The following is a 288358-nucleotide window of genomic DNA, read 5'->3' on the forward strand; positions in this document are numbered from 1 at the left end:
AAAGGGCCGGCTGGCTTGACCGTTAAAGGGTGCTGTAACCCCCAAAGTGCACTCCAAACAAAATAAAAAAATATTTTCTGTGTTTGTGAATTGTGTGCACTGTGGATGCACGTGCATCAACAAAGGAGCAGCGCCAAGCGTGCGCCTGTGTCCCATAAGTAAAGGGCCGGCTGGCTCATTTATGAAAGGGTGGTGTAACCCACAAAGTGCACTAGTGTCCAACAAAAATAAAAAAATATTTTCTGTGTTTGTGTGCGCCTTAGCTGCACATATATATCAATATAACATAAATGGAGGACCAAACTTTCTCCGATAAAAATAAAATAGGGAAAGATCAAGAACCACTTGCTCCTAGTGCTGTTGCTGCTGCTGGGAGTTGCTCATCATCCCAGAGAGGAAGTAGGAACACCAATACTTTTACTAAACAATTGCAACAGTCCCTAGCGAGGAGGATGAAGTACGACAGCAGTCATCCTGAAGCAAAACGTATAACTGAGGCCTTGACTGCTATGTTGGTGTTAGACGTGCATCCGGTATCCACCATTAGTGCAGTGGGATTTAGACAATTGATTTAGGTAGAGTGTCCCCGGTTCCAAATCCCATCTAGATTCCACCTGCATCCTCAAAGCAGCAGCGACAAGCATGCGTCTGTCTGTTAAAGGGTGGTGTAACCCTCAAAGTGCGCTCCACAAACAATAAAAAAATTATTCTTTTTTTTTCTGTCTTTGTGAATTGTGCCGCACCTGCATCCTCAAAGCAGCAGCGACAAGCGTGCATCTGTCTGTTAAAGGGTGGTGTAACCCTCAAAGTGTGCTCCACAAACAATAAAAAAATTATTCTTTTTTTTTCTGTCTTTGTGAATTGTGCCGCACCTGCATCCTCAAAGCAGCAGTGACAAGCGTGCATCTGTCTGTTAAAGGGTGATGTAACCCTCAAAGTGCGCTCCACAAACAATAAAAAAATTAATATTTTTTTTCTGTCTTTGTGAATTGTGTGAGATGTAGCCGCACCTGCATCCTCAAAGCAGCAGCGACAAGCGTGCGTCTGTCTGTTAAAGGGTGGTGTAATCCTCAAAGTGTGCTCCACAAACAATAAAAAAATTATTCTTTTTTTTTCTGTCTTTGTGAATTGTGCCGCACCTGCATCCTCAAAGCAGCAGCGACAAGCGTGCGTCTGTCTGTTAAAGGGTGGTGTAATCCTCAAAGTGTGCTCCACAAACAATAAAAAAATTATTCTTTTTTTTTCTGTCTTTGTGAATTGTGTGGGCTGTAGCCGCACCTGCATCCTCAAAGCAGCAGCGACAAGCGTGCGCCTGTCTGTTAAAGGGTGGTGTAACCCTCAAAGTGCTCCAAAAAATATATATTTTTTTTTATGTGTCTGTGAATTGTGTGCGATGTAGCCGCACGTGCATCAACACAGTAGCAGCGCCTAGCGTGTGACTCTGTCATAAGTCAAGGGCCGGTTTGGACATCTGGTCCGGACTGAAGGACGTGCTAACAATTTCTGACAAGTCTACTGTCACTGCATATGATACTGTCCTCAAAGCAGCAGCGACAAGCGTGCGTTTGTCTGTTAAAGGCTGGTGTTGCCCCCAAAGTGCGCTCCAACAAAATAAAATAATCTTCTTTTTTTCTGTGTTTGTGTGTGAAATGTATAGAGAATTGAGTAACAGCGCTATCCCTTTTGAACTCTTATATACTGCTGGGTTCAGGCCAAATGCCTAACTCACATGACTAGATGCTACAATCGGTGATACAAAGTGGAAAGGACAATGTGGCATAATCAAAATAGATCTAATTATTTAATTGTTAAAATAACATGTGAATAATACATATACAATCACAATGGTCTGCAATGGAAAGAAACTGCTAAGTGGTTGAATTGTAAATAATGATTGGTTATGATAGAGTGCACTGTCTGTGAACTCTTGGTGGGAAATATGGGGGATGATCCAGTCCTTGGGGTGGATGTGTATAGGGCTAGCGGCGTCCCGCTGTGTCACCCCTGAAAGTCCAGATGCAGTTGTCCAAATAATGTGTTTCAATAGATGGTGGCCCGGGCTTTCTTCTTGACAGAAGAGAGGAGAACCACCTGGGTGGCAGCGCAGGATCTCCGGACCTGGGTTATGCAGGGTACAGTGAAGTGAGTGATACATCTAATTAAAGACTGTATCCTGCACTTCAACTTGGTACCTGTCACTCCCCTGTCTAGGCAGGGGAATCGTCGGACGTGATCACTCCTGACCTGATCCGGCTTACCCCTCCTTTTGTCAGAGACAGAGATGATTGTGGCAGCCAGCGTAATGGAGGGGTGTGCAAAGGGCAGCTGCTGGCCATTAAAAAGAATAAAAGAGACCGGCCCAGCATCCCAATCCGCCCCTGGTCGCCACTAATACTTTTATAAAGATATTTTTTATGGGGACTCGGCAGCGCCCTCTAGGGAGCGGCACTCTGGGCGACGGCCCTCTTAGCCCGCCCCTAGAACCGTCCCTGAGTATATTTACTAAAGTGCGGGTTTTTAGAAGTGGAGATGTTGCCCATAGCAACCAATCAGGTTCTACTTAACATTTATCTACAGTAAAAACTTCTAGAATATAATAGGTAGCAGTGTCGGACTGTGGCATGAAGGACCCACCAGGGAATACAGTGGTAGGGGTCCAAGCTAAAGTGGTGTGGCCAGCCACCAGAGAGGGATTTGGCCAAAGAAAGAGAAAGGGATGTGCCAGGACCACCCAGTTTGATTGGAAGTAGGCCAAATTTTGATGTAGTTTCCATAAAAACCAAGCATCCATGATCCATTATTGACACTTAGAGAATGGGGCCCCCAGGCAGTGAGGCCCACCGGGGATTTCCCCTGTACACCAGTGGACCAGTCCAACCCTGATAGGTAGAATCTGATTGGTTGCTATGTGTAACATCTCCACTTCTAAAAACCTGCATTTTAGTAAATAAATATACCCCTTAGGCCAGGGTCTATTTGTCAATTAATATTAGCAGGATAATATTTGCACAAATATTACGTTTCCCCAAAATATATGCATGGGGGACCACAGCAGATATCGGAGATGGCGCGAACCATTGTAGCCTATAGGCTACACTCAGCAGTATTTATAGGGAGAGGGATTTGTAGGATCCCATCCCAGCAATGACTGCCTGCGCATGCTTTTTTAGTAGATCGTGCAAGCACAGTAGCGATCACTTCCCTTCTTACACAGCGCAGGGAAGGCTATGTATGTAGCACCTGTCCCTGCAGATGATCATTATAAATTTGGGTGAACAGTAATTTCATATTGCTGCAATTTTTTAAAATAGAGGACCATGAGGTCTATGTAAGCCTTTGGAGAGAGATATAGCGGATGGAGATAAGTACCAACCAATCAGCTCCTATCGGTTTACAGGTTATATTTGAAAAATGAAATTTAGGAGCTGATTGGTTGGTACTTTATCTCCATCCACTTTATTCAGCTGTCTCCAAAGCTTAGTACATAGACACCCTAGTATCTTAGGTAACACATGAAAATACCTCATTGCATTGCAAAACAGTTTGTGGCCAGTAAGTCAAGAAAACTATGAAATGTAAACAACTGGCATTGAGTCTAATAATTTTCACACCTCTGTAGCTACATCACAAGCATGAGGGGCAATGTAGCATAATGTGAACTGGGGTTTCTGTGTGTCATTAAGTGAACTGGGGGCACTATAGTGTGTTCAACACATTTGTGGTGCTGGCAGTATTTACATTACATACTTTTTAATAACCTCGCCAGGATTTCATATTGACAGTTTTATTGCTAGAGATGCCCACAACTTAGTTGCCCTGGGGACCCCCACAAACCTGAATCCAGCCCTGAAGGCATATCACCAAAATATCTGGTTAGGTTGTAAAGAGGGAAATTTGGATGCAAATACAGATCAGTATTACCATTAGTAAAGTAAAGGTAATTCACGTCATTGCATAGATTGGGGCTAATAAGCATTCGGGCTGCACAGGTTCTGTTATTATATAACCATGGAATGTTGTTGTTTTTTTATTTTTTCAAAGACATAGGGGTCAATTCTATTAGCCGTGATGATCTTGCGGGTGCGAGTCATCGCGGCAGTGGCCACACTTTACGGCAGCCTGGATTCTCTGAAAATTGCTCGCAGCCCCATAGGACTCAGAGCAAAATTCAGCGAATTCAAGCTTGGAGCGGGCCGCAAAGGGAGCGAGGTGCCGGTCCGTTGCCGGTGTTTTAACGCCATTGCAACAGCAACTGGCACCCTTCGCTTGTAATAAGATTGACTCCAAAGAATGTCCCTGTAAATGGCACAAGTCTGCCACTGGTCACCTCTGATCACAGCTATCACAAAACCCAGAAATGGAAAGCAAAGAAAGAGAAAGTTACCAACTAAGAAATAAGTGATGAACTTTCCATCCAACAATATACGTCAGCTAAAGGGTTAAACATCAGAAGTAGTTTGGAAGAGTGTGAAAAGGTTATGTATGTCTATTGTTTGTTATCATGATTCAACTGTTGTCCTAAAGCTACAGACTGTATATTAATAAAAGTGACATTGATGCTGATCCCCTAGATGCTTCGGCAGGAAGCCAAGAGATTTCCGTGCAGAAGCAGGACCTTCAAAGAGACACAGCACCATGTACAGAAACGACAAAAATGTGAACAAATGACATATTATAGACATGGATGCTTGGAAGAGAATGAGGGAGTGGCTGACTGACAGGAGGGGGTGAGAGACAGCTTGGCATGCACTACTAAAATAATATCATTTCTGCTACCCACGCACTAAGCTTATTTTTATTCCTGCACATTTTACATTTTCTTTCAGTAATAAGGTCGATAAACATTCCGTACATTTCTAAACAAATGTTCCCACAGCGATAAATGCTAAATTCATGTATAGCATATTTCATCTTAATTACTGTACAATAAATGATGAATTGTTCTTGCAAATTGCTCTTAAATTACAATCAAAACTGACATTGTTTTTGCTTTTTCAAGATTTTTTAAAAATGGGGGAAAAATTAAAACATTTATATCAATTTACTTAATGGGAAATTGTTCCACTATTTGCAGCTATTATGGTTTGTATGCACCATGGCATTGAGTCTATTAATGTCTGGCAGTTGTGCAAGAAGGATCTTTCTCTTTTCTTCCACTCAGCGGTCTATTTACTAAGCAGTGTTAGGACACAGAGTGAAAAGTGATAAGAAAGTGATAAGGTGCCAGCCAATCAGCTCCCAACTGTTATCTCACAGGCTGTGTTTGAAAAATGACAGTTGGGAGCTGATTAGCTGGCACCTTATCACTTTCTTATCACTTTTCACTCTGTCTCCTAACACTGCTTAGTAAATAGACCCCTGAGTCTTGGTTGATGGTGGTGAAAAATTGCATTATTCCAAAATATCCCAATCAACTGGGCTCATATCTGGTGACAGAGGTCATGGCATACGGATAACCCTAATGTCCAGTGGCGGATCCAGAGGTGGGACTGCAGCACAGTCCAAAATTCAAATAGGGGAACAACTCCAACTGCCAAAAAAACCCTTGTTTATTAAATTTGAATCACCTTTGCTATAGATGTTTCTTCAGTTTTTTATCTGACCGCTTATTATCTGCCGACAAACAGAGCTCTGTTTGACCTCCTGCTCCTACTGCTGCCGCTGCACATACGGGCTCCTGGAACAGCGTGAGCCGCAGCACCAATCGATCTCCAGCACAGAGAAACAGCTTGGCTGACACCAGCCCTCTGTTGGCTGTGCAATAGCATTCAGCCAGCCACTACATACACGGATCCGCGGCATAGCACTACAGCCAGCCACTACATACACGGATCCCAGCTTGGGTGACACCAGCCCTCTGTTGGCCGTGCCATAGCATTCAGCCAGCCACTACATACACGGATCCCCGGCATAGCACTACAGTCAGCCACTACATACACGGATCCCCGGCATAACACTACAGCCAGCCGCTACATGTACGGACTCATTGTCCAGCAGCATAGCCGAAATTGAACACCGGCTGCTCATCCAGTAAAGTCCCAAAGATGGACCTGAAATACGGAGGTTCTGCAGTGCCGTGATAAATTACTATAAACCAGGGATGGGGAACCTCAGGCCCTGGGGCCATATAAGGCCCCCGGAATAATTTGTTCTGGCCCTCTGAGCTTTTTTCTGCTGAGCTTTTTTCTGCTAGCCTCATCTGGCTAGCAGGGTGCCTAGAATGGTACCCTGCAGCCAGAATCTATTCAGCAGTGCCACCTGGGTGTCCTTAGGATGCTTCAGACAGTCATACCGCTGCCCATTTATCACCAGCGATTTAGGCCCCACCCCTATGTGACATCACATGGAGTGGGCATGGCCTGCATCCGGCCCGCAAATAAAGTTATATAGATCAAATTGGCCCTCGGTAGAAAAAAGGTTCCCCACCCCTGCATTAAACAGACACTACAAGCAAGGAAGTCATTTTACTATTTCTACAATTGTACCTGCACAAAGTGACTGCACTTGCACAAAGAGATCACTATTCTTTCAAGCTACAGTATACTATAAATGGTGCAACAATTTTTAAGCTACATGGGGTCGCTTGGTGCAGCGGGTCTCTGCAAAATTGATGGTCAGATATATATTTTATGTGTTTTCATTAAGATTGAGAGATATATGGGCCTGATTCAGACCCACTCGCGAGCGGTTGTCCGCTCGCAAGTGGGTCGATGGTGTACACTGCGCATGCGCACAACGGAGGGAGCTCCGTCGTGCGCATGCGCGAGACGCGACGAGCGAAGGACTTTCCTTCGCTTGTTGTGTCTGATCAAAGGGGGCGTGCTGTCGATGTTGATTGACAGCACGCCCCCTTTGGTGGGCGTGCCGGGGGCGTGCCTCCCAGACGGGGGCGTTCCCAAGGGAACGCCTACCGTCAGAAGCCGGCCCCACTGACATCACTAGTGATGTCAGTGGGAGTGATTTTGGCTCTGATAGAGCCAAATCACTCCGGGCCTTGCAGTTGAGAAACTCAACTGCAGGCTTCGGCTCGCAGTGGCGATGGTCGCGATGGTCAAGACCATCGCGACCATCAACCTGCACGCTCATATAGGCTGTGGGTGGTGACCCACAGCTATACGAGCATCCAGGAGGACGCTCCATAATTATGGAGGTGGGCCCTGATTCAGAGCGAGCGCTCTGGTCAGAGCGTCTGGCTCTGAATCGGGGCCTATATCCTCTAATGACTCTATAGAAGAGGCACTTTGGACATAATAATTGTTTTTTAACAGCCAGACGCAGCTGTTTTCTTTGACATAAAAAGAAAAAACAAAAAGGTTTGGCCTTATAAGAGCACACAGCTAAAGAATCCTCAGAATTCAGCTTTAACTGTTATTATCTTTTGAATTGCAACATAATAAGAGAAATGTTGTTTCAATATTGATGTATTGGTTTGATACATATGTTTTCAGTCGTGTTCTTTCATAAATGGTAATACATTTTTATTAAAATATATATATTTTTATACTTTATTGTACTTTGAATATTTTTTATATACATTTTTTATCTGGCATATACTGTTCAATATCTTTATATTTACACTTGATATTTCTTAGCGGTTAAAAATCTCTTTTTTGTTTAGATATTTTTCATGGACCTATCCTGAGGAAATTTTTCAGGTTTTATACTTATCGCTGGAAATACACTTTTCACATTTGAATTCACTCTGATACATTCGAATGAAAAGTTCTTTATTATCACCATGATGGTGTAAGTTCCTGCAGCCCACTATATACCGATACAGCTACACACAGGGCTGCCAACAGCCGCGCCGGGCCCAGGTGACAGGGGGCATGACCTAATCACATGAGGTGTGGCCACGCTCCCTTTAAAAAAAAATAAGAAAAAAATTTCATTTTTGCAGCACCATGTGCTGGGGAGGGGGGCGCTGTGTGTCCCTCAGCCCGGTGCTCAGTCAATGGGAGGTACGATCAGCATGATTGCTCCCCCCATAGGCATAGGAGACTGCTCTGGCATGAGCAGTCTCCCAGTGCAGCCCAGCAAACAGCAGGATGTGCTGGGCTGCTGTGACGTAAGAGAGAGGGGTAGCGGTGCCGGACCCCTCCAGCAAGCCCGGGTAATTTGTACCCGCTCCCCCTCTCTCTGCGCCCCTGGCTACACAGCCCATACATACCAACAAACAACTCATTATAACACCTCAGCCCCCTATATACCAACACACAGCTTTATTAAACACCAAAACCCCCTATATAACCTCAGAACCCTCTATAACCAAAACACAGCTGTATATAACACCACAGACCCCTATATAATCTCACAAGCCTCTATTCACCGAAACACACCTGTATATAACACCACGGCCCCCTATATAACACAACCCCTATACCGGCATGCAGCCCCTTTATAAGCACCTATATAATAGTAGTGACAGTCATCTGCTGGACTCACTGAACAGTTCACCACTAGCCACAGTAATGATGCTCTCAGGCTGCAAACATTGAAAATTCCGCTCTGTGAATTCCTGGGTCCAGCTACTGCCAGGACTTGCCCCTTTCTGTCACACACACCGCCATGCACAGCCCAAATGGGATGCGGTCATAATCCCAACCGCTGGGATTTTGGCGCTCAGAATGCCGATGCTGGAGACACAACACCTGTCAGAATCCCGGCACCGGCATCTCGACCGCCAGAATCCCAAGATAAGTAGCAGGGTTAGTGGGAAGGTTAGAGGTTAGGATTAGGTACTATGGGGAGGGTTATGTTTAGACACTAAGGGAGGAGGATTAGGTTTAGGGTGTGGGGAGGGGAATGTTAGGTTTAGGCACTAGAAGGAGATTAGTTTTAGGGATTGTGGAGGGAGGACTAGGGGTAGGGAAAGGGGGAGGGGGAGGATACTGACCAACAGGAGTCAAACGCCACTCTCATTGCATGGTGGGGTGGTGTCTATGGCAGGTCAGTGGCATCACTATGGGAGGGGGTGACACCAAAATGCCACTCCTCATCTCCTCAGTGATGACAAGAGCCGGGTGCTGCAGTGTGACATTCTCCTGCAGCACTCGCCACCTGTCACAGTGGAGGAGCTGACAGTGCAGGCACTAGTCTTTGGGGGCAGCCCAGCATCTCCGGGGATGCTGGGCATGCCCACATGCCTACAGAGTGATGCGATTAGGATTTTCTGTGAGGCCACGCCCCTTTATGGTAGGCCACACCCCCTTTATGTTAGACCAAACACCCTATCAGGGTGCACGTGGCTCTGCCATGCAAGGGGAATATGGAGTGTGCACCAGGTGTCACCAGACCCGGTGACACCTCTGTGGCAGGGGACAAGGCTTCAAATCTTGAATCATGAGAGAGGGGAGTTCAAAGCAGCCCCTGTAAGCTGTGCAGAGATGTAGCTTATCATGGTGCTGCCAGCGAAGCCAGTGTTAGACATCGAGCCTGCGCTTGCTTTCATACAGCCTGGCCCCAGGACATTGAGATAGTGGGTGGCCCTGGGGACCCCCCATCCTACACTGAGAGAGGGAGGGCAGGACACATCTGAGGAGGCCCAGAGGGAACTTTCCTGAGTTCCCAGTGGCTCAATACCTTCCTGTGAGTGGCCATCGGACATCTGAGTAACGCTCACATTACTCAAAATGTCCGGTGTAATCATGCTGCAGAGGCTAGGAAATCTGTATGGGAAGATGCAGACCCTGCCCTCGACACACCTTGAAAATCGAGGCCGACCCCCAAATGGAGCCACCCCAAAACTGTTGCAGCATGTGACATGCTGGGGCTTAGGGGGCCATGCGACCTTCGTCGCAGATAGCAATCTGCACATGCACAGTATAGATTCTGTGCATTCTCAGATTGCAAAATGTCAGAGTTGTACGTAAACCATTGGGTTTGCATACAACTCTGAATGAGGCCCAATGTGCGCTCTTCCTCTCCGTCTGCATTAAAATAAATGGCTTGGGGCTGTTAGAAGGTTTTATGGCTGTGTGATACATTCCTATAACTAGTGGAGACAGTTACAGCCTAAGGAGATGTCTCTCCTGCCTCTGGCTTCACCCGACACTTGCTTGTATTACCTTCATCTGTTGCATGACATACACATCTAAAAAGCTTGTTGAACGTGCTCTCAGAGTGAATTCATTATGTAACAGGATAACATGGATTTGAATGTATTATCAAAATCAAAAAGGATCGAAAGTGGAAAAATAAATTCTAAAATGAAAACGAGATGAAAATTTTTTGCATGACTATTAAAAACAACTGTGAATGTCCAATGGGAAATGATTGATTATGATTCCAGGAGCTTAGCGTGTGTTATTGACAACGGTCACGTTTTATAATCATAACAATGTAAATGCTGAAAGGGGTTTACATTCAAGTTACTGGAATAAATTACCCAGAAACCTAATTTGGTTGTAAGTCTTAAATCATGTATTGATGAGTGAATATATTTAGCAATTAGCTTTAATTTTGCCTCCCTCGGGTGAAGCGAGTAGTCCTGTATTAGTATTTGGAAGAGAAGTCAAAAATACAAGATTGACTAATTGTTTATTTATAATTCACTGAAGGACTCTCATTTATTTAAAATTCTAGTTTCAAATGCCTTGTTACACAAATTAGCAGTAAATATGGTTTTGCTGCTTAATGAGTAGTTTGGGGATTTCAAACTGATATTTGCTTATGAATATTTTAAATAAATGATGTGAGAATAAAAACTGATATGAATTAAACAGAATGATGTCATTTCTGGTGCTGCATTCAATCCCTCAATTAAGAAAAGGGAATAAACAGTGTTAGCAACTAATTAAGTTTTTTTTACTTGTTATGTTCTGAACGCATTTAAAATAATTGTGTACAGCTGAGGTTTTGTCAACAGTTGTGGTGATACATTTATGTTGATCGTCATAATGGCGACATGAGTGTGTCGACATGGTCAAAATGTCCAGTTGAACATGTCGACATTTATCCTCCCTCTAGTACCTAACCGTAACTCCTCCTCCCGCAGTCTGACCATAACCTCCCCCCACAGTCTAACCCTAACTCCCCCCAGATACCTAACCAAAACCTCCCCCGCAGCTTAATACTAATCCGCCTGCCCACAGCCTAACCATCATGCCGACCTTCTGACACTGTTGACATTTCTAATGTCGACTATAGATGTGCACCAACCCCCATGTTTTGGTTTTGGATTAGGATTCATCTTCGTGTTGTAGTTTTGGTCTAACAAAATCACCCTGACGTGTTTTAGTTTTGGAAAAAAAAAAACCAGCTAAGATTATGTCATTTTGACCTGTTAGCATGCAATCCAAAACCCGAGATCAGATTTTAAATCCGAGTTCAGAACCGCAGGAAGATCCGAATCGGGACTATGTTTATCTCAGTACCCCAAAGTGATTCTCACCTTGGATTCAGTTTGAATCGGAGCCCTTAAATTCAGTTGTTGTCGGTTCTTTATACAGAGCTCATTGCGATTTAATTGCATTTGCAGTGTATGTGACTTGTGCTAGCTGCTGTTTGATATTGCCTTTTATTTCTGACTATCAGTTATAACTATTACTGTTTTTCTCCTCATCCCTCTGTACAGGGGGTGTGGGGTTTTCTGTGTACTTCACAAATACTGGTACTTGTGAAGGCTGTCACATTGCATTGCATTTATACCTTGTACCTTATACCTTTTATACTGTACATTGATATGTCAAAGGCTAAGGATAATCAGGAGGTTGAAGCTCCTGTGCTGGTGTCATGTAAATCCTGTTAAGCAAGCCTGTTTGTTCAGGATTTCATACAGGGTGTTTTGTGTGCTCCCTGTTATAGGAGACAGCTACCTCATCAATCCAGTGCACCAGCTCCTGTACAAGAGTCATCCTGGGCATCCTCTTCGTCTCAGGTTATGTCGCATTTAGTGGACCATGCAGCAGCTCCAGTACTGTCTCACACTATGAGGTTCCTACAGCAGTTATATCCTGCTATGTATATGCCCCCCATGCATCCTTTCTGGATGTATGCCTATGCTCACTCAAATCAGATTATGGTTCAACCATCTACCGCTGCTCAGCAAGTGGTGCAAATGAATAGACCAGTTACTGTTAAGCATAGGCATAAAAGAGTATCCCATCAAGCGCAGCCTGGAGATTCTAACACATCATTAGATGATGATACACATGGCTCTCGGCTGGGGAAGACCACCAATCCTCTGTGGATGTCCCCTCTCTGGTGAGAGTGGTAAGATCCAGCCTTAGTATAGAGGAAGAGGAGGTTCTAAGACTCCGGTCTTTAGGCGTCAGAAAGTGGTAAAGGATTACTTTCCTGAATCTGAGCATCTTACGGGCCTCATGGCTGAAGCATTGAGCACTCCTGATAGACATTTTCATGCTACAAGAAAGTTAACATCTCTGTACCTGTTTTCACCTGGTGAATGTACTGAGTGGGAAGTCCCTCCGGCTTTAGATGCTCATGTGGCACAATTGATCAGGAGCTCTACATTACCTATTTCATCTGCATCCTCACTCAAGGATGTGACATATAGGAAACTTGAAACATGTTTGAAATCAGTTTTCTCATTGTCTGGAGCTATTACCCGGCCAGCTATTGCCGTAGCCTGGGTAGCCAAGACGATGGAGGAATGGGCAAAAGCTCTGGAAGACAGTATGCCACAGGCTACCAGAGAACAACTGTCCTATCTCTCCCAAATGCAAGAAGCGGCTGCTTATGTGGGAGATGTGGTTATTGATGCAGGTACTTCTGGCTTCTATAGTATCGGCAACTTTGGTTGTGGCTCGCAGAACCCTTTGGTTAAGGTCCTGGAAGGCAGACATGGGATCTAAGAGAGCCCTTTAATCTCTGCCTTTTTCTGGAAAAATGTTGTTTGGTCCAGAACACGATAACATCGTGGCTACAGTACCTTGGCAGCATCAAAATCTCCTGGATTGCCAACTGTGACTACCTTTAAATATATGCAGTCTTCATTTAGGAACCTTTCGCCTGCAAGGAAGGGCAAAGGGCCAGTCTTTTTCCAAACAAGATAATTCCCGTGGGAAGGCCAGACTGCAGACCAAGAAATCATGGTCGGCCAGATGTCCTGCTTCCGAGCCAGATGATAAGCCATCTGCCTGATAGGGCGGGCCTTTCCCTGGGGTCTCTCCGGGGCGAGTCCGACTTCTCCAGTTTTCCTACACTTTTCATCAGACAACAACGGATGCTTGGGTTCGAGAAGTGGTCACCCAAGGCTATGCCCTCACGTTTCAGAGGCATCCACCTAACAAGTTTTTTTTGTACAATTCATCCATTTGACCCGGTCAAGGCCCTGGCCCTTCAAGAAGCTATTTGTGCCCTGCTGGTTTCAGGGGTAATAATCCCCATTGCTCTGGCCCGACAGGGAAGGGGTTATTATTCATATTTATTTTTGATTCAGAAGTCAAATGGGTCTCATCACCCTATTCTGAATCTGAAATCTCTCAACAGGTTTATCCATGTGCCCAAGTTCCGTATGGAAACCCTAGGGTCAATTATGCTGGCAATGGAGCCTGGTGATTTCATGGTTTTCCTGGACATACAGGATGCGTATCTGCATATGTTCATAATGTTCATCAGCAACATTACTAGTTTTAGGCTCTGCCCTTTGGTCTGTCCACAGCCCCTCGGGTATTTACCAAGATAATGGCAGTCATGATGGCTCATTTCAGATGACAAGGAGTCAGGATACTGCCATACTTGAACGAACTCTGAAATTGGCGGTCTCTGGAGATGTTACAATGTCATCTCCAGCTGACCATTGCCTGTCTACAAGACCACGGCTGGATAGTCAATTGGAAAAAGTCTTCTCTTTCTCCAACTCAACAGATGGTACATCTGGGGGTGCTACTGGGTTCTCTGGCACAAAGGGTCTTTCTACCAGGAGACAAGATTTCTGCTCTACAGTTGCAGGTGCGCATACTGCTCCGCAATCTAAGAGTATCAATTCACTAAGAAATGCAGGTACTTAGGGTCCATGGTATCCACCTTCGACATAGTGGCATATGCCCAGTTTCATTCCAGGCCCCTGCAGTGATGTATTCTGTCTCGATGGGATCATCAGTATCTTCTAATAATGTATAAAATGATTCTTATCTCACCAGAGGTTCAGCTCTCCCTCTCATGGTGGCTACAGATAGCCCATCTAAACAGGGGTTGCTCATTATGGATCCCAAATTGAGTTCTCCTCACCATGGACACAAGTCTTTGAGGATGGGGTTGCAGTGACAGGTCATTACACCTTTCAGGGCATATGGACAGCTCAGGAAGGTCGCCTGTCCATAGACATTTAGGAGCTTTGTGCAGTGAACAAGGTACACATTCTGGCACAGGATCACCTTCACCGTGGCCTACATCAACCATCAGAGAGGCACACATTCTCGTTTGGGCAGAATGCCATCTTCCATCAATCTCGGCAATATTCATCCAAGGAGTCCTCAACTAGGAAGCGAATTTCCTAAGTCATCAGGACATACAGAATGGGCTCTCCACCTAGACAAATTTCAGCTCCTGGTGAACAAGTGAGGACTACCTCATGGCATCACATCACAACCACAAGGTCCCCAGGTCCATACCAAGGACAAGAGACACCTCAGCCGCCTTCGTGGATCTCCCTCCTACCAAGGGTCCTCAGAAAAATTGAAGCAAAAAGGTGACAGGGTGATACTAATAGCCCCAGCATGGCCCAGGCAACATTGGCTCACCGATCTGAAATGTCTATCCATAGACAATCCACTTCCACTTCCTCTATAGCCAGTTTTGTTGGGGCAGGCTCCCTGCCTACATCTGGACCTACTTCGTCTGGCTTTGAGGGCGTGGCTCTTGAGTCTTCTGTCTTAAAATCAAAGGGTTTTTCTACTGTGATTCAGATGATGCTTAGGGCAAGAAACCCTTCCTCTGCCCGCATCTATTACAGGATTTGGCATTCCTTTTTTTGCAATGGTGTTCCCACGGAAAGTATGACCCTGAGGTTTTCATGGTCTCCTGAGTTCTTGCTTTTCACAAGGCTGGACTAGACTTAGATCTTCACCTGGCTACCTTGAGAGTTCAGGTTTCTGCATTGTCCGTTTGGTTCCAGCGCAGAATTGCTCCGCTGCCACATGTTAAAACATTTTTTCAGGGTGTTCTCCACATTCAACCTCTGTTTGTCCTTTTGGTGGCACCGTTGGATTTATCCTTGGTTCTCAGGGCGCTGCAGGCTCCTCCCTTTGAGCCCTTGGGCACAGTGGACCTCAAATGCTTGACAGCGAAGACACTTTTTCTCCTCACTATCTCCTCAGCTCGTAGAGTTTCTGATTTGGCAGTGCTTTCATGTCACTCCCCATATTTGATATTTCACAAGAATAGAGCTGTCCTCCGTACACGGGTGGGTTACCTTCCAAAGGTGGTATCACATTTTCATATGAATGAAGAAATTGTAGTCCCGGCCTTTCAGTCTTCAGACCTTTCTATAGGTGAAGCTTCCCTGGATGTGGTTCGAGCCCTTCGTATCTACGTGGATCACACCATCTCCATCAGGAAATCAGATGCGCTGTTTGTGTTATATGATTTTCACAAGTGAGGCTGGGCAGCTAACAAGCAGACTCTTGCTCGTTGGCTGCGTTTGACTATTTCTTAGGTTTATACACAGGCTTATCTCCCTGTCCCTAACAAGGTGACAGCACATTCGACTCGGTCTGTTGGACCATCCTGGGTATTTAGACATGGCGCCTCTGCAGAACAGTTGTGCAGGGCGGCCACCTGGTCTTCTGTCCACACTTTCATAAAATTTTATGCATTTTATACTTTTGCCTCCCAGGATGCTTCCTTTGGGCGGCGGATTCTCTTCCCTTAAGGAAGCTGCTTTAGGACATCCCCAAGGTAGCCCCTGTGGACCCTATGGACCTTGAAGAAGAAAATAAAGAGTAATGATAGACTTACCTTTGTTAACTCTTTTTCTTTGAGGTCCACAGGGTGCCCCCCCTGATGCACCTGGCCTCAGGGGGATCTGTTCTTTAGCCTTTTTGTATCACAGATCCCTCTTCGCATGTTGAATGTTCTTGTGTACATTGCAGTTCCTTCTCCACTCTCCGTCTCTTGCCGTTAGGCTTGGTTACAAACTGAATGCCTGTGGCTGAGGGCGGGGTATATAGGGAGGAGGACCAGGGTATGCTGGGAGCCCCAAAGCTTTCCTGTTTGGTGCAGTGGATCGCTCCAACTATACACCAGATGGTAATTCCTGTGGACCCTATTGACCTCGAAGAAAAAGAGTTAACTAAGGTATGTTATACCATAACTCATATTTTTTCCCACCATGCACGCAACGTTTGAACAACCATACTGTGTATTCCAATAAAGGTGTGATACTTCATTATTAGTTTTTTACAGATTTTGGCACTCTGTGACAAGACTACAGTATACTGTAGGTTCTCAAACTCGGTGCTAAGGACCCTAAACAGTGCAGGTTTTCCAGGTTTCCTCACAGATTCACAAGTGAAATACTGTAACTACAGTAGCTTAACCTGTGGATCTTTTAAAATGTACTAATGAATACACCTGTGCTCCTGCTACAGTATGGTAGATGACCTGGAAAACATGAACTGTTTGGGGTCCTAAGGACTGAGGGCCTGATTCAGAGGCACTCACAAAAAGCGAGCGCTTGCTCTGAATCAGGGCGGACGCTTTTTTTTATTACCCGGCCTCCTGGCCGCTCGCTAAGCTGTGTGTGACAACCCACAGCTTTTGCGAGCAGCCAGGTGATGGTCGCGACCATTGTGACAATCGGGCTTGCGACGAGACCCTTGTGGTAGGGTCTTGTTCCCGTAAGCCCCAATGAGCTTCCTGCTCTAATAGAGCAGGAAGCTCACTACTGACATCACGAGTGATATCAGTAGGGCCGCCCACAAGTGGCAGGCGTTCTTTCAGGAACGCCTCCGTTTGGTCAGCCATCCCCCTCCCCACCTACAAAACAGGGCGAGCTGTCGATCAACATCGACAGCCGCCCCGTTTTGTTGCGGAGCCCCGTAGCGAGTTATTTCTCGCTCGCTGCGGGGCTCGCGCACGCACAGTGCGCATGCCACTCGTGCGCACTGCCTGGCCATCGACCCACTTGTGAGCGATATGCACTTGTGAGCGGGTCTGAATCAGGCCCTGAGTTTGATAACCACTGCTGTACAGTAGGTGGTTATAATGTAAATGCTGTATAAAAGTAACTTATTTTTGTTTCACTGCATGGTAATGTCATAGTCAAATACTGTACACTTACAGCTAAATAAAGCCTTACTGAAAAAACTACAATACTGTACATAAAGATATATATAAAAGTAATACTACATGTAATTTTGCTGTATGTTGTCTAACCTACAGTAATCATTTTTGTTTTATTTTTCCGGTCGCCATCAAGAGTTCCTGAACTTTCTTCAGTCAACATTGCAAAAGGTAGAGTATTATACTGTGGTGGATATTATAATTTGTTTACTGTGTAAACTTTAATATTTTACTACAGTATAACTGTCACAGATTTAATAAAATGTGAACAATACTGTACTGTACCAATGTGTTTCTCAAAATCAACAATTACACTAGTGTAATGTTTTCATTATTGTTATTCAATCTGTAACCTCTGTCATCAATTATTGTGTTCATTACTCTTATTCAATATGTAACACTTCCTGTACAATACAAGTCAGCATTTCATTTTAACACTTTCTCTGTACAGTAGATCAGTCTTTTATACAGCACTACTGCAGCTGATATACCCGATTTCACCATGTAGACCTTAGATACAGTGGAGTTGGGCACTGCTGTTCCCTGCCATATACTGTACAGTACTCCCCAAATTCATGTTTCTAGGTCCAGGGGTTTGACATAGGCATTAGTCAGTGAGGAGACTTGTATCACAGTACAGTATATACTGTACTGTATATACAAGACTGTAGGTTCTCCCCTCAGAACCCCTAACAATTAATTTCATGTCAGCTACAGTAGCCAGAATCAGTTATGTACTGTATTCCCAGCGGATGGGATGCCAGCGGTCTAAAGACTGACAGCGGCACCACGATGTTCCAAATACCAACAGGGTCCAGTAAGTTATGTAACCCTACCCTTGACCCCCCCCAAACCTCCCCTGGTGGTGCCTGGGTGTAGACTGAAATATCTACAGTATCGTAAAAAGGTAGACAATGTGTTGATACTGTAGATACCAGATGTTAGACAGCCAATAGGCTGAAAGGGACCAAAGGTCCACACAAAGATCGTAAACACAATTATGGTTGAATTTTTTTTTGTCTAACCCTAATCTTCACCCTAACCTTCCCCTTGGCGTCTGACCCTAAAACTCCCTCCTGGTACCTGACCCTAACCATCCCTTATAGTGCCTAACCCTAACCCTCTGGTAAGTGCCTAACACCTAACCCAACCCCAGGAAGTCCTTAAACCTATACCCCCCATCCCGAACCTAACAACTTAACTAACCTGTATACTTGCTTTTGGGGTGCCGACATCTGTATCTTGATCTGTTCGAGATATCAGCACCGGCATCCAGTAGCTGCATTGAAGAACTTAAGTTTGTGATACAGTACTGTTTGGCACTCTGTAACAACACTCTGTACTGTAGGTGGTTCTATTGTAACTACTGTATACTGTAAATGTTAATTATTTACAGTTTCAATGCATGCTAATGTCATAGTGTAATACAGTTGTTGAGTAAAGACTTACTGAAAAAAAACTGCAGTAATGTATATACTGTAGTAGATGCAGACTGTATACTGTAAAACAATAACAGTGAATGTCTTTTTAATTTACTGTACACTACTGTATGTATAGCCTACAGTACTTACAATAATCATTTATGTTTACTTTTTCTAGTTGGCTAATGCAGTGACCATTGGCAAATCCTGTATCCTGGTCTGCATACAGTACAGTATGGCACTCTGGACCATAGCGCTTCTCACCAAATAGAGTGCACATTTTGTATCCTTCAGCTGTGTTGTACTGTAGCTATTTCTAATGTTTCCATATTTTTCAGTTTGTAAAAAACATTTTACTGTACAATAATGTTTTTGTGCTACGGTGTTTGCAGAAGACCCTAAGCCCAGAGAGCAATAAGTCCTTCCCTTTCTTTCTGATGCAGCAGCCATTTTGTTTTCATATCTTATCTGAAAGCATGTATTAAAAAGGTGTGATTAACTGCATACAGTATATTTTGTTGTACCTTACTAAGTAAAGGTATTGTCATTCATTTTTAAAATTGGTGTTTGTGTGTAATTATTTCAGTCTTTAAGTGCCTCTGAGATCCACCACGTGCATCTGTCATTGCAAGGTACAGTACTGTACAGTAGGGGCTGTTGTGAATAATGTAGTGAGTTCGACACAGTACCCCAACAATAGTGAACAGGAATCAGGGGCGGATTGGGATGGAAAACCAGCCTGGGAAATTTCTGCAGCAGCCCTAAATGGGAGGAGGTGGAGTCTGTGAAGGGGGCAGGATCTGATGACATATCTAAATGGATCGGATGGTATATAGGGGGCAAGTGGAGGAGAGACAGCAAGAAATCTCAGAGAGAGATTGGGGAAGGGAGAGGAACAAACGAGAAAGATAGAGAGACGAAAGCTGTTTTTTTCTTCAGCATTTATCAATGTACAATCCCATCTCCTCTATATAATAATAATAATAATAATAATAATAATAATAATAATAATAATAATAATAATAATGCCACATATCAGTGTATGCTGGGGGCTGTTTTATTCCCCCTCACATCACTGTATAGTGCCTTTACCTCAATATAATATTAATACCACATATCAGTGTGTGCTGGTGGCTATGTTATTCCCCCTCATATATCACTGTACAGTCCCCTCTCCATATATAATAATACCACATATCAGTGTGTGCTGGGGGCTGTATTATTCCCCCTTTTATGTCACTGTACTGTTACCTCTCCTCTATATAATAGCAATGTCACATATCAGTGTGTGTGTGTGTGTGTGTGTGTGCTGGCAGCTGTGTTCAGTCCTCCCAGAGGGTCACACCTTACCAGTCTTCATCCAATCCTGGTCTCACTGCTCCACCAGCCCTGTTCAGATCGAAGAGCAGTTCAGCCAGTGATGATGCGCAAGCTGTGCTGTCTAATGAGGAGGCCACACTGGAGTGAGACACCTGGTGGTGGGGAGAGGTAACTGCAAGGCAGTGTTACTGGCAGCCCTGAGAGACCATGCTGTCAGCACGGCCCAGCCGCCTGACATCTTCGCCTTCTCCACCGCTGCCACTTCTAACATGCACGACAGAGATGTCCGGCCCAGAGGGAAGTACCCCAGTTTCCCGGCGGCCCAATCCGCCCCTGACAGGAATTCATCTTACTGTACTATGACATACAGTACAGTAAGATCAATCGTGCACGATCTAACGATTTTGATATTATTAGATTGTGCGCAATAGCAGAAGATGCTTGCAGCATGGATCAGGGAGATCCATGCTCCAAGTATCAGTGAAAAAAACAAAGGGCCTGATTCAGACCCGTTCGCTGGATGCATGCACTCGCAAGCGGCCCGATGTTCTGCCTAAGCGCATGCTTCATTCTGCACGTGCGTGAACTACTCACTGCGATTGCATACTGCTCGCTCACCCTGCAAAGACAGCCCAGTGTAATGAGTGACAGGAGAGGCCATTTGTGGGTGGTAACAGGGGCAGGCCAGTAAAAACGGGGGGCTGGCGATGCGAACGCAGGCATGCCTGAGTGTTTCAACGCCGTTTCAGAGGCATGCATAATTAACAGGCAGCGTCATAGTACACATCACTTCCTGGAGATGACGTGTGCCAGTGGGCGTCTCTACATACGCTAAGAGGTGTCTGCATACGCATCCCATGACGTCAATTTGGAAAATATGCATTCACTCAGTGCGAGCGTACGGATCTAGCGACCGGATTTGAATCAGGCCCAAAGACTGATCAGTGATATCTGTCCGTGCATCTGTGATTACATTTTTTTTTATAATATACAAGTGTAAGTATAAACAAAATATATGCATGCCCTTTAACCCCACCCCCCCTTCGTTAAAGCACAACCAGCCCCAGGCTTTTCAGAGCTGGTCATGGTTTTGGATATACAGGGGACAAAAAGTGTAGGTGTCCCCTAATTTAGCCATACCCAGCACCAAGCCCATTCTAGAAGGGGGAGTAATGCCAAAACCAGGGCAACCCTTTCACTGGGTCCACTGGCCAAAGCATTGTGGAGCTACTTTACAGTTCAGTACAGTATGTCCAGTAGTGCCCTATACTGTAGTATATATATATATATATATATATATATATACATACATACCTGAATGTATTTGTATAAATGACAGAACTCACACATCACCAAGTGATTTCTGTTGTGAAGATTTAAATGCTTGCAATGTACTCACCCAAACCTCTAGCCCACACGCCAGCCATGTTGAAAACCGCACCTGTTGTGTATAGCACACAGTGCATCAGCCTAGTGCTGTTGCACTGTCACTCCCAACCAGCTCCACTGGGCATGCGCAGTACTATGAGACTCCATACACCATAGCGCGACTAGCAAGGCACTATGTGGGTACTGTATGGAGCAACATAAAACACTTTCTTGAGTACAAAGTGTATCAGCAGTACAGTGGCATAAAGTAGCATAGAAATGCCAGGTGGTATGAAGTTGTGGACAATGTATTAAGCAGAAGCGAATGATGGTTGGGGAGCATTAGTGAATATTTATCCCGCCTCATTAAAAGCTGTGTGTGCGTGTGAAATATTTTTATTAAAAATTACAGGACTCACACACTTAATGTAATGATTTTAAACTTTATTAGACATTCTTCTACAGCCTTGATTCCATGAGGAAAACGCTGTACTATAGTGTAACGAATCACAGCTTCTGTCAGTCAATCATTGGGTGGTGATACAGAAAATGCATTGGAAATCTGATGCATGCTCTGTGTGGTTTAGGAAAAGTGACACCTGGAGGATAAAAAGTTGTGTTTACATGTTATGACTTTTTTCTAGTGCTACGCTATATTCACTTACGAAACATTCTGTGTGGAGCGACTCAAGGTGTACTAGGTGGCGCAAGATGCATGGCGCGCTACATGGCATATGGAGCAACAAACTAGCTGGGCCCATCTGTAGCAGTGTAGGGTGCTGGAAGAGCAGTAATACTGAGTAGTATCTCAGGTCTCTGATGGAGCTAAAGCTGGCCATACACTAGACCAACATTCTTCCAGCCATCTGAGCATCCAAGTGGCTGCAAGTTGAAGAACTCTGCAATATCAACACCTGCACAAACATTTTTTCCAACAATAATCTGTATTCCTTCACAGTTATTGACATTGTGGAGTCTTTTGAGTTGCATAAAACTCTCTGGTATATATAAGGAGTATTTAGTGCTGGCCCGCCAGCTGATTACAGCTGGCACACTAGCTTGCAGTCATGGAGATACAGCACTGCCAGTCACAAGGCAATCAGAGCTCATGGACCGGCAGCCAATTAGCAGTGATGGCTCCTAATTGGCTGTCGGTCCACGAGGTCCGATTGGCTCACGATCGGTGCTAGATTCAAATTGCACCAGTGCTGTCTGTCCATGTCTGCCGCTGCCTGCCGGTGCGCAATGGAGCAACAACACAACACTAAGTTCTGCTTCAAATTGGGTAAATCTGCGACGGAGACGCACAAAATGTTGGTGAAAGTGTACAGGCAGGATGCTGTGAGTAGAAAATGTTTGTACGATTGGTTTGCATGCTTTGGCAGTGGCAAGGAATCGGTGGAAGACAAGCTCCATTGCTATTCGACGCACACTGCTCGGGACACACTGCTGAAATGAATGCAATGGCAGTGCGGTGGCGGCCTCGGGCAAACCCCGACTGGGGGCAGGACGAGGCATGTTCTTGCATGTCAGCGCATAAGCGACCTTGTTGCAAGCGTTGCATACAGATATATCAGACCATTCACCTATCTTTTTAGAAAGACCTCGTAATTAAACCTTTGCAACTTTAAGCATTTGTGGACTTCCAATGTATTCATCCTGACCCCCCCTGCCCCACCCTTGCCTCTCACTGTAATCCTTTGTTGGCTTTGAGATTCACCCAACATAGCAACTGCTTTTATTAATGGGAGAGAGAATCCAGGGAGATGTTCACTGCAGCTCAGTGATGTGTGCGTTAAATTTACAGGGTAGGGTCATAGAAAGCTAAAACTTTTATTGCTAAATTCTCCTAAAGAGGTTCCATTGTAAGATGAAATAATATTAAATAGTAATGCCTGTCAACATAACATGAGGAAACATCGAGGTGGCACTACTGAGGAATAAAAGACACTGCTGTTGAGGAGTGTGTCAATCTCCTACCATAAAGCATAAAGCGAGCAAATAAAGATAGGAAATAAGAAACAGCACTAATATTAGTATATATATATAATAAAGTAGTATCTTCTACAACTTCATCAGAGGTATATGAACATAATGTATTTGCATTTAAAGGTATACCTCCCAGAATGCGTGAGAGACTCATGAGATCCGGAAGAGTAAATATTCCTACAGTATCCTGCTCCCGTATGCATGGAATGGGAGGGGCAGGACCACAATAATACAATTTACACTACAGTGAATCATTGTGCCCTGCTTCCCTCTGCAAAATGGCGCAAATTACTATGTCCCCCTGCTGTTGCCCCTAGGACCTTCCCCACCATCACCATTTTCAGCTAATTTGCCCTTGTTTGAAGGGGAATCAGTATGACTGACTGCCGGACGTTAGCCCGGCGGTTCAAATCCCGACGCCGGCAGCCCGATGGGTGAAAATCCTGACAGCGCAGGTAAGTATACTATCCCTACCCATCTCCCGCCCTAACCCTAACCCTCCCTTAGGGGTGCCTAACCCTGACCTCCCCCTAGTGCCTAACCCTAACTTCCACCCATTAGTGCCTAAGCCTAACCCCCCCTCCCCACACCCTAAACCTAACCCTTCCGGGGAGGTGCCTAACCCTAACCTCCCCCCCTAGTGCCTAAACCTAACCCCCCTTCACCTAGCATAACCCTAACCTTCCCGGGAGGGTGCCTAACCCTAATCTCCCCGGGTATCCCAAAACCTAACCACCCATCCCCGGCTAAGTGTATACTCACCCCGGCAGAGGACAATCGGTCTAGCGTCCTCTCAGTGTTTCGGCGTTGGGTTTAACATGGGCATCGCTATTTCGACGCCTATGTTAAATCCCTTGCCGGGATTACAGTGTCGGGATGGCCGCCGGTCTCATAACTACATCACGTTTGAAAGTTGCTGAAAACATGCATCCTCTAGTGGGAGCTCTCAGAAGCCGCAATCTCTATTCTCTGTCTCACGTCTGCTTCTCTTTGTTATCCTTTCTCTGTTATTAAAATCTATTATGGAGCTGCAGTTTTGTGGTGCATTAAAATTAAATGAATACACTAATATTTCTTTATTAAATTATGTCCACAAATGCCTTAGTTTGCTACTATAACTACTTGATGACTGTACAATTTCAATATTTATTATTATTATTAATATTATTATTATTATAAAATTTTATTTATATGGCGCCTCAAGTGGTCTGCAGCATCATACATACAGCAACAGTAGGACAGTACAGGGTGCCCAGAACATAATATTACATTACATTACAGTAACCAAAACTTAATCAGAGCACAAGTAACAATTAGTACCACAATTCTCAGTACACAATACAGCAGGGACGCTAGGTGAGTGAGGGAATAATCGGTGGAACCTGTCTCCAAAAGTGACAGTACGACTGGCAGGAGTAAAGCCGCTGGAAGAGACATGCGGCTATGAGTGAGAGGAATCTAGGCTAAATAGCCACTGAGTAGGTAAAGGTTGTCATTGAAGTGCTAGAGAAGAGGGCTGTGAGAACAGGAGGGAGGAGGACCCTGCTCATAGGAGCTTACAATATATATATGTATCTACATCGCTAGGGCTAGCCTCTTGTGCTGACTGCCAGTAACCTATGCTTCCCCTATTATATAACTGCATACTTACTTCATTGACATCCCCAGGTATTCTGCAATTATTACCTGCAACCACTGGGAAAGCATCGCTATTTAAAGGTGCATACTCAATAAACCAGAAATATTTTCAACTATTCCTATACAGAACTGAGAAGTTGACGCCGCGGCAGAGGACGAGGAGACCCGCTTGCCGAAGCAAGATAAGTATACTTTGGGTGCTGGTTTGGTGGTGCGGGGCCCCCCTGGATCCAGAGGCCGATGTGCACTGTGCACCCTGCACCCATTATAAATACTCTTATGTCCCCATATGACCTCCTGTCTCTTCCTTGCCGTTGGTTTGGGCATCGGAATCATTGACTGCAGTGGTGCTTAAATAAGGAAAATAATATTGTGAGACAGTACTAGAGTGTCCCAAGTGATTATCTAACGTATACAAGTGGCATTTTTCAACTGTTCCTTTAAAGGGCTCCCCTCCTCCATTATTGGCATCAAGTAGTTGAGCCCAATATTTATGGTATTGGCTAGCTGCATGGAGAAAAGAGAAGCTGCTGGAGCATTGAGCTGTCTGTTTCGTGGTGCTGAGATTCCACACAGTTCTAGAAATACTAGCCAACTTGGACTTGCTCAATACTTTCCAGCCATCCTCCATGCAATAGAGTGCCGGCCTCAACGTGATAGAGTTACTGTAGATTTCTACCCAGCAAAAGGGGGATGCTCTCCCCATATTTCGAAAACAGAAGACAGTTGTTTAGGTCAAACTAATGAGCTTATGAATTGCCTAATTCCATGCAAACTGACTGAAATCCCCAAAATCACAATCTATTTGCATATGTTTATCCAACACACACATGCCCAATGGAAATTAAAATAATTATTCACCAGCATTGGGATAAAATAATGGTAAGTACTGCATTTTAACTTGGCTCTGTCTCAGTGCTGTTGGACAGCTATCACCTACAGTACTGTATCTGAAAACTCCATTGTTTTTTGTTGTTGTTTTTTTTAATAATGTTACATCTACTGGTAATGTGAAAACATTTTCATGGACAAATGGAGACTGTGACTTGTCTAAGGTCATAATGATTTAACTTCAAAAGTGAAACTAGCCAGTCCCTCCTTGAGCGTATTATTTGCAACCGCCCTACCACCTTTCTTTCCTCCCACTCCCTCCTTGATTCACTTCAATGTGGCTTCCGCTCTCCACTACACTGAGATTGCCCTCATGAAAGTATCCAATGACCTCCTTGCTGCCAAATCCAAGGGCTACTACTCTCTACTCATTCTCCTTGACCTCTCTGCTGCATTTGAAACTGTAGACCAGTCTCTCCTCCTGCAACTCCTTCACTCTCTTGGTCTATGTGGCACTGCCCTCTCCTGGCTGTCCTCCTACCTCTCTGATTGTTCCTTTTCTGTCTCCTCTCATGGCTCCTCTTCTCCCCCACTTCCACTAACAGTAGGAGTTCCCCAAGGTTCTGTTCTTGGACCCTTCCTATTCTCCCTATATACGTTCTCTTTAGGTGAACTCAACAACTCTTTTGACCTCCAATATCATCTCTATGCTGATGATATCCAAATCTACCTTTCCTCCCCTGACCTCTCCCCATCTCTCATCACCTGTATCTCCAACTGTCTCTCTGCTATCTCTTCCTGGATATCCCAGCACTTTCTTAAACTTAACATGTCTAAGACTGAGCTGATCATCTTCCCACCATCTTCCATTACCTCACTTCCCACAATTTCATTATCTATTGATGGCACAACTATCTCCTCTAGCCTCAAATTGTGCTGTCTTGGAGCTAACCTGCCATTTCCATCTCAAAAATATTTCCAGGATTAGATCCTCATAAGCCTGGATGCTACTAAAACCCTCATTCACTCTCTGGTCATCTCCAGATTGGACTACTGTAGCCTTCTCCTAGATGGCCTCCCAGTCTCTCACCTCTCTCCACTACAATTGATCGTCAATGCTGCTGCTTGGCTCATCTTCCTCTCCAAATGTTCCACATCTGCTTCCCCTCTCCTTCAAGCACTACAATGGCGCCCCTTTCCTTCAGATGCCAATTCAAGGTTCTTACACTTGCCTACAAAGCCCTCACCCATTCCTCTCCCACTTACATCTCTGACCTCATCTCCCTTCACACTCCTGCCCGTCCACTTCGCTCAATAAATGCATGCCATCTCTCGCCAACTGATTACTTCATCCCAATCCCACCTCCAAGATTTTGCCCATGCTGCTCCCTACCTTTGGAACTCTCTCTTCCTATCATACTCTCCACCTCTCTACAATTCTTCAAATGGGCTCTCAAGACCGACTACTTCATCAAGGCCTTCTAGCTCTCATCCTAACCCACTTCATGCTCCTTCCTCCCTATGTACCCTTTCTGTGTCACGCCTGTCTGTCTGCCCCTCCCCTTTAGAATGTAAGCTCTCACGAGCAGGGACCTTTTCCCTCATGTGCTTCTAATTACACTTTCTACTACTCCTTACTCCACACAAGGGCACCTAACACTTGACTGCTAACTCTCTGCTGCTTATTGTGAGTGTTTTAATCGCTATTGCAGCAATGTATATAAACCATGTCCTTGTCCTACATTGTATTGTACTGTAAGTTACTCGTTTCTTGTTCACTTATTAGTTTATGTACTCTGTAAGGCACTGCGGAACACTTGTGGTGCCATATAAATAAAGGATAATTTTATAATAATAATAATATTAACAATAATAATAATATTGGTTTGCTTAGTGAGAACAATCAATTGGTAAGGTAACCAAGCCTCTTCTTCAGGACTTTGTTTAGACATGACTTTAGTAACCAAACATTTCATTGAATGTAATGACATTACTCAGCCAACATATGACTTCATATATTATATGCTTATGATAGGTAGAGGAGACACAGAAACAGGTTTCATTATCAAATGTCAGCGCATGCTGATCCTCAGCAGAATTTTCAAGAGGTGTCAAATTGCAAAAATTACCGTTCACTCTTGGCTGACTCTAGCTAGCTTTTGGGCAGGATTTTCTACACAGACAATGGCTCCAATGTTATTGTGGCTCTGAATTTGAGCAGTGTGACCTTTTCTTGGTTTACAGGTCTCTCTTAAATCACTTTCCTGGACTCCAGAGCTTAAGCAAAGTCATATCACTCTAAAAGAGAGGTAGGCTATCTGTGGCTCTCCAGTCGTTAATTATAAGTCCCAGAATGGACTGCTGTGTTTAGTATTAAAAGCAAGGAATTAGCTTTTTTTGCATGAGCAGCTGAATTACTTATACTACGGTCAGTGCAAAGGGACCCAGGAGCCAAATCCCATTTGTACAGATCCTCTTGCATGTTTGCCGCGTACGCGGAAAATCGCGACATGCATGGCGCGAGGCACGCACCCGCGAGTAGATACCCGCACTGCGTTCGCTCCCGCAACTCCATAGGATTGCAGAGTGCAATCACAGTGCGCGCCATAGCGTACCGTAGCATACGCTGCTGCGGGAATCGTATGGCGCAATGCGTGTGCATGTTTGTAGCGCGATCAGCAAGGATGTAAGAGGACACATCTGTATATTGCTTAAATTTTTATTTTCTATATATTGACTATCTATTATATATTCAGAAGGTAATTTACTAACTGCACTAAAGAAATAATAAATAAGCAATTATCTGTCAAGGGATTGATCAGTTTTAGCAAATAATCTTAAGAGTCTTAAAGTAACCCTGTCATTAACCCCAACAATACATTAAACTGATTTCTTAACAGACAACATATTTAAACATATGTTACACTTACTGTGTATGTTAAAGCCCCAAAAAATTATTCTAAAATCACTTTTTTCTGCAATTGTAATAAGGCAGCCAACAAGCCGGGATGCGGTCAGAATGCAGAACGCTGGAATCCTGACACTTTTCAGAATACCGGCGCTGGCATCCTGACCTCCAGAATTCCCAAGGTAAGTGCTGGGGTTGGGGGGATGGTTAGGGTAAATGATTAGGCACTAGAGCAGGCCTGGCCAACCTGTGGCTGTTGTGAAACTACAAGTCCCAGCATGCCCTGCCACAGTTTTGTTATTCGGGAATGCTAAAACTGTGGCAGGGCATACTGGGATGTGTAGTTTGACAAAAGCTGGAGAGCCACAGGTTGGCCAGGCCTGCACTAGAGGGAGGATTAGGGTTAGGCTTCGGGGGAGGAAGGATAGGGTTAGGGACTAGGGAGGAGGTTAGGTTTAGACATCGGGCAGAGAGGGTTAGGGGTAGGTTTAGGGATTAGGATCAGGGGTGGGATCAGGTCTGGTGTAAGGATGGCCGGCGCCCTAGGCAGAACTTCAGCCTATTGCTCCCCCCCCGAAGTGGGTTTTGAGTGTCAGTAAGTGTAATGGTTCTGTATATATTATATACTGTCTACATCACCATTACAATTTCTGACACAACATACCATAGGCATTTTAAATATGGGTGCAAGCTGTACAGTGCCACACCGCACACCCTGCACCCATAGTTAATAATATACTTACCTCTCCACAGACTCCGATGTGCTGCCCCGCAGGGCCGGACTGGCGCTGCAGGGCAGCAAAAACTCACTGGGAAAATGGCGGCTGCTGAGGGTGCAGATAGGGAGTAGTAGGACAGGGCTGTGTGTGCAGGGAGGAGGGGGGTATTAGGACAGGGCTGTGTGTGCAGGGAGGAGGGGGGTATTAGGACAGGGCTGTGTGTGCAGGGAGGAGGGGGGTATTAGGACAGGGCTGTGTGTGCAGGGAGGAGGGGGGTATTAGGACAGGGCTCTGTGCAGAGAGGGGGTGCTAGGACTGGGCTGTGAGTGCAGGGAGGGGGTACTAGGACAGGGCTGTGTGTGCAGGGAGGAGGGGGGTATTAGGACAGGGCTGTGTGTGCAGGGAGGAGGGGGGTATTAGGACAGGGCTGTGTGTGCAGGGAGGAGGGGGGTATTAGGACAGGGCTGTGTGTGCAGGGAGGAGGGGGGTATTAGGACAGGGCTCTGTGCAGAGAGGGGGTGCTAGGACTGGGCTGTGAGTGCAGGGAGGGGGTGCTAGGACAGGGCTGTGTGTGCAGGGAGGAGGGGGGTATTAGGACAGGGCTGTGTGTGCAGGGAGGAGGGGGGTATTAGGACAGGGCTCTGTGCAGAGAGGGGGTGCTAGGACTGCGCTGTGAGTGCAGGGAGGGGGTGCTAGGACTGGGCTGTGAGTGCAGGGAGGTGGGGGGTATTAAGACAGAGCTGTGAGTGCAGAGAGAGGGTATTACTGGGTTGTGAGTACAGACAGGAGGGGGTATTAGGACAGGGCTGTGAGGGGAGAGTGAGGTATTAGGACAGGACCCTATTGCTGTTGTCTCACACCCAAAACTGGCAGACAGAAAATTGCAAATAGATATATTACTTGCGCTCTGCTACAAGATTACTAGAAGGGTTTGCTGTGGAGGATGTTCACCAGTGTGCTTCTATTCACTGGGTATTTATGACAATATGGACTAACAACAATGTACTGTATCATTCACATAAAATTTTACTGATAATATAAAATTGTGTGAACACACAGAGGCTATGTAATATATCCAGGGCTTTCTTAACAGTAGTATGGGCCCCTACCCGCCCATTCATCGGAAAAAAATTACTGTGTCTGGGTAATTGATAGGCTACAGCTACCCAAAATGACATATATATGACAGCTGGAGTGCTGGTGGTTGCTCCTGGTAACCAGAGGAGTGGAGTTGCAGTCAAATCATGTGATGTACATGCAATTTTTTTTATATATACACACATATATATATATTTATATATATATATAGATATATATATATATACGCACACACACATATATATATATACACATATATATATATATATATATATATATATATACATAAATGATGACAGCTCCCCCATTCCCTACCAGTCACTGGGAGGCTTGCTCGTCTGCTCTTCTGCTGTCTGCTTGGGCCATCTAGTGAAGCCACTCAGCCACTCCTCTCACTCTCTATCAGTGTCACCAGCTGTAGTAGAGAGCTGGCCGAGCCAAGGGGGCATGGCCTAATTGCAGCCGGGCTGCAGAGGTAACCATCTTGTGGCTGTGTGGTACGAGGGGGTTGCGATCGGAATGCAGTACTTTTAGAAATAGCTGTGGCTGCAGGGCCCGGGTTGGTGGGCCCCTTCAAGCTTTGGGCCCTTGGGCAACTGCCCAACAAGCCCAATGGAAGAGACAGCCCTGAATATATCTATTTGTGAACATATCAGCAGCACAACTTTACCTTGCCCTAAACTCCACCTTGTGACTCCAAGCCGCCGCCCGCTGTGCTGCCTGGCTCGGTGTCTCTCTGCTGTCCTGCGACTCAGTCTCACTCCGTTAAAGCAGTGAGTGTACTGCTTGTTAATGCTGGAAAGGATCGTGTCAGACCCGTTCCAGCCTAGAAGACGTGGCCAGTGTGAGGGGTTGGGGGAGGGAGCTTAGGGAACAACCTGATGCTGCGGCTGAGGGGCGGCTGGAGAGTGAGGAGAAGACAGTGTGCACTGATGCCGCAGTCACACTGTCTCCCTTACATAGCGTTGTGGTGGCGGGGCGGCTGTACAAGTGCCGCGGCAGCTGCTCGGAGGTTACACAGGGGCCTGTCATACTCTGCTGGTCTGTGTCACTAAGATAACAGGGCAGTGAGCAGCGCCCTTTAGTGGCCAGCGCCCCTAGGCAGCTGCCTAAAGCTGACTGATGGTGGCGCCAGCCCTGAGTGGAATTTTAGCATCAGGATTCTAACCGCCGAGATCCCGAGCGCCGGCATCCCGTACCCAACCCAACTAATCATCTAGACACCTTTTAGACATGTATGAAATATTCATGAGTATCAATTTGAATGAGGATGCCATACTGTATATTGTAGGAGAATATAATAAACCTACAACTCAGGTTCTTATTATTTGGGTAATTAAATGAGACTGGTGTAAGAAGAACTTTAGTCCATGCAGCAGCCCATTACAACATTAAATTAGCATTTTAGCTGAAGTAAAACATTACAGTGTAGAGGCTTTCATTTTCATATTATTAAAATAATTTTCAGATGAATGATATACTGTATGTGCTAGGCTATTATTTAAGATCAGTGTCACTGAGACTTCTGATGGGACAGGGTGCTGGGGGGGGAGTGGCCACAGGAGGGGAACGCTGTGAAGAGGCGAAATACATAAGCGGAGTCATTGAAGCATAACAGGGGCTTGGCTACGCCTCCATTGTAATCCATACCCGCTCCCCATCCTCTTGGCACTCCTGTTTAAGATGTAGTGTTAACGTAAGAATGTTTTACATTTCATGACAGGTCCACCTTGTTTACTATGTTGTCTATGTACTAAGGCAAATATAAAGGAAAATGCAGAAATATCTTTCCCCCATAACAGGCTTGTACCAAAGTTTGACAGGGGAGTGCATGGAAGAGGATTCAGTAAGGGCTATGGTATCTGTTCTGCAGGGGCAGAGCATAAAGAGCTCCTGCTCGGGCAGAGGGTACCGACTGCGGTGATATAAATTTTTTAATCTCCAAAGTATTAAAGAAAGTGCTGGTACCACCCACAGGCAGAACAAATGACATAAAAAATAATTGGGACACTGGGCCTGATTCAGACCCGCTCGCAAGCGCTATGCGCTCGCAAGCGGGTCGATGGCCGGGCAGTGCACACGCGAGCCCCGGAGCGAGTGAGAAATCACTTGCTCCGGGGATCGCAACAAAACAGGACGGCTGTCGATGTTGATCGACAGCTCGCCCCATTTTGTAGGCGGGGAGGGAGGATGGCTGGCCAAACTGAGGCGTTCCCGAAGGAACGCCTGCCATTTGAGGGCGGCCCTACTGACATCACTTGTGATGTCAGTAGTTGAGCTTCCTGCTCTATTAGAGCAGGAAGCTCACTGGGGCTTGCGGGAACGAGACCCTACCACAAGGGTTCATTGTGTGTTCACCCACAGCTTAGCGAGCGGCCAGGAGGCCAGCTCCAAAAAAAACCCCTGATTCAGAGCGAGCGCTCTAAAAGAGCGTCCGGCTCTGAATCAGGGCCACTGTCAGTATCACCCCCACTCTCCAGTTACCAAAGGGGGCACAGCTTTTATAGTACACATGCTGCACCCTTTGACCTGTTCTCAGACTCCTCTTCCTCATCCACTGGCCTGGAAGTTGAGCTGGTGTCTCCATCTCCTCCTGCTGCACTCATTCATGTGCTGACTGCAATGTCTTCTGTGGTCTCTCCATATTCCTCTTTTTGTCTCTTTCTATTCTTTCTATTTATCTTCCTCTGTCTCCTCTTGCTTTCCACTCTGTTGTACTGAACTGTATTTGGTCCAGACTTGCTTCCCCCTTTCATTACTACCCTAACACTGCTTCCCCCTCCCAACACTGCCTCAATACTACTCCATCTTCAAAAACTGCCCTGATACCCCCCGGGAGCTTCTCTGGTATTGCTCATCCTTCAAAAAACTGCCCTTACACTGTGATAGGTAGGTAGGGGTCAGTGAGAGAGCTATGGAGGTGGCAATTAGAGAACAGAGAGTCTGGCACTAGCAGAGTTGCACGGGCCCTGGCGCATCAAGAGGGGCTGTTTGGTGCGACTGCAGTAAGAATGAATGAGGACACATCTGTATGCATATAAAGCTGTGCTGTACCGAAAATAATTATTAATTAATTTCAGTCAGGGCTACAGTGGAGTTAATATTATAACCTGATTTCTCTACCAGTTACCCAACTACAGTATACCTGTGGTCTCTGGCAGGAAACTTGCAAGAACTTGCTTCAAAACAGGTAGAAATCTGATCAGATGTCAGCACAATGCCCCAGTGCTATCAGTCACTATGCAACTGTACCATACATGCTATCTCTCTCTGAAAGGGATCATTAATGGGCAGAACGGATGGTGTATGGTTAGCATTACTGCTTCACAGAGCTGAGGACGTGGGTTCGATTCCCACTATGGCCCTAACTGTGTGGCATTTGTATAGTCTCCCTGTGCTTGCGTGTTTACTTGTAGGTTAATTGGCACCCAACACAGGGGCGGAACTAGCGGCGGTGCAGCCGGTGCATCGCACCGGGGCCCGCTGTGGTGCAGGGGCCCATAGTCACTCCTGCTCCGCTGCTGGTCCCCCGGGCCCCAAAAGTGTAGGGCAGACCACAGTGAGAGCAATCTGCCCTACACAGTTTACAAACACACAGCTGCCAGCGGCGGCTGTGTGTTTGTAATAGCAGCCGACAGGGCCGGATTATAGGGGGGGCGACAGGGGCGGTCGTCCCTGGGCCCCCACACATAGAGGGCCCCCACACAGTGATCCCAAAGAGAACATTACTGGAGGGCAGAACAGCATTTCACTGCCTGCGCTCCAGTTCACCTCCGTGGCTCAGTAGTTTGGTGCGCTGGTCCTCAGCTGCAGCGGCCAGTGAACATATCGGCAGAGAGGCCACAGCAGCACACACTCCTTCAGAGACTCTGCGCTTAGGGATAGCCGCAGCTCTTGCCGCTCGGGGCTGATGACAGAAGTGCCCGTAGACTCTGAAGTGCTTTCCCCACTGCTGCCGCTCTACTTCAGTAGTCAAGTGCCGGGCCCGGCGGCGGAAACGGATTCGCCGAACTGATGAAAAAGAGGAGATGGAGATCCTCTGCAGTGCTCCGCCTCCACCCACTAACCAGTAAGTATACAGTACTGACATGTCGGGCAGTGCCTGCCGCAGCTCTCCTGAGTCCTGCACACAGACCCTCAGCCAGACTCACCACACTGGGGGCCCCCACAAGTTTGTTGTTGCCTTGGGCCCCCACAAACCATAATCCGGCCCTGGTAGCCGATGAGAGTCAGACAGACTCTCATTGGCTGCTGCATCATCCATGGAGGGAGCCGGCTGGAGCTCACTCATGAGCTCCATCTTCCGGCTCCCTCTGCAGCAGGTGATGGGAGAGACGTCACGTCATGACGTCTCTCTCATCCCATGGTGCAGAGCGAGAGCGGGTCGGGAGGAGCGTCTGAACAGCGCGGTCATCGGCAGGAGTGGGGATCATGTAAGTTGTGTGTTTTTTTTGTTTGTTTGTGTAAGGGGGCACTTGCACAGCATAAGGGGAGGGGGTGCTACTATGGGGGCATTGGCACAGCTTATGAGCTACTGGGGGCACTTTATAGGGTGGGGGGCCGCTACTATGGCACTAAATAGGGGGGCCGCTACTGGGGGCATTTTATGGGGGGGATGGCCACTACTGGGGTCACTGTATAGGGGGGGCTACTACTGGGGGCACCGCATAGGGTGGATTACAACTGGGGGAACTGCATAGGGGGGCTACTACTGGGGGCACTGCATAGAGGGGCTTCTACTGGGGGCACTGCATAAGGGGGCTGCTACTGGGGGAACTGCATAGGGGGATTACTACTGGGGGCACTGCATAGGGGGGGTTACTACTGGGGGAACTGCATAGGAGGGACCACTACTGGGGACAATGCATAGGGGGGCCACTACTGGGGGCAATGCATAGGATGGACTACTACTGGGGGCACTGCATAAGGGGGACCACTTCTGGGGGCACTGCATGGGGGCCACTACTGGGGGCACTGCATAGGGAGCCCAAAGCATATTCTTGCACCTGGGCCCACCACTCTCTAGGTCCGCCACTGACCCAACAAATAAAAAAATGAACCCTAGTGTGTGTAAGTATGGTAGGGAACATAGATTGTAAGCTCCACTGGGGCAGGGACTGGTGTGAATGGTTAAATATTCTCTGCTGGTAATAAACTGATAATAAATAAATAATAATAATATTTAAATAGTGTCATTTCCCTGCATTGGTTATAAGGCACAATAAATAAGAGCACTTTCACATGGCCCCTTAATCTGGCCACATACCAAACCAACTTTCCTCCAACCATCTATTAGTTGATTGAAATGAAAATCCAGTAAATCATGGGAGCAAATGACAATCAGCAATTTGCTTCCACGGACAAAAGCTGTTGTTCAGACTAGTGTTTTTTCAATCAAACTGATTTAACTAACTTGACTGAATGACCTTTTTCCTGTTTTCTAGTGTTTAGAAGCAATTTGCTGATTGTCATTTGCTCCCAGATTTTCATTCCAACCAACCAATAGTTGGATGGTTGGCGGAAAGTTGGTCAGGTGTGTGGCCAGCATTACTGTATATGGAACCACTTCTGAGTAACACACAATACATGAACAATCCCTGAAAGTGGAAAGCATCAGTGTGTTTTCATCAGATCTTACTGAGCAACAACTGCAAGATGCCTAGAAGATGCCTCTTAGGTGGAGCAGAACACGTCCACTTTAATGCCTCGCTCATAGGCTTTGCTTTCACAATCTCCCTGCATTGTTCTTCAAAAGTAGGCAATTATGCACTGTACCAACCCTTGCTTTGTCATTTAGAAACTAGGTTACTATTGCCATTTAATTTTAGCTTTTGTGGTAAAATAATCTATAAGAAAGAAAAGACATTTCAGTGGGTCAAATGCGCAGGAAGTTGAATAACATGACAAATGCCATCGGTAAGTATATTGCACAAGAGACATAAATACCTATGTGCTATAATAAGCTAAATATAGTATGCTGACCACTAGTGTACCACGGAATTTCCCTGATACACTTTCCTCCTGCCCACAATAAAGAAAATGCTGTAACCACAGAGCGCCTGAGCTGTAGAACACATTTACACACAATGCATAAATATTTGCTTTAAGATCAATATGAGAATACAGCTCATCATTCAGTGTCATAGACTCTTCTACCCAGTTCTATATCTGAGTTGGGACTTTCTCTACTCCCATGTACTCCCTGAGGTTGTACTATATTGATATAACCTTTTGAGTGGGACCTGAGTGGTCACAATGGGATGTCAGTGGCAAACGCAGGATTTTTAGAAAGGGGTTTCCAAATGCTCGATTTTAGAGTGTGGCCAGTTCATAAAGAGGGCATAATTAGCACTTATCCAGCTTTAATATACATTATACAAAGTGTATACTGTGTCATAATTCCAGCATTTGCAGGACCGGCAATCACAGTAAGCCATTAGATGTGGCAGTAGGGCCATCCTGCCTGAGCTGAGTGTTTTTATGTCACATATTGGAACCATTCCAGAGCATGGGAGCAAGTTCGAGAGTCTGGGGGAGCAGCAGAAGAACAGCCCTGGATACAGTATATATGTATATATTGGTCTCCTTATGCACTGGATAAGAGTATTAATAATTAAACCTCTAGATGGTCTATAGCAGTGCAACCCTAAAAGGGCATGTTTTCCAGATCTCCTAGTTGGTGCATTCATTACTGGGTGGCACATGTTTTTAAAGATCCACAGGTGGTGCTAATTATTTAATTTGTGATACTGAAGAAAATATTCAGCAGTAGTAAAATTGTATTTTATTACTATTTCTAATCTGTTCATGGACAGGGAAGGGGGGGTTTCCCTGCAACTGGAACCCCCCTGCGTTTGCCTATGGATGTAATTGGCATCCTGACAATTGGGATGCCGTCGCTCAGAAAGCTGACACAGGAATCCCGACAGGAGTCAGAATCCTGGCACCGGCATCCTGACCGCTGACATCCCGACGGTAAGTGTTAGGATTAGGGGTGGGTTAGGGTTATGGTTAGGCACTAGGGAGCGGTTTAGGGCTAGGTTACGGGGGATTAGGGTTAAGCTGCGGGGGGGAAGGTTAGTGTTAGACTGCAGAGGGGAGGGTTAGGCTGTAAGAGAGCAGGGTTAGGGAAAGGGATAGACAACTTACCTCCAGGTGTCGGTATTGCAAACCAGTCAGGATTCTGGCATCAGCATTCTGAGCGACGGTCATGCGTGCGCCAGCATTCTGTACCCAACCTATCACAATAGGTATCAATAGGAATGTGGAAGTGGATGTTAGGCCACACAGATGTCTCTAAGCAGGTTTGCAAGTTTATTGGTAACAGCAGTATACAGTGCTGATTCATAAGTTAACAGTTCTAACAGCGGTAACACACTGACGTCTGGTGGTAGCGTTAATACTCAAGCTGGCCATCCACTATACAATTATCTGTCAGATATCTGTCCAATTTGGCTGGTTGGAATGAAAACCTGGTAATGTATGGGAGAAAATGACAGTCGATCATATAGTTTTAAAAACTGAGAAAAAGACAAAAACATTTTTACAATTTGTTTGTTTTAAACAATTTGTCAGAATGACCATTTTTGGCTATTTTACATTTGGCTTTGAGCAAATGGCCGATTGTCTTGTTAAAGCTCTATTAGCGAAATGCTCGTCGGCGGGGAAGCCCGCTATGTTTGTTTAATCCTGTGCCACATGTAATCTTAAACCCAAATGTGTTATAATTTGACTGTATAGTCGTATGATACCAATGGTGCAGGGGCCTCTATTGTTGAAGGGAGATTCAGTACGCTACGGAGCTATAGGACATGACAATGTGGTCCGTATAAAAGGTCCAGAGTTTCACAGTCATAAAATGTAATAAGACTCATGTGTTGACAACTGACTGCTTCACTATATAACATATGTCTGATGATTTAGCCACATGATAACATTTTGTAGGGACCTGTACTGTCAAAGCGATATTCAGCGTGTCATGGAGTTATAGCATATGTTAATGCGCTCCATGTATAAGGTTCAGAGCTTGACGATATTAAACCTAACAAACCTGATATATTAACAATGAACTATCTTACTACAAAATATATTGATGGTCAACATAGGATAGTCTGCTAATAAATAAGACTGTCGGAATACTGAACCCAGTAACCGTTTTTTTGCAGACTTGGCAGCTAGGTACGAACATTAATATAAAGATCATTATTAAGATCACAACTTTTTACATAAAATTGCAGTACCTTATCTGTGATATTTTGACCAACAACATATTGCTGGCTAATATAAGATTATCAGTAAGACCGTTGAAACATTGAATCCAGTAAAAGCGATTTGCAAACATGGTAGATGTGAATGGATACTACTGTAATTAATTATAAGGGTTACAATTCTCCATGTTAAATTGCAACACTGTATCCACGAATTGTGAGAGCTGCTGGTACATGCATACTGTTTACATAATGACTAGACACAATGATGAGTGTTGAATCAATTTATTAAAATAACACTCCCACTGAATTGAGTAGTAATTACTGAATATATAACTAAGACAACACACAATTTACTATTTCTTAATGTTGTTATAATACATGATGTGGGCTAACTGACTCCAGAACAGGAGCTAAAACCTAGCGTGATCTTCTGTTTTTTATACACTTATTTTCAGTTTCTGCACTCTATTACTAATTTTATATTTCGCTATTTCTGACTAAAGTATGTTTTAATATCAATTAATAAAAGTTACATTTTAGTTTATTAGTGCGCCAATTATAGGTTTCTTTTCTTTTTTTGGTCCAACTTTAACTCTTGACCTATGGCAGCACCCCCTACCAGATGAAGATGAATAAATAAATATATGATAATACTTCAATACTCAGGGGTATCTTTCTAAAAATATTAACCCATTGTTTCTGTGCGATAGAATTCTTCTCTTACTTACACTTCACTAGGAAGAATGCAGGAGAAGTGCCTACCCTTCTGGGGGTGCTGAGGGTTACCCGAAAAATTAAGAGCCTCCTGCGAAAACCGGGAGGGTAGGTATGTATGCTCTGCCCTCATGTGCTTCTCCTTCCCTTACTCATACTATAATGTTATCCTAAATCCCCACAAGGGCACCTAACACTTGGCTGCTTACACCCTGCTGCTTGTTGAGTGTTATGATTGCTAAAACAGCAATGTTTATAAACCATGTCATTGTCCTGCATTGTTTCATACTGTAAGTCGCTGTTTTCTTGGTTGCTCACTTGTTCATGTACGTCGTTATTGTTAGGTGCTGCAGAACCCTTGTGGGGCCATATAAATAAAGAATATACTCGGCTGATCACTGGTGTTTATCGATTGGGAGTGGGCAAAGATGTGAATGATGGGTGCTCAGTGACAAGACATTTCCACAATTCAAACCTCAGTTATATAACTAGCAAAATGTACATTTGGTTTTGTAATATAATTTGCTTTGTCAACATTAACTTCCTCCTTAAAGATGATGTGGCGTTGTCAAATGGGAAACATCCTTATTCGATATCTTAAGCACATTGATGGTTTTCGGTGAGAATGACAGATCCACTTTAAAATGACCATTATGTGTATTTGTTTCTTTTATTCTTGGATTAACCTAGCTTGAAACAAGCTCTGTGTAGAATACTTAAGATATACAATATTTGTGTAACTCTAGAAATCATGGAGAAACATGCTTTTAAACCTTCATCAGAAGATAAGAAACTGGATATTGTGCTAGTGGAAGAAAATCACAGAGGTGATAATGACTGGTGATGTAATATGTATGAGAGATAAGCCAGATGTGGGGTGGAATGTCCCCATGAAATCAGCCAGGAACAGTGACTTAATGGATTCTTTGTAGGGGCAGCACTCAAACAATTAGCACAGGAGCCAGCTATCGAGGCAGAAATTTATATGAAATATTTGCAGTCGGAGCATATAGTATGTCATATGGCTGTGATTTTGCTGATTAAATGTGAGTGAGCTGTCTCTGTGGAATCTGGGATAGAAGCACATTTTATATTGTAAAGGAAAAGTATTAAGCAACAACAAATTGAAAATAAAGTTTGTTCCAAATACCAAAGAGTAATGTGACTTGTTATCCTTGTCTCGGTTTTGCACTGGTGAGTCTTCACGTTTCAGACAACACTCTTTAAGATCCAAGCCTACAGTACTCTCTGCTCTTTGGAAATGCATCCTACAACTAGAAGTGTGCCTAGGTGTGCATAAAGATGGACAAGTCTCAAGAATAGCAGTATGCAAATGTACCAATGTGCCATCAAAGCTTAACTTACTACCAATTCAGCACCACCCTTTGCAATAAAATTATATTTTATATTTTCCGCCTAACATTCTGCTAGTTATAGACTAATTTTTGTCTCAAATCATGGGAGAAGACATCATGACTTTCTTTAATACTTATTGCAACTTGACCCAAAATAGAGCACACCTTTATGCCTACTCTATACTTTACTAGAAAATCCACAGCTCTACTAAATCTCCCCTCTTGCTTGTCTTGCTCTATACAATAATACCTTCATAACATTTTTATGGGTGTTCTGATGTCACATGATGACGTACATCACAAGTGTTAAGAGTGGCCACTGTTATTCCGGTGGTGGCTATTTCCTGTCTGCCCTTGTTGGCAAGCAGCAGGAGTTCTTCCTGTTATTGGGTGGTCACATGACTGCAACTCAGGGAGGGTAGACAGGAGGTGTGCTGCATAGAGAATGCTGGCTCCATGTCCTCTTTTCATGACTGAACTAGAACTTTGATGGTGTACTAGACTCTGCTTTTGGTCTGAATTCTGACAGTGAACCTTTATCGTGTCTTTCTCTGGGTGAGTCTCTTGTATCACTGTGGTGCTGTGTCTACCAATTCTCCATCTGGAATTCTACAGTAACTGGTTTTTATGGACACCCATCTGATGAAATCAAGACACACATGATGAAACGCATCAAGTTAGTTGCAACTGAATAGTTGTAATACCATTGCACTGCTAGCTCTGTACCTTCTATTGTTCCTTCTGCTCTGAACCCAATCTGTTAAGCAATACATCTGCTTTAATTCTCACTCATTTGGACCCAGTGTTGCAAACTATACAATGGAGATTTGTTTCCTATTAACCGTTCATTATTATGGAACTATCTGTCTGTTTGTGCTCCAATTATTATATTGGAGGACACTCTTAATGTGGATATTGAGCCCTGAGAACCACACATCACCATCTAAGGTAACAACACAAGCTGTAATTTAGATTAGCATAATTTATTTCCTAATGGTACAAAGGAAGATTCTGCAGCTAGTCTGCTAGTAGTTTTATTGAACTCGCCTTTGTGTACAATGATGTATTGATTTGTTTGTGTTTAATTGCAGATATGAAACAATTTAGTTTGCATGCATACATAGTTGTTTTATACTTGAATGTTATACATGTACAGTATGTGCACTTTGTGCTGGGTATAATTGTTAATCTTATCAATGTTATATCTTTATATGGGATAAAGGCCCTCATTCAGAGCCGTACGCTCTGAGCAGAGCGCACGCTCTGAATGAGGGCTGGCCTCCATGAAAATGGAGCGTCCTTCTGGACGCTCGTATAGCTGTGGGTCACCACCCACAGGCTATATGAGCGTGCATTTTGATGGCCGCGATGGTCGAGACCATCGCGACCATCGAAATTGCGAGCCGGAGCCTGCGGTTGAGGTTTTCAACCGCAAGCTCCGGAGTGATTTTGGCTCTATCAGAGCCAAAATCACTCCCACTGACATCACTAGTGATGTCAGTGGGCCGGCTTCTGACGGGAGGCGTTCCCGTGGGAACGCCCCCGTCAGGGAAGCACGCCCCCGGCACGCCTACCAAAGGGGGCGTGCTGTCTATCAACATCGACAGCACGCCCCCTTTGATCAGACACAATGAGCGAAGGACTTTCCTTCGCTCGTCGCGTCTGGCGCATGCGCACGACGGAGCTCCCTCCGTCGTGCGCATGCTCAGTCCATAACATCGACCCACTTGCGAGTGGACAGCCGCTCGCGAGTGGGTCTGAATCAGGCCCAAAATGCTTAAATAGTTAGGTCCATGTGATTCCAGATTATTTTTTTTGCTTTTCGATATTCATTTATTTTAATGCTGCCCCTCGATTTTTGTTGACTGGTTGTGTATACATTACACCGAGATTTACTTCAGGTTAGGATAATCTTTTTTTCATATTTGTATTATTATTATTATTATTATTATTTAGTATTATTGTTATTGATTACAGAGCCATTGGGTTAATTTTTTTTCTTCTCTTTATTATTAATGGATATTCCTGACTTGATTATCCAGATTTAGTCAGTGATGATTTGAGGAGATATGTTTCTTCTCACCACAGTGACAGGAAGGCTCACATACATGCTCTGGAACATGCAGAGACTTAAGATTGTTTTTCGGAAGCAGCGTCTGCATTCTGGGCGCGATGTAGATAAGTGATGCGGTATTGGGGATATAAATTGGGGCTAGTTGGATGAATAGCCTTTGTCGCAGGCAAAATGTGTGTAGCTGCTTGAGAAGAGGGGGCTGGGACATGACCCAGACCATACAGGGTTAAAGTGACTCATAAGAGAGGGGAGGTCCAGTCTGGGAGGAGGAGAAGTGGGAGGAATCAGGATCAACAAAAGGCAATGCAGAGGAAGTTGCTTCCTCTTTCTAAGGAAGAGGGGAATGTCGTTCTGTGCTGCCTTCCATTTCTGAAATGCTAGGTATGCTCTGAGAGAATATTACAGCACATGCCCCTAAAGCCTTGTGGCCATGACCTAATATTCAGACTTTAAGAGGCTAATATTGAGAGGTATTATAATGATTGAATGAGTTGTGTCCTTTCAAACTGGATAAACCTCACTTAGGGGGAGATTGATCAAATAATAGAGATATATTGTGAAGTTGCTCATAGCAACCATTCAACTTACAACTGTCATTTTTCTCGCACAACCTGTAAAATGACAGTTAGAAGCTGATTGGTTAGCATGGGTAATGTCTTTACTTTACCTCTTTCTATGATTTGATAAATTTCCCCCTTATTTTCAAAATTGATGCACAGTGACCTGGAGAATAGATCGAGCAGTGAAGGGGAATATTCATCCATTTTTTGCCCAAATGTATCTTATTAGGTTTTTGAAAAAACAACAACAGGCAGAAAGAGCTAGTCTGTCAGAACAAAAAAGTTACTTAACAGATCAAACAGGCAGTACACACAGCCTTCTAACCGTATTCAACTGAATACGGTTAGAAGGCTGTGTGTACTGCCTGTTTACTTTATATGTTTTTCTTGTGCAATAATTTTATAATGATATTTTTAGTGCTTATGCCTCCAATCACTGCTCATGTGTTGTGATATTTTTTATATTCATTATGGACATTTTGCTGTGAACTACTGTCTTCTACTGCCTTTAATTCAATGTCTTATAACTATAAGACATTGAATTAAAGGCAGTAGAAGACAGTAGTTCACAGCAAAATGTCCATAATGAATATAAAAAATATCACAACACATGAGCAGTGATTGGAGGCATAAGCACTAAAAATATCATTATAAAATTATTGCACAAGAAAAACATATAAAGTAAAAATATAATTAAAAAAGGGGGTAATACACATTTTCCACATGGTTCAGTCAGGAATAGAACAATTTACCATAATTAATTTATTATAAAGTAGAAAATAAAATGAAAAGGGGGGGTTGTGGGAAGAGGGAAGTACACAGTAAAAGCAGGAGGTGTTCCTAGCACTCGAGGAGGTCAGGGATACTGTGAAATTGTATCACTCTTTTTTGCTAATTTTATGTGAACATCTTCAATTGCAAATTTACAACTGACTGAGTAACTTTTGCTAATATCTTATATTGTGCAAGCTATGGCCAATCCTGCATATCTTGAATATATTATTATTATTATTATTATTATTATTATTATTATATTCTGAAATATTTTAATTATATTCTACTTTAAATCTCTTAGTAAAGTACATGCCAGGTATTAATGACAGATTTCTATTTTGTCTGAGAAGTGAGAAGTAAACATGGATTAATGTCACCTCAATCTACAAGAGTCCACCGTGTGTCTAGACCACTAAAACATTACTGGAATACTGGTGGATATAAAGAATGTGTTTTAAATCTATTGGATAAATTGACCTGGGCATTAGCATATAAAAATAAAGGCCCAAAGCCCTTACTTATCAGGGGCATCTGTCTTATGTTTGATGTGCACGTCTCAGAAATATCCTAATACCTAGTGCAGCTATATATAAGTAACCTTGCAGCTCTACTGCTGATCACATGTCAGAAGTTTTACAGTGTTGATGTTGTTGCTAAGCCCTTGCTGTGACTGAGTACTAGTTTCAAGTTTACTAAGGTTAAACCATGTTTCTCATGCAATGCCTGGTGTAAAGTTCCTGCAGCGCCAGTATCACATGGGAACTTTTGCACATTGCACAAAAGTAAAGAGTAATGGATAAAAATCATAAAATGAAAATATAGCAAAAATTATATTTTTTTGTTATTTCTAAAATAAAAATACATTAATATGTACAGTACTGTGCAAAAGTTTTACACAGGTGTGGAAAAATGCTGCAAAGTAAGAATGCTTTAAAAAATAGACATGTTAATAATTTATTTTTTATCAATGAACAAACTGCAAAGTGAATGAACAGAAGAGAAATCTAAATCAAATAAATATTTGGGTGTGACCACCCTTTGCCTTCAAAACAGCATCAATTCTTCTAGGTACACTTGCACAAAGTCAGGGATTTTGTAGGATTAACCAATCATACCAAACAATGATCATCATTTTCAAATGTAAGTTGACACACGGTAATTAACTGAAACAGAAACAGCTGTGTAAGTGACTTAAAACTGGGTGAGGAATAGCCAAACTCTGCTACAAAGGTGAGATTGTGGAAGACAAGTTCATGTCACAGGTCATACATCATGGCAAGACTGAGCACAGCAACAAGACACATGGTAGTTATACTGCATCAGAAAGGTCTCTCCTAGGCAAAGATTTCAAAGTAGACTGGGGTTTCAAGATGTGCTGTTCAAGATCTTTTGAAGAAGCACAAAGAATCGTGCAACGATGCGGACTGTAGATGCAGTGGTTGGCCAAGGAAACTTAGTGCATCAGATGAAAGACACATCATGCTTACTTCCCTTTAAAATTGGAAGATGTCTAGCAGTGCCATCAGCTCAGAACTAGCAGAAACCAGTGCGACCCAGGTACACCCATCTACTATTCTGAGAAGTCTTGTCAGAAGTTGTCATCATGGAGGAAATGTGGCCAAAAAGCCATACCTTTGTCGTGAAAACATAAGAACGAGGTGCAGAAAAATGGCTGCAGGTGCTCTGGACTGATGAGTCAATATTTGAAATATTTGGCTGTAACAGAAGACAGTTTGTTCACCGAAGGGCTGGAGAGCAGTACAATAATGAGTGTCTAAAAGGAAAAGTGAAGCATGGTGGAGGTTCCTTGCAAGTTTGGGGCTGCATTTCAGCAAATGGAGTTGGGGATTTGGTCAGGATTAATGGTGTCCTCAATGCTGAGAAATACAGGCAGGTAATTATCCATCATGCAATACCATCAGTGAGGCATTTGATTGGCTCCAAATTTATTTTGCAGCAGAATAATGACCCCAAACATACAGCCAATGTCACTGATAACTATCTTCACCGTAAAGAAGAACAATGAGTCCTGGAAGTGATGATATGACCCCCACAGAGCCCTGGTCTCAACATTGTCAAGTCTGTCTGGGATTACATGAAGAGACAGAAGGATTTGAGCAAGCCTACATCCACAGAAGATCTGTGGTTAGTTCTCCAAGATGTTTGGAACAACCTCCCTGCGGAGTTCCTTCAAAAACTGTGTGCAAGTGCACCTAAAAGAATTGATGCTGTTTTGAAGGCAATCACCAAATATTGATTGATTTAGATTTCTAAATAAACTATAATAAATTATTAACACTTACATTTTTGATAGCATTCTTATTTTGCAGCATTTTTCCACACGTGCCTGAAACATTTGCACAGTTCTGTATATATAAATAACTTAATAATAGACACTAATGCATTTTTTGTGTCATGTTAATTCTAGAGATGGCCATAGACTCCTGTGTTTTGGTTTTGGTAAAAACCACCCGCAAATGTTTTAGTTTTGGCAAAACCACAAGTTTTTTGTTTCAGTTTTGGATTTCTTTAAAAATTTATAAAAACAACTAAAATCATTTACTGTACTTGGACCTGTTTTTGTTCCTATAGCATTATTAACATCAATACCATTCATTTTGTGCAGTTCAGTTCCCCAGAAATCCGAATCCATCTGAATTTTGTGATTCCGGACAGATTCAAATCGCAGTTTTTATCTCCTGAGTAGATCCGGACAGATCCGAGTTGCGGTTCTGATCTTCCTGTGGTTCGCAATTCAGATTTTACATCCAAATTTCGGGTTTTGGATTGCAAAAATTACATGATTTTAGCTGTTTTTAAAAACTTTTTATCAATTTTTATTTTTTTTAAACCAGATCTAAAACCAAAACCAAAACACTTGAGGGTGGTTTTGCAAGACCAAAACCAAAACACGAAGATATATCCATATCCAAAACCAAATCTAAATTTCCAGTCAAACTTGTACACCTCACAGTACCTGAAATCACAATGGAGGGACTTAAATGCAATCCAAAATACGGGAGATCCAGTTTTTAGATCTGAATTCTGAACTTGCCAGAAGACCAGAATCGGGACTCGGTTCTACTCAGATCCCCAAAGTGATCCTAGCCGGGGCACAGTTCAACTCGGAAACCCAAAGGTTGGGTGTTTTCATCTCTAGTTATTTCTAACATATTTTCCAATGTGGCTTGCTAATAATATTACATATATCGAGTAGCTTAGACCATTCATTTGAAAGGAAGTCTTTTAACAACAAATACTAAACAAATGAGTCAAAAAACAATAAACATTTTGGCTGAATTAAAATTTCATTTAGAGATGTAATTGACGGTAGTCTTCTCATGTCGCTGTGATAAGAGCCTCATATCACGCTTCTGTGCTTTGGAGGTACCTTGTCGCCTCTGCAATAATAAGCTGACTCTGAGATGGGAGCAAAGTAAAAGAGGGAGGAGTGCTACTTAGTTGTATACTTCATTTCAGTGTAAAAATAAAGCTGTCAGAAATTTGTGTGCTACATGCAAAAACATCCAGTATTTACTAGAGATGAGCGGGTCCAGTTCTCAGAGAACCGGACCCACCCGAACTTGCAGATCCGGGCAAGAACCAAGTCCAACTCGGGTTTTTTTCTGCCTGACTCGGATCTCAAAATGAGGCAAAACGTCATCCTCCAGCTGCCGGATTCTCGCAGGTTTTGGATTATATAAAAGTCCCCACGATCTGCACCACTTTCACTCCGGCTGTGGAGAGTGTAGTGAATGGATGTGCTGTGTCCATCCAAGAGCTGCTGTATCTGTCCAGGGCAGGGGCTGCTGTGTCCATCCAGGGGTGGGGTTGCTGTGTCCATCCAGAGTCAGTGGCTGCTGTGTCCATCCAGGGTCTGCTGTGTCCATCCAGGGGTTGCGATGTCCATCCAGGGGCAGTGGCTGCTGTGTCCATCCAGGGGCTGCTGTGTCCATCCAGGGGTTGTTGTGTCCATCTAGGGCAGGGGCTGCTGTATCCATCCAGGGTCTGCTGTGTCCATTCAGGGCAGGGGCTGCTGTGTCCATCCATGGGTTTCTGTGTCCATCCAGGAGCAGGGCCTGCTGTGTCTAACCAGGGGCTGCTGTGTCCATCCAGGGTTTGTTGTGTCCATCTAGGGCAGGGGCTGTTGTGTCCATCCAGGGGCTGCTGTGTCCATCCAGGGACTGCTGTGCCCATCCAGGGGTTTTTGTCCATCCAGGGGCAGGGACTGCTGTGTCCAACTAGGGGTGCTCTGTCCATCCAAGGGTTCCCAGTGTATAAAAAAATAAGAGCTAATAATAATATAATTGATAAAATAATATATATTTTTTGTGCTGTACCCCAGTGTTATATATTATAACTTTTTTTTACTGTGATGCTGCCTGTCAGTTCACAGTGTAATATTCATACACATATTGTTTGTGACACTGTAAGTGGTAGCGCAGTGTATAATAATATTGTGATACTGTAAGTGGAAAACGCAGTGTATTCGTAAATAATATTGTTACACTGTAAGTGGAAAACACAGTGGAGTTGTAAAAAATATTTACACTGTTAGTGGAAATGCAGTGTATTCATAAACAATATTGTCACACTGTAAGTGGAAAACGCAGTGTATTCATAAAAAATATTGACGCTGTTATGGGAAATGCAGTGTATTCATAAAAAAATATTGTGACACTGTAAGTGGAAAACGCATTGTATTCATAAAAATATTGTGACACTGTAAGTGGAAAATGCAGTGTATTTGTAAAAAATATTGACACAGTTAGTGGAAACACAGTGTAGTCGTAAAAAATATTGTGACACTGTAAGTGGAAAACGCAGTGTATTTGTAAAAATTATTGTGATACTGTAAGTGGAAAACACAGTGTATTCATAAAAAATATTGACACTGTTAGTGGAAATGCAGTGTAATAATCAACACATATTAAATTAATTTGTGACACTGTAAGTGGAAACTTCACAATTTTACAATTTAATAACACAATGTTAGCAATAAAAAAATGCAACTTTTCACTTCTTTCCTCAATTATGAAAAAATTATTAGTCTACACGTCGACTATAAGACCACAACAAAGTGCTAAATAACGTGCATAATATATTAAACAAAATTAAATTACAAACGCCCCAGCTGAGATTCACATAAACATATTTTCAAAAGGTGAAAAATGGAATAAAGCAGCTAAAACTGTGTTCTCTGATATAGTGTCCCTACTCCCTACCCATGGCCCCTCTGCCTGAATTTCAGCGAGTCAGAGGGGCAACTCCATGCAACCGTATTTCCAGAGTGCAGCTGCTCTTCCTGTAGCCCAGGGCAGAAGATGTGTAGGGGGTGTGGTGATATGGACTAAAATGGAGCTCACATCTACTAAGGTGGACAATGAATCCCCAATCTAACATGGAGCGCAGCTGTAATTTATACACAACACAGGATGGGATGACAATATAGGCTTGGGTGCTGGAATAATCTGGGGTGATGGTATAGGCTGGGGTAATGATATAAACTGGGGCTATAGGCTGGGGTGATGCCTGGACATAAGACCAAATAAGCCACATCTTGGGTGTGGAATTATTTTAACCCAAATCCTGACAACATTTGTGAAGGCATCTGTACCATTTGTAAAGCCCAAATTAGTAGAGATAGGGACCTTAACCATCTAGGAACCTCCACCCTGTTACATCATCTGATGTGAATCCATCAAAAATGATTTTGCAAAATTCAGAAACCTTGGCTAAAACAGTAACAACAAGCAGTCCAGCATCAGCTAGCTCCCTCCTCTCTGCTAGATCCAAGCACCTGTCATCTTCACCACCAACACCTTCATCAACAGTATCCTCCATCATAAAGTGATTGGTTTGTTTGGGCCCCCACAAAACAAGCTACCAATTGGCAGCTGACATTGCTGGCAATGATCTCTATGTGCACAAACTGGCTTTACAGAGGCAAGATATTGTCACAATCTTCATCATCCAATTCCTCACCCTCATCAGTGTATACATCATCTTCACACAATATTAATTTATCCCCGCTGGAATCCACCATTACAGGTACCTCAGTAATTTTTGCACATAATTAACTGTAAAGGTAATTCTCGTAGAATTTGTAGTTCATTTTGATGGACATCATCTTTTCCAGATTTTGGGGAAGTAGCCTCATAGGCCGATCACTGACAAAGTCCCTGACTGTGCTGAAAACTCTTTCTGAGTACACACTGGAGGGTGGGCAGCTCAAGTAAAGCAAAGCCAGTTCGTGCAAGGGCCTCCAAATTACCTTTTTTTTCTGCCGGTAGTCAAATGGACTGTCTGACATGCCTATTTGTATGCTATCATTAAAACTTTTTAAATAATCCTCAACCATTTTTTGAATGGTGACTGTATCAGATGGAGTCACGGTAGAGGTGTCATTAATTGTAGGCAATTCTGACCTGACCAGATGTCAAAAGTTAAAACTTGGTTGTGTTGACTTATCTGCATCACCATTGGGTGTTTTGAAAGTTTTGTTTTTTCTCGGCAGATGCACTTGCTGGAGAAACTGAAGGAGAAGCCATCGCTGCATCACATGCCACTTGAGCTGACAATTTGCTTACCAACAGCTCTTTACATCTCTTCAGATCTGTGTCCATTGGGAAGAAAGACACAATGTCTTCATCCCTTCATGGATGAACATTCACTCCCAGCAGCAGGCATGGCCCTCAAGGATTCTCAAAGAAAGACACAACGTAAGATGTAAACCTTATATCTTAAATCTTGCATTTGCTCTGTTCGACCTGTCCAAATATCTGTGGTTAAGTGGAAAGTGGGTACAATGGCAGTTTGGAGGCCACTATGTTTTTCTAATGTCCCTCTACAGGTTGGGAAATGCTTTTCAAATGGAATCTTTGCAAAGAATATTTAACAGTCAATTGTTCTGGAAACCACTACTAGTAGTCTTCCTGGTCCCCTTCTGGGATGAAAAATCACTCCTAGCATCAGCAGCAGAAGCAGGCATGGTGCTCAAGAATTCTCAAGAAAGACACAATGTAAGACTTAAACCTTAAATCTTGCATTTGCTCTGTTCGGCTTGTCCACATATCTGTGGTTAAGTGGACAACAGCATTTTGGAGGCCACTAATTATGTTTTTTTTAATGTCCCTGTACAGTTTGGAAAATGCTTTTCAAGTGGAATCTTTGCAAAGGATTATTTAACAGTCAATTGTTTTGGAAAGCACTACTAGTAGTCTTCCTGGTTCCCTTCTGGGATGAAAATCCAGTCCCAGCAGCAGGCATGGTGCTCAAGGATTCTTCTGGGGCAAGGACTGATGTGAATGAGTAAAATATTTGTTGTAAATGCCTCCCCTCCTCCCCTCCCCTTCTCCCTCATAAATTTATGGAATCAAAAATTAAATTATATTTACTACTAATCAACCCTTCCAGTCCCTGCCTTTAACTACATACATACTCCAACTCCCTCAGGCCTCTTAAATAATAAAAACATTTGTTTCCTGATGTGCCATGTTGGAAGTTGAACTGCCATGTGTTTGTGTTGCCCACTGCTGCCGCTTAGGTTAGTCAGCCAGCTAGCTTGGTGCAAATTTTGGGCCTAAACTGAATGAAATCAATATTGTGAGCTATAAGGTGGTCAAAATTGACTGGAAACAAGTGGAAATTTATGTTATTGAGGTTAATAATACTGTAGGAACAAATAAAAAACTAATTTTGTGATTTTAGCAGAATTTATCAATATTTGAAAAAAAATACAGATCCAAAACCAAAACACGCAAGGGGCAGTTCCTAAACACAAGGAGATATACATCCAAAACCAAAACATGGGGATTGGTGCACATCTCTAGTATTTACCCTAAATTCCCTCCACCCAAAAAAAGAGTTTGCACCTCTTGCATTCCAACATGGTTTGTCCGACATAAAAAAATAAGTAAAAAAAATAAAATAAAAATGAATTCTTTGCTGCCTGCAGAAATGTCCAGCCCTAACGAGGTCCCTACTTTGCCTCACTAAAGCTGGGTACACACTAGATGATATGTCGACTGATCCCTCAGATTGGAGCAACATATCGGATACATCATTTAGTGTATACCCATGGTATGCGCAATCCCGCTGGTCATTAATGACATCGCCAGTTGGCCCTACGGCAGGGCCAACAGGGGATGTCGCTAACGATGTCATGCTGCAGAATGCAGCATGACATGTCCCTCCCCCCATCAGACCCGGCATATCGGTCCCGTCATATGGGTACACATCGGCTAATGTGTGCCCAGCTTAACTGGATAATGTTCTATTACCACCAATTTCAAAATGTGGAACATACGGACTTGCAGTATTTGAAGAGTCATAAGACAAGGGTGGTCTGACCTTAGTCAAACACATTCCACATGTTTAATAATAACTGAACATATGACATTCTCAACAGTGTCTTCTTTTATGTTCAAAAATACTTTTCTGTTCAAGCCACAAATAAAAAATCTAGGATACATTCATCAAACAAGTAAAATTTTGTGTACAGTATCACAGATAATTGTGCCCATGAACAACACAGAAATTAGTTTATCACCATTTGAAAGCAGGAAATGGAGATTTTGCCATTTGAGCTTATTATTTTATTTTCAGCTACAGGAAACACGTGGTCAACAGTATGTGTCCACAAGTCAGAAACCGAAACTTGCTGGTGTACAGTATTCTCTATGTGTGTTTGTCTATTTTATTTTTCCTAGCTGTAATGTATATTGTATGTAATATATTGTGTGTATGTGTGTTTTGTGTTCCAGCCCCTGCTTCCCCTGCCCTATAAATACTGTACTCTTTGTCATTCAGAGGGATAATGGTTTAGAAGATTATTAACATTCCTCAGATTCCTTCTGGTGATTTAGAACATAGAATGATGTGTTTGGTGCACAGATGTCTGTGAATGGCCATTTATAAATGTACCTAAAAAATAGTGCCACAATATTGTGGTTATCTTCAAAGGGAACAGACATTTCACTTTCAATATTTTATGTCTTTGTTCATGCAATATTTATAAAATGGTAAACATAATAATATCTGGAACAAGAATAAGGGAAGCAGTTTTTATATTGCCCTTTCCCTTTAGAATGTAAGCTCTTATGAGCAGGGCCCTCTACCCTATTGTGCTTCTCCTTACTTTACTTTCATCTATTTACTCCCCACTAGGGCACCTAACACTTGGTTGCTTAAGCTCTGCTGCTTATGTGGGTGTTATGGTCGCTAACGTAGCAATATATATAATCCATGACCTTGTCCTGCATTCTGTTTTATTGTACTGTAAGTCTTTTGTCACGTAAATGTTTATATATTTTGTAAGGTGCTGCGAAACACTTGTGGCGCCATATAAATAAATGATAATAATAATAATGGTCAACATTGCCACTTTACACCAATGGGGCTGTGGGTTCAATTCCAAAGCTGTTTCAATCTGTGGATTGTTTTTTTTCTCCATGGGTTTTCTCTGGGGGCTTCAGTTTCTTCCCACACTCCAAACATTTACTGTTATGTTAATTGGCTGATGACTAAAATGGACCCACGTTTGTGTGTGTGCAGTAACGAGTTTAGACTGAAAGCTCCAGTGGGCCAGGGTCTGACATGAATGATTGATATTCGTTGTGCAGTACTGCACTATATAAATATATAATGTATGCTTCATTCTACAATATATTCACAGCTTTCATTTTCTTTCCTCTTAGTATTATCTCAGTTTCAGAAAACAGTTTCCGCAACGGTTGTCCATCATTCCTGACACTTCTCCCCAATGACAGGAGAGCAGAAAGTGCGAGGCGGAGTACAGAATACCCAGACCCAGGCTTATGTAGGTCCCAGGAGTGCAAGGGAAGCATCACAATCCCCCATAAATGCTGCGACCAAGACCCATGAGGGGATTTAGCCATGCCCCTTCAGTGCCTCTAGCCATACCCAGTACCAGGGCCCTCCCCAAAGTCTCTATAGCCTGCTGATGATACTCCTTGGCTCTTTTTAAATAAAATTAATGTGTATGTCACTGTAGAACCAACTATAATCTCTTTGTTGGACTATAATGTCTTTATAGGAATTTTAATCCATGTACAGTATGTTGTATTTGGGTAAAAAATATATGATTTGACACCTAATTGTTATGCCTATCCTACCAGATGCCTCTTAACTTGACCCAGATGTATTTTCATTTATCCTCTCTATGTACATCTGCCCATACTATTGTACTACTGCATCTACTGTCTGTATATAAATGTTTTGTTATGTGGCACTTGATTTAATGCAGGTCTACCATGTATTTGAGCTTGTGCAATGGTGTTCTCATAAAGAATTTGAGTGATTTATTTATTGATTGATTGATAGATATTGTGATATGGTTGTGGTATAATTGGGCAAGATTGGATTACTGAAGAAAGATAATGAAAAACCCACGCTTTGTTGAGTATGCCCTTTTATTTGTTACTAGCTAAGATACCCGGCATTGCCCGGGTTGAAGAATGAGCCTTCTTTTTCTACACTGCAGACCAACATTGGAGACCATGACATATGAAAATTAGAGATGAGCAGTTAGGTTTTACTCGGATATGTTCGGATCTCAAAAATGGCATCATATTGGCTATCTGGCTGTCACGTGTTTTGGATAGCCAATAAGAGAAATCCGAACTAATCTGAACTTGTGATAATTTTGCAATAAGAACTGAATAAAACCGAACCCGCACATCTCTAATGAAAATGTCCTTGGAGGAAATGAGTAGCTGTCAGTGCAGGTGCAGAGTGACAGTTGATCCTCCGACTCACTGCTCTACAGTTGGAGCTCTGCCTGCCCCCCACTGTTACATATTAGCATGTGCCTTCAGATCAGTGCAGTTTTAGGCTATAGAAGACATCCTGATCGATCTTGCTAATACCACCATTTCTAATCAGATACTTCACAACCTATTTGGTGGGCACCATGTAGATATCCATGGCCCTGATGAACTTCAAACATAGCCAAAAACCAAATCCTGGTCAAACTACACCACCATGCCAAATTAGGTGGTGCTAGGTACAAACCTCTGGCCATGAATAAAGGACAGAAAGACAAACACACAAACAGTTTCTCACTTATTATATAGACTTTGTGGGTACATAAGACTGCATAGTGCCACCTCTCTTATTCTGTAAAATGGGATATGTGACAGCACTACTGTATATTCTTAATCACTGTTTACAGTATACATAATTATAATAAAAAAATGATTAAATACTACATGTTCATTCATAATCTTTCAAGTGCTACCCTCAATAAAGCCACACTCACTATTTAGCATAGGCCCGCTTTCACTGATTTGTTTGACTGCTCGCACTGTTCTACTGCAATATTATTTGCACACTTTGATACACTTGCCATAATAACTGGAATATAGCAATTGTTTTTCATGATTATACCACCAGACATGGGCCTTGTAATTATAATTTGGTGACAAAGACCAGAGCCATATAACAATTAGCTGGTGAACCTGGCATTGCTTCTCCATAACATTTTACAGAGACACAGAGGCACACCGGTTCTTCACCTCTGATCCTGACCAGGGCAGTCTCTTTGTGGATATTGAGTATTTCCCCCATATTTGTGTAGGTTCGTCTGGGTCCTCTTGAGTCCCCCCACTATTCAAAGACATGCTAGTATATTCTTTGGCTTCCGACTACAGTCCCCATTTTTTTCTCCCAAAATCTTTCAATCCCTCTTCAGTAGCTGCGGTTATCTTGGGAGTGAAGTCTTTCAGGTGATCTTTATATCTATTATCTTGCGATTATGATTTTTATATATCAAATTATCAACAAATCTATGTGTTTAAGTTAAAGAAGTTGCTTAAAAATGTAATGTAATGCATGTCATAACCCATGATATGGTTCTGAAGCTTCACTTCCTTATCGCCCTTTCCAGTAGAGGACTTTTCATGTAAATCTCCATATTTTGTCAGAATTAAAAACATTTCAACAATTCATGTCAGGGCAGTGAATCGATGGGACTTCAGGCACTGATGCACAATTTGATTCTGTGCCTCCTGGTTATGAGGAAGTGTTGCCATGATTGGTTTAATTGGAGTCTTTCTAGCTCTGAACTGTAACTGGTTTGGGATACTATGATGCCATCAAATAATTCTCCTGATTTCATATACCTGGTAAACAAGCTACTGTATGCTGGTGTTTACGCAATGTCAAAAACAGGAAGACCCAAGTAGACCCAAGCAAATGAAGCATACTGGGCTAACAATGAGGTCCCCAGATTCCGTGAAGCCTGGTATTGTTGCTACCGCTGCTACCTATATAGATACATCAATGCATCTTGGTATCATTTTTTTTTTTTTAATACCTTACCTGGTTGTGATGCTTTAGCTATTTTTACATTGTCACATGTATAAAGTATGCATTGTCACATTATGGCCCCCTAATTCAGTATAAAGTATGCATAGTCACATTATGGCCCCCTAATTCAGTATAAAGTATGTATTGTCACATTATGGCCCCTAATTCAATATAAAGTACATTGTCACATTATGGGCAGCACAGACGGCGTAATAGTTAGCATTACTGCCTCACAGCACTGACGTCGTGAGTTCGATTCCCACCCCAGCCCTAACTGTGCAGAATTTGTATATTCTCCCTGTGCTTGCGTGGGTTTCCTCCGGGTACTCCGGTTTCCTCCCACACTCCAAAAACATACTGGTAGGTTAATTGGGCCCCAACAAAAAAATACATAAACCCTAGTGTTTATGTGTGTATGCATGTGATAGGGAACATAGATTGTAAGCTCTACTGGGGCAGGGACTGATGTGAATGGCCAACTATTCTCTATAAAGCGCTGCAGAATATGTGTGCGCTATATAAATAACTGGTAATAAATAAATAATAAATAAATTATGACCCCCTAATTCAGTATAAAGTATGCATTGTCACATTATGGCCCCAGAATTCAGTATAAAGTATGCATTGTAAATTAAATAAAAGTAGCTCCTTTTCCAGTTAGTAGGAGGCTATTTGCCATCTTAATATTCTGTGACCAATGAGCAATCCGAAAGAGCTATGGTCATTGGGCAAGGTTACAATGATGGCAAGCAAATGACTCTCCAAAATGGTCAATTTGGAAGTCAGTTTTTTTTTAGGTGGTGGAGGTTTGTGGTGTGGGGGGTGAGGGTATTTTTCTAGTGGTCACTCAATTGCAAGACTAGTAGGTCTTATTTTTGTCTTCTTTTGATTGTTGCTAAGCCTCCAATGTATCTACAAAGGCATGCCCTCCCCAAATCAATATATGCAATAAAAACTCTTAAAACACAACTCTCAATAATAGATTGCTCTTCCTTCAAAGAAACAACAGTTCATTGGTTAGGCTGGATAACATGGACTATCAATACTCTCCCCGACACAGCCTAAATAAACTTTTGAAATGCACAATATAGCCAAATCAATCTTCACTTTAATGAATTGCTAGCATTTTATGATTTTCTCCAAAGAATCTATTAGCAAGGATGAATGCTTCCCACCAAGCACTGAAGCAAATGAATAAATGCTGGAGCTAACACCTCAATCTTCTGTGTTCCATCTAAAAAAAAAAGTTATTCTTTGTGACATTTGTATTGTGAATTGCCAGATTCATCAACGTCTCCATGGTTATTGAGCAGATCACAAGAAGACTGATTAAAATCTGATTAGTATTCAAGCTAGGAGCTATCTGCTAGTCTTTGCTAGTGGCAACTTCTTTCTGTGCCAGGGAAGCTATTATTAAAGGAAACAATCTGAAATAAAGTGAAATGTCTTATATCTGTTTTCCTTGAATTGACTACCCCATTAGTACACGTTTCAATGGCACAAAACTACGTACGCATTTCACGAGCTTTCCCCTGTACTTGACATTTTATTTTTGAAAGGTAGGATGACCCAGGGCTAATTTTTATAAAAGATTTGAGATAACTATTTTCCATCAACAATAACATTAAGACAGATTCAATTGTCAGCTCCTTAGTCTGTAATGTTTAATAAACAGAAAAAAATTTATTTGCCGTCAGATAGTAAAACAACGCAGGCAGGTGTGCTAATAGGACACGACAAATCGCATTCAAGAACCATTGATGTTGTTCTAATTAGTGACTGAGCCAAAACTGATTTATAGCCTTTTTCCCTCTATTGCCAATTAGCACTTTAATTAAATGCCAAACTTCAGATTTTTTTTTTTCTAAATCTTCTTTTTCTAACTTCAAATGCTTGCTTATCATTCATCGGCAGCTGCAGTAATACACAAAGCTGCCAGCAGATCCCAATCTGCACACTTTGCATGGTTATAAAATATATTGCAGTAACTTAAAGCAGACTTTTACATATATCAGATAAAGCGCATCGCTATAGACAACAACTATTTAATTGCTGCTGATTTGCTTTGCCAAATTCGTAATTTAATTAGTTGACCATTGTGAGAGTGTGTAGGTTCAAAATGATCCATTTGGGTAATGGGTTGAACTTTCACTATCTGTGCCCTAAATGCCAAACAAGGACCCCTGTTAAAAATCATATTACTTTTTTTATGGATTTAGAACTTTAATTTATACGATTGTTTTTGTTTTTATAGTCATACTCATCGCTTCTCTTTTTCTCATTTTCTTATATAGGGGTCTATTCATGTAAAAGCCGAAAGCTGAGTTTTCTGTTCTATTATGAATTGCACTCACCATAATAAAGTATGGTGATGCTATTCAGCCTCGGAGCGGGGGTGCCATTGGAGAAGTAATGAACTTCTCCACTGTAACCTACTATGAGAATAGCACTAAGCAAAGAAAATCCTTATTTACTGCAAAACAAGGTTATTTTCTTCTCTATGAATATAGCCCATAATTTTATAAACCTTGAAATATAAGTAGCTTTATTTTTTAATACCTACAATAAAAATCCTTTATAGCAAGCTGTATTATAAGATGACCACATGGGGGCAGATCTGTTCTTTTGGTCCAATCAATCAATTATCTCAACTGTGTCCAACTTGGATACACACAGTTTAATGGGTGGAATTAATGGAAGATAGCACCATGTTGTCCAATAACCACATGCACACATACAGAACATCAGCCAAATGTGTTTATGTGCAGGACGGCAAACAAACCAATCAATCTATAATAACTCCAATAGTAATAATGGCTTTGGGAGGGACAGAGCTAAAATCATACTAACTCTACCTCTGACAATTGGAAGAGGGCAAAGCACCCATTGCATAACGTAGACATCAGCTGCAACTAGATAACAATTACAGTTAGATACATCATTCTTAGTGTAGAATCATTCTTACATTATTCCATTCATTGATATTAAACATTCCATAATGTGAACCTACTCTTTATTAATTGAGTCTCAGCTCAGCAATCATAGTTGGGTACTTTGAGTTTCAGACTACTCAGGGGAAGATTGTGCTTAGATTGTTAGTGAGCCGCAACACAAGAGAGGATGAGCTGCATTTATAAGACGTCAAGGGAGAATCATAATATCATTATTGTGTAGGCAATTGAAAAGATTTTCTTACAGAGTGGTTCCTAAGGAGGGTCTTTGAAAAGACCATTGTGAGAGGCTGCAAGACATTAAGAGATAGCAAACAACATGGCTACTGTACATTTGTGGAATAAAAAGTTTTAGAATTAAATGGCTTTTAAAAACCAAAGAGTTGAAAGCAACAGAGATCTGGGAAAGGGGCCCATCAGATCAGGGAACTCAGAGAAATAAACATGTTAGATATATGAACTCTTTTCCCATAGGGGTGTGTTTGACACCACAATCTATCCACAACAATTTAACAAGAGTCTGACAGACCTCACTGTTCTTCTGGGAGACCCTGCTCCTTCTACTACCTTATGCTGTCACTTTCATTCCCTCTTTCACATCATTAATCTGTCTTGCCACAGGCTCTGTTGAAAGCAAAGGACAGCTCCCCTTATTTCTGTAGTACTCTTGGTCCAGCAACAGGGGTTAATTAAACTTGCTTCATTAAGCCTGATGGCAATTAGAAAATGCAGATACCCACAATAATGGTGAATCAGTCATCTACTGTACAGAGAGTGTCATATACTTCCTGATATGTTCCATGAAAGATAGCTTTCTGTCCTCACTAACATACTGCAGTGATACAAGTAGACAATCCATACGGGCTCCAACAAACTTCATTAGATGAAGATTGATGTCAAATCGGTTCTCAGATCACAGTGCAACATGAGCAGATAAAGGTATGACTTTCAGAGGAAATAAGAATCATAATATAAGGCAAGAGTGGACATGGTTATCCAATAGTGGCGCAACAGCAGCACCTTTTATGATCACTGAAAAGGACTGAACCAAACCTTATGCAATTGAACAGTTTACCCTAACAATATATATTTTGGGGCTGATTCCAGGTCGTACACAGGCTCCAATGCGGCCTAATTAAAAATGTTGATGAATTGGAAAAACAATGCTACTGTAGTGCAAGTTTCTGTCACATGGATCTCTGAGACTGCACAACCACCACTTTTTCCATCTGCTAGCGCAGCCATCGTCATTAGTATTGCCACTTACACCTACTGAGTGCAAGAGACTCTACTGAATTAGGAATACCCTCGCCAAACACACGATTCAGAATATGGCATAACCCATGACATTGCCACGAGACTACGCATACACCCAGTTGTCGTCGGAGTTGACACACAGAAATGCCCATTTCACACGATGGAGAGAAACGGTCAAGATCAACCTGACTTGGAGATACGCGGAGATGCATATATTCGCTACAGCGCATGTGCAGTTTGATGTAAGTGATTATATACGGCCACAGATAGACCTATGTGCAATACAGGCCCTTTTTTCTTAGTCATTTTGTTTTGCTTGCACGCATGAGAGATAGAGAATTAGATTTTTGATGGCATCACTTATTATTCCATATTTACAGTTTAAAAGTTGTTGCTATTATTAATATTATTTAAGCATGGTAATGAAGCAATATATTCTTTTTTCAAACTGAAAGTTGCAGGTATTACAAACGTAAATAGAGTAGAGAAAACACGCCCCCTTTTCAAAATACCTCTTCTTTAATAATCCTAACGGGAGCACATAAAGCAGTTTTTTTTTTTTTAAAGACCGACTTCTGGAAAATGAGTTACATAAAAGAAAGGGATCAGTCAATTATTCTGTTTTCTGTGAAGTTACTTTCTGGTGCATCACAGGAATTGCATTCATTTCACATAAATGGGATTAAAATCACCTCCAGCTCATCAAGCAGTTAACAGGGAAGTGAATATGGGGCTTAATTCCCTTAAATAGGATTTGCTTTTCCCCCCCGTGTATTTCATACATAGGCTCTGCTACTAGACTACGTTAGCTTTGTGCCTATTGGACGGACAACATGTGAGAGTTTGTGCCCATGGGAAAAAGCTGTACATCCAATCTACACTGCAGTCATAAGCACTTGGCAAAAATGTGTCAACATTTAGCAATTAGCTTTTATCTGTTTAGTGTAAGTTAGATATTTTTGGCCTGATTCTGAGTCACGCTTAATGCAAACTTAACTCCGGATGGCCACTGCAAACGGAATGTGAATGCAGGAGGATGTCTTGAGAGGTGGTTGTGGGTTGGCAGTTGGCCTCCCATCTAGGCCTATGTGGAGTTGGTGCAGATGGTGATCTTGCTTATTGGGGACGTTCTTTCTTCGCCACCATACTTTATCTATCCTTTTCTCCCTCTTGTCAAATTATTTAGCTAGTTAATTATTTAATTAAGAAAATAAAGCTGAACATTCTTTTTACCCATATATATGCCTCTGAGTCATTATTTTATTATAGATAATGTTTAAGTTGTTTAACTTGCACTGGTAGGTGGCGGTCGCATATCAGATGATAGGGTGTTTATTATTACTATTATAAAAACTTTCTTTTGGTAATAATCTGACCATATTAACATGCCCCAGTGTAGCCAGTTATGCAACCACTTGAATTGTTGAAGGCCAATGTACGGGACAATTTGAACCTTGACCCTGTAACTCGGACTTAGGTCAAGGGGCAAGATCGGCCAGAGAGTGGCTTCTGGCTTTAAAAATTATTGCTCAAGTTTAAATAAAGGCCTAAGGTGAGCTTAGTGATGGTAGGCATCACCCCCAGTCTTCTTGGACTCAAATATGATGCTCTCTCAATTATTGGTGCAATTATTGGCTTGTATAAGTTCCAATGTCACTAACACAGTGTGCTATTGAGGATGGTTGCATCAAACATACCTAGTACATAACAATATATCTATAGATTGCAAGCTTGCGAGCAGGGCCTTCCTACCTATATATCTGTATGTTATTACTCAGTTTTGTTCTATTAATGCTTACAATTGTAAAGCGCAACGGAATATGCTGCGCTATATAAGAAACTGTTAATAAATAAATAAATAAATAAACATATCCCAGTGACCCACTGAGGTTGGGTTCCTCAATAAAAACAGTACAGTACATAAAGACACCATGGAGATATATGAAAGCTTGGAGAGAGATAAAGTGGAGAGAGTTAAAGTACTAACCAATCACTTCTGTCTGTCATATTACAGGATGTATTAGAAAGAGTTTGGTTGGTACTTTATATCTCTCCACTTTATCTATCTCCAAACAAAATATCCCCCATAGATTGCATGTTGACTACAATCAGTGGTTTAAAAGATGTATGTCAATCAGGATGACGTCACACTATCTTGAAACTTACTCAGGGTTTAAGAAAAATGAGTTAAAGGAAAGATGAAGTGTAAAAAGGTGTAGGATAGATAAGAGCATCTGCTGCTGTCTGCACTAAATAGAATTTATATATATATATATATATATATATATATACACCTTTTTACACTTCACCTTTCCTTATTGGAATGATGCCCTGGGGTGGCTCAGCTGGGCTGGTTTGGGGGTGTCCTGCACTCTGGATTTCAACCCCAGTATGTTAGGGACCTCCCTCAGAGGTTACCTGGGTGCGGTGGGTAGGCCCATAACCATGGCCATGACTATGCCAAAACCTCTTTTATTATTTGCAATTATATATATTTTCAGGGTGTGCAGTCTAGAGCCCCTTTCCATATATTCTATTGAGTGTGCTCCTGTGCACACCTATGGTATGAGACGCCTTCAATCTAGGCTAGCACCCCTTCCCAAATGTCCCTTATTGGTTTTAAGCAGGGATCTGGCATTTTGACTGCACTTTAATAAGAGGCACAATCTAGGTAAGTCCTACAAATGTATATATTGTGCAGCAGCTATGGGTTGATTTTTGGGGCGTGGGTCCCCTGGTTTGTTTTGGTTGGGCTGCTTCAGGGCATCGCATTATATGCACATTTTTCCTTTCTTGCACTTTTTAGCACTTCCATTGTTTGTTTAATTATGTGTATTATTTTCACATCTTTATTTTTCACCTCCCTACATGCAGCAGCAGCTGCTCTTATCTATCTTACACCTTTTTACACTTCACCTTTCCTTATTGGAGTGATGCCCTGGGGTGGCTCAGCTGGGCTGGTTTGGGGGTGTCCTGCGCTCTGGATTTCAACCCCAGTATGTTAGGGACCTACCCTCAGAGGTTACCTGGGTGTGGTGGGTAGGCCCATAACCATGGCCATGATTATGCCAAAACCTCTTTTATTATGTGCAAAATTCTATTGCAAAATGTATTATATATAATGAGTAATGTTGGAGTTGTGCATCTGTAATTCTTTTTTGTATGTTTGCATCCCAGTAGAGCTCTCAGACCATGCTGCTCATTACAGTCTGGGAGGATGCGGTCAATATCTCAGAATGCCGGCGCCGGAATCCCGACACTTGTCAGAATCCCGGCGCCAGAATCCCGACCACCGGAATCCCGAAGGTAATTAGAGGGGTTGGGGTGAGGGTTAGCATTAGGGCTAGGGTTTAGGCACTAGGGAGAGGGTTAGGGTTAGACACTAAGGGGGGAGGGTTATGGTTAGGCACTAAAGGGGTAGAGGGAGGTTAGGTTTAGGCACTAGGGGGGGAGATTAGGGTCAAGCACCTGGGAGGGAGGGTTAGGGTAGGGAGAGGGGGAGGGTTAGAATATTGAACGACAAGTGCCGGTATTCTAACTCGGACCGGATGCCGGGGGCAGGATTCTGACAACCGGGATCCCGGGCACCGACATTCAGTACCCATCCCGGACTGTAGCATTTATGAGATCTTTAAGCCCAGCACAACTGCAGGTAATACTGTTGGTGGTGATGATGATTTCACCACAAATATTATCATGTATGTAAAGAGATTCTTGGTTTTACAGGATCCAAAATAGAAATCCTGTAGTGTCCCTAAAATTAGAGCATGTGACATCTAAGACTATTTTATAGCTTGCTAATACATGTAACGAAAACAAAATGAAAAAAAAAATTCCCATGAGGGATAAAAAAAATTAAACATGAAAAAAATAAATGATTAAACACACATAGAAAAATACTTCCTTTATTAAAATCCACACATGTAGATCCAACCACGAATAAATTACACATATTTTGTAACTCTATAATCATTGCAAGTTGCAACATAGCATTTGAAGTATATTTTGTGAGTTGTAGTAATTGTGTAAAAGCTCAGGGAGGAATTATAAAAAAGCGTATTTCTTTATTTAACCTAATGTATAAGCCTTTAACCCCCTTTGACATTTCACAGTCTTACATCATTGAATCCAAATGGATTTGTTCGGGAATTCTTATCTCTGGTCAAAACAAGATGCTCTAATTTTATTAGATTTTTTAAAGAAAAACAATAAATTCATGTCACAATTTTATAATTGATTATAAATAAAAACAGACAATAATTAATTATGTAATTTACATGTGATCAATTATTGTCTGTTTTTATTTAGAATTAATTATAAAAGCTTTACAGCAGTTTATTTTATTAATATACACCTAAATAAACTATGGTGCAATCAGTTGTCTTCAGAGGTTACATAAATAATTGTTAGGAGCACATCTGTGTACAATTATAGTGTATCATAAATACATCTGAATGTGAGAGGTCCCACATTTTTTTGGTGCATTTCCAAACAGAAGGCCTGATTCAAGCAGGTCGATGGTGGCCCAGTGCGCATGCGCACGACGGAGCCGGCTCCATTGTGTGAATGCGCGAGACCCGGATAGCGACGGGCAATCCGTCGTTCCAGGTCTCGTACCAAAGGGGGCGTGCTGTCGATGTTGAGTGACAACACGCCCCCTTTGGTGGGCGGGCCGGGGGCGTGGCTGCCCAGCCTAGAGTGCTTTCGGCTGTTAGAGCCGAAAGCACTCTAGGGCCTGCGGCAACGAGACCCTACCACAAGGGTCTCGTTGCAGCCCGATGGTCGCGATGGTCTTGACTATCGCGACCATCTTCCTGACCACTCGCTATAGCTGTGGGCGGTCACCCACAGCTATGCGAGCGGCCAGGAGGCCGCTCTAAAAAAACAGAAGGCCTGCCCTGATTCAGAGCGAGCGCTCTGTCAGAGCGTCCGGCTCTGAATCAGGCCCAGAGCTTCATCATGAAGATCAAAGCACTATACCCCCTGTGCCTATTAATACTGTGCTTCATTTTACACTAAATTTTGATTTAACATCTTGGAAAATTATTCATTTATGGAAGTTCTTAGTGACTATTAAAACCTTTACGATGAGATACATTTTGCTTTATATTACTCCTATGGTTACTTAGAACATGTGCATACTAAACAGGGTGCAATGCTACTATTGTAAGCTATAATGAATTGACTACTCAAGACAGCACTTACACTGTGATATTAATAAGTGGAGGCAGAGATGGTCCCGGACACGTCAGATAATTCCATAAATTACTACATATCCTTATAATGAAGCAGGTTTACATTTGAAATAAAGCACGGTGCTAGCAAGGGGTGTCATTCAGACTTTTAGGATTAAAATCCAATTTGAAGGTGCTATTTTGAACTTTGATCAAATGAGGTTGTCCTATTGGGGAGGGAATTTCAAATATGCTGAGAGATGTAGATTTGGGAGAGGGGCTGACACGCCATTGCTCAACTCTAAATCGTAGGGTTAACAATAAAGCTGCCAAATACTTGTTTACTAGATGAAAGAGCAGACAGTATTTTCCCTGCATGCAAAACATTTGCACTCCCCGCACTGTGATATTCGCAGGTCACCCAGATACTGTACAACTTTTATGGTTACCTTTTATTTGTTAGGCACTACAAGGTGTACGCAGCACAAGGTGTCCCTGGATTAGCTCCTAACTGTATTAAGACAATAATGTGCTCTTTATATACAGGTCAGGCACTACAAGGTGTACACAGCACAAGGTATCCCTGGATTAGCTCCTAACTGTATTAAGACCATAATGTGCTCTTTATATGCAGGTCAGGCACTACAAGGTGTACGTAGCACACGGTGTCCCTGGATTAGCTCCTAATTGTATTAAGCCAATAATGTGCTTTTTATATACAGGTCAGGCACTACAAGGTGTACGCAGCACACGGTGTCCCTGGTTAAGCTCCTAACTGTATTAAGCCAATAATGTGCTTTTTATATACAGGTCAGACACTACAAGGTGTATGCAGCACAAGGTGTCCCTGGATTAGCTCCTAACTGTATTAAGACAATAACGTGCTCTTTATATGCAGGTCAGGCACTACCAGGTGAACAGAGCACACGGTGTCCCTGGATTAGCTCCTAATAGTATTAAGACAATAATGTGCTCTTTATATGCAGGTCAGGCACTACAAGGTGTACGCAGCACAAGGTGTCCCTTGATTAGCTCCTAACTGTAATAAGACAATAACGTGTTCTTTATATACAGGTCAGGCACTACAAGGTGTACGCAGCACAAGGTGTCCCTGGATTAGCTCCTAACTGTATTAGGACAATAATGTGCTCTTTATATGCAGGTCAGGCACTACAAGGTGTACGCAGGACACGGTGTCCCTGGATTAGCTCCTAACTGTATTAAGACAATAATGTGCTCTTTATATGCAGGTCAGGCACTACAAGGTGTACGCAGCACACGGTGTCCCTGGATTAGCTCCTAACTGTATTAAGACCATAATGTGCTCTTAATATACAGGTCAGGCACTACAAGGTGTACGCAGCAAAGGTGTGCCTGGATTAGCTCCTAACTGTATTAAGACCATAATGTGCTCTTAATATAGAGGTCAGGCACTACAAGGTGTACGCAGCAAAGGTGTCCCTGGATTAGCTCCTAACTGTATTAAGCCCATAATGTGCTCTTAATATACAGGTCAGGCACTACAAGGTGTACGCAGCACAAGGTGTCCCTGGATTAGCTCTTAACTGTATTAAGACCATAATGTGCTCTTAATATACAGGTCAGGCACTACAAGGTGTACGCAGCACAAGGTATCCCTGGATTAGCTCCTAACTGTATTACGACCATAATGTGCTCTTTATATGCAGGTCAGGCACTACAAGGTGTACGCAGCACAAGGTGTCCCTGGATTAGCTCCGAACTGTATTAAGACAATAATGTGCTCTTAATATACAGGTCAGACACTACAAGGTGTATGCAGCACAAGGTGTCCCTGGATTAGCTCCTAACTGTATTAAGACAATAACGTGCTCATTATATACAGGTCAGGCACTACAAAGTGTACGCAGCACAAGGTGTCCCTGGATTAGCTCCTAACTGTATTAAGCCAATAGTGTGCTCTTTATATGCAGGTCAGGCACTACAAGGTGTACGCAGCACATGGTGTCCCTGGATTAGCTCCTAACTTTATTAAGACCATAATGTGCTCTTAATATACAGGTCAGGCACTACAAGGTGTACGCAGCAAAGGTGTCCCTGGATTAGCTCCTAACTGTATTAAGACCATAATGTGCTCTTAATATACAGGTCAGGCACTACAAGGTGTACGCAGCACAAGGTGTCCCTGGATTAGCTCTTAACTGTATTAAGACCATAATGTGCTCTTAACATACAGGTCAGGCACTACAAGGTGTATGCAGCACAAGGTATCCCTGGTTTAGCTCCTAACTGTATTAAGACAATTGTGTGCTCTTTATATGCAGGTCAGGCACTACAAGGTGTATGCAGCACACGGTGTCCCTGGATTAGCTCCTAACTTTATTAAGACAATAATGTGCTCTTTATATGCAGGTCAGGCACTACAAGGTGTACACAGAACACAATGTCCCTAGATTAGCTCCTAACTGTATTAAGATAAAAATGTGCTCTTTATATACAGGTCCGGCACTACAAGGTGTACGCAGCACAAGGTGTCCCTGGATTAGCTCCTAACTGTATTAAGACAATAATGTGCTCTTTATATGCAGGTCAGGCACTGCAAGGTGTACGCAGCACACGGCGTCCCTGGATTAGCTCCTAACTGTATTAAGACAATAATGTGCTTATTATATACAGGTCAGACACTACAAGGTGTACGCAGCACAAGGTGTCCCTGGTTAAGCTCCAAACTGTATTAAGCCAATAATGTGCTCTTAATATACAGGTCAGACACTACAAGGTGTATGCAGCACAAGGTGTCCCTGGATTATCTCCTAATTGTATTAAGACAATAACGTGCTCTTTATATGCAGGTCAGGCACTACAAGGTGTACGTAGCACACAGAGTCCCTGGATTAGCTCCTAACTGTATTAAGACAATAATGTGCTCTTTATATGCAGGTCAGGCACTACAAGGTGTATGCAGCACAAGGTGTCCCTTGATTAGCTCCTAACTGTAATAAGACAATAACGTGCTCTTTATATACAGGTCAGGCACTACAAGGTGTACGTAGCAAAGGTGTCCCTGGATTAGCTCCTAACTGTATTAAGACCATAATGTGCTCTTTATATGCAGGTCAGGCACTACAAGGTGTTCGCAGCACAAGGTGTCCCTGGATTAGCTCCTAACTGTATTAAGCCAATAATGTGCTCTTAATATACAGGTCAGACACTACAAGGTGTATGCAGCACAAGGTGTCCCTGGATTAGCTCCTAACTGTATTAAGACAATAACGTTCTCTTTATATACAGGTCAGGCACTACAAAGTGTACGCAGCACAAGGTGTCCCTGGATTAGCTCCTAACTGTATTAAGACAATTGTGTGCTCTTTATATGCATTTCAGGCACTACAAGGTGTACACAGCACACGATGTCCCTGGATTAGCTCCTAACTGTATTAAGACAATAATGTGCTCTTCATATACAGGTCAGGCACTACAAGGTGTTCGCAGCACAAGGTGTCCCTGGATTAGCTCCTAACTGTATTAAGATAATAACGTGCTCTTTATATGCAGGTCAGGCACTACAAGGTGTACGCAGCACACGGTGTCCCTGGATTAGCTCCTAACTGTATTAAGCCAATAGTGTGCTCTTTATATGCAGGTCAGGCACTACAAGGTGTACGCAGTACATGGTGTCCCTGGATTAGCTCCTAACTGTATTAAGACAATAACGTGCTGTTTTATACAGGTCAGGCACTACAAGGTGTATGCAGCACACGGTGTCCCTGGATTAGCTCCTAACTGTATTAAGGGGTCATTCAGACCCGCTCGCGAGTGCAGGACGCTCACAAGTGGGTCGATGTTCCCCCACTGCGCATGCGCACAACGGAGGGAGCTCCGTCATGCGCATGCGCGAGACCCGGCGAGCGACGGGCTTTCCATTGCTCCGGGTCTCGCACCAAAGGGGGTGTGCTGTCGATGTTGATTGACAGCATGCCCTCTTTGGTGGGCATGCCGGGGGCGTGCCTGCCAGATGGAGGCGTTCCCATGGGAATGCCTACCGTCTGAAGCCGGCCCCACTGACATCAGTAGTGATGTCAGTGGGAGTGATTTTGGCTCTGATAGAGCCAAAATCACTCCAGGGCTTGCGGCAGCGAGACCCTACCGCAGGGTCTCTGTTGCAAGCCCGATGGTCGCGATGGTCAAGCTGGCCCCGGCTCCTTCTCTTCCCTTCCCCCGGCGCCAGCGGCAGCCGGAGCTCACTTCTGCAATGCACTATGGGAGTGACGTCATGACGTCACTCCCATAGTTCCGAGGAGTGGGCGCCGGGGACGGATGGCAGCAGCACTGGAGCGGGGTTCAATGTAAGTGTTGTTGTTTTTTTTGTGTGTGTGCGTGGGGGGTGCTCACTACAGGGGGCATTACTGGGGCTTGCTACAGAGGGCATTACTGTGGGCACTACTGGGGCTTACTACAGGGGGCACTACAGGGGCTTACTGCAGGGGGAATTACTGGGAGCACTACTGGGGCTTACTACAGGGGGCACTACTGGGGCTTACTACAGGGGGCACTACTGGGGCTCACTAAGGGGGCACTACTGGGGATTACTACAGAGGGCATTACTGGGGGCACTACTGGGGCTTACTACAGGGGGCATTACTGGGGGCATTACTGGCACTACAGGGGGCATTACTGGCATTACTACAGTGGGCACTACTGGGGCTTACTACAGGGGGCATTACTGTGGGCACTACTGGGGCTTACTACTGGGGTCACTACAGGGGCTCACTACTTGGGGCACTACAGGGAACTTACTACTGGGGGCATTACAGGGGGCTTACTACTGGGGGCACTACAGGGGTTTACTACTGGGGGCACTATTAGGAGCACTACAACTGGGGGCACTACAGGGGCCCTTACTACTGGGGGAACTTCAAGGGGCATTACTACTGGGGCACTGCAAGGAGCTTTACTACTGGGGGCACTACAAGGGCATTACAACTGGGGGCACTACAGGGGCCCTTACTACCAGGGGCACTACTTAGGGGCACAACTACTGGAGGTACTGCATAGGGGGACCATTACTGGGGGGTACTACATAGGTGGGCACTGCATAGGGGGACCTTTACAGAGTGCACTGCACAGGGGGACCACTGCTTGGGGAACTGCATAGGGGGACGACGGCAGCAGGGCTGGCATAGGTGCTGGGGGGATGGTTAATTTTTAATTATTTTTGGGGGGGGGCACCAAGGGGGAGGGGCACCAACATTTATCTTGCCTTCGGGCACCTGGGATGAAGTTACGCCACTGACTATAAGGTGTACGCAGCACAAGGTGTCCCTGGATTAGCTCCTAACAGTATTAAGCCAAGAATGTGCTCTTTATATGCAGGTCTGTTTTGTTGTCATTGACAGTTATGCATTTACCATATACAGAGTAAAGTTATATTTTAATGGTGTCATTATTACTGTCCACATGTAACTACAGGCATCACTACTTCCCCCCCAAAAAATATATATATTACAGTGTATTGTATATATACTTAAGTCTCTTGTGTATTATATTGTAACCTCCTCCTACTGTGCTGCTCTCCACCTATCCACCAAACCCTCAAAGAGTTAATGCACCACTTTCTGTGAGCTAGCCACTGGGCCTGGATAGAGCTTTTCATATACTGCAGCGCTATCACAGTACTCTCTCGTGGCTCTGGCATATGTGAGATGGTCTGCTGGGGTCAATTGTCAGCTCACAGAAACAACAGTGCTCTGCGCGTCAGCTTACATTTCTGAAGGCCCTTTGGCCAGGTAAGAGTCTCCCTGGTCTAATATAATTTGAGTAATGTGTTCTTTGGAGTTTCACGCAATCTTTGTAATAAAGCACCTTCGAGTTTTTTATGTAATCAAGTGCATTAGATATCATTTTTTTTATTTGTTTTGATGTATTGGAGATTGCGCTGTCTACTTGTTGTTTTAGTTGATATTTATATTATTTATAAACTTCACAGAGTTTATATACAGTAGACAGTTGCAGACACCAATATATTTCAGTGCCTGGAGGTTAATAAAAAAATAAGGGATCTATTTACTAAGGGGAGAAAAGGGGGAAAAACACTAAAGGTAGAGAAAATCCCTGTACATGCTGCTTCTCAGTATGTACTAACGGGATTTTCTCTGCCAGCGCAAAGTGCAGGCTACAACATCGCACTGCACCTGGGGCACTTAGCGCTGCCATAAACACCTATGGCAGCGCTAAGTGTCCCAGGTATTACTAAGGGGAGATGTCACTTACCGTCTGCTGACTTCTCCAGCGCTGATATCGCCTCCAGTAGCTGCCGGTAGAGATGGCTAGTGAGTGAGTGTCTCAACACACTGACTCGAATCATTCAGATGAGTGAATGATTCGAGTCACTCAGTGTTTGGTGAGTCGAGACACCCACCTCCCCTAGCCTCTCTGCCAGTGGGAGCTAGAGTGAGTGACAGCTCCGCCCCCTACACTGCTGATCCGGCCTGATTATACTTCTGCACTGAGGGCCTGATTCAGAGCCGCTCGTAAGCGGCCGCTCGTTCGCTCCAAGCGATGTTTGCCCAACTGCACATGCGTACGGATCGTTATACGCATGCGCGAACCATTCAGTGCGGCCGAAATTCATGTGCTCGCAAAATAGCGAATGCCTGATAATTTGAGTGACAGAAAGAGGCGTATGTTGGTGGTAACAGGGGAAGGTGCTTGAACACGGGGAGTGGATATCCGATCGCAGGCGTGCTTAAAGGTCAAAACGGGCATTTTATGGGTGTGCATAATTAAAACAGCAGCGTCATTGTGCACGTCACTGGGTTATTTTATAGCCAGAACTGCTCGCAAAATTGTGGTAGCAAAAACCAACCACAAGAATAGCGAGCAGCTCATACCCTGGTCAATGTACTCGATTAATCTAATAAATATCGGACATGACGTAGGATGCGAGCGGCCAGGGGGCGTAGTTTCCCAAAAAACGACCGCAAGTTTTGTTCGCTCGTTCAGACCTAGAGGCGTGAACAGACCGCAAAGAGCGAACGGTTCATTTGAATAGCCACCCCTTTTTTTTGAACGAACGACCGCAAATAGTGACCGGCTCTGAATCAGGCCCTGAGTCAGATCAGCTGTGTAGGGGGCGGAGCTGTCAGTGACTGACTCTGAGTCACGCAGCTACTGCCAGGGCTCGGGGAGTTCACTGACTCAGGAGAGTCAGTGAGAACCCTGAGCTGTAGTGCTGGGCTGCAGGGGGGAGGAGTTGTCAGCGACTCACTGAGTCGCTGGCTCCCCTGCTGGCTACAGCACTGCACTACCTAAAGATTTGTCTCTCGAGACACTGACTCGAGACACTTCACTGAGTTGAGCCATGTGGCTCAACTCAGTGTAGTGAATCGTTCTGCCCATCTCTAGCTGCCGGTATCTGCTTCTCCTCACTGGAGAAGCGGGAGTTGAGCTGTGTCAGGTTGGCCGTTTTTAAATAAAGTTTGTTGAAAAAAAAAAAAGTCACTGCTGCTGCTGCTGCCGGACGAAGCTCGGAGATGGTGAGTAACACAGGGCTGTCAGGGGAAGGGAGTGTTAGCTGTTACCGCCGAGGGGGTGACTTAACGTTCTCTAGTTAAGACTGGCTGGTTTAGTTTTAGTAACTGCTCGTTAGCCAGTGGTAGCAGGCGAAGCAGGAGTGGCATTAACGCAGCGTCTTAGTAAATAGACCCCTTAGTTTTTAAAGTAGATGAAATGAAGGAGTCAGGTGATGCAGGTTCCATACATAAGTGTTAAAAATATACCTGGAAAACAAACAATGTTGTGCGTACAGAGTGGCAGTACAGATTGGGCCAGTAGCAGAAATGTGAGGGGTGAGCCTGGACAGTGAGGTAACAGGGGGGGGGTAAAAAGACAAACGGTGATGTTGCATCCAATGGGAGTATAGAAGAGGTGTCGTGGGTGTGTCATGGAAAGCGGCTGCATACAAGGAAGTGAACCACTCACATACGAGGCCATACTAAGATAGAGATTCTGCGCCTGCAATAGGACTTATGCAAGTTCCGATGGTGCATTAGACAGTGCCTGAAGATGCACCAAGCGGTATTTCTGCGTGTACAGATGCTGACACTGGGCGTCTCATTCCTTGCACATTCGGACGTATGGCTGTACACCTGGGGGTAAATTAACTAAGGATCGTCAGTTCCATTCTATTTTTTTGAGGTGATTTGGTGGTGATTTTGACTAAAGGCAAACCCAACTCAAAATCCCCAGAAATTTGACTTCACACACAAATAGAACTTCAAATAGACCATCGGTACTTCCCTATAGCCATCAGTAGAAAAAGCTCATTTACTAACAGTAGATTTGAAAATAGACTCAAAATCGACAATCTCAATAGAACCATCATAAATAGTTCTATTTGAATTTACATCATGTCTGAAAACCCAATATGAAGGTAAAAAAAAAATGCATGTGGGGCACTGTGACTGTATAAATCAGGCACTAAAGGCATAGCAATTGTTTAAAATAATCGTGGATATGCAGATTAGCACTGGAGGGATGGGTCTGCCAGGGAAAGAGCTGGGTGCACCACTAGTAACAACAGCACGCTCCAACCCAAGGGCATCCTGCGCTCTGTGTAGCGGCATGGCCGCACCACCCTAGTTACGCCCCTGGGCATGGCCTCACAGCATAGAGCTGCTCAGCCAGGCCTTTAGGCGGCCGGGCCGGTCCATCATTCCATCAGTCCTTCTGGCAGGTGCCAGAATTGCCAGAATGGTCTTGTCACGGTCCTTCCATTTCTGCAAAAGCAGTATCCATTTTATTACGGCTGCTAAACTAATAGATTTACCTAGCTCTGGAATGTGAAGCCACGCATGCTTAGTGTGCTCGCCAGGCCCAAACCCAGAAGCAAAGTGATAGCAGTTGCTGTCACTTTGCCTTGAGCCCTTTGCTAGGACAGAACTTTTTTTGCAAGCTCTGTCCCAGTGTCCCGGGATTTATATTAGAGCATTTTGAATTGGGTTGTAAATATCACCTCAGAGCCACATTATAAATGAGGTTGGTGATAAATATACCCCTATATTTTTCCGATATTTTCACGCAGAGTTCCAATGGCCTGTAAAAGGCCAGTGAGATATTATTCTTATAATTTACAGTAGTAGTTATCCTATTTATAATTTACAATTTTCCATCAATAATGTGCAATAAATGAGCACAGCAATAACATTAGTCACTGATTATTTTTGGACATTTTTTTTTATTTTTATTTTTACTTTGGCAGTTTTATAATTTTGCAAACCATCACATGCAGAATTAATGCTAACTGGGGAAGATAAGAAAGTATCATTTATATGAAAGTATGTGTAGTGTATGTTTGTAAAGAAAAGAGGATATGAAAGTCTACGTTTCTTTGTGGTCCGTAGAAAAAGACTTTCAATGTATCCAGCAGCGTTTTCACAGCACTTGTGTTCCACTTAAGCCAGATAGTTTTCCCCTTATTTTTCTTTAACTAAGCAAAGGAAAAAAAAAACTATTCAGCTGAAATATAAATTAAAAATAAGCATGTGTATAAACCCATTCTTCCCCAATTGTTCTTCTTAATGTTTTCCAGACCTGCATTTCGGACAGCTGAATGGGGGCTGGGAGACTGTTTACAATATTTTCACATGATCATTGTGGCAGGGATGTTTTGCGTTGTGTGAAAGGCCTTCTGTTTTCCGATGGCATTGAAAGTTTACCGTCTCCCCAGACAAAGAGAGGAGAGCTTCTTGCCAGCGGATGAGTAATGGGCATGGATGATGCACAATAAGTTTAGTCCACCCCTAAATCTACTTGGTGTTCCAAGGCTTCCTTCTCTCTGTAAAGCAACCATTGTCTCCCTCTCCGCTCCAAGAGTGCATCAGACAAGTGGGGAGAATGCCAAGTAGGAAGAACTCGGTAACAACAGTTGCTCAGAGCTTACAACCCAGTTTTTGCCATCTTACTTCTACAATAATAGTTGGAAAGCCATCAATAATTGGTTATGCCTTACTCAGATTTACTGCAGACCATCTGTACAGTGTTTAGTTCCAGAAGAATCTAGCATCTTGCTAAGTTTTAATACATCCCCCTGCATTCAATTAGCTTGATGAGTTGTACTATATGAGTAATTGATGGAAATCAAGATACTGTTTATTGTTGCAAGTTGTATTTATCTCGCCACACACAGAAAGCTGGGACTTTCTTTAAAGTTTGGATCAACGATTCCTTTTTCAAAGAAAAAAAAACAAAACAAACCATCTGCATCTATTTTATTACTGTAAGGCGGATTTTAATGCACAATCCCCCCCCCAAAAAAAAAGTCTTTGTTGCTTACAAAAAAAAAAAAAAGTTTCTTAAAATAGTGGCCACTGTTTTAGCTGGCTCCTATTAGAGAACCTTTTTACGAAAAAAAATATATATTTTCTTCTTACAAGTTTATTTTGCCATTAGTCAATACATTATTTTTATGAATATAAATTAGCTTTCAGTTTAACATAATTGGTGACCAGAGAATATAGGATTTGTTCTCTTTTCGTGCTTGCCCTAATTGACAGTAATTAGCTAATAATAGTTTCTTTGCATTAACAAACAGCCAATAGCTGCTACTGACAAGCGTTTAAAACTTCCAGGCTAAAGAATATCATCACAAGAGACTATAAAGCGCCTAGTATGCAGCATTTCTGCTTGTGTAATAAAAATGCTGAAAACATAGCAAAAAGAGCAGGAAATATATAAACAGGAAATACAAGATAAAATAAAGTAATAGAAGTAAATTGTGTCACTTGCACCTCATAAAGGTTCCTAAGAACCAGGGCTGTAACTAGGGGTGTGCAACTGGACACACCAGTGTCAGACTGGGACATGAATGGTCTACAGAAATGCAATGGTATGGGCCCACTGAAGGGTTGTGACGCAAAGCCAAAGGGGTGTGGCCAGCCACTTGAGGGGGTGTGACTAACCAAAGGGGTAGAAGCAAAGAATAATATCTACAGGGGTCCAGAGCTGGATTAAAACCTCATTAGACTACAGGAAATATACTATTAAAGTTTAAAACAAAAAGTTTATTATGGTTTGGGGTGGATAAGGCAAAAAAAATCGGAACATCTTAAACTTTGATGGTTTTCGAATGGGTAGGAAGAGCAGATGGTTCTGTGACTGTTAATATTAGAAAAAAGTTTGATGCGATCTATAACTTAGATAAGTAGCGATTCATGTTTCCTCACCTGTGATGTTATATATGCCGGAGGTGCAGACTAGTCTTTTCTTTGTTTTCATTGTGTTTTATTTTTTTCTCTTCCTGTTTCTGTTCTGCCCATGCACTGTTATGAAATTCTATCTGTGCATGCGCCTGGTGGCTCGTCTGGGTCTTTGAAGATCCCACGGCAGCTCGGTAGCTCTTGGAAAAAAGGGTCAGAGCCACAACGTAGGGTAGGATCCGACACAATGACATGCAAGTTCCCTGTTCTTTTCATACACGAACACCAGACATCGCCATCCTGAGATGGCAAATGCGATGCAGTCAAAGGAATGGAAAGTGGAGCTTTCTGTTCTTTCCTGAATCGCACTCACCATACTATAGTACGGTGATGCGATTTGGGTTTGGAGCATGTGCATCGCTGGAACAGAAACAAGCTTCTCTCAGCTCCACGAATAGACAGGATGTCAGAGAGGTCAGTGCCATATTATGCCTTGAGATTGCGACTAGAGTCTGGACACACTGTGGTCAAGATTTATCAATGAGTGATATATTTGTTATACTGCTGTTACATGTACCTGCCTTGCCAGACCAGCCTCCATCATGCAGAGAAGCTGGTGCAGTGAAAATAGAGTCGGCAATCTCTGCATTGTATGTGACTGAATGAATGAATGGAGTGAATGAGTCTGGCCTCATAGCATCAACTGACCTGCCTGGTAAACCCAAGCGCCACCTCCTCCTATCCAACCCCTCCATCCTGTACATTGACCTGTTGACGTTTATGTGCAGTACTACACAGTACACACATGCTGTACTTCTCAGTTGGCTCCTCTCCACATTGCTACTGCTGTAGTGCAAACAATGCAGACCCAGCCGCCAGTAGCTAGAAGCTGGCAGCTGCCTGAGGGCACCGGACACCTCTCCAGGTTCTCATTGGGTTATGGACATGTACATTTGGGTTTGCAGCAGCTGTGCTCCCTTTTTACTTCTCTTTTTGTGCTGTGCAGGGTTGTGCAGGTCTTCTAAAAGAAATGCCGCGGCTGAGCTCAGTGAGCTGTCATTCGGGAAGTACCATCTTTAGAGGGTGGTACATATGTCTGTAGCTCAGGACTTTGCATTTTTTTGTTTTAAGAAGACGTGGATGCCTACAGTACATGGAGAAGAGGACGTGTCCATGGATTGTAGGTGAGTATGTGTGAGTGTGAATAGGAATGTAATAATGTTCTATTTACCCGGTGTGTGTCTTTTGTTTATTTTAATATTACTTTTGCAGGTGAACGAGAGGTACCAGCAGGCCCTTAATGCCCTGCATGCTGGTACTTGTGGTTCTTGGACTACTAGTTCTCTAGCAAAAGACAATATTATTACATCTATATTTTACACTACACTTTAACACAATCAATCCGGCACCCACCAAAGAGGGGGAACTGCTTTATTGGGGGGTCCCCACCTCCCTTGCTTGGACTGACTAGCGGTCAGTTATAATGCTTTGGCCAGGGGACCTGGTGAAAGGGTACCCCAGCTATGGCATTACACCCTCACTAGAAAGAGTCCGGTGCTGGTTTTTGAAAATACGGGGAACTCCTACATCTTTTGTCCCCCGTATTTCCAAAACCAGGCCCGCCTCGCTGAGCCCAGTGCTGGTTGTGCAAAATATGGGAGACCCCTAGGTCTTTTGTCCCCCATATTTTTGCAACCAGGACCAGGTCAGAAAAGCCTGGTGCTGGTTGTGCTTTTACTGGGGGATCCCACATAATTTTTTTTTTTTAATTAAACACTTTACACACATTTTACACACAGAAGCATGCACAGATCTGTGCATGCATCTGTGTCATTCATACCTGCTCCATTTGGGGATTTGAAGTTTGATTTGGTGTTCCTTTACAAATCGAATATTACTAAATGTGGGATTTGTATGTTGGTCTATGTACTAGTATCAATGTTTTGCCGATGTTCGATTCTTGAGTGGGATTTGGTTTTATGTTCGATTTGACATTCTGTTTTGCCTTTTATAAATCTCCAAAGGCAAAATGAATGCAAATCGAATGTTAGATCACTCAAAAAACAAATTTGAACATTAGTAAATATACCCCTATATCTCTACACCAGGGGCCTGATTCAGCAGCGATTGCAGCTGCAATTATGCAGGCAATAGGCCGATTGTTGCGTTCTGCGCATGCATATACATCGCAGTGCGGGTGCGCGAAGACCCCACAGACTACACAGACCCCTTCACAGAGTGATTGACAGGAAGTACCATTTGGGGGAGGTGACGGGGGGGGAAGGTGGTCTACGAAACACAGGTGTGCCAGTGCATTTGAATGCCGTTTCAGGGGCGTGCATAAATTAGCTATTGCGATGCCATACACAGCTTGGGCTTTTACTGCGTGCAATGAGGTTAGCAAGTCCTGAGTAAGGTCAGGCCTCGTGCAAATGTGCAATGTTACCGATGTTTTTGCAGATTTGCTAAATATTCCATATGTGTGTAAGGTTATATGGCCGTCCTTATGTTGTGCTGCGCTGGCATGGCAATCGCAGACATTAGCATATCTTCGCAGTGAGACTGCATGCTTAATCGCTATTGCGATCACAATTGCGATCCATACTGAATCAGGCCCCAGGTGAATAGGAAAAACATATTTTCAATAAATTGTTTTACTTGTTACTTACCTAGTAGGTTAATTGGTTTATGACAAAAGAAAGTAACTTTAGTGTGTATGTGTGAGCATGTTATAGGGAATATAGGGGCCAATTTATCAACGAGGTTTAAAACTTGTTGCATATGATAATGGTGCTCCAGCCAATCTGCTCCCAACTGTCATCTGTTTGAAAAATGATAGTTGGGATCTGATTGGCTGGAGCACCATTTTAAAACTCGTTGCGTTCGATAAAACTTGTTGATAAATGGGCCCCGTAGACTATAAGCTGCACTGGGGCAGGGACTGATGACAGTAACTGAAGTATTCTCTGTAAAGCACGCGTAATATTTTTGCGCTATATAAATAACTGGTAATAAATAAGTGGAAGCAATGGATACTCTTTAAGGTTGAATAGGAAAATAGTTTAGGGAAAAAGAGTAATATTCCAATATTATTATTATCATTACTAGTAAAGACGCTGTGGAACACTGTGGCGCCATATAAAAATAAGGATAATAATAATAAAGAGACATTTGCCTTCTGTCCCCGCTCCCTGTCTTTCAATCTCCCCCGCTCCATTGTCCCTCCCCCCTGGGATCCATCCCACCTACATACTTACCGTGTTTCCAGTGGCCCGTTTCTCCTCCTCTCCTGCTAGGCTAGGGCCTGTCCCGTCTCCCTAGCAGTGGGAGCTTTTGGGATGTGCGCATGATGGAGACAGGAGAGATATTACCAAATTATTATATGGATTCTTCTTCTTAATAATAATAAAAAAAACTTTATTTATACATCGTCAACATTTTATGCAACGCTATTACAGAGAAGTTGTACTTCCATACTTTCCAGAACCAAATAAATATATGGAAACATCCCTGTGTTTTAGTCCCAATGTACCTTATCAATTCCATTGATTTCTATCTTAGCCCACAGGAAACGGTATACACCAAAGAAGCAACATGCATGGTAAAGTACAAATTATATATTAAAAAAGCTCATCCATTATAGTGTGTGTGTGTAGGGGGGGATGGGGGGGTGGGAAGGTGGATTATTTATCATTATATTTATGCAGTGTTGTCACTGGAATGTACAGTACACCAGCAACCATTTACATCAACTGAGTAGAATAATTTAGGACTACATGGTTGGTACAGTATCTTTACTCATGTTATTTTCAATTAAAGCCTGTTTGTGGTTCCCTAAGGAAACATATGGCATTGGCAGATATGCCTTTGGAGTTTCAACCTGTTAAGCCCTTTTCAGCCTCTCTGGGAATAGAATCAGATTTCACAGTGTCAAGCAATGCATTATACTTCAGCAACACTGGCAAACAGGCTGCCTAGAACCACTTACTGGGGCAGTTTCTATCAGCGCTGGCATTGAGATATTTGCACACATATAAATTTATCGCTTTATCATGTATTTAATTTTGGGATTTATTTAAATTATTTTCATAATGAAAGCTTAGAAAATCCAGATTTCTGTTTACATGATATAGGATTTATAAAGACATAATTACGGTATACAAAGAATGCTTTCTTTATGTTCCTCTGCTCAGTGCAAGAATAGATGCCCTTGGGGTGAAAAAGTATCATTTACATTTAAATACACCTATTGGAAAGATGTCAACACCTGCATAAAACAAAAGCCATCCATCACTGAGTAAATTTTTAATCTGGATTTACCTATTTGTAGTTGTAGTTGAAGGAAACCATGTGATTGGGTTTTACAAACTATACATTAGCATATCATGTTTGTACTAGGGGTGTGCACCGGCCACTTTTCGTGTTTTGTGTTTTGGTTTTGGATCTGGATCTTTCTTCGTGTTTTGGATCTGGATTGGTTTTGCCAAAACCACCCTTCCGTGTTTTGGGTTCTGGGTTTTGTGTTTTGGATCTGTATTTTTTTTTTAAAAAGCATAAAAACAGCTAAAATCACAGAATTTGTTGGTTTCTCTGCTCCTATGCTATTATTAACCTCAATAACCTTAATTTCCACTCATTTCCAGTCTATTCTGAACACCTCACACCTCACAATAGTGTTTTCATGTCCAAAAGGTTGCACCGAGGTAGCTGGATGACTATGCTAAGCGACACGAGTGGGCGGCACAAACACGTGACCCATCTAGGAGTGACACTGCAGTGGCAGACAGGATGGCAGTTAGAAAAACTAGGCCCCAAACTGTACATAATGCAAAGAAAAAAAAGAAGTGCAAGATGGAATTGTCCTTGGGCCCTCCCACCCACCCTTATGTTGTATAAACAGGACATGCACACTTTAACAAATCAATAATTTCAGCGCCAGGGTCTGCCACACAACTGTGGCTGAAATGATTGGTTCGTTTGGGCCCCCACAAAACAAGCTGGCAATTAATGTGTCCCTGCACAAACTGGCTCTACGGAGGCAAGATGTCATCCTCATCCTCCTCATCCACCGATTCCTCACCCTCTTCAGTGTGTACATCCTCATCCTCACAAAGTATTAACTCGTCCCCACTTGAATCCACCACCACAGGTCCCTCTGTACCTTCTGGAGGCTGGTCTCCCTGGAAGAGCTGATAATTCATTTTGATGAACATCATCTTCTCCACATTCTGTGGAAGCAACCTCCTACGCCTTTCGCTGACAAGGTTCCCGGCTGCACTAAACACTCTTTCGGAGTACACACTGGAGGGGGGGCAACTCAGGTAAAATAGAGCCAGCTTGTACAGGGGCCTCCAAATTGCCTCTTTTTCCTGCCAGTACAGGTATGGACTGTCTGACATGCCTACTTGGATGCTGTCACCGATGTAATCCTCCACCATTCTGTCAATGGTGACAGTATCATATGCAGTGACAGTAGACATGTCAGAAATTGTTGCCAGGTCCTTCAGTCCGGACCAGATGTCCAAACTTGGTCCTGCCTGCCCTGCATCACCGCCAGCGGGTTGCTTAGGATACCTAAGTTTTTTCCTGGCAGCCCCAGTTGCGGGAGAAAATGAAGAAGGAGCCGTTGACGTGTCACGTTCCGCTTCAGCTGACAGTGTGTTCACCAGCAGGTCTTTGCACCTCTGCAGGCTTGTGTCGGCCGGAAAGAGAGACACCACATAGGCTTTAAACCTAGGATCAAGCACGGTGGCCAAAATGTAGTGGTCTGATTTCAACAGATTGACCACCCTGGAATCCTGGCAAAGCGAATGAAGGGCTTCATCCACAAGTCCCACATGCCGAGCGGAATCGCTCCGTCTTAGCTCCTCCTTCACTTTCTCCAGCTGCTTCTGCAAAAGCCTGATGAGGGGAATGACCTGACTCAAGCTGGCTGTGTCTGAACTGACTTCACGTGTGGCAAGTTCGAAGGGCTGGAGAACCTTGCACAACACGGAAATCATTCTCCACTGCGCTTGAGTCAGGTGCATACCCCCTCCTTTGCCTATGTCATAGGTGGATGTATAGGCTTGTATGGCCTTTTGCTGCTCCTCCATCCTCTGAAGCATATAGAGGGTTGAGTTCCACCGCGTCACAACCTCTTGCTTCAGGTGATGGCGGGGCAGGTTCAAGAGTGTTTGCTGGCGCTCCAGTCTTCGGCACGCAGTCGCTGAATGGCGAAAGTGGCCAGAAATTTTTCGGGCCACCCAAAGCGTCTCCTGCACGCCCCTGTCACTTTTCAGAAAATTCTGCACCACCAAGTTTATTGTGTGAGCAAAACATGGGACGTGCTGGAATTTGCCCAGATGTAATGCCCGCACAATATTGGTGGCGTTGTCAGATATCACAAATCCCCAGGAGAGTCTAAGTGGGGTAAGCCACTGGGCGATGATTTCCCTCAGTTTCTCTAAGAGGTTGTCGGCGGTGTGCCTCTTACTGAAACCGGTGATACACAGCGTAGCCTGCCTTGTAACGAGCTGGCGTTTCTGAGATGCTGCTACTGGTGACGCTGCTGCTGTTGCTGCGTAAGGTGATACATCTACCCAGTGGGCTGTCACAGTCATATAGTCCTTAGTCTGCCCTGTTCCACTTGTCCACATGTCCGTGGTTAAGTGGACATTGTGTACAACGGCATTTTTCAGGACACTGAGGACACTTTTTCTGACGTTTCTGTACAGTCTCGGTATCGCCTGCCTAGTGAAGTGGAATCTAGATGGGATTTGGAACCGGGGACACACTACCTCCATCAATTGTCTAAATCCCACTGCACTAATGGCGGATACCGGACGCACGTCTAACACCAACATAGCAGTCAAGGCCTCAGTTATACGTTTTGCTTCAGGATGACTGCTGTCGTACTTCATCCTCCTCGCTAAGGACTGTTGGAGGGTCAATTGTTTAGTAAAAGTAGTGGTGTTCCTACTTCCTCTCTGGGATGATGAACGACTCCCAGCAGCAGCAACAGCAGCAGCGGCAGCAGTAGGCGTAGCAATGCAGGATCCTCCAGAGGAATCCCGGATAGGAGAGTCAGTCATGCCAGTGACATGGCCTGCAGGACTACTTCCGATCCTGACTAAGGAGGAAATTGACGAGGAGGGAGTTGACGGTGTGGTTTGCAGGCGCTTGGATACAACAGGACAACGGGATTTAGGTGTCCCTGGACTGCTTACGGTCTTAGCCAAAGTTTCTGAACTTGACAGTAACTTTTTATGAACGCGCTGCAGGTGCCGTATAAGGGAGGATGTTCCTAGGTGGTTGACGTCCCTACCCCTACTTATTTCACCTTTACATATGGTACATATGGCAAGACAGTTGTTGTCAGGATTTGGATAGAAATATTGCCAGACCAAAGAGGTGGAATGTTTGGTCTTCTGCCCAGGCATGACCGTGATGGGCTTTTTCATCCCACGGACAACAACTGTCTCCCCCGGAGCCTGATTTAAACAAACCACATCACCATCAGAATCCTCCTCGCCAACTTCCTCCTCAGCGCCAGCTACACCAGTATCCTCATCCTGTTGTACTTCAACAGTGACATCTTCAATTTGCATATCAGCAAGTGGACTGTGGGTGCTCCTTTCAGCACTTGCAGGGGGCGTGCAAATGGTGGAAAGAGCCACCTCTTCCCGTCCAGTGCTGGGAAGGTCAGGCATCGCAACCACCACCACACTTGGACTCTCCTTGGGGATTTGTGATATCTTCTTAGAAAGCACAGTTCTTCGCTGTGCTTTTGCCAGCTTAACTCTTTTGATTTTTTTAGTGGGAGGAGGGCTTCCATCGTCATGTGAAGCTGAACCACTAGTCATGAACATACTAGGGATCGACCTTAGCCGTTCCTTGCCACTCCGTGTCGTAAATGGCATATTGGCAAGTTTACGTTTCTCTTCAGCTGATTTAAATGTCTTTTTCAAGGTCATTTTCCTGAACTTTGCCATTTGGGATTGTATGTGCCCTCTACTATGACATTGGGCATCGGCCTTGGCAGACGACGTTGATGGCATGTTATCGTCTATGTCATGACTAGTGGCAGCAGCTTCAGCACTAGGAGGAAGTGGTTCTTGATCTTTCTCTATTTTATTTTTATCGGAGAAAGTTTGGTCCTCCATTTATGTTATATCGATTTGATATATACGTGCGGCTAAACACAGAAAATAATTTTTTTTTTGGTTTGGACTGGAGTGTACTTTGGGGGTTACAGCACCCTTTAACGGTCAAGCCAGCCGGCCCTTATGACACAGGCGCACTCTTGGCACTACTTTGTTGATGCACGTGCGGCTACTGCGCACACAATTCACAAACACAGAAAATAATTTTTTTTTTGGTTTGGACTGGAGTGTACTTTCGGGGGTTACAGCACCCTTTAACGGTCAAGCCAGCCGGCCCTTTACTTATGACACAGGCGCGCGCTTGGCACTACTTTGTTGATGCACGTGCGGCTACTGCGCACACAATTCACAAACACAGAAAATAATTTTTTTTTCGGTTTGGACTGGAGTGTACTTTCGGGGGTTACAGCACCCTTAACGGTCAAGCCAGCCGGCCCTTTACTTATGACACAGGCGCACGCTTGGCACTACTTTGTTGATGCACGTGCGGCTACTGCGCACACAATTCACAAACACAGAAAATAATTTTTTTTTTGGTTTGGACTGGAGTGTACTTTCGGGGGTTACAGCACCCTTAACGGTCAAGCCAGCCGGCCCTTTACTTATGACACAGGCGCACGCTTGGCACTACTTTGTTGATGCACGTGCGGCTACTGCGCACACAATTCACAAACACAGAAAATAATTTTTTTTTTGGTTTGGACTGGAGTGTACTTTCGGAGGTTACAGCACCCTTAACGGTCAAGCCAGCCGGCCCTTTACTTATGACACAGGCGCACGCTTGGCACTACTTTGTTGATGCACGTGCGGCTACTGCGCACACAATTCACAAACACAGAAAATAATTTTTTTTTTGGTTTGGACTGGAGTGTACTTTCGGGGGTTACAGCACCCTTAACGGTCAAGCCAGCCGGCCCTTTACTTATGACACAGGCGCACGCTTGGCACTACTTTGTTGATGCACGTGCGGCTACTGCGCACACAATTCACAAACACAGAAAATAATTTTTTTTTTGGTTTGGACTGGAGTGTACTTTCGGGGGTTACAGCACCCTTAACGGTCAAGCCAGCCGGCCCTTTACTTATGACACAGGCGCACGCTTGGCACTACTTTGTTGATGCACGTGCGGCTACTGCGCACACAATTCACAAACACAGAAAATAATTTTTTTTTTGGTTTGGACTGGAGTGTACTTTCGGGGGTTACAGCACCCTTAACGGTCAAGCCAGCCGGCCCTTTACTTATGACACAGGCGCACGCTTGGCACTACTTTGTTGATGCACGTGCGGCTACTGCGCACACAATTCACAAACACAGAAAATAATTTTTTTTTGGGTTTGGACTGGAGTGTACTTTTGGGGGTTACAGCACCCTTAACGGTCAAGCCAGCCGGCCCTTTACTTATGACACAGGCGCACGCTTGCCACTACTTTGTTGATGCACGTGCGGCTACTGCGCACACAATTCACAAACACAGAAAATAATTTTTTTTTTGGTTTGGACTGGAGTGTACTTTCGGGGGTTACAGCACCCTTAACGGTCAAGCCAGCCGGCCCTTTACTTATGACACAGGCGCACGCTTGGCACTACTTTGTTGATGCACGTGCGGCTACTGCGCACACAATTCACAAACACAGAAAATATATTATTTTTTTAGCACTTGGGGGGAGCACCCCTGATGGACAGAGCACCCCCTGGACAACACTGCAGCACTCCTTTAGGACTGGGACACTGCACAGGACTTTGGAGTGGACACAGCCCCTATGGAGAACTGACTGCACAACACAGTCCAGCCAGCCCCTATGGACTTTGAAGTAGTGGACACAGCCCCTATTAACAACAGCAGCACAGCACAACACAGCCAGCCCCTATGGACTTTGAAGTAGTGGACAACAGCAGCACTACACTACACTACACTACACAGCCCTAACTCCCACCCTCCCTCTTCACTGTCCACAGCCGAGTGAGAAAATGGCGCCGACGTGGGTACCTTATATAGGATCCAAAACCCGCGAGACTCGGAAGGCGGGATGATGACGTTTTGCCTCGATTTCAGATCCGAGTCAGGCGGGAAAAGTCGAGCCTGATTCGGATCGGACTCGGATCGGGGGGGCTCGGGGGGGTTCGGATTTCAGAAATCCGAACCCGCTCACCCCTAGTTTGTACCACTGTCCCTTGAATTTGTATGAAATGCTTTCACATTTTTCAAATTGTATTTGGCTCAAGATTACTTTACAGTTGGTATAGTGTTCAACCAAAATAAACTTATTTTACCATCACAGAAAATAAGTGTTGGCCACATGTACTGTACTTTGTTTTGTTACTCATTCTTATGAGGCTGTAATCTCCAATATTTATTTAATAAGCATGATCAGACGTGTAAATGGCAAATAATATTTTCATGAATTGTATTTTGTTGATTTCATTCATAGGAATTACAAATAAATATAAAACAATTAAATATTTCTCAACATTTTCTAAGGGAGATATATATAACGGAGGCTATCTGGGCAGGATGCTCCAAAGAAATCCTGCCACTAATTGAGGGGTATATTATCTACTAAAGTGAGAGTATTTAGAAGTAGAGATGTTGCCCATAGCAACCAATCCGATTCTACTTAACACTTAACTAGCACCTTCTAGAAGATAATAGCTAGAATCTGATTGGTTGCCATGGGCAACATCTCCACTTCTAAAAAGTCTCACTTATTTTTTTTTAAACATTTTGTTGAAACATTTGAAGAATTCACAAGGTTATTAGTGACAAAATAAATATGAATATATTCGAAACAGATATAACCTCATATACAGTATACAGGTTGAGTCTCCCATATCCAAATATTCCGAAATACGGAATATTTTTAGCATGACCGAGATAGTGAAACTTTAGATTTTTGATGGTTCAATGTACACAAATTTTATTAATGCACACAATTCTTAAAAATAAAGTATAAAATGACCTATAGGCTGTGTGTATAAGGTGTATATGAAACAAATTAATTTCATGTATGTACACAAACTTTGTTTGAGACACAAAATTATTGAAAATATTGTATGCAATTACATTCAGGCTGTGTGTATAAGGTGTATATGATTCATAAATGCATTCATTCTGTGTTTAGATTTGGGCCCTATTCCTAAGACATTTCAATATGGTATGCAATTATTCCAAACTACGGAATATTCCGATATCCAAAATACCCTTGGTCCCAAGCATTTTGGATATGGGAGACTCAACCTGTACTATCAAAATAAGGTGAATTTTGATGTTATTTTTTTTTAACTTGTTGCCTACATACAGTAATACAATACAATATTATCAGCTGAGCTTACCAAATAAATTGAAAATAGGAACAAAGGAAGAGGGAGGTCAGTCTGAGGGGAGAAAGAAAAGTAGTAACTGGGGTAAACTTGAAAAAATAAAAAGCGACATTAGTATTGCCCATACTATTAAACCATTCAGATATGTCTGGGTATTGAAAGGATCAAATGGAAATATCAAGGGATATAGCACTATGTCAAAACTCTCACTTTAGTAAATATCCCCCTTAGGCTTGTAATACCCGGCAGAGCCAGGCTTAAGCTCCGCCCCTGTAGGTAAGCCCCGCCCCGGTGACATCATCTGTCAATCACCAGGAGGAAAGGAGGAAGCAGGCTGCAATGAGGGCGTGGCCTCACAGGGAAAAGGGGGCGTGGCCTCACGGGAGCACGAAAAGTGTCCTTGGGGAGGAAGAAGGAGTGTGGCCATCTTAGGCTGGGGCCACGGGATGGGAGGAGGGAGGTCCCGCGGTTCCCTGAGGTTCAGGGGAGGGAGCATGGCTGCTGCCATGAGCCACATCTTATATGTACAGGGGGAATGCCCCTGTAATGCAGAAAGGGGCCCCCTGCAAGAAGCCCCTAGGCTATAAGGGATCTTGAAGTCCCTGGATACAGACAAGGGGGGAGTCACCCTTCCCCACAGTCCTGCAAGGGAGCTGCTGTATGAGGAGCAGCACTATTATAATTAGGGGTGAGCGGGTTCGGATTTCTGAAATCCGAACCCCCCCGAGCCCCCCCGATCCGAGTCCGATCCGAGTCAGGCTCGACTTTTCCCGCCTGACTCAGATCTGAAATCGAGGCAAAACGTCATCATCCCGCCTTCCGAGTCTCGCGGGTTTTGGATCCTATATAAGGTACCCGCGTCGGCGCCATTTTCTCACTCGGCTGTGGACAGTGAAGAGGGAGGGTGGGAGTTAGGGCTGGCTGGGCTGTGTAGTGTAGTGTAGTGTAGTGTAGTGTAGTGCTGCTGTTGTCCACTACTTCAAAGTCCATAGGGGCTGGCTGTGTTGTGCTGTGCTGCTGTTGTTAATAGGGGCTGTGTCCACTACTTCAAAGTCCATAGGGGCTGGCAGGACTGTGTTGTGCAGTCAGTTCTCCATAGGGGCTGTGTCCACTCCAAAGTCCTGTGCAGTGTCCCAGTCCTAAAGGGGTGCTGTAGTGTTGTCCAGGGGGTGCTCTGTCCATCAGGGGTGCTCCCCCAAGTGCTAAAAAAATAATATATTTTCTGTGTTTGTGAATTGTGTGCGCAGTAGCCGCACGTGCATCAACAAAGTAGTGCCAAGCGTGCGCCTGTGTCATAAGTAAAGGGCCGGCTGGCATGACCGTTAAAGGGTGCTGTAACCCCCAAAGTACACTCCAGTCCAAACCAAAAAAAATTATTTTCTGTGTTTGTGAATTGTGTGCGCAGTAGCCGCATGTGCATCAACAAAGTAGTGCCAAGCGTGCGCCTGTGTCATAAGTAAAGGGCCGGCTGGCTTGACCGTTAAAGGGTGCTGTAACCCCCAAAGTACACTTCAGTCCAAACCAAAAAAAAAATTATTTTCAGTGTTTGTGAATTGTGTGCGCAGTAGCCGCACGTGCATCAACAAAGTAGTGCCAAGCGTGCGCCTGTGTCATAGGTAAAAGGCCGGCTGGCTTGACCGTTAAAGGGTGCTGTAACCCCCAAAGTACACTCCAGTACAAACCCAAAAAAAAATTATTTTCTGTGTTTGTGAATTGTGTGCGCAGTAGCCGCATGTGCATCAACAAAGTAGTGCCAAGCGTGCGCCTGTGTCATAAGTAAAGGGCCGGCTGGCTTGACCGTTAAAGGGTGCTGTAACCCCCAAAGTACACTCCAGTCCAAACCCCCAAAAAAATTATTTTCTGTGTTTGTGAATTGTGTGCGCAGTAGCCGCACGTGCATCAACAAAGTAGTGCCAAGCGTGCGCCTGTGTCATAAGTAAAGGGCCGGCTGGCTTGACCGTTAAAGGGTGCTGTAACCCCCAAAGTACACTCCAGTCCAAACCAAAAAAAAAATTATTTTCAGTGTTTGTGAATTGTGTGCGCAGTAGCCGCACGTGCATCAACAATGTAGTGCCAAGCGTGCGCCTGTGTCATAGGTAAAGGGCCGGCTGGCTTGACCGTTAAAGGGTGCTGTAACCCCCAAAGTACACTCCAGTCCAAACCCCCCAAAAAATTATTATCTGTGTTTGTGAATTGTGTGTGCAGTAGCCGCATGTGCATCAACAAAGTAGTGCCAAGCGTGCGCCTGTGTCATAAGTAAAGGGCCGGCTGCCTTGACCGTTAAAGGGTGCGGTAACCCCCAAAGTACACTCCAGTCCAAACCAAAAAAAAAATTATTTTCTGTGTTTGTGAATTGTGTGCGCAGTAGCCGCATGTGCATCAACAAAGTAGTGCCAAGCGTGCGCCTGTGTCATAAGTAAAGGGCCGGCTGGCTTGACCGTTAAAGGGTGCTGTAACCCCCAAAGTACACTCCAGTCCAAACCAAAAAAAATATGATTTTCTGTGTTTGTGAATTGTGTGCGCAGTAGCCGCACGTGCATCAACAAAGGAGCAGCGCCAAGCGTGCGCCTGTGTCATAAGTAAAGGGCCGGCTGGCTTGACCGTTAAAGGGTGCTGTAACCCCCAAAGTACACTCCAGTCCAAACCAAAAAAAAAATTATTTTCTGTTTGTGAATTGTGTGCGCAGTAGCCGCACGTGCATCAACAAAGTAGTGCCAAGCGTGTGCCTGTGTCATAAGTAAAGGGCCGGCTGGCTTGACCGTTAAAGTGTGCTGTAACCCCCAAAGTACACTCCAGTCCAAACCAAAAAAAAAATATATTTTCTGTGTTTGTGAATTGTGTGCGCAGTAGCCGCACGTGCATCAACAAAGTAGTGCCAAGCGTGCGCCTGTGTCATAAGTAAAGGGCCGGCTGGCTTGACCGTTAAAGGGTGCTGTAACCCCCAAAGTACACTCCAGTAAAAACCAAAAAAAATATTATTTTCTGTGTTTGTGAATTGTGTGCGCAGTAGCCGCACGTGCATCAACAAAGTAGTGCCAAGCGTGTGCCTGTGTCATATTTAAAGGGCCGGCTGGCTTGACCGTTAAAGGGTGCTGTAACCCCCAAAGTACACTCCAGTCCAAACCAAAAAAAAAAAATATTTTCTGTGTTTGTGAATTGTGTGCGCAGTAGCCGCACGTGCATCAACAAAGTAGTGCCAAGCGTGCGCCTGTGTCATAAGTAAAGGGCCGGCTGGCTTGACCGTTAAAGGGTGCTGTAACCCCAAAAGTACACTCTAGTCCAAACCAAAAAAAAAATTAATTTCTGTGTTTGTGAATTGTGTGCGCAGTAGCCGCACGTGCATCAACAAAGGAGCAGCGCCAAGCGTGCGCCTGTATCCCATAAGGAAAGAGCCAGCTGGTGTAACCCACAAAGTGCACTACTCTCCAGCAAAAAGAAAAAAATATTTTCTGTGTTTAGCCACACGTATATATCAAATCTATATAACATAAATGGAGGACGAAACTTTCTCCGAAAAAAATAAAATAGAGAAAGATCAAGAACCACTTCCTCCTAGTGCTGAAGCTGCTGCCACTAGTCATGACATAGACGATAACATGCCATTAACGTCGTCTGCCAAAGCCGATGCCCAATGTCATAATAGAGGGCACATACAATCCCAAATGACAAAGTTCAGGAAAATGACCTTGAAAAAAACATTTAAATCAGCTGAAGAGAAACGTAAACTTGCCAATATGCCATTTACGACACGGAGTGGCATGGAACGGCTAAGGTCGATCCCTTGTATGTTCATGACTAGTGGTTCAGCTTCACATGACGATGGAAGCCCTCCTCCCACTAAAAAAATCAAAAGAGTTAAGCTGGCAAAAGCACAGCGAAGAACTGTGCTTTCTAAGAAGATATCACAAATCCCCAAGGAGAGTCCAAGTGTGGTGGCGGTTGCGATGCCTGACCTTCCCAGCACTGGACGGGAAGAGGTGGCTCTTTCCACCATTTGCACGCCCCCTGCAAGTGCTGAAAGGAGCACCCACAGTCCACTTGCTGATATGCCAATTGAAGATGTCACTGTTGAAGTACAACAGGATGAGGATACTGGTGTAGCTGGCGCTGAGGAGGAAGTTGGCGAGGAGGATTCTGATGGTGATGTGGTTTGTTTAAATCAGGCTCCGGGGGAGACAGTTGTTGTCCGTGGGATGAAAAAGCCCATCACGGTCATGACTGGGCAGAAGACCAAACATTCCACCTCTTTGGTCTGGCAATATTTCTATCCAAATCCGGACAACAACTGTCTTGCCATATGTACCATATGTAATGGTGAAATAAGTAGGGGTAGGGACGTCAACCACCTAGGAACATCCTCCCTTATACGGCACCTGCAGCGCTTTCATAAAAAGTTACTGTCAAGTTCAGAAACTTTGGCTAAGACCGTAAGCAGTCCAGGGACACCTAAATCCCATTGTCCTGTTGTATCCAAGCGCCTGCAAACCACACCGTCAACTCCATCCTCGTCAATTTCCTCCTTAGTCAGGATCGGAAGTAGTCCTGCAGGCCATGTCACTGGCTTGACTGACTCTCCTATCCGGGATTCCTCCGGAAGATCCTGCATTGCTACGCCTACTGCTGTCGCTGCTGCTGTTGCTGCTGCTGGGAGTCGTTCATCATCCCAGAGAGGAAGTAGGAACACCACTACTTTTACTAAACAATTGACCCTCCAACAGTCCTTAGCGAGGAGGATGAAGTACGACAGCAGTCATCCTGAAGCAAAACGTATAACTGAGGCCTTGACTGCTATGTTGGTGTTAGATGTGCATCCAGTATCCGCCATTAGTGCAGTGGGATTTAGACAATTGATGGAGGTAGTGTGTCCCCGGTTCCAAATCCCGTCTAGATTCCTCTTCACTAGGCAGGCGATACCGAGACTGTACAGAAACGTCAGAAAAAGTGTCCTCAGTGTCCTGAAAAATGCCGTTGTACACAATGTCCACTTAACCACGGACATGTGGACAAGTGGAACGTGGCAGACTAAGGACTATATGACTGTGACAGCCCACTGGGTAGATGTATCACCTTACGCAGCAACAGCAGCAGCGTCCCCAGTAGCAGCATCTCAGAAACGCCAGCTCGTTCCAAGGCAGGCTACGCTGTGTATCACCGGTTTCAGTAAGAGGCACACCGCCGACAACCTCTTAGAGAAACTGAGGGAAATCATCGCCCAGTGGCTTACCCCACTTAGACTCTCCTGGGGATTTGTGATATCTGATAACGCCACCAATATTTTGCGGGCATTACATCTGGGCAAATTCCAGCACGTCCCATGTTTTGCTCACACAATAAACTTGGTGGTGCAGAATTTTCTGAAAAGCGACAGGGGCGTGCAGGAGACGCTTTGGGTGGCCCGAAAAATTTCTGGCCACTTTCGCCATTCAGCGACTGCGTGCCGAAGACTGGAGCGCCAGCAAACACTCTTGAACCTGCCCCGCCATCACCTGAAGCAAGAGGTTGTGATGCGGTGGAACTCAACCCTCTATATGCTTCAGAGGATGGAGGAGCAGCAAAAGGCCATACAAGCCTATACATCCACCTATGACATAGGCAAAGGAGGGGGTATGCACCTGACTCAAGCGCAGTGGAGAATGATTTCCGTGTTGTGCAAGGTTCTCCAGCCCTTCGAACTTGCCACACGTGAAGTCAATTCAGACACTGCCAGCTTGAGTCAGGTCATTCCCCTCATCAGGCTTTTGCAGAAGCAGCTGGAGAAAGTGAAGGAGGAGCTAAGACGGAGCGATTCCGCTCGGCATGTGGGACTTGTGGATGAAGCCCTTCATTCGCTTTGCCAGGATTCCAGGGTGGTCAATCTGTTGAAATCAGACCACTACATTTTGGCCACCGTGCTCGATCCTAGGTTTAAAGCCTGAGTGGTGTCTCTCTTTCCGGCCGACACAAGCCTGCAGAGGTGCAAAGACCTGCTGGTGGACACACTGTCAGCTGAAGCGGAACGTGACACGTCAACAGCTCCTTCTTCATTTTCTCCCGCAACTGGGGCTGCCAGGAAAAAACTTAGGTATCCTAAGCAACCTGCTGGCGGTGATTCAGGGCAGGCAGGACCAAGTTTGGACATCTGGTCCGGACTGAAGGACCTGGCAACAATTTCTGACATGTCTACTGTCACTGCATATGATACTGTCACTATTGACAGAATGGTGGAGGATTACATCGGTGACAGCATCCAAGTAGGCATGTCAGAAAGTCCATACCTGTACTGGCAGGAAAAAGAGGCAATTTGGAGGCCCCTGTACAAGCTGGCTCTATTTTACCTGAGTTGCCCCCCCTCCAGTGTGTACTCCGAAAGAGTGTTTAGTGCAGCCGGGAACCTTGTCAGCGAAAGGCGTAGGAGGTTGCATCCACAGAATGTGGAGAAGATGATGTTCATCAAAATGAATTATCAGCTCTTCCAGGGAGACCAGCCTCCAGAACATACAGAGGGACCTGTGGTGGTGGATTCAAGTGGGGACGAGTTAATACTTTGTGAGGATAAGGATGTACACACTGAAGAGGGTGAGGAATCGGTGGATGAGGAGGATGAGGATGACATCTTGCCTCCGTAGAGCCAGTTTGTGCAGGGACAGATTAATTGCCAGCTTGTTTTGTGGGGGCCCAAACGAACCAATCATTTCAGCCACAGTTGTGTGGCAGACCCTGGCGCTGAAATGATTGGTTTGTTAAAGTGTGCATGTCCTGTTTATACAACATAAGGGTGGGTGGGAGGGCCCAAGGACAATTCCATCTTGCACCTCTTTTTTTTCTTTGCATTATGTACAGTTTGGGGCCTAGTTTTTCAAACTGCCATCCTGTCTGCCACTGCAATGTCACGCTTAGATGAGTCACGTGTTTGTGCCGCCCACTCGTGTCGCTTAGCATAGTCATCCAGCTTCCTCGGTGCAACCTTTTGGACATAAAAACACTATTGTGAGGTGTGAGGTGTTCAGAATAGACTGGAAATGAGTGGAAATTAAGGTTATTGAGGTTAATAATAGCATAGGAGCAGAAAAACCTACAAATTCTGTGATTTTAGCTGTTTTTATGCTTTTTTTAAAAAAAATACAGATCCAAAACACAAAACCCAGAACCCAAAACACGGAAGGGTGGTTTTGGCAAAACCAATCCAGATCCAAAACACGAAGAAAGATCCAGATCCAAAACCAAAACACGAAACACGAAAAGTTGCCGGTGCACACCCCTAATTATAATGAAACTCCCTTATTAGAAGAGGATTGGGGAGTGCTGCAGAGGTAGCAGCTGGAAGCGGAGTGCCTGTTAAAGTGAGGAAGTCACTGCAGAGGATCTCAGTGGAAGTGCTGCCTGATGCCACAGTGGAAGATGAGAGATCTCCTGTGAAGAGACAGCCCATGTGATGAGAGGGTGAGTGTCTGTGATGCATAATGCTGGATCCCTGGTTGATAGCCCCTGGAGAAGTACCCCATAGTGAGGGAGGGCTCAGTGCAAAATGGCAGTGTGGCTAGAGGGGAGTCCTATGGAAGAATCCTATGTAACCATGTGCTGAAGTAGAGAAGCCCAGCAGTGAAAGGGTTAATGGTCTGCATGAAGTTGCCAGCATGTCAGATGAAAGGTCTCTGGATAGTGGGACTTGTACTAGAGACAGAGTTCTGAGAAATACCGGACGTTAGTATGCCTGAAGAAGGTGTATGCGGGGTGATGGAAGGAGAGAGGGTCCCTGTGTAATGGGATGTGCCGCACGTTAGCAGTCTCTCGTGAGGATAGAGATGAGTGCGATGAACTTCAGATCTGGAGTCCCCTGTATGCTATATGAAGTTTTGTTGGGCTGACATGCGTAGAACTACGGAGCCCAGCAACACCAGGTATGTGCTACTCTTTCACTGCTGTGTCATATGTTTAAGTCTGCGCTGGAGGTGTTCGTTTGGAGAGGAACGTAACTAATCTTCTGTAACCATTAAGCGTAAAATACAGCATTTACCATCTGCTGTAAGAATTGTGCTGGAGGAAGTTGTCGAAGTAGAGCTTGTAACCGTTACGCTTACTGTGCTGGAGGATATGGAGGAGTGTAAATAAAGTTTTCCTGTTATTGCCTCATGAGAGGTCTGGCGCCCAACATTTCTTTATTGCACTGCACCTGTTGTCCACATGTGTTCCCTCCATCAGGTACTTTGTGCTAAGCACCCGAGTATTCGGGGGCCCTGCTGGTCATGGATGCCATACCCACGACATAGCTGGAGCAAAGAAGAGTCACCATGAAGAGGTGAGAGACAGTATTCAGGTACTCCATGTAAGTGTACCACAGTACCAGTAGGGTTTCACAGGCTGATATGCCGGTTGCCCTTTGAGTAGGTAATCACACACTTGCATGACTATATTTAGTTGGGATGCAGTCAGGAAGCCCACAGTCGAAATGCTGACTGCTGTCAAATCGGTCGACTGTCGAATCCCGGCAGGGTACTAATTACTGGCGAAATCCCTGTCATTATACCTACGCCAGGAGCCTGAAGCCCAGCATACCCAACAAAGTGAAGCCGGGCGACGGGCGTGGACAGCCGCGGGAAGGAGGGTTAGGGGCTACCGGGGGGGACTTAGGGTTAGGCACACCCCAGGAGCATTAGGGTTAGATTAGGGGAAGGGAGAGTTAGGGTTAGGCACCCCAGGGGAAGGTTAGGGTTTGGCACCCCCCCCCCCCCCCGGGAGACTTAGGTTTAGGCTGCGGGGATGGGGTGGTTAGGTTTAGGCACTTAGAGGGGGGTTAGGCTTAGGCTCTCGGGGGGAGGTTAGGGTTAGGCAACCCTAAGGGAGGGTTAGGGGTCGGGGTAGGGCTAGTTATACTTACCTACATCCCCTGTCGGAATCTTCACTGCTGCCGTCTGCCGGCGTCGGTATTTGAACCATAGGGCCGACGTTCATTCATACTGATTCCATTTAGTTTTACATGTATACAAGGTTTTACAGACACCTATACCATGTTATGTCCTCTTTAACTTTCAGTATCACATAAGGTTGAAGAACATCATAAGACCGTAAAGCAAAAACTGGATGTTATCATCAATTGACATAAAGTAACTGTTTACCAAAGTAAAACTTTGTTATGGGCAATAGTGGTCAATAATATAATTGCATGCTATTTAAGATTGGGCTCAATCCAATTAGGAGCTGTATTCAATTTGAGCAGACCCGCAATACTTTTCCGCCTCCTGGACTTTTCGCCTACATTGCGTGTTTTTTGTAGGCGGAAAAGTATCGCGCGCGTGCCCGCGTATCCCCGTATTCAATTTGAAAGTACGCGAAAACGGGACCCGGCGAACTTGAACAGGCGGAAAGTACTGTCAGATTTGGGGAAAGCAGCCTGACACCCCCCAAAAGATGCTCTGACATGGGGGTTAGCTATGATTACCCCCGATTTATCTTGCTGAAGGTAATTGTTTTTTCTTAAATGGGCTCAATAGCTGCTAAATAGTGTTTTTGTATAAGTGGTCAAGAATAGTATTCAGGAGTATTTTTTGGAGAAAATAACTTATTCCAGCAAATTTGGGGTACGTGAAAATGGGGGCAAGCATTTTTAAAAGTTGCTAAAGTTAAATTGAAAAATCGTGAAAAATCCACCTGCCGCAAGCCCCTGCAATGAAATAACACATTGGGTACCCCCCCCAGAGTCCAGTTTTTATCTTTGTCCCCCAACATTTTTTTTTCACCCCCAAATTCAAAGTGATTTTTTGGGGTGTTCTTAAGTGTTTTTGAACATTTTTTTGACACAGTTTATCTTTGGGGGACTGTCTGAAGGCTGCACGGTGGCTCCCGCAATGTTGTACCCCAAAACCCCAATTCTGCACTTTTTTCCGACTGCTATTCATAGGCAAAACTTTTCCGCCTATTGCATTGCATTGACTTTCCGCCTACGCGGAAAGTCTTTCAAATTGAATATGGCGATACTTTTCCGCCTGGCGAAATGACGTCATCGGCTAAACTTTTCCGCAGATTCCGGCTTTTCGCCTCAAATTAAATACGAGCCTGAGGCGGAAGTAAGTGTGTCTGTATGCCTCTGGACTTGCAGATTTTTAATGGCAGTCCCATATTATCCATGTAGACATTAATTATGTCTACATGGATGATTTGTCGAAATGATGAACTGTTTACAAACCATCCCTGATGGTGTCTTAAATTCTCCCAGTGGCTGCAGCTGCTCCAGCATCTTTTACTGGGTCCTGGCGTTCAGGTGTGATGCAGTTCCGGGTCAAGCCGCTAATGCTTGAACATCCCAGTGAGTATTAAACCCCTTCTCCGTAAGCTTAATCCCAACCCCTCACCCCCTTTCTCCCACAGCCTAACCCTAAACTCCTCCCGCAGTCTTACCCTCCCTGCAGAGCCTAACCTCAGAATGGCAACAGTTCCAATGTTGACATTGTGGACCTGTTGACATTCGGTGGATGTCGACATGGTGCCATCGACAGTTTGAGCTTGTCAACAGTCTAATGTTGACATTGTGGTGTCAACATTATGAATGTCGACATGGTAACTGTCCACCATATGATACTGCTAGATGCAGCCTGGAACGATTCAGTATGCTGGGTGTTGTAGTGCACCAGGTGGTAATGACACGTACACTCTTCAGCAAGGCTATGCTTATCTATGTAAGCAGTGATGGCATAGTGTAACAGGGAATCTGGGGGGACCTTGTATGGCTTTGTAATGCTGGGAAGTCTCAGGGCACCTCCTAACATGTAGGACGCCACTGGAGAAAGAGGCTGTAGTGCATGTCACAGTAGCGCATGTCAGTAGTTAGAACTCTGGAAAGGGCTGAGCCGGTCTTAGTGCCCATCAGCTTTGGTGCAAGGAATAGAGGCAATGCAGAGTGCTCCTCCGACATGTTCTCCCCCTGCATGCAAAGGATTTCCTTCAACAATATAAAAAACTGTACTGGTGAATTATTTAATTGGCTCCTCACAAATGCTATCGCAAATGCAGCAGGAGGTATCTGACACTTGTGTGCGGCACTGCAATACCGTCCATCTCTACATCAGATCCGCAGACTTCAAGTTCCTCTGGGGAAGGGACTGATGTGAATGACTATTCTCTGTACTGGGCTGTGTAATATGTGAGCAATATATAAAAACATATTAATAAATAAAAAGCCATAAATATGTGAAGACGATTTATGGGCATGTACACAGAGTGAACTTGCATAATTTACGCTACGTGAAGTGATTCTCTGAAGCAGCCCCAGAGTCCAAGTGATTCAGCAAGAAATAAAATTGTAGTCATCCTACTATTGTCAAGTCTGCAATTTCTGCCTCTCCAGCCACTGCCAAACTGTAATGAGGCAGCCCCCTAGTGACTGACAGTGGCCCATTGGATTAAAAACTTAACAACAGCTGGAAGAAGACTGTTATAGATATATCATATTTACCTATCCACCAACTACTTTCTAGTGCTGAAGGCTTTTAATACAATTAACCACTTTTTTATAATTTATATCATATACTTTCATAAGAGACACACATGCATAATAACTACCTAATTAAATATATTAGCATTGCAATTACACTGTACTTTTAACACGCATGTTGCAAAAAAGTATTTCTCGTTTTTTTTATTATTTTTAATTATTATTTCGCGTTACACTTTTCTTAGACTGTTTTTAACATTGAGTTTTTTTCCGAGGTGACCGCAGTTGCAGTGATAGAATTCTTTTTTGTCCTTAAGAGAATAACGCTAAGGGATATGATACGGTCTAGTTTTAAATCCAGCTAATTAAAATCTGCATGTGCTGTGTAACTGAGAATCAGCTATCACCCACCACTTTCCCACAGGCAAGAAAGAAAGGGCTTCAGTACAGCAAAGTCAAAAATACTTCCATCAGCGAGAACAGAGAGCACAATTCATCTCTGCTTTTCCTTATCAACAGCTTCTAGTTCCCTCTTTGTGGAATCATTTATAAGAATGAGATTGATCAACACAATGTCACCTTAGGAATGTCAGAGTCCTTCATAATATGACACGTCTTATTTGGAATTGCGAAGCATAGATTTATTATTTTCCCATGTTAAAAGGAGACATTACACGGCAAATATGTTCCAGTAATAAAGCTAGGATTGTTATTTGTTTCACTAATGAGTTTCAGAATGCCTCCTTTTATTTCAGCAGCTGTTTAACTGGTATTCATTTAACATTTGTAAATAAGCACTTAAAACATTTGTTGGTTGGTCTCATGTTAACTGTTGATTTATTAAACTATAGATCAAGTCACTAGACAAAAGAAAGAAAAGGAGACTTAAGGCCATATGTTTCATGTCGGCAAAATTGTAGTATGTGACGTGAGGGTTTCTTAGACTGGAGATACGGACGAAACAACAGTTATCCCAACTTTTTTTTTATCTTAATCAAACTTTTACAGGGCAATCAATGGTTACAGCATGGGAAAATTATGATTGATTGAACAGTTCGTGGGGTACAACCCGCAGCTATTTCCAGCGTAGCCAACCCCCACCTCATTAGATTACCCCAAATGTGTGGTTGTGCATATTACTGCTTATCATGGTACCCAACATTGTAGATTTCCCTGTGCTTATATAGGGTGCAAGGAAACATCTGCGATGCTAGTGACTGTGAGGTGATGGAGAACACCAGGACTTTGAGCCGATCACTGCTAATTAAATTGCTCAGCATAGGGCCATATTCAATTAGGTGCGAAAAGCCGTTTTCAGCGAAAAAGTTTTGCCGGTGACGTCATTTCGCCAAGCGAAAACTTATCCCCGTATTTAATTGTGGTGACTTTTCTCGGGTGCGGAATCTCAATGCAATGAACCCGGTGGAAAAGTTTTGCCTATCAATAGCGGCCGAAAAAAAAGTGCAGAATTGCGATTTTGGGGTGCAAAGGTGGGGAAACCACCCTGCACCCTTAGGACAGGTCCCCAAAGGTAAACTGTGTCAAAAAAATCCTAAAAAAAATAAAGAACACCCTAAAAAATTACTTTGAAAAAGGGGGTGAAAAAGTTCAAAGTTGGGGTACAAACTTAAAAACTAGTGAAATAGATTTTGGGGGTGTCTACAAGTATGGAGGAGGTGTTTTTTTGATTGCAGGTGCTTGCTGAAGGTGCATTTTTTATGTTTTTAAAACCTCACTTTTGCGATTTTTAACCATGCTTGCACCCACTTTCATGTACCCCAAATTTACTGGGACTAGTCATTTTCACCCAAAAAAACTCCTAAATGCTATTCTTCACCACTTGTGCAAAGACGCTAATTAGCAGCTAATGAGAGCATTTAAGGAACCCAAATAGCTCCAGGGGGGCTAATCGGGGACATCTACACTGAATGTAAGTGCATCTTTTGGGGGGTATCAGACTGATTTCCCCTTTTCTGACAACACTTTTCGCCTGTTTGAGTTTCGCTGGGATGCGTTTTCGCATCCTTTAGAATTGAATACGGCGAATAGGGGGTGGGCACGATAAGTTTCAAACAGCTAAAACAAGCGAAGTCAGCGAAAACTACGGCATGCGAAAAAGTATCGCGGGTGCCAAACTAATTGAATATGGGCCTTAATCTACTATATTACCAAATGGTTTCAGATGTAATCATCTCTTGATCAGTCTTAATATAATCACTTAGCTGACAGTTACAGAAGTCGCTATCTAGCAGGGTGTGTGAGTGGTACCACTGCCCAGGGCCCAGGGGAGCGGCACCGTCAATGCCAATGGCACTTGCATTTGGCTTGCAGTGTGCTTAGAACACATGCTTGGTAGGCTGGCACTGGATATCTTAGCATTGTTAAGGCCCTGCTATCTGGGATAGTCTGACTAACCAATTTGCTAATTATTATGGTTTCATTATATTTTTCTCTAGTGCAAATATGTCTTATTTAGAGCTAGAATTAATCAATTAAAGGAAATATCAATGGTTTCACAGAATTGTAGGTTCTACTTGAAGAACAAAGAGAAAAGCCATTTTAGTTGAAGTTTCATTATGACAAAATCTAGCAACTCATAGTTGTGGCTCCAGAGGTGGGGCTGCAGTGCAGTTCAAAATTCAAAAGCCGCCACTGGTTGTGGTGGGTACTGGCCAGCCAGTAATGAGAGACCGGGAAATGCCTAACCTACTCAGTTTATTGTGTCAGAGTTTAGAATATTAAGCAGAAGTCAGGAACAAGCAACAGGTACAAAGCAAACAAAGCTATATTAGCATAAACCTCAGGAAGTGATTCTTGTCTGAGTGCCCTGGGCCTAGGTAACAGCATTACGCCTGGCAGAGGTTTTGCAAGGTTTTAACACAGGACACCATTTCTTCCTAGTAGACCAATTTGGATTAGGCTGTCATGTCTTAAAGGGGACATATCTCATATTTACGAGGAAAAAGTAATTCTATCAGACTGCAATAGGGAAACCACTGCCTCACAAGATCTCCACCCTAGCACATACTTCACCTATTAGAAGTTGGTTCTGGACTAACTGAAGAGCAGTGACATGTGGTGAGGTCAATGGATAGGGAGGCACACATGGAGATCGGTCTGAGTGCTGGGAGCCTGTCTCACCCCATACTTACTGTAACTCTCCCCTCCCTACACTAAGCTTCATTGTCCATTGACTCTCCTACCTGCATCACTGTGTCTTCTCTTGCTGCTGCTGACTGAGTTTCAATCTCTAAACACTGCAGTACATTTCCTGATCACATGACACATACATGGTGTCCATCAGTGCTCAAGGCACTGTCGAAGCTGGATAATTGGCTGAGACAAGATCAGCTTAAAATTAGATCGTAAAGACGCCATCTTGCGACTGGCCGCAAGACACCATTTTAGAAAAGGAGATCGCAAGACGCCATTTTGCGAATGGCCGCCCAAGCACCATTTTAGGTTAACCCACACTTAAGTACATATGGCGATATTACTGTTAGCATCATGCGATTGCATCTTTCACCATTTCTAATATACACATTAATACACACAATTGCGCTGTTAACTAGTCGCATATTAGCGAATGCATAAGATCCTGTATGAAAACGCTGTTTATTAGCTTCATGCGCACACTTCTGCCCCAAGTTAACTAGCGTCCTTATATCAAACCCCAAATACTTACACAGTACATAGTCACATAAAAGGTCTCATAGGCTTTAAAGTATAAGATTCAAGTTTGTTCATTTATTATAATTGCTGAGAAATAAAGGTTATTTGGTAGCTAAGGTTTAATACATGATAAGTAAGTCATGTTTGATATTATACTGATCTGCACTCTTTCAACAGCATTTTGATATCGTCCGTGTGAAGATCGCAACATGCATTCTCAACTTATGGACCGCAGAGACTTAAAGCACCGAAATGTACATTATATGACCAACTGTTAGGATGTGCATGAACAGGAAACCAGAGACAACCAGTTGTTAGAGGCTGGACTGTGTCTATTTGAATCAACCGGTTAAATGCTCTGCAATAGATGCATCCTCCTGGGAACCAATGGCATCAGCGACAAGCCTCTCTATTGTGTTGTCTGTTTCTGTGAGAATATAAACGTGTGTGTTGTGACCCCAGTCTGGGTCTTCTTGCTGAATGCTGATAGACAGGGGTTTCTTGCTGAAGCATACATCTGGCCCAGAGCGCTGCGTATGTATAACTGTACTTGGGTCTGTATAATTCTTTGCGCTAAATTGTACTTAGATCATAGCGTGTAACTGACTGTACTTTTACTTGAACTATCACTTTGTGCTTTGGAACTACAGGTAAAAGGTCTGGAGTCTTTATTTACTATATGACTGCATACGCAAAATAGCATCATCCTTAGAGGTTTATAAGCAGGATATTAGACGGTATAGGCAGGATATTAGAAGGTATAGGCAGGAGTGTATAGAGGTTCTAATTCAATATCCTTAGAACGCTCCCCATACTCTGAGGCATGCCTCTATTAGCTCTCTTTCTGTGCAGCTTACTGCTTGTGGTGTGGCCCCACCCCAACTCTGCAAGTATTGTCTGACGATACAGAAACGAGGCTTAGCTATTGCTGCCTCATCTCTCATCTCCCTGCAGTCCCAGGGAGCTCCACAAAGCTGGTCCCTTCTCCTTGGTAAGCTTTGACTGCCCATTTGCAGCAAGGCACTCCATTATAGCAAGTATGTTTCTAAGCAGTACAAACTAGTTGTAAATAAGAATGAAATGTAATCAAAATGTGTAGTAACCTAATTAACAATCTCCTAATTTACTGTCTATTGTTATAATTGAGAGCATAGTCAGAAACTACTTCCATGTGTTTTATGATCACTACCATATTTTGTTTTCTTGATAATTGTAGAAAGCAAAATACTTTCTTAATATATACAATATTTTTACTCTGTGTTCCGTTTCTGTGGACTTTTACATATTTAACTTCATATTATATTATTGCACTATATTGTCAACCGTGGACCAATGCCATATATATTAGTATACTGATTTTGTACAGTAGGTGGTGCCTGATTATTTTGCTTTTTGTATTATTTATTACTGCAGTACATGTTCCATTTGTTTGCCTTGAGACTCACATTAGAAAACTGCATTCTATATACAATGGATGTGATTCAGAGTTGATGCTAGTGGGCCTCAGAAGGAGCGGCATTGCATGCTGGGAAGTTAATGTGGATTGTGGCGGAACTATGCAGCACCCCCATGCATTAGCTTGTGAAAGTATCCATCATCATTATCAACATGCATTTGCACAATCCCTATCTTTGGTGCAAGAGAAATCAGATGGATCTCTGCTATGCGCCCACAACACACCTATCCTATATATGAACGCGCAGTTTATTTATTAACAGATTCTTATATAGCGCAGCATATTCCGTTGTGCTTTACAATTGGAAACATTTATAGAACAAAACAGGGTAATAACAAACAGACATAGAGGTAAGAGGGCCCTGCTTGCAAGCTTACAATCTATAGGGAAATAGGCATTGATACACAAGGATAGGTGCTAAATATTGCAATTTGGTCCAGCCAGAATGCAGAGTTTCTTGGTGGGCTGCATGATCCAGTCACACAGGAATGTCGGCCAAATATCAGGATTATGTGAAAGAAAGACAATGTGTGAGGTTATGTGTGGACTGTGAGAGGGGATGTAATTAGATATGGAAGCTATGAAGGTTTTGTGGGGGGGTTCTTGAATCTGATAAGCTTGTCTGAAGAGGTGAGTTTTCAGGGAACGCTTGAAGCATTGAAGACTAGAGGTAAGTCTTATTGTGTGTGTAAGGCATTCCATAGAAAGTCCTGTAACTGTGAATGGGAGCAAGTAATGCGTGGAGATGAGAGGCGCTGCTCTTGTGCTGAGCGGAGAGGTCGGGTTGGGAGATATTTTGAGATGCGTGAAGAGAAGTATGTTGGTGTGGGATGGTTAATGGCCTTATGTGTAAGTAACAGTATTTTGTATTGAATACGGTAGAAAACCGGCAACCAATGGAGGGACAGAGCGGGGCAGCAGACGATGAACATTTTGGCAAGGAAGATAAGCCTTGCAGCTGCATTCATAATGGATTGTAATGGCGAAAGCCTGTTTTTGGGAAGACCAGTAAGGAGACTATTGCAACAGTCAATGCGGGAAATATTGAGTGCATGGATTAGAGTTTTTGCAGTGTCTTGTGTGAGATATGGTCGAATTTTGGATATGTTTTTTAGATGTATGTAACATGATTTTGAGACAAATTGAATGTGGGGAACAAAGGACAATTCCGAGTCTAGGATGACACCAAGGCAGCGAACTTGAGGGGCGAGGTGGATTGTTGACTTATCAACAGTGATAAAGAGATCAGGTTGGTAACTGTTATTGGCTGGTGGAAATATAATTAATTCTGTTTTAGAAACTTTAAATTTCAGGTGGCGAGATGACATCCAAGATGAAATGGCAGAAATACATTCAGTGACACGGACCAATACAGATGGTGATAAATCTGAAGAGGATAGGTAGATTTGAGTATCATCCACATACAGATGGTACTGAAATTCAAAAGAGCGGATTAGTTTGCCAAGAGAGGTGGTATAGATTGAGAATAGCAAAGGACCTAAGACAGAGCCTTGCGGTACTCCAAGTGATAAAGTTAGCGAAGAGGATGCAGAATCTGAAAAACGAACAGAAAAAGAGCGATTAGATAGGTAGGAATAGAACCAAGAAAGAGCTGTGTCCTTAAGACCTAGGGATAGTAATGTTTGTATGAGAAGAGAGTGGTCAACAGTGTTAAAAGCAGCAGAGAGATCTAGAAGAATTAGGAGTGAGTAAAAACCATTAGCCTTGGCAGTGACCAGATCATGTACTACCTTAGTCAGTGCTGTCTCTGTGGAGTGCTGGGAATGAAAGCCAGACTGAAGTGGGTCCAATAAGCTGTGGGTGTTAAAAAAGTGTGTGATGCGAGTGTAGACAAGTCTCTCCAGTAGCTTGGAGGGGCACAGGAGTTGGGAGATAGGACGGTAATTTGACAGAGTGTTAGGGTCAGAATTTGGTGTTTTCAGAATGGGAGTAATCACTGCATGCTTGAACAGTGAAGGAAAGTTGCCAGTAGAGAGAGAGATTACAGATTTTAGTTAGGGTTGGGATGAGCACAGGAGACAGAGCTTTACTGATTTGTGAGGGTATAGGATCCAGAAGAGAGGTAATAGAGTAGGAGGATGAGAAGAGTGTAGCTATTTCATCTTCATATGTGAGGTCAAATGAAGAGAATGTGCCAGAGGGTTCAGGTAGGGAATTGAGCAGGTCACTAGCTGAGGAAGAACATACCATTTCATTTCGGATATTATAAATCTTGTCCTTAAAATAGGAAGCAAGATCATGCGCACAGATAGTAGCAGGTGGCTTGGGTGAGGGAGGGGTAAGAAGCAGTTTAAATGTATTAAAAAGTCGCTTGGGGTTAGAGGCTTGAGCAGAGATAAGAGATTGGAAATATGTTTGTTTGGCAGTGTCCAGAGCAGTACGATATGAGTTGTAGATAGTCTTATATGTGAGGAAGTCACATGGAGTACGAGACTTTCGCCACTGACGTTCTACTTTACGTGGGAGTTTTTGTAGATGCCTTGTTAAGTTAGAATGCCACGGTTGACGTCTAAGTCTACGTGGTGTGTGATGGGAAGCTGGAGCTACTTCATCGAGGGCTTTTTCTAGAATCTGGTTTAGGTGTGATACAGCAGTCTCAGGAGAAGTGAATGTAGAAATTGGTGAGAGTCATTGTTGTAGAGAGGTAGATAGTTGTTGAAACTTAATAGCATTAATATTTCTGCGGGTTTTAGGAGGTTTGGTTGATTTCACTGACATTGAGGTTGATGTAATGGAGGAGGGTGTGCAGGTGATAAGGTTGTGATCTGAGGGAGGGAAAGGACCATTAGTGAAATCAGAAACTGAGCATAGTAAATACAAGATCAAGGCAGTGGCCCTCCTTATGAGTAGAGGAGTTAGTCCATTGAGAGAGGCCAAGAGACGAGGTTTAGAGAGAGCAGTTTGGAGTCATGAGGAGATTGTGGACTGTCAATGGGGATATTGAAATCACCCATAATGATGGTGGAGATGTCTGAGGATAGGAAGTGAGGGACCCAGGCTGAAAAATGTTCCAGAAATTTTTGAGGTGGCCCAGGCGGCCGATAGATAGCAGCAACTCGCAGAGAGAATGGGTGAAAGTCCTGATAGAATGTACTTCAAATTATGTAAATGTAAGTGAAGGTACCTGTGGGAAAACTATGAATGTGAAAGGTTGGGAGAGTAATATTCCTACCCCACCTCCTTTACAATTACCAGGCCTGGAGGCGTGTGAGAAGTGTAGGTTACCATATGAAAGTGCAGCAGGAGAGACAGTGTCTGATTGTGTGAGCCATGTTTCTGTTATTGCCAGAAGGTTGAGGTTAGTTGAAATAAAGAGGTCATGAATGGATGTTAGCTTATTGCAGACAGAACATGCATTCCATAAGGCACATTTTAGTGACTTGCAGGGTGAAGGGAGGCATGCAATGTTTATGAGGTTAGCTGGATTTATAGTTCGCTGTGGGTGTGGCATGTGCGTTGGGCCTGGATTTGGTGATATGTCACCAGCTAATAGTAGCAACAGGAGAGAGATATAAATATATTTGTGGGATTTGTCTGAATGATTCTTATGGCGAGAGGTTGTGGATGTTACCGTCAGTGTGTATAGATAACCCCTGCTACCCCTTTAAACCCACTTGATGCGTACAACTGTGAATTGCCTATAGTTGTTCAAATTTACATATGCTTGGCTTAGGAGCATGTACAGTTGGGAGAACTCGAATATTTCACTCATTCTGCATATTTGAATCAGGTAGGAAATTAGAGACTGCATCGTAGCATCAAGATGCAACCTATGGAGTGGTCAGCAGCAGGACATAACTGTCTGAATAGGTAGGGAGTGAGTCAATAACCTAAATGCAGGGGATGACTTCTTTGGCCACTCATCCCTTTGCTGTCTAGTAAAACCAGTCCTCAACTTGGGATGTTGCTGGAATATTCCTACCCTTTTAAGATAGTCATTTTATTCATTGACTCGAAGTATAAAGATAACAATCTGCCAACCATTGGTGGATGTCATGTGATTCCTCCTCCATAGGCCTGTAAGAACTTAATTACATTAGAACTTAGAGTCAGTAAAGACTCCACCCCATGGCAGAGAATATACTTTGATTGTTCGTGATTGTTCTTAAACTCTATGGGGTCAACCCAAATAGGTGCGAGTTTGCAAGTGCGAGTTTGCTTCATGAAACTCACACACTTCGCATGAATGCTTGCTCTCGAGAAATGCTCCTTCCAAATAGAAATGCATATTTGCGCTACTCACGGCGAGGGTGTTGAAATTTTTGATAGCATGTGACCTTTGATAAGGGCATGAAAAACTGGGGAAACCATCCTGGACCCCAAAAAATGTACAACTTTGTTAGCAGAATCATATAGATGGCTGTTAATAGACATAAATACTGAAGGTTTTTACATGGTGTCAAATGGCTGATTTGTGCAATTTTTAAAAAAATTATAAAAAAAGAAAACTGTTTTGTTTAATCTCAAACTAATAATTGAAAAATGCAAAAAAACGTGATTTTGTGTTAATTTGAGGCCACTTAAATTTTTCTTTAAAAATTTAAAAACTAAAAGAATTATAAAAAGCAATAATTTTTAATTAAAAAACTACTGTAATTAAATTTGGGGTAGCTAAACTTAAGAAAAAGTTGATTTGGGTTAATTTTAGGCCGTTTTTTTAAAAAAACCCAAAAATGACATGTAATTATTGGGCCAATTAAGCTAATTGAAAACTTCTAAATTATTATTTATTTATTACCAGTTTTATTACCAGTTATTTATAAATCGCACACATATTCCGCAGCGCTTTACAGAGAATATTTGGAGCCAATTATCCTACCAATATATTTTTGGAGTGTGGGAGGAAACCGGAGCACCCGGAGGAAACCCACGCAAGCATAGGGAGTATATACAAACTCTACACAGTTTGGGCTGTAGAGGGTAAATGCCTAATTAGTCATTAGGGAGGGCTCATCAAAGGGTTATGCACTGACATTTTTACCTTAAAATAAAGGTTTCCCCTACCATCTTACACCCCCAAGGGGTGCGCACAAAAAATTTGATTTTCCTCTGAAAAAAATGCAAGTTTGGAATTGGATTGCAACTGCACTTCACAGTGCGAGCTTGTGGTGAAAATGGCTCACACAAGCCAACTCACACCAGCTAGCACATAATTGAATTGACCCCTATGTTTTTATTGCAGTTGACTACAAATGACCTGCTTAAAATGAAATCTGCATCAGAAAAAACTATTTGTTCTTAGAACTATCTTTGTCAGCAATGAGCTCTCAGAACAGATTTGTAGTGACAATGGTTCACAGTTCATGTCAGCTGAATTCCAGAGCTTCATGAAGGAAAATGGATATAAAGCCATTTTATTTCTGCTCCTTACCATCCAGCCACCAATGACCAGGCTTAAAAATGTGCACATACTTATAAGAGAGCTATCAAAGCAATGAGTTACAAAAATGGTGCTACTTTATCACGTTTGTTAACTTTCAGTTCATCTACGACTACACAGCAGACTCCACTACTGGGCAATAGCCTACCATGTTGTTCCAACATTGGAACTTGATATCACAGTGTATGAGGAGTACGATAAACAAATTCATCTGTATTTCTGCCATTCAAGATTTTGCTGTAGGCCAATATTTGCTTGTTTGGGAAAACATAACAGGCAAATCGTAAGCTTTCAAGTTGGTCTCCAACTCCATACTTTGATGTATGAAGTCCAGGTGGCAGGAAAGTTGTAGAAATGCCGTGTCATTCAGATCATTGAGTCCAATGGATCATTGAGTCCAACTTGACCTCTAACATTCCTAGCATGAAAGATATTAATTTACCAGTACCTACTACGAATCTCCTGAGCTTAATGACTTAGAGAATCGGAGTCAAAACCTTCCCTAAACCAGTTCTAGACTGTGTGGATGCTGTTGAAATACGGTATATGTGTACTGGTAGCGGCGGTATAGCAGAGTCAGTGTATACACAAGCAGATTTCATGAGATAACGTTAAGCCCAGTACTTAACCTTTGGCGTGGTTTATTTAGTAGCGATGTGACTGTACAGTCGTTCTCACAGTTATGCAAACATAGCACTTGTTGTATGGAATGGAATTCCTTAAGACAAACATTTTGCCTCATTTTGGATCCCAAATCATCCAGGAAAACCTGAGCCTTACTTGGATCCACTATGTTCCAGTGCGTACAGTTCTCTGAGAACCGGACCCGCTCATCTCTAATTAAGAGGTATATTTATTAATAGATTCTGCCCTTAAAATATGCAGAAACTGCTGTTTTCACATATTTAAGGGCAGAATTAGGTATGCCTCAGATGTACAGTACCACAGAGGAAAGCAGAAGGGATTGGATATATGGTAACTCCTACTTTTGGTCCAAAAGCCCGCACAGCAGCCGTCTCCATAGTATTTAACTTGTCTTCCAATGAAGCTAGCCCATTACCTGCTATTGCAATCCCTCTCCGGTGGGCATCCCATGAGGGGTCTATAGATAGAAGCCATGAGGGGTCTATAGATAGAAATAAAGTAATCACGGATGTGATCACTTTAATATTTCATGGTCGCCGGGATGGGCTCTTATCAGAGCCCTTGTCCCAAAGATTAGAATTGATACATTCAAGCAGAAAAGGAATTCTTATTGCTGAAATTTGTGGCGTTAAGGATTCTAAATTTTCAGAGGCACGCCGCATAATTTAATAAATATGCCCTTAAATCTCCCCAAAAATTATCTGGTGTTGATACACCAAAAATTCTTATTATTTCTTAGTCCTCTTTAAGCGCCATAGATAGTAATTGTAAATAATATAAAAATAACTTATTATGGTTATATCATTAAATTGTCTTGTAGGTTAAATATAATATAAACAATTAATTGATATCAAAATATGTCATTAGCCATAGGACATTTCAGATATGTCTTAACCTGTTTTAGTGAATTCTTTCATATTCTGATATGTTATTGCAAAAATAGTTTCTGATATAGATGTTGTAATGTGACAAACTCAAAAGTGCCAAAATTGTCTCAGATACTACCGTGTTTCCCCGATAATAAGACACTGTCTTATTTTTTTTTTTTGTTAACAAAAACACCATAGGGCTTATTTTCGGGGTAGGTCTTATATTAATTTTGACAGCAGTGCCCTTTATGCAAGCCCCCCCCCCTTGCAGAAGTGCCCCTTATGCAGGCCACCCCCTTGCAGGCCTCCTTGCAGAAGTGCACCTTATGCAGGCTCCCCCTTGCAGGCCCCCTTGTAGAAGTGCCACTTATGCATGCCCCCCCCTTGCAGGCCCCCTTGTGGAAGTGCCGCTTATGCAGGTCCCCCCCTGTAGCAGTGTCCCTTATTGCAGTGCACTTACCTGACTCGCCGCCGTCCGGGATGTCGCTCTCACCTGCGCGCTGACTGGATCTAAAATGATCCAGCAGGCGCGGCCGCACAGGATCCTCATCGCGCGGGTGACGTTATGACGTCACCCGCGCACTGCATGACTGGGAACGCTGGTCTCTGCAGCGTTCCCAGCTCAAAATGAGTTCAGGTAGGTCTTATTTTCGGGGTAGGGCTTAATTTGGACCGTTTTTCAAAATTAAGGGTAGGTCTTATTTTCGGGGTAGGTCTTATTATCGGGGAAACACGGTAGTTCGTCAACGTCATCTACTAAAGCCGATGCCCAAGGGCAAATAGGGCTTAAGTCAGGGCATCTAAAATTAAAGAACCTATCTTTTACACTAAGATACATGCTGCTGACAACCTCACCCCGCTTGGGCTCTCTTCGGGATTTGTCATTTCTGACAATGCCACTAATATTGTGAGAGCTGGGTGAATTCCAACATGTCCCATGTTTTGCTCACACTTTTAACTTGGTGTTGCAAATTTTTATTAAAAATGACAGGACCGTGCAGGACATGCTCTCTGTGGGCCGAAAAATTTCTGAGCATTTTCGTCATTCAGCAGGTGCATGTAGAAGATTGCAGCACCTGCAAGAAATGTTGAATTTGCCTTGTCACCATCTGAAGCAAAAGGTAGTTACGAGGTGGATCTCTACCCTTTATATGCTTCAGCGTATGGAGGAACAGCAAAAATCCATCCAAAGCTACACAACGAAGTATGACATAGGAAGATTATAAAGAATTATTATTATTACCAGTTATTTATATAGCGCACACATATTCCGCAGCACTTTTACACAGACAATATATGCCCATTCACATCAGTCCCTGCCCTAGTGGAGCTTACAATCTATGTTTCCTACCACATGCTCACACACATACACTAGGGTTAATTTTGTTGGGAGCCAATTAACCTACCAGTATATTTTTGGAGTGTGGGAGGAAACCGGAGTACCCGGAGAAAACCCATGCAAGCACAGAGAGAATATACAAACTCCACAAAGTTAGGGCCATGGTGGGAATTGAACCCATGACCTTATTGCTGTGAGGCAGTAAAGCTAACCATTACACCATCTGTGCTGACTTACTCATGGAAAATACTTTCCGTGTTGTCCAGAGTACTGATACCCTTCAAAGTAGCCACCTGTGAAGTGAGTTCAGACACAGCCAGCTTGAGTCACGTAATCCCCCTCATTAGACTGTTGGAAAAGTAGCTTGAGAAACTGAAGGAGGAACGGAAATGATGCAATTCCACTAAGCATGTCAGACTTGTAGATCAAGTCCTTTATTCACTTTGCCAGGATCCAAGGGTTGTCAGGATCTTCAATCAGAACAATAATTTGGACGACCGTACTCCAACCTAGGTTTAAGTCATATGTCATGTCCTTCTTTCCAACGGACACAGATCTAAAGAGATGCAAAGAGCTGTTGGTAAACAAATAATGTTCATCAAAATGAACTACAAATTCCACGAGGAAGACCTTTACCACAAATTACATCCAAAAAGTACAGAAGCACATAAGGCTGTAATGGTGGATTCCAGCGGTGATGAATTAATTTTGTGTGAATATGATGTACACACTGATGAGGGTGAGGAATCGGATGAAGATGGCGACAACATCTTGCCTCTGTAAAGCCAGTTTGTGCACTTAGAGGTAATTGCCAGCAATGTCAGTTGCCCATTGGTAGCTTGTTTTGTGGGGGCCCAAACAAACCAATCGCTTCAGCCACAATTGGCAGTCCCTGTCACTGAAGTGATTGGTTTGTTAAACTGTGCATGTCCTATATACAATATAAGGGTCAGTGGAAGGGCCCAAAGACAATTCCATCTTGCACCTCTTTTCTTTGCATTACTGTATGTGCTGTTTGGGGCATTGCTGTCTGACATTTTTAATTTTATAGTTTATGAAACTGCCATCCTGTATGTCACTGCTGTGTTGCAAAAGTTTAATAGATGCCCTTTATTTTTTTAAGCTGCCGTGCTTTTGTGCCGCTGCTCTGATGCTTAAATTTTTTTTACATTTCATACTGTATTTATTTCAAGTAAAATCACAAATACAGGTAGGTATACTTGCAAAATACTCATGCCATTTTTCAGCCTTGATTTGTAGATACCAACGTGGTGGGCTTGGTTTTCCTTGATCATAACAGCCATGTTTGGTGAGATGCAAATGGAAAGGCTATTTAATGATGGTACCTTGAGAGGTTCTCTCTTCTCCCCTCCCAGCTTTCCCTTCTATAATCCCAGAAGCACAATGAAAATAGATTTTTGGTACCAGACTTTAAAAATCCATCTGCCCCCTTCCTGTTCAGAGCTTCTGTTTTGTGTGCTGCCACAGACAGCATCTCCTGCATAAACCTTTATTTTTTTAAAGAAAATGCTGGTCCACCACAAGAGCTCAACTGGGGCAAGGACTGATGTGAATGAGTAAAATATTATTTGAAAATGACTCCCCACCTCCATTCCTCATAATTTGCTTTGGAATCCAAAACTTAAATTAAATTTACTATGAATCAACCTTTCCTTTCCCTGCCTTAAACTACATGCATACTCCATCTCCCTCAAGCCTCATGATTAATGAAAACATATGTTTCCTTATGTGCCATGTTGGAAGTTGAACTGCCACATGTTTGTTCTGCCCACTGCTGCCACTTAGCTTAGTTAGTCAGCTAGATTGGTGCAAATTATGGGCCTAAACTGGATGAAAACAGTATTGAGAACTGTGAGCTAGCTAACTCGATGCAACCTTTTGGCCTAAACTGGATGAAATGTGCTGTGAGGTGGTCAAAATTGACTGGAAACAAGTGGAAATTAAAGTTATTGGGTTAATAAGACTGTAGGAACAAAAACAGGCCCAAATTATGCAATTTTAGCTGTTTTTATGAGTTTTTTGAAAAAATGCAGATCCAAAACCAAAACACACAAGGGTGGTTTTGGTAAAACCAAATCCAGATCCAAAACATGAAGGAGATGCAAATCCAAACCCAAAACCAAAACACACAAGGACGGTTTTGGTAAAACCAAATCCAGATCCAAAACATGAAGGAGATACAGATCCAAAACCAAAACACGCAAGAGCGGTTTTGGTAAAGCCAAATCCAGATCCAAAACATGAAGGAGATACAGAGCCAAAACCAAAACACGGGGGTCGGCGCACATCCCTAATCAATATATTTTGGCGACCATGCTTGATCCTAGGCTTAAGTCATACGTTGCATCTTTCTTCCCAATGGAAGAGATGCAAAGAGCTATTGGTAAGCAAATTGTCAGCTCAGGTGGCACGTGATTCAGCGATAGCTCCTCCTTCAGTTTCTCCAGCAAGTGTGGCTGCCAAGAGAAAACTAAACTTTCCCAAAAGACCCACTTGTGATGCAGATGAGTCAACACAACCAAGTTTTGACATCTGGTTGGGTCTAAAAGAATTGCCTACAATTAATGAGACCTCTACCATGACTCCACCAAAGAATGTTTGAGGACTACTTTAATTGATAGCATCCAAATAGACATGTCAGACAGTCCGTTTGACTACTTGCAGGAAAAAATTTGGAGGCCCTTGCACAAACTGGCTTTGCTTTACGTGAGCTGCCCACCCTCCAGTGTGTACTCAGAAAGAGTTTTCAGCACAGCCGGGAACCTTGTCAGCGATCGGCGTAGGAGGCTACTTCCTCAAAATGTGGAAAAGACGATGTTCATCCAAAATGAACTACAAATTCCACAAGGAAGACCTTTACTGCCAATTACGTCCAAAACATACAGAGGCACCTAAGGCTGTAATGTTGGATTCCAGCAAGGACAAATTAATATTGTGTGAAGATGATGTGTACACTGATGAGGTTGAGGAATTGGATGATGATGGTGACAACTTCTTGCCTCTGTAAAGCCAGTTTGTGCACTTAGAGATCATTGCCAGCAATGTCAGCTGCCGGTTGGTAGCTTGCTTTGTGGGGGCCCAAACAAACCAATTGCTTCAGGCACAATTGGCAGTCCCTGTGGCTGAAGTGATCGGTTTGTTAAACTGTGCATGTCCTGTTTAATAGATACAACATAAGGGTGGGTGGAAGGGCCAAAGGACAATTACATCTTGCACCTCTTTTCTTTGCACTATGTACTGTACTGGGGCATTGCTGACTGTCTTTTTTGCGTAGATGACAAACATTTTAGCTTATTAAACTGCCATTCTGTCTGCCACTGCAGTGCCACTCTTGTTTCCTAGATCTGCCATGTTGGAAGTCGAACTGCCACAGCCGCTGAAATCTTCAAGCGGTTGATGAATCCCAAAAATGTCCAGAAATTGTTAAGGCCACAGACAGCATCCCCTGTATGCCCCTTTAATTTTTTTTTATTAATTCTGACCCTGACTTAGAGTCAACCCTCCAGTTTTTGGAGTCTCAGAATCAAACTCGCCCAACCACGGCTTTACGTAAACAGCTCCAAGAGGTGAGACACCAGCTTCAGCTTCGTATGCATTCAGCCCTTACCCGTCTCTGTCATAAGTTTTATACTGCTGGAAATAAAGCTTCTCATTTGCTAGCAGGTAAACTTTGTGGTAGGCAGGCGCGTAATAAGTTTAACACCAACACAATAGTTATCAGGCGCAATAATTATACAGAAATAATTTTTTAAAAACTAAATTCGCTTGTAATTAATTAGTTACACTGTTATTTAAATTGCTGCTCCTACTTGAGTACATCTGTAACACTCTCAGAGAAGATACTAAAACCAATTTGCAATAATATTACAAACAAAAAGGAGCGCAAATCATTTTAAGAAATTTTACTATATCCATTTGGACATTCAATTAAATAAAATAAAAAAATACAACACACAGCATATATTAAAAACAGTATATAAACAAATTAGAAAGATATAATAAATTATACATAAAAATGTATTACTCTCCCCTCCAGCTTAAAGCAATCCAGAGTAAGATCTCTGAAGTATCCACAAATAATAGATACACCAGGAAATAGTTCCTTAGATAGGAAAAGTCTTGGGTATTTAAATCCAAATGTTATGTTTATGCTTTATCCAGTCTTTTAGTAATAATTCTTGTAGGATATTAATAGGTCTTTAACGAATAGCTGATGAGGTGAAATCACTGCTACCTCCCCATTCATAAGGTCTCTTTGGTGAGTAATTTTAAAACCCTTGACTGAGCGTGGATACATCCAGTTCGGCCGGAATAAAAATCCAAAGTTCTTACCGCTGAATACAGTCATCGGGCAACTCACTAGATCCAGAGAGCATATCCTGTGTAGCGGGGAGGAAGTGCACCCGTTGTCCATGGTATGTTAAGTGTTAGTAGCTGGATACTTGAAGCAGAGATGATTGCAGTCGGGGAGATCCCCTTTCCCTTAATAAGTTTAAATGTCTTATTACTCCCTCAGGTAACCTCCCTGATATTGCTAACTAACATGTGGACCCTTCCACTCCCCAACCCTCAACTAGTACCATTTCCTCATTTCTAGATAGTCTCCCTCTCCCCTCCCTTGATGCAGATAGTCTAGTGTCTCTGAACGCCCCTTCATCTCTGGAGGAAATACAGCTGTTAATTCAACAGCTGCCAAAGGGGAAAGTTCCTGGCCCTGACGGCTTTGTTAATTCCTTTTATTCTTCATTTGGTGAGGTCCCTTCCCCCCTTCTATTACAGCTTTATACAGAGGCTTTTCCAACTGGTTCCTTTCCAGCTGAAATGGTGGATGTGCAAATTGTGACTATTCCAAAGCCTGGTAAGGACCCCTCTGAATGCAAGAATTATTAGCACTCCTCAACACATACATTTATGTTAAGTCAATCACTTGAACCATTTGCTTCTGCAGCTAATACACCCTAACCAAGTGGGCTTTGTTCTTGGATGTCAAGCTCCGGATAATACCCGCAGGGTTCTAGATTTGGTTAAATGGGTATCTTGTACTAAGTCGCCATTTCTTCTCCTTTCTCTCAATGCTGAAAAAGCCTTCGATAGACTCCATTGGGGATACATGTGCCAGGTGTTCGGATTTCAGGGAGACATCATTCATTCTATTTCTGGGCCCTTCCGCCCTTATCTTTAGCAATGGTTTCCTTTCTTCTTCTTTCCCAACTTCTAATGGCACTAGGCACAAGGTTGCCCACTCTCCCCATTAATATTTGTGCCATTGAACCCCCTTGCCCAAACGATTTGTCTGTCCTCATCATTCCCTGGGCTTTCAGTTTACAATACTTCTCATACACTATGTCTTTTTCAGACAATGTTTTATTGTTTGTAAGTAACTATAGTGCTGCTTCATATTACAAATTAAACACTACCAAAACTGAAGCTCTTCCGATCAATATCTCCTCCTCGGTTCTCCAATCATTGAAGACACATTTTCCTTTCATTAGGAAGGACTCCTCCCGATCATATCTAGGTATCTCCATCCCCTCTAGCTTTAAAAATGTTCACAAGGTTAATTACATACCCTTATTTACCCAGAGGACACTTTTAGCCACAGCTTGGATATGTCACGAGGTCTACTGGTTAGACCGCCTTTAAAATTATATTGTTACCAAAACGAAGTACCTATTTCATGCTATTCCCTATGCAATCCCCTGTACATTACTTCAAAAGATGAGACAATTGATGTTTTCTTATGTGTGGAGACATAAGGCCCCCAGAATGGCTTATAATCACATGATTCACTGAAAACTGCAAGGTGGTCTTACCCTTCCTAATACTATTAGATATCATGAGGCTGCCCTACTCTCCCAATTATGTGACTGGTTTCTGTCCTCTCATTCTAAGCTCTGGGTGGATTTGGAACGTGCTCTCGTTAAAGGCTTCCCTCTCCCTGACCTTTTTTGGCTACCCCATCAGCTCCATCTACAACCTCCACTGTTCCCCACAGCTTTCCTCGACATCCTAAGAGTTTGGGATCTTAAGCACAAGACCCATTTTGAGTTTCCCCTTCCCAAAAGGAATATTTCCCTCCAGGCATTAGATAGATCTCTGCCCCATCTGCATATCTCCAATTGGATGCATCTAGGTATCGAGTCTCTGACAGATTTCCTTTCTCCATTCTCCAGCTTACCATTTTGCGACCTTTGTGTTAAATTTAATTTAAGTTCCTCAGCCTGGTTCTATTACATTCAACTAAAACACTGTGTTGATAGTATGTATACTGATCCCAATATGTTTCAACCACCCCTGGATCGAGTTCTAGGCAGGTTGACTAGACCTTCTTCCTGTTGTGCTATATCTTACTGGTATTGTTTATTGCCCCCCCCCCCAGATTTGATGGATGTCCCTAGTTCAGCTTAAATGGGAGACTGATCTCCAACGTACTTTCACCCTTAAACAGTGGGAATCCATTCACCTTTTTTCCTTCTACCTCTCTAAATGCACCAATAGTACTGAAAAGCATGTCAAGCTCATAAATGGATTGTACTTAACTCCCTCTAAACTTAAGATATGGCCTTCCACTTCAACATTTTGCTGGCGTCTCTGACGGTTCTATTTTACATGTTTTTTGGGAATGTCCTGTCTTATGCTCTTTTTTGGAAGGAAGTGTTTTCCCTTATATATGATGTATTAGGCCTCACCTTAACCCCAGACCACTCCTTAGCCCTCCTACATTGGTATCCCTCCACTGTTCCTAAATCTGCCCGCTATGTCCTTGGTCACATTTTAGTATCGGCCAGGGCCACAATAACCCAGCATTGGAAATTGCCTTGCCCTTCTCCATTTGCGAAAGTTGTTTCTAAAATTCAATTTAATTTTGAAATGGAGACTAAAGAGGTTCCTTACTCTACAATACCTTCTTCTCCTATTATGAAGTGGCTTCCATGGCACATATACAATATGTTACAGAGCGTAAGGGTGCCTCACCCTGCACATACTACTCCTCGGAGTCCCTCCTCCCCTTTTAATTTAAATGAAACTCTGATAGTAGATTCAGTTGATTGATCAATACATTTTGTTAGTTCTGGTTTATTTGTTTGCTGATGCTTGTAGATGACCTGTTTCCCCTATCCCCCTTTATGTTTTTGTTTTCCCCCTGTTGTTGTCCCCTATTCTTTTTTCTTACCCCTACAATTTATTTTTCCATATATTCAATAAAAATTTAATGATGAAAAAAAAATTCTGAACCACCAAGTTGATTGGGCGGGCAAAATATGGTAGATTTTAAAATGTACCCAGTTTTTTTCATTGTTCCCTCAACCCCAACCGGTTGCCCCAGGACTTTGGTGAATGGATAGGCTGTTATAAATAACGGATCAGCTCAATAAACGCCTGCCTCCTTTGTATGTAGGTGACTCTAAGTGGAATAAAGGATAATGTAGATGGTGGGTGTCAAGCGAGAGACCAGAAATATGATCAACAGCACAGAGCATCTTCCTGCTAGGATGTGTACAATACAGTGCAAATATGTTTAATACAAAAATTAGTTGTGTCTATTGGTCACATACATACATGCAGGCTGAGGTATTCTGGGGCACGCCAACCATTGTTGACAAACAACTTCCAGCAGGCCTGGCAAACAGCACGAATGCTGAGATTTGTAGTTCTGCCAGAGAGCTACAAGCTGCTTTCCTCTGATGTAAACAGCAAGTCTTACTCCCATTATCCCTAACAACCTCCATGAGCACAAAGTAAACATCTGTTTACAGTGTGTACTATTTAGCAGCACCTCCACAAGTAAGGCCACCACATTTCTATTAGATGTATAAAAAACTACCTCCAGCTCAAAGATGTCTTTCAGGAACTGAAGAATTTGATCCTACATTGATCCTCCCTCATAAATTTTCTTCAGAATCAAGACATTAAAATAAATAACTTCAAAACAAATCAATACTTTTGTCCTTTCCCTGTCTTCAGTCCATAAACATATTCCAACTCCTTGGACCTCTGACCTAGTTCTTGATTAATGAAAACATTCTTGGTTTTTAAACTTTCTATGGGGTCATATAGTTTATTAAACTGCCATCCTGTCTAGCACTGCAGTGCCGCTCTGTGAAATGTTGGAAGCTGAACTGTCACATGTTAGTGCCGTCCACTGCTGTCGCTTAGCTTAGTCAGCCACCTAGCTTGATGCAACCTTTTGGCCTAAACTGGATGAAATAAATATTGTGAGCTGTGAGGTGGTCAAAATTGACTGGAAATCAATGTTATTGAGGTTAATAATACCGTAGGAACAAAAACAAGCCCAAATTATGTGATTTCAGCTGTTTTTATGATTTTTTAGAAAAAAATACAGATCCAAACCAAAACACGTTATAGTGGTTTTGGCAAAACCAAATCCAGATCCAAAACAAGAAGGAGATACAGACCCAAAACCAAAACACTGGGGTCGGAGCACATCTTTACTCTTAATATATACTATAATACGCTGCTAATTAGGCCTTATGGAACAGTAGTATTGTCACATTGATAATATATTTTAAGGTTTGGTATTGGTACAGTAAATTGTTTATTTAACTTTGTTCATTACTGTAGGCATAATAGTCACAAGCACTTGGGTTGTATCGCTTATATCAATAGCTTTATTGTCATTAACAAGGACATCTTCAGTCACAAAAACAAGAAAAACATTTTACCTAAAAAGTAAACCTCTAACTCAGTGCACTGTTTGTTATTCAACAATAATTATAGCAGTTGGAAAGAAACTGTTTTTTAATTGAGTGGTACAACATAATAGTGACCTATACCATCTATTTAAGAGCAACATGTTAAAAAGGCCATCATTTGGGTGGGAACTACCAGTAAGTGCTTTGCTTGAGTTTCCCTACACATGTCCGATGCTTGCATTTTTGTCTTTTGCAGAATGATCATCTTTCAGATATACTGTATGATCACTGGAGACGTGATTAAACATCCACATTCAGGAGAGAAATCTAAGATCCATTACCTGACCTGTACAAGAAGATTGTGTACATATGCTTTAATCTGTCCATGTGGCCTACAGTATATTATGAAGGTTCAGAGAGGGGATGGTTGAGTACAGATCTGCCATCCATGCAGCCATCCTCTATGAAAGTGGAAGACAACCAGATGCAAATAAAACTTTGTTAAATACTCACATCCATTGCCAACGGTTTAGTATTATTATCATTACATTTTATTTATAGGGCGCCACAAGTGCTCTACAGCGCGGTAGATGGGGTAGACAAACTAACAGCACATGGTATAACAGTACAGTGCCGTATCAGTACATCATAGTAAACAGAAAACAATTATCACTACAATTCTCAAGACACAGTGCAGCTAAGGAAGGAAGGGGTGCAAGGGGAATATTCGACGAAGGCTGAAAGCCTGTACCGATTAGCTGGTTTAGAGCCGATGAAAGAGGAGCAAATGCAACGGAGTGGAAAACAGGGCAGAGGACCAAGGAGGAGGTGGAGAGTGTTGCTGGTGTGCAAGAGAAGTAGGCTGAAAGAACATGAGACAGGAGGACCCTACACCTTGGAGTTTACAATGTAGAGTTAAGGGGCAACAAACGGATGAACACGAATGAGCTAGTGTAAGGGGAAAGAGCTAGTGTAAGGGGAGAGAGCTAGTGTAACAGGAGTGAGCTAGTGTAAGGGTAGTGAGCTAGTGTAAGAAGAGTGAGCTAGTGTAAGGGGAGTGAGCTAGTGTAAGGGAAGTGAGCTAGTGTAAGAGGAGTGAGCTAGTGTAAGAGGAGTTACCTAGTGTAAGGGGAGTGACCTAGTGTAAGGGAAGTGAGCTAGTGTAAGAGGAGTGAGCTAGTGTAAGGGTAGTGAGCTAGAAGGCTGGATAGCCTTGGCTGGCGTGCCCTATCTTCAGAAGTGCCCTATTTTAAAAGTGCCGACTTCTTTTTAAATTGATTAATTGGCGTTATATCAGCGTTATGAATAATATCTTCAGCTGCAATTGGTTGTGAATTGACGCATCCTTCTGTCTCCTCTAACCTGCAGGTAAAGGACTACTGCTCCCAGCATATTCTTGCTGCATTATAATTGTATGTCCCTGCCAGAGCTGTACTAGGTAAAGGACTACTGCTCCCAGCATATTCTTGCTGCATTATAATTGTATGTCCCTGCCAAAGCTGTACTAGGTAAAGGACTACTGCTTTGAACAATTAACTTAGATGTAATGTTAAATTAAGTAGTTTATCACTGCAGAGTATCTGTATTTGATGGATTAGAATAAAGTTTTATGTTTGTGTTTTCTTAGTTCGATTCTAGGTATATAGACCCAGATGTTAGCTTAATGGTATGTGCTATTTGTTTGTTTAAGGTAATTTATTGCTTGCAATAATAGTGGGAGTGTTTTGGGGGTAGTTAGAAATTAGTGGTTTCAAATGCCAGGTATCCTATGTAAGGTTCATTAGAAGGCTGGATAGCCTTGGCTGGCGTGCCCTATTTTAAAAGTGCCGACTTCTTTTTAAATCGATTAATTGGCATTATATCAGCGTTAAACAGAAGTGAAACAGAAGGAAACCCACCAATCTACAAGCAAACAACAACCTCACCATTAATTGGACAAAATGGGATGAACAATTGTGAGTTCACAATCTCCATACTGCAAGATCCTGAGGACTATATAACCAGGACTTTCATTATTGAACTCCCTGTTTGGTAGCTACAAAAATCTGGTGCCTCCCTTGCTTCTATTTGTGCGGCTCTATGCTTTACACATAATCCTAATGCATACTTATCTGTGTTATATCAGTTTACCTCTATAATAATGTACTTTTACCTTAGCTCTTTTTCTAAGTCTTATATCATCTAGCTCCTACCACTGTCTATTTTATTATTTAACTTCCGCTCCCACCAAATCTCTACTTTTTCATACTCAATAATAAACTTTTGCAGTGACACTTTTCCCACACTGTACCTTACTTGCGTTTCTGGAAATCTGCTTTCTCCTACATTCTGTCTTCATTCCTACTTTTAACTTTTCTTCCACTATTTACATCATCCTTACTATTACCATGTTTTCTTCAACTCCCACCTTCACTCAGTGTCTACCTAATCTTTTGTTCTGCCCCTTGCTTCCACCTTTATCCTTTCCCCCTTGTCTCTTCCATTTCCTCTTCCCCTTATCTCCTCTCCTCTGTTTACCTTCCTCCTCATCTTTTCCCATTACTCCACTTTCATTCTCTTATACTCCACAGGGGTCCTATAACCTCACTGCTAATCCCTCCTCCCACTCCCCTCTCCAGGTCACTTCACCCCACATCATTAATTTCCCTTCCTGCCCACCTTCTACTGGCTTTCCTTCTAGCACTGGAGTCCGCACCATCGCTACACTCTATTCAGCTTGGTCCCCCAAATTAATCTCACCCCTACGCTACAGCAACCCTGATAATCTCATTCAAATCTCTCCAACAAACTCTGTCCCTCTATCCTGTGCCCTCTGGAATGCCAGGTCAGTATGTAATAAACTGGTCCCAACCCATGACCTTTTCATCTCCAACTCCCTGAATCTTCTAGGCATTACTGAAACCTGGAATTTACCCTCTGACACCACTTCTCCTGCAGCTCTTTCCTCTGGGGGCCTCACCTCTTCCCACACCCCACGACCTGGAGGTCGCCATGGTGGTGGTGTTGGGGTCCTTCTATCCCCTGGTTACTCATACCAACCCATTCCCTCTGAACCATCCCTCACATTCTCATCATTTGTAGTCCATGCTATACACCTCTTCCACCCAGTACACCTCCAAGTAGCTGTCATTTATCGTCCCCCTGGCCCTCCCTCCAAGTTCCTTGACAACTTTGCTTCCTGGCTCCCTCACTTTCTCTCCTCAGACCTTCCCTCCATTATCCTAGGTGACTTCAATATTCCAATTGATATCCCCACAGAATCCTCTGCCTCCAAACTCCTCTCCCTCACATCGTCACTTGGTCTATCCCAATTGACCTCCTCACCCTCCCATTTGAATGGCCATGTGCTTCACTCACCGTTGTGATATTTCTGACCACCTCAATTCCCCATTCCCACTTTCTGACCATCACCTTCTCTCTTTTACCCTGTCCCTCTCTCCTTCCCCTCCTCTACCTCCAAAAGCCTCCATTACTAAGCGTACCATTGATGCTATCGACACAGGTTCCTTTTCTTCCCTGCTTGACTCACTTCTCTCACCTATCCTCTCTCTCTCCTGCCCTGAACAAGCCACTTCCCTATACAACGCCTCCCTTACTTCTGCTCTGGACTCTGTCGCTCCGGCGATCACTACTCACACTCGCAGATCTACTCCTCAACCCTGGCATTCCAAATGCACCAGATACCTGCAAAAGTGTTCTTGTACTGCCAAGCGACAGTGGAGAAGATCACGCTCTAAGGCAGATTTTCTCTATTTCAAATTTATGCTCTCATCCTATAGTGCTGCGCTCTCCCTCTCTAAACAGTCATACTTTAAGAACCTCATCTCCTCTCAGTCCTCTAATCCCCAGCGTCTCTTCACCACTTTCAACTCCCTCTTTCGCCCACCCCCTCCTTGTCTCCCCTCTTTGCTCACTGCCCTTGACTTTGGTACCTACTTTACATCTAAAATTGATTCCATACGTCAGGACATCATATCCAACCAGTCCCCCAGCTCTCCACCTCCTCCTTTCCCAAATCACCCCTCCCCATCAACTTTACCAACTCTAACATCCTTCTCCCATGTATCTGGAAAGGAAGTCATGGCCCTCATCTGGTCCTCCCCCCCTTCCACCTCCCCCTTGATCCCATCCCCTCCCGCCTCCTCCGCTTCCTCTCTCTCTCTGCCTGCTCCCATCTTGCCCACCTCATTAACCTCTCCCTCTCATCAGGCACTGTTCCTTCTGCATTCAAGCATGCCCTTGTCTCCCCCATTTTTAAAAAATCTACCCTTGATCCTAACCTACTTTCTAACTACCGACCCATCTCTCTCCTCCCTTTTGCCTCCAAACTCCTTGAACGAATTGTCTACAACCGCCTTACCACTTTTCTTTCCTCCCACTCCCTCCTTGACCCTTTTCAGTCTGCCTTCCGTTTTCTCCACTCCACTGAAACTGCCCTCACAAAAGTCAGCAACGACCTCCTTGCTGCCAAATCCCAAGGCCACTACTCTCTTCTCATTCTCCTTGATCTCTCTGCTCCTTTTGACACTGTGGACCACCCTCTCCTGCTGAATATCCTTCACTCCCTTGGTCTACGTGAAACTGCCCTCTCCTGGCTGTTGTCCTACCTCTCTGACCGATCTTTCTCAGTTTCCTCTCATGACTCCTCTTCCCCCCCACAGCCTCTTACAGTAGGTGTTTCCCAAGGTTCTGTTCTTGGTCCTCTCCTATTCTCCCTCTATACTTCCTCTCTAGGTGAACTGATCAGCTCTTTTGACCTCCATTATCATCTCTATGCTGATGATACTCAAATCTACCTTTCTTCCCCTGATCTCTTCCCCTCTCTTCTGACTCGTATCTCCAACTTTCTCTCTGCTATCTCTTCCTGGATGTCCCAGCGATTTCTTAAACTTAATATGTCTAAGACAGAGCTGATCGTCTTCCCACCGTCCCACATCACCTCCCTTCCCACTATTTCTTTATCAATTCATGGAATAACTATCTCATCTAGTCCCAAGGTGTGCTGTCTTGGAGTTATCCTGGACTCATCCCTCTCCTTCAAACCCATATCCAGAACCTTTCACAGTCCTGTCGTTTTCATCTCAAAAATATTTCTAAGATCAGAACCTATCTCACCCAGGATGCTACTAAAACACTCATACACTCACTGGTCATCTCCAGATTGGACTAACCTATTCCTATCTGGCCTCCCCAAATCCCATCTCTCTCCTCTCCAGTCTATCCTTAATGCTGCTGCACAGCTTATCTTCCTCTCCAAACACTCTACATCTGCCTCCCCTCTCCTACAAGCCCTCCACTGGCTCCCCTTCCCTTTTAGAACCCAATTTAAGGTTCTCACGCTCGCTCACAAAGCCCTCACCCAATCTTCTCCCATATACATCTCTGATCTCATCTCCCTTCACGCTCCTCTCCGCCCTCTTTGTTCAACTATTGCACGCCGCCTTTCATGCCAGCTGATTACTTCCTCCCACTCCCGCCTCCAAGATTTTGCCCGCATTGCTCCCCACCTCTGGAACTCTCTCCCACTCCCCATCAGACTCTCCACCTGTTTGCGATCCTTCAAACAGGCTCTCAAGACCCACTACTTCATCAAAGCCTTCCAGCTATCATTCTAACTCCTTGCTACATGCTCCTTCATCCCCATCTACCCCATCTGTGTCAACCCAGTTTGTCTTCCCCCACCTTTTTAGAATGTAAGCTCTCACGAGCAGGGCCATCTACCCTCTTGTGCTTCTCCTTACTATAGTGTAATTTACTTCTTACTCACCACTAGGGCACCTAACACTTGGTTGCTTATGCTCTGTTGTGTATCTGGGTGATATGGTCGCTAATGTAGCAATATATATTATCCATGTCCTGTATTGTATTGTATTGTATTCTGTAAGTCACTTGTTTACAATTTGTTTATGTACTTTGTAAGGCGCTGCGGAACACTTGTGGCGCCATATAAATAAATGATAATAATAATAATAATAATAATAATAGTGTAAGGGGAGTGAGCTAGTGTAAGGGGAGTGAGCTAGTGTAAGAGGAGTGAGCTAGTGTAAGGGGAGTGAGCTAGTGTAAGAGGAGTGAGCTAGTGTAAGAGGAGTGAGCTAGTGTAAGGGGAGAGAGCTAGTGTAAGGGGAGTGAGCTAGTGCAAGGGGAGTGAGCTAGTGTAAGAGGAGTGAGCTAGTGTAAGGGGAGTGAGCTAGTGTAAGAGGAGTGAGCTAGTGTAAGAGGAGAGAGCTAGTGTAAGGGGAGTGATCTAGTGTAAGGGAATCTGGAGGCAGAATGCAGGAGTGGTAGAGTTGAGGGGAAGCAAGTGGGTGATATAGGCTGTCTCCTACCTTAGGAAGGGACCTGTCAAAAAAATTATTACAAATGGATTCTAGTTGGTTATTTTGCTTTGACACAGTATCCCTTTGGGGTGCAATGAAAACCTTGGGCTACAATGTCCCTCTAAGCATACCTCTTGTGCTGTAAAAATCTAGTGTAATTGTGTACAGTAACTGTTTGCTTATGTGAAGTAATATTATTTTTTAGTAATTTGTTTGTGTATCAAATACTTAAAGAGTGATGTTACTTGTACCTACTCTAACACCTGATATCTGTAATCTGCCATACTGTATATATTTGGTAGCCGAGCAAATTAATATCATGACCCCCCTCTCGATAGGGTTAATTTATAGTTTGTTTTGTCACCGTAATCTTTTTTTATAAATAGCAACCATGTCTCTGAGAGAGATTTCTGGTATAAAAGTCTTTACTGTATTTAATCACAACTGTGCTTTACCTGTTCATAAAACCTTATTATGCATTGGATTGTGCATATATATAGTTGCGGTGAATTCAATTAGGGCCGTTAATGGGGGTAAAAAAGGGAGGTAGCCTCAGGTCTTATCATCTGAGGCTATTCAATTAGCCTTCCGTAAGTGCAATTAATGGCCACTAATGCTCTGCAGGAGATGTGCTAAGCTTTGGAGAGAGATAAAGTACCAACCAATCAGCTCCTGTCACTTCACAGGCTGTAGAGTCTGTGATAAGTTCACAGACTTATACGTTTAAGGGGTCTTTACACCCAGTAACTGCACGGTTATCGGTTGTTATTTTTTTTCGGGTCTCAGGAGACCCAAAAAGAGATCTCCAATAAGTGGGGCTAATTGACACCTGTTCAGTTAATTAGTCTAAATTAATTCCCCCCTTAGTATGCTTATTATTATGCATATTTTTACTGTCCTCTATATTGAACTATATGATTGCATTATTATGCTAATAATCCAATACAGTATGCTGCACTGTTTTTATACACTTTATGGGTGCTATGGTAACACACCAAGTTATGGCGACAACAGTGGCTTCCCTCCCCACGGTGACACCCAGTGCAGGGAGTGCTGTAGACAAAAGGGGGCATGGCCTCATGGGTAGGGGGCATGGTCTCGCGGGTAGGCGGCCTGACCTCTTGCCCCAAACCCCAATTGTAATCACTCCGTGGGGGTCCCAGAGGTGCGGACTGCCCCCGGGGACTACTCTGTGTGCAGTGCCAGCTCCCTCACTGTGTCAGGAGCTGACTGCTGCACGTAATGCTACAGTGCAGAACCAGCTCCTATCACTGAGGAGGAATCAGCACTTTGGTGTCACCCCACGGTGATGACACACCCGAGTGCGGCCTGCACCCCCCTTGTAACGCCACTGGGTGACATCACTTTGAGGTGCCACAGCCGCAATTAGTGCGAGAGGACAGATCACATCCTGCTGGTGATACTTAGCTGATATAAGGTGAGTTTGTAACTTCTATGCATTGTAAACCTGATGAAAATGCTTCTGTATGGAACATTAGTATGTCCAAGCAGCTGTTGTGTTTGTTTCGTTATTCGTGAGTGCCTCCACCATTTGCAACAATATATATACTGTATACATATACAATACATATGGATGATTGTAGACAGAAATACAGATAGAGTAGGACGCACATGTTAATATTTCATCTTAATAGTCTGTGCCTTAACTTGTATTTACCATCTTTTGTTGATTTATTCTACTCTGCAATCTTGAAGGTATTCCCAATCTCTATCTCTTTTCTCTCTCACATACAATCTCCCAAGATTTTATTATGGCAATGTTTTTTTTACCCTTCTGTCCTTTCTTTGACCTTCAATTTTATGCCTCATGGTGACTGCAGGTCCTTAACTTTTTAAGCACTTTATAAAATGAGAACCATTCTCTTTTAGCAGCCATAAATTAATGTCGTGCGGAAAGACTTTCAATAAGATGATATTACGCCCAGTCTCTGAGCCCTAGGGGGAAAGCGCCGCACTAAGAGTCTTTGTCCATGTAGAGTTCAAAGAGAGATCATCTATTTGTAATGTAGTAGACAGTCTATAAATGAAATTAAATCAATTCAGCAGATTAGATGTCTTCTTATAATAAATTATAAAGTAACAATGTCCGTGTTCCTCCGATTATAGATGCTTTATTTACGTGTTTTCATTTATAGTTACTATCAGTATTTTCAATATATACACAGAATAGTTATTGTTTCCAGCTATAACTATGTGTTTCAAATTAATGTTTGGACCTCCAATTCATTTACAGCATATAGTGTTAATGGTATATTAAGTGCAGTAGGAACTGGGCATAGAAAAATTTGTTTTCCTCCTTTACCAGATCTAAAGGTGATGACTGCGATAGGAGTAGGGCAGGAGTTAATAATGCAAAGACATGGTCCAACAGTGGCTTTATTACATCCAAGTGCAGAAACAGCAAAGGGATATATAAGGACCCATATGTGTGTATGTGTACAGAGGTGTGCACATTATTGGACTCAAACAAGGAATTTAAAAGAAAGTCACACTTTTCTATAAAATGATTTTATTGACACACTGTTTACAACTATTAATGCTTAGTATCATATACATTGTTGTTTATAATCATTTTGATAGGATTTGGCTCCTGTTCATGACATTTTTCTCAGTTTCTCTTGATGTCTTCATCCCGTTGCCATATTCAGATAAGTTCTATGAGGCCATCCCTACGCCATATTCTTCTGGGGTCTATGTATTAAGCCTTGAAGAGAGATAAAGTGAACGAATGTAAAGAACCAACCAATCAGCTCCTAACTGTCACTTTACAGGGTGTGTGAAAAATGACAGATAGCAGCTGAATGGTTGGTAATTTATCTCCCTCCACTGTATCTTTCTCCAAGGCTTAGTACATGGACACCTCTATGAGACCATCCCTATACCATATTCAGATAAGTCCTTCTACGAGGCCAGTCGTGGTGGTGATCATCTTCTTCTTTAGTTTTTTCTTCACAGTTGTCCAAAGATCCTCATTGGATTTGCATCTGGGCTGTTACCTGGCCAGGGAAAGACATCTACAATATTTTCGGCCAAGGCTGCCACCTTCAAAAGATGACAAAATATCCCCTCCTAATTTTTTTAAATAGAGAACCTAGAATCTTAGGTAATACATGAAAATACATTATTGCATTGCAAAACAGTTTTACAGTTTATTGCCAGTAAGTCATGAAAACTATGAAATTTAAACAACTGGTGTTGAGTCTAATTTGCACACCTCTGAGTGTGTGTTGTGTGTGTTTGTGTGAGTAATTTGTGTGTGTGTATATATGTGTATATACACACACATATATATTTAAACCACTGACATTGATTTTGTCATTACAATGGCATCTGTCTAAGGGTGGGATACATTAAGGTGCAAGTGAACAGTAAATTATTGTAGATGATGTGAAGAAAAAATGGGCAAGTGTAAGGATCATCCCACATTAGAGCTACAGTACTGTAACACAAATGAAAAACTTCATGCTGGCTATGATAGAAAGGTATGGTGACCTTTTGCTGAGATTACTGGAGTACAATATTCCTGGATTTCTTTAAAAATCAGTTTTTAATAGGATTATTATTATTATTATTATCATTTATTTATATGGTGCCACAAGTGTTCCGCAGTGCCTTTCAAAGTACATAAACAAATTGTAGACAAGCAAGCGACTTACAGAACTATACAATACAGGACCAGGACATGGATAATATATATTGCTACATTAGCAACCATAACACCCAGATAAGCAACAGAGCATAAGCAACCAACTGTTAGGTGCCCAAGTGGTGAGTAAGAAGTAGATGAAAGTAAAGTATGGAGACCCACAAGAGGCTAGAGGGCCCTGCTTGTAAGAACTTACATTCTAAAAGGGAGGGGAAGACAAACAGGTTTGACACAGATGGGGTAGATGGGGAGGAAGGAGCATGTAGCAGGGAGTTAGAATGATAGCTGGAAGGCTTTGATGAAGTAGAGGGTCTTGAGAGCCCATTTGAAGGATTGCAAATAGGTGGAGAGTGTGATGGGGAGTGGGAGAGAGTTCCAGAGGTGGGGAGCATTGCAGGCAAAATCTTGGAGGCGGGAGTGGGAGGAAGTAATCAGCTGGCATGAAAGGCGGCGTGCAATAGTTGAACAAAGAGAGCGGAGAGGAGAATGAAGGGAGATGAGATCAGAGATGTAAATGGGAGAAGATTGGATGAGGGCTTTGTAAGCGAGTGTGAGAACCTTAAATTGGGTTCTAAAAGGGAAGGGGAGCCATTGGAGGGCTTGTAGGAGAGGGGAGGCAGATGTAGAGCTTTTGGAGAGGAAGATAAGCTGTGCAACAGCATTAAGGATAGACTGGAGAGGAGAGAGATGGAATTTGGGGAGGCCAGATAGAAGGAGGTTACAGTAGTCCAATCTGGAGATGACCAGTGAGTGTATGAGGGTTTTAGTAGCATCCTGGGTGAGATAGGGTCTGATCTTAGAAATATTTTTGAGATGGAAACGACAGGACTGTGAAAGGTTCTGGATATGTGGTTTGAAGGAGAGGGATGAGTCCAGGATAACTCCAAGACATCGCACCTTGGGACTAGATGAGATAGTTATTCCATCAATTGATAAAGAAATAGTGGGAAGTGAGGTTATTTGGGAGGGTGGGAAGACGATCAGCTCTGTCTTAGACATATTAAGTTTAAGAAATTGCTGGGACATTCAGGAAGAGATGGCAGAGAGATAGTTTGAAATATGAGTCAGAAGAGAGGGGGAGAGATCAGAGGAGGAAAGGTAGATTTGAGTATCATCAGCATAGAGATGATAATGGAGGTCAAAAGAGCTGATGAGTTCACCTAGAGAGGAAGTATAGAGGGAGAATAGGAGAGGTCCAAGAACAGAACCTTGGGGTACACCTACTGTAAGAGGCTGTTGGGGGAAGAGGAGTCATGAGAGGAAACGGAGAAAGATCAGTCAGAGAGGTAGCACATCAGCCAGGAGAGGGCAGTGTCATGTAGACCAAGGGAGTGAAGGATATGCAGCAGGAGAGGATGGTCCACAGTGTCAAAAGCAGCAGAGAGATCAAGGAGAATGAGAAGAGAGTAGTGGCCTTTGTATTTGGCAGCAAGGAGGTCGTTGCTGACTTTCGTGAGGGCAGTTTCAGTGGAGTGGAGAGAATGGAAGCCGGACTGAAAAGGGTAAAGGAGGGAGAGGGAGGAAAGAAAAGCGGTAAGGTGGATGTAGACAATCTGCTCAAGGAGTTTGGAGGCAAAAGGGAGGAGAGAGATGGGTCAGTAGTTAGAAAGAAGGTTAGGATCAAGGGTAGGTTTTTTAAGAATGGGGGAGACAAGGGCATGCTTGAATGCAGAAGGAACAGTGCCTGATGAGAGGGAGAGGTTAATGAGATGGGAAAGATGGGAGCAGGCAGAAAGCGAGAGGAAGCAAGGAGGAGGCTGGAAGGGATAGGATCAAGGGGGAGGTGGAAGGGGGGAGGACTGGATGAGGGCCATGACTTCCTCTCCAGATACAGGGGAGAAGGATGTTAGAGTTGGTAAAGTTGATGGGGAGGGGTGATCTGGGAAAGGAGGTGGTGGAGAAGTGGGGGACTGGTTGGATATGATGTCCTGATGTATGGAATCAATTTTAGATGTAAAGTCAAGGGCAGAGCGCAAGGAGAGGAGAGAAGGAGGGGTGGGCGAAGGATGGAGTTGAAAGTGGTGAAGAGACGCTTGGGATTAGATGACTGAGAGGAGATGAGGATCTTGAAATATGACTGTTTAGAGAGGGAGAGAGCAGCACTATAGGATGAGAGCATAAATTTGAAATGGAGAAAATCTGCCTTAGAGCGTGATCTTCTCCACTGTCGCTCAGCAGTTCGTGAACACTTTTGCAGGTATCTGGTGTATTTGGAATGCCAGGGTTGAGGAGTAGATCTGTGAGTGTGAGTAGTGATCGCCGGAGCAACAGAGTTAAGAGCAGAGGTAAGGGAGGCATTGTATAGGGAAGTGGATTGATCAGGCCAGGAGAGAGAGAGGATAGGGGAGATAAGTGAGTCAAGCAGGGAAGAAAAGGAAACTGTGTCGATAGCATCAATGTTACTCTTAGTGATGGTGGCTTTTGGAGGTAGAGGAGGGGAAGGAGAGAGGGACAGATTAAAAGAGAGAAGGTGATGGTCAGAAAGTGGGAATGGGAAATTGGAGTGATCAGAAATATCACACCGGTGAGTGAAGACCAGATCAAGCAAATGGCCACTCACATGGGAGGGTGATGAGGTCCATTGGGAAAGACCAAGTGAAGATGTGAGGGTGAGGAGTTTGGAGGCAGAGGATTCTGTGGGGATATCAATTGGAATATTGAAGATAATGGAGTGAAGGTCTGAGGAGAGAAAGTGAGGGAGCCGGAAGCAAACTTGTCAAGGAACTTGGATGGAGAGCCAGGGGGACAGTAAATGACAGCTACTCGGAGGTGTACTGGGTGGAGGAGGCGTATAGCATGGACTTCAAATGTAGAGAATGTAAGGGATGGTTCAGAGGGAATGGGTTGTTAAGAGTAACCAGGGGAAGAAGGGCCCCAACACCACCACCATGGCGACCCCCAGGTCGTGGGGTATGGGAAAAGATGAGGCCCCCAGAGGAGAGAGCTGCAGGAGAAGTGGTGTCAGAGGGTAAAATCCAGGTTTCAGTAATGGCTAGGAGATTCAGGGAGTTGGGAGATGAAAAGGTCATGGGTTAGGACCAGTTTTTTACAGACTGACCTGTCATTCCAGAGGGCACAGGATAGAGGGACAAAGGCCCTCATTCAGAGGCGCTCGCAAAATGTGAGCGGGCACTCTGAATGTGGGCGACCGCTTGTGTTTTGAAGTGCGGCCTCCTGGTCGCTAGCTAAGCTGTGGGTTACCACCCACAACTTTAGCTACCGCCCAGGTTGATGGTCACAATGGTCAAGATGGTCAAGACCATCGCAGCCATCGGGGCTTGCGAAGAGACCCTAAGGTTGGGTCTCAGCAACCGCAAGCACCAGGGAGCTTCCTGCTCTGATCGAGCAGGAAGCTCCCCACTGACATCACTGCTGATGTCAGTGCAGCCGCCCACAAAACGGCATGCGTTCCTTAAGGAATGCCTCATTTTGTGAAATCACCCCCCCTCCCCGCCTACTAAACTGGGCGAGCTGTCGATCAACATCGACAGCCGCGTGCAGTGCGGCCGCTCCGGGACTTGCACACGTGCAGTGCGGCTGCTGCGCGTGCGCAGGGCCTAAACATCGACCCGCTTGCAAGCGCTCAGCGCTTGCGAGCAGGTCTGAATAAGGTCCAAAGTTTGTTGGAGAGATTTGAATGAGATTATCAGGGTTTCTGTAGCATGGAGGTGAGATTAATTTGGGGAACCTAGATGAATAGAGTGTAGCAATGGTGCGGTCTCCAGTGCTAGAAGGGGAGCCAGTAGAAGGTGGGCAGGAAGGGAGATTAATGATATGTGGATGGATGTGGGGTGAAGTGAAATGGAGAGGGGGGTGGGAGGAGGGAGTAGCAGTGAGGTAGTAGGACCTCGGTGGAGTATAAGAGAATGAAAGTGGAGTAATGGGAGAAGATGGAGAGGAGGTAAGGGGAATAGGAAGTGGAGGAGACAAGGGGGGAAGGATAAAGGTGGAAGCAAGGGGCAGAACAAAAGATTAGGTAGACACTGAGTGAAGGTGGGAGTTGAAGAAAACATGCTAATGGTAAGGCTGATGTAAATAGGGAAAGAAAAAGTATGTAAGAGAGAGCAGATTTCCAGAAATGCAAGTAAGAGTACAGTGTGGTAAACATGTGTCTGTAAAACAAAAGTTTATTATTGAGTATAATAAAAGTGGAGATTTTGGTGGGAGCAGAAATTAAATAATAAAACAGACAGTGGTTGGAGTTACATGATATAAGACTTAGAAAAAGAGCTAAGGGAAAAGTACATTATTATAGAGGTAAACTGACATTAACACAGATAAGTATGTATTAGAATTATATGTAAAGCACAGAGCCAGCACAAATAGTAGCAAGGGAGGCACCAGGTTTATGTAGCCACCAAACAGGGAGTTCAGTAATGAAAGTCCTGGTTATGTAGTCCACCGGATCTTGTAGTATGGAGAATGTGAACTCACAATTGTTCATTCCACTTTGTCCTATTAATGTTTGAGTTGCTGTTTGTTTGTAGATCGGTGGGTTTCCTTCTGTTTTACTTCTGTTTCTGATATAACGTCAATAATTGATTTAAAATGTAATTGGCACTTTTAAATCGGGCACTTATAAGATAGGGCAGTCCAGCCAAGACTATCCACCCTTCTAATGAACCTTACATAGGAGACCTGGCATGTGAAAACACTGATTACTAACTACCCCAAAACACTCCCACTATTATTGCAAGCAATAAATTATCTTAAACAAACAAATAGTACATACCATTAAGCTAACATCTGGGTCAGAAGCAATCTAGAAGCAAAACAAAAACACAATAAACTATATTCAAAACCATCAGCTACAGATAGTAATAATATCCACTACCACTACGTTTTCAGACTTTGCTTTGCATATTCACTCCTATAGGTTAATTCATAGGTGTATACCCCTTGATAAAGGCTAAGGAGTGCTGAAACGCGATTATGATTCCTACTCTCTGTTATTCTGATCCAGAGATTGAGGTCTCAGTCTCAAGTACAATTTACAGTTTCTTGATAGTCTAGAATAACTGCTGGTCCCCAGAAAAATTATCTGAAAGGAGTAATTTAGGCTCAATTACAGAAGCCTGGGTTACTGGAACCGATCTTGAGGCCTCCTCTTGGGGAGCTAAGCGAAGTGACAAGGTCTGTATCTGATTTACCAGCACTTGAGCAGGATTAGGCTGAGTAGATTCCATAATGGATTTAGAGTCCTACTTCCCGCTTTTTTGGTGGCGGTTATAATGTTACTGTACACCCAGGTAACTGCATGAACTCCTAGAACAGAACTAGAGAGGTCTTCACCTATAGCAGCAACCTTTCCTGTAGATATCTATATTCTCACAGGTACTTGTGGTCCCCCAGGACTTATACTCAAAGTAGTAAGAGTTTATGTCAGAAACCGGATGGTTACAGTGAAAGTGGCTGGAGTAGGTCAAGAGAGGTAGGACCGAGAATCAGGACCAAGCTCAGGTCAACAGTGGCTAGCAACCAGGAAGTGGATACAAGAACCAGGATGGTAGCCAAACAATGCAGGAATACAGATAGCAGCAGTGAGATTTAAGATAATAGCTGGATACTGCTGACAGGCAATAACACAGACTGGAATCCAAGTGGTATTGTTGCAGTTCAGAGGTATAGCTGGATACTGCTGACAGGAAAAACACAGACCGGAATCCAGGAGGTAATGAGTCACAGCAGTCAGGACAGGAGCGTGGCAGAACAGCTTATTTGCAGGGCAAGAATGCTATAACCGGCAGGGAGGCTAAGTCCTCCTAGTCTTTTATCAAATACAGGAGCCAATCGGAGTTTCCTAACAGGGACAGGCCCTCCTAATCTAATCACACTGCAGCTGCACGGCTGTGAACGGTGAAAGCAGCATAGAAAGGTGCTTAGTAATACCGGGACCAGAAGTCAATGTGACTACTACAGCAGCTCGCTGCCTAGCAACGGCAAGGACAAGGTGGCCAGTGTAAGTCATCGTGGATAACAGCCCCTACATTTTTTTTTTTTAAATTCACCTGTGGCCCCTAATGAAAGCCTTAATAGTCCAGACAAAAACATTAGACTAAAAAAAAATAACTGTCTATTTACTGAAAAAATTGAAGCAATGCAAAAAATTTATTTAAAAAATTACATGAATCTTGGGCAATCGAGAAATGCAATAATGTACAGTACTGTACACAAGATCAGAAAACACAATATTAAGCAGTGCAGCAAAATATGTTAATGAAGACTTTTCTTGAACCCAGTATTAAGAGAGGAGGGGGCCTGTGTGCTTTCCCCGTATGGGGCCCCCTCTTCTCTCCTCTCTCCCCTGCAGCTGGCAGCGGACTGACTACAGCAGTAGACTCTGGGCACTAGTCACCGCCATTTTCCCAGCGATTTCCCCACTGCGCATGCGCAAAATGCCGGGAGAATGGCCACGATGGCCAGGGACTTCAGAGAGGTAAGTATTAGAAAATATGGATGCACCTATTATAGACACCCCCTGCTTGAACCTCAGTTGTCTAGGAGACTTTTCCTAATATCACCCTGACAACTAAAGAAGCATAATCATAGTCTTTCTTGACAGGTTCTGCAAAAGCAAAGTTTCCTTAAGAACTAAACTCCAGAACATGCTGGCTTAGAAGTACAGCAGCTCTGGCTTTAGTAATATGCTGACAACAAAAATGTACAAAAAAACATAGAAAATTCTATACTCTTTAAATTACACACAAGCACAACCTCTGGTCATCTCTCCATTACCTGTGCATCCTTGGAATGCTTCAGTGGATGATTATCTGATGGTAGACTATGTCACAACTAATGGTTCTGTCTGGCTGCAATGCTAGTCCGATCCAAGGTCTTTCTAGGAATGATACCTACATCACTGAAAGATTTTAAAGACAATTATTATTATCTTTTATTTAGAAAGCGTAGATGCAACACTGTACAGTAGATTAAGAAGATCATGATATAGATAAATAACATACATTAATCAGGAGGTAGAGATGGCCCCGTCTAAGCTTCCAATCTATGGGCTAGATTTGACTAAACAGAGGCTTTTGCAAGTTGCTGATTCTTGATGTTTTGACTCCAATACTGTATTTAAAGCACCAATTATATTAAAAGCAAAATCAGGTGTCAAAACCACAGAGAATTGTTGGCTTATAAAAGCTTAGTAAATCTAGCCGTAAGGGTTGTGGAAAATGCATGATAAAAAAAATAGTGGAGTAATGATTATTGTGTAATACCCCACAATGCGTTGGTATTCTAGTGGTGCCACCTGCTGACCTGTGGGAGCCACAGAGGATTTGCAGTGAAGCTCAGAACTACATTTCCCAGCATGCCCTAGAGGGAGTAAAGGCAAGGTGCAGCAGTGTGCTGGAATGGGGGAGACATGGAGAGCAGTGTGGTGTGTTTTCTGTTGGAGGTGTCAGGCTGCAGAAGAGTGGGGATATACTTTACCTGCTCAGCCTTTGAGTACAGTCACTGGACAGAAGAGATGCCCTGGGTGGAGAGGAGTGTAGACGCCAAAAATAAATGCCAAATTATCAATATTTTTGCTGGTTTAATGGAATCTGTTGGTAAAAAAAAAATATAAAAAAAAAATCCCAATTTAGTTCCAAATACCAAAACATTTTCTTGACATTTTTGCCACCTGCAAAACACTGATGTTTGTAGGAACAAAGGATCTCAAATTAGCCTCACCTGACAAAGCAAAGACTATTGTAGTGATCATTATTAAGAACCGAGCATTTCTTGATTTCTATGTTGGACATGATGTGTGTTCAAGTATTGATACTGCAGAGTTACAGTATATAGGCACACAGCGGATGCTTCACACTATGTACAGCCTAGTTACTTAACCAGTGGTGTTTGTACTGTTGTACACAATGGTAGATGAAGCAAAGTCTATACATCTCGCCAACCAGTGAGTGTTTAAGCTGCTAACGAGTAAAGGTGCAGGGTTGCTGGTACATCTTTATACAGGTACACCCTAGGGCAGGAGACTTCAACCTTGGCCCTCCAGCTGCTGTGGAACTACACATCCCAGTATGCACTGCCATAGTTTTACCATGCTGTTATATCAAAAAGGTGGCAGTGCATGCTGGGATGTGTAGTTCCACAGCAGCAGGAGGGCCAAGGTTGTAGACCCCTGCCCTAGAGTCTCTCTGGAAGACATCCGCATGAATAGTGGGAAGATTTCTAACACCTTCCTTTGCTACAAGCTTCTCCATGTTACACAAACATTTAATGTCAGCTTTTCTGTAGCAACCTGTAAAATAAGTTGGGTTAAACACATGAAAAGGCATCAACACAGCTGTGGAATCCGGACCGCTCCGAACATAGGGGATCCGAGTCCATCCGAGCCGCGGCTCGGGTGTTCCCACATGACTTGGATTCCACTTCGAGGCCAAACATCATTCACGCGAGACTTGGTTCTATATAAGGCGCCACGACCGGGACTCGGTGTAATTTCTTACTCGGCATACATGCTGCGCACTGCTCTGCAATAAGGTGGCTGCGTCCAGACTCCAGAGTAGTGGCTGTGCTGTTAAGTGACTGTAGGGGGCACACTGCACCCTGATGTATGCTACTCTACTCTGCTAATTAAACTGGGTGTAGCCTGTTTCCAGACTCCAGACTAACAACAAGTGGCTGTCCTGTTAAGTGACTGTGTATAGGGGGCACACTGCACCCTGATGTATGCTGCTCTAGTCTGCTGATTAATTGGCTGTAACCTGTGTCCGATTCCAGACTCACAAGTGGCTGTTAAGTGACTGTGTATAGGGGGGCACACTGCACGCTGATGTATGCTGCGCTACTCTGTTGATTAAAACGGTTGTGTCCAGACTCATAAGTAGCTGTGTGTACAAGGCATGCTGATGTATGCTGTGCTGTACTCATGCCCATCTGCTCCAGTGTAGAAAAAAGTAAAATAATATTTGTTAAAAAAAATTAAAAAAAATGAATAAAAGTTTAAACAATCTGTTTTTGTGCTGTATCCCACTGTGCACTGTATACAAGTGGTTGTAGCCCTCTGTGTATACAAGCACTGTGACTCCATGGGTCATAGCCCTCTATGTATATAAGCACCGTGACTCCTTGGGCCTTAGCACTCTGTGTTTACAAGCACTGTGACTCCTTGGGCCATGGCCCTCTGTGTATATAAGCACAGTGACTCCTTGGGCCTTAGCCCTCTGTGTATACAAGCACTGTGACTTTTTGGGCCTTAGCCCTCTGTGTATAAAAGCACTGTGACTCCTTGGACCTTAGCCCTCTGTGTATACAAGCACTGTGGCTCCTTGGGCCTTAGCTCTCTGTGTATACAAGCACCATGACTCTTTGGGCCATAGCCCTCTGTGCAGGCGTTAAAGTCGGCCGAACAGGGCGGAACTGCGTTCCGTCACTTCTATGGAGACGGAACCATAGTTCAGGGCAGCAGCCAAGCGGACCAGAGGCAGCGGATGCAGGAGCAAGGCTTAAGGTAAGTTTTGTTTTTTGTTTTTGTTTTTTTGTGTGAAAGCGGCCTCCATATTGGGGGCATAACTTCTGGGGGCACTACTACTGGGGGCATTTACTCTGGGGGCATTACTATTGGGGGCATTTACTTGGGGTCACTACTACTGGGGGCATTTACTTGGGGGAATTACTATTGGGGCACTACTACTGGGGGCATTTACTTGGGGCCATTACTATTGGGGCATTTATTCAGGGATTTTACTGTTGGGGGCACTACTACTGGAGGCATTACTACAGGGGGCATTACTATTGGCACTGCTACAGGGGGCACTGCTACAGGGGGCACTACTATAGAGGGCATTACTAATGGGGGCATTGCTTCTACAGGGGGCATAACTACATGGGGCACCACTCCAGTGGGCACTGCATAAAGGGCACCATTACTGGGGGCACTGAATAAGGGGCAACACTACTGGGGTCACTGAATAAGGGACAGTACCACTGTGGGCACTGCATAAGGGGCACTACCATTACTGGGGGCACTGCATAAGGGGCACTACCACTACTGGAGGAACTGCATAAGGGACAAAACTACTGGGGGCACCACTACTGGGGTCACTGCATAAGGGGCACCGCTACTGGGGTCACTGCATGAGGGGCACTACCACTCTTGTGGGCACTGAATAAGGGGCACCACTACAATGGGTATTGCATAAGGGGCACTACTGCTGTGGGCATTACGTGTAAGGGGCACTACTGCTGTGGGCATTGTATAAGGGGCACTGCTAATGTGGGCATTATATATTTTAGGGGTACTACTACTGTGGGCATTGTGTATAAGTAGGGATGTGCGCCGACCCCTGTGTTTTGGTTTTGATTTTGGATCTGTATCTCCTTCAAGGTTTTGGATCTGGATTTGGTTTTGCAAACCACCCTCAAGTGTTTTGGCTTTGATTTTGGATCTGGATTTTTTAAATAAAAAATAGATAAAAAGTTAAAAAAAAAAGCTAAAATCATGTAATTTATGCAATCCAAAACCCAAAATTTGGATTTAAAAGATCAGAACCGCGACCCGGATTTACCCGGATGTCCTCAGGAGATTAGAACCGCGACTCGGATTTACCAGGATTCACAAAATTCGGATGTCTGGAGAACCGAACCGCACTGCACATCTCTATGTATAAGGGGCACAAATATGGGCATTGTGTATAAGGGGCACTGCGGTGTGTCATACATGAATAAGGGGCACTACTATGTGGTGCAATGTGAATCAGGGGTGAATGAAGAATGTGATACTGTGTTGCGAAATTTGAATTGGGAATATTATTGTGGGACCACGCCCCTTTTTAAGACCATGCCCCCTTTTTGAGAAGGAGCTGGAGCTGGGAGCCCGCTGGTAACACAATCTCAGCGAGCACCCGGCAAATGGGGGGTGCGATCGGAGGGCTTGGCGGACTCATAAGCGCACTCTAGTGGTCGGCGCCACTAGGAAACTGCCTAAGCTTGCCTAGTGGAAGCGCCGACCCTGCACGTGGCGCAACTTGCGGCATGAGTGAGCCACCAGGTCCTGTGCAACTCTGCTAGCCTTAGATGCATTTTCACCAAAGACGCCTAAGTCAAAATTGCGATGTAACTAGGATTAGAGATGAGCGGTTTGGATTCTGTGGAATCAGGGGCACTATGTGCGGTGTAATGTGAATAAGATTGTGCACTGTGACTCCTTGGGCCGTAGCCCACTTTGTAAACAAGTACTGTGATTCTGCTGGCCGTACCCACTGGGTGGGTGCACTAATTTTCATTTCTGCCACTGTTGTGTGGCAATGTGTCATAGATGTGCTTTATACTGTGGTGTCTGTGTCGTTGTGCCGCCGCTTTGTCGCTTAGTAACCAATCAGCTCACTGCAACCTTTGACCAATAATGTTGAAAACAATATTATAAGCTGTGAGGTGTTCTAAATTGACTGGAAATTAATGTTATTGAGGTTAATAATATGAGATATGGTAAGAACTTACCCTTGTTATCTCTATTTCTACGAAGTCCATAGGGTTCCACAGGATACCTTGGGGTATAGGTGTGACGTCAGTCGCAGGGCACCAAAGAGTTAAGCTTTCAGCCTCCCAGGATGCACTAGGTCCCCCTCCTATACCCCGCCCCCAGGCCAAGGCACCTCAGTTAGTTACCAAGCCATAGGCCGGAGGAGGAGAAGGAAGAGAGAGAACAAAGATCTGGACACATACAAGAATCACATTCTCACCAGAGGGAGACGGAAAACCGGTGACCAGAGCAAAGCCCATCTGCAGCACAGGTGCGACAGGGCGGGAGTCCTGTGGAACCCTATGGACTTCGTAGAAATAGAGATAACAAGGGTAAGTTCTTACCATATCTCAGATTTTCTACTTCAGGGTCCATAGGGTATCCACAGGATACCTTGGGGATGTCCCAAAGCAGTATCCTTTAAGGGTGGGGACGCTCCTGTGCAGAAAGGAGAATCCGCCGCCCGAAGGAAGCATCCTGAGAGGCGAAGGTGTCAAACCTGTAATACCTCACGAAGGTATGGACAGAAGACCACGTAGCAGCCTTGCAGATCTGAACTGCCGAGGCACCACGTCAAGCTGCCCACGAAGGACCCACAGACCTAATGGAATGAGCCTTCAGAGAAGGAGGGACCGGTAGGCCTTCATGAAGATAAGCTTCAGAAATAGCCATACGGATCCAGGCTGCCAAAGTTTGCTTTGAAGCAGGCCAACCCTTTTTACAGAAGCCATAGAGGACAACAAAGCGTCCGACTTCCTAAACAAAGAAGTGCGGTCCACATAAGTCCTTAAGGCCCGCACAACATCCAAAGAGGCCTCACCCACGGAAAGACCCGGTGAGTTAAAGGCCGGAACAACTATTTCCTCGTTAACCTGAAACTGGGAAACAACTTTGGGGAGAAACTCGGGCCGAGTGCGGAGCACTGCCCTGTTCCCATGAAAAAAACCAAGAAAGGGGGTCTACAAGAAAGAGCCCCTAACTCAGAAACACGTCTGGCTGAAGCAACGGCCAGAAGGAAAACAGTCTTAGCTGTTAGCCATTTAATATCCACTGAGCCCAGTGGTTCAAACGGCGGTCCTTGGAGAGTCCTCAGGACCACAGCCAAATCCCAAGGCGCCACAGGTGGAACAAAGGGCGGCTGAATACGGAGAACACCTTGCATAAAGGTGCGCACATCCGGGATTGTAGCAATCCTACGGTGAAACCAGACAGATAGGGCCGAAACCTGTACCTTCAAAGAAGCAAGGCGAAGCCCATGATCTAGTCCCGCTTGCAGGAAGGCGAGAATCCGAGACAGACGAAACTCCCGCGGTGCATAACCTCTCGGTCGACACCACTGGAAGAACGTATGCCACACGCGATGGTATATCCTCGCGGAAGACGGTTTCCGAGCTCGTAACATGGTACACAGCATAGAGCTGGCAAACCCCCAGGACCTCAGCATGGCCGTCTCAACAGCCACGCCGCCAAAGACAGCCGAGTCAGGTCCGGGTGAAGACAAGGACCCTGAGACAGAAGGTCCGGTCGTAGCGGCAACCGCAGAGGACTGTCCACGGACAGACCCTGAAGGTCTGAGAACCAGTGCCGTCTGGGCCACGCGGGAGCTATCAACAGGAGCGTCCCTCCTTCCTGTTTGAATTTCCGGATTACCCGTGGAAGAAGGGAGACCGGAGGGAACAGGTATGCGAACCTGAACGTCCACCGGACGGACAGAGCATCCACCAGAGACGCCCCTTCATCTCTTGTGCGAGACCCGTACACCGGCAACTTGTTGTTGTGCCGGGACGCCATGAGGTCGATTTCTGGAAGACCCCACCTGTCCACCAGTAGTTGAAAAACGTCCGGGTGCAGGGACCATTCCCCTAGATGAACGTCCTGGCGACTTAGAAAGTCCGCCTCCCAATTTAGCACTCCCGGGATGAAGACCGCTGATATGGCCGGAAGATTGCGCTCCGCCCAAACCAGGATCCGAGAGACCTCTACGAGAGCCGCCCGACTGCGAGTTCCTCCTTGCCTGTTTATGTAGGCCACGGTGGTAGCATTGTCCGACTGGACCTGCACCGGGTGACCCTGGAGAAACCGCTGTGCCTGCAGGAGAGCATTGAAGACCGCACGGAGTTCCAAGATATTTATTGGAAGCTCCGCTTCTGTCGGTGTCCACCTGCCCTGGAACAAGTGTGGACCCGAAACTGCTCCCCAGCCTCGAAGACTGGCGTCCGTTGTCAACAGGACCCAATTTGGAACCCAGAACGGACGTCCCTTGTTGAGGTGGGTCATCTTTAACCACCACGCAAGGGACAGGCGAACCTCCGGGGTGAGCACAATCGTCTGGAACTTCAGAGACTGAGGCAGCCCGTTCCACTTGGACAGGATCAGGTGCTGCAGAGGTCTAGAGTGAAACTGGGCGTATTCCACCATGTCGAACACCGACACCATGGAGCCCAGTAACCTCATCGCCGAGTGTAAGGACACCCGGCGGCTGTGCAGACAACTGCGCACCCTTGACTGTAAAGCAGAGATCTTGTCCTCCGTCACGAAGATCCTTTGCTGTCCCGAGTCCAATAAGGCTCCAAGATGCAGAATCCTCCGAGACGGGATTAGAGTGGACTTCTGCCAGTTAATTAGCCAGCCGTGCCGTTGCAGCAGTGCAATGGTCAGGTCCAAGTGGTGTAACAGGAGCTCTGGAGATCCTGCCACCAATAACAGGTCGTCCAAGTACGGCAACATGCGGACTCCTTGCAGCCGCAGAGAAGCCGCCATGACCGCCATAGCGTCCTGTATGTCCAATGACACCATGTAGTCCCCAGGTTCCAGCGCCAGAATGATGGACCGTAGGGTCTCCATCCGAAACTTCGGGACCCGCAAAGACTTGTTGAGTGCTTTGAGGTTGAGAATCGGACGATATGACCCATTGGGTTTCTGTACCAAAAATAGATTTGAATAGAAACCCTGGCCCCTCTGGGAGAATGGAACAGGCACTATAACTCCAGCCTGGAGCATAGTGTGCAATACCTTCCGCAGCTCCGTAGCCTTGTTCCGGTCTGATGGTAGACCCGTGGTGAAGAATCGAGCCGGGGGTCTGTGCCGGAAGGAGAGGGCGTACCCGTGAGAGACCACCTCCAGAACCCAAGTGTCTGTCGTAGTGAACGACCAACACCGGGAGAACTGCAGCAGGCGGCCTCCCACCCTGGGATCCCCCAAGGGGAGACCCGGACCGTCAGGCCGCAGGCTTGTCATCTAGCTTGGGGGCCGGACGTCTGGTACTCCATGCCTGTTTCCGGGGCTTGCCCGATTTCTTAGGGCCAGCCTGTCGAGGAAACGACTGTGGTTTGGGCCTGCCCTGGGCCCTAGATGACCGAAAGGACGATGGTCCAGAACCAGAAGGAGCAGCGGCCGACGGGAGACAAGCAGATTTGGCTGCCGCCAGCGTGGCCACAATCTTATCCAGATCCGGACCGAAGAGAACTTCTCCGGTAAACGGCAACGCTTCCAGACCTTTCTTGGATCTGCGTCCGCCTTCCAGGATCGCAGCCACAAGGTGCGACGAGCAGCTACCGCTGCTGAAGAAATTCTAGACACCAGAGTACTAATGTCTAGAGCCGCCTCGTTGATGTAGGTGGCCGAATCACGGAGATTGCCAATCAACTCCGCTTGTTCGGCCGGACAGTCGGATTCAAAAGAAGCCTCTAATGAATCCGCCCAGCGCTCCATCGCTCTGGCAACCCAGCAAATGGCCATAGCCGGCCGTGCTGCCCCCCCTGCAAGGGAATAAGCGGACTTCAGGCAGATTTCTACCTTGCGGTCCGTAGCATCCTTACGGGAGGACATGGATGGCATCGGCAATGTGGCACTACGGACAAGACGGGTCACGTGAGAATCCACCTGTGGAGGGGATTCACACTTAGCAAAATAATTATCCGCGAACGGATAAGCCACCGCCAGGCGTCTCTGCGGCTGGTATCTTTTGCCAGGTTGTTTCCACGCCTCCTCTAAATGGTCCACCAACTGACCCGAAAGAGGAAAGACTGTGGCATCGCCCTTCACATCTTTGAAAAAGGCATACTTAGATTTAGCCGCTGGGGGAACTTCGTCCTCAATCACCAAGGCTGTGCGGACCGCCCGAATAAGTCCAGGAATATATACTTTGGACTTAGCATCAGCGTCCTTAGTATGGAAAGGTTCCTGATCGTAAGGATCCAGAATCTCCCCATCATCAGACGTCCCTTCGTCATCCTCATAAGGAGCGGACAGAGACGCCACCGGCCTTTTATGAGGCCGCATCACAGACTCCCCTTGCAATACATCCGACAAGTGCTGTAAAGAACTCGTCAGGGAGTTAACCCACGCTGGCTCCTGAGAACCCGGGAGCGGGGAAATAGGGAGACTGTGGGGTACCACCAATTGTCGTGGGAACCCCTGCATGGGTGACGACACCACAGACTGCTGGGACAAACCCATCGGAGTAAACGCGGGCTGCGGAGCTAACTGGCCCACTAAAGCTGTTAACGCCTGAGCGAAACAAGCCCAGGGCGGCTCCTGTACCGGTGCTGTAACCGTAATAGGCCGCGCCATGGACAACACTGTCGGCAAAGGCCCTCCGCGCTACCCTCCCCCTCCGCTAACGGTACTTTGCACGTGGTACACTGTAGCCGGAGGGGAAAATCACTTTCAGACATGATGGCACCACGTATGTGACCTCTCTCACCAATTAAGTATTAAATAGGCGAGAGACCACCCTGCAGCACCGCACCGCAAGGGCTTTAGCAGAAAGAACAGGGACAGTAATAAAGCTGACAGTTTAGTGAAGAATAGTTACAGGCAGCGCTAGCACAGTCACATACAATGCAGAGAAATAACAATTCCTGCACTAACAGCGCTGATCACTCAACTACACAGACACAGGGCCTGGTAGGACACAGCGCTGCATACACAGACCTGAGCCACAGCGTAGGAGAGGTATGCGGGGGGACCCAGACCACGATGCTTCCTTCCAGACTTCCAGCAGCGTTCACCATGCGTTGCAGAGAAGATGGCCGCCGAGGAGCAGAGAGAAGCTGGCCTGGGGGAGGAGCGCTGACACAGGACCAGTCAGCACAGTGCAGAGAGGGCTGTGTGCAGCGGGGGAGGCGCCGGCTGTGAGACAGGGAAGGCGCGCTCCCCTGGCATGCATTTAACCCCTGGGACGCCGCAGCGCTACCGCTCTGCTGCGGTCCGCTGTCCCAGGGGGTAGTGGAAGCGCAGGTTGGTCGCCTGGCTCCACGCTGCAGCCAGTCCCCAGGGAGCCCCCTGCCTGGGGACTTAGGACCATGTGATCAGCGGGGACCCACCGCGGGACCCCGCTGCTTACCTCTGTCCCCCTTGAATCCGGCCATGGTCCGGAACATCTGGGGTCACCGCTAGCTGTGACCCCAGATGCCCACCAGCATCCCCGGATCAGTACCGGCGTTCTGGTACCGGCGGGGTGTAGGGAAGACAGCATGGACGTCAGGACTGACTGTCCATGCTGTACATCCAGATGTGCAGCCACAGCTGCATGAAGAATAAGCTTCAGGGGCTCTTCTAGCCCCCACTCCAACAGGTGCACCCGACTCCGGCCGGGCACCAAACTAAACTGAGGTGCCTTGGCCTGGGGGCGGGGTATAGGAGGGGGACCTAGTGCATCCTGGGAGGCTGAAAGCTTAACTCTTTGGTGCCCTGCGACTGACGTCACACCTATACCCCAAGGTATCCTGTGGAACCCTATGGACCCTGAAGTAGAAAATACTCTAGGAAGAAAAAAAAGACCAATTTATGTGATTTTAGCATTTTTTGTAAATTTTTGGAAAAAAATCCAAATCCAAATCCAAAGCCAGTCACCGCAGTTTGGCAAATCCAAATCCAAAGGCGGGCGACAAATTAGAACCAAATTCAAATCCGGCAAAAATGGTCCGGCGCACATCCCTAACTAGGATGCACCAGCAGTCTGTGCTGATTAATTTGATATGCAACACTTGTATATCTGCAGTGGCGTAACTTACGGGGGTCGAGCAGGGTGTCTGCCCTGGGCACCGTTTGACCGGTGGCATGAGGGAGCGCCGCCGACCACGGTACCTGCCCGCCCTAGTTAGGCAGTGTAGCGCCGACCGCAGTGTGTGCGGTCAGAGCTACACATTTACACAGGACTGGAGCTAGGCTTCCCTGTGCCCAGCGCCGGTCCTGTGCTGCACAGCCAAGCCTCTCCACTCCTCATGAGCTCTTACCCAATAGAGCCAGGAGGCGGGCTTAGGCTGTGCAGTTTAACACACACATCGCCGCATGCGCGGCAGCGCTAGGTGTGTTAAGCAGTAGCCAATGAGAGTCAGACTCTCATTAGCTGCTGCTGCACACGCATCACCGCCGCGTGGCAGCAATGTGTGTGTCAACCAGCAGCCAATGAGAGTCAGATAGACTCTCATTGACTGCTGCAGCGCCCACTGCAAGAGCCAGGCTGGAGCTCACTCATGAGCTCCGCCTTCCGGCTCTTGCAGTGGGTAATGGAAGAGACGTCATGACATCATGACGTCTCCCCATAATGCAGAGCGCGCCAGCCCTGGAGGACTGACGTGCGGCGGTGGGAGCAGTGGTCGGAGCCAGAGCATGGATTAAGGTAAGTGTATTTTTTTTTATTTTTTTATTTACGTGTGTCTGCACAACAGGGGGGGAGGGCACCATTACTGTGGGGACTTCTATTGGGGGTGGGGCACTACTGGGGACTTAAACTGGGGGGGCTACTACTTAGGGCCTGCATAAGGGGGACCACTACTGAGTGCACTGCATGGGGGGACTACTGCTGGGGGTTTTATATAAAGGGAACTGCATAGGGAGTACCACTACTGGGGGCACTGCATAGGGGGGACTACTACTGGGGGTACTATATAAAGGGCACTGCATATGGGGGTACCACTACTGGGAGCACTGCATTGGGGGGACTGCTACTAGGGGCAATATATAAAGGGGGCCACTACTGGGGGGACCACTACATGGGGCACTGCATAAGGGAGACCACTACTGGGGGCACTGAATAAGGTGAACTAATGAGGGGCTGCATAAGGGGGACCACTACTGGGGGTACTGTATAAGGGGAACTAATGGAGGCTGCATAAGGGGGACAACTACTGGGGGTACTGTATAATGGGCACTACTATGGGCCTGCATAAGAGGGACCACAACTGGGGACATTGCATACTGGGGGTACTGTAAAAGGGGCACTACTGGAGTTTCGGTGCATAAGGAAAGGAATGTTCAGAGTGACGATAAAGAGGTGTGTGTCATGTTGACACTAGAGATGAACGGTTCAGATTCTGAGGAATCCGAACCGCTCTGAACAGGTGGAATCCGAGCCCACCTGACTCGGATTCCACCTCGAGGCCGAACGTCACCCGGACGGTGTCGGATTCTCGCGAGACCTCACGAGACCCGGGTGATGTTTGGCCTCTATTAAAGGCGCGTCGCCCAACAGTCGGCGCCATTTTGCATGACGAGGTCAGACGGAACAGTCACGCGTAGTTAGTGCTAGTGTTAGATTAGTTAGAGAATAGAGAATCGAGTGAGACTACAGTTAATATATTATCAATATAACAATCATATAAAAATAACCTCTGTGACTTTACTGGGCATAAGGCCACTCAGTGTATACAAGCTCCGGGATAGGGCATAGCCCACTGAGTGTATTATACAAGCTCTGTGTCAGAGCATAGCCCAGTGTGTGTATTATACAAGCTCCATGAAAGGGCATAAGCCCACTGAGTGTATTATACAAGCTCTGTGACAGGGATAGCCCACTGTGTGTATTATACAAACTCCGTGAAAGGGCATTGCCCACTGAGTGTATTATACAAGCTCCGTGACAGGGCATGAGCCCACTGAGTGTATACAAGCTCCATGAAAGGGCATAAGCCCACTGAGTGTATAAACGCTCCGTGAAAGGGCATAAGCCCACTGAGTGTATACAAGCTCCATGAAAGGGCATAAGCCCACTGAGTGTATACAAGCTCCGTGAAAGGGCATAAGCCCACTGAGTGTATACAAGCTCCGTGACAGGGCATAAGCCCACTGAGTGTATAAACGCTCTGTGAAAGGGCATAAGCCCACTGAGTGCATTATACAAGCTCCGTGAAAGGGTATAAGCTCACTGAGTGTATACAAGCTCCGTGACAGGGCATAAGCCCACTGAGTGTATACAAGCACCGGGAAAGGGCATAAGCCCACTGAGTGTATTATACAAACTCCGTAAAAGGACATAGCCCACTCTGTGTATTATACAAGCTCTGTGACAGGGCATAGCCCACTGTGTGTATACAAGCTCCATGAAAAGGCATAGCCCATTGTGGGTATTATACATGCTCCGTGACAGGGCATAGCCCACTGAGTGTATACAAGCTCCGTGAAAGGGCATAAGCCCACTGAGTGTATTATACAAGCTCTGTGACAGGGCATAGCCCATTGTGTGTATTATACAAGCTCCGAGACAGGGCATAGCCCACTGAGTGTATACAATCTCCATTAAAGGGCATAAGCTCACTGAGTGTTTTATACAAGCTCCGTGAAAGGGCATAAGCCCAGAGTGTATTATACAAGCTCCATGAAAGGGCATAAGCCCACTGAGTGTATTATACATGCTCTTTGACAGGGCATAGCCCATTGTGTGTTATACAAGCTCTGTGAAAGGGCATAAGCCCACTGTGTGTATTATACAAGCTCCGTGAAAGGGTATAAGCCCACTGTGTGTATTATACAAGCTCCGTGAAAGGGCATAAGCCCACTGAGTGTATTATACAAGCTCCGTGACAGGGCATAAGCCCATTGAGTGTATACAAGCTCCGTGAAAGGGTATAAGCTTACTGAGTATATTATACAAGCTCCGTGACACGGCATAGCCCACTGTGTGTATTATACAAGCTCCATGAAAGGGCATAAGCCCACAGAGTGTATTATACAAGCTTCGTGACAGGGCATAAGCCCACAGAGAGTATACAAGCTCCGTGAAAGGGTATAAGCTCACTGAGTATATTATACAAGCTCTGTGAAAGGGCATATGCCCACTGAGTGTATACAAGCTCCGTGTCAGGGCATAGCCCACTGTGTGTATTATTCAATCTCCGTGAAAGGGCATAAGCCCACAGTGTATTATACAAGCTCCGTAACAGGACATAGCCCACTCTGTGTATTGTTCAAGCTCTGTCTCAGGGCATAGCCCACTGTGTGTATACAAGCTCCATGAAAGGGCATAAGCCCACTGAGTGTATTATACAAGCTCCGTGACAGGGCATAGCCCCCTGAGTGTATTATACAAGCTCCGTGACAGAGCATAGCCTACTGTGTGTATACAAACTCCATGAAAGGGCATAAGCCCACTGAGTGTATTATACATGCTCCGTGACAGGGCATAGCCCACTGAGTGTATACAAGCTCCGTGAAAGGGCATAAGCCCACTGAGTGTATTATACAAGCTCTGTGACAGGGCATAGCCCATTGTGTGTATTATACAAGCTCCGAGACAGGGCATAGCCCACTGAGTGTATACAATCTCCATTAAAGGGCATAAGCTCACTGAGTGTTTTATACAAGCTCCGTGAAAGGGCATAAGCCCAGAGTGTATTATACAAGCTCCATGAAAGGGCATAAGCCCACTGAGTGTATTATACATGCTCTTTGACAGGGCATAGCCCATTGTGTGTTATACAAGCTCTGTGAAAGGGCATAAGCCCACTGTGTGTATTATACAAGCTCCGTGAAAGGGTATAAGCCCACTGTGTGTATTATACAAGCTCCGTGAAAGGGCATAAGCCCACTGAGTGTATTATACAAGCTCCGTGACAGGGCATAAGCCCATTGAGTGTATACAAGCTCCGTGAAAGGGTATAAGCTTACTGAGTATATTATACAAGCTCCGTGACACGGCATAGCCCACTGTGTGTATTATACAAGCTCCATGAAAGGGCATAAGCCCACAGAGTGTATTATACAAGCTTCGTGACAGGGCATAAGCCCACAGAGAGTATACAAGCTCCGTGAAAGGGTATAAGCTCACTGAGTATATTATACAAGCTCTGTGAAAGGGCATATGCCCACTGAGTGTATACAAGCTCCGTGTCAGGGCATAGCCCACTGTGTGTATTATTCAATCTCCGTGAAAGGGCATAAGCCCACAGTGTATTATACAAGCTCCGTAACAGGACATAGCCCACTCTGTGTATTGTTCAAGCTCTGTCTCAGGGCATAGCCCACTGTGTGTATACAAGCTCCATGAAAGGGCATAAGCCCACTGAGTGTATTATACAAGCTCCGTGACAGGGCATAGCCCCCTGAGTGTATTATACAAGCTCCGTGACAGAGCATAGCCTACTGTGTGTATACAAACTCCATGAAAGGGCATAAGCCCACTGAGTGTATTATACAAGCTCTGTGACAGGGCATAGCCCATTGTGTGTCATACAAGCTCCATGAAAGGGCATAAGCTCACTGAGTGTATTATACAAGCTCCGTGAAAGGGCATAAGCCCACAGTGTATTATACAAGCTCCATGAAAGGGCATAAGCCCACTGAGTGTATTATACAAGCTCTGTGACAGGGCATAGCCCATTGTGTGTCATACAAGCTCTGTGAAAGGGCATAAGCCCACTGAGTGTATTATACAAGCTCCGTGACAGGGCATAGCCCACTGAGTGTATTATTCAAGCTCCGTGACAGAGCATAGCCTACTGTGTGTATACAAGCTCCATGAAAGGGCATAAGCCCACTGAGTGTATTATACAAGCTCTGTGACAGGGCATAGCCCATTGTGTGTCATACAAGCTCCATGAAAGGGCATAAGCTCACTGAGTGTATTATACAAGCTCCGTGAAAGGGCATAAGCCCACAGTGTATTATACAAGCTCCATGAAAGGGCATAAGCCCACTGAGTGTATTATACAAGCTCTGTAACAGGGCATAGCCCATTGTGTATCATACAAGCTCTGTGAAAGGGCATAAGCCCACTGTGTGTATTATACAAGCTCCGTGAAAGGGCATAAGCCCACTGTGTATATTCTACAAGCTCCGTGAAAGGGCATAAGCCCACTGAGTGTATTATACATGCTACGTGACAGGGCATAAGCCCATTGAGTGTATACAAGCTCCGTGAAAGGGTATAAGCTTACAGAGTATATTATACAAGCTCCGTGACAGAGCATAGCCCACTGTGTGTATTATACAAGCTCCATGAAAGGGCATAAGCCCACTGAGTGTATTATACAAGCTTCGTGACAGGGCATAAGCCCACTGAGTGTATACAAGCTCCGTGAAAGGGTATAAGCTCACTGAGTATATTATACAAGCTCTGTGAAAGGGGATATGCCCACTGAGTGTATACAAGCACCGTGTCAGGGCATAGACCACTGTGTGTATTATTCAATCTCCGTGAAAGGGCATAAGCCCACTGAGTGTATTATACATGCTCCGTGACAGAGCATAGCCCACTCTGTGTATTGTTCAAGCTCTGTCTCTGGGCATAGCCCACTGTGTGTATACAAGCTCCATGAAAGGGCATAAGCCCACTGAGTGTATTATACAAGCTCCGTGACAGGGCATAGCACACTGTGTGTATTATACAAGCTCCGTGACAGATCATAGCCTACTGTGTGTATACAAGCTCCATGAAAGGGCATAAGCCCACTGAGTGTATTATACAAGCTCTGTGACAGGGCATAGCCCATTGTGTGTCATACAAGCTCCATGAAAGGGCATAAGCTCACTGAGTGTATTATACAAGCTCTGTGACAGGGCATAGCCCATTGTGTGTCATACATGCTCTGTGAAAGGGCATAAGCCCACTGAGTGTATTATACAAGCTCCGTGACAGGGCATAGCCCACTGAGTGTATTATACAAGCTCCGTGACAGAGCATAGCCTACTGTGTGTATACAAGCTCCATGAAAGGGCATAAGCCCACAGTGTATTATACAAGCTCCATGAAAGGGCATAAGCCCACTGAGTGTATTATACAAGCTCTGTGACAGGGCATAGCCCATTGTGTGTCATACATGCTCTGTGAAAGGGCATAAGCCCACTGAGTGTATTATACAAGCTCCGTGACAGGGCATAGCCCACTGAGTGTATTATACAAGCTCCGTGACAGAGCATAGCCTACTGTGTGTATACAAGCTCCATGAAAGGGCATAAGCCCACTGAGTGTATTATACAAGCTCTGTGACAGGGCATAGCCCATTGTGTGTCATACAAGCTCCATGAAAGGGCATAAGCTCACTGAGTGTATTATACAAGCTCCGTGAAAGGGCATAAGCCCACAGTGTATTATACAAGCTCCATGAAAGGGCATAAGCCCACTGAGTGTATTATACAAGCTCTGTGTTAGGGCATAGCCCATTGTGTGTCATACAAGCTCTGTGAAAGGGCATAAGCCCACTGTGTGTATTATACAAGCTCCGTGAAAGGGCCAAAGCCAACTGTGTGTATTATACAAGCTCCATGAAAGGGCATAAGCCCACTGAGTGTATTATACAAGCTTCGTGACAGGGCATAAGCCCACTGAGTGTATACAAGCTCCGTGAAAGGGTCTAAGCTCACTGAGTATATTATACAAGCTCTGTGAAAGGGCATATGCCCACTGAGTGTATACAAGCACCGTGTCAGGGCAAATCCCACTGTGTGTATTATTCAATCTCCGTGAAGGGGCATAAGCCCACTGAGTGTATTATACAAGCTCCGTGACAGAGCATAGCCCACTCTGTGTATTGTTCAAGCTCTGTCTCTGGGCATAGCCCACTGTGTGTATACAAGCTCCATGAAAGGGCATAAGCCCACTGAGTGTATTATACAAGCTCCGTGACAGGGCATAGCCCACTGTGTGTATTATACAAGCTCCGTGACAGAGCATAGCCTACTGTGTGTATACAAGCTCCATGAAAAGGCATAAGCCCACTGAGTGTATTATACAAGCTCTGTGACAGGGCATAGCCCATTGTGTGTCATACAAGCTCCATGAAAGGGCATAAGCTCACTGAGTGTATTATACAAGCTCCGTGAAAGGGCATAAGCCCACAGTGTATTATACAAGCTCCATGAAAGGGCATAAGCCCACTGAGTGTATTATACAAGCACTGTGACAGGGCATAGCCCATTGTGTGTCATACAAGCTCTGTGAAAGGGCATAGCCCACTGAGTGTATTATACAAGCTCTGTGACAGGGCATAGCCCACTGAGTGTATTATACAAGCTCTGTGACAGGGCATAGCCCATTGTGTGTCATACAAGCTCTGTGAAAGGGCATAAGCCCACTGTGTGTATTATACAAGCTCCGTGAAAGGGCCTAAGCCAACTGTGTGTATTATACAAGCTCCATGAAAGGGCATAAGCCCACTGAGTGTATTATACAAGCTTCGTGACAGGGCATAAGCCCACTGAGTGTATACAAGCTCCGTGAAAGGGTATAAGCTCACTGAGTATATTATACAAGCTCTGTGAAAGGGCATATGCCCACTGAGTGTATACAAGCTCCGTGTCAGGGCATAGCCCACTGTGTGTATTATTCAATCTCCGTGAAGGGGCATAAGCCCACTGAGTGTATTATACAAGCTCCGTAACAGGACATAGCCCACTCTGTGTATTGTTCAAGCTCTGTCTCTGGGCATAACCCACTGTGTGTATACAAGCTCCATGAAAGGGCATAAGCCCACTGAGTGTATTATACAAGCTCCGTGACAGGGCATAGCCCACTGTGTGTATTATACAAGCTCTGTGACAGAGCATAGCCTACTGTGTGTATACAAGCTCCATGAAAGGGCATAAGCCTACTGAGTGTATTATACAAGCTCTGTGACAGGGCATAGCCCACTGAGTGTATACAAGCTCCATGAAAGGGCATAAGCTCACTGAGTGTATTATACAAGCTCCGTGAAAGGGCATAAGCCCACAGTGTATTATACAAGCTCATTGAAAGGGCATAAGCCCACTGAGCGTATTATACAAGCTCTGTGACAGGGCATAGCCCATTGAGTGTTATACATGCTCCGTGACAGGGCATAGCCCACTGTGTGTATTTTACAAGCTCCGTGAAAGGGCATAAGCCCACTGAGTGCATAAAGGCTCTGTGAAAGGGCATACGCCCTCTGAGTGCATTATACAAGCTCCGTGAAAGGGCATAAGCTCACTGAGTGTATACAAGCTCCGTGACAGGGCATAAGCCCACTGAGTGTATTATACAAGCTCCGTAACAGGACATAGCCCACTCTGTGTATTATACAAGCTCTGTGACAGGGCATAGCCCACTGTGTGTATACAAGCTCCATGAAAGGGCATAGCCCATTGTGTGTATTATACAAGCTCCTTGACAGGGCATAGCCCACTGAGTGTATACAAGCTCCGTGAAAGGGCATAAGCCCACTGAGTGTATTATACAAGCTCTGTGACAGGGCATAGCCCATTGTGTGTATTATACAAGCTCCGAGACAGGGCATAGCCCACTGAGTGTATACAAGCTCCATGAAGGGCATAAGCTCACTGAGTGTATTATACAAGCTCCGTGAAAGGGCATAAGCCCACAGTGTATTATACAAGCGCCATGAAAGGGCAAAAGCCCACTGAGTGTATTATACAAGCTCTGTGACAGGGCATAGCCCATTGTGTGTCATACAAGTTCTGTGAAAGGGCATAAGCTCACTGAGTGTATTATACAAGCTCCGTGAAAGGGCATAAGCCCACAGTGTATTATACAAGCTCCATGAAAGGGCATAAGCCCACTGAGTGTATTATACAAGCTCTGTGACAGGGCATAGCCCATTGTGTGTCATACAAGCTCTGTGAAAGGGCATAAGCCCACTGTGTGTATTATACAAGCTCCGTGAAAGGGCATAAGCCCACTGTGTGTATTATACAAGCTCCATGAAAGGGCATAAGCCCACTGAGTGTATAATACAAGCTTCGTGACAGGGCATAAGCCCACTGAGTGTATACAAGCTCCGTGAAAGGGTATAAGCTCACTGGGTATATTATACAAGCTCCGTGAAAGGGCATATGCCCACTGAGTGTATACAAGCTCCGTGTCAGGGCATAGCCCACTGTGTGTATTATTCAATCTTCGTGAAAGGGCTTAAGCCCACTGAGTGTATTATACAAGCTCCGTAACAGGGCATAGCCTACTGTGTGTATTTCCAGCTCCATGAAAGGGCATAAGCCCACTCTGTGTTTTGTACAAGCTCCGTGACAGGGCATAGCCTACTGTGTGTATTTCCAGCTCCATGAAAGGGCATAAGCCCACTGAGTGTATTATACAAGCTCAGTGACAGGGCACAGCCCACTGAGTGTATACAAGCTCCATGAAAGGGCATAAGCTCACTGAGTGTATTATACAAGCTACGTGAAAGGGCATAAGCCCACAGTGTATTATACAAGCTCATTGAAAGGGCATAAGCCCACTGAGTGTATTATACAAGCTCTGTGATAGGGCATAGCCCATTGTGTGTTATACAAGCTCCGTGACAGGGCATAGCCCAATGTGTGTATTTTACAAGCTCCGTGAAAGGGCATAAGCCCATTGAGAATATTATACAAGCTCCTTGAAAGGGCATAAGCCCACTGAGTGTATAAACGCTCCGTGAAAGGGCATAAGCCCACTGAGTGTATACAAGCTCCATGAAAGGGCATAAGCCCACTGAGGGGCCTATTCATCATGACATAATTATCACTAGTGATAATTATGTTTTAAACTCGCTGTGAATTTAAAAGATGTTTTGGAGTCATTCATCATGCCTCCCTAATTAAGTATCACTTCCGAAAAGTTGCTCTATTTGCAGAGTCAGCTTTTTTAAAAGTGATACTTTTCCCCATGCGGTATCCACAAGGTTTTCCACACTGCTGCATGGCTTTCCCCGCTCCCTTACTCTTTATTCCTTGCTGTGTCTCACCTCCTACCCCCGCAATGTTTCTGGTGTCCGATCCAGCCCCCCCACATGGGTGTCCGATGCCCCCCACGCAGGTGTCCGATGCCCCCCTCCCCCACCACATCCCCTCTCACCTCTTCCATCAGTGTCTTCGGCCAGTGAGTGTGGCCACATGTCTGAGGTGCCCCAGAGCTCTCAGCAGTGCAGGCACAGCAGGGAGGGATCTTAATAGATACCTCTGCTGTGGCTGGCAGGTTATTTCTTCACAGGCTGCTGTGTAAACAGCAGCCTGTGAAGATTATTGGGGGCTGAACGCCATCTAAGAGTGGCATTCAGTAACACCGTCAAGTTCCCAAAAAAATACTTTTTCGATGAATGGCCCTGATAGTTATCTTTTACAATAGTATGTGAAAATTGTAATTTTCACATATTTTGTGAAAAATAAGTGATGATGAATAGGCCCCTGAGTGTATTATACAAGCTCCATAACAGGACATAGCCCACTCTGTGTATTATACAAGCTCTGAGACAGGGCATAGCCCACTGTGTGTATACAAGCTCCATGAAAGGGCATAGCCCATTGTGTGTATTATACAAACTCCGTGACAGGGCATAGCCCACTGAGTGTATACAACCTCTGTGAAGGGCATAACCCCACTGAGTGTATTATACAAGCTCCATGAAAGGGCATAGCCCCCTGTGTGTATTATACAAGCTCCGTGACAGGGCTTAGCCCACTGTGTGTATTATACAAGCTCCGTGAAAGGGCATAAGCCCACAGTGTATTATACAAGCTCTGTGAAAGGGCATAAGCCCACTGAGTGTATTATAGAAGCTCTGTGACAGGGCATAGCCCATTTTGTGTTATACAAGCTCTGTGAAAGGGCATAAGCCCACTGTGTGTGTTATACAAGCTCCGTGAAAGGGCATAAGCCCACTGAGTTTATTATACAAGCTCCGTGACAGGGCATAAGCCCACTGAGTGTATACAAGCTCCGTGAAAGGGTATGAGCTCACTGAGTATATTATACAAGCTCCGTGAAAGGGCATAAGCCCACTGAGTGTATACAAGCTCTGTGACAGGGCACAGCCCACTGAGTGTATACAAGCTCCGTGAAAGGGCATAAGCACACTGAGTGTATTATACAAGCTTTGAGACAGGGCATAGCCCATTGTGTGTTATACAAGCTCTGTGAAATGGCATAAGCCCACTGTGTGTATTATACAAGCTCCGTGACAGGGCATAGCCCACTGTGTGTATTATACAAGCTCCGTGAAAGGGCATAAGGCCACTGAGTGTATTTAACAAGCTCCGTGACAGGGCATAAGCCCACAGAGTGTATACAAGCTCCATGAAAGGGTATAAGCTCACTGAGTATATTATACAAGCTCCGTAAAAGGCCATATGCCCACTGAGTGTATACAAGCTCCGTGAAAGGGCATATGCCCACTGAGTGCATTATACAAGCTCCTTGTCAGGGCATAGCCCACTCTGTGTATTAAACAAGCTCCGTGAAAGGGCATAAGCCCACTGACTGTATTATACAAGCTCCGTAACAGGACATAGCCCACTCTGTGTATTGTACAAGCTCCGTGACAGGGCATAGCCTACTGTGTGTATACAAGCTCCATGATAGGGCATAAGCCCACTGAGTGTATTTAACAAGCTCTATGACAGATCATAGCCCACTGAGTGTATACAAGCTCCATGAAAGGGTATAAGCTCACTGAGTATATTATACAAGCTCCGTAAAAGGCCATATGCCCACTGAGTGTATACAAGCTCCGTGAAAGGGCATATGCCCACTGAGTGCATTATACAAGCTCCTTGTCAGGGCATAGCCCACTCTGTGTATTATACAAGCTCTGTGAAAGGGCATAAGCCCACTGACTGTATTATACAAGCTCCGTAACAGGACATAGCCCACTCTGTGTATTGTACAAGCTCCGTGACAGGGCATAGCCTACTGCGTGTATACAAGCTCCATGATAGGGTATAAGCCCACTGAGTGTATTTAACAAGCTCTATGACAGGTCATAGCCCACTGAGTGTATACAAGCTCCATGAAAGGGCATAGGCTCACTGAGTGTATTATACAAGCTACGTGACAAGGCATAGCCCACTGTATATTATACAAGCTCTGTGAAAGGGCATAAGCCCACTGAGTGTATTATACAAGCTCTGTAACAGGGCATAGCCCATTGTGTGTTATACATGCTCCGTGAAAGGGCATAAGCCCACTGTTTGTATTATACAAGCTCCGTCACAGGTTATAAGCCCACTGAGAGTATTATACAAGCTCAGTGACAGGGCATATGCCCACTGAGTGTATACAAGCTCCGGAAAAGGGTATAAGCTCACTGAGTATATTATACAAGCTCCGTGAAAGGGCATAAGCCCACTGAGTGTATAAACGCTCCGTGAAAGGGCATAAGCCCACTGAGTGTATACAAGCTCCATGAAAGGGCATAAGCCCACTGAGTGTATAAACGCTCCATGAAAGGGCATAAGCCCACTGAGTGTGTAGAAGCTCCGTGAAAGGGCATAAGCCCACTGAGTGTATACAAGCTCCGTGACAGGGCATAAGCCCACTGAGTGTATAAACGCTCCGTGAAAGGGCATAAGCCCACTGAGTGCATTATACAAGCTCCGTGAAAGGGCATAAGCCCACTGAGTGCATTATACAAGCTCCGTGAAAGGGCATAAGCCCACTGAGGGGCCTATTCATCATGACATAATTATCACTAGTGATAATTATGTTTTAAACTCACTGTGAATTTAAAAAATATTTTGAAGGCATTCATCATGCCTCCCTAATTAAGTATCACTTCCGAAATGTTGCTCTATTTGCAGAGTCAGCTTTTTTAAAAGTGATACTTTTCCCCATGAGGTATCCACAAGGTTTTCAACACTGCTGCATGGCTTTCCCCGTTCCCTTACTCTTTATTCCTTGCTGTGTCTCACCTCCTACCCCTGCAACGTTTCTGGTGTCCGATCCAGCCCCCCCCGTGGGTGTCCAATGCCCCCCCACATGGGTGTCCGATGCCCCCCACGCAGGTGTCCGATGCACCCCTCCCCCACCGCATCCCCTCTCACCTCTTCCGTCAGTGTCTTCGGCCAGTGAGTGTGGCCACATGTCTGAGGTGCCCCAGAGCTCTCAGCAGTGCAGACACAGCAGGGAGGGATCTTAATAGATCCCTCTGCTGTGGCTGGCAGGTTATTTCTTCACAGGCTGCTGTGTAAATTGTAATTTTCACATGTTTTTGTGAAAAATAATTGATGATGAATAGGCCCCTGAGTGCATTATACAAGCTCCGTAACAGGACATAGCCCACTCTGTGTATTATACAAGCTCTGTGACTGGGCATAACCCACTGTGTGTATACAAGCTCCATGAAATGGCATAGCCCATTGTGTGTATTATACAAGCTCCGTGACAGGGCATAGCCCACTGAGTGTATACAAGCTCCGTGAAAGGGCATAAGCCCACTGAGTGTATTATACAAGCTCCATGAAAGGGCATAGCCCACTGTGTGTATTATACAAGCTCCGTGACAGGGTATAAGCTGACTGAGTATTTTATACAAGCTCCGTGAAAGGGCATAAGCCCACTGAGTGTATACAAGCTCCGTGACAGGGCATAGCCCACTGAGTGTATACAAGCTCCGTGAAAGTGCATAAGCCCACTGAGTGTATTATGCAAGCTCTGAGACAGGGATTAGCCCATTGTGTGTTATACAAGCTCTGTGAAAGGGCATAAGCCCACTGAGTGTATACAGGCTCCGTGAAAGGGTATAAGCTCACTGAGTATATTATACAAGCTCCGTGAAATGGGCATATGCCCACTGAGTGTATACAAGCTCCGTGAAAGGGCATAGCCCACTGAGTGCATTATACAAGCTCCGTGTCAGGGCATAGCCCACTGTGTGTATTGTACAGGCTCCGTGAAAGGGCATAAGCCCATTGAGTGTATTATACAAGCTACGTAACAGGACATAGCCCACTCTGTGTATTGTACAAGCTCTGTGACAGGGCATAGTCCACTGTGTGTATACAAGCTCCATGAAATGGCATAAGCCCACTGAGTGTATTATACAAGCTCCGTGACAGGGGATATCCCACTGTGTGTATTTTACAAGCTCCGTGAAAGGGCATAAGCCCACTGAGAGTATTATACAAGCTCTGTGACAGGGCCTAAGCCCACTGTGTGTATACAAGCTCCGTGACAGGGCATAAGCCCACTGAGAGTATTATACAAGCTCTGTGACAGGGCATAGCCCACTGAGTATATTATACAAGTTCGGTGACAGGGCATAAGCCCACTGAGTGTATACAAGCTCCTTGAAAGTGCATAAGCCCACAGAGTGTATAGAAGCTCCGTGAAAGGGCATAAGCCCACTGAGTGTATACAAGCTCCGTGAAAGGGCATAAGCCCACTGAGTGCATTATACAAGCTCCGTGAAAGGGCATAAGCCCACTGAGTGTTTACAAGCTCCGTGACAGGGCATAAGCCCACTGAGTGTATACAAGCTTTGTGAAAGGGCATAAGCCCACTGAGGGGTCTATTCATCATGACATAATTATCACTAGTGATAATTATGTTTTAAACTCGCTGTGAATTTAAAAGATGTTTTGGAGTCATTCATCATGCCTCCCTAATTAAGTATCACTTCCGAAAAGTTGCTCTATTTGCAGAGTCAGCTTTTTTAAAAGTGATACTTTTCCCCATGAGGTATCCACAAGGTTTTCCACACTGCTGCATGGCTTTCCCCGCTCCCTTACTCTTTATTCCTTGCTGTGTCTCACCTCCTACCCCCGCAACGTTTCTGGTGTCCGATCAAGCCCCCCCACATGGGTGTCCGATGCCCCTCACGCAGGTGTCCGATGCCCCCCTCCCCCACCACATCCCCTCTCACCTCTTTCGTCAGTGTCTTCGGCCAGTGAGTGTGGCTACATGTCTGAGGTGCCCCAGAGCTCTCAGCAGTGCATGCACAGCAGGGAGGGATCTTAATAGATCCCTCTGCTGTGGCTGGCAGGTTATTTCTTCACAGGCTGTAAACAGCAGCCTGTGAAGATTATTGGGGGCTGAACGCCATCTAAGAGTGGCATTCAGTAACACCATCAAGTTCCCAAAAAAATGCTTTTTCGATGAATGGCCCTGACAGTTATCTTTTACAATAGTATGTGAAAATTGTAATTTTCACATATTTTGTGAAAAATAAGTGATGTTGAATAGGCCCCTGAGTGTATTATACAAGCTCCGTAACAGGACATAGCCCACTCTGTGTATTATACAAGCTCTGAGACAGGGCATAGCCCACTGTGTGTATACAAGCTCCATGAAAGGGCATAAGCCCACTGAGTGTATTATACAAGCTCCATGAAAGGGCATAGCCCCCTGTGTGTATTATACATGCTCCATGACAGGGCATAGCCCACTGTGTGTATTATACAAGCTCTGTGAAAGGGCATAAGCCCACAGTGTATTATACAAGCTCCGTGAAAGGGCATAAGCCCACTGAGTGTATCATAGAAGCTCTGTGACAGGGCATAGCCCATTGTGTGTTATACAAGCTCTGAGAAAGGGTATAAGCCCACTGTGTGTATTATACAAGCTCCGTGAAAGGGCATAAGCCCACTGAGTATATTATACAAGTTCGGTGACAGGGCATAAGCCCACTGAGTTTATACAAGCTCCGTGAAAGGGTATAAGCTCACTGAGTATATTATACTAGCTCCGTGAAAGGGCATAAGCCCACTGAGTGTATTATGCAAGCTTTGAGACAGGGCATTGCCCATTGTGTGTTATACAAGCTCTGTGAAATGGCATAAGCCCACTGTGTGTATTATACAAGCTCTGTGACAGGGCATAGCCCACTGTGTGTATTATACAAGCTCCGTGACAGGGCATAAGCCCACTGAGTGTATACAAGCTCCGTGAAAGGGTATAAGCTCACTGAGTATATTATACAAGCTCCGTGAAAGGGCATATGCCCACTGAGTGTATACAAGCTCCGTGAAAGGGCATATGCCCACTGAGTGCATTATACAAGCTCCTTGTCAGGGCATAGCCCACTGTCTGTATAATACAAGCTCTGTGAAAGGGCATAAGCTCACTGACTGTATTATACAAGCTCCGTAACAGGACATAGCCCACTCTGTGTATTGTACAAGCTCTGTGACAGGGCATAGCCCACTGTGTGTATACAAGCTCCATGAAAGGGCATAAGCCCACTGAGTGTATTATACAAGCTCTGTGACAGGGCATAGCCCACTGTGTGTATTATACAAGCTCCGTGACAGGGCATAGCCTACTGTGTGTATACAATCTCCATGAAAGGGCATAAGCCCACTGAGTGTATTTAACAAGCTCTGTGACAGGTCATAGTCCACTGAGTGTATACAAGCTCCATGAAAGGGCATAAGCTCACTGAGTGTATTGTACAAGCTACGTGACAAGGCATAGCCCACTGTATATTATACAAGCTCTGTGAAAGGGCATTAGCCCACAGTGTATTATACAAGCTCATTAAAAGGGCATAAGCCCACTGAGTGTATTATACAAGCTCTGTGACAGGGCATAGCCCATTGTGTGTTATACATGCTCCGTGAAAGGGCATAAGCCCACTGTTTGTATTATACAAGCTCCGTGACAGGGCATTGCCCACTGTGTGTATTATACAAGCTCCGGGAAAGGGCATAAGCCCACTGAGAGTATTATACAAGCTCAGTGACAGGGCATAAGCCCACTGAGTGTATACAAGCTCCGGAAAAGGGTATAAGCTCACTGAGTATATTATACAAGCTCCGTGAAAGGGCATAAGCCCACTGAGTGTATAAACGCTCCGTGAAAGGGCATAAGCCCACTGAGTGTATACAAGCTCCATGAAAGGGCATAAGCCCACTGAGTGTATAAACGCTCCGTGAAAGGGCATAAGCCCACTGAGTGTATACAAGCTCCATGAAAGGGAATAAGCCCACTGAGTGTATACAAGCTCCGTGAAAGGGCATAAGCCCACTGAGTGTATACAAGCTCCGTGAAAGGGCATAAGCCCACTGAGTTTATAAATGCTCCGTGAAAGGGCATAAGCCCACTGAGTGCATTATACAAGCTCCGTGAAAGGGCATAAGCCCACTGAGGGGCCTATTCATCATGACATAATTATCACTAGTGATAATTATGTTTTAAACTCACTGTGAATTTAAAAGATATTTTGGAGGCATTCATCCTGCCTCCCTAATTAAGTATCTCTTCCGAAAAGTTGCTCTATTTGCAGAGTCAGCTTCTTTAAAAGTGATACTTTTCCCCATGAGGTATCCAAAAGGTTTTCCACACTGCTGCATGGCTTTCCCCTTTCCCTAACTCTTTATTCCTTGCTGTGTCTCACCTCCTACCCCTGCAACGTTTCTGGTGTCCGATCCAGCCCCCCTGTGGGTGTCCAATGCCCCCCCACATGGGTGTCCGATGCCCCCCACGCAGGTGTCCGATGCCCCCCTCCCCCACCGCATCCCCTCTCACCTCTTCCATCAGTGTCTTCGGCCAGTGAGTGTGGCCACATGTCTGAGGTGCCCCAGAGCTCTCAGCAGTGCAGACACAGCAGGGAGGGATCTTAATAGATCCCTCTGCTGTGGTTGGCAGGTTATTTCTTCACAGGCTGCTGTGTAAACAGCAGCCTGTAAAGATTATTGGGGGCTGAACGCCATCTAAGAGTGGCATTCAGTAACACCATCAAGTTCCCAAAAAAATGCTTTTTCGATGAATGGCCCAGACACTTATCTTTTACAATAGTATGTGAAAATTGTAATTTTCACATGTTTTTGTGAAAAATAAGGGATGATGAATAGGCCCCTGAGTGTATTATACAAGCTCCGTAACAGGACATAGCCCACTCTGTGTATTATACAAGCTCTGTGACTGGGCATAGCCCACTGTGTGTATACAAGCTCCATGAAAGGGCATAGCCCATTGTGTGTATTATACAAGCTCCGTGACAGGGCATAGCCCACTGAGAATTTACAAGCTCCGTTGAAAGGGCATAAGCCCACTGAGTGTATTATACAAGCTCCATGAAAGGGCATAGCCCACTGTGTGTATTATAGAAGCTCCGTGACAGGGCATAGCCCACAGTGTGTATTCAAGATCCGTGAAAGGGCATAAGCCCACTGAGTGTATTATACAAGCTCTGAGACAGGACATAGCCCATTGTGTGTTATACAAGCTCTGTGAAAGGGCATAAGCCCACTGAGTGTATTATACAAGATCCGTTACAGGGCATAAGCCCACTGAGTGTATACAGGCTCCGTGAAAGGGTATAAGCTCACTGAGTATATTATACAAGCTCCGTGAAATGGGCATATGCCCACTGAGTGTATACAAGCTCCGTGAAAGGGCATAGCCCACTGAGTGCATTATACAAGCTCCGTGTCAGGGCATAGCCCACTGTGTGTATTATACAGGCTCCGTGAAAGGGCATAGCCCACTGAGTGTATTATACAAGATCCGTTACAGGGCATAAGCCCACTGAGTGTATACAGGCTCCGTGAAAGGGTATAAGCTCAATGAGTATATTATACAAGCTCCGTGAAATGGGCATATGCCCACTGAGTGTATACAAGCTCCGTGACAGGGCATATGCCACTGTGTGTATTATACAAGCTCCGTGACAGGGCATAAGCCCACTCTGTGTATACATGATCCATGAAAGTCATAAGCCCACTGAGTGTATTATACAAGCTCTGTGACAGGGCATGGCCCATTGTGTGTATTATACAAGCTCTGTGACAGGGCATATCCCACAGAGTGTATTCAAGCTCCATGAAAGGTCAAAAGCTCACTGAGTGTATTATGCAAGCTACGTGACAAGGCATAGCCCACTGTGAATTATACAAGCTCCGTGAAAGGGCATAAGCCCACTGAGTGTATTATACAAGCTCTGTGACAGGGCATAGCCAATTGTGTGTAATACAAGCTCCGTCAAAGGGCATAAGCCCACTGTGTGTATTATACAAGCTCCGTGACAGGGCATAGCCCACTGTGTGTATTATACAAGCTCCGTGAAAGGGCATAAGCCCACTGAGAGTATTATACAAGCTCTGTGAAAGGGCATAAGCCCACTGAGTGTATACAAGCTCCGTGAAAGTGCATAAACCCACTGAGGGTATTATACAAGCTCCGTGATAGGGCATAAGCCCACTGAGTGTATACAAGCTCCGTGAAAGGGTAGAAGCTCACTGAGTATATTATACAAGCACCGTGAAAGGGCATAAGCCCACTGAGTGTATTATACAAGCTCCGTGACAGGGCATAAGCCCACTGAGTGTATACAAGCTCCGTGAAAGGGTATAAGCTCACTGAGTTTATTATACAAGCACCGTGAAAGGGCATAAGCCCACTGAGTGCATTATACAAGCTCCCTGTCAGAACATAGCCCACTGAGTGTATTATACAAGCTCCGTGACAGGGCATAGCCCACTCTGTGTATTATACAAGCTCCATGAAAGGGCATAAGCCCACTAAGAGTATTATACAAGCTCCATGACAGGGCATAGCCTACTGTGTGTATTATACAAGCTCCATGAAAGGGCATAAACCCACTAAGAGTATTATACAAGCTCCGTGACAGGGCATAGCCTACTGTGTGTATTGTACAAGCTCCATGAAAGGGCATAAGCCCACTGAGTGTATACAAGCTCCGTGAAAGGGTATAAGCTCACTGAGTGTATTATACAAGCTCCGTGAAAGGGCATAGCCCACTGTGTGTATTATACAAGCTCCGTGACAGGGCATAGCCCACTGTGTGTATACAAACTCCTTGAAAGGGCATAGCCCACTGTGTGAATTATACAAGCTCCGTGACAGGGCATAGCCCACTGAGTGTATTATACAAGTTCTGTGAAAAGGCATAAGCCCACTGAATGCATTATACAAGCTCCGTGAAAGAGCATAAGCCCTCTGGGTGTATACAAGCTCAGTGAAAGGGCATAAGCCCACTGAGTGTATACAAGCTCCGTGAAAGAGCATAAGCCCACTGTGTATACATGCTCCGTGACTTTACTGGACATAAGCCAACTGTGTGTATACAAGCTTCGTGACTGCTTGGGCCTTAGCCCACTGTAATCAAGCACTGTGACTTTTTGGGCATAAACACTGTGTGTATACAAGCTCTGTGACTGCATGGACCTTAGCCCACTGTACACAAGCTCTGTGACTGCTTGGGCCTTAGCCCACTGTATAAAATCACTGTGACTCCTTGTGCCTTAGCCCTCTGTATAAAAGCACTGTGACTTCTTGGGCATAATCCCTCTGTGTATACAAGCTCTGTGACTGCTTGGGCCTTAGCCCACTGTATAAAAGCTATTTGACTCCTTGGGCCTTAGTCCTCTGTGTATACAAGGACCATGAGTCCTTGGGCAGTAGCCCTCTGTGTATAAATCAAAAGCACTGTGACTCCTTTGCCCACTAGCCCTCTGTGTATAAAAGCACTGTGACTCTGCATGTCCTTTTTAATATCCTACATAAGGGTGAGTGGGAGGGCCCAAGGACAATTCCATCTTGAACTACCTTTCATTTCTGCCACTGCTGTGTGGCAATGTTTCATAGATGTGCTTTAAACTGTGGTGTCTGTGCCGCTGCGCTGCTGCTCTGACGCTTGGTAACTCTGATGTTTGCTCCGTGAAAGGTCATAAGCCCACTGTGTGTATTATACAAGCTCCGTGACAGGGCATAGCCCACTGTGTGTATTATACAAGCTCCGTGAAAGGGCATAAGCCCACTGAGGGTATTATACAAGCTCCGTGACAGGGCATAAGCCCACTGAGTGTATACAAGCTCCGTGAAAGGGTATAAGCTCACTGAGTATATTATACAAGCTCCGTGAAAGGGCATAAGCCCACTGAGTGTATTATACAAGCTCCGTGACAGGGCATAAGCCCACTGAGTGTATACAAGCTCCGTGAAAGGGTATAAGCTCACTGAGTATATTATACAAGCTCCGTGAAAGGGCATAAGCCCACTGAGTGCATTATACAAGCTCCGTGTCAGTACATAGCCCACTGTGTGTATTATACAAGCTCCGTGACAGGGCATAAGCCTACTGAGTGTATTATACAAGCTCCATGACAGGGCGTAGCCCACTGTGTGTATACAAGCTCCGTGAATGGGCATAAGCCCACTGAGTGTATTATACAAGCTCCATGACAGAGCATAGCCCACTGAGTGTATTATACAAGTTTTATGAAAGGGCATAAGCCCACTGAGTGCATTATACAAGCTCTGTGAAATGGCATAAGCCCACTGGGTGTATACAAGCTCCGTGAAAAGGCATAAGCCCACTGAGTGTATACAAGCTCCGTGAAAGAGCATAAGCCCACTGTGTATACAAGCTCCGTGACTTTACTGGACATAAGCCCACTGTGTGTATACAAGCTCTGTGACTACATGGGCCTTAGCCCACTGTATACAAGCTCTGTGACTGCTTGGGCCTTAGCCCACTGTATAAAAGCACTGTGACTCCTTGTGCCTTAGTCCTCTGTATACAAGCACTGTGACTTCTTGGGCATAAGCCCTCTGTGTATACAAGCTCTGTGACTGCTTGGGCCTTAGCCCACTGTATAAAAGCTCTGTGACTCCTTGGGCCTTAGTCCTCTGTGTATACAAGGACCATGAGTCCTTGGGCAGTAGCCCTCTGTGCATAAATCAAAAGCACTGTGACTCCTTTGGGCACTAGCCCTCTGTGTATAAAAGCACTGTGACTCTGCATTTCCTTTTTAATATCCAACATAAGGGTGAGTGGGAGGGCCCAAGGACAATTCCATCTTGAACTACCTTTCATTTCTGCCACTGCTGTGTGGCAATGTTTCATAGATGTGCTTTAAACTGTGGTGTCTGTGCCACTGTGCCGCTGCTCTGACGCTTGGTAACCAGTCAGCTCACTGCATCCTTTGGCCAATAATGGTGAAAACTATCATTTAAGCTGTGAGGTGGTCTAAATTGACTGTAAATGACAGGAAATTAATGTTATTGAGGTTAATAACACTCTAGGAAGAAAAAAAAGCCAGATTTATGTGATTTTAGCTTTTTTGCCAATTTTTGTAAAAAATCCAAATTCAAAGCCAGTCACTGCAGTTTGGCAGATCCAAATCCAAATCCAAAGCCGGACGACGAATTAGAATCATATCCAAATCCAAATCTGGCAAAAATGGTCCGGCGCACATCCCTAATTGACCCGCCCCATTTTAAAGTGACCACGCCCATTTTTCGGTGCATACGGGGTGGGGGGCTCCATTTTTACATTTGCCCTTGGCTCCAAATACCATAGTTTCGCCACTGTATATCTGTGAGCTCCTGAGTCTGTATATGAAGCACAACGGAACTTGGAATAAAAAAAGCTGCGTCCGCTACATTGTAGCACTTGGTATAAAGCTAAAGGGACTCAGGGCCTGATTCAGCAAGGAACGCAAGTGTGCGCATGCACGCACTTGGCTGCTGTGTGTATATGCTAATGAATGCATATGCACGGTAACCGCAGCACAAGATGCAGACGCCCAGCACTATACAATGCCGCCCACTTCCCTTTACTCAAAGCTTGAGAAGTCCGCAAGGCAGTGGAAACATTGGTAACATCGATAACCATCGGAACCATACACACAATAGAGGTTGACCTGATGTCGTGCAGGATTTTCCCCACTTTGAGTCATCTGGCTGCCTTAATTATGCATGCCCCTATAACGGTGTCCCAACACTCAGGCACGCCTGCATTCTCCCAAAAAAACCATCACCACCCACAAACGGCACTTCCTGACAATCAATATCGGAAGGGTCTGCGTACACATTGGCCGAGTGCGTGCGTTCCTTGCTGAATCAGGCCTTCACTCAATCAGATATACAGAAGGGCCCAGCTAGTTTGTTGCTCATAGCGTGACATTCAAGCTTCTAAGTTGTGCCTTGTAAAGTTGCTTGATGGCTGTACTGTGTTGCACCGTGGCATTCTACAACGTAAGAAAGTCCACAGCATGAAACACACCGCTTAACCGCTGGGTGGCGAGTGCTCCACTGATGAAATTTACACTACTGAATACCATATACTCTAGAAAGTGGATGGTGATCCCTGGCACGCGGGCCAATCACGTTCAGGAGACTACTGCAGTGTATTTGCATGTTGCACAGCCAATCTTTTTAATATTATCATAGAAACTCGGGACGCAAATGAGTACACATACAGTACTGTACAGTAGTGTAATTGCTGTGGTGTTATGATGGTATAACCTATGCATTAACGCACACACAGCGTGGTGGGGTTCAGGTACTGAAACACGACCTCAGTTTTCAATAAGACCACATGAATTCCTGTTCAATAATGTTGCGGTACTGCATTGAAGGCACTATATTGCTCCACCCTGCAATGATACACACCCATTCAGTTATAGGGTGCAGGCGCTCGTGTCGGGTTTCAGATGCACCCAGAGCATATTGGAGTTCAAAGGTTCAGATGGGTCAGACGCACGCACAGCTTTCAATGAGACAGGATGAGTTCATTTAAGGTTCTCAAACTCACTTACAAAGCCCTCACCCATTCCTCTCCCATTTACATCTCAGACCTCATCTCCCTTCACTCTCCTGTCTGCCCTCTTCGTTCAACAAATGCACGCCGCCTCTCATGACAATTGATTACTTTCTCCCACTCCCGCCTCCAAGAGTTTGCCTGCGCTGTTCCCCACCTTTGGAACTCTCTCCCTCTTCCCATCAGACTCTCCATCTCTCTACAATCCTTCAAATGGGCTCTCAAGACCCACTACTTCATCAATGCTTTCCAGCTCTCATCCTAACTTGCTGCTACATGCTCCTTCCTCCCTCCCTACATCATCTGTGTCACACCTGTTTGTCTGCCCCTCCCCTTTAGAATGTAAGCTCTTACGAGCAGGCCCCTCTACCCGCTTGTGCTTCTCCGCTCTCTACTTTCATCTACTTCTTACTCCCCACTAGGGCACCTAACACTTGGTTGCTTTGCTCTGTTGCATATCTGGGCGTTATGGTTGCGAATGTAGCAATGTATATTATCCATGTCCTGTATTGTATTGTACTGTACTGTAAGTCACTGGTCAACCTATTTGTTTATGTACTTTGTAAGGCGATGTGGAACACTTGTGGCGCTATTTAAAGAAATGATAATAATAATATTATTATTAATAATAATAATAATAATAATAATGTTCACTAATGGTGGGGTACTGTGGTTTACATGTACTAGTATAATATTTTGAAAGGAAGACACATTATTATTATTATTATCATTATTATTATTATCATTATTATCATTATTATTATCATGTAACTTCAGGGCTGGCTCTGCAATTCCCCCACCAGGACTCACTAGAAACATCTTACAGTACTGACAAAATTTGTGAAAACCTGTATGGCCTTGTGGTTAGAGCGGGTATTCCCAAAATTATTTCGTAATCCTGATTATTTTAGATTCATTCCTCTATATATTTTTTCATAAAGTACAGTGGTGGGGTGGATCCATCCACGCGTTTCAGTTTTCAGATGCACCCACAGCGTGGTGGGGTTCAGGGACTCAAACGCAACCTACTGTAAGTTTTCAATAAGACCACAAGAATTCCCCCACCCTGCAATGACACACACCCATACAGTTATGGGGTGCAGGTGCTTGTGTCGGGTTTCAGATGCACCCACATTTATGGTGGGGTACTGTGTTTACATGTACTAGTATGGTATTTTGGTGTGTGGTTTAACAGATAGGGGTTTTGGACTATAGATAGACAGTAAAAAAGTCGACAATGTCTAGCTAGACACCAGATGTTAGACAGCCAATAGGTCGACAGGGACAGAATGTTGACATGGACAATAGGTCGACGCACTAAAGGTCAACTTGTAATAAGATCGGCAGGTACAGATGGTCAAAAGGTCGACACAAAAATGTTGACACGTGATTTTTTTTTGTTTGTTAGGTTTAAGGTTAGGCACTTACCGGAGCGTTAGGGTTAGTTACTTACCCTGACGGTTAGGGATAGGCACTTACCCCGATGGTTATGGTTAGGCACCAGGAGGGAAGGTTAGGGTTAGGTACCAAGGGGAGAGTCAGGGTTAGGGAGAAGAGTCGGGCTAAAATCATGTGTCGACCATTTTTGTGTTTACCTTTTATCAGTACTGTAAGCTATATCTAGTGAATCCTTGTGGTGGAAGTGCAGAGCCAGCCATGAAGTTACAAGTTACGTAGACTGTTGTAAATGGATCTGAGGAGTGCTGGGGGGAGGGTGAACAAATTGACCGACTTTTATTTCACCATTTGCATCCCAAAAACTACTATGAAGACTGGTGATCATGAATAATTCATCTCTGTTTATTGAAATTGGTTTATTGGTTTTATTGTAATAATAATGATAATATTAATTAAAAAATGTGTCTTCCTTGCAAAATATTATACTAGTATATGTAAACACAGTACCCCACCATTAGTGAACATTAATTCATCTAATTGAAAACTGTGCTTGTGTCTGATCCCTTTCTGAGCCCCTGAACCCCAACACGTTGTGGGTGCGTGAAACCCTAGACTCAATAACTGTATGGATGTGTGTCATTGCAGGGTGGGGGGAGTTGTGGAGCAAAGTGGTGTCTTCGATACAGTACCGCAACATTATTAAACAGGAATTAATGTGGTATCATTGAAAGCTGAGGTTGCGTTTGAGTACCTGAACCCCAGCATGCTGTGCGTGCATCTGAAACTTGACACGAGTGTCTGTACCCCATAACTGTATGGGTGTGTGTCATTGCAGGGTGGGGAGTTGCGGAGCAATGTAGTGCCTTCCATACAGTACCCCAACGTTAGTGAACAGGAATTCATCTATCCCTATTGAAAGCTGTGGGTGGGTCTCTGATCCCCAATAATAGTAGTCAACATGAAATCATCTTCAAGCTACTGTATCAAGCATGTCTTAAGCGGGCAAGCTAAATTTCTGCGGCCTTGCATAGACTTGAAAGGTGAAACTAAATTTTAATTAATAATTAATGTATGGATGGAAGATAAAATAATATTGATTAAAAAATTAAATAACTAAATCCCCCTAAACAAGATTCAAGCATACACCACTAAGCCACGGACAATATACTCTAAAGCTGTTATACAAGTTAAACATGGCAGTGCAGTGCAAAACTTACATAAAAAAATACAGTAGAGTTTATTGTAGATAAAATAATATTAATTGATATTGATTAAAATTAGGGGTGAGCGGGTTCGGATTTCTGAAATCCGAACCCCCCCCGAGCCCCCCCGATCCGAGTCAGGCTCGACTTTTCCCGCCTGACTCGGATCTGAAATAGAGGCAAAACGTCATCATCCCGCCTTCCGAGTCTCGCGGGTTTTGGATCCTATATAAGGTACCCGCGTCGGCGCCATTTTCTCACTCGGCTGTGGACCATGAAGAGGGAGGGTGGGAGTTAGGGCTGGCTGGGCTGTGTAGTGCTGCTGTTGTCCACTACTTCAAAGTCCATAGGGGCTGGCTGTGTTGTGCTGTGCTGCTGTTGTTAATAGGGGCTGTGTCCACTACTTCAAAGTCCATAGGGGCTAGCTGGACTGTGTTGTGCAGTCAGTTCTCCATAGGGGCTGTGTCCACTCCAAAGTCCTGTGCAGTGTCCCAGTCCTAAAGGGGTGCTGTAGTGTTGTCCAGGGGGTGCTCTGTCCATCAGGGGTGCTCCCCCAAAGTGCTAAAAAAATAATGTATTTTCTGTGTTTGTGAATTGTGCGCGCAGTAGCCGCACGTGCATCAACAAAGTAGTGCCAAGCGTGCGCCTGTGTCATAAGTAAAGGGCCGGCTGGCTTGGCCGTTAAAGGGTGCTGTAACCCCCAAAGTACACTCCAGTCCAAACCAAAAATAAATTAATTTTCTGTGTTTGTGAATTGTGCGCAATAGCCGCACGTGCATCAACAAAGTAGTGCCAAGCGTGCGCCTGTGTCATAAGTAAAGGGCCGGCTGGCTTGACCATTAAAGGGTGCTGTAACCCCCAAAGTACACTCCAGTCCAAACTAAAAAAAATATGATTTTCTGTGTTTGTGAATTGTGTGCGCAGTAGCCGCACGTGCATCAACAAAGTAGTGCCAAGCGTGCGCCTGTGTCATAAGTAAAAGGCCGGCTGGCTTGACCGTTAAAGGGTGCTGTAACCCCCAAAGTACACTCCAGTCCAAACCAAAAAAAAAATTATTTTCTGTGTTTGTGAATTGTGTGCGCAGTAGCCGCACGTGCATCAACAAAGTAGTGCCAAGCGTGCGCCTGTGTCATAAGTAAAGGGCCGGCTGGCTTGACCGTTAAAGGGTGCTGTAACCCCCAAAGTACACTCCAGTCCAAACCAAAAAAATAATTATTTTCTGTGTTTGTGAATTGTGTGCGCAGTAGCCGCACGTGCATCAACAAAGTAGTGCCAAGCGTGCGCCTGTGTCATAAGTAAAGGGCCGGCTGGCTTGACCATTAAAGGGTGCTGTAACCCCAAAAGTACACATCAGTCCAAACCAAAAAAAAAATTATTTTCTGTGTTTGTGAATTGTGTGCGCAGTAGCCGCACGTGCATCAACAAAGGAGCAGCGCCAAGCGTGCGCCTGTGTCCCATAAGTAAAGAGCCAGCTGGCTCATTTCTTAAAGGCTGGTGTAACCCACAAAGTGCACTACTCTCCAGCAAAAATAAAAAAATATTTTCTGTGTTTAGCCGCACATATATATCAAATCGATATAACATAAATTGAGGACCAAACTTTCTCCGATAAAAATAAAATAGAAAAAGATCAAGAACCACTTCCTCCTAGTGCTGAAGCTGCTGCCACTAGTCATGACATAGACGATAACATGCCATCAACGTCGTCTGCCAAGGCCGATGCCCAATGTCATAATAGAGGGCACATACAATCCCAAATGACAAAGTTCAGGAAAATGACCTTGAAAAAATCATTTAAATCAGCTGAAGAGAAACGTAAACTTGCCAATATGCCATTTACGACACGGAGTGGCAAGGAACGGCTAAGGTTGATCCCTAGTATGTTCATGACTAGTGGTTCAGCTTCACATGACGATGGAAGCCCTCCTCCCACTAAAAAAATCAAAAGAGTTAAGCTGGCAAATGCTCCGGGGGAGACAGTTGTTGTCCGTGGGATGAAAAAGCCCATCACGGTCATGCCTGGGCAGAAGACCAAACATTCCACCTCTTTGGTCTGGCAATATTTCGATCCAAATCCGGACAACAACTGTCTTGCCATATGTACCATATGTAATGGTGAAATAAGTAGGGGTAGGGACGTCAACCACCTAGGAACATCCTCCCTTATACGGCACCTGCAGCGCGTTCATAAAAAGTTACTGTCAAGTTCAGAAACTTTGGCTAAGACCGTAAGCAGTCCAGGGACACCTAAATCCCATTGTCCTGTTGTATCCAAGCGCCTGCAAACCACACCGTCAACTCCCTCCTCGTCAATTTCCTCCTTGGTCAGGATCGGAAGTAGTCCTGCAGGCCATTTCACTGGCATGACTGACTCTCCTATCCGGGATTCCTCCGGAGGATCCTGCATTGCTATGCCTACTGCTGCCGCTGCTGCTGTTGCTGCTGCTGGGAGTCGTTCATCATCCCAGAGAGGAAGTAGGAACACCACTACTTTTACTAAACAATTGACCCTCCAACAGTCCTTAGCGAGGAGGATGAAGTACGGACAGCAGTCATCCTGAAGCAAAACGTATAACTGAGGCCTTGACTGCTATGTTGGTGTTAGATGTGCGTCCGGTATCCGCCATTAGTGCAGTGGGATTTAGACAATTGATGGAGGTAGTGTGTCCCCGGTTCCAAATCCCGTCTAGATTCCACTTCACTAGGCAGGCGATACCGAGACTGTACAGAAACGTCAGAAAAAGTGTCCTCAGTGTCCTGAAAAATGCCGTTGTACACAATGTCCACTTAACCACGGACATGTGGGTAGATGTATCACCTTACGCAGCAACAGCAGCAGCGTCACCAGTAGCAGCATCTCAGAAATGCCAGCTCATTCCAAGACAGGCTACGCTGTGTATCACCGGTTTCAGTAAGAGGCACACCGCCGACAACCTCTTAGAGAAACTGAGGGAAATCATCGCTCAGTGGCTTACCCCACTTAGACTCTCCTGGGGATTTGTGATATCTGACAACGCAACCAATATTGTGCGGGCATTACATCTGGGCAAATTCCAGCACGTCCCATGTTTTGCTCACACAATAAACTTGGTGGTGCAGAATTTTCTGAAAAGCGACAGGGGCGTGCAGGAGACGCTTTGGGTTGCCCAAAAAATTTCTGGCCACTTTCGCCATTCAGCGACTGCGTGCCGAAGACTGGAGCGCCAGCAAATACTCTTGAACCTGCCCCGCCATCACCTGAAGCAAGAGGTTGTGACGCGGTGGAACTCAACCCTCTATATCCTTCAGAGGATGGAGGAGCAGCAAAAGGCCATACAAGCCTATACATCCACCTATGACATAGGCAAAGGAGGGGGTATGCACCTGACTCAAGCGCAGTGGAGAATGATTTCCGTGTTGTGCAAGGTTCTCCAGCCCTTCGAACTTGCCACACGTGAAGTCAGTTCAGACACTGCCAGCTTGAGTCAGGTCATTCCCCTCATCAGGCTTTTGCAGAAGCAGCTGGAGAAAGTGAAGGAGGAGCTAAGACGGAGCGATTCCGCTCGGCATGTGGGACTTGTGGATGAAGCCCTTCATTCGCTTTGCCAGGATTCCAGGGTGGTCAATCTGTTGAAATCAGACCACTACATTTTGGCCACCGTGCTCGATCCTAGGTTTAAAGCCTGAGTGGTGTCTCTCTTTCCGGCCGACACAAGCCTGCAGAGGTGCAAAGACCTGCTGGTGAACACACTGTCAGCTGAAGCGGAACGTGACACGTCAACAGCTCCTTCTTCATTTTCTCCCGCAACTGGGGCTGCCAGGAAAAAACTTAGGTATCCTAAGCAACCCGCTGGCGGTGATGCAGGGCAGGCAGGACCAAGTTTGGACATCTGGTCCGGACTGAAGGACCTGGCAACAATTTCTGACATGTCTACTGTCACTGCATATGATACTGTAACCATTGACAGAATGGTGGAGGATTACATCGGTGACAGCATCCAAGTAGGCATGTCAGACAGTCCATACCTGTACTGGCAGGAAAAAGAGGCAATTTGGAGGCCCCTGTACAAACTGGCTCAATTTTACCTGAGTCGCCCCTCCTCCAGTGTGTACTCCGAAAGAGTGTTTAGTGCAGCCGGGAACCTTGTCAGCGAAAGGCGTAGGAGGTTGCTTCCACAGAATGTGGAGAAGATGATGGTCATCAAAATGAATTATCAGCTCTTCCAGGTAGACCAGCCTCCAGAACGTACAGAGGGACCTGTGGTGGTGGATTCAAGTGGGGACGAGTTAATACTCTGTGAGGATGAGGATGTACACACTGAAGAGGGTGAGGAATCGGTGGATGAGGAGGATGAGGATGACATCTTGCCTCCGTAGAGCCAGTTTGTGCAGGGACAGATTAATTGCCAGCTTGTTTTGTGGGGGCCCAAACGAACCAATAATTTCAGCCACAGTTGTGTGGCAGACCCTGGCGCTGAAATGATTGGTTTGTTAAAGTGTGCATGTCCTGTTTATACAACATAAGGGTGGGTGGGAGGGCCCAAGGACAATTCCATCTTGCACCTCTTTTTTTTCTTTGCATTATGTACAGTTTGGGGCCTAGTTTTTCAAACTGCCATCCTGTCTGCCACTGCAGTATCACGCCTAGATGGGTCACGTGTTTGTGCCGCCCACTCATGTCGCTTAGCATAGTCATCCAGCTTCCTCGGTGCAACCTTTTGGACATAAAAACACTATTGTGAGGTGTGAGGTGTTAAGAATAGACTGGAAATGAGTGGAAATTAAGGTTATTGAGGTTAATAATAGCATAGGAGCAGAAAAACCTACAAATTCTGTGATTTTAGCTGTTTTTATGCTTTTTTTCAAAAAAATACAGATCCAAAACACAAAACCCAGAACCCAAAACACGGAAGGGTGGTTTTCGCAAAACTAATCCAGATCCAAAACACGAAGAAAGATCCAGATCCAAAACCAAAACACAAAACACGAAAAGTGGCCAGTGCACACCCCTAATTAAAATACAATTTGCACCAGACGCAGACTTGCATCTTATTACTGTATACAGTAGTTGCATGGGGTTGATACTGCAGTGTCCATTTTCAGTGAGACTAAAAATCCCAGCAGAAATTGGTGGCTAAACTACAAATACTATATAAAGACTCAATAATGACACCCAGCAGTGGTGCTTGCTATGGGGCCCGGCGGCTTAGGGGGCCCATCGACCCAGCAAGCAACCCCCTGCACCCTGCTGATTTTTTATTTGTCTTTACCTTTGAAATTCCCCAGGCAAATGGCCAGGTGGCTGGGTAAGTGGTTGGGGGAGGAAAGGGATGCGGATGTAAAAGCGGACTATAGTGTCACTCACTCACACTGTCCTTCCACACGCCTCACCCCCGCAGCCTGCAGCTAGCTTTCTTGCGAGATGTTGATGTCATCATCTCACAAGTCTCTGGGCAGTGGGCAAGGAGGACTGGGAGGGACTTGTGTGGTGCAGGAACAGCGTCCATCAGTTAGCAAGAGAGCGGCTGCTTCAGTGAATAAAGACACAGGCAGTGATGTGAGTAACAAATTGTGCTGCTGCTGCTGCCGCCATCATGAAAGTGATCATTTATAAATATAATATATATGTATATATACATAAATTTATTTAAATATACATATATACACATATATATACATATGTATATATACAGTATATATATACACACTCTGTTATGTTCGGGGGTGTTTGTGGACCCGGGGTGGTAGCAGGAGCAATCACAGAAGCAGATTTGAAAATAAAACTAGGATTTTTAATAAGTGCTTGAGTAGACATATAAAGTGGCAGTAAATAAAAGTCCAGGAATATATAAATGTGCACAAGAGTTCTGTGGTGGGAGTAAAGGGTTAATGTCCAAGTTGAAACAATTAGAGCTGTCCAGGTGTGCAGGTAGTGAAACTGAAAATAATCAAGCCAGATATGCAGGTAGTGAACTGAGAATAAACAAGCCAGGTATGCAGGTAGTGAACTGAAGCGCAGGATGTCAGCAGGCTCAGGCACTCAGGTATGGGCAAGGGTGACGGAGGAAGCGGGGTAGTCCAGTAGGAGCTAGGAGCTGACAGGCAGACTGGCAGACAGCGAATTCACAGGAACAGGATAAGCACAGAGAACTCCCTCTCAGCTAGGCTGAGATACACCTTGCACTGGCAAAGAAGGAAGGCACTGACCCTTCCTAAATACCCCATGCCGTGCTGTTACTGGCCGGAGGGAGCATGTGACTCACCAGGATTGGCCAGCCGCATCACATGGCCAGAAGGCAAGATGGCGGCGCCCATGCCAAACGGAATGGAGACGCCGCCAGGCCTTACCAGCGCAGAGTGACAACAGGCCCACACAACAACGCGCGCAGCCAAAGCCCCCCGCCAGACACCAGCTCCGCCACCAGACAGCCCGCGCCACAATGACCTCACATGCTGAAATACCCTTGCCGTGACACACTCTGGTTGAAACCTGAGTTCGGGGGCCCCATAAAAATTTTGCTATGGGGCACACAAAGTTCTAGTTACAACCCTGGTTGGCAGAGTCTCATGGGACCTGGCGAGTTAAGAGGGGCTTTTTGGTGCGACTACAGAAGAGATGTGTAAGAACACATCTGTGTCTTCAGCTGTTGGCATGCCCAGTGACACATCTCTGGATTTAACAATCTTTCTGGTATTTGGATTCCACAATATGTAACCTCTGCTGTCATGACAATAGCATGATGCATGTTCAAAAGACCAAAATAAAATACTGTACACTGACCATTCCAGAAGATTAGGAATTAGGAGTGGGCACACACACACATACACACACACACACACACACGCACACACACACTCTATAAGTGATGTGATCCAGAACCTATCTCTAGCTGGCTACACTGCAGCAAATTACCGCTCATGAATGAATTGCACACCTTGCTCACTTTACAGGTCTCTAGTGGTTTCTTAATCTTGTCCCATGGGATGCACCTGGGCTGCAGTTGGCTCCTAGTCCCCTTTCCGCCAAAGAGGGCTGGCTTCTTGCACAATTATTATAGAAATTGGAGGGAAGGATCATCCCTGGGTTGATTCACATGGGCCCTATAGTAGGAAGAAGATCAATTACGTCAAAGAACTTATGACAGCAACATTGCTTCTCTTAAAAATAAAGCACTGAGGACCTCATTCAGAGACGGTCGTAAGCGGCCGCTCGGTCTTATGCCTAACGACCGCAAAACTGGAAAAGGAAGCCATCGTACGGCCGGTCGGTCATAACCAAAGTGACATCCATACATGAACAATGCACCTCTAGCTAACGAGTGATAGCAGCTAGCGATTGAGTCAATTGTTGTCAGTCGTTGTCAGTCGCTGTATGTTAATTTTCTGATGGTTGCGGCCGCTTGTGTTGTGTGCAAATTACTCCAAAAATTACCAAAAAAACGCATAGAATATGCCATCCCCAGAAATTTATTTATTCTTATCATTCGCTTATGCAAACGCAGCTGAATCAATTACATGCCAATTAGCAGTGTTATTAGCTATAACAAACGATTATTAGCTACTTGCGTTGTGTGGCTCAAAATAGAAACATCACTCCGAACATCAGTAACATTCGATAGTATCGATAAAGTAAAAATATTCTGCGCTTGTGAATGTTTAAGCAGCTCAGTAAAATAAATGTTGGAATTGATATATCAAATACGAGCGCTAATGAATAATAATAATGGTAAATATGTAAATTGTTATATGGTGGCTAATGTATTATTGAAAATACGTGCTCTACATCACCATAAATTATATAACAGTGGCACCTGTATGTGCTGAGTGATGTGTAAATGGTTAAAATTAAAGTGAGAGCACTAGAAGCACTTGAGATATTGGTAACAATAATCTGATACCAATACTGGATATATAAATTGTTACTTAATAACTAGTGTGTTTGCTGACATGTAAGCTCTGCAACACTGTATCTTATTCACCTTTTTCAATAGTCAGTGATGTATATTTGATTATGTGTAGAATGGGAGCATTTAATTAAACTTTAAAACCAATGTTTGGAACACAAGGATAATTAAAAACAAAGCCAAAATTAAAAAACACTTAGATAAAAATGTTTTATGTTTATAGCTCTTATGAGATATTTGTTTGGAGAGTCCGTCAGTCTGTACACGGCTGGTATGCCGCCAATGGATGCCGCACCTAGCAGTGAGGCCAAAACAATGGAGGTAGTGCTTTACCCTAACTGTCCCTATCTTACCTCCTAGGCTTCTTCTGTTGGTGCGGCATGTCTTCTCCTCGCTGCTGCCGTGAGCGGATGCAGGAAGGCAGCCGCTTGTAGTGTAGCTCTGCCGGGACGGGTGATATGATGTAGTATCGATTATACTCTGGGGCTTGAGAGAACACGATCAGCCAGGCCTCTAACCTGCTCCCAGAGTGACGTTTTACTACTTCCAGCCTTCTATGTCGGTCGTAGCAGGAAATTTATGTACGCCCCTGAAACGCCCTGAAAACGGTGCGTTTTTAGACCACCACCCCCGTCACCACCCACAAACGACCTTTCATGTTAATCCAACTCTTGGAAGCCCCTTCCTGCTCGTAAGCCATACGATCAACAGCATTTTGGATCGCAAGGTCTCGTACGCACATGCGCACAACTAACCGTACAGATGCGTGGTTTGGATACATCGCGTGCGTACGACCGAGTGGCCACTTACGACCGACTCTGAATGAGGTCCTGAATCCCACCCTGATGACGGCAACTTCCCCTCCTCCTCCTGTGCACACTCAGCGGTGATCATACTGCCCTTCATATGACCCTGTACCTGTCCAAGAGGTAGGCAGAGGATCCCTGCTGGCCACCAACATATGCATTCTGAGTGTGCCAGTGGTCCCAAAGGCTCATCTTGAATCAAATCTCTTATTTGAGGTCCAACAAAGATTCCCCTCTTTGATCTTTGATCTTTGTATCACTGATCCTTGGGAATTGTTTTCTTAGGTACTTGCTTAGTCATCACTCCTATGACTCGATGGGGTATATTTTCTAAAGGACAATTTTAATCGATTTTAATCGATTTAAAATTGATCAAAATCGATGTTGTGTTTCTGGGGCTAAATCACACATTTATTAACTTTCAACTTTTGAATTATGTGCATACACGCGGTCAGACCTGTCAGATGAACAATTGAACGATTTTACCAATGATTTGAATGATTTTACCAATGATTTGAATGATTTTACCAACGATTTGAATGATTGAACGATTTCAGACAGTATTAAAATGAATGAAATCGTCAAAATCTGACTGCAAACACAGACAATATCAAATATCGTTATCTGTCATGCTGGAACGCCCATCATTCATCGTTGCAGGCCCATGTCAGATTTTCTTTCAAATATGAACGATTGAACGATTTTTAAAATTGTTATCGGTCATAATTGACAACAAATCTGACCGTGTTTATGCACCATTAGTAGCTGTGTGATTTAGCCCCAGAAACAAAACATCGATGTTGATCGATTTTGATCGATTTTAACTTGATTAAAATCGACATTTAGTAAATATCACCATGTATATTCTTAAAGAGGGCACAGCTTTAAAACTATGGGTTATGGAAAGATTACAAAACCATTTATGAAATCAGGGTAGATAATGGAAATCTAATTTAAAATATACAGTATCATAATCTGTCACTTTGAAAAGCAATGTTGTACTTACTTTGCTTGGCAAGTAAATATTTTTGTAAACAGATCAAAGTTTGCAATGTTCGAACACACTTGGTCTTGTTTGCACATTTCTGGATTCAATAAAAAAACATCGTATTTTATTACTGTTTACAGTATACCACAGTACACTAGTGGAACTATGATTATCACTGCAGGACATAGAGTGTTTTTCATTAGTGGTGGCTGTCACTCTTGTTAAGTTTGCGTTTTCTTAAACACATGGCTGAAACGCAACTATGCTAGAATTTTGTTTTCAAGATCACAGAAAGGATGTTTTTAATAAAAATAGTTACAAAGTAAAGAGCACTTTAAACTTAACTTATCCTTTGAATTTTCATTTTGCATGATTGTAAGCTTTATCTATCTATCTATCTATCTATCTATCTATCTATCTATCTATCTATCATAATCTATCTATCTATCTATTTATCAGAGATGTGCGCTATTTTGGTTTTGGTTCTAATTCATCGTTGTGTATTGATTTTGCCAAAACCATCCTCAAATGTTTTGGTTTTGAATCTGTATTTAATTTTTTTTTATAAAAACAGTAAAAATCATTTAATTTGGGTCTATTTTTGTTCCTACAGTATTATTAACCTCAATAACGTTAATTTCCAGTAAATTTTTACCACCTTACTACTCACACTATTGTTCAACAATATTGTCCAAAGGCTGGCTGGCTAAACTAAGCAATAGAACAGCAGCACAAACACATGGCAGTTTAAAAAATCTACAGTTCACCTATGAAACAGTGCCACACAGCAGTGGCAGTTTAACAAACTATATGACCTCATAGAAACCAAGAAAGTTTTCATTAATCAAGAACTAGATAGAGACCCAAGGGCAAATGGACAGGGAGATGGAAGTGAAGCATGTATGCAGTGGAAGGCAGGTAAAGGAAGGAAGGATTGATCACTTTAGTAAATTTTATTTAATTGTTTGATTGCCAAAGAAAATGTAAGATAAAAAATGTTTTAAAAAAAAAAGACAGAATTCTGGAGCTTTTGTGGTATTAATCTGCAATATGCACTAGAGAAATTATTTACAGCTGTCAACAGAAATACTTGTTCACCATGGATAAGCAGAAAATCTTTCTGTATGTGGACTAACTTTATTTAGAAGAAAAAACATGGTAATATTGTCCCTCATACTCAGACTTTTGGGTGCACCTCATAAATGTAGAACAGGGGTGTATTACCCAATTAGGATGGAGGGCTGGCGGGAGGAGGTGGTAGTACGACCAGCGGGTCAGCCTCCTAATATTTGTTAGTGTATGATATGCTGATTTGGAGTTTGTAACCTTGCCGTGCAGCTATTCATTTTCTTGGCTGCTTGTTTCAACTAGAGATGTTCGCTTCGGTTCTCCAGAAATCTGAATCCACCCGAATTTCGTGAATCCGGATAAATCCGAATCGCGGTTCTAATCTCCTGAGTAGATCCGGGTAAATCCAGATCGCAGTTCTGATCTTTTTGCGGTTCGGAATTCGGATTTTAAATCCGAATTTCAGGTTTTGGACTGCATAAATTACATGATTTTAGCTGTTTTTAAAACTTTTTAGCTATTTTTTAATTAAAAAGTCCAGATCCACCTACTATACATTATTTCATAATGTTTACAGCAAACTGCCTAGTAAACACACAAACGGTTTACTAAAAAAAATAATCTGTTTTTTAACAATTGACAAAAACTTCACACTGCGACCCACAGTGCTTATATTATTAACGCTGTGGTGCTGAACACACACAAGTTTTTTTATATATTTCTTTTTTTTACAAAATGCTGCAAATCACTGCACTTATTTTTATAGTAATGGTGGTACACACCAAAAACTTTTGCAGGCACCAGTATGCACCAATAAAGGGTTAATGCTGCCCTGCACTGCACTGCACTTCATTATAGTCTCATTTTATATTCTTTAAATGTCATTTGTTGTAAATTGTATCTGGTATTGGGATACACTATTTTTATAGGAGTCTGCTCAAGTCCATTGTTTCAGATATTTATTGTACAGTATGTTCATGTTTATTTTTCTTTATTGTTTTAAATAAGTGTAATAAACACTATTTATATTTACATGCTATTATACTGTATGTGTTTTCATCATATGTCTCTGCTTAAGTATTAGAGTGCAGTTCATTAATCACTGTTCATAAATTGAATTCAATTTAGAAAAGGCTTCTAAAATCGAATTTTTGTAAATATGGGATTTTGACAGGACTTCTACATTCGACTTGAGGTGAGCTAAATCGAACATAAAATCTAATGGAAATTAAACTTTGCTAAATATACCCCTAAAATTGGAATAATGGACACAGCCTGGAAATATGCAGGCTAGACTGGACTGGAACTGGAGGAGACAGCAGGTGATTTGAACCAGACTAGAACCGGAAGAGGCTGGGTCGGACTGGGTCCATAGAACACTGAAGAAACTTTGAACCGGACTGGTGCTTTTAGTGCCTGGGCGCCCTTGTCAACCGTTGTGTAGACTGTAATAATTATAAAATAGTGTCAGATATTGGTCAATTTATTATTAAAATAGTGTGGCTCAAATATGAACTTAAAAACAACTGTACTGTACGTACTTCCAGTTCGTGTTTTTTTTCCCCCGGCAATGATTTAATACCCATAAGAAAGATGAATAGAGGGTTCTAGTAGAAGAATGGTTTCTAAAAGCTTCTTTTTTTTACTTTTGCCATTTCTTTCACTCACTCCTTTGACGTAAATTAATTTGCAGGGCATGTGAGTCATTTGCCATCTGTTGCTGAGCAAATTAGAATTGCTGATGTTGTTTTGGCCTAACCCTGAACCATTAAAAAAAAAATGACAATAATTAACATGAGCATGTTCTTGTTAAAACTTTTTTCTTTTTCCAGTCAGCCCTCCCAAGCCTGTTGAAAGACAAAAAAAAATGTTTTAAAATTCCCCGGAAAAAACTGAGAGAGGTTTGCTGTTAAACCAAATTGAATCTGGAGACTATTATTTGTGGTTACCATTTGAATAAGTGGACAGTCTGCGTAATAAGGCAGGAAAGCAAAGAGGATATCTGAGGTCAGTTTTGTCAGGGTATAAGAATGCTAAACAAAGAGGGCATTGGTCGGAGATTGGGGAAGAATGTCAAAAAAAGAGCTCTCAGAGCAGAATGAAAAGAAGCATGGGAGAGAATTAGTGGAGATTAGCGGGACTGTGAAGAAAGAGAAGACTGCCAATCACCTATTAAAAACATGTGGCTTTCACATTTAACTGTAGATGGAAGTTATGAGCTGAACTCCTACACTGGCCAGTGTTCTGTCACAGCCTGTAACCATGACATGCCAGAGATCATCAAGCAATTTTACACATGCATTCTAATGGAGTACTAAAAATATGTATGCATTGTGGACTCTTAGTGTTTCCCATGAAGATAAAGACATTTACCAAAAGACTTTTAATTTGTTCTGAAGTGTTCATAATATGAAGCTAAAGTACACAGTTTAGTTGTATCCCCTGACATGGATTTATTTATTTTATTTTTACCCCTCCCCCAGGCTGTAATATAAGTGAATGTGGCTCACTAGCATCACGTGGCTCACTAGCATCATGTTTTTGTGCTAACTTGTGAACTCTAGTTTTATATTTGAGCCTCTAGGGCTCCTATAGATTGGTGTAGAACATATACATGGCAATTTTGTTTGTCAGTAATTGTTGTATTATGGATATCCATAGCTCCTAAATAGTAGAAGTAATTCATCTGGACAGTGAGCACCTACACAACAGGGGGTATAGTGGCACCACGCAGGGCATATCATCTGATGTGTGGCTACTCCCTTACTGCAAGATAACCCCTTAACACTTAGGGGGGAATTGAATTAGCAGCAGGGTTTACCTGCATGTTATTTCCCAGTAAGGGACTTTTGCTCACAGCTTCAGGAAGAATGGCCCCACTAAGCAACTGCACCGTCTGCAAAACTCCTCCTCCACCTAGATGGGAGGCCAAATGCCAAAACACCACATCAACTCACCATATCCATCTCCCAAACCAATGACACAAAAACGGTGGTGCCACTGACCACAGTAGGGTTGAATCATCCTAAACAATGTATTGGTTGGGAGAGCACCTCAAGCTCTAATAGGCAGATAGTGGCTGATACCTTTCTTTCCCACCACAAAAGATGACACCTCAACACTCAAACTAAGGGAGAGCAGGAGGGAAAATCTCTGTCAGAAGATCCTTTAAAATGTAGACTGGCACAAATAAACAAAATGGCCCTGAAACCCACCCCCCCTTCCCAAGACAAAAACAGCCATAGGCAAGCTCAGCCAACAATTCTGTCTACCATGGACACAGGATGTACCATGGACACAGGATGCAACCCTTGCAGAACATGGAGCATCCCCACACATACTTGGGGTTTAAGCTCTGATGTGCATGTAAGATGCATTCTGTCTCCCAGATTACAGTACTTCTGTGAGACATAATGCATTTCATATGCTTTTAAAGAGTGGACCGTTCTCAGTCTCCTTCCCTTCCACTACAAAGTGCAAATTACCCCAACGTTAAATAAATCAGTTCAAAATAAAGCAACTATATAATGTAAAGGTGTAGCTGAACATTCCACCATTTTCTCTGTGGTCATGCAGGATCACCATTGACTCAGCTGACTGGGAGATGGGACTTCTAGAGATGAAGGTGGCCACTTGAAGGCCTCCACACTCACCTGAATTGCTTTTATATATGCCTCAAGTTCTTTAGCATCCATTTGAGATTTATCTTGAATGAAATTATAATCTACACCCATTAAAATTCTTTGTCCTATATTCCTTTCTTTCCCTCCCATTGTCACTGGTGGATTATCATGACATGTGTCAGATGGTACTAATGATCTGCTGGTAAAACAATTGTTATTTAGCCCATATCACTGCACGTTACTGTTTATTTTGGGATTGTGGTGGGATGCACATCATTATATTATATTGCTTTTCTGAATATTGCACAATACATTACAACATTCAGAATCATCTCACACTATTTAATCATTGTGTCATCTTTTGGGTTTCCACTGTAACCAGTTGTTCCAGTTAGTTTTTATCTTCTCTTCTGCCTCTGTTATATAATCTGGTGTTCAATCAAAATTCTTGCTTAATCTAAACCACCATACAGTAGTTTGCTATAGTATGTTAACAGCACTGTCGTTTTAATTAGAGCTATGCATCCTGGTTATATAGATGCTGCATTACATTTCCATTAAAGGTGTCTGATCATTTTCATTGGCTCCTCAAAATGAACTACGACGTATATATGAAAGATAACTAATCATTCATTTAAGACGTCGAAACCGTGATGACTTTGAAAAGTGCCAGTTAACCTGCAGAAGCAAATCTTCGGTGACTATCAGAACCAAATTTTACATCTGTTTGTTATTTGACCTGAACATCGTGCTTGAGACTGACAATCTCTGTTTACTTGGTCATGTTCATTGGTGTATCTATAACAAGGGCAGGGGGTCCAGGAGGGTCCACACCACATATCCTGCACCCATATAACTATCCAGAGTCCCACATCTGTGCTGCAGCAGAAGTAACCGGGAATTTGGCATGGGCACGGTAGACTCTCTGGCACAAAGCTAGAGTCTACTGCACTGCCAGAGAGGAGAGGGCCCGCACAGAGCCTGCACACAGGCCCCACCCTCTCTTAAACCTCCCCTAGATTCTAGTCTCGGCATCTTCCACTAATTTACACATGACTGAGATCAGCATCTCCACTAAGAGCTGGAAGTACCAATAATATGCTGTTGTCTGAGATGCCGTCAGATTCCATTCAGCAGTCTGGAATTTTGCATGATAAAGTACATTTGTTGATGACTTTTGTTGCTCGTGAAGCAGCACAACCTCAAATATCAGCTTGTACAATGGTCATTCTTTTCTAGTCTAAAAAATGGAGAAGTTGCCCATAGCAACTAATCAGCTTCTGCCTATTATTGATATACTTGATACATGCTAGCTAGGAGCTGATACAGTAGATTGCTTATGAAAAACTTCTCCTCTTGTCCACTTCTCTACTCTTTAGAAGGGAGGCTGTCAGCCATGGGGATAACAACTAGGGATAAAATTGTTAACTAACGTTTAACATCTGTACATTTATCTTCATCTAATTATAGAGAAACTCTATCTGCTCCTTCTTGCTCTGCTTCATCCTCAATGTCATTATAATATTCAAAATAAGATCCTTGACTTGATTCAGGCCTGATTCAGCAGTGTACGCACGAAATCTGTGCATGTGCAGAACCCATTCTGCCAGTGTGCAGAATGGGTCCTGCTATGACGCACCCCAGCCTTTGAATGCCTCTGCCTGACTGACAGGCAGAGAAATTTAAGGGGTGGTGAAGGGGCGGGGTTTTCCAGGAGTGGCCAGCCCTGGGACTGCATGGACGTACGCAGTCTGCTAGGCTCGCAAGCCGGTTGAGTAAGCTCAGGCTTACTCAGCTGGCCGGCTGCCTGGCACTGTCCACCATCGTGACCATCGACCACCGATAGTCACGATGGTGATCCCAGCTTACGGCCTCCATCGCAGTGCTAGGATTGCAAATGCAGCAGGGGGTGTCATACACCTCCTGCTGCATTTGCATTATTGCAAGGATCGCAATTGCAAAGCTGCATGCATGCAGCTTTGCAATTGCACTCCTTGCTGAATCAGGCCTTTAGTTCTTCTTCATTATTATTATTATTAATATTATTATTAGTAACAGTTACTTATATAGTGTAGCATATTCCATTGCACTTTAAATTTGGAACAAAATAGTAATAAAACAAGACTGGGTATTAACAGACAGACATAGAGGTAAGAGGTCCCTGCTCACAAGCTTACCATCTCTAGAGAAATAGGCATTGATACACAAGGGAAAGTACTACATATTTAATATTGATCCAGCCAGATTGCAGGGGCTCTTGTTGAGTTGTATGATCCAGTCACACAGGAATGTTGGCCTAGGGTCAGCAGGATGTGAAAGTGAGGTGGTACTAGAATTTGGAAAGCTGCCTTAAGAGGTGAGTTTTCAGGGAACGCTTAAAGATTTGGAGACTAGAGGAAAGTCTTATTTTACGTGAAAGGGCATTCCACAGATTGGGTGCAGCCCTAAAAAGTCCTTTAACTAGTAGGTAATGTGTGACACAGATCTTATGGCATATAAACACACTGAGATACAGTAAGTAAAGAGATATATGTATTGAAATTTGGTATAATACAGGTACCAATGGAGGGACTAAGGGCCTGATTCAGAGCCGCTCGTAAGCGGCCGCTCGTTCCCTCCGAGCGATGTTTGCCCAACTGCGCATGCATACGGATCATTATACGCATGCGCGAACCAGTCAGTGCGGTCGAAATTCATGTGCTCGCAAAATAGCGAAGGCCTGATAATTTGAGTGACAGATTGAGGCATATGTGGGTGCTAACAGGGGAAGGTGCTTGAAAACGGGGAGTGGAGATCAGAACGCAGGCGTCCCTAAAGGTCAAAACGGGTGTTTTATGGGTGTGCATAATTAAAACAGCAGCGTCATTGACCACGTCACTGGGTTATTTTATAGCCAGAACTGCTCGCAAAATTGTGGTAGCAAAAACCAACCACAAGAATAGCGAGCAGTTCATACCCTGTTCGATGTACTCGATTAATCTAATAAATAGCGGACATGACGTAGGATGCGAGCGGCCAGGGGGCGTATTTTCCCAAAAAACGACCGCAAGTTTTGTTCGCTCGTTCAGACCTAGAGGCGTGAACAGACCGCAAAGAGCGAACGATTCATTTGAATAGCCAGCCCTAGTTTCTGGACGAGCGAGCGCTAATTGCTTCCGGCTCTGAATGAGGTCCTAGGAGAGCGGAGCAGCAGACATTGACCATTTAGTGGGAAGATCAGCCTTGATAACTTGGCAATTGACTGCCAATGCTGTTAACTTTTCTGTAATTATTGACAAGTTGTCAAATACTATGGGGTAGTTAGTGTGGATGGAGGCACGTACTAAGGGATTGACTACAGAGGCACAGTGTCTAATGTGCCGGGAGTTTTTACCAGGGACCACGCAAGGAAGTTTGGATTTCATGGCACCCGCTTCGCAGGTCGCAGCCTTCTGTTTGGGTTCCCTGTACGGAGCTGGTTGCCACTGGTTGAAGGTTGAATGTGATTGGAGATGTGCAGGGACATGCAGAAATGAACAATTACAGTAACTGATGCAGGAATAATCAGGAACAGGTTAAAAGGAACAATAGGAATCAGGAATGCTAGAGCTAGTGATGTGACCTAATACTCTGGCACTGTTTGTGCTCAGAGTCTCCCTTTTATAGGAAGGACGTTTTAATTTGGTGCAGAACAAGATGTCATGTTCAGTGCTACTTTCATTGTAAATAACCCACAGGTCAGCACACACGACCCTAGGGAGCTGTAGCCACTTGCACACAACACAGGAAGAAGAGCCTGCTGCCTACATGCCACCGCAACTGGCATTGTCATAAACCCAGCCACGGAGGAGTCCTGGAAGCCCCGGGAGACCAGCGCCGCTGGACGCGGCTAGGCAAGCTCCAGGCTCTAGTGTCCTGCAACACAAGTGCAGTATATCTATGCTAGCAGCACTAGTAGACAAATATCTTGCTGTTTGATCAAATTCTGCTGTTGTTGGTTCTTCTGAGTTTGTGAAAACAAGAATACAATATTATATTATACTTCTGATTTTTAGGTGCTGCTGTCTTCATGGCACCAGTTGCTCTCAGGAGAGAACCACTTGGCTGGGAGAGCTGACAGAGACACACCAGGTCCAGTTGAGCCACATAGTCATAGCCACAGAGAGGGTGAGTTGTGAGAGAAAAAGCTGAAGTTAATAAGTAAGAGAATGTAGAAACAAAAGTGATAAACAGAACCAACTGCTCATCTCTACTTAGAATCAGGTTCTTAATGAGGAGAGAAAATTAACAGGGGCAATTTGGGCTAAGACAGGAAAGTTTAAGTAGAAAAGGCAATAGAAAACTTACCAAAATTGTATTCTATATAATATGATAAGAAAGAAAAAGTGAAAGGTTTGAGAATATGAACATTTGAAACACGTTTTGTTTTATAGTGTGGCTCAAGTTGCTCCAAATAGCCCCTCTTGGCGCATCAGGTCCTGTGCAACTCGGTCGTGGCATCTTATCTACATAAATAAAACAACTGGAAGCAACAAAGCTGCGTTCCTAGCGTATACTGACCACTGGGGTTGCGACATGTGTAAAACTGTGTGCGATTGAGGGGGTGATTCAGCTTAGGATGGAATTGCAAAGCTCCTTGCAGGCAGCTTTGCAATTCCGTCCTTGCTAATATGCAAATGCAGCAGGAGGTGTATGACACCCCCAGCTACATTCGCAATCCCAGCATGTATCTATATTTGCAGTGTGTATACGCCTATATGGTTCTGACCTCCATGCTCTCCAGATGCTATTGTGTGACGCCATGATGTCACCTGCACTGAAGGTGGGGGTGCCCATCCAGGGAGGTCTTTAACCCTTCTATGGCTCTGCAGTGAACCCTGGCATTTACTTTGGGGCATAGCCATGCCCTCTATATTAGCGAGGACTGGAAAATATTATGGCAGTTCTAGTTCTTTATATGGAGAGATTGATTTTGAAACATGCCCTCTAGCATGGCTTGTATGCCTATACTTGCTTAGAAAAATATCTGAGTGCTCTACTGTATTACATTTCCCTACACTGTAAATCAGTCATCCCACTCTAGCCACTTTGTAAAAGTTGCATGAAAAATAGGAAAAGTGGGCTGCAGCTGTGAAGTTTAACCTGTGTAAGATGGTTCCTCCGGTAGGAGGACGAGAGTCTGTGGTTATAACACAGTTCATTCTACATAAATATTTGATAAAACATTTATCTAAAAACACAGCTGCAGAGGAAGTTACAGTGTGGCAGGGAACTGTGGTCAGAGAGAATGGATGAATTGTAACAAAGACTGCTGGAGTGATCTGTAAAATTGTTGGATTATAAATAATCGGTGTGAGAAAACTAAATTGAGGGAGTGGGTCACAATGATTTGTTAAGGGATTTCAGTAGTTTAAATTAATGAGAATAAAATGTAAGACATAATTTTTTATATAAAAGACGCTGCATGTCATAATGTGGTGTAACTACTTTAATACTCTCAAAAAAATATATTTACTGCTCTTTTATTAGTGCATTCTACACATACAATATAATTTTGTTTTTAAGCATGGCTGCCATCGGGGGTACAGGTGGAACACCTGTAAGGGGCGAAAAGATTCCCGGGATCCCATGTGCCATGACCAAAATTTTTTTTAAAAACTTTTTTTTCATATATGCTCCCTACCTTGCATCCGTTATTTGTGTGGGGATCACAAGATGATGTTAGGACCAGTGCCCTATGCTGATTGTCCTCTGCAGAGACCTGGTGCAAATACTATAGGAGGGATGTAGTCGGCATTCCGACGTTCAGAATGCTGTTGGTCAGAATCCTGGTGCAAGTATCCCTACAGCAGTCTGAATCCCAGCTCCAGTATCCCGACCGCTGACATTACGATGGTGAGGATTAGGTTTAGGGTTAGGCACTAGGGGAAGGCTTAGGGTTAGGCTGCGGAAGGGGGGGGTGGGGTTAGGCTGTGGGAAAGGTAGTTTAGGGCAAGGTTTACGGTTACTTATGAAATTCTGTCGGCATTCTGACTGTTGGGATGCCACTGTCTGTATTCTGACGATTGGCCTCCTGACCACCCGGATCCCGTACCAAACCCCTATAGGATAATCTGTGCAGCCTGATCAGAAGGAGGTGGTCTAGTACCAACTTAAGCTCAGAGGCAGAGCACCAGCAGAGTGTGATTGAGACAGAGCAGAAGAATTACAGAATTGGTAAGGTAAGTGTGCTAGTGTAGCTGTCTGCACTGTCCCCCATTTATTTTTATTTTTTTATGTCTGTTTTTTTCTGGGGGAGGGACAAACATGTGGGGGGGTGACAAAAGGGTGTGGGTGGGCCTGTCTGTTTTACTTGTTCTGGGCCCTACTATTTTTGCTGTAAATACAAATATGATAATGAAAATATAGAAAAATTATGGCCTGTGATAAAGCGATTTGTATAGCGAAACATGCATCGGCAGTCCACTGATGCTTAGGGCCTGATTCAGACCCGCTCGCAAGCGCATTGCACTCGCAAGCGGGTTGATGGTGGCCCAGTGTGCATGTGCGGCATGCGCACTGCCGTGCGTGAGCCCCGGAGCGAGCGCAAAAAGCACTCGCTCCAGGACTCACTACAAAAGGGACGGCTGTCGATGTTGATCGACAGCTCACCCCGTTTTGTAGGCGTGGCCGGGGGGTGGCTTCACAAACGGAGGTGTTCCCAAGCGAATGTCTGGCGTTTGTCGGCGGTCCCACTGACATCACCAGTGATGTCAGTGAGAGAGCTTCCGGCTCTATTAGAGCCAGAAGCTCTCTGGGGCTTGCAGCCACGAGACCCTACCACAAGGGTCTCGTCGCAAGCCTGATGGTCGCAATGGTCTTGACCATCGCGACCACCATCCTGGCCATTTGCAATAGCTGTGAGTGGTCACCCACAGCTATGCAAGCAGCAAGGAGGCTGCAACTAAAAAAAAGAGCTCCCGCCCTGATTCAGAGTGAGTGCTTGCTTTTTGCGAGCGCCTCTGAAACAGGCCCCTTGTACCATGTTACTACTATAATATGCTGTGAATAGTACACTAATTGACTCCGTATATGGAGCCGCTGAGCTGTGCAGTGCAGGGTTGCATGCATGTTTGCGGGAGACTTATTATACTTAGATCCTGCATCACGTCAGCCACGAGTACCGCTTGTAACACACATGCTATATGGGAATAGTTTCCCCTAGATCAGTCTATCATATATCCACACTGAGATCCTTATACCTAGTAACACGCTGATCCTGCTGGATGTCAGGTTCCTGACGGCAGCAATTGTAGGAGCTGCGCAATATCATCTTTACTTCAATTAGATATAGGATGTTTCACCACATATTGATAACCATCCAATATTAATGGTGGTGTAAGATTAAGGTCAATATCACTATTGATATCAGTACTAAATACCACTTTACTAAGTGTTCATATTAAAAGTAATACAATTCCATTGTGACACTAACTATTGGACATAATGTACATTGGGCATGTGTAACAATATAAATCCACTTTGCAACTTATGTAACAATTCTATTACAATATTGTTGCAATCATAAGAGGAACAGCTTTATCTCATACCAATTGGTTGTAATTATATGGTGACAGCACAGGAAGATTTGGGATACTTATTTTATAAGCATCAGCGGAATTACAGTTAAAACACTTGTTTATTTCTTCACACATTCTTTTCTATGTCTGTTTTTATTTCGCTAGCTTTACATGTGCTAATAAAAATAAACTAATTCATATTTTATTATACGATTTAACAAAAGTTATATTTTAATATTTGATTAATTGCCTGATGTAGCTATCTGGAGCAAGTCTGGAAAGCTATGCTTTGACGCTTAAAACATTTGGATTTTCATCAAATTTTTTTTAATAAATATGCCCCGTGATGATATTCCAAATCGTTACTCATTAGCACTTACACATAAAAGGTATACTTAACTGTGATATATAAAGAAAAAAAAAGAATACTGAAAGTCACGAATATATAAAAGTCCAATGATGTGCGAATATTTTCTAGACATAAATAAGATTATACTGAATTGCCAGTCACTTGTTTTAGGCGATGCTGAACACTTCAGTGCAATTCCAATAAATGGAACTTTTCTTAGTGAGAGCTCTTCAAGTTGTAGTGGCATTGAATGAATGGCAATTGTTTTAGTTCAAACACTCCTGAGATCGTTTTTTTTGTACACATATTGAAATTATACCAAACCATAAGAACTTGAGTCTGAATGCACCTATTGTCAATCAGGGAGGCACCTCATTTGTAACAATACCAACCTGTCTGAGATATTCCATTTCTAAACTTGTTGGTGGGTCTTGTTGTGCTGTTCTTTCACTTAAATATTAAAGAGTACTTGTATACACATAATGGAGGCAGCAATTTTGTATGCTACACTAATATTCAATGCCTCCTTTGAGGTGGTGTTAAACTGAAGACCTTTTTCACAGTGAATACTTTCACAATATGTGATCTCTCTGTGGGGCATATTTATTAATTATCAGGTTTTAGACCTGATAATTATAAGTCCTTATCGCCACTTATAGCGGCAATAAGAAATTAAGTATCGCCCGTATATATATATCACATCCAAGGACAGGGGCTCTGCCCGACCCTGCGAAGTGTTAAAAGTGTAGTCATCACTAATGTGACCCCTCAGCGTTACTGCTCATGCGTGGTCTGTTTACTTTGTGTACTACTAGGGAAGGGTCCAATGTATTTCTCTGCCGGTTACTATTGTGGAGTGTAATCTATGAGAGCCGGCTACCAGGGTCAAGCTCTGTAAAACAAAGCTTGGTAAATTTGGCAATTAAGCAGCCACCTATGGAATCCAATGTGGGTTACTTTTGTGATAAAAAATGGGGGACATATATCTGCTGTGGTCCAACCTAGATACAGTGAGATGATACTTAATATTTGAGGGGACTCTCTGAAAATGTTTTTTTTTTTGGGGAAAATATTCATTGATAAATAGGCCCCTACTGTATGTCTCTAAGTAACTTATTTTAATATGTCATGTGGCAAAATTTAGCTGTCCTCAGAATGTACCTCCAGTAGGTACATGGTCACCTGTCTGGTCACCAGCTATTGGTCTTTTGCAGAGATCATGAGCAGGGGTGATTATGAATTTCTAAAAACAGAGCCCACGCGAACTTCCCTGATTCAAGTGAATATGAGCTGCGGCTCGGGAGTTCCCGCCTGGTTCTGATCCTCCCGCAGTGATTCAGGTGCCGTTTCACACTGACTCCTATCTCGGCTAATGTGTCCAGTGACTGCTGTGCTGTGTTCATCCTCTCCACCTCCAGTTGCTGCTGTACTGTTGTGACCAACCTCTCCACCTACAGTGGCTGCTGCTGTGTTCATCTATTCCCTGTGTCCAGTGTCTGCTCTACACCTGTGTCCAACCTCTCCACCTACAGTGGCTGCTGCTGTGCTGTGTCCATCCACTCCCTGTGACCAGTGGCTGCTGTGTCCAGCCTCTCCACCTCCATTGGCTGCTGCCGTGCTGTGTCCAGTCCAGTCCCCTTAGTTTTAAACACTGTTAATATTGGCTGAGCTAGATTTACAGTACAGACAGATAGAAAATCATTGTTTATTATTTTTATAGTGCAGGAATTATTGTAGTAGTCTAACTGTCACACAGTGGTGCTGCACTGTGACTCCATAATCCATACCCCACTGCGATTATAAGCACTGTGACTCCATAATCCATACCCCACTGCGATTATAAGCACTGTGACTCCGTAGTTCATACCCCACTGCGATATAAGCACTGTGGACCTCATTCAGAGTCAGTCGTTGCGGCCGCACAGTCGTACGACCAACGACCTCAAAATCCGATCGTACGGCAGGGCGATCGTAAACAAAGTGATGCCCATTCGTTAGCACTGCACCTCCTCTAGCTACCGACTGATCTGAACGAATGATTGAGTCAATCATAGTCAGGCGCTGTCAGTCGCTGTATGCTAATTATGTTCTGATGTTTGCGGCCGTATGTGCTGTTTTGATGGTCACATGTCTGTTTACATGGACTATCGATCAGCTTGTTATCAGCTTGTTGGCAATTATCTAATTAAGTGTTTAACTCTTGCTGTTATTTAAAACAAGTTTTTTCTCATGTGCCAATAAACTTTATTGTTCATTTCGTGTTTGTTTTCTCCGTTCTTATTTTTTCACACAATCTTAAAAACAAAGTAAGGTGTATTAACTGTGAATGTCCGTTTGCTAATTGTATTAACTTTATAAATGCATGTGCATTTTGCGTTGGGATCATTTGAACTCTTATGTTTGCAATTGCACACTGCGTGTTGTAGCCAATCAAATGTCACCTTATTTTTCGGCACACATGATTAAAGGATTGGCCAATAGTGGTGTTTTTGATGAAAGTGTAAATATTTTAGCCAATCATATTTTTTCTACCCCATGTATATTTCATGTTTTCTGTAAAAACGCCCATTGCCATCATGAGAGCCGCAGCGTTTACCAGGAGAGAGCTGCTTATCCTGGTGAACATTATGGACAGGCGGATCACCCAGGCTGTGTTGCCCATTACAAATAGGGCAAAACGGGCCGCCTATGCGGAGGTGAGGCGAGCCCTCCGATCAGCGGGCTTTCGCAGAAATATTGCTCAATTAGAGCGTCGCTGGTCAGACCTGGGCCGCCGGTCGCCAGCGCTCCTCAGTAATTTGCGTTTGCAAATACGCAGACATAAGTATGCGTTTTTTTAAGTATTAATTAGTGGACTGATAAAACTGTATGTTCCTTTGCCAATTATTTTAGTCAATGTTAAAAAACCCTCCTGTATGTTGTCCCTATTGTACAGAATGTGTACTTGTATTGTGTAACTGAAATTCAAAACTTTATGTTTGTGTTTTTATGTTTACATTTTAGGAGCCCAGCGGAGACAGAGAAGGGCACGGCGACAGAGAAGACAAGCTTTAAACCGTCAGCCCTCACCTGCATCTCCTCAACCCAGCCCTCCCTCCCCACCACCATACTCCCCCAGTAACCCTCCCTCCCTGTTCCAATCCTCCTCAAGTCTGCCTACCTCCCCTGCCCACTCATCCCAAATGTCAAAAATATCCCCACCCTGTGATCTTTCCGCCTCCATTCCCCCCACTCCAGAATATTCACCCTCCCCTGAAGCTTCGCCGGCACCATCTGTTGGTGTATCTGATCACTCTCAGGGTATGTTTTTTTGTTTTTTATTTTTTCAGGTGTTGTTGTAAGCCATGTCTTTGTTTTTTTATTTTTTTTGTGTGTTTTTTTTAATTTGCTGGATGGATGTTTTACATCATTGCGCAGTAATGCTGTTTTTCAGACTTACAACCTTATGTTTATTGTCTGGCCCTTTTTTTTGTTTTGTGGTCCTCAAATTTTTTTTGTTTTTTTTTAGTGAAATATTTTTTGTAGTTTGAGGAACTAATGATTACATTTGGATTAGTATTTTACAATGTCCAAAAACCAAACTTGCCAAGGTGCTAGGAACCAGACTACCCTTGTTGATGTTGTGTATACTGTGTTTAAAATGTACTAATGTATTTAGGCGAAGTGATGTTTTTTATAGGCCAAAAAAAATTTACATTTTGGTTTATCAACAACATTCTAGAAGTGAATACATGCATTGTGTTTTAAGGATATGGCCATCATGACTTAAGACTACACCTCCCATTATTTGTAACATCATCATAGTGGATTTTGGATTATGCCACGTAGTTAGTGTTTAAAATTTTTTGAACAACAGAAAAGTAAAAACCTATTAATAATGTTGTGTGTCTGATACTTTCAAACACACCGTAACATCAGTGTGTTTAAACACTTTTTGGTACATTGAATAATGTGTAATGTTCAAATGTTTCTAATTGTAATGAAGTATTTAATCCGCATTTGTAACAATTTTTCAACAGATCTAACCCACATCCTGAGGGATATTCGGGATGAGCTGCGCGAGACATCGGGCTACTTATTGCAGGCCTACTGCTGCCTCCAAAGAATAGTGGGGCGTTTGGAGGATGTGTAGGTTTTTTTTATGTTTTTTTGGTTACATTTTTATGACATTTGTAATAAAAAAAATAAAAGTTGTGTTATTTCCAACATTTGTCCTCTTTTTTGCCAAACATTAAAGGGTGTAATTCAGCATGGACAAAATTTTAGGAACAAAGGTGGGTGCCTTTCCATAGTGTAAGAACTTAAAACATGTATTATTAAACCTTAGGAAAATTTGCAGTAATGTTGTTTATTTGTCAATTATGGTTTGGCATACATTATACACCTCAAAATGACTTACAAATTTCTAAAAAAAATAAGCAACAATAATTTTTGCATCATTTAAAACATTTATTACATAACAAACATGTTGCCAACAGGCTTTTAATGGTAAAAATAAAAACATAACAGATTCACACATAACAAATGTCCTCATGGTTTGTGCAAATTAAACATCTAGCTTAGTCAAACCTAAACAAGTTTAGTAAAAAACAAACTGATTATGGAATGGAAAACATAACAATTACTAAAACAAAAGGCAAATTAACTAAACATGTTGGGGGATATCCGTGCAAAATGTGTTAGTAGTCCAAAAACATACAGGGTATTGCCAATGGGTTCCATTTTTTATCCATGTTTTGGAAAGAGTTGTGATTTTGTTGGTCGGAAAAGAAAACAAAAGAAAAAGGGCCACATTAAAATACATTTAGCAAAATTGTATTTTCTTTTAAAAAAAATGTAAATATGCATACCTAAAAAAACGTAAAACAACATCATCGCGTCTGCCCCCCCCTGACAGCATCACAACACCTTCCTCCGGGGGACCCTCCTCTGGCAAGGGCTCCTCTGGCTGCATGGGTACTCGACTCCTTATTGCAATGTTGTGGAAAATCCCACACAGGACCACAATGCAAGAAACCATATCCGGCGAGTACATGAGTGCACCACCAGAGTGATGGAGACACTGGAACCGGCCCTTTAAAAGGCCGATACAGCACTCCACCACCTGCCTGGTGGCAGTAAATGTGGCATTATACTGAGTTTGGGGCCCTAGTGTGGGAGTCAAATAAGGAGTCAGCAGCCAGGGCATGCAAGGATATCCACTGTCACCTGATGGAAATGGGACACCAAAAGATATACATTTAACATGAGAACCTGTTTACACTATTACTAGAAAGACATACTGGATTTTTACTTACCAAGAATCCATGCATCACCAGCTTGCAGTGTGCTTAATTTGGGCCAAATCCCTGAATGCTGGATCACATATGCATCATGGCTGCAGCCTGGGAATTTTGCATTCAGGGAGAGGATCTGGAAGGAGGCATCACATAGCACCATTACATTTAGGGAATGGAAATGTTTGCGGTTCCTATATATTTGTTCCCTGCATGCAGGGGGCTGAAGTGCTATGTGAGTGCCATCCACTACCCCTATGATGTGTGGAAAGCCTGCAATTTCAAAGAACTTCTGCTTTACCACATCAAGGGCTTCCGTATCCAAAGGCATACTAATAAAATGTGCTAGATGATTGAAAAATGCATCTAGCATACGTCTCAGGATCCATGAAAATGAGGGCTGGGAGAGGCCACCCACCAGCCCCACAGTGGTTTGGAAGGACCCTGAGGCGCAGAAATGTAACACCGCCAACAACTGTGTAAGTGGTGAGATTGCTGTAGGAATGTTAATCTGACTTTCTAGATCATTCTTTATTATTGAAAGAGTGTCTAGGATAATATTAGGAGGCAGGTGATAAGTGGTAACAACCACATCATCAGGCATTCCAAAAAGGGTGACACGTGTTCTATATATCTTGGCCCTTGCACGCCTCCTATGACTACGCCCAGGAAGAGGCTGAGGAAGGTTGGTGGGGGTCAATATGGCCACTATTAGCTGTCCAACATCATTCTGTAAAGTTAAATTTATATTTTTAATTGGTTCTCCATAGTGTATTGTGAAATTTTGTGCAAAAATACTTAGCTTTATAATAATGGGGCATATTCTTACAGGGTCGGGCAGTGCCATCTTCGGAAATCACTACATGTGTATTTGTTGTTCATTTTAAAAATGAGAGGGAAAAATAAAAATAAAACATTTTTTAAGGACAAACCAATATTACTACTTTTAGTGTTAAAACCATGCTTAATTTTTAATCTAGCAAATATGAATTGTTGTTAAATGAAAAAAAATTAGAAGTTAAAAATAGAACAAAAAACAATATTCCACAAAAATGTTGTTTTCAAACATAGATTAAACTACAAAATAAGTGTATGTTTTAAAAAATAGACACTTACCGGATTCCAGACCAAAAAGGAGTGTTAAACACCTTTAAGAAATATTTAAAATAAAAATTAGATTAAAAAACATAAAAAAACGAAGATTCACATTGATGATCCAAAAATAAAAACAAACAAAATGCAGTAGGCTGGCACACTTACTTGATTCGTCAAATAACGTTGGAATTAGGAAGACAAAAGGCCGGCCAACCAAACAAAAAAAAAAATGGAACAAGCCCAAAAACTAACAGTGTTTTGCAAAATCCAAAGCAATCAAATTTGAATAAACCAAAAAAAAACCCACTACCCCCCCAAAAAAAGGAACACAAAAACCAACACCACACAAAAACAAACACACACACAAAAACACACACAAAAGCAAACACACACACAAAAACACACACAAAAACAAAAACACACACAAAAACAAACACACACACAAAAACACACGCAAAAACAAAAACACAAAAAAACACACACAAAAACACACACAAAAAAACCCACACAAAAACAAACACCAACACACAAAAAAACACACAAAAACAAAAACACAAAAATACACACACCAAAACACACACAAAAACAAACACACACACAAAAACAAACACTCACACAAAAAATACACACAAACACACACAAAAACAAACACACACACAAAACACACACAAAAACAAACACACACAAAAAATACACACAAACATACACAAAAACAAACACACACACAAAAACAAACACACAAAAACAAACACACACAAAAACACACACAAAAACAAACACACACACAAAAACACACACACAAACACACACACAAAAACAAACACACAAAAACAAACACCAATACACAAAAACAAACACACAAAACAAACACCAACACAAAAAAAACACACAAAAACAAACACACACACAAAAACACACACAAAAACAAACACACACAAAAACAAACACACACACAAGCACCTCGCAATCAACTTCAAACAAACACCTCACAAACTACACGCACAAGCACCTCGCAATCAAAATCAAACACCTCACAAACTACACACACAAGCACCTCGCAATCAACTTCAAACAAACACCTCACAAACTACACACACAAGCACCTCGCAATCAAATTCTAACTATTTTACTATTATCCAACACCTCCTGCACCACCAAACACTCCAACTACAACCCACAAGTAAGGGAAAATTTGGCTTTGCCTTAAATAAAGAAACCAAACAGCAATTATTGAAACATGCAGGAAAGGTGTGCATTTGTAGTTAGGCAAATAGGGATGCATGGGTAACCAATCCAGGGATGCGCTCACATCTAGCCCAACCCACGCAGTGATTAGGGAATGCAGGAAAGGTGTGCATTTGTAGTTAGGGAAATAGGGATGCACAGGTAACCAATCCCGGGATGCGCTCACATCTAGCCCAACCCACGCAGTCATTAGGGAATGCAGGAAAGGTGTGCATTGTACGTAGGTAAATAGGGATGCACGGGTAACCAATCCTGGGATGCGCTCACATCTAGCCCAACCCACGCAGTCATTAGGGAATGCAGGAAAGGTGTGCATTGTACGTAGGCAAATAGTGAGCAGAGGCCAACTGAGCCAGGTAAGTTCCAATCACATATTTTACACAACACAAGAACTGATCATATTTCCCATACAAATGTTAAAATTTTTAACTATTTTTCACATTTTTGAAGGTGCTGGAAATCAAAGTCCAGCAGTAGAGGAGGAGGCGGGCCCTAGCAGGCCAAGACCAAGGCCAAGAAACCCTCCATTTTCACGGATCGAGCTTGAGACATTGGTGACCATGACAATGGAGAACCTAGTCCATGCACCCAGAAATATGGGGGCTGGAGCCAAAGACAGGATTTGGGAGGAGATATCCAGGGCTGTTAATGCTGTGGGGACAACCTACAGAACACAGAAAGTCGTAAAAAAAACGGTAACAAAATTATATTGTGAGTGTACTGAAGGCCAAAGCTTGATCTTATTTCTTAAAAATAACACTTAATTTTTAAAAAATAACATTGACAGCTGGATGGATTTAAATACCAACTGAAGAGGAGGCTACGGAGTAGGGTGGACCATGCTGCGGGGACAGGTGGTGGTCCCATCCCTGAGGAGCTGGCTTTGACAAGGTTGGAGACGTTGGCTCAGGGATGTGTGACGGAAGAGGAAATAGTCGGCATGTCCACTATGGACACTGACATGGCCGACTTCAACGCTCCACATGTGCAAGAAGGTAATTTAATTTTGTAAGGCAAAAAGTATAAAGCTGAAACGTCTCTGTTTTTTTTGTGTGGAAAAACAAATAACATTTTTAATTTTATATTCCAGACTCAGAGGAGGTAGTGCCTGCTCCTGAGGTCAGGTCTGGGTCCAGCACAGATGGGGACTCTGCAGGGGAGGATCCAAGTACTCCATCTGGGGACCCTGTGGAGTCGACTCCAGGGCAAACATCAGACCGAGCAGTGCCTCTCCTCACCAGGTTGGTCTCCCAAACTCAGGAGAACAGATGTGTTCTTCTGAGGATGGAGACCACTCTGGTGAGGGTGGCGGTGGCCCTGGAGACCATTGCTGGGGCCCTAGATCGTTTGGCCAATACCCAGGAGCAGGCCAACCCACCTGCCATGATGGAGCGAGACTCCCTTCCTCCCAGGACCACCACCTCTGGCAGCCCAACAGCCACCCCTGCAAGTATGGAGAGCCCTATGCCTAGGCCAGAGGAAATCCCATCTACCTCTGGCCAGGCCAGTCGGCGTGTTACACGCCAGTCGGCTGTCTGTAGCTTACCTCTTCCTCCGAGCCGGCCCAAATGACGCAAGTAGCCCTGGATATCTCCTCCCTCACCTGTTGTCCAGTCCCCATATTTCTGGTCACCAATGTCTCAAGCTCTTTTTTTTTAACCCAAAATGTAATTTATTATTTTAATTTCTTTATTTTAATTATATACAAATGTTGCCTAAACATTTATTCTTGACATTGTGATGAAAGGCAAATTTCACAAAAATAAAAAAATTTAAACCCAAAAATGTCTATCTTTACCTATATCAATGTATACAAGGTTTAAACAGTGTGGTATCTGAAAAGGCTGCGACGCAAAACACAATGCTAGATGTTTTAAAAAGTGTTTGCTTAAAAAACTGTTTAAAAAGCACAAAGAAACATTTTGGTAACGAATTCCCTAATGCACACGCAAGTGAGTTACAAGGTAATTAGTAGTGTTAATAGTTACAATGCAGCAATCTTAGCTGCTTGGTTTGTGTGGTTCCAAATCGAAACATCGCAGGTAACATCAGATTAACGATTGTACTGTTGTAGCTTACGGACGCTTCTTGCCTACCCTTAGCCTGGACGATCAGCCTGTTCGTAGAGTGACGTTTTCATGCATCCGCAATTCTTGGTCGTACGAAGCAGGTAATTTATACACTCCCCTAAAACGCCTGGAAAAGCTGAAGAACGCCTCCGTTTCCAGACCACCACCCCCGTATACTCCCACAAACGACCTTTCCTGTCAATCAAATTTAGCAATCCACTTCCGTGTCGGAAGCCCTACGACCGACAGAATTTGTGATCGGAAGAGCTCATACGCACATGCGCACTGCTAGCCGTGCGCAGGCGCAGAAAGAAAAACATCGTATGCGTACGACCATGCGGCCGCAATGACTGACTCTGAATGAGGTCCTGTGACTCCATAGTTCATACCCCACTGCGATATAAGCACTGTGATTCCGTAGTTCATATCCCACTGCGATATAAGCACTGTGACTCCATAATCCATACCCCACTGCGATATAAGCACTGTGACTCCGTAGTTCATACCCCACTGCGATATAAGCACTGTGACTCCATAATCCATTCCCCACTGCGATATAAACACTGTGACTCCGTAGTTCATACCCCACTGCGATATAAGCACTGTGACTCTACACTTGTCATTTGTGAAGAAAAGTAAAAAAAACAATGAGTTACATATTTTTTGTTTATACAACCTGTGTGCGCTGTCCCCCAGTGCATTTTTGTTAACAGATATATAAGTGCTGTGAATGCACGCATTATAAGCTGAGCTCAGCATTTAAAAAGTTGAAAAAAATAATTATTCTATTGTTATTTGTACTTTGTCTGTGCGCTGTTCCCTAGTGCGTGTTGCTCATGTACATATAATTACTGTGACTGCACACGGTGTCAAATGAGCTGCACATTTAAAAAGTTGAAACAAAAATTCTGTTGTTGTTTGTACTTCATCTGTGCGCTGTCACCCAGTGCTTTTTGTTCATGTACATATAACCGCTGTGAATGCATGAAGTGTTAGTCGAGCCGCGAATTTAAAAAAATTGGAAGAAATATAATTTTTTATATTGTTGTTTGTACTATGTGTGTGCGCTGTCCCCCAGTGCGTTTATTGTTCACGTACATATAAGCGCTGTGTCTCCATGCAGTGTGAGCTGAGTGTGTTGTAGTTGGTGGCCATTTGTGTATCTTTTATCAAAATCAAAATGTTATTGTGTGTAGTATCCCTCACACTCAGACTCTCTGGTGCTCATAAATGTACTACAGGGGTATGTTAGCCAATTTTGGGGTGAGTAGTATGAACAGCAGGTTTTTACTTTTTAGTATACAATAGGCTGAATTATAGTTAGCTGCTCTGCAGTGCAACTACTAAGATTCTTGGCTTCTCTTTCAACCCTTGTGAGGAATCCTTGGCTACTGACAATATAATCTTTTATGGCCTTAAATGTGTTAGTTAATTAATTAATCAATGCATAAATCAATCAATGCACCATTTTCAATCATTTTGTGTTCTTGTTTTTTAATTTCATTTCCCACTTATCTGCTTTGTTTTTTTATAGCAGTAATAAAGTAATGATGAATCAATCAATTACTCAATCAATCAATTTCTCTTCCACTACAGTATATACTACACCTCCATTTCCCTGTCCTGCTCGTGGGCCTCTGATCTAGTTCTTGATTAATGAAAACATTCTATAGCATCATATAGTTTATATTAAACTGCCACTGCCGTACCACTCTGTTTCCTAGATGTGCCATGTTGGAAGTTATACTGCCACGTGTTAGTGCCGCCCACTGCTGTCGCTTAGCTTAGTCAGCCAGCTAGCTCAGTGCAACCTTTTGGGCTAAACTGGATGAAAACAATATTGTAAGCTGTGAGGTAGTCAAAATTGACTGGAAATGGCTGGAGTGCTGTTGTGTAATGCACAGCGGGCCTGATTCAGAGCCGGACGCTCTTTCAGAGCGCTCGCTCTGAATCAGAGCAGCATTTTTGTTTCAGCGCCGGCCTCCTGGCCGCTCGCTAAGCTGTGGATGACCACCCACAGCTTTTGCGAGTGGCCAGGTGATGGTCGCAACCATCAGGCTTGCGACGAGACTCTTGTGGTAGGGTCTCATCCATCGCAAGCCCCAGTGAGCTTCCGGCTCTAATAGAGCCGGAAGCTCACTACTGAGGCCGCTCCCAAACGGCAGGCATTCCTTCGGGTACGCCTCCGTTTGGCCAGCCAACCCCCCTACCCACCTCCAAAACGGGACGAGCTGTCAATCACAATCAACAGCCCGTAGCGACAGAGTGCCTGCCACTGGCCAGGTCTCGCGCATGCGCATGCTGGAGCTGGCTCTGGCGTGCGCATGTGCAGTGGGGGACCATTGACCTGCTGTGCGCTCGCGAGCCAGTCTAAATCAGGCCCAGTATTCATGCACAGTTGTGCCTATATAAAACCATTTCTTGCTCAGTACTATGGCCTGTAATATGTTCTGTTTGAATACCAGGGTTGTGAATATACTCTGTTAGATTCCTTTGTGTGACACTGCTTCCTCCAGCCATGACCCTAAGCTTCAATTATTTTACTTTTCTCATGTATTAGGTATTTTTTTTCTAACCTGGTTGCCTGCTAGTTACTGACCCATGCATAAACTTGACCTTTGCCTTTGGTTTCTGATTTTGTGCCTCATTACCTTCTTGTTAACTAAACCTGACCCTGGCTTTTGAATTGTGAATTGTTTGGGGCACTGTTACATTTCTATGATTGTAATTAGTAAATACCACTGACATGTGCACAAGACCTGGGGCAAATGAGTGGCAGTAAGCATGCTGATCTTTAAAGGAGATAGGGGTTGCTACAGGTGATTGGGCCCAAGACCTGACAAGTAGGTGAAAGTGCAGGTGCACAAATTATTGCATCTGAGAACAGCCCTGCCATCCATGGCGAAAGTAAGAAATCCATTACAGAAACCATATTCAGCTGAAATCTGTGCACAGTAACAGGTAAAAATGTGTTGTGTGACAGCACTAGAGTGTAAACAGTTTCTATCAGGAAAATCAAAGTTTAATATTTTGTTAATATCTGTTCTATAAACATCTAAATATGAACAAATGAAGGAGATTGTATGGCAACAAGTAGCGGTACATGGCACCGTACTGCTGAACTAATCAGATACAGGGAGTTCAGAAAGTCCCTCCGTAGTGACTGTGTGCTAAGTGTGTGAGAGTCCAAAATTCAAATAGGGGAGCTACACCAACTGCCAGTGAGTCCCGGCAGGCAATGTTTGGCAGAGTTTGGGGTGGCAGTTGGTGTGGCTCCCCTATTTGAATTTTGGACTGTGCTGCAGCCCTACCTCTGGAGCTGTCACTGTCTGTCATACACTTAGCACACATGGGTCTATGTACTAAGCCTTGGAGAGAGATAAAGTACCAACCAATTAGCTCCTAACTGTCATGTTACAGGCTGTGTTTGAAAAATGACAGCTAGAAGCTAACTTTATTTCTCTCGAAGGCTTAGTACACAGGAGCTGATTCAGACCCGGATGCTAAGAAACGTTTGCTCGTAGTTGCCGATGGTTGGCATTGTGCGCATGCATCTCAAGCCACTGTGAAAGATCGGGTACCGTACGCTCACCCAGCATAGACAGCCCACCAGAGTCAGTGACAGGAGAAGCCATTTGTGGGTGATAAAAGGGGCTGGCAATGAGAAACAGGGGAATGTAGATGTGAACGCTCTAGAATTCTAGGCAATGTCATTTTTGTTTTAATGAATGTGACCCATAGGGGCAGATGCAATTAACCACAGTAAAATCTCTGTTTACCTCGGCTTGATTTAACGCAAATACCATATAATATATAAATAAATTCACTTACCGTGTATGCATTAACGATACTGGATCAGAACCTCTATACACACCTTCCTATACCTTCTAATGTCCTGCCTATACCTTCTAAGGATGACGCTAATTTGCGTACGCAGTCACACCATAAATAAAGACTTAGAGGTGGAATCTGTGGTTCCAAAGCACAAGTGATATTCAGGTAAAAGTTCAGAAAGTTACACGCAATTGATCAAGACACAAATTAGGCGCAAAAGGAATTTATACAGACCCAAGTACAGTATACATACGCAGGCGCTTCCGGACCCAGAGATAGGCATCAGCAAGAGACCCCTCGTCATTCAGCATTCAGCACGAAGACTCAGAATCAGCGTTCGTGCACTCATATTTATACCCCCCCAGAATAAACAGGACAAAAGGGAAGTCTGTTGCTGATATCATTGGTTCTCAGGGGTGAAGCATCTGTTACAGCACATTTAACAGGCTGGTTCAAACAGACTCTCCCTGCCTCTAACAGCTGGGGGTCTTCCTCTTCACGCCTCCGGCAGCATCCTAACAGTTGTTTCTAAAATATACATTTTGTTGCTTGTAGGCTCTGCGATCCATAACTTGGGAATGCATGATGCGATCTCCCCACCGATAACACCGGAATACTGTGAAAAGAGTACGCATCAGTACAACTCCAAACACGACTGGTTTAGCATGTATAATACCTTAGTTATCAAATATCTTTATTTCTTAGCATTTAAACTAACTCAACCTACTTAAATCATACACTTTAAAGCTTATTGAACCTTATGTGTGAATATGTAATGTGTGGGTATTGAGGGTTTGATATAAGGACGCTAGTTAACTTGGGGCAGATGCGTGCGCATAAAGCTAATAAAACAGCGGTTTCATACAAAGTCCTATGCATTTGCTAATATGCGACTAGTTAACAGCGCTATTGTGTGTATTAATGTGTGTATGAGAGATGGTAAAATATGCAAACGCATGGTGCTATTAGTATTATCGCCACATGTACTAAAATGTGACTTTACCTAAAATGGCGCTTAGGCGGCCATTCGCAAAATGGCGTCTTGCGATCTCATTTTCAAGATGGTGTCTTGCGGCCAGTCGCAAGATGTCGTCGCCGCGATTAAATTTTAAACTGAACTTGTCTCAGCCAATTATTCAGCTTCAACAGCATGCTCCCGCTTAACGCACAATTCAATTGGAAAAGACTTATGTTGGAGGTTGTGTGGTAGTTCTGGCTGGATAACAGTATAGAAGTCTATTAGTGGCTAAAAGCAAAGTATTTGGGGATCTTTAATAATAGTGAAAAAACAATAGAGCAAGTGTTATTCAGAAAATTAATGGTCCACATTAGTGGTTCCCAAACGTTTTTGAATCACGGCACCCTAGAGTATCAGCATTTTTTCCATGGCAGCCCTTGGACCAAAGATTTCTTAATGAGAAATTCAGCAAAAATTAAATTAAATAAATTGTGCTTCAAGTTCTATGTCACCCTTAGGTTCAGTTATGTGGTGGTTGACAGGGCTGTGCTTCTGTTTGTCCACATATTTTTTAATTGGCAGTTGGTTTTGCCTGTCACACTGAGTAAAAATCATTTTATTTGGTACTGGACAACCAAACAGAGGCACCCCTGCAAGGGTGCCACGGCACCCAGTTTGGGAACCACTGCTCTAGATGAATTTGGGGTGCATAAAAAAATGCATGTAAGTTCTTTTTATTGAGTCATTGTAGCTAACTATTAAACATTTGTAAAAAAAAACAAAAAACACTTGTAATTCCCACCTGCAAGCTTAAAAACGCTAAATACAGCATGGAACTACACATTGTGCATCGTCCACTGCATCATGCAGTGTGTACAAATGGCGCAATATATTGTGCCATCTCATTGTGCCATCGCTGGGTATACACATGTAGTGTGTATCCCAGCATTACCCTAGCCTACCCTGTCTTTCAACCAGTTCCCTTCATCAGCTTAACGCTAATGCTAATGGCACATTGTGGTGGGCCCACTATTTTTGATTCTTTAAAATCATGCACGTATAGTAGTAAAGTTACATATGGTTAATTTTAAAGAAATGCCTATTGCAGTAGGAATCAGAGATACTACCTGCATTAAGAAAACTATTGCAGGACACTGTAGTCTTCATTGCGAATGATGGGAGCTTGTGCATAGTCTGGGACAATTTACCAAGCCAAGTGCTTGGCCAGTTAGCTAATGTCTTCTTCAGATGGTGTTAACCAAACTGACCCTTAACCTTCATATTCTTCCCCTCCTGATGATCACATTTTCTTATGCATTAGAACAGTCTAATAGAAATAGCCATTACTGCCTGCTACCTCTTTGCTGGGACCGGTTTCTATATGCAGCAATAAGAATTTATATTTTTTGGGGCCCCAGACACACAGCTTCCCAAGGTTCCTAACACACAAATACCCCAGCTATACCTCCTTAGAGACACAATCCAGTTCCCAGGATACATCGCCGCAACAGTGTATACAATATTTTTAGGATAGAAGAGCACTTGATCAAATAAAATGTCAGCAAATACATTTTCAATTACTAAAACATTAAGTGGCACTTTTATTAGAAAAGAGACAGTAAAAGCCAAGAAATAATCGCTAATTACCCCAATAAGAATGAAAGAATTAACAGGTTAACCACATCTCACTGCTCCTGCTATGCATTTCAGAAACTTCAAGGTTGCCTGCTGAAAAGGAGGTAATGAAACGTGTTGTGGGAACACCGTGATGCCGTTCTCCTGATCCTTCTTTAACTTTATTTGTGTAATGGGTGATATGTCAACACATTTAATGTTACTTGTTAATATGCAAGTGCAACTTTATACAGTAAAATAGTATTAATTAAATAAAAACTGTGGGCATATACCTTTGCCTGGAAGGAAAAACCAGTGCAGAAGCAGGGAGCAATTGTACAGTAATAATCCCCAATGTAAATCCCAATGCTTCCCTCAGGCAAACATTGTATTCGCCCTTTTTGTGCAACGGTGCCAGCAAGTAAATTGCTTCTGGGGAATTATTCACATACATTCCTTTAGTGATTCCGTACTCACCATGGAGAGTCTTCCAAACAAATCTGTAGGCAAAGACTTACTGAGGAGCAGCCAAAAAAAAGTAGATTAAACTATTACTCTATTGCACTAACACAATACAAAAAAACTGCATTGCAGATTATTATATTTTAATACTAGAAAGATTTGTAGCATTTCTAATGATAATTTAGCCACTTGGAGCCATATTTATTTAAAAAGACTTACCAGGTCAAAAGACTTGAAAAAGACCAGTCCCGGCAAAGAGATAACTGCAGCATGGTTGTTGATCATTTGCAAATGCAAAAGATATGAGCATATGAAAGTATTCCATTGTACATGCGGCAGGTCACGCATGTGCAGAACGGTTGTTATGCAACTAATATGATAGGGATATACCAGTGGAGGTCTGGACTCTGAGCGAAAGCAGAAAAAGAACTGTCTTGAGAACTATCTCCAGAGATTGCATTATATTTTGAACAAGAGATGAGAGAAGCTTTGTGACTGTGAGAACCCATCAAAGATAGCAATGTGCCCTGTTGCTTAGCAGTAGCCTAGTGAGGGGAGGGAGTCAGGGGGGACTGAGCAGGGTCACATCTGAGGCAGAGAGAAAGTGAGAGTCAGCCTCCAACGTACCCATGAAGATGCCCTGATGCATGCACAGTAACCAGGAAGGATCCAGGTGAGGCATAGCTATAGCTAATAAAAAATTGGAACACCATCAAATGATTTCCATTTGATGGTGGCAAACATCGGACCACCACCATCAAATGGTAAAAACACTAGCATCAGAACAAAAACATTGATGTTTAGTAATCTTTGGATTCCGATGTCCATCCCTACGCTGAACATGCAGGTGGACTCTGGCCACCTCTCCTCCACAGTGAAGTGCTCCCTCTCCAGCTTGATGTTCCCACTCATCCACATTCCCTCGGTGAACAGGAGGCACCTCCCATGGAAATCAGTACTGTTCTTGGACAGGGCCACCACGATGAATGAAGCTCAATAGGAAGCCCAGGAAATACAGGGTACATTGTGCATTGCTCATCGCCCTGTTCGGCAGCTGGGGAGGGGTGCGCATGGAGGTTGCGGAAATATGGACAAGTACTCCAGCCCCGGGGACAAGCTGCTGATAAATGCTTACAGCAGCTGCAATACAAATCTCTCATCCATGATCCTCCTGCCCTTCCCAGCACATCCCAGTGGCCAGGCCCAAGCCAGCTGCAGTGGGGGTTGTGGTGACACTGTTGAGATGCAGGGGGCAGGAGTGAGAAGCAGGGGGTTGTGGTGGGTCGTAGGGGACTGTGGTGGCATGGAGTAGGTTGTTATAAGATGCAGGGGGTTTTGGCGAGATAAAATTGGTCGCTAGTGCATTATAAATTAAATGGGGATATTCCTTCCTTCAGTAGACCAAAATCAAAAGACAAATAAGTAATCCTAAGAGACAGCCACAACTTAACATAATATAGCTGTACTGCTAATAAATGAAGCACTATCATAGAGGTAAATACAGAAATAGCCAATCAGAAGGACCAGGATTCCAGTATCAACAAAACATACAGCCCCTAAGATGCGCATCAGAATAACATCCAAAGGAGTAATTAAGCTGCATCTCCTGAGCATGTGCTACACTTACTTGTACATGTCCTTACTGTATTCAACATATGCATGTCCATGCCAGTTCCGCCTCTCTAGAGGTAAGGAGTCTAAAACAGAGGTTCCCAAACTCGGGGTCTGATTGCTATTGCTAAATCGTATACAGAGAGCCGATTGTTGCGTACTGCGCATGCATATGCATCACAATGCACTTGCGAGAAGGCATCACTGCGATCACACTTAGATAACGGAGAGCCATCGCAGAGCGATTGACAAACTGTGAGCGTTTGGGGGTGGTGACGTGGGGGTGGTCTGTCTGTTTGAACGCCGTTGCATGGGCGTGCATAAATTAGCCAGTATGATTGCATATGCAGCTTGAACACTTACTGCGTACAACGAGGTTAGCAATTTCTAAGTAGGGCCAGGGCTAAGGTAATGCTGCGTGAGGGGCCGATGGTACTAGATGTTGCTGATGTTTATGGAGGTGTGCAAGGTATTACGGTAGTGGGAGGCAGTGGGCTTCTCTATGCTGGCAGTGAGACGTCATTGCGCTTGCATTCTTTAGCGTATTTTTGCAGCAGACCTGCATGCGATTACGGAGCTGCAATCGCAATAGCGATCCTTCATGAATCAGGCCCTCAGTCCTCAATCACCCTAACAGTCCAAGTTTTAAGGATATCCATGTTTGACCACAGATTACTTAATTATTACCTCAGTCAATATGATTTAACCATTTGTGCTCAACCATGGATATCTCTAAAACCCAAACTGTTGGGGTGGCTTCAGGACCGCGTTTGGGAACCTCTGGTCTAAGATATGGTAAAGTATAAATCCAAAAACATCTTGGTGCATATGCACAGAACAGAAACGCATGTATTTATGCCAAACAAAATGACTTATATCCAACTCTATGGGACAGGTTCCATTAGCTGTCAGAACCTCGTACACTCATACTATGTGGAATATTAGGGCAGGAAAAAAAATGTATTGCCCCGTCGATGTTCGAACAAAAAATAAGCAATGTTTTCTTACCGCAATTCCCAGAAATGGGCACAACCTCACTGCAGTTGGAACCTAAAGGCTAATTGAATTTGCCACTAAATGAGGGGATCGGTATGAAATACCGCCGGACACATCCTGACACCGGAAGACCGGCAACAGAAGATCCAGACAGGTACTTTTTTTTTACTATTACTAACCCTCTCCCACCCCTAACCCTCCCTTAGGGGTGCCTATCCCTAACCCCTCTGTCAGTGCCTAAACCTAACCCTCCCCTTCCCCGCAGCCTAAACCTAACCCTCCCGGGGGGGGGGTGCCTAACCCTAACCCCCCCTTCCCCTAGCCTAGCCCTAACCCCCCCTGGAGCACCTAACCTAACCATCCCCCCCCGCGGTTGTCTGCGCATGCCGCCCGGCTTACCTTCGTTCGTATGGGTATGCCGGGCGTCGGGCTCCCAGCGTAGGGATAATGATAGGCATTGGGATTTTGATGCCTATCATTAGACCCCTGCCAGGATTAGACAGTCGGGAAGCCGGCGGTCGGCATTTCGACCGTCGGCTTCCTGACTGCATCCCCTAAATCAGACCCTAATTACTGTAGTTAACACATACTAATACAGTATGTGTTAACTACAGTACAGGGCCGTAACAAGGGATGTGCTACATGTGCCGCCACCCAGGGCGCCTGGCTGAAGAGATGACATGGTCACTGCCCGGATGGCACCCTTTTCCACCCTGCTACAAAGAAATGCACAGGGGACGATCTTAGGATGTGCTCAGTCCCCATTTTCCTGCTTCAGTGCTCCACTGTTGCTTGGTCATGATGGTATTTCCGCTGGGGTCAGAAGGTCCCTGCCTAGGGCACAGAAGCACTGCTCCAGAATATTTACCCTCTATCCTGTTAGTTTCACACTGAATTTCATGTTTATGACTTCTACAAGTTACAAAATTTACACCAAGCTTTAAAAGTGGTAACACTTTCTCAGAGATAGTCCTCTTAAGTCTCCCAACAACAGAATGACATTAAGATCATCTGAACTTGGATTTGAAATGATCGTCATCATTTTAAAATCAGCATTTTTAAAATTAAATATGTAAAATATTTTTTACAACAGTAGCAAACAAGAACTTTTTTTAGCTGCAATTATGTTGCTGCTCTTAACACTATTTTGCCAAGTAAGAGCTGTTGAAGGACTTAAAACGTATCTAGAGTGACTGAGAACATTTTATCATAGATAAGACTTGTTATTGTTTTTTCCCAAAACAGGAACTAAGATTTTGAAAGCGAATAGTGTCAGATGTTTCCCCTGCACTGACCAATCTTGATACCAGCAATCAACAAACTAATCAACTATGTGAGTTGGCAGAAGTCTTTTGCAGAATCATCAGTGGAGGATTCCAAAACGTGTGCAAATGTTTAAATATGCTGATGCTCACGGCAAATGGTTATGTTTTGTAGACCAGAAGGAAAAAGGAAATTTGCAGATCCTAGCTGATTTTTTTTTTTGTAAGGGTATTCCTGTGCCATATAACAAAACCTATTTTCATATGTTGTTAGATAGTGATCTGTACCATTAAAACAATAATGTTATTTAGAAAATAATTTATAGGTTGCTCTTTTAATGCTGCCATATTTTTAAATATGTCAATCAAGTGCCTCATCACTGACATGAATGAGAAAATAAACTATATAGTTTTGTATAATACAAAACAGGACTGATTATATTGCAGCCCTATGCATGCTGCCTGTGTACACTGCATCACTTGCATCTATCCATAATGACTTTCTGATTATTATTATTATCATTTATTTATATGGCGCCACAAGTGTTCCGCAGCGCCTTACAAAGTACATGGACAAGAAAGTAACCAGTGACTTACAATACACTACAATACAATACAGGACAGGGATAATAAACATTGCTATATTAGCGACCTTTACGCCCACATAAGCAGCCAAGTATTAGTTGCCCTAGTGGGGAGTGAGAGATCAATTAAATTACAGTAGGGAGAAGCACAAGAGGGTAGAGGGCCCTGCTCGAAAGAGCTTACATTCTTTAAGGGAGGAGAAGACAAACAGGAGTGACACAGAATGGAGTAGGCGGGGAGAAAGGAAGATGTAGCAGCAAGTTAGGATGAGAGCTGGAAGGCTTTAATGAAGTAGTGGGTCTTAAGAGCTCATTTGAAAGATTGTAGAGAGGTGCAGAGTCTGATGGGGAGAGGGAGGGAGTTCCAAAGGTGGAGAGCAGCACGGGCAAAATCTTGGAGGTGGGAGTTGGAGGAAGTAATCAATTGGCATGAAAGGCGGTGTGTATTAAGTGAACGAAGAGGGCGGACAGAAGAGTGAAGGGAGATGAGATCAGAGATGTAAATGGGAGAGGAATCGGTGAGGGCTTTGTAAGTGAGTGTGATAACCTTGAATTGGGTTCTGAAAGGGAATGGGAGCCAGTGGAGGGCTTGCAAAAGAGGGGAGGCAGATGTAGAGCGTTTGGAGAGGAAGATAAGCCGAGCAGCAGAATGGAGAGGAGAGAGTTGCGATTTGGGGAGGCCAGCTAGGAGAAGGTTACAGTAGTCCAATATGGACATGACCAGTGAATGTACAAGGGTTTTGGTAGCATCCTGGGTGAGAAAGGGTCTGATCTTGGAAATATTCTTGAGATGGAAACGACAGGACTGTGAGAGGTTCTGAATGTGTGGTTTGAAGGAGAGGGAAGAGTCCAGGATGACTCCAAGACAATGCACTTTGGGACTAGATGAGATATTTATGCCATCTATTAATAAAGAAATAGTGGGACATGATGTTATATGGGAGGGTGGGAAGACTATCAGCTCAGTCAGACATATTAAGTTTGAGAAATCGCTGGGACATCCAGGAAGAGATAACAGAGAGACAGTTAGAGATATGAGTCAGTAGAGAGGGGGAAAGATCAGGTGAGGAAAGGTAGATCTGAGTTTCCTCAGCATAGAGATGATAATGGAAGTCAAAAGAGCTGATGAGTTTACCTAGAGAGGTCGTATAGAGAGAGAATAAGAGAGGTCCAAGAACAGAACCTTGGGGAACACCTACTGTAAGAGGCTGTGGGGGGGAGGAGTCATCATGAGAGGAAACCTAGAAGGAATGGTCAGAGAGGTAGGAGGACAGCCAGGAGAGAGCAGTGTCATGTAGACCAAGGGAGTGAAGGATATGCAGCAGTAGAGGGTGGTCCATAGTGTCAAAAGCAGCAGAGAGGTCAAGGAGAATGAGCAGGTAGTAGTGGCCCTTGGATTTGGCAGCAAGGAGGTTGTTGCTGACTTTTGTGAAGGCAGTTTCAGTGGAGTGGAGAGATCGGATGCCAGACTGAAAAGGGTCAAGGAGGGAGTGGGAGAAAAGAAATGTGGTGAGGCGGTTGTAGATAATACGCTCAAGGAGTTTGGAGGCAAAAGGGAGGAGAAAGATTGGTAAGTAGTGAGAGAGAATGTTAGGATCAAGGTTAGGCTTTTTAAGAATGGGGGAGAAGAGGGCATGCTTGAATGCAGAAGGAACAGTGCCAGAAGAGAGGGAGAGATTAAGGAGGTGGGCAAGATGGGAGCAGGCAGAAGGAGAGAGGTAGCAGAGGAGACGGGAGGGGATAGGGTCGAGGGGAGAGGTGAAAGGGGGGGGAGGACTGAATAAGGGCCTTAACTTCCTCTCCAGTCACAGGGGAGAAGGATGTCAGAGTTGGTAAAATGGATGGGGAGGGGTAATCCGGGAAAGGAGGAGGTGAGAGCTCGGGGACTGGTTGGATATGATGCCCTGATGTATGCAATCAATTTTAGATGTGAAATAGGTAGCAAAGTCGGTGGCACAGTGCAAGGAGGGGAGATGAGGAGGGGGTGGGCAGAGGAGGGAGTTAAAGGTGGTAAAGAGACGCTGGGGATTTGAAGACAGGGAGGAGATGAGATTCTTGACAATATGACTTTTTAGAGAGGGAAAGGGCAGCACTGTAGGATGACAGCATGAATTTGAAATGGAGAAAATCTGCCTGAGAGTGTGATTTTCTCCACTGTTGCTCGGTGGTTCGTGAACACTTTTGCAGCTATCTGGTGCATTTGGAATGTCAGGGTTGAGGTGTGGATTTGCTAGGGTGAGTAGTGATCGCCGGAGAAACAGAGTTAAGAGCAGAAGTAAGGGAGGCATTGTATAGGGAAGCAGCTTGTTCAGCGCAGGAGAAAGAGAGGATAGGGGAGAGAAGTGAGTCAAGTAGGGAAGATGAGAAAGCAGTGTCGATAGCTTCAATGTTACACTTAGTGATGGTGGCTTTCGGAGGTAGAGGAGGGGAAGGAGAGAGGGATAGGTTAAAAGAGAGGAGGTGATGGTCATAGATGGGGAATAGGGAATTGGAGTAGGCAGAAATATCACAACGGTGAGTGAATACCAGATCAAGCAAATGCCCACTCACATGGGAGGGTGAGGAGGTCCATTGGGAGAAACCAAATGAGGAAGTGAGGGTGAGTAGTTTGGAGGCAGCAGATTCTGTGGGGATTTCAATAGGAATATTGAAGTCACCGAGGATAATAGAGGGAAGGTCTGAGGAGAGAAAGTGAGTGAGCCAGGAAGCAAAGTTGTCAAGGAACTTGGAGGGAGGGCCAGGGGGACGGTAGATGACAGCTGCTCTTAGGTGTACTGAGTGGAAGAGGCATATAGCATGAACTTCAAATGTGGAGAATGTAAGGGATGGTTCTGATGGTATATGTTGGTATGAGTAACCAGGGGATAGAAGGACCCCAACACCACCCCCATGGTGACCCCCAGGCCTGGGGGTGTGGGAGAAGGTGAGGCCCCCATAAGAGAGAGCTGCAGGAGAAGTGGTGTCAGAGGGTAAAATCCAGGTTTCAGTAATGGCAAGGAGATTCAGGGAGAGGGAGATGAAAAGGTCATGGGTGGGGGCCAGTTTGTTACAGACTGATCTGGCATTCCAGAGGGCACAGGATAGAGTGACAGAGTTGATAGGAGAGATGTGAATGAGATTATCAGGGTTGCAATAGCGTGGAGATGAGATTACTTTGGGAGAGCGAAATGAATAGAGTGTAGGGATCATGTGTGCTCCTGTGCTAGGAGGGGACCCTGTAAGAAGTGGGCAGGGAGGGAAATTGAGGAGACGTGGATGAAAGTGGGGTGAAGTGACAGGGAGATAGGTAAGGGAGGAGATATTAGCAGTGGGGTAGTAGGATCCTTGGGAGGTATAAGAGAAAGAAAATGGAGTAATGGGAGAAGAGGGGGAGGAAGGCAGAGAGACAAGAGGAGATAGGAGGAGGTGGAGGAGACCAGGGGAAAAGGATAGAGGTGGAATTAGAGGACAGAACAAAAGATTAGTTAGAAACTGAGTGAAGGGAGGAGTTGAAGACAACATGGTCATGGTAAGGATGAGGTACAGTGTCAGCACAACAAAAATATATAATTGAGTATTGAAAAAGTGGAGATTAGATGGGAGCAGAAATTGAATATTAGAGTAGAGAGTGGTAGTAGCTAGATGATGTAAGACTAGGCAAAAGAGCTAAGGTAAAAAGACATTATTAGAGAGTTAAGCTGACATTAACAGTGGGCCTGATTCAGACCTGGTCGCAAGTGCTGAGTGCTCGCAAACGGGTTGATGTTTGGCCACTGGGCATGCGCACGACGGAGCCGGCTCCGTCATGCCGGGTCTCGCCTCAAAGGGGGCAAGCTGTCAATGGTGAGTGACAGCTCACCACATTTGGTAGGCGTGGCCAGGGGTGGCTTCACAAACGGAGGCGTTCCCAACCGAACACCAGCCATTTGTGAGTGGCCCCACTGATGTCAGTGTGAGAGCTTCCGGGCTCTATTAGAGCTGAAAGCTCTCTGGGGCTTGCGGCCAAGAGACCCTACCACAAGGGTCTCGTCGCAAGCCCGATGGTCAAGACCATCGCGACCATCAACCTGGCCGCTCGCTGTAGCTGTGGGTGGTCACCCATAGCTATGCGAGCGGCCAGGAGGCCACTCCAAGAAAAAAAAAACGCCCTGATTCAGAGCGTCCATCTCTGAATCAGGCCCAGTGTTCATTAAGATTATCTGTTAAGCATAAAGGCAGCACAAATAGTAGCAAGTGATGCCCAAAGTTTTTCTGGCAACCAGAGTTCAGTGTTGAAAGTCCAGGTTATGCAGTCAGCAGGAACTTGTAGCAGTGAGATTTTGAAATCATCTTTGTTGTTGGTTTTTCTCCAAATATAGATTTGGTTTTTAGAAGTGCAGATTGATTGTTTCCCTTCTTTTTACTATGGCTCAACGCCGGTCTAACGCCTGTATTAATCTTAAATTGCACTTTTGATACAGGGCACTTCTGAAATAGGGCACTTTCAGCCAGGCTATTCCAGCCTACTAATGACCCATATGTAGGAGACCTGGCATGTTAAATTACTGAAGTCCAGCACCCTCACACTAATATGGGTAGCAATAAATTGAGTAAAACAAACACACAGCACATACCACTAAGCTAATAACAGGCTCAATGAGCTAACTAACAAAGAAACTAAAAACATCAAACTAATATATTATGCATTGATATGCTAAATAACATTGCTTTTCAGCAAAAGTTTGAGACTTGTAGTCCGTTACCTAAGTTCTCAGGCTGGCCAATATATATTCAGTATAGCAAAATTCTGATGATTGCAATGTATTTTCTTTAGCATATTAGTCACTTTGACTTAAATTTTTACATTTATTTGTTTTTCATTAATGAGTTATAACAACTGTTTAGATGGAAATTGTAGTATGTCACCAGTTTCTTTTTGTGTCTATTTTTATTAGATCCTGATTATCCTAAATATCTGTCATGGTGTTAGTGAGAGCTAGACAAGTTTGCTCTGACTTGTCAGGGTTTCCAACTCACTTACTTTGTATACATAAACACTTGTATGACTTCAACGTTATTTAAGCTATAAAAAACCAAAAGGTAAACTTTTAGTGGCGTCACTAGAAACTTTATACAATCACATTCCAGGGGCATGACTAGAAATTTGTAGACGTCAAAGAAAATTTTTGAAACGGCCCCCATAGAGGGAACAGGATACCTTAACCTACTTTACCAGTTTAGGCGGCCATCTACTGTTGTCAGCCATTCTGTTGTAATTATTGTGTCAGCGGCACCACCGGTCCTGGGGGGTCCTTTTTGTGTCATTGGTAAGGAAGTTTTAATACCTTAAATGTCTGTATGATGGGCTGGCGGATGGCCTCCCATCTAGGCCTGATTGGGGTAGTGAGCAGATAGCAACACTGCTGTGTAGGGCCATTCTTTCTTTCTTCACCAACATTATTCCCCTCCACACATCAGAGCCGTAACTAGACTTTTTGGTGCCCTAGTCCAGAATGAGCATTGGTACCCTACCAAATAGGGACATAGGGTGCGTACCCCAAAAATGGGAGTGGCCTCATGGAGAAGGGGCATGACAAATCTGATTTGTCCTGTACGATGCTGACGGGGTACCAGTTCTTTTGTACCACTGTTATCCAGGTCTCATTGCCATATATAATTGTGTGGATCCAATGGCTGCAGTGATGATACACAATAATTATGCAGTACAACTCACTGGCTCTGGATGTAGGAAAACGCTGGTGAAGCTGCACCTGCAGCAGGATTTGTCCATCAGCCGTGCACAAGCCTGGAGCTGGCAGTGTAGATCACTGACTGAAAGTATTGAAAGATTGTTGCTTGTAGCATACTTGCCGACTTTTATATGTTCTCAAAGAAGAGACACATTTTGCCACTTCGAGGGGTGGGGGCCGGGCTCCTAGGTCATTAGGCCTGGATTCCATCACGGCAAACTGCTGCAAATTGTGGGACTGTGAGGAGGCGGTGGGGCTAAATGATGCAGTTTCCTGTCATTTAGCCTCACCTCCTCCATATGCAGCCACGATTCCTTTCAAGTATCTTCTCATCCTGCCTATTTTACTATGAAGTGGGTGGGATGCAGATGATCCGGACACTATTTTGGGGGAGCAACTCAAAAATTCGGAACACTCCGCAACTTCCGGGACAGTAGGTAAGTATATTTGTAGTGTATATGCAGCAAATATCAGCATCGGAGAAGTCGATGTATGTATCCTGCTCCGTCAGCTGAACTCATCGACAAAGGTGCTCAAGGTGTGCTGGTAATACCTGGGCTGGAAATCGGTGGCTGTGCTCTGGTCTACAATTAGAAATTGTGGGCCCAGTATGAGGTAACAGACAAGGCCCTCCTTATCCTCCCCCCACCCCGTCCTGTTGGACGCAAAGTTCCAATGAGCCCTGGCACCCAGAGAAAGCACATGCTACAGTATGATGTCTCTTCCCTCATGACACACACACATATATATACATACATACATATGTGTAACATTTATAGAACACCTATACTTTAAAAACCCTCAAAGAAAATGGCTTTAGACACCAATCCTCTTCTACTTGTTAAGAATCCCAAAGCTTGTTCCATATGAACTCTTTAGAACCCAGGCTAGCGAGGTCTTCCACCATTAACAGCCACCCGTTGAAACCTTAGATCTATAAACGATCACCGGTACTTAGGTGGCCGTCTGGTCTTAATACTCGGGGTATTAGCGGTTCACAAGAATATACTATGGGATCCAATAGTGAGAGGAACAGCTGGAGATGGTACAGTCAGTGTTTCAGCTTGGGAGCCAATGATGTGGCTTATGAGCCAATGAAGCGACTTGGGAGTCAGTGGTGCAGCTGAGAGCCGGGAGTAGAAGTTTCGGTACAAGTGGTGCAGCTTTGGAACTGGTGGTGCGGCAAAAGCCAATAGCAGAAATTAGTGAGTTAATGGTGTGGCTTTGAGAGCTGATAGTGCGGCTAAGGTGCCAATAGTGCAGCTTTGAGCCAGTAACAGAAGTTGGTGCATTTGAGATGTGGCTTTGAGAGCCGATGGTGCGGCAAGGGAGCCAGTACACAAGTAGGTGTACTTTAGATGCTGCTTTGAGATGCGATGGTGCGGCTTTAGAGCCGGTACATAAATTTGTGTACTTCCAATGCGGCATTGAGAGCCGATGGTGGGGCTTGAAAGGCGATACACAAGTTTGGGTACTCGCGATGCGGCTTTGAGAGCCGATGGTGTAGTTTGAGTGCCAGTATACAAGTTTGTGTACTTACTATGTGGATTTGAGAGCTGATGGCAGCATGGAAGCTGCTGGTGTGGCTGGGAAGCTGAAGGAGTGGCTTGGGGTATGGTGGCAGCACGGAAGCTGCTGGTGAGGCTGGAAAGCCGATGTAGTGGCTGGTGACCTGGTGGCAGCATGGAAGTTGCTGGTGTGGCTAGGGAGCTGATGGAGAGGCTGGTGAGCTGGTGGCAGCACGGAAGCTGCTGGTGTGGCTAGGGAGCTGATGGAGAGGCTGGTGAGACGGTGGCAGCACGGAAGTTGTTGGTGCGGCTAGGGAGCCGATGGAGAGGCTGGTGAGACGGTGGAAGCACGGAAGCTGCTGGTGCAGTTATGGAGCTAATGGAGAGCCTGGTGAGCCGGGGGCAGCACGGAAGCTGTTGGAGCGGCTAGGGAGCCGATGGAGAGGCTGGTGAGCTGGTGGAAGCACGGAAGCTGCTGGTGCAGTTAGGGAGCTGATGGAGAGGCTGTTGAACCCGAGGCAAGGCAATTGAGCTGGAGAACCAGAATACACTACCACACGGAGATACTGAATGCTGACCATGCAGCTGAGAACCTACAGGAACGCTATAGTCGGCGAGGCAGCAGAAGGCCAGCATGCACAAATAGGAGGAGGAACCAATCATGTCGTCCTGTGGATAACACATGACCTCCTTAGGCGTGCAGATCGCCAAGCAACTGAGGGAACCGGAACAACAGTGTCATGAGAAGGTAATCTGCTAGAGGGAGACAAGTCGTGACCGTGACTTGTAACAATACCACATTCATGCACTTAATTTGAGAGCTCCTTATCATTCATTTACATTATCCTTTATTCTAAATCACACATTTCATACCTAAGACTTGAATCCAGCAGGAAGGAAGGCTCCTGTAAGTACAGTTGCTGGGGATAAAAGAAGAAGCAGCTACAAGTGAGAATGATTCTAAACAGAAAATTGACAGGCACTGCCTAACTGCGACCCCTGGCCTGCGGTGCCCTGTGCCTTGGCACATGTCGCACCACCCTAGTTACGACCTTGTCTCACATCCTATTATCAGTTAAATAAAGCTGACCATTTTCCCTGACAATAAGTTTCTGTGTCTTTATTCATGTAGTTTACGTTGTGGTTTATCATTAGCTGTTGATGAAATGTAGACAGACATCACGTAGCGTATTGTTCTGCTGCTTCTTAACTTCTTAGAGAAGAAGACACTTGTGGCTAGAACTTTAATTTGTATCCCTAGAATTCTGACTCTTGTGCACAGTGGACCTGATTCAGCTTTGGAAATAGAGGGAGAAAGAGCACGTAACTGTGAACCAGGACAAACCATGTTGCAATGCAAGGGGTGAAAATACATACATTTTATTTTGCATGTAGGGTAAATACTGGCTGTTTTTGCATGTAGCCCACAAATACTGCACAGCTTTATTTTTACACTGCAATTTAGATGTCAGTTTGGACTCACCCCTCCCAAATCTAAATCTCTCTGCATATTTTACATCTGCCCCACCTGCAGTGCAGCATGGTTTCACCAAGATGATCAGTTACGTGCTGTTTGTCACTTTATTCCCAAAGCTGAATCAGACCCAGTGTTCTTTAGCTTCTCATTGTGGGAACAGTAGGGAGAGCTCTAGGCTCCCTGCTCTGACCTCACCAAAAGTTTTGTTTTAGCTAAATAAATGTAGAAGTGAACTCTGATCCTTCCCAGGAGTGGCTTAGATACTAGATACACCAGTTCCTAGTTAGTCATTATGGGGTTATATGTACATAGGGCCTGATTCAGAGCTGAACGCTCTGACCAGAGCGCTCGCTCTGAATCAGTGCCCTCCTCCATGAAAATGGAGCGGCCTCCTGGCCGCTCGTATAGCTGTGGGTGACCACCCACAGCATATGGGAGCGGCCAAAAAGATGGTCGCGATGGTCTTGACCATCGCGACCATCGGACTTGCGACTGAGACCCTGTGGTAGGGTCTCCCTGCCACAAGCCCTGGAGTGATTTTGGCTCTATCAGAGCCAAAATCACTCCCACTGACATCACTAGTGATGTCAGTGGGGCTGGCTGCAGACGGTAGGCGTTCCCATGGGAACGCCTCCGTCTGGCAGGCACGCCCACCAAAGGGGGCGTGCTGTCAATCAACATCGACAGCACGCCCCCTTTGGTGCGAGACCCGGAGCGATGGAAAGCCCGTTGCTCCCCGGGTCTCGCGCATGCGCACGACGGAGCTCCCTCCGTCGTGCGCATGCGCAGTGGGGAACATCGACCCGCTTGCGAGCGTCCTGATGCTCATGAGCGGGTCTGAATGACCCCCATAGTTCCAGGTACACTGACACATATCACACAGGGTCTGAGTGCACGCGATGCTGATATTCATGGAGTGCAGCGTTTTTTGCCACTATGCATGCACGTCCGTAATAACCCGTACAGTGTATGTGTTCCACTTTATGTACGCAGAGTTGCAATACTGATTGAGATGCACAGTGTGCGAAACAGATTGGGGATGTATTGGGCATTCCTGGGCAGTGACTTGGAGGTGGCTATTTAGATGAACAAAGATAGTCCAGCTTATGGGTGTGGTATGGAGGTGTTGCTGGTGTGTCAGTTAAGTGGCTGTGAACTCGCTCACTTTGGAAGCCATACTCAGAGTGATGATCTGCACCTAGCCTGGGGCTGGTGCAAGTCTCAATGGTGCGCCGATGGTTGTGTCTAAAGATGCACCAAGCGTAATTTCAGCATCTAAAGATGTTCAAAGTGGACGCCTCAGTCCTTACACATTCAGACACATGACTGTACACCAGGGAAGGGTTTATACTAGCGTTGAAATAAAGTCGCAAATGCACCTAAGGCAACAGATGCTAATATGATTTCAGCAGCGCGCGATTCAACATCTGGCCCACAGTGTTTCCCTTGAAGGTGAATCTGTGGTATCCCGCAACTGTGAGGTACCAATTCATTGGCTTGCGGCGCTTCTCATGTCGTTGCAGCCATAATGAACTACTGCCCCACAATTCACCAGTCTCATCTATAAGCTCATGCACAGCCTAAAGTGACAGTTACAGAGAGGACAGTCAGGGACTGTTACAGACGATGCAGAGCTTGATAAAGAGGTGCTGGGGCATCTGCACATTAATGTGAGAGGGAGAAGCTCCAGGACGGCACTGGGATTATGGTCCTCATTCAGACCCGCTCGCAAGCGCTGAGCACTCACAAGCGGGTCGATGTTTAGGCCCTGCGCACGCGCAGCGGCCGCACTGCGCATGCGCAAGCCCCGGAGCGAGAGAGAAATTTTCTCGCTCCGGAGCTCACTACAAAAGGGGCGGCTGTCGATGGTGATCGACAGCTCGCCCCGTTTTGTAGGCATGGCGGGGGGGGTGGCTTCTCAAACGGAGGCGTTCCTTAAGGAAAGCATGCCGTTTTGTGGGCGGCCGCACTAACATCAGCAGTGATGTCAGTGGGGAGCTTACTGCTCGATCAGAGCAGGAAGCTCCCTGGGGATTGCGGTTGCCGAGACCCAACCTTAGGGTCTCGTCGCAAGCCCCGATGGTCGCGATGGTCTTGACCATCGCGACCATAAGCCTGGTCGGTCGCTAAAGCTGTGGGTGGTAATCCACAGCTTAGCTAGTGACCAGGAGGCCGCACTTCAAAACACAAGCAGCCGCCCACATTCAGAGCGACCGCTCGCATTTTGCAAGCACCTCTGAATGAGGGCCTATATCCAGCCGCTGTAATAAAGAAAAAATGGAGAGATCAGTGAACAGAGAAAGGAGGAGTTTGAAGAAACAGCATAAAGCAAAAACTAACTGGTCTGCCAGTAATTCTGCATCCAGAGTCACTAATACCCCTTTTACACCTAAATTCTGGATCTGACCCGGAGTTGGAACAAAGTTCCTATCCGGATCAGACCCGGAATTTTGCCGGCGCCGACTCGGGATATTCCCGAGTCAGCGCAGCTCACACCGCAGTCGGGTCTGCATAGACCCGGCTTTTGCGGAGTGAAAGTGGTCGCTTGGAGATGATGTCATCTCCAAGCGCCACTGAAGCCGGACCAATCGGCCGGCTAGCAGCGCACTCCAGGTCATCGTGACCCGGAGTGCGCTGTTCTCACAGCAGGGTTTCACGGGCTACGCCCGTGTTAAACCCTGCTAGTTACCGGGGTTGGATTGCCGGGTCACTAGACCCGGCGATCCAACTCTCTCTCCTTTTACACCAGGGAGCTGCCTGGGTTAACCCTTCAAAAACCCGGGTTTTATCTCCGGTGTAAAAGGGGTATTATACTCACCACAGGGAGCCGGCAGTTATTATCATACCTGACTTTGCCCAAGTTCAGAGGGAGAGCTGATTCACTAGTGATACTCAACACTAGGAGGTAGATGTACTGAGTCTTGGAGAGAGATAAAGCGGATGCGGCTTTTTTACACGCTAAGTTCCGTTGTGCTCCATTTACAGGCTTAGTCATGCACATATATACATATCAAATTGTGCAGTCTTCTGGTGTGCCTCAGGGGTCTATTTACTAAGCCTTGGGTGGAGATAAAGCGAACGGAGATAAAGTACCAACTAGCCAGCTCCTAACTGTCATTTTTCAAACGTAGCCTGTGACAGGGCAGTTAGGAGCTGATTGGCTGGCAATTTATCTCCATTCACTTTATCTCCACCCAAGGCTTAGTAAACAGACCCCTTAGTCGTACATTCTTGTACACTGTTGGTCTGGAATGAATATCCCCGCTGCTACATGTAAAATCAAAAAAATAATATAATGATAATTAAAACAATCAATTACTGCACATTTGGAGTAGCTGTCCTGTGGCAATAACACTACATATAAATGAGGTAATTTTATTTTGTCATTATGGAGACATTTGCTTAATGATGAACTAAAACCTTAGTGTTTGATATTTTATGATTACGAGGAACAGGTAGTCAAAATAAATCTATGGAAGTGTAGCCCCGAGTGACTACTGAACTTCTCATTACATACTCATTAGTTCTGTATATTCAAAACAGGTGACTTGGGTGCAGATCACAAGCACACACATTACACCTGGATGAGCATTTAAAGAAAACAGAGAAATGTCAAATTCAATAAAAAAGAATGGAGACAAATATGGTTATTAAAAATTACACAGCCCCCGTAAAACTACCACCTCCATCCCATTTGCTACGAATAGGTAACCCCCTCCACGAATGCCCCCCTAGTCATCTTTAGTAGGGAAGCATTACCTAATTTTCACTGCAGCTCATGCAGTGAGAGCCATGCTGTGTTTGATGCAAAAATCTAATTTATACCCCTTTCAGACATACCGAGGCAGGCCAAATTCCTGGGTTGCCACATATGTCTGAAAGGTACGTGTTCCCGGGTGGCCGATCCTTCAATCGACCAGGGAATTTCCCGGGCCTTAAGTCTCAGGAAATTACCCTGCTTATGTCTGAAAGGTGTTACCCGGGAATTTACTACTCCCAGACTGCACCAAGCAGCTTTTACATTGAGTTAGCAGCACAGAGCATCCTATAGGACGCTCAACGCTGTCGCTCACCAGCCCCCGCGCCGGTGGCTGTGTCACTGTAGATCGAGTCAGCGACACAGGACCCCAGCCGGACACTGGGGACACCCGCCTGCGCTGGAGACCACCGACTAGTCTCAGCCATAGAGGGCCACCCGCACTCCCGCTGGACCACCAGGGCAATAAAAGAAATAAAACAAATAATTTAATAATAAAATATTTTTTATTTTATTTTTTAAATGCTGCACTTTGATGACATCATCAGCGGCAGCCGGAGAGGGGATAGGCTAGGAGGAGCAGATGGCAGAGGAGAGGCAGGTAAGCAGAAAAAGCCTGCTCTTGTCTGAAAGGGGTCTACCTGGGAATTTCCTGGGTAGACACTGTAGTGTGAAAGGGGGGTCTCGACCAAATACCCGGGAATTTGCACAGGAGAAATTCCCGGGTCTGAGCAGGAAATTTCCCGGATTGTATGTCTGAAAGGGGTATTAGTTACAGCTATCTAGTTGGCTGATGGAGTAATGCTTAAAAAATAACAATATATGCCTAGATCTGTGGTTCTCAAACTCAGTCCTTGATACACTAAACAGTTCATGGTTATGGGGTCCTGAGAAAAAGACAGGCAGGCAGACAGATAGATAGATAGATGAACTAAAATAGTTGGCGACTAAAAACTGGAAATATTTTTGCAATACTGGATGTATTTTTTCTTGTTTTTGCTGGTGACATTGTTAATTCTGTGAGCCTGCTTTCCAATATCAATTTTTGCTCAGTGCTTAAATCTTAATGAAAAGCTTAAAGTGAAAGCTGCTATGGGTTCAGATGGAAACGCCACTCTAGGGGGGAGATGTATCAAACCTTCTCTAGATAAAATGGAGAAGTTGCCCATAGTAACCAATTAGCATCTATCTGTCATATTTATAAACTGTACTAGATAGATGATAGCTTGAAGATGATTGGTTACTATTGGCAACTTATTTACTTTGGGCCTGATTCAGAGCTAGAAATAGAGTAAGATATAGCAAATAACTGTGCACCTGGACAAACCATGTTGCAATGGAAGTAGGGGTGTGCACCGGCCACTTTTCGTGTTTTGTGTTTTGGTTTTGGATCTGGATCTTTCTTCGTGTTTTGGATCTGGATTGGTTTTGCCAAAACCACCCTTCCGTGTTTTGGGTTCTGGGTTTTGTGTTTTGGATCTGTATTTTTTTGAAAAAAAGCATAAAAACAGCTAAAATCACTGAATTTGTGGGTTTTTCTGCTCCTATGCTATTATTAACCTCAATAACCTTAATTTCCACTCATTTCCAGTCTATTCTGAACACCTCACACCTCACAATAGTGTTTTTATGTCCAAAAGGTTGCACCGAGGTAGCTGGATGACTATGCTAAGAGATACGAGTGGGCGGCACAAACACGTGGTCCATCTAGGAATGGCACTGCAGTGGCAGACAGGATGGCAGTTTGAAAAACTAGGCCCCAAACTATACATAATGCAAAGAAAGAAAAGAGGTGCAAGATGGAATTGTCCTTGGGCCCTCCCACCCACCCTTATGTTGTATAAACAGGACATGCACACTTTAACAAACCAAACATTTCAGCGCCAGGGTCTGCCACACGACTGTGGCTGAAATGATTGGTTCGTTTGGGCCCCCACAAAACAAGCTGGCAATTAATCTGTCCCTGCACAAACTGGCTCTACGGAGGCAAGATGTCGTCCTCATCCACCGTTTCCTCACCCTCTTCAGTGTTGTGTACATCCTCATCCTCACAGAGTATTAATTCGTCCCCGCTGGAATCCACAACCACAGGTCCCTCTGTACGTTCTGGAGGCTGGTCTCCCTGGAAGAGTTGATAATTCATTTTATGAACATCATCTTCTCCACATTTTGTGGAAGCAACCTCCTACGCCTTTCGCTGACAAGGTTCCCGGCTGCACTAAACACTCTTTTGGAGTACACACTGGAGGGGGGGCAACTCAGGTAAAATAGAGCCAGTTTGTACAGGGACCTCCAAATTGCTTCTTTTTCCTGCCAGTACAGGTACGGACTGTCTGACATGCCTACTTGGATGCTGTCACCGATGTAATCCTTTAACAGACAGACGCACGCTTGTCGCTGCTGCTTTAAGGATGCAGGTGCGGCTACAGCCCACACATTTCACAAAGACCGAAAAAAAAAGAACAATATTTTAATTGTTTGTGTAGCACACTTTGAGGGTGCCACCACCCTTTAACAGACAGACGCACGCTTGTCGCTGCTGCTTTAAGGATGCAGGTGCGGCTACAGCCCACACAATTCACAAAGACAGAAAAAAGAATATTTTTATTGTTTGTGTAGCACACTTTGAGGGTGTCACCACCCTTTAACAGACAGACGCACGCTTGTCGCTGCTGCTTTGAGGATGCAAGTGCGGCTACATCGCACACAAGTCACAAACACATTAAAAAAAAAGTTTTTTATTTTTTGGAGCACTTTGAGAGTTACACCACCCTTTAACAGACAGACGCACGCTTGTCGCTGCTGCTTTAAGGATGCAGGTGCGGCTACAGCCCACACATTTCACAAAGACCGAAAAAAAAAGAACAATATTTTAATTGTTTGTGTAGCACACTTTGAGGGTGTCACCACCCTTTAACAGACAGACGCACGCTTGTCGCTGCTGCTTTAAGGATGCAGGTGCGGCTACAGCCCACACAATTCACAAAGACAGAAAAAAGAAGAAGAATATTTTTATTGTTTGTGTAGCACACTTTGAGGGTGTCACCACCCTTTAACAGACAGACGCACGCTTGTCGCTGCTAATTTGAGGATGCAAGTGCGGCTACATCGCACACAAGTCACAAACACATTAAAAACATTTTTTTATTTTTTGGAGCACTTTGAGAGTTACAACACCCTTTAACAGACAGACGCACGCTAGTCGCTGCTGCTTTGAGGATGCAAGTGCGGCTACAGCCCACACAATTCACAAAGACAGAAAAAAAAAGAACAATATTTTAATTGTTTGTGTAGCACACTTTGAGGGTGTCACCACCCTTTAACAGACAGACGCACGCTTGTCGCTGCTGCTTTAAGGATGCAGGTGCGGCTACAGCCCACACATTTCACAAAGACAGAAAAAAAAGAACAATATTTTAATTGTTTGTGTAGCACGCTTTGAGGGTGTCACCACCCTTTAACAGACAGACGCACGCTTGTCGCTGCTGCTTTGAGGATGCAGGTGGAATCTAGACGGGATTTGGAACCGAGGACACACTACCTCCATCAATTGTCTAAATCCCACTGCACTAATGGCGGATACCGGACGCACGTCTAACACCAACATAGCAGTCAAGGCCTCAGTTATACGTTTTGCTTCAGGATGACTGCTGTCGTACTTCATCCTCATCGCTAGGGACTGTTGGAGGGTCAATTGTTTAGTAAAAGTAGTGATGTTCCTACTTCCTCTCTGGGATGATGAACAACTCCCAGCAGCAGCAACAGCACTAGGAGGAAGTGGTTCTTGATCTTTCCCTATTTTATTTTTATCGGAGAAAGTTTGATCCTCCATTTATGTTATATTGATTTATACGTGCAGCTAAAGCGCACACAAACACAGAAAATATTTTTTTATTTTTGCTGGAGAGTAGTGCACTTTGTGGGTTACACCACCCTTTAAGAAATGAGCCAGCCGGCTCTTTACTTATGGGACACAGGCGCACGCTTGGCGCTGCTCCTTTGTTGATGCACGTGCAGCCACAGTGCACACAAGTCACAAACACAGAAAATATATATTTTTTTGGTTTGGAGTGTACTTTGGGGGTTACAGAACCCTTTAACGGTCAAGCCAGCCGGCCCTTTACTTATGACACAGGCGCACGCTTGGCACTACTTTGTTGATGCACGTGCGGCTACTGCGCACACAATTCACAAACACAGAAAATAATTTTTTTTTTGGTTTGGACTGGAGTGTACTTTCGGGGGTTACAGCACCCTTAACGGTCAAGCCAGCCGGCCCTTTACTTATGACACAGGCGCACGCTTGGCACTACTTTGTTGATGCACGTGCGGCTACTGCGCACACAATTCACAAACACAGAAAATAATTTTTTTTTGGTTTGGACTGGAGTGTACTTTCGGGGGTTACAGCACCCTTTAACGGTCAAGCCAGCCGGCCCTTTACTTATGACACAGGCGCACGCTTGGCACTACTTTGTTGATGCACGTGCGGCTACTGCGCACACAATTCACAAACACAGAAAATATATTATTTTTTTAGCACTTGGGGGGAGCACCCCTGATGGACAGAGAACCCCCTGGACAACACTACAGCACTCCTTTAGGACTGGGACACTGCACAGGACTTTGGAGTGGACACAGCCCCTATGGAGAACTGACTGCACAACACAGTCCAGCCAGCCCCTATGGACTTTGAAGTAGTGGACACAGCCCCTATTAACAACAGCAGCACAGCATAACACAGCCAGCCCCTATGGACTTTGAAGTAGTGGACAACAGCAGCACTACACTACACTACACTACACAGCCCTAACTCCCACCCTCCCTCTTCACTGTCCACAGCCGAGTGAGAAAATGGCGCCGACGCGGGTACCTTATATAGGATCCAAAACCCGCGAGACTCGGAAGGCGGGATGATGACGTTTTGCCTCGATTTCAGATCCGAGTCAGGCGGGAAAAGTCGAGCCTGACTCGGATCGGACTCGGATCGGGGGGGCTCGGGGGGGTTCGGATTTCAGAAATCCGAACCCGCTCACCCCTAAATGGAAGGGGTGCAAATACATACTTTTTTTTTTTTTGCATATGGGGTAAATACTGGCTGCTTTTGCATGTAGCCCACAAATTCTGGGCAGTTTAATTTTTACACTGCAATTTGCAATCGATTGTGTATAAAAATCTTTCCCTTTTTCAATCGATTGTAGCATCTCTGCATTCTGCAATTGATTGAAAAAGGGAAAGATTTTTATACACAATCGATTGCAAATTGCACGATTGCTGCAATCAATTGCTGATGTATGGGGGCCTTTAGATGTCAGTTTGGACACACCCCTCCCAAATCTAATTGTCTATGCACATTTAAATCTGCCCCACCTGCAGTGCAGCATGGTTTTACCAAGGTGCACAGTTACTTGTTCCTTCTTCTATTCCAGACTCTGACCCTTAATCTCAGGTCAGACACATCTCCTTTTAAGTATCTTTAGCATTTCAGCGTCACATCACTCAGGTACATGGTTCTAGCACAGCATCAATAGGAACCCTTCTGCTGTGCACTTGTTTCCTTCTAAACCCCTAAGTACACACCCACACGGACCCTGTGATAGCAGCTGTAACAATGTAATTACACAGGTGGCTGACAGACAAGTCAAGGAGGCCAGATCAGTCACATCTGTAACTAAACAAGAATATTTTAAGGGCATATTTCATTATGCTGTCTGATCCGACCGTCTGCCCTTGACTTGTTAGCAGACTGCTGTTTTCTCCAAACAGACACATTTGGATGCCTTCAGTTTCAGTTTATTTTTTCCAGTTTTTACTTTTTAGGCGATAGATAGATAGATAGATAGATCCATCGATCGATAGAATGAATAGAGATATGATTTTTGTAGGTATTAAAGGAGTCAATAACAAATGTAGGGAGCATTAGCATTTAATTATGTTTTATATGGAAGTTGGTTATTTCACTTCATTCCCTTTTTACACTGTACATAAATACTTTAATGTTACTTTCACATTCTCCACTAACGCTGGAAAGCTGCAACCAGGGCCGGACTGCCCTTCTGGCAAATATCAGATGGGCCGGTCCGGCGTTAAACCCTGGCCGTGCAGCTCCGCCTCCCGGCACTCTGCTCGGCCGGGATACTAAAAGACAGGGGCTTACTGCGAGGCCAGGCCCCTGTGACTCGCAGGCACGCCCCTGGGAGACATAACCACACCCCTTTTGTGATGAGGCCACGTCCCTTTTGCGTGTCAGCAGCCCCAGTCCATCCCTAGTTGCATCCCTATGCTATTGTTAGGCAATAACTTCCATGCTACAGTTTCATAATAAAGAAAAAAGACTCACTAAAAAAAGAAAACTATTGTAATAACATTTGCTATGTACAATATACCATATGCTGATGCTATATTAATAAATGTTAATAATAAACCATTTTCAATTCAGTACGGCATTTACTATCGCCATCTGGAGATGGAAATAGCATAGCAGGACAGTCGGTGGTACGCGTATGTGATAACTAATTTATTGCAGGGGAATCTCAGCAATGGCTCCCGTCGGCAAGTCCCGGTAATTGCCATTGCTGGCTGCAGAGCTTGATAAATAGGGAAAAGACTTATGTAGGAAACTTCTCTCTTTCTAAATTGAACCTTTATACTATTGTCAAACAACTGAGGAGCTGATTCAGACCCGTTCGCTAGATACTTTCGTTCACTCCCAGCGTATGCAAATCTAATGCATGCCCAGCAAAGCAGGTGATCGTATGGCAAGGCATTAGCACGCCCACTATGTCTTGGCATGCGATCACTTTGTGTATGTAGACACCCACTAGCCATTCATAAGACCCCCACTTGCACACGTCATCTCCTGGAAGTGCATGAAAACATTGGTACATCGAGCACCATCGGATGTACTCGCAGCGCTTGAGGTAGACTATACCTTGCCACAAGCACTGCGATCACTTCAGTGTGAAATACAACCAGGTGACTTGTACTATGACGCTGCCTGTTAATTATGCACGCCTCTGAAACGGCGTTGAAACACTCAGGCACGCCTGTGTTCGTACCTCCACTCCCCCGTTTCTAGTGGCCTGCCCCTGTTACCACCCACAAGCGGCCTCTCCTGTCACTCATTCAGCTGGGCTGTCTATACTGGGCGACTGAGCTCTTCCCGATCTTTCGCAGTGGTTCACGCACGCGCATTGTGATACAGATTGCAAATATCGGCCAGCTACGAGCGATCGCATCCTAGCGAGCGGGTCTGAATCAGCTCCAGAGAACCCAATTGCAATCTCCATTTTAATCAACCTCCCACTACCTACTATAAACTATGCTGGTAGACAAGCCAATGATACAGCACTGGATTATGTGAAACTATTTAAAACCTAAAATATGAGCAGTAGTAATTAAAACACCAAGCACAATGGAGTAAAGAAATTGGGTTATTCGAGAATGCCATAGTTATGATGAAATGTTCAACCTAAATACCGATGCTTAAAGCCCGACACGGGACTTAAGATAGGCGTCGAAATACCAACGCCTATCTTAATCCTGACGCTGGAAGACAGACAGATGCCGGACCGATTGAGGTAAGTCCGGCGCATCTTAACTGTTAGCCGCGGGGGGAGGGAGAGTTAGGTTTAGGCACCCCTGGTGGGATTTAGGATTAGGCACCCCCAGGGGAGGTCTAGGGTTAGGCGCCACTGGGGGGAGGTTCGGGTTAGGCACCCCCCTCCCCGGGAGGGTTAGGTTTAGGGTGCGGGAATGGGGGGTTAGGATTAGGCACCAGCCCAGGAGTTTTAGGGTTAGGCACCACCAAAGGAGGGTTAGGGTTAGGAGAGGGAGAGGGGAGGATTAGAATATTTACCAGCCCCAGTCGGGATATCTTCCTCTAGAGCGGCAAGACCCGGGTAAGTTCAAACAATTTACAGTACATTATTATATTACACACCAGTGCAGACTAATCCCTGATGCTGTGGTTTCTGTGATTTTTGAGGTGGAGTGACGGTATATCAATGCAAAGCAAAGCTTATCGGATGGAATCTGGATACACTACATATAAAGTTGTACTGATACATGATGTTACCAATTGAAATAACTGTTTATCATAACCTAATTGATATAACGATGAAAACCCAGTCTTAAGTCTTTGCATACTGACTTAAGTATTGGACAATAATTTACACAGAATACCCACCGCACAGTTTGTTTTAGGTGGTTTACACTAGGACTGTTTATATTGGAAACTGAGAACTATAGCTCTACAACATGTGCTACTTATACATTTATAATATAAATACATTTCTTCTAGTAATTTTCAGGACCTCATTCACTTGCCCATATGACTCTAAGAGGTTGGGACTCCTCGTTTTATGTAGAGCAGCTAGAGGTACAACATATACCCTAGTTGCGTGAACCTGTAGTTTCCTCTATAGTCAGTAGCTGACTACCTACTCTGCCTCTGTCTACCTGTTTCCTCAGACTGGGTTATACTGTTTTTTCTTTGATAATACATGTGTTCCGATATCTGTGTGTTATTTAGAAACATGACACGATCAAAGCTGACAGGTGAGCACCAACAAAACGGTTAACAGATTACGCAATCACTCTACATGTCTAAATTGAATGTTGGTATTATATTGTACTATATGAATACTAAGATCTTCTGTACACATTTTAAGAACTCTCTCTCTCTCTCTCTCTCTCTCTCTCTCTCTCTCTCTCTCTCTCGCAGAAAACATTACCACAGCAAAAGATTATCTCCCTCTACAATAAAAATGTAACTTGTATTTTTTTTTAATAGTATTATATATGTAAAAGGAAAAGGGGTATTTTAAGCTGGGTACACACTAGAGATGTGCGCGGACCCTGGGGTTTTGGTTTTGCAAAACCAACCTCTAGTGTTTTGGTTTTGGATTCGGATAAAAATCGATTAAAATCTATAAAAATTACAGCTAAAATGTCCGCATCCAAAACCCGAGTTCGGTTCTCAAATCCGAATTATGAACTGGCAATAGAGCCGAACCGGGACTCAGTACAAACTGGGACGCAAAAGTGAATCCGTACCTTGACCCGGTTTATTCGGAATCCCTAAATTTGGGTGTGTTTGGATTTCAGAAATCTGGACCAGCACATATCTAGTACACAGTGGACCTCATTCAGAGGCGCTAGCAAAATGCTAGCGCTCTCTCTGAATGAGGGCGGCCACATCACTAAAAAGAGCCGGCCTCCTGGCCGCTTGCTAAGCTGTGGGTGACCACCCACAGCCTTAGTGAGCGGCCAGGTTGATGGCCACGATGGTCAAGACCATCGCGACCATCGTGGCTTGCGACGAGACCCTTGTGGTAGGGTCTCGTCTGCCGCAAGCCCCAGAGAGCTTCCGGCTCTAATAAAGCCGGAAGCGCTCCCACTGACATCACTGGTGATGTCAGTGGGGCCGCCCACAAACGGCAGGTGTTCATTTGGGAACGCCCCCGCCATGGGAATGCCCCCGCCATGCCTACAAAATGGGGCGAGCTGTCGATCACCATCGACAGCCGCCCCCTTTGTAGTGAGCCCCGGAGCGAGAGAATTTCTCTCTCGCTCCGGGCTTGTGCACGCACAATGCGGCCTCTGCGCGTGCGCAGAGCCCAACATCGACCCGCTTGCAAGCGCTCAAGCGCTTGCGAGTGGGTCTGAATGAGACCCTGTATGCGAGATGTTGCTCGTACAGCTGACGGACAACATTTTGCTAAGTGCAGTGACGTGCGGTGAGGTAAATGGCTGGGGAATCACTGGCTAGTATTAGAGCCAGATTTACAGATACATATATGAACCCGAGGGTTCATGTGGGCATTATACAAAGGTGCAGCAGTATAGAGTGCTGAAATTTTGGTGTGTTTTGATTAGGGATGTGCCACAATCTTTTTATTCCAGAGTTTTGACTATAAAAAATAATTAGAATAATACAAAGGAGATATTTATAATACATTTTTCTTATAATTTTTATAGTAAAAACTGTGGAATGTACCTAAGTATGACAGGAAGGGCTCTGCCTCACCTGACCGCACATCACTGGTTAAGTGCATCTGCAAAATGTCTGTGAACAATGTCATTCACAGACATATCAGGTTGGTCCTGCAGCACAGCCAATACCGACATATCTTGCAGATATATTGGTACATCTGACTGTGTGTAGGGGCAAATCGTACACTGGCCACAGTACCCGTTGACAATGACATCACAACTGGGTGGGCATTTAATTTTATGCCCACCCAGTTGTGATGTCTGGGCAGACAAATGAAGTGGCCGATTGGTAAGTGTGTATAGCTTACCAAATCGGCCGCTCGGTTGGCGGGGCGGCTGCTGGGTCTACTAAGAGTGTGTACCCAGCTTTAGTCACTGTAGAATTCCTGATCTACCACTTTTTAAATGCAGGTGGCCACTTGTGCAGTATTGTAACGTTTCCAACATCTACTGGATTTCAGAGAAACAGGAAAAAGGGATACATCTGCACTAGAGGAATAATGATTTAAAGCAGCTAGAACACATTATAAATGATGGGGAAACAGGATTGTGATAAGCAAAAAAACCTCAGAAGCAGGAAGACAGCCCACGCCCGGCTAAAAGGTCCAAATTTATAGCGGCCCTATTGTGTTCTCTGGAAGTTTATGTACACGTTTCCTTCCCCTTCGATTTCCTTTAAAAAGGAAATGATTTCACTTGTTAGAAAAGGTCATACATGAACAGACTGAATACAACGATACTTGTTTGCTTAAGAAAAAATTTAATCAATTCCAGATCAGCATAACATGAAATAATTAACGCTTAGTGGAAAGTAATAATTGTGACAATGGTGCACTTATCAGTGCTGTTAATGGATGACAAGGGACAAGGACCCTGGGGTTGGAAGCCAGTATGGGCCCGTTCTTCATTAGCTTGATATGGTGATCATAGATAGATAAATCATTAAAAATATTTACTGTAAATATAATTAAAAAAAATACACAAAGTAGAAACAAATCTCAGCAGTGGATGAATAAGGGCTTTTTTGTGTATATTAATCCTAACAACCTTAATGTCCTGCGTCTTTCAAAACAAATAATATATAATGTTGCTTTGTTAGGCTAAAGCTAGGTACACACTGCAGTGATGTCGGGATGATTTTCCATTTCATAACGACATATTTCATACATCGCTTAGTGTGTACGCATGATTGCTCCAGCGGTAGCAAGCGAAAGTCGCCAGGTTTGATGTGCTGCAAATCAAACCTGGCAATATATCTAACAGTTTTGTGCCTATCGTGCAGTGTGTATGGCAAACCAGATGACAAACGATATGTCGGACCAATTTGACGTCACCTTTATGTCTTCATCCTAATGGCAGTTATTCCATAGTGTACAAGAGCAACTATAAATCGCTAGCGACCAAACGATATGATGTATCGTTTGGTTGTTCACAAGATTGCAGTGTGTGTACGCTCAATATCGCTTGTTCTGTGCTCTAGGGAAATCGTCAGTAAAGTCGGAGCGATCGCTGATGGCTCCAGTGTGTACTCAGCTTTACATTTTATGCTATGGTGAAGTTGATGCAGCACAAAATGCAACATGTCATTCAAGTGCAATGTTCCTCAGTCAAGAGAATATGAGAAACATAGAAACCCTTATACTGTATCTCAGTAATCCATCCCATGCTTTCTTCCTAAGGAGAAGCAGAATAGTAAATATATTATCATTGGCAGGGCCGGCTCTAGGGGTCGGTGCACCCTGTGCCAGCTCTCTACAGTGCGCCCCAACATTGCGCGCGGTGACGAAAATGGGGGCGTCGCCTAACATGACAGTATTTTGAGGCATGCCCGCAGTGCACATCTCCAATTAACGTCAGGCTGAGGGGAGCCTCACTAGCTGGGCTTCCCCGAGCCCTCTCCCATCAATGAATGGATGCCGCATGCAAGCGCACAGCATCCATTCAGACTTCAGGGTCCGGCACAGCCGTGGCGGTGGGGGTCTCCAACCTCTCGATTTGACCTCCCACGGGCCACTTCGGCCTACGGGTGGCCAGCACTGTCCCGCTAAAATCGGGATATTGGGGAGGGGTTTGCCCCATCTATGGGTGGCGCCCCTGTTTGACCGCACTGGTCGAACACTCCTAGAGTTGGCCCTGATCAGTGAGCCGGATTAAGCAGTGGACGTACATGCGATCGCAACTGTAATCACCTACGAATCGCAGTTGCTAATGTTTGCCAAAGCACAGCTGAAATAAATAAGGCAGCAGTGGGCGTCTTTATTTATTACACATATTCCACAGCGCTTTACAAAGAATATTGATCCATTCACATCCGTCCCTGCCCCAGTGGAGCTTACAATCTAAATTCCCTACCACATGCATGCACACATACACACTAAGGTAAATTTTTTGTTGGTACCCAATTAATCTACCAGTATATATTGGAGTGTGGGAGGAAACCGGAGTACCCGTGGGAAACCCACACAAGTACAGGGAGAATATACAAACTCCACACAGGGACGTAGTGGGAATCGAATGAACCCATGACATCAGTGCTGTGAGGCAGTAATGCTAACCATTGCACCGTCTGTGCTGGCTTCTCAAAATCATCCAATGTTGCTTTTCTGTGTAAACATTGGTACCATCGATACACATCGGGCATTCACAAAACATTTACAAGTCTGTCCAGCTGCAGACACTGCAAGTCTCCTTGCACGCAGTGAGCTCTCATGCTGCATATGCAATCGCAGTAGCTAATTTATGCACACCCATGAAATTGCATCTAAATGGACAGACACGCCTGTGTTTATCTGACCATCCTTTCGTCACCACCCCCACACGCTAACAGCCTGTCACTTACTTTGCGATGGAATCCTCTGCGCATCTGTAATCGCGATGCGATCACTGCGCATGCGCAGTATGGCTCATTTGCATGCGCAATGGCAAACATTTGCTCGATCTGCATCCATAATCACCATTGCATTTGTTACTGGATCAGGCCCAGTGTGCGGGTAAATATAGCAGTATATCATTTTAAATATAACAGTAGATGTAAGCATCAATTCCTGGAACAAATCATGACTACTCCATATCAAGGATTTTCTATCAATGCTTTTTGCAGCAATGAAGAATCATTTTGGGCCAAATTCTTACTGCTTCTCTGGTCATAGCGGTCCTATGCACAGGTGAGACCCGGTATTGTCAGATCTCACATGGACACTCCATTGCAAGCCCAGAATTGGGCATCCTGAAGAAGATTCCAAAAAATAAATAAAATAAAAATAAATAAATAAATCAAAATAAATAAATTAGTAGAGAGGAGAAATTTTTTTTTATTTTCCCTTACTGCCCATGCGTTTGTCTTTGATAAATAGGCCACAGGTAGCTGCACACAGATGGTAACCTTTGATAAATAGGAAAAAATATTTTGCCCCATTATCATGTTGTCTTATACATCATCCCCCTTCCACCATGTAACAATTTGCTGTAGTCAGTGCTTGCCCACTGTAGTATATATAGAGATCATTGGGTCTGAATCATTACCGATTGCAACTGCGATTACGCACGCAATTGGCCAATTGTTGCGTTCTGCGCATGCTTATGCATTGCAGTGCAAGTACATGAACCGGCCACTGCGATCGGGACTGCGATCACTGTGACTACACAGGCCCATCGCAAAGTGTTTGACAGGGAGTGCTGTTTGTGGAAGGCGACAGGGGGTGGTCATCAAAATGCAGGCGTACCAGTGCGTTCCAACGGCATTACAGGGGCATGCATAAATTAGCCACTGCAATGCCGTACGCAGCTTGAGGACTCATAGTGTGCAATGAAGTTAGCAATATCTGAGTAAGGTCTGACCTTGTGCAAGTGTGCATGAGTCTGCGATGGTACTCAATTGTAGCAGTGGCCTTACTAGTGGAGGTGCTGCTAGTACACTGTAAACAGACGTTTACTTTGTGGTCAGCGAGGTTGTTAGGGATAATGGGACCAACACTTGCTGTTTACCTCAGAGGAAAGCAGCCTATAGCTTTCCAGCTTAACTAGAAATCCCTGCATCCGTGATTTTTTCCAGGCCTACTGGAAGTTATTTGACAACAACAGGTGGCATGCCCCATCCTGCTTTACGCACTATATGTAATTTCTGGACATATTTGGCATTCAGCAACCGCATGTAGAAGATTTCAGCAGTTTTGGTAGTTCAACTTCCAACATGGCACACCAGGAAACAATGTTTTTATTATTCAAGAGGCCTGAGGGAGTTGGAGTATGTATGTAGTTGAAGGCAGGGAAATGAAGGGTTGATTTACTTGATTAGTAGTAACTTTAATTTTTTTTATTGATTCTGAAGCAAATTTATGAGGGAGAAGGGGAGGGGAGGAGGCATTTACAAAAAATATTAAATCATTCACATCAATCCTTGCCCCAGAAGAATCCTTAAATGCTATGCCTGCTGCTGCTGTTCCTGGGAGTGGCTCTTCATCCCAGTAGTAGTTTACAAAAACAATTGACTGTTAAGCAATCCTTTGCAAGGGGAGCAAAAATGACAATAGTCACCCAGTTGCACAGTGGATCATTGACGCCATAACATCTATGCTGGTATTAGATGTGCGACCAATATCCACCAATAATGCAGTGGGTTTTAGTTTTAGACAGTTAATTGAACAACTAAAACACTGCACCCTTGAACAACTACAACACTGAACAACTACAACACTGCACACTTGAACAACAGAGAAGAATAGAGCACGTCTGTTCTGTATACTCTCTACAGCTGGAGTGAAAATGGCGCCGATCAGAGGAACCTTTATAGAATCCAAAACCCGCAAGAATCCGGAAGCAGGATGAGGATGTTTTGCCTCATTTTGGATTCCGAGTTATGTGGGAAAACTCGAGCTGGACTCAGATCCTACTCCGATCCACTATGTTCGGGTGGGTCCAGTTCTCAGGGAACCGGACCCGCTCATCTCTAGTTATTGTGTATTTGTGGAGAGTATATACAGGTCATTGTGTATTTGTAGAGACTATATACAGGTCATTGTGTGCCAGTGGAGAGTATATACAGGTCATTGTGTGCCAGTGGAGAGTATAGAGTGTATACAGTCATTGTGTACTTGTGAATAGTATATACAGGTCATTGTTCGCTATCATAGAGCATATGCAGGTCAGTGGCGTCACTGACCTTCATGACACCTGGTGCGACTGCAAGGCACTCCTCTCGCACGACTGTGGCAAATCCACGTCCCCTTATGTATGCCGATCTTTGTGGGCGTGACCGTATCACACTTCCCCCCCGGTTCTCGGCGCTCCGGCAGCTGCTGGGGGCAGTCCCCAGCCTCTTCCCTGCCTTTCTCTGAATTGTGGCTGCTCGATGACACCATCCAACGGGGTGACACCAAAATAGCAGAGCATAAGTATTATGGATGTGTGTATGGTAAAGTGGGCGTACTTATGTTGTGAGTTTGCACTGCGATCATTGTGGATTAGCTTGCTATTGCAGTAGAACTGTGTGCGTACACAGTATTGCGATCTGTAGTGAATCAGGCCCATTATTTGCTAACAGGGTGTATATACAGGTCACTGTTTGCTAGCAGGGTGTATATACAGGTCACTGTTTGCTAGCAGGGTGAGCATTAGAGCTTGTTTGTAATTATTGAACAGAACACAAATGCTTGGTATTCAGTGCAATTCATATGCTGCATATTGTATATTTTCTAAGTGTTATTTTCAAACTGTAATTAGATTTTAGGCATAATTTCGGAGTTACATCAGAGTTCATCAGGAGGAAAACAGGAGGAGAGCAATCTATCAGCCAATGCAACTTCTGACGGACAGCCTTAATTAAACTACTGTGAGTTACGTGACTCTTCACCTCAAACACCGGCTGCCTGCACTTTCTGTACACTTCTTATGGCCCCCATACATCTGCTGGCCGTTTTCTCGTTTGGACCTGAACCGCCGATCTGCCAGTCAGAAATGCATATCGACACCCATCGATGACTGCCGATCCGTCTGGGAATCACTGAAATTCTTCATATTAAAAATCCCCAATATGCTGATCATAATTATACTGTATTTTGGTCGTTTTCGGCAAATCAGGGAAATCCATCATGTTGCCCCAAACCCAGTGTCTGTTGATCAGGGAATTGTCCCAATGCTGTAAATCGCAGATGTACGGCGGCCTTTGCTGAACTCCTTGCTTTGACATTGCAAATAGTTAGCACTCTTCTTGCTGCTCTTAGTGATTGCTTTATGTTTTTCTAAACATCTGCGACTACATCATTCCTGCGCCCATTTCATTTTCCCTTTATACCATTTGAAATTCGCATTTGCATTGCAATTGCATTTTATCATAGCTTCACATATATGCACTTATATACCCATTTTTAAATTAGTATTTTATACCTGCACCCATAACATCTCAGAAGGAATTGTCTTAATTATATACTATTGCACTTGTCCTTATATATTTGCCAACACTGTACTTTTATCTGCATTTGTAACAGTATTCCTGCTCTGTCCCTATATCACACAGTCCCCATTACTACTTCCAGTTATTCTCCCCCTATTTCCTCATCATCACCATGTGCCTCTTTTTGCAACTCCACCCTCATCTCTACATAATTGTTTCTTCTACCACCTGTTCCCACCGGTGTCCCCACCCCTACTCTCCTCCACCACCTCTTCCCCCTCTCTCTCTTCCTCTGTCTACCTTCTACCCCTCTGCATGCCTCCCTCACCTCTCCTGTTCCTCTATTTTCAATCACTTTTCTCCCACCATGGTCCTGCTACCCTACCACTAAACCCTGCTCCACCTGTGTCACACTAAACTCCCTCCTTGTCTACCAGTTTCCTTTCCTCACTCAGGAGCCCACAGCATCCATACACTGTCTTCATCTCAGTACTCCAGTTTAAACTCATCTCCACACTAAAGCAACCCTAAAAATAAAATAAATAAATAAAATAAACCCTGATAATCTCATTCACATCTCTCCCCTTAAATTCCTTCCTCTCTCCTGTGCCGTCTGGAATGCCATATCTATCTGTAATAAACTGGTCCCCACCCATGACCTCTTCATCTCCAACTCACTGAATCTCCTAGACACCACTACGCCCACTGTACTCCTCTGGTAACCTCACATTCACTCAAACCCCCACTGGGGGTCGGCATGGTGGTGGTGTAGGGGTCGTTCTATCCTCCGGCTGCTAATACCAACTCATACCCTAAGAACTTTCCCTTTCATTCTCTACATTTGAGGTTCATGCTATTTGCCTCTTCCAACCTGTTCACCTTCCATGTAGCTGTCTTCTATCGCCCCCTGACCTTATTTCCAAATTAACTTCTTGACAACTTTGCTTCTTGGCTCCCCCACTTCCTTTCTCCAGACCTTCCCTCCCTCATATTAAGTGGCTTAAATATCCCTATCGATGTCCCCACTGACCCCTCAGCATCTAAACTCCTTACCCTCGCATCATCATTTAGTCACTCTCAATGGACCTCCTCACCCTCCCATGTGAGTGAACACTCACTTGATCTGGTCTTCACCGTTGTGATATTTATGATTCCACCAATTCCCCACTTCCTCTCTCTGACCATCATATTCTCTCTTTAACTTCAGTCCTTCTCCCCCTCTGTCTCCCAAGGCTACCAGCACTAAATGTAACCTTGAGGCAATTGACACTGTCTCCTTATCCTCTCTGCTCGACTCACTTCTCTCCCTCATTGTATTTCTCTCCTGCCCTGACCAAGCTGTGTCCCTATCAAATGTCTCCCTTACTTCTGCACTTAACTCTTTTGCTCTTTGCAGATCTACACCTCAACCTTGCCATTCTAAATGTACCAGATACCTGCAAAAGTGTTCATGAACTGCTGAGCAACAGTGGAGTAATCATGCTCCAATGCAGACTTCCTCCATTTCAAATTTATGCTCTTGACCTACAGTGTGCCCTTTACTTCTCTAAATAGTCGTATTTCAAGACCCTTATCTCTGTTACGATTTCCAGTGTTCACCCCTAGTAAGCCATCTACTGTAGAACTCAGGCTTTGAGGTCTTCCACCACTAACCACCTGTTGTTTCCTTAGAGCTAAATTGCTCACCGCTACTTAGGCGGCCACCTGGACTTACTGCTGTGATGAGGGAAAGAGTTTAGAAATGGTGTAGTTTCAGAGAGGTGCAACTTGTGTGCTGATGGTGTGGCCGATGGTAGAAAGCAGATAAGAGTGTTTTGGCTTTGAGAGCCGATGGTTTGGCAAATGTGCCCATGGTGCGGCAAATGTGCCCATGGTGTGGCTTGTTTGCCAACGATGCGGCTATAGCCGATGATAGACAGTTAATAGAAGATGCTGCAGCTTTGAGAGCCGATGGTGCGGTAAATGTGCAGATGATGCAGCAAATGTGCTGATGGTATGACTTGTGTGCCGATGGTGCTGCAATAGCCTATGGTAGATAGTTAATAGTTGATGCTGCAGCTTTGAGAGCTGATGGCACGGCAAATGTGCCGATGATGCAGTAAATGTGCTGATGGTGCCGCAACAGCCAATGATATGGAAAATGTGCCGATGGTGCAGCAAATGTGCTTATGGCAGACAATTAATAGGAAATTGTGTGGCTTTGGAAGCCGATGGTGAGGCAAATGTGCCGATGGCGCGGTAATAGCCGATGATAGACAGTTGTTTGTAGATGCTGCGGCTTTGAGAGCTGATGGCAGCACAGTTGTAATGATGCAGCCAGGAAGCCATAGAAGAAGCTGGAGAGCCGGGGGCAGCACGGAAGCTGCTAGTGTCAAAGGTGCAGCAAAAGCCAATGGTAGAGAGTAGGTAGTTGGTACTGCGGCTTGGAGAACCGCTGGCAGCATGGTGGTATAGGTGCGGCTAGGAAGCCATAGGGAAGCTGGAGAGCTGAGGACAGCATGGAAGCTGCTGGTGCAGCTAAGGTGCCACTGGTGTGGCAAAAGCCAATGATAAAGAGTAGGTAGTAAGTGCTGTGGCTTTGAGAGCCGATGGCAGCACGGTGATATAGGTGTGGCTAGGAAGCCGTAGGGAAGCTGGAGAGCTGAGGACAGCACGGAAGCTGCTGGTGCAGCTAAGGTGCCACTGGTGTGGCAAAAGCCAATGATAAAGAGTAGGTAGTAAGTGCTGCGGCTTTGAGCGCCGATGACAGCACGTGGTATAGGTGTGGCTAGGATGCCATAGAGAAGCTGGAGAACCGGAGACAGCACAGAAACCAGCACGAGAAAAACAGAATCTTCACCATGAGGAGGAACAGAATGCTGACCATGCAGCTGTGCTGAGGGAATCCGTAGATACGATATAGTCAGCGAGGTGGTAAAAGTCAAGTGTGTACAAATAGGAGGAACCACCAATCACGCTACAGTGTGGCTGACACGTCACTTCCTAAGATGTCCTGATCGCCTAGCAACAGGAGAAACTGTAGTAACCCCGTCCTGACTGGGTAAACTGCTCGAGGGAGACCACGACTTATAACAATCTCTTTTCAATCCCCCAAACCCTATTGTCTGTTTGGCACTTTCAATTCCCTCCCCTTGCCACCCTTCCTCACTTTGTGGCATTGGTTTTGCCAACCACTTCACAACTAAAATTTAATCCATATGTCAGGATGTCACATTCCACAAGACCCTTGTTACCACATCCCCTTCTTTCCCATCCTGCCTCTCCCCATCCTTACCATCCATTCTACAAATTCTGACTACCTTCTTCCCAATATTTTGAGATGAAATAATGGCCTAATGCCGCCTTTCCCCTTCTCCTTTGACCCTATCCCCTTCTGCCTCCTCCACTCCCTCTTTCCTGTTGTCTGTTCCCAATTTGCCAATCTCTTCAATTTTTTCATCACATCAGGCACTGTCCCTTCTGCATTCAAGCATGCCCTTGTTTCTCCCATTCTTAAAAAACCCACCCTTGATCCTAACAGTCTTTCTAAATACTGCCCCATCTTTTTCCTGCCTTTTGTCTCCAAAGTCCTTGAGCAGATTGTTTACAGCCACCTTACTGGCTTTCTTTCCTCCCACTCCCTGCTTAACCCATTTCAGTCTGACTCTTGTCCTCTCCACTCCACAGAAACTGCCTTTACTTAAGTCAGCACACTCTCAATCCTTCTCTCCCTCGGTCTGCCCTCTCCTGGCTGTCCTTCTACCTCTCTGACCATTCTTTCTCTTCTCATGGCTCCAGTTCAACCCCACTTCTTCTACCAGTTGGTGTCCCCCAAGGTTCTGTTCTTGGACCTTTCCATTTCTCTCTTATTACATCCTCTTTAGATGAGCTTTTTAGCTCTTTTGGCTTCCAATATCATCTTTATGCTGATGACACTCAGATCGACTTCTCCTCCCCTGATCTTTCCCCAGTCTTCTCACTTGTATCTCCAGTTGTCTCCCTGCTATTTCCTCCTGGATGTCTGAGCACTTTCTTAAACTTAACATGTCTAAGACTGAGCTGATAATCTTCCCACCTTCATGAATAATCTCACCTCTCACAATTTTATTATCTATTGACAGAGCCACCATCTCCTCTAACCCGCAAGTGCGCTGTCTTTGAGTTATTTTTGACTATGCCCTTTCCTTCAAACCACACATTCAGTACCTTTCAAAGTCCTGCCATTCCATCTTAAAAATAATTCCAGGAATAGACCTTTTCTCACCCTGGAGGCAACTAAGATACTCATTCACTCAGTGGTCATCTCCAGCCTGTACTACTGTAACCTTCTCTTATCTGGAATCCTTGTCTCCCAGTTCCCCTCTCTAATCTGTCCTCATCTTCCTCTCTAAATGTACTACATGTTCTTTCCCTCTCCTACAAGCCCTATACTGTCTCCCCATCCCCTTCAGAACCCAATTTAAACTCATCCACAAAACCCTCACCCAATCCTCTCCAATTAAATTCAGTGACCTTATCTCCGTTCACACTCCCGTCCACCCACTTCGCTCCCCATATGAATGCTGCCTCTCCTCCCAACTGACTACCTCCTCCCATTGGAACTCTCTCCCTCACCCTATCAGAGTCTCCACCTCTCTACAAAATTTCAAAAGGTCTTTAGACTCACTTTTTCGTCTAAGCCTTCCAGCTGTCATAATAATCTACTGCTCCATGATCCTTTCTCACTGTCTCTCTATCGTTGTCACCCCTCCCCTTTAGACTGGAAGCTCTCACGAGCAGGGCCCTCTTTCCCTCATGTGCTTTTCCTCCCCTCACTTATACCATTGTCTCCTCCACGCTGCATACAATGGCACCAAACTGACTGCTTATTTGAGTGTTATGACTGCTAATTAGGGGTGAGCGGGTTCGGATTTCTGAAATCCGAACCCCCCCGAGCCCCACCGATCCGAGTCCGATCCGAGTCAGGCTCGACTTTTCCCGCCTGACTCGGATCTGACATCGAGGCAAAACGTCATCATCCCGCCTTCCGAGTCTCGCGGGTTTTGGATCCTATATAAGGTACCCGCGTCGGCGCCATTTTCTCACTCGGCTGTGGACAGTGAAGAGGGAGGGTGGGAGTTAGTGCTGTGTAGTGTAGTGTAGTGTAGTGCTGCTGTTGTCCACTACTTCAAAGTCCATAGGGGCTGGCTGTGTTGTGCTGTGCTGCTGTTGTTAATAGGGGCTGTGTCCACTACTTCAAAGTCCATAGGGGCTGGCTGGACTGTGTTGTGCAGTCAGTTCCAAAGTCCTGTGCAGTGTCCCAGTCCTAAAGGGGTGCTGTAGTGTTGTCCAGGGGGTGCTCTGTCCATCAGGGGTGCTCCCCCCAAGTGCTAAAAAAATAATATATTTTCTGTGTTTGTGAATTGTGTGCGCAGTAGCCGCACGTGCATCAACAAAGTAGTGCCAAGCGTGCGCCTGTGTCATAAGTAAAGGGCCGGCTGGCTTGACCGTTAAGGGTGCTGTAACCCCCGAAAGTACACTCCAGTCCAAACCAAAAAAAAAATTATTTTCTGTGTTTGTGAATTGTGTGCGCAGTAGCCGCACGTGCATCAACAAAGTAGTGCCAAGCGTGCGCCTGTGTCATAAGTAAAGGGCCGGCTGGCTTGACCGTTAAAGGGTGCTGTAACCCCCGAAAGTACACTCCAGTCCAAACCAAAAAAAAATTATTTTCTGTGTTTGTGAATTGTGTGCGCAGTAGCCGCACGTGCATCAACAAAGTAGTGCCAAGCGTGCGCCTGTGTCATAAGTAAAGGGCCGGCTGGCTTGACCGTTAAGGGTGCTGTAACCCCCGAAAGTACACTCCAGTCCAAACCTAAAAAAAAATTATTTTCTGTGTTTGTGAATTGTGTGCGCAGTAGCCGCACGTGCATCAACAAAGTAGTGCCAAGAGTGCGCCTGTGTCATAAGTAAAGGGCCGGCTGGCTTGACCGTTAAAGGGTGCTGTAACCCCCGAAAGTACACTCCAGTCCAAACCAAAAAAAAATTATTTTCTGTGTTTGTGAATTGTGTGCGCAGTAGCCGCACGTGCATCAACAAAGTAGTGCCAAGCGTGCGCCTGTGTCATAAGTAAAGGGCCGGCTGGCTTGACCGTTAAAGGGTGCTGTAACCCCTGAAAGTACACTCCAGTCCAAACCAAAAAAAAATTATTTTCTGTGTTTGTGAATTGTGTGCGCAGTAGCCGCACGTGCATCAACAAAGTAGTGCCAAGCGTGCGCCTGTGTCATAAGTAAAGGGCCGGCTGGCTTGACCGTTAAGGGTGCTGTAACTCCCGAAAGTACACTCCAGTCCAAACCAAAAAAAAAATTATTTTCTGTGTTTGTGAATTGTGTGCGCAGTAGCCGCACGTGCATCAACAAAGTAGTGCCAAGCGTGCGCCTGTGTCATAAGTAAAGGGCCGGCTGGCTTGACCGTTAAGGGTGCTGTAACCCCCGAAAGTACACTCCAGTCCAAACCAAAAAAAAAATTATTTTCTGTGTTTGTGAATTGTGTGCGCAGTAGCCGCACGTGCATCAACAAAGTAGTGCCAAGCGTGCGCCTGTGTCATAAGTAAAGGGCCGGCTGGCTTGACCGTTAAGGGTGCTGTAACCCCCGAAAGTACACTCCAGTCCAAACCTAAAAAAAAATTATTTTCTGTGTTTGTGAATTGTGTGCGCAGTAGCCGCACGTGCATCAACAAAGTAGTGCCAAGCGTGCGCCTGTGTCATAAGTAAAGGGCCGGCTGGCTTGACCGTTAAAGGGTGCTGTAACCCCCGAAAGTACACTCCAGTCCAAACCAAAAAAAAATTATTTTCTGTGTTTGTGAATTGTGTGCGCAGTAGCCGCACGTGCATCAACAAAGTAGTGCCAAGCGTGCGCCTGTGTCATAAGTAAAGGGCCGGCTGGCTTGACCGTTAAAGGGTGCTGTAACCCCCGAAAGTACACTCCAGTCCAAACCAAAAAAAAATTATTTTCTGTGTTTGTGAATTGTGTGCGCAGTAGCCGCACGTGCATCAACAAAGTAGTGCCAAGCGTGCGCCTGTGTCATAAGTAAAGGGCCGGCTGGCTTGACCGTTAAGGGTGCTGTAACCCCCGAAAGTACACTCCAGTCCAAACCTAAAAAAAAATTATTTTCTGTGTTTGTGAATTGTGTGCGCAGTAGCCGCACGTGCATCAACAAAGTAGTGCCAAGCGTGCGCCTGTGTCATAAGTAAAGGGCCGGCTGGCTTGACCGTTAAAGGGTGCTGTAACCCCCGAAAGTACACTCCAGTCCAAACCAAAAAAAAATTATTTTCTGTGTTTGTGAATTGTGTGCGCAGTAGCCGCACGTGCATCAACAAAGTAGTGCCAAGCGTGCGCCTGTGTCATAAGTAAAGGGCCGGCTGGCTTGACCGTTAAAGGGTGCTGTAACCCCCAAAGTACACTCCAGTCCAAACCAAAAAAAAATTATTTTCTGTGTTTGTGAATTGTGTGCGCAGTAGCCGCACGTGCATCAACAAAGTAGTGCCAAGAGTGCGCCTGTGTCATAAGTAAAGGGCCGGCTGGCTTGACCGTTAAAGGGTGCTGTAACCCACAAAGTACACTCCAGTCCGAACCAAAAAAAAAATTATTTTCTGTGTTTAGCCGCACGTATATATCAAATCGATATAACATAAATGGAGGACCAAACTTTCTCCGATAAAAATAAAATAGAGAAAGATCAAGAACCACTTCCTCCTAGTGCTGAAGCTGCTGCCACTAGTCATGACATAGACGATAACATGCCATCAACGTCGTCTGCCAAGGCCGATGCCCAATGTCATAGTAGAGGGCACATACAATCCCAAATGGCAAAGTTCAGGAAAATGACCTTGAAAAAGACATTTAAATCAGCTGAAGAGAAACGTAAACTTGCCAATATGCCATTTACGACACGGAGTGGCAAGGAACGGCTAAGGTCGATCCCTAGTATGTTCATGACTAGTGGTTCAGCTTCACATGACGATGGAAGCACTCCTCCCACTAAAAAAATCAAAAGAGTTAAGCTGGCAAAAGCACAGCGAAGAACTGTGCTTTCTAAGAAGATATCACAAATCCCCAAAGAGAGTCCAAGTGTGGTGGTGGTTGCGATGCCTGACCTTCCCAGCACTGGACGGGAAGAGGTGGCTCTTTCCACCATTTGCACGCCCCCTGCAAGTGCTGAAAGGAGCACCCACAGTCCACTTGCTGATATGCAAATTGAAGATGTCACTGTTGAAGTACAACAGGATGAGGATACTGGTGTAGCTGGCGCTGAGGAGGAAGTTGGCGAGGAGGATTCTGATGGTGATGTGGTTTGTTTAAATCAGGCTCCGGGGGAGACAGTTGTTGTCCGTGGGATGAAAAAGCCCATCACGGTCATGCCTGGGCAGAAGACCAAACATTCCACCTCTTTGGTCTGGCAATATTTCTATCCAAATCCGGACAACAACTGTCTTGCCATATGTACCATATGTAAAGGTGAAATAAGTAGGGGTAGGGACGTCAACCACCTAGGAACATCCTCCCTTATACGGCACCTGCAGCGCGTTCATAAAAAGTTACTGTCAAGTTCAGAAACTTTGGCTCAGACCGTAAGCAGTCCAGGGACACCTAAATCCCGTTGTCCTGTTGTATCCAAGCGCCTGCAAACCACACCGTCAACTCCCTCCTCGTCAATTTCCTCCTTAGTCAGGATCGGAAGTAGTCCTGCAGGCCATATCACTGGCATGACTGACTCTCCTATCCGGGATTCCTCCGGAGGATCCTGCATTGCTACGCCTACTGCTGCCGCTGCTGCTGTTGCTGCTGCTGCTGGGAGTCGTTCATCATCCCAGAGAGGAAGTAGGAACACCACTACTTTTACTAAACAATTGACCCTCCAACAGTCCTTAGCGAGGAGGATGAAGTACGACAGCAGTCATCCTGAAGCAAAACGTATAACTGAGGCCTTGACTGCTATGTTGGTGTTAGACGTGCGTCCGGTATCCGCCATTAGTGCAGTGGGATTTAGACAATTGATGGAGGTAGTGTGTCCCCGGTTCCAAATCCCGTCTAGATTCCACTTCACTAGGCAGGCGATACCGAGACTGTACAGAAACGTCAGAAAAAGTGTCCTCAGTGTCCTGAAAAATGCCGTTGTACACAATGTCCACTTAACCACGGACATGTGGACAAGTGGAACAGGGCAGACTAAGGACTATATGACTGTGACAGCCCACTGGGTAGATGTATCACCTTACGCAGCAACAGCAGCAGCGTCACCAGTAGCAGCATCTCAGAAATGCCAGCTCGTTACAAGGCAGGCTACGCTGTGTATCACCGGTTTCAGTAAGAGGCACACCGCCGACAACCTCTTAGAGAAACTGAGGGAAATCATCGCCCAGTGGCTTACCCCACTTAGACTCTCCTGGGGATTTGTGATATCTGACAACGCCACCAATATTGTGCGGGCATTACATCTGGGCAAATTCCAGCACGTCCCATGTTTTGCTCACACAATAAACTTGGTGGTGCAGAATTTTCTGAAAAGCGACAGGGGCGTGCAGGAGACGCTTTGGGTGGCCCGAAAAATTTCTGGCCACTTTCGCCATTCAGCGACTGCGTGCCGAAGACTGGAGCGCCAGCAAACACTCTTGAACCTGCCCCGCCATCACCTGAAGCAAGAGGTTGTGACGCGGTGGAACTCAACCCTCTATATGCTTCAGAGGATGGAGGAGCAGCAAAAGGCCATACAAGCCTATACATCCACCTATGACATAGGCAAAGGAGGGGGTATGCACCTGACTCAAGCGCAGTGGAGAATGATTTCCGTGTTGTGCAAGGTTCTCCAGCCCTTCGAACTTGCCACACGTGAAGTCAGTTCAGACACTGCCAGCTTGAGTCAGGTCATTCCCCTCATCAGGCTTTTGCAGAAGCAGCTGGAGAAAGTGAAGGAGGAGCTAAGACGGAGCGATTCCGCTCGGCATGTGGGACTTGTGGATGAAGCCCTTCATTCGCTTTGCCAGGATTCCAGGGTGGTCAATCTGTTGAAATCAGACCACTACGTTTTGGCCACCGTGCTCGATCCTAGGTTTAAAGCCTATGTGGTGTCTCTCTTTCCGGCCGACACAAGCCTGCAGAGGTGCAAAGACCTGCTGGTGAACACACTGTCAGCTGAAGCGGAACGTGACACGTCAACGGCTCCTTCTTCATTTTCTCCTGCAACTGGGGCTGCCAGGAAAAAACTTAGGTATCCTAAGCAACCCGCTGGCAGTGATGCAGGGCAGGCAGGACCAAGTTTGGACATCTGGTCCGGACTGAAGGACCTGGCAACAATTTCTGACATGTCTACTGTCACTGCATATGATACTGTCACCATTGACAGAATGGTGGAGGATTACATCGGTGACAGCATCCAAGTAGGCATGGCAGACAGTCCATACCTGTACTGGCAGGAAAAAGAGGCAATTTGGAGGCCCCTGTACAAACTGGCTCTATTTTACCTGAGTTTCCCCCCCTCCAGTGTGTACTCCGAAAGAGTGTTTAGTGCAGCCGGGAACCTTGTCAGCGAAAGGCGTAGGAGGTTGCTTCCACAGAATGTGGAGAAGATGATGTTCATCAAAATGAATTATCAGCTCTTCCAGGGAGACCAGCCTCCAGAAGGTACAGAGGGACCTGTGGTGGTGGATTCAAGTGGGGACGAGTTAATACTTTGTGAGGATGAGGATGTACACACTGAAGAGGGTGAGGAATCGGTGGATGAGGAGGATGAGGATGACATCTTGCCTCCATAGAGCCAGTTTGTGCAGGGACACATTAATTGCCAGCTTGTTTTGTGGGGGCCCAAATGAACCAATCATTTCAGCCACAGTTGTGTGGCAGACCCTGGCGCTGAAATGATTGGTTTGTTAAAGTGTGCATGTCCTGTTTATACAACATAAGGATGGGTGGGAGGGCCCAAGGACAATTCCATCTTGCACCTCTTTTTTTTCTTTGCATTATGTACAGTTTGGGGCCTAGTTTTTCAAACTGCCATCCTGTCTGCCACTGCAGTTTCACGCCTAGATGGGTCACGTGTTTGTGCCGCCCACTCGTGTCGCTTAGCATAGTCATCCAGCTACCTCGGTGCAACGTTTTGGACATAAAAACACTATTGTGAGGTGTGAGGTGTTCAGAATAGACTGGAAATGAGTGGAAATTAAGGTTATTGAGGTTAATAATAGCATAGGAGCAGAAAAACCTACAAATTCTGTGATTTTAGCTGTTTTTATGCTTTTTTAAAAAAAAATACAGATCCAAAACACAAAACCCAGAACCCAAAACACGGAAGGGTGGTTTTGGCAAAACCAATCCAGATCCAAAACACGAAGAAAGATCCAGATCCAAAACCAAAACACAAAACACGAAAAGTGGCCGGTGCACACCCCTACTGCTAATGCATGTCCATGCCTTGGCAATGTCTTGTACTGTAAGTCACTTTTTCTTGTTTTGTTCCTACTGTTTCTGTCTATGTAATTTATAAAGTGATGTGGCCCCCTCATGGCACTATATACATAAAGGATAATAATAATATACAGGTTATTGTAGGCCAGCGGAGAGTGTAAACAGGTCAGTGTGAGCTAACAGTTTGTTGTCTGCAACGGACAAAGAGAAACCTACAATTTTAATAGACACAATTAAAACTAGAGATGTCCGCGGACCCCATGTTTTGGTTTTGAATCTGGATTTATCTTTTTTTTATTTTATAAAGTCACTCTCAAGTTTATTGGTTTTGGATTCAGATAAAAATCGCTAAAATGTCTGAATCCAAAACCCAAATTAGTTTTTTAAATCCGAACCAGCAACAGATCCAAACCGGAACTCTGTTAGAGCTGGGTCACAAAAGTGAATCCGAACCATGACCCTGTTCTACTTGGAACCCCTAAATTTGGGTGTGTTCATATTTCCGAAATCCGGATCCGCACATCTCTAATTAAAACTCATTGAAGTCCCTGCAAACATTTTTTGATACAATGCAAGTTGTTTTATTAAAAACATCATAACACATATGAGTTGAAAGATGTTTTGCTCAACTAATTTTTATATTCATTGCTGTAGACTTAACAGAGGGAGTTGCATATATAAATACCCCACTGCTATAGCTATAAAATAATCCTATATATAAAATTAATTGGTTTGGATGAAAACTTCACATAGGGGTGGCAATTGGTCTGGGATGCCTAATGAAGTGGTTGGGCCTCCTGTTGGTGTTTGTTGGGCAGAACTTTGACCCAGGGAACCTTTTCTGGGCCTTCCACTGGATGGATTTGGACGACATCACATAATAAAACGCAATAACTTGGAGATTTAAACCCGGCAATGCCAGGTACTACAGCTAGTATTAAATATGATATGTAATATTCTACCACTACAATAAGCATGAGTCTTATAGAGACCCCTAAGTTATAACTGAAAATTGCCATAACGTACGAATTTCCTTTTGAGAACATACAGCTTCACTGGCCTGTAGTCTATTTTACTAAATCATTCATTTGTACTGTATTCTTGTTTGAGCCTTTAATACAATCAAGAACATATTTCTTATTTAGAAATATTATAATTAGCAGTATTAGCAATTTTTATCCTTTGAAATAAAGTTATGCAAAATAAAAAACCCCACCAAAGTATGACACATAGATAGGGTTCTATATTTACTACAATCCGCATTTGAATGCAGATTGTAGTGTGATATTACCGACTGAATTTGCATTGCGAATTCAGGCATTATCACAGGGATGTACTAAAAATCCCTTGCAAGGACAGAGCTTGCGGTAAAGCTCTGTCCCTGCGAATCCCCTCCGCAGCTTTATCATGGTATTTTCGCCAAAAATACAGTGAAAAGTGCCCGCGCATGCGTCGACCGGCCGCTGCTAAGCCCCGCCCATTGCTAAGCCCCACCCCCGCAGTCGTGACACACACACACCCCCGTGACCCCCCTCCTTAATTACACTTACCTCCGGTGATCGGTGCTCCGGTGATGTCCTCCATGGCTCCGGTCAGCTGACATCCCATCCTGCACTGGGAACCGATCAGGTGACAACCGGGCCCCAGTGCAGGATGGGAGAACAGCTGACTGGAGGGAGGACATCACCGGAGCACCAATCACTGGCCCTGGACTCTGGAAATTTCACTTTATTTTAGTAAAAATAATGTTAATAAATAGAGCTCATAGAGTTGGATTCTATTATGGGTAGAAACGGCCAGGAACGGGTTACAGTGGTCTGTGCGCATTGGTTGCGGTAGCCAGATTCTGCTTGCAGTCTATGGAGGTGCGAACAGTGGCCCTGATTCAGAGCTGGACGCTCAGGGCCGTCTTTCCTAATTTTAGAGCGGCCTCCTGGCCGCTCGCATAGCTATGGGTGACCACCCACAGCTATAGCGAGCGGCCAAAAAGATGGTCGCGATGGTCAAGACCATCGTGAGCATCGGGCTTGCGATGAGACCCTTGTGGTAGGGTCTCATTGCCGCAAGCCCTGGAGTGCTTTTGGCTCTATCAGAGCCGAGAGCACTCCCACTGACATCAGTGGTGCCACTGACATTGTGATGTCAGTGGGGCCGGCCCCAGATGGTAGGCGTTCCCATGGGAACGCCTCTGTCTGGGCAGCAACGCCCCCGGCACACCCACCAAAGTGGGCGTGCTGTCACTCACCATCGACAGCACGCCCCCTTTGTAGCGAGACCCATAGCGACGGCTTGGCAGAGCCGGCTCCCTCGTGCACATGCGCACTGGGCCAACATCGACCCGCTTGCGAGCACTCAGCGCTCACGAGCGGGTCTGAATCAGGCCCAGAATCTGCCAGCATAATAGGCAGAAAAAGGATGAAGCGAGCAATTGAATCCCCCCATCATATTCTATTTATCTGGATTTTAAAAGGCTAAGTGTAACTATGCTAAAGACACAAATTGTTGCATTAAACAATTATCTTTTAAGAATATTATTTTTTAGCATTTTTTTATTTCTGGTATTTTTACATGAATTTTGTACCTAAAAGTACTGATACTTAGTTAATTTGTATTCATGTAAACAACAAACTATAGGCCTTTTGTTTGCAATTAGTATTTTATGACAACGACTCTTTAAGTAACATGCTAATGAGAGTGAACGGAGACTAATGACTTAAATCTTTATTGTGGGAGCTGGGGAGTTCTTTTTAGAAACATAAGTTAGAGCTGTAAACATGCTTAGCCCTGAGTAATAATCTTGTTTTCTAAACTCTCAGGTGCAGATGAATCTCATTTCTGAGGCACCACAATAGGGGACTGAAGTACTGATAGAATGGGGATGTAATAAGAGTCATCGCTATTCACAGATACAGGCTGAGAGTGCCTCCCGGAATCATTCATTTCTGAGGCACCACAATAGGGGACTGAAGTACTGTTAGAATGGGGATGTAATAAGAGTCATCGCTATTCACAGATACAGGCTGAGAGTGCCTCCCGGAATCATTCATTTCTGAACAGCTTGTGAATTCCAGTAAAGCAATTCATTGCTTCAATACTGGTTGGTGGGGGTTAGGTGCCATATTCTGCTCGCAAATCCCGTACAGAAGTGGTCACTCTTGTCACATACATCATTTTGGAGCCTGAATGGGATCAATGTAGTAATATAGTCCACAATTTTATTGGGATGTTTTTGCATAGAAAAACAAATAAATAGCAATAAAGATAAATGACTATAACTAAGTTTCTATAAAAATAATTGAAAAAGCAGATCATAGTTCAAAGAAAACATTTAGGTTCGGGCTATTTGTCCATATACACAAATAAATGTTATACTACCGTTATTATCTTAGGATATGTGCAGCGTACACAAATTGTGGCATCTAACAAATAATAGATAATACTAATAATACTTCCCCAGTACCTTACAGAGGTATTTTCTGTTGTAATGTGGGAATTACTGTATACGCAATATGGGGGAAAACAATAGCAATGAAATGGATTCCTGATTTAAATAGAATGGTTGCTGGTTGATCAGTCATATAACACTATACAGACTGCTTCATTATTGTGCATAAGCTATGTGGAGACCTGAGTGCTCTATGTCAGAGTAACAGCCTGACCCCTGCAGCATTCCTGTCTCCTGAGAAACTGCAGGAGACAGTGACTACTTCTAATACGTTGCACATAAGCTTTGTGCCTATTTAATTATGTTGCCTGCAAGCCCACACTGGCCTTCCTATCAATGTCCATGCTGGGAGCACTCACATGCCATTTTAACATACAATCTGTAATAATAATATATATCATTATTTTAAGTTTCTATCTGCTGTTATACATTCATTTATTAATCTTTCATTTAATTGACAATTAAAACTAGGGTGGTGCGACCAGTGCTATGGCACAGGGCACCGCTGTTTGGGCCTGTCAGTTTTCCTATCTATTATCATTATCATTTGTAGCAGACTTGCCTACCTTTAGGCTGTCCCTTCCGGGAAGGGACAGCCTGGACGACACTCCTCTCACAGCAGGTGGGCGGAGCGGGGGGCGTGGTGGCTCAACATGTCATCGTGGCCCCGCCCCCCGCTGTTCAGAGCCCGTAATACAGGCACTGTACTGCGGGGGGCGGGGCTTCAATGACACGATTTAACGCGAATCACGTCATATGATCGCCCGGGCTGCATATTTGCCTTGCCTTCCGGGTGGTCGGGAGCGACACCCGATTTTCGGGAGGCTCCCGACCAAATCGGGAGGGTAGGCAAGTATGACTTGTAGCTTCCTCTTTTTTTATCCCCAGCATCTCCTGGCCTCCCCTATCTCTTCCCTGGTCCTTTACCATAAGGTCACATCCTATTTTCAGGTGCACTATCTTATGTCCCTACTTGAAAAATGGGGGGTGGGGGTGCCAATGCTCTTTCTTGCACAGGGCACCAAAAAGTCTAGTTATGGCTGTGCAACAAGCAGCAGATACAAAGAGTGTGCTGAGGAGGAGTATTAAGAACATCTCCTATGTCCTTAGCAGAAAATGGATTATTATAGATCTATAGTATGTAAGCAGGGCTCTCTTATAGCTTTGCCTGTTAATGCTAAGGGGCAAATTTATCACTATCCGCATTTTTAATGTGGGTGTGATAAATATTTTTCGCCCAAATTCGCAATATGAAAATAACCATTTTCATGCAAATTTAGTAAGTTTCTTTTGCTAGGAGATGGGTTTGAGCCTGTCCTGGCAAAGAGCTGGAAGCAGTGTGATAGCATAACGTTATCACACTGCTTCCTGGTTTGGATACCCGGTTGGCAATTATTTTATTTATTTATTACCAGTTATTTATATAGCGTACACATATTCCGCAGCGCTTTACAGAGAATATTTGGCCATTCACATCAGTCCCTGCTCCAGTGGAGCTTACACTCTATATTCCCTGCTACAAGCTCACACACATACACACTAGGGATAATTTTTGTTTTGAGCCAATTAACCTACCAGTATATTTTTGGAGTATGGGAGGAAACCTGAGCACCCGGAGGAAACCCACGTAAGCACAAGGAGAATATATAAACTCCACACAGTTGGGACGGTAGTGGGAATCGAACCCACAACCTCAGTGCTCATGTATTTATTTATTTATTACCAATTATTTATATAGCGTACACATATTCCACAGCGCTTTATATAGAATCTAATGTGTGGCCGTTGGCCGGTGCATGCGTCACTGTGGGGGGGCGACAGAGGCTCCCTCTCTAAAAACATTTGCAAATTAGTAGCCCATAGGCTACTATAGGTTCCTATTAGGGCTTGGTAAATCCTGCAGTACAACAGCCTCTATAGAAACCTATGGGGCTGCATTTGAGGATTAAAATTGAGGTACTGCGGCAGATTTTGGAGATATCTGCTGCAAACTCTCCATAGTACATCTAAGGAGTTACTTAATACATACCTCCCAACTGTCCCATGTTTCTGGGACTGTCCCGCTGTCCAGCCCGCGGGCCGCAGTGTCCCGCGGTGGGGGGAAGTTGGGGGGAGCACAAACCATGCGCACGGCTCTGTTCACTCGTGTAGGAAGAGCTTGGGGGCTGCCCAGCGTCTCAGATAGTGCTGGGCACACCCCCAAAGCGACGAAAACGGGGGAAGCCGCGAGGCTCCGCCCCGTTTGCCGTCTACTCCATCCATTTTCGCGGAAGCCACTCCCTCTTTTACTTCAAGAAATGTTGGGAGGTATGCTTAATATATGTGCCCCCCACAAAAAATATCCATTTTCGGGTAATATCCTGCAAATATTTAATGAAAAATAGTCCTCCATGTCTAGTCTTTTTACTGTATTTGTTTCCAATTGTAAAGTGCTGAAGAGTATGCTGTAGCTACATAAATTAGAGATGTGTGCTGACCCCCGTGTTTTGTTTTTGGATCTGGATTAATCTTCGTGTTTTGGTTTTGCAAAACCTCCTTCAAGTGTTTTTGTTTTGGTTTTGGATCTGAATTTTATTTTTTTAAATGATAAAAAGTTTTTAAAAACTACTAAAATCATGTTATTTTTTCAATTTAAATTTCAATTTAAAACCCGAAATTCAGATTTAAAATCAGAATTCCGAACCACTGGAAGATCAGAACCGCGACTCAGGAGATTAGAACTGCAACTCAGATCTGTCCAATGAAATTCAGGTGGATTCAGATTTCTGGAGAACCCAACTGAACCGCACATCGCTAATATAAATAAAGATTAGTAAATAACATACAGTAGATAAGTTATACTTGTATACTCTCCCTGGCATGTCCGGAAGACTCTTGAATTGCGGGGAGCTGGCATCCTGGGAGAGAAGAGCAGTCTCCTAGATCCTGGGTCTGGGGATAATTAACAGTGAATTGCATCATCATGGCCATACTACTAAATGACCTAAATTGCAGCACTGTACAGCATGGGGTGGTGCTGCAATGACACAAATCATTCCACTACGCTCCCCACACCTTCCAGCTTAACATCGTCCCATGGAAACTCCCAGAAGGAACATTAAAAAAATTACCAAGTTTGGACACAGTGAAACACAGTGCTCATAGCAGAACACCTTGCCATATACCATGTAGAACACTTTGCCATATACCATGTAGTACACCTTGCCATATACCATGTAGAACACCTTGCCATATACCATGTAGAACACCTTGCCATATACCATGTAGGACACCTTGCCATATACCATGTAGAACACCTTGCCATATCCCATGTAGAACACCTTACCATATACCATGTAGAACACCTTGCCATATACCATGTAGGACACCTTGCCATATACCATGTAGAACACCTTACCATATACCATGTAGAACACCTTACCATATACCATGTAGAACACCTTGCCCTATACCATGTAAAACACCTTGCCATATACCATGTAGGACACCATACCATATACCATGTAGAACACTTTGCCATATACCATGTAGAACACCTTGCCATATACCATGTAGAACACTGGTTCAGACCCGGTCACAAGCGCTGAGCGCTCGCAACCTGGTCGATGTTTGCCCACTAGGCATACGTGCGACGGAGCCGGCTCCGTCGTGCGCATGCGCGAGACCCAGCTAGAGACGGGTGCTCCGTCGCTCCGGGTCTCGCACCAAAGGGGGTGAGCTGTCAATGGTGATTGACAGCTCGCCCCATTTGGTAGGCGGGCAGGGGGGGCGAGCTGTCAATCACCAGTGATGTCAGTGGGAGAGCTTTCGTCTCTATTAGGGCCAGAAGCTCTCTGGGGCTTGCGGCCACGAGACCCTACCACAAGGGTCTCGTCGCAAGTCCGATGGTCGAGATGGTCTTAACCATCGCGACCATCAACCTGGCCGCTCGCAATAGCTGTGGGTGGTCACCCACAGCTATGCGAGTGGCCAGGAGGCCGAACAAAAAAAAACGCCCAAATTCAGAGCGAGCGCTCGTTCAGAGCGTCCGTCTCTGAATCAGGCCCAGAGTCCAGTCCCTGTGCACCTATGCCTAACCTAATCCATTGGGCATTAATCTTGGCATCTAAAGGCTGTTGTGTGACATAATAGCAACCAAGACAGGAAAGTTCCCATCCTGTCAATTCCATGCATGCAGACATTGCAGAGACCTATGGAACTCTTGGCTGAGAAGCAAGCTGAGTGTGATGTCACTGCCGACAATGTGTTCATGTTTGCCAGGCCAGCCATGTTGTCACACTTGTGGCTCTGACGACATCTAACTCTGCGTAGAGTGTGGAGCAAAGAATCCCCAAGCAAAATTGGCCCCGTACCTAATATTAATAATAAAGAGCAGTACTGGATCATTTCTTTTACCTTCCTTCTGTAGTTCCGCGCAATAAATTATAAGAAGCAAAGAGATAGTGTTATATGTTCAACCAAACATATATTATTTACTAGTATGCCCATGGCGAACATTTCGCCAGTTTGAACTCAGGGCCTGATTCAGAGCTGAACGCTCTGACCAGAGCGCTCGCTCTGAATCAGTGCCCTCCTACCTGAAAATGGAGCGGCCTCCGGGCCGCTCGCATAGCTGTGGGTGACCACCCACAGCATATGCGAGCGGCCAAAAAGATGGTCGCGATGGTCTTTGACCATCGCGACCATCGGGCTTGCGACGAGACCCTGCAGTAGGGTCTCGCTGCCGCAAGCCCAGGAGTGATTTTGGCTCTATCAGAGCCAAAATCACTCCTACTGACATCACTAGTGATGTCAGAGGGGCCGGCTTCAGACGGTAGGCGTTCCCATGGGAACGCCTCCGTCTGGCAGCCACGCCCCCGGCACGCTTACCAGAGGGGGCGTGCTGTCAATCAACATCGACAGCACGCCCCCTTTGGTGCGAGAGACGGAGAGCCCATCGCTATCCGGGTCTCGCGCATGCGCACGACGGAGCTCCCTCCGTCGTGTGCATGCGCAGTGGGGCATCATCGACCCGCTTGCGAGCATCCTTTGCTCGCGAGCGGGTCTGAATGACCCCCTCAGAACATACGAATGGAAAATGCTTTGCTAGATAATGGCTAGATCATATGATAATACGACGGAATCCGGTAATAAAAGATGTGTGTAAAACATAACTGGCTAAGCCATGCCCTTTTATGGTTTTTGTGGATTTTTTTATTGTAACATTTAGCCAATTTTTAAGTGCGATTATATATTTGGCCATGGACTCTGAAGCAAAATTAACCAGTTCCAGGGGGTATTGCAAACTGAGCCCCTATAGATGCAAATGATAATGCACTGTTACTACTCCTCACCGTCTCCCAGCCTCCCGCCAATTAGCGGCTGTCGGCAGCTCTCGTGGATAGCAGAGAAAAGAGGTGATGCTTTCGAGGAAAAAACCCGGTGCTGATTGGCTGGGAGTTGCAAGTCTGGAATTGACGTGTTGATTTATTTGGCCATGGACTCTGAAGCAAAATGGACCGTTTCCAGGGGTATTGCAAGCTGAGCCCCTATAGATGCAAATGATAATGCACTGTTACTACTCCTCACCGTCTCTCAGCCTCCCGCTAATCAGCGGCTGCTGGCAGCTCTCGTAGAAAGCAGATAAAAGCGGCGTTGCTTCCAAGGCACAAACCCGGTGCGGATTGGCTGAGGTTTGCGAGCCTGGAATCAACGTGTTGGAGAAAGTAGGTGAGGGAAGAGCGCCCACTACGGCAGCAGACTCATGTGTTGTGTCTCCATCATTATGTAATAGCTACGTCATGCAGCCAATAAGGAGCCGATATGGGGAGGACGTAAACTGTGTCCGCACATGGCTAGGGTGCCGGGTCCATGTCAGAGCACAGACCACCATTAGTGCGTGAGAAGAGCAGCCGACGGCGGCCATCCCTATCCCGCTTCCCCTGGTCACTGTGCCGGCTCTGTGTTCTGGTAGTATTTTTGACATTTTAAGGTTAGCTATACTAATGCATTTATTATGGTTTTTGTCGATTTTTTGTTTCCATTAAATGTTGTACAGTTTACAGCGAGGGGGCGGGGAATTAAGCCCCACCCCTTCGCTGTAAAACCCGGTGCTGATTGGCTGGGAGTTGCGTGCCTGGAATTGACGTGTTGATCTATTTGGCCATGGACTCTGAAGCATTTTATTCCAAATTTTGTAATTTATTGCTGTTTGAAATTCGTTGCAAAAGAATGACATTAATATCTTAATTAGTCTTTGAGATATTCAAATTCAAAGAGCTTTCCGGACAAAGGGACTAAGCAAATTTTATATATATAAGATTAAAGATTTGGAGATGCCAGGATGAAATGCGTTGGGTTTTATTGTACTGAACTTATCAGCTGGTGATATTGTACTGGTCCATTTTTGCTATGTAGGAGAAATTAAAAAGTTAGGTTCCTAGGAAGGAAAGCTGGAATGAGGAAACTATTTTAAAGCAAGAAAATAAACAGAAAAGAATAAAATGATTCCCAGTACATACAAAATAAGGATATATTTACTAAAGGTCGAATTTAATAGACATCAGACAACTTTTGATTAGTTTTTTTTAAGCATTAGTAAATGTGTAATTTAGCAACAGAAAGACAACATTGATGTACTGTAGATCGATTTAGATAGATTTTTATCTATTTTAGTTCAATTAAAATCGACCTTTAGTAAATATACCCTTAAGTCTAAATATATAATATACAGAATTACTGTATTGCTCTTAAGTGGCACAAACATTAGCTGCAAAGCTTGTGGGGGCGGAAGGGACAATGGGGTATGGGGTCTATTTCATACTTGCCTACATTTTTTTTCCTCCCCGAAAGAAGCCCGGGGAGGAGAAGCAAGTGGATGCCGATGGGGGCTGGGGTCTGACGTATCATGTAATCAAGCCCCGCCCCTAGCTGTAAATTGCCACGATTAGCCCTTATTTAATTGGGGGCGGGGCTAAATGATGTCATTCTTGTAATACCGCGTCATTAAGCCACACCCCTTACTCAAAGACCCCAATCACCGTGGAAATTCTCCCCATTATGCCCAATTCACTAGGAAGTGGGCAGGAATGCGGGAGAAGTGCCTACACTACCGAGGGTGTGGGCAGTTACCCGAAAAATCGTGAGCCTCCTGCGAGTAGGCATGTATGGCCTGTTTACTAAGCCTTGAATGGAGATAAAGTATCAGCCAACCAGCTCCTAACTGCCATGTCACAGGCTGTGTTTGAAAAATGGCAATTAGGAGCTGGTTGGCTGGTACTTTAACTCCATTTACTTTATCCCAAACCTAGGCTTAGTAAATAGACCCCAGTATTATGAAAGGCAGTTTTTATACGCCGCTGCTTCTCAGCAGCATTTAGGTGAAAATTTAAAGCAGCAATAACATTAAGGTGTACATTTAAACTAGTGAGAGTTTTAAGAATTGGAGTTGTTGCCCTTAGCAACCAATCAGATTCTATTTATTTATTAACAGTTTCTTATATAGCGCAGCATATTCCGTTGCGCTTTACAATTGGAAACATTGATAGAACAAAACAGGGTAATAACAGACAGATATAGAGGTAGCTAGCTATTATCTTCTAGAAGGTGCATGTTAAATGTTAAGTAGAATCCGATTGGTTGCTATGGGCAACATCTCCACTTCTAAAAACTCTCACTTTAGTAAATGTACCCCCATGTGTAAAACACATGGGGGTAAATTGGGGTCGGACTTTTGGGGATCGGACCATGGGGGTTGGACTTTTCACCATAGTGCTGCTTTAAATTTTCAACTGAAACCCGCAAGAAGTGGCGGCTTTATAGCCCAAGGAGGGGATGTCAAGCTCCAACGTTTTCTTTGAGCCATGTAGTACTGTGTCTCTGAATACAGTGGGCCTGATTCAGAGCCGGACGCTCTTTCAGAGCGCTCGCTCTGAATCAGTGCCCGCCTATTGTATTTTTAGAGCGGCCTCCTGGACGCTCGCATAGCTTTGGGTTACCTACCTTGTGGTAGGGTCTCGTTGCCGCAAGTCCCAGTGGACTTCTTGCTCTTACAGAGCAAGAAGTCCACCCACTGACATCACTTGTGATGTCAGTGGGGCTGGCCCCAGACGGTAGGCGTTCCCATGGGAACGCCTCCGTTTGGGCAGCCACGCCCTTGGCCCGCCCACCAAAGGGGGCGTGCTGTCACTCAACATCTACAGCACACCCCCTTTGTAGCGACATGGGTCTCGCGCATGTGCACGACGGAGCCGCCTCCATCGTGCGCATGCGCACTGGGCCAACATCGATCCGCTTGCGAGCGCTCGGCGCTCGCGAGCGGGTCTGAATCAGGCCCAGTATTCACTGTAGCCATTAACTTAAAGTATTGGGAGTAAAGGAAATAAAACTGCATATAATGGAATCAATAATAAAAATTAGTTATATAATAATTAATAAATATAAATAATAAATCACAATGAATTGCAATGTCCAGACAATGTATAGATAGTTTATTTAAAAAAAAATTAACACAATAAATGTATTTGATAAAGTATTTATAGTAATCCTTCATATCTCTGTCTCTCTCTGTCTCTCTCCCTGTCGATCCCCACTCTCTCTCCTTGTATCTCTTCTCCCTATCTCTCTTTTGTTCCCTCTCCGGTAATTACTGATAAATAGCATCTCTGCTGTGAATACTTTACTTTGCAGAATATCACACAGAATAATGAAGCTGAGCAATTGAAATGGTAAAGAGAACGGCGATTCACGCTTTATTACATGAAATCTAACCCATCCGCAATGTTGTCTTCTGTCTTTTGTTTATTCTTTCCCCCATGGAGTAAATCAGTTATGGTTGGGGTTAAATGGGTAACTTTTGTATACCAACAAAGGAGATGGATGAAAGAATACTTCAATGATTTACTGGCTGACACAGTTAACAGAATACAGGGACGGTACCATGGCCGTTTGACAGAAATAAAATCGGAATAATCTGCATTATTCTGAATATAAATGTAGAATTTTCTGACTTTCTTGCATGAGAAGTAGAAAACTGAGAGCAAGAAATGGGGAACAGTAAAATATTTTGTGTTGCCGGCCTGAGCCAGGCTCATGTCCCTAATAGTATACAGCAAAATGATTTGCATTGCCCATGCAGATATTAATCATAGAATTTATAAGGCATGTACCAATATAGTAGTTTTCAACACCTGGATGTTTGTCAGTGATGAAACTAATGAATAAATCTTTTCTGGCATATTCAAATGTGCACATCAAAAAGTGAACTTGATGACAATGGGTCTTATTCATGATACTAATTTGCCTTTCATACTAGTATCTGCATGTTTTTAGTCATAGGCCCATTCATTATTAGGGGCCCGATGTGGCCACCTAGTATTCAGTAATCGCAGAGAACTAAAAGTTTTCAGAGTTTGCCTTCGCCAGATTGCGTTGTTTCTCGGACCCCGCTACTTACTTCTGTAAGGAGGTATAGGTTACAAAGGAACCAGTTTGGTTTTGCCTTAAAATGATTGCTGCTTTAAAAATATGGGAAGGCTCGCAGGAGTTCCCACAGCAACTGCAGCTTGCACCCTATTACGTAAACTAGGGGTGAGCGGGTTCGGTTTTACTCGGTTTTACTCGGTTCTTATCGCCACTTTACCACAATTTCGGCTCGATTTCATTCGCTATCCAAAACACGTGTTCATCGATAGCCAATAAAAAGATCCAAGTAAAACCGAGTAAAACCGAACCCGCTCACCCCTAACATAAACCCAAATGACTTTTAACATCCCAGACTACTGTACACCAATGTACACAGCAGATTTGTTGCATAGCTGTGTAAACAGTACTGCAGTGTTCCCTGCCTAATTTTTATTATCTCTCTCGCTTGCATGTTTTACACTCTCACTACAACACACTGAAGGCCCAAAACACAAACGCTTCTGTACTTATCAATGGCCCCATTACCTATCTAAGTGTAGAAATAAACAAGCAATTTATTATATTATCAATTTGTTAATATTCTACAAGTGGAAAATTGGCAGCTTTTTGCACATTTCTAAGAAATGTCTAGACAAACACATCTTTCCTTCATACGGGTTGGGTATGGGATCTCTGCGGTCGGGATGCCGACAGCGACTTCCCGACAGACAGAATCCCGACACCATCAGGTAAGTACCCTAATGCTAACCTTACCACTAACCATCCCTCCCCCGGTGACTGAACCTAACTCTCCCCCTATGGGCCTAACCCTAACCCTCAACCTAGTGCCTAACCCTAACCCCTAAACCTAACCCCTCCCCCTAATCCACGATACTTAACCTTTGGGATGCCGGCTGTAGGGATACTGGAGCCGGGATCCCAAAGCTGTTGGGATCATTCCATCACCAGTATTTGACCGTCGGCATTCCGCACATCAGACGATGTGTACCCAGGCCGATGTTGCAGGCAACGGGACCCAGCATCCCGCAAGTGCATACACACTTGCCAATGTAGGGTCCGAAGGGGGGGAGGGATGTGCCATGCTGTATTCTGAAGCATGGCATCATATCCGACATCCCCCATCGGACTTACAGTAGGGCCTATGGGAGATGTCGCTAACTAGCTGTGGAAGCACGCATATCATGGGTATCTATATCTACACACTAGATGATGTAACCGATATATATTGCTCCGATCCTTTGGATCGGACATCATATCGTCCACTGTGTACCCAGCTCAGAAGAAAGAGATAAGTTAATTGCTATATTCCTGGGACTGATTGAGATGTATTTTAAAAAGAAAAAAAAGAAAATGTATTCTGGATTTGGAAACTTACAGACAGAAAATGGTTGAAGCATAAATTACCCTATAGTATAGCGTCTACGCATTTCAGAGACCCATCTCTTTTGTCAAGATACCTTAACAAATGATACAGGGGTCTCCAAATTGTGTAGATACAGCTCTGAACTTTATTAAAGCCAAAGTAACCAACATGCAGGCGGAGGAGAGGATTAGACGGCTGCCAGCAGGGCATCTTCTCCAACCACCCGGATGTATAATCGGAGGCCACACAGTGTTATATTTGACCTCCACATTGTTGTTTCAGATGCAGCTAAGTCCATACTTCCTTGCGGGAGTCCCTGGTGAAAAACGCGGGCACGTTATACTCTGCACCTCAGTAATAGGTCTCGCCAATCCCAAAATACGGTTTAGCATCCACAACCCATCCAGGACTTGTGACAACATTGAGAGGAAAAGTAAAGTGGGGAAAAATAAACCTTTATGGACACATAGGCCTTACGAATGTTCCATGATGCATAATCAGTGAGAAAAGATTGTTGCAGACATCCCTGACCTACCGAGCTGTGTCTAAAAACGAAACCTTGACATGCACATAGGGCCTTTAATATATGTAAGTGTACACCCATCTGGTTATCAGAAGGTTCTGTTTGCTATATGTGGCTTAGTATATACTGTATATATATATATATATATTAGGGATGAGCGGGTTCGGTTCCCTGAGAACCGAACCCACCCGAACTTCGGGGATCCGGGGCGATCCGAGCCCAAGCTCGGATCTCCCTGTCTGCCCCGGATCCCTCTCCCGAGGCAAAACCTCGAGATCTGCTGTCGGATCTCGAGGTTTTGCCTCGAGCGGCCATTTAAAAAAAAATGCCTTTGCCTTTAATGGGCAAAGTGCTGATTGGCTGACAGAGCCGTCTGTCACGGCTCTCAGCCAATCAGCATTATGGTGCTCATTTGCATGTAGCACGGACTCGTGAGATCCGTGCTACATGCATCTGTGTGATTGACAGTGACACAGAGCACAGATGGGTCAGTGAGACCCGTCTGTGCTGCTGTGTATTTCAATGACACAGATGCACGCACGGACCAGGAGATCCGTGCTACTTGCATCTGTGTCATTGACACAGAGCACTAACGGGTCCGTGAGACCCGTCTGTGCTGCTGTGGTAAATAAAATAAAAAAAACCTGTGTAAAAAGAGAAAAAAATGGCGTCCTCCCCCCCCAAAAAAGAGCAACCAGCCCCGGGCATTAGTGACCCAGTGCTGGGTGTGCTTAAATACAGGGGACAAACGACATAGGGGTCCCCTGTACTTAAACACAACCAGCACCGGGCTAGTCAGAACCAGAGCTGGTTGCCAAAATACGGGGGACAAACGACGTAGGGGTCCCCCGTATTCTGCGCAACCAGCTCTGGGCTCTGATCCGGTCCTGGTTCTGGAAATACAGGGGAAAAAAATGAGTAGGGTTCCCCTGTATGTTCCAGAACCAGCACTGGACTTTTTCTAGCGGGGGGCTGATGCCACAGCCAGGGGAGCCCTTTCACCGGGCCCCCCAGCCGCAGCATCAGCCCTGACCGCTAGTCAGCCCAGGCCGGGGATCCCTGGAGAGCTGGGGACCCCCCCAATAAAGGGGTCACCCTCTCCAGGGCACCCCAGGCCCAGGCTGATAGCCCGGGGCTATCCCCGCCACCCCTGGTGGCGGTGGGTGGCGGGTTGATTGTGTGGTGTGGTGTAAATAAAGAATATCAAACATTGTCTTTACAAGTAGAACTGCAAGTCCCAGCTAGCCTGCCCCGCATGCTGGTACTTGGAGAACCACAAGTACCAGCATGCAGGGCATTAAGGGCCCACTAGTACCTGTAGTTCACCTGTAAAAAAAATGTTTAAAAAATCACAGGACACACACACCGTGACAGTATAAGTTTATTAAACATACATACACACACACACATGTACACATACTCACCTATGTAACCCTGTAGCATCGGTCCACTTGTCCGGTAAAGTATCCATAGGGGACCTGTGAAAAAAAACATACTCACCATCTCCTATGCGAGGTTCTGTCCTCTTCGTTCCAAAGTAGGCATCCCCGGACTTGGCAAAGAAAAAAAACGAAAACGCGATCCACGAACTTAGTACCGTTCTATAGAACGGTACTTCCCGAATGAGAGCTTAGCGGCGGGGTATCACCATGGAAACCCCGCTGCTAAGCGTTCATTGGCTGAGAGAGGCCATCTCCCGTCTCTCTCAGCCAATGAACGGCTCCCTCCATTGTAGTCAATGCTGGGAGCCGCAAGGTTATTAAAGTTTACCCTGCGGTTCCCACCATTGACTACAATGGAGGGAGCCGTTCATTGGCTGAGAGACGGGAGATGACCTCTCTCAGCCAATGAACGCTTAGCAGCGGGGTTTCCATGGTGATACCCCGCCGCTAAGCTCTCATTCGGGAAGTACCGTTCTATAGAACGGTACTAAGTTCGTGGATCGCGTTTTCGTTTTTTTTTTTTGCCAAGTCCGGGGATGCCTACTTTGGAACGAAGAGGACAGAACCTCGCATAGGAGATGGTGAGTATGTTTTTTTTCACAGGTCCCCTATGGATACTTTACCGGACAAGTGGACCGATGCTACAGGGTTACATAGGTGAGTATGTGTACATGTGTGTGTGTGTATGTATGTTTAATAAACTTATACTGTCACGGTGTGTGTGTCCTGTGTTTTTTTAAACATTTTTTTTACAGGTGAACTACAGGTACTAGTGGGCCCTTAATGCCCTGCATGCTGGTACTTGTGGTTCTCCAAGTACCAGCATGCGGGGCAGGCTAGCTGGGACTTGCAGTTCTACTTGTAAAGACAATGTTTGATATTCTTTATTTACACCACACCACACAATCAACCCGCCACCCACCGCCACCAGGGGTGGCGGGGATAGCCCCGGGCTATCAGCCTGGGCCTGGGGTGCCCTGGAGAGGGTGACCCCTTTATTGGGGGGGTCCCCAGCTCTCCAGGGATCCCCGGCCTGGGCTGACTAGCGGTCAGGGTTGATGCTGCGGCTGGGGGGCCCGGTGAAAGGGCTCCCCTGGCTGTGGCATCAGCCCCCCGCTAGAAAAAGTCCAGTGCTGGTTCTGGAACATACAGGGGAACCCTACTCATTTTTTGTCCCCTATATTTCCAGAACCAGGACCGGATCAGAGCCCAGAGCTGGTTGCGCAGAATACAGGGGACCCCTATGTCGTTTGTCCCCCGTATTTTGGCAACCAGCGCTGGTTCTGACTAGCCCGGTGCTGGTTGTGCTTAAGTACAGGGGACCCCTACGTCGTTTGTCCCCTGTATTTAAGCACACCCAGCACTGGGTTACTAATGCCCGGGGCTGGTTGCTCTTTTTTGGGGGGGTGCACGCCATTTTTTTCTTTTTTTACACAGGTTTTTTTTTTTTTTTTTTACCACAGCAGCACAGACGGGTCTCACGGACCTGTCATTGCTCTGTGCCAATCACACAGATGCATGTAGCACGGATCTCCCGGGTTCGTGCTACATGCAAATGGACACCATAACGCTGATTGGCTTCCTGTCTGCCACTGCAGTGCCACTCCTAGATGGGCCACGTGTTTGTGCCGCCCCCTTGTGTCGCTTAGCATAGTCATCCAGCTTCCTCGGTACAACCTTTTGGCCTAAAAACAATATTGTGAGGTGTGAGGTGTTCAGAATAGAGTGGAAATGAGTGGAAATTAATGTTATTGGGGTTATTAATAGCGTAGGAACAAAAAAAGGCCCATTTATGTGATTTTAGCGGGTTTTTTTTATTTTTTAAGAAAAAATCCAGATCCAAAACACAAAACCCAGAACCCAAAACACGGAAGGGTGGTTTTGGCAAAACCAATCCAGATCCAAAACACGAGGAAAGATCCAGATCCAAAACCAAAACACAAAACACGAAAAGTGTCCGGTGCACACCCCTAATATATATATATATATATATATAATATACAGATGAACAGATCCCAGCGCTGAGGTTCACTATATCATATTGACAAATTATGCACACAGTTCAACAACAATTACAAAATCCATGAGTATATTTCAAATAAAGACTGCCTTAGCGTCCTTATACTGTTCTCCAATACTGGTACAGTACAAGCAGAGACTTGCATTGCTGAAATTATTTCTCAAATAATAGCCTTGGATAATAGCCAAATGAGGATCAAAGTACAAAGTACAATTGAAGAATGCATTTCAATTTCATGAGGGGGAAGCCATAACGGGGAAATAGGCAGTGCACTGACCTGACTTTATAACCTTTGCACTCTGCGCACAGAGGAAGCAGAGCAAACAAGATACAGTATGACGGACATGTTGAAGGGACTGTATAGAGTCCCAATTTCATTTAACGTCGGGGGGTAACCTAGCTGTGCACTGGTCAGAAAAACTCCATATATAGAGCAAATGTTAACGCTCTGTGTTGTCAGGTTTTATATAACCCCCTATTGTCTATAATATGTCCAAGACCTAGGGCGTCCATGTTGCATATTCCCCTACATATATTTAAGTCACTTTATTCTTTTTTACTTACAATTTGACTACTAATGCAACCAGATTTGCAGGATATTTGGACACTTCTATACCTATTTTAAGAAGATTGGATGGACTGTGCAGCTTTAGCGGATGAAATGTTACATGGAAATAACATTTTTATTTCAGAATTATGAGAACCGTATCAATAGACATTTTGAGTTGTTAGTCACTCATTGTACATTAGAATGTACATTATTGGGAATACATACTGTACGTTATTTGGAGAGTCATGTTGACAATCGGGAAAACAGCAGGACTATGCCGTCAAGTTCGAGTATTTTACGGGTTTGAGTAGTGTAAAGATGCTGGTAAAGTAGCAAATTTAAGTTAAACTTCTGACATGGTTAAAATGCTTAAAGCTGTATTTTAATATTGTTGACATAGTACCACCGACATAACCCTGCCGATCTCCTTATTGTCGACATAATGTTTATTGACATGCTGAACGCATCCCCATTATTGATAGCATTACATTTGCTTGTATGTGATTCTTTTGTGCAATAAGTTGTCACCAAGCTATGTCACTCAAGGCAATAACAGATATGTTCTAAATAATATAAAATGTGTAAACAATACTGTTGGTAGGTTGGGTGTGGCATTAAGCAGTTACTCAGATATATCACATTGCCCCCATATGTTTTTCTGGTCACTGTGCCACATAGTCTTCACTTTTCTGCCAGTAGGGCAGAGACCAAAATTAAGGTTCTCCTGCTTTTGTCAGGTCCACAAAGAAAGCCAAGTCTTAAAGGCTTTGATATCTGCTCCTACACAATCGTGTACCGGTCCAATAGTAGTCATGACTCTGAGTTAACCTGTCCAAATATAGTAAAAGAGGGACAGGGTGTCTAGACTTCGTCTTTTAACCACTTATCTGGCACGGTTGCATGGGATTCGACCACAACTAACTGGGCTCCCAATTGACCGTACAGTCCATGTTCATCCCCAAGGTTTGAATGTGCAGAGCAGATTTACTCCTCTTGCTCTGGCCCCTGGCAGCGATGCAGCGGTCTGTGACCTCCTAAATCACTGCCACAATCACGCCCCAGAATGCAGTGTGAATGGCACTCTGAGGTGCATGCACCAGAAACTAAAGTGCAAGGAAGGGAACAGGAACAACATAGTTCCCTCCGGAGCACTGTCTCGCTGATAGCTGCAAGTTCAGAGGATCATCAGTCCCCCCTGCCTCACACTCTGCAGGATGGGAGAGGTATAAGTGCCACAGGTGGGTAGGTAATGCCCCAGCAGGGTTGGGGTGATATTTTGGGACTGAGGTGTACAAGTGGTGGGGGAAATAGTACCCCACATAAAAATTAGTGTCCTTATTCAAAGGGGAGTTGTTTAAGAATATTTATATTGACACATGGGCATGGCGGGGGAGTGCTTCTGTGGGGTTCTATGGACACTGGTGACAAGAGTGATAATGACATTAAGGAACGATTACAATTTTGAAGGGGGATAATGCCACTTGGGACATAGGGCCTGATTAATTACTGATCGCAACTGCAATTATACACACAATCTGCCGATTGTTGAGTTCTGCTCATGCTTATGCATCACAGTGCGGATGTGCGAACTAGCCACTGTGATCGGGACTGCGATCACCAGGGCCAGATTAAGGCTTGTGGGGGTCCTGGGGCAACTAGGTTGTGGGGGCCACATCAATAAAATTGCCACGGCCTCACGCAGTGACTTCTATGCCCCTTACCTTATCTCTGGTCTCTCCACTGACCTGCAAGGTCGCAGCATACTACATCATGGCCCTGATTCAGACCCGCTCGCTGCCGCAGGCAGCTTGCAGTTTCTGTGGGCATTTTTTTTTCTCCGGACCGCTTTCAAAGCTGGGGGTGTCCACCCGCAGCTTGTGCGAACGGGCTGGAGACCGTCGCGATTATCGCAACCATCGGGCTTGCAACGAAACCCTAGGATAGGGCCTTGGCTGTTGTCGCAAGCCCGAGTGGACTCCCTGCTCTAATAGAGCAGGGTCCACTACTGACATCACTAGAGATGTCAGTAGGTCCTCCCACAAATGCCTAAGGGAACGCCTGCATTTGTGCAGCCTCCCCCCCAACCAGCCTACAAAATGGGGCAAGCTGTCACTCACCATCAACAGGTGCCCCATCTTGTAGCAAACCCTGCAATGAATGAAGATAAGTCGCTTGTCAGGGCTCGCGTATGCTCACGCTGGACAGAGCCGGATTAAGGGGGGGGCAAAGGGGGCAAGTAACCCCGGGCCCCCCTCTCACAAGGGGCCCCCCTGGACCTGTAGAAAACTTTGTGGTCGGCTCCAACATAATAGTTATTTAGACACTGAATGGTCCATCTGCCCATCCAAATAGGCAAAAATAAAAAAAATATTAAGCCGCCCAACACCCCCCTTACCGCTGTCACTTGGTCTGGTCCGGCAGTCTTGTACTGGCCTGGGCTTATGACTGGCGTGTGACGCGCGACGTCATCACGCTGCTCCCTCCAGGCACCGGCTCTTCCCTGCTGTCGCGGCCTGAGAAGAGCAACACTGGGACTGCAGTCCGACTCCCCAGCCAGGGCAGGGAGCACAAAGTAACTGGCTCCCGCGTGTACTGTCAGTTACAGCACAGCAACTGCAGGCCTGCAGCACCACCACCTCTCCCACTACAAACACCCTCCCTTGCAGTTCCACTGGCAACGCAGCAACCAACAGACAGTTTGGTAAGTAAGTCAGCTTATTTTTCCTTTTGCTGCTACTTCCAATTATATACAATATAAAAATGAGTATAAGCAGAGTGGATGTTGTGTGTGTGTGTGTATGTATGTATGTATGTATGTATGTATATGTGTGTGTACATATATATGTGTGTATGTATATGTGTGTGTGTGTATATATATATATATATATATATATATATATATATATAGTGTGTATGTATATATGAGTGTGTGTGTATGTATGCATGCATGTATATATATAATGTATGTGTGTGTCTGTATGTATATATATATATATATATATGAGTGTGTATATGTATGTGTGTTTATATATATATCTATGTGTGTGTGTGTGTATATGTATGTGTGTTTATATATATATATATATATATATATATCTATGTATGTGTGTGTGTGTATATATATCTATGTATGTGTATATATATATAATGTGTGTGTGTGTGTGTATATATATATATATATATGCACACACATATACTCATATATATATATATATATATATCTATACACACACACATACATATATGCACACACACATATATATACACATACACACATATATATATACAGTTCCACAATACCGGCACTCAATTCCGTTCAAAGACAGCTGGCCCTGGTGCCATCCCTCCCGGGCAGTGACGCAAGTACACAACTCAGGTGTATATAGGAATATCGTGGGCGGCACTCAAAGGACTTCAATATTTGAATAGTAAAACAGGAGACACTACTCCAAGCGTAGCTTAACGTTTCAGTTGCTTTATCAACTTTCGTCAGATGAAAGTTGATAAAGCAACTGAAACGTTAAGCTACGCTTGGAGTAGTGTCTCCTGTTTTACTATTCAAATATTGAAGTCCTTTGAGTGCCGCCCACGATATTCCTGTGTGTGTGTGTATATATATATATATATATATATATATATATATATATATATATAAAATCTATATCTTTTTTTTTTTTTTTAAGCCATCCACAGGGGTCGGGTTGAGGGGAGAGAGGAGGTAAGAGATGATTGGGAGGGAGGGTCCCCCAGAGATATCAGTGTACCGGGATTTGTATTGCCAGTCCTGGCCCTGTATGCAGTAAACTATGCAGGGCTGTGAGTGCGCTGCAGTAAGGAAGCCTCTTTCTTCCCTGAGGCCTCCCGGCTGAGACTCCGCCCCTTTGCCTCCGTTAAGCCCCGTCCCTTTCCCCCACTCTAACCTGTGTTTAGCCTTCACCCACCACCCAGTCCTCTTCTCTCCCTCGTGTCCCCTGTCTGTGTAGGGCAGCCTGTCTCTCTCCTCCTCCGAGCTCTGCAGTGACAGTCTGCTGAGACCAGGACACCATGATCTTCCTGCTGAGGTAAGTACAGTGTATGAGAAGGTGTATGGTGTATATTAATACAGTCTGGGGGTGGGGTGCATTAATGTTATCTGTGGGGGTACTGTTAATGGGATGGGGGGTGTATTAATATTATGGGGAGTATATTACTACCATCTGGGTGGTGGGGTGGGAGTGCAGATATATTATGGGGGGTACATTACTGGCATCTGGGTGGTGGTGCAGTAATATTATGGGGGGATATTACTGCCTTCTGGGTGGTGGGGTGCAGTAATATTATGGGTGGTATATTATTGCCATCTGGGTGATGAGGTGGGGGTGTAGTAATACTGGGCCTGATTCAGAGGTGGATGGATTTGCAGTAGCAGCTTGATGCTAATGCCGCGGTCGGTAGGCACCTTATTGAGACACCCACCGGCCGCAAAACAAATCCGCCAATGCCCACATGAAGACGCACCATCAATTGAACATCAACTGCACCATCAGACATTAGAGCAACCTTATGGTTGCTCAGAATGTCTGCAGTGGTGCCAGTGAAACTGCGCCCGACACCAACATGCCCATCGCCATTTACGTCCCCGCCCAGGAACACCTATTGAAATTGCATGGATCTCCGTGCAATTCCAATATGCGTCCCCCGTTGGTAACCATAGCTGCACCCACCTCGGAATCAGGCTCACTATGTGGGGTGAGGGGTATAGTAATACCATTTGGGAGCATATACGGCAGAACATACACCCACACACACACATTATATGGTAACAAAATACATATTAGGGAGAGAGTGAGAGAGAGATAATTAATCTGCCTACCTCTGTAATAGGGCCCTCTGTTTGATGTGCCCCGGGCCCCCTATAGCCTTAATCCGGCCCTGACGCTGGACGCAGCGCATGCAAACGCCGGACGCAGCACATGCTCAGTCCCCAAACATCAAGCCACTTGCGAGCGATGTGCGCTTGCGAGCGGCTCTGAATTAGACCCCATGTCCACAACACTGCTGGGAACCGACTGCCAACAGCATAGCTGACATGATCTAGTACATTGCCAGGGGCAAACGCAGGATTTTGAGTGGGGCGTTAAAGAGAGAGTGAAGGATGGAGGCGGGAGAGGGAGAGAGAGACAAGAAGCGGGATGCATCAAAGGTAGCAATGTGGTCAAACCAGCGCGTGTCCTTCTGCGCATTATTATGCTTTATTTATATGCGCAGAAGGATGCCGGATGGGCTCTGGGTCATAGACCCTGAGGTCCCTCCAGCGGAAAGGGCCTCTCTCACCGAGAGAGTGGTCCTTTGTGGTGTTCGGCATGCATACCAGTGTTGCTAACGCCTTCATGCATGTGAAAAACGTCGGGATGCGTTGCATCCTGAATGCGTTTCGTCAAGCATCCCGCCCAAGGAGAGAGCAGGGCCGAAACTAGGGTTTTTGTCACCCGTGGTAAGACAGTAATTTGGCGCCCCCCCCGGTAATTCCCCCATAGTAATGCCCCCTGCAGCAGTGCCCCCATAGTAATGCCCCCTTCAGCAGTGCACCTATAGTAATGCCCCTGTACTTGTGGCCATATGGTAATGTCCCCATAGTAATGCCCCTGTAGTGTCCATATGGTAATGTCCCTGTAGTGACCAAATAGTAATGCCCCTTAGTAATGCCACCTGTAGTGCCCCTTGGTAATGCCACCTGTAGTGCCCCCTGGTAATGCCCCTGTAGAGTCCCCTGGTAATGCCCCTGTAGGTAATGCCACTGTAGTCCCCCTGTAGTGCCCCCTGTTAATGCCTCCGTAGTGCCACATACACACACACACAAAAAAAAATACTTACCTTAAACCCCGTTCCTGTGACTGTCAAGACCATCGCGACCATCGGGGCTTGCGACGAGACCCTTGTAGTAGGGTCTCTTCTGCCGCAAGCCCCAGAGAGCTTCCGGCTCTAATAGAACAAGAAGCTCTCCCACTGACATCAATGGTGATGTCAGTGGGGCCACCCACAAATGGCAGGCATTCGTTTGGGAACTCCTCCATTTGTGAAACCACGCCCCGTCATGCCTATAAATGGGGCGAGCTGTCAATCACCATAGACAGCCGCCCCTTTTGTAGTGAGCCCTGGAGCAAGAGAATTTCTCTCTCGCTCCGGGGCTTGCGCACGCACAGTGAGGCTGCTGTGCGTGCGCAGAGCCCAACATTGACCCGCTTGCGAGCGCTCAAGTGCTTGTGAGCGGGTCTGAATGAACCCAGAGAGCACACAGCCACAAACACACTAACCTGTTTTTGCAGACTTCTTGCAGCAGCATGAGGGAGGCTTCAGATGTGGGTGGGCAATTCACTGCATTCGGCTCCGCCCTTACCCATACACCTGCGAATCGTGGCAATATGTTAGCGAGGGGGCGGGGCTTATTTCATCAGCCACGGTTCATCAGTGACTGTGCTGTCACTGATATGTCGGGACTTGGAGGGTACGTTTGCCAGAATGTGGGGGCCCCTAAAGTGTGAGGGGCCACTGGATGACCGCCCCATCTGCCCACCCTATAATCCAGCCCTGGCGATCGCAGAGACTGTGTGCGTAATTACTATTGCATTCGCAGTTGCTATCCGTAATTAATCAGGCCCATAGTGCCATTGAGGGTTCTATTGCCACTACTTGGGGTTTATGGCCTATGGAGATGGAGGGTTGGGAGACACCCTCAATGCAATTTTTTTTTTAGTAAAATATTTAAGTCCATTTTCAAAAATATATTCTAAAGTTCATTAAAAAAAGACAACACACACACACCCCCCAAACCATCCATATATCTTCAATAGAGCTCTATGAATGTGCACCAAACCATCCAGTACCAGGATTGGTTCCTGAATGGGATGAGACTTATCATCTTGCCAATATTTTACCAGCCCAAAATATTTTTCCAGAAAACGCGGCAAACCTAAAGGAAGCAACACCCCCCAAACTTGGTATTCATGGGAATATGTATAACAAGGCACTTTCCAAATGAGGAAAACTTTTGATAGAAAGTAAAGGAATGCCACTGGATAATCCATACTTGTGGTAAAATTTAAAATATTTCAGCTACTGTATATTTTAAATTATCTGAGAAAACATGAAACATTTTTCACTTTACTGCCTAAATTACAATACTGCTGCTATCACAACAAGCTATCAAGCACCTTTGTCAGATTTTATGTTGGTCCAGAGCCAGTGTGATTAAATCAGACAGGCAGGTGCAGCATTGTGAATAGACCATTGTAGATAAAATACATAATGGGCCTTGAAACTGGCCTGAGAAATAGTATTTGTTTCATTACACTGATCTGCTGAACTGTTTTATACCAAATTACTGTCCCTCTGGGAATCACTTGTGAAACAGACTTGCTGAATCTCTAAAAAACATTGTGATAGATCTAAACATGTTGTTAGCAGTTTATGCTCCATGTCTGTGCTGAACGTATTTTAAATAGAGATGAGCGGTTCAGTTCTACTCTGTTCTTTTTGCCAAGTTGGCGCAAATTCGGATTAAATTTATTGGCTAACCAAATCCGAATAGCCAGTAAGATGCTGTTTTTCAGATCTGAACATAACCAAGTACTACCGAACCGCTCATCTCTAATTTTAATATGTATTCGGTTAATATAGTGAATGTTTTAAATTAGAAATAAGTTCTGCGAAAAATATAAATATATATCTATACACAATCCGGACGCTGATGATTACCATTTGTACTGAGCGTGCACATAGTTGAAGTTTATGGAATATACTAAAGTGTAGTATACTCAATCCTCATTATAGAATCAAGACCCCCAGAGTCTGCATACTGGTCGTGCATGTGTGCGTGTGTGCATGTGTGCGTGTGTGCGTGTGTTAGTTATTCTGTTCAATTTAAAAAAAAAAAATCCCTCATGTGTATATCACTGTTTTTGTCGACCCCATTTATATTTCACAGTGCAAATCACTGCCACAATTATGGATTTTCTGGCATATCATTTATGACTATTACATTTTAAGTACGTCTTCAATGGCCAGTGCACCTTGTCTAAGTAACCTTCTGTTCTCTTTGTTTTCATTTACTTCTTGTACTAGTATTCTGGATGCTTCATTCACCAGGTCACGAGTACTGTATGTAACAATGCATGGAAAATTTGAAGGTGTGTACAACCGATGGCGGCCACGCATATTGCATGTCATCATGGACATGCGCGCGCCACTGACATGCGATACAATTCACTGGCTGGGGAAAATGGGGGGTGTGACAAAAATCCTAGTTTCGGCCCTGATCTTACACATTTAGGACCTCATTCAGACGCGGGCATACAGAGTAGGGGTGTGCACCGGCCACTTTTCGTGTTTTGTGTTTTGGTTTTGGATCTGGATCTTTCTTCGTGTTTTGGATCTGGATTGGTTTTGCCAAAACCACCCTTCCGTGTTTTGGGTTCTGGGTTTTGTGTTTTGGATCTGTATTTTTTTTTAAAAAAGCATAAAAACAGCTAAAATCACAGAATTTGTAGGTTTTTCTGCTCCTATGCTATTATTAACCTCAATAACCTTAATTTCCACTCATTTCCAGTCTATTCTGAACACCTCACACCTCACAATAGTGTTTTTATGTCCAAAACGTTGCACCGAGGTAGCTGGATGACTATGCTAAGCGACACGAGTGGGCGGCACAAACACGTGACCCATCTAGGCGTGAAACTGCAGTGGCAGACAGGATGGCAGTTTGAAAAACTAGGCCCCAAACTGTACATAATGCAAAGAAAAAAAAGAGGTGCAAGATGGAATTGTCCTTGGGCCCTCCCACCCACCCTTATGTTGTATAAACAGGACATGCACACTTTAACAAACCAATCATTTCAGCGCCAGGGTCTGCCACACAACTGTGGCTGAAATGATTGGTTCGTTTGGGCCCCCACAAAACAAGCTGGCAATTAATGTGTCCCTGCACAAACTGGCTCTATGGAGGCAAGATGTCATCCTCATCCTCCTCATCCACCGATTCCTCACCCTCTTCAGTGTGTACATCCTCATCCTCACAAAGTATTAACTCGTCCCCACTTGAATCCACCACCACAGGTCCCTCTGTACCTTCTGGAGGCTGGTCTCCCTGGAAGAGCTGATAATTCATTTTGATGAACATCATCTTCTCCACATTCTGTGGAAGCAACCTCCTACGCCTTTCGCTGACAAGGTTCCCGGCTGCACTAAACACTCTTTCGGAGTACACACTGGAGGGGGGGCAACTCAGGTAAAATAGAGCCAGTTTGTACAGGGGCCTCCAAATTGCCTCTTTTTCCTGCCAGTACAGGTATGGACTGTCTGCCATGCCTACTTGGATGCTGTCACCGATGTAATCCTCCACCATTCTGTCAATGGTGACAGTATCATATGCAGTGACAGTAGACATGTCAGAAATTGTTGCCAGGTCCTTCAGTCCGGACCAGATGTCCAAACTTGGTCCTGCCTGCCCTGCATCACCGCCAGCGGGTTGCTTAGGATACCTAAGTTTTTTCCTGGCAGCCCCAGTTGCAGGAGAAAATGAAGAAGGAGCCGTTGACGTGTCACGTTCCGCTTCAGCTGACAGTGTGTTCACCAGCAGGTCTTTGCACCTCTGCAGGCTTGTGTCGGCCGGAAAGAGAGACACCACATAGGCTTTAAACCTAGGATCGAGCACGGTGGCCAAAACGTAGTGGTCTGATTTCAACAGATTGACCACCCTGGAATCCTGGCAAAGCGAATGAAGGGCTTCATCCACAAGTCCCACATGCCGAGCGGAATCGCTCCGTCTTAGCTCCTCCTTCACTTTCTCCAGCTGCTTCTGCAAAAGCCTGATGAGGGGAATGACCTGACTCAAGCTGGCAGTGTCTGAACTGACTTCACGTGTGGCAAGTTCGAAGGGCTGGAGAACCTTGCACAACACGGAAATCATTCTCCACTGCGCTTGAGTCAGGTGCATACCCCCTCCTTTGCCTATGTAATAGGTGGATGTATAGGCTTGTATGGCCTTTTGCTGCTCCTCCATCCTCTGAAGCATATAGAGGGTTGAGTTCCACCGCGTCACAACCTCTTGCTTCAGGTGATGGCGGGGCAGGTTCAAGAGTGTTTGCTGGCGCTCCAGTCTTCGGCACGCAGTCGCTGAATGGCGAAAGTGGCCAGAAATTTTTCGGGCCACCCAAAGCGTCTCCTGCACGCCCCTGTCGCTTTTCAGAAAATTCTGCACCACCAAGTTTATTGTGTGAGCAAAACATGGGACGTGCTGGAATTTGCCCAGATGTAATGCCCGCACAATATTGGTGGCGTTGTCAGATATCACAAATCCCCAGGAGAGTCTAAGTGGGGTAAGCCACTGGGCGATGATTTCCCTCAGTTTCTCTAAGAGGTTGTCGGCGGTGTGCTTCTTACTGAAACCGGTGATACACAGCGTAGCCTGCCTTGTAACGAGCTGGCATTTCTGAGATGCTGCTACTGGTGACGCTGCTGCTGTTGCTGCGTAAGGTGATACATCTACCCAGTGGGCTGTCACAGTCATATAGTCCTTAG

This window comes from Taudactylus pleione, unplaced genomic scaffold (assembly GCF_031769625.1).
Source record: "Taudactylus pleione unplaced genomic scaffold, aTauple2 ptg000201l, whole genome shotgun sequence".
Lineage (NCBI taxonomy): Eukaryota > Metazoa > Chordata > Amphibia > Anura > Myobatrachidae > Taudactylus > Taudactylus pleione.